The 288,358-nt window shown below is 40.9% G+C and overlaps 4 protein-coding genes and 2 non-coding genes across 6 annotated transcripts; 2 read left to right on the forward strand and 4 right to left on the reverse strand.

Annotated features, from left to right (window-relative positions):
* Positions 1–207: 207 nt before the first annotated feature.
* NIPSNAP3A (nipsnap homolog 3A) lies at positions 208–19,304 on the forward strand. The gene is made up of 6 exons (XM_039239558.1): positions 208–389; positions 3,896–4,106; positions 5,845–6,003; positions 7,522–7,671; positions 18,274–18,360; positions 18,457–19,304. Exons 1-6 carry the CDS (start codon positions 330–332, stop codon positions 18,531–18,533), a joined length of 744 nt encoding a protein of 247 aa, XP_039095489.1. The 5' UTR covers positions 208–329; the 3' UTR covers positions 18,534–19,304.
* Positions 19,305–50,096: 30,792 nt separating this feature from the next.
* Positions 50,097–62,871, forward strand: LOC120236650 (protein NipSnap homolog 3A-like). Its single transcript, XM_039239574.1, has 6 exons — positions 50,097–50,389; positions 53,218–53,428; positions 54,939–55,094; positions 56,488–56,637; positions 61,860–61,946; positions 62,039–62,871. The coding sequence occupies exons 1-6, from the start codon at positions 50,330–50,332 to the stop codon at positions 62,113–62,115; spliced, it is 741 nt and encodes a 246-aa protein (XP_039095505.1). The 5' UTR covers positions 50,097–50,329; the 3' UTR covers positions 62,116–62,871.
* Positions 62,872–65,875: 3,004 nt separating this feature from the next.
* On the reverse strand, positions 65,876–199,021 carry ABCA1 (ATP binding cassette subfamily A member 1). The gene is made up of 50 exons (XM_039240113.1): positions 198,832–199,021; positions 177,135–177,299; positions 167,559–167,652; positions 162,845–162,986; positions 161,430–161,548; positions 144,868–144,989; positions 142,620–142,796; positions 128,955–129,047; positions 123,653–123,893; positions 121,762–121,901; positions 121,318–121,434; positions 116,599–116,796; positions 115,622–115,827; positions 114,637–114,813; positions 112,435–112,657; positions 110,480–110,701; positions 109,854–110,058; positions 108,662–108,775; positions 106,355–106,526; positions 104,660–104,791; positions 103,653–103,795; positions 103,304–103,441; positions 102,065–102,285; positions 100,756–100,828; positions 99,601–99,803; positions 98,477–98,525; positions 98,183–98,296; positions 96,965–97,113; positions 95,504–95,628; positions 94,192–94,290; positions 91,394–91,583; positions 90,288–90,382; positions 88,887–88,919; positions 87,759–87,864; positions 86,392–86,466; positions 85,742–85,911; positions 83,899–84,076; positions 81,810–81,925; positions 81,570–81,714; positions 79,903–80,026; positions 78,748–78,877; positions 78,361–78,481; positions 77,090–77,152; positions 76,129–76,235; positions 73,545–73,686; positions 73,003–73,137; positions 71,918–72,021; positions 71,244–71,336; positions 70,376–70,619; positions 65,876–69,290 (listed from the first exon to the last, which is right to left on the reverse strand). The coding sequence occupies exons 2-50, from the start codon at positions 177,198–177,200 to the stop codon at positions 69,150–69,152; spliced, it is 6,786 nt and encodes a 2,261-aa protein (XP_039096044.1). The 5' UTR covers positions 177,201–177,299; positions 198,832–199,021; the 3' UTR covers positions 65,876–69,149.
* LOC120237767 lies at positions 179,378–179,481 on the reverse strand. The gene has a single exon (XR_005530041.1). It is a non-coding gene; the product is annotated as a U6 spliceosomal RNA (small nuclear RNA).
* Positions 199,022–249,436: 50,415 nt separating the features above from the next.
* On the reverse strand, positions 249,437–249,516 carry LOC120237739. The gene has a single exon (XR_005530033.1). It is a non-coding gene; the product is annotated as a small nucleolar RNA SNORD55/SNORD39 (small nucleolar RNA).
* A 19,938-nt stretch (positions 249,517–269,454) lies between these two features.
* On the reverse strand, positions 269,455–270,001 carry LOC120237216 (signal transducer CD24-like). The gene has a single exon (XM_039240403.1). The coding sequence runs from the start codon at positions 269,932–269,934 to the stop codon at positions 269,698–269,700; it is 237 nt and encodes a 78-aa protein (XP_039096334.1). The 5' UTR covers positions 269,935–270,001; the 3' UTR covers positions 269,455–269,697.
* Positions 270,002–288,358: the final 18,357 nt, after the last annotated feature.

The raw sequence follows: 288,358 nt of genomic DNA on the forward strand, positions 1-288,358 counted from the left end.
GCTCAGAAAGGTGGAACAGCAACGCTCCCCGCGTTCAGTCAATTCTAACGCCCCTCTGACGTTTGGGTGAGAATGTTTGAGGAAACGGAGGGGCGGAGAGGGCCAGGCCCGAACGCGACGGGCGCAGGGCCAGCGGACGCCACCAGCCAACCGGGCGGCGCCGCCGCACCTCCAGGCACCAGAGGCGGAGCTGCCGCCGCCGAGTCCCGCCCCAGCCTGCGTCCGCCAGTAGTCCAGTCGCTGCCCTTTTCCACGCAGGTTAGCCGTAACGGGAGGAACCGAGGAAGGAATACCGGCTAGCTGTTCTTCCCAGCGCTCGCAGCCGCGCCATGCTCGTCCTCCGAAGCGGCCTGACTAGAGCTCTGGCTGCGCGGACGCTCGCGCCTCAGGTACCGGTCGCGCGGACGTGCCTAAGCCGTGCCCTGGGGGAGGGGAGGGGCGTCAACAAAAAGCTCGCAGATCCGCGCATGCGTTCACCGGTTCCCGTGCCCGACTTGCGAGTGCCGCGCATGCGTCTAGGCGGTTCTCGTATCCAGATTGAGAGTGCGGAGTCTCCGTGGAAGTTCTGGTCTCAATCAGTTCCAGACCCCGGAGGCAGGGTATCTCAGACCGCGTGAGAGGAAGGGGGAGCGGCTCGGAGAAAGTCGGCTGGCCACTGTAGTCTCCTGGCCAACTCGCGAGCAACCGGGAACGGGATTTTTCTGGTGAAGAACCAAAAATTAAGTCCTCCATTAAGAGCTACCTCGGGCTGCACGTAGCCCCAATCCCAGTCCCAATCTCAGACTGTTAAAGGCTAAAGCCATCCTTGTATGGCCCTCAGTTCAGCTAATCAAAAAACATTCCTATGGTCTGAGTCAAGGCGGGGAACTGCAGATACAAACTAGCCAGTTTCTCACTGCCTGCCTGAACCCCACGTGGGCCCTTTAAACTCACCTCATAATTGGTCATTTTCAAAGGATTCTCAAAAGTCATGATTGGGTCCCACCAAAAGTAATGAACACCTCACAGATACTAAATGGTCAAAGCTGTAATTGTAATTGGTACTTATGTGATGATGCTACATGTACTGTAACACCCCCATCCCTTACTCCTTAAAAACCCTATTCGCTATTGTTCAAGGCTTCATCTTGCTGCCACAACACCAGTAGGCAGATGAGCCCCTGCTCGAGCTTGTAATAAAGACCCTTTTGTATTTGCATCGGTGTCGGCTCCTTGGAGGTCTCTGGGAACTCGTGAATCTGGCACAACACTGGCCTAAGTGCCAGATGGCCCTGAGGACACTCCTGAAGCTCTGGCTGCTGTGTTTTTGCCTACCAGGCCCCTGCGTTCGCCACGTTGGGGATTTTGCCCGGTGCTTGCTGATCGAGCCTTTCCTATTTGTCATTTGACAAGCCACCGCCCCTTCCAGACTGAAGGTAGAGGAGAAAATAGGATAACCGGCCACTGGTGTTAAGAACTAGCCTCTTCGAAATACACACAATTTAACGAGCGTTTTGCGGAGAACTTGAAAAGGAGGCCCAGGGTGTGTGTGGTGGAGCATCCAGCCCAGCTGCCCATAATGTCTTGTGGGTGGTGTCAAAAGCAGGCAGGGCCAGGAGCCTCACAACAAAGTCTTAACAACCTCATTTAACCTTGGATGAGAAACGTGTACAATAGATTTTTGTGATTTAGCCTTAACTGTCTGGAACCGGCCTATTCTGTCAATCCACAGATATTTAAACTTGTACTCCTTTCTCAAAGGGTAGGATGGGAAGGGGATTAACCTACTCTAAAAACTGACTTCCTGGGCGCCTGGGTGGCTTAGTTGGTTAAGCGTCCAACTTTCGCTTAGGTCATGATCTTGCGGTTCGTGGGTTCGAGCCCCGCGTCGGGCTCTGTGCTGACTGCCAGCTCAGAGCCTGGAGCCTATTTCGGAGTCTGTATCTCCCTCTCTCTCTGACCCTCCCCTGCTCACGCTGTCTCTCTCTCCTAGAAATAAATAAAAAAATATATATATATATAAAAATAAATAAAAACTGACTTCCTGGTGAAGACTGAAGAAGAATCAGTAATGGCCCATGAACATTGAAGAAGAATCAATAATGGCCCAATCATTATTGGCAACCTTAATTCTCACTCTTTTGGGGCAGGGCCAATAGTTATTCCTTACAACTTTATTCTGGACTGTTATTTTTTTTAGATATTGACCAATTGTTCAAAGTGAATTGGAAGTCAGTGCTGCTTAAAATGAGCCCTCATTTGGAGAGAAGAGAGCCTAGAGCACTCATGTTTCCTACCTCAGCATAGTGGCCTTGTGTTGGTGGTTATACTAGTGTCCCTCAACAAAAATCACCTCACCCCTTCCCAAACACACCCCTCTCATTGCTTCCTTGCTGTTAACTCTCCCTGAGCTTCCCTATTGTACACTCTTTTGCAAAAGACAATAAAAATCTGTGCCTGTGATCACTTATTTTGTTCTCCGAATACAAATTCCCTGAAAAACAACTTAAAAGCAATTGTCACAAGTACCCCATTGGCTCATTTTGATATATTTACATTTTTAAGCGATAAGTATTGTGCAGTTTTCATTTGCATAGCATTTTATTATTAGAGTGGTAAAATGGCACCAAAAAAAAAAAAATGTCAGCTAAAGGTAGAGGTAGCTGTAATTGTTTTGATGGCAAACTAGTCAGTCAGGCAGTAAGAATATAACTCATCATAGACATGAATGGCATGAATGAGATGAGCTCAATTAAGTCTTATACAGAAAATACAAGCAAAATACATACACTATTGTGCTTTGTAAATATTTTGACATATCAGAGCAAGAATCCTGCTTTTGATTGTTGTATCAGCTGGTCAGCATAAGCCCAAAATTCATCTATACCTTTGTAGGTATCAAAACTGTTGAGATAGATTATTATGGTGTAATCAGCTTCAGGAAATATGCACATGCTAACCAAACTTAGGTAAGATCGATTTGTAAACTGGAATTTCATATGAGTGTGTCTGTGTTGATATACATAAATTTGTGTGTGTGTGTATATATATATATACACACACATATCTATACACAGGGATAATTTCTGGCAAAGTATTTCCCACTGAAAGTCTGGTTCACTCAGAGAACCAAATCAGAAATTTACATAGTGGGTGTATGACTATTACAAAAGGAACTAATGGTTCTTAAAAAGTATTTCCATCAACATAATTGAGTGGGTTAAATAACCTTCTTCACATTGCATCTGTAATTAAAAACATAATGAGTCAGATAATTGTGAATTTATTTCCTTTTTCTAGCATTTACAAATTCTATCACTATATTACAATGCAATTGAATAGGTCATAGTTTCCTAATACATTGAATTACTGTCCTCTATTATTTTGACCAGTGGTCTACATCATTGGATTTAGGAAATACTTTGACTTGACCAGCAATTTCCATTGTTTTAAGAACCTAAGAAAATGAATTTTCTGCTAGTAAACATATTTCCATTCTGCCAGCCAAAGTACCTGTATATTCTATAAAATTGTTTTAAATGCTTAGCTCTAACACATATATATTCTATTGACTAAAAATGGAATGTTTGCTAAATGAAGGATAATAAACTATTTGCAAAACTTACCAGGATCCTAATTGTAGTTTTGGGGTAAAGAAATTGCCCTAGTGGCTTCTTAGAAGAAACTTCTTATAAAAAAGCACCTAAAGGTAGAGGAAACAGTAGCTGTATAATTGGAATACTTAAAAGTTTTGTTTATTGATATCTCTCTAAACAAATGTCTGTGGAGAGAGGACAACAGAAATACAGATTGTGTCTACTGAGTGTCCCTTGTTTCCAGACCTAGATATTATTGTAACACAATATTATAAACCCTACCTTCCCAACATATTTAAATTTGCCTTATTTTTCTTCAGGTTTTCTCATCTCTTGCTACAGGCCCCAGACAATATGATGGAACATTCTATGAATTTCGTACTTATTATCTTAAGCCCTCAAAGATCAATGAGTTCCTGGAAAATACTATGAAAAACATTCATCTTCGGACAGCGTACTCTGAATTGGTCGGATACTGGAGTGTAGAATTTGGAGGCACAATGAATAAAGTGTTTCATATTTGGAAGTATGGTATGAGTCATTAGCTTAAGTATTCAGTACAGATTTTCATTCTGTTAGATGTTACCTGAGATTTAGTTCTTAGATCTGTATTACCATAAATACATACAAGTGAAGTAAAACTTATAAATAACAATACCAAAATATAAAGTCAGTGATTGCACCTCCCACTGGTATACCTCTAATAGCCTATTGCTGGAAACTTTTATTAGAATATGGGAATGTAATGTTGAGAAAATGGTATCTCAAATTTCAATTCATTAAATTGTGAGCCACACTTTAATTCTTAGGAAAAGTTAAGAATAGCTTATTGTATAGATGGTTTATGAAAAATTTAAAACAATGATTGCAAGAACCCAAGCAGTTAAGATCATAAAAGGAAAGCAGAATTGTATTTATTATTATTATTATTGAAACTATCGCTGGATATCAGTATTTTAATAGAAATCATTCAAATGTCTAGGGGCTTTAGGGAAATAGAATAGGAAACTTTGAAGCCCTCACCCTTCTGTAAGATATAATAAATCTGCTATGTTTCAGACCACTTTTGTTTTACTTCTGCACCCCAGAGTTTCAAGACATTTACTGTCATACTCATCTGTGGAGGTAAAGGAAAAGGAATTAGAGTTCTTCCCATATTGAAGCTGATGTACCCCTGGTCTAGTAGAGGAAGGAGTATGGTTACTGGAATCTCCAGAATGTTTGTTACTCCATTGTCTAATCTTTCTGAAGTCCTAATACATCATGATATCCAAAAATTTTAGTAATTTCAGTTAGTATTTGGTTATTAGTGTCCAAAGTTAATAGTCATAAAATACTTTAATATGAAAAGTGTTCATTCTATATGTAACATGGCCATAGTTTAGGAGTTTTCCCAAATTTAGAACAAACCCCATTAAAAACAACTTATGCTTCAAGGCACCGCCAGCTGAATTGTGTCCTATTAAAACAAAAAACAAACAAACAAACAAACAAAACTAGTAAGGTCCTTATAATACTTACTTTAAAAGTTCTAAGATAGATGTTATTCCTTATCTACAGAATAAACCATAGAGAACTATTTTACCATTGGTCTTCTGAGGCTTTTTTGGTTAAATGTAGTACTAGGCCCATATAATGGCACTGAGTAAAAAGAATGGATGACAGAAAATCAGCACTATTTCTTGGGAAGCTGTTGGTTCAAAGCAGCAGCTGTCAAAGTACAGCTTAATTTCATTTATGTTAAATTTAAGTTGTATCTTGACCTGATCACCCATCACCACCACCACCACGACCAGAAAGACACTCTTTCTCGAATCTGCAACTGTAATTTAAATGCCTCAATTAAATTAATAAGAACAGTTAATGTATATTGAGTTCTGACTAGGTGCCAAACACTGTCCTAAGGTCCTTTCTTGTACTAATTCATTTAATCTTAACCCTAGAGGGTGATACTGTATCATTATCTCCATTTTACTCTGTAAACAGGAACAGAAAGATTTAATAACCTAAGTCACACAACTACCTACTAAGCGGTAGAGTTAGTTAAGCCCACTGTATGACATTATCGTTAGTTGTTTCCATTTCTACTCCCCTTCCAGACCATGAGCACCTTGGGGACAGATGTCACATCTGTATGCATCTCAAGTGATATAATACAGTATCCTTATGTAGCTTCAATGGACACTTGATGAACTAAATGAAACCCAGAAAAAGTACAGGTGATTTAAATCACTAATTTTTGTTTTTCTTTCTCCTTTTTCTTTCATAGATAATTTTGGCCATCGAGCTGAAGTTCGGAAAGCATTGGCCCAAGATAAGGAATGGCAAGAACAATACCTTATTCCAAATTTGGCTCTTATTGATAAACAGGAGAGTGAGATTACTTACCTGGTGCCATGGTGCAAATTAGAAAAGCCTCCAAAAGAAGGTAAGTCCTCCCCTTTTAGTCATTTTGAATTCTGATGGAGAAAATATTAAAGATTTTAAACTGTAAAAACTCACGTTCTTCTGGAAAAGAAATGAAGTTAATCCTTTGTTTAATATAGGAACATATGTTGATTGTTCAGATAAAAATAAATTGGTGCTCTTAGCTTATCCTTTTAAAAATGAGCATTAAATAATGAAGTATTTTTCCATGTTAGTATCTTATTGATTCTTAAAACTTAGCTGTAGTATAGAAAAAGTTGATATGGTCAGTAAAGGTTGAGAAGTTGGACCTAGGGAGCAGGAAACACATCTGTGGGTAGGTGAGGGATAATATATGATTCTTTTTCATAATTATAAAATAACATAACTTTTTAAATATAAAAGTATTTTTCCATAGATTACAATGAATCTTAAGTACATATTTGCTTATAAAATGGACTAGGGGAATGAATTAACTGAAATTGCCAAGCTCCATTACTGTAGTCTAACTTTTATGTCTTCCTCTTTCTTATTTCTCAGTTTGAAAATAATTCCTAAAGATTTGTCTTCTTGCTGATTTCACTTCTTGCTGACTTAAAGAAATTATTGCCTCAATCCAGTTTTAAAAAAAGGTCAGATTAGCAAAAGCATAAACTAATTTAAATGTTATTTCCCCCACTATTCCTAACTTTCAGTGAATTTTAGATTACAAAAGATTTGAAAAATCTTATATAGAAACTTATCCTCTTAGCTCCCCTTCAGCTTTCAGCACTAACTGAATGAACTGGTTGGCTTCTCAGAAAGTATCAGATCTTGGTTCTTTTCCTCTATGTTGTTATTCATGATTCTTTGATAACCTTTGCATGTTTTTCTTTTACTTCTCAAATCTACTTGTCCCCTGGTTTCCTTCTCTTCACCCAGCCTATATTTCCATCCAGAAGGTAAAATGCTTTTCAAGTATTTACCTGGATATTTGGGAATAATAAAAACATCTCCTTTAGAATTATTTTTTTCCTCAGAATTCTAAGACAATCACTCAGGCTCATTATTTGCTTGCTGCTCCTGTTAGAAATGGAATCTTACATGGGGAAATTATATAAAGAGAAAAGTAGTGAAAATGGGAATGAAGAATGGAAAATAAGAGACTGGAAATACTTCCTTACTTACTTCTTTTGTAAAAGTATAGCCTTAGGCAACTAAAAATATCCTATTCCATTATAAATCCTCACTAACTTTTATTGACAAATTTTACGGATTAAAAATAGTTTAGGTAATACCTTATCTACAGAGTCCATCCGTTTTTCATTGTTCTCTATGATAAGTTAAACGACTGACTGTTAAAGTCATACCAAGACTGTCTAAACCTAAAAGCAAAGAAAAACAATACAAAGTATTAATAAATTTGTCTGTATAAACATGTATATGAGTATGATCCTCAAAATCTATATATGTAGTTAGCCTTGCACTCGAACCAAACTGAACATGATTAGAAATTGCTTGAATATGTTCTGTAAAATAATTATTTTTCTCCCTACTCTAGGAGTCTATGAATTAGCTACTTTTCAGATGAAACCTGGTGGGCCAGCTCTGTGGGGTGACCCATTTAAAAGGGCAGTTCATACTCATGTCAATCGAGGCTACACGAAACTAGTTGGTGTGTTCCATGCAGAATACGGAGTACTCAACAGAGGTACAGTGTCCATTTCTTCCATGAAATTGCAAAATATATTGGTGATCCACATTAAGTTTCTCTGGTCAATTTGTCTCTGTTCTCATTATGGAGTATATTTTATTTTTTATTGCCCATATCTTAGCTTTTTGTAAATTTAAGGGGTGAGCAAACCTCTTCTACATTTGGAATGTTATTCACCTTACAAAGGTTTTTTCAAATACAGACCTGCTCTTTTTCCTATACATCAAAATGATAAAATTTTTAAAATTGGAAGGAACCTAAAAATGTCACCTATTCCTTTCATCATGTTATTTTCCTCTGAATGTACTTTTAATGATTTTTTCCTTTTTTCCCAGTTTTATTGAGATATAATTGATATATAACATGGTATAAGTTTAAGGTATACAACATAATGATCTGAAATCTGTATATATTGTGAAACAGTCACCACAATAAGTTGAGTTAACATCCATAACCTCACAGTTACAAATTGTTTTTCCTTCTGATGACAATTTTAAGATATAATCTCTTATCAGCTTTCAAATATTCAATACAGAATTGTTAATTGTAGTCATCATGTTGTGTATTACATCCCCAAAATTTATTTATCTGATAACTGTAAGTTTGTGCTTTTTGTGATTTTTAAAAAAATAACATTACTAGGGGTAGAGAGATTATTTCTGGGTGAAAAAGTAGTATATAGTTATTATAAATATTAAAGCCATGGACAAGCCCAAAGAAAAAAATATCCATTTCCACTACTTACATATATATAGTATATATATGATACAAGTGTATGGTTTAATTTATTTAATAAAATGTCTATTTGGGGTATTTAATGTTTAAAGTCAAAAGACATTCCCATCAGAATTTCAGAGAGTTTTCTTGTGGCAAACTGAAAAATGTTTGTTTATCAGAATGGATATGAGAATGGATAATGTTTATCAGAAAGGATAAATGACTAAGAATAGCTAACAGATATTTGAAAGACTTATAATAACAAGGTGCCTCCTCATCTTCTCTACTTCACGTCCAATGGACATCTCAAACCTAACAAATCCAAAGCTGAGCTGATTATTGCTCAGAAAAGCAACTTCTACTAATATAAACGTATATATTATAGATATACATTCAAGTTGGAAAATATATGAAAAGGAGAAAAAATACTAGATGCCTATCTCACTATATGCTAAAATAAAATCAAAGTAGATTATGGATTTCAATTTAAAAAGTGAATTCATACAATTAATAAAAAAATATAGATAAATATATTTAATAATATGTATGGAAACAGTATTTCTAAGCCAAAAAGCAAATGAAGAAACTATGAAAGAAAAAAGAATAAACTGATGATTTTTATTTATTTATTTATTTATTTATTTATTATTTTTTTTTTACAAATAGTTTATTGTCAAATTAGTTTCCACATAACACTCAGTGCTCATCCCCACAAGTGTCCTCCTCCATGCCCATCCCTCCTCCACCCCACATCCATCAGTCCTCAGTTTTTGTCAGCATTCAAGAGTCTCTCATGGTTTGCCTCTCTCCCTTTCCCCCACCATTTCCGCCCTTCTTCTCCCCCTTGTTCCTCCGTCAAGTTCCTCCTGATCCTCCTATAGGTGCAAACATATGATATTTGTCCTTCTCTGCCTGACTTATTTCGCTCAGCATAACACCCTCAAGGTCCATCCATGTTGCTACACATGGCCAGATTTCATTGTTTCTCATTGCCATGTAGTATTCCATGGTATAGATAAACCACATCTTCTTGATCCATTCATCTGTTGATGGACACTTAGGCTCTTTCCATGTTTTAGCTATTGTGGAGAGTGCTGCTATGAACATTGGGGTACATGTGCTCCTATGCCTCAGCATTTCTGTATCCCTTGGGTAAATTCCTAGCAGTGCTATTGCTGGGTCATAGGGGAGTTCTATTGTTAGTTTCCTGAGGAACCTCCGCACTGTTGTCCAGAGGGGCTGTACCAGTTTACATTCCCACCAACAGTGTAGGAGGGTGCCCGTTTCTCCACATCCTCGCCAGCATCTAGAGTTCTCCGATTGGCTCATTTTAGCCACTCTGACTGGTGTGAGGTGGTATCTCAGTGTGGTTTTGATTTGTATTTCCCTGATGAGGAGGGATGCTGAGCATCGTTTCATGTGTCTGTTGGCCATCTGGATGTCCTCTTTGGAGAAGTGTCTGTTCATGTCTTCTGCCCATTTCTTCACTGGGTTGTTTGTTTTTCGGCCGTGTAGTTTGGTGAGTTCCTTATAGATTCTGGATATTAACCCTTTATCTGATATGTCATTTGCAACTATCTTTTCCCATTCCGTTGGTTGCCTATTAATTTTCTGGGTTGTTTCCTTGGCTGTGCAGAAGCTTTTAATCTTGATGAGGTCCCAACAGTTTATTTTTGCTCTTGGTTCCCTTGCTTTTGGGGATGTGTCAAGTAAGAAGTTGCTGCGGTGGAGGTCAAGGAGGTTGTTTCCTGCTTTCTCCTCTAGGGTGTTGATAGTTTCCTGTCTCACGTTCAGGTCCTTTATCCATTTTGAGTTGATTTTTGTGCATGGTGTGAGAAAATGATCTAGTTTCATTCTTCTGCATGTTGCTGTCCAGTTCTCCCAACACCATCTGTGAAAAAGGCTGTCTTTTTTCCATTGGATATTCTTTCCTGCTTTGTCAAAGATCAGTTGGCTGTATACTTTTGGGTCCACTTCTGAGTTCTCAATTCTGTTCCATTGGTCTATGTGTCTGTTTTTGTGCCAATACCATACTGTCTTGATGATGACAGCTTTGTAGTAGAGGCTAAAGTCTGGGATGGTGATACCTCCCGTTTTGGTTTAAACTGATGATTTTATTATACAAAGCTCAAACTTTGTGCTTCCCAAAACACCTTAAATGAAATCTAAAGGCGAAAAATAAACAAATATTCTGCAAAGGTAGACGCAGATGACTCCTAAAAATATATTAAAGAAGATGCAGATTGAAACAATAAGATGTCAGTTTAAAAAAAAAATTGTTTATTTTTGAGAGAGAGAGAGACAGAGAGAGAGAGCAACAGCATGAGCAGGGGAGGAGCAGAGAGAAAGGGAGACACAGAATCTGAAGCAGGCTCCAGGCTCTGAGCTGTCAGCACAGAGCCCAATGCAGGGCTTGTCCCCACAAACTGTGAAATCATAACCTGAGCTGAAATCAGAAACTTAACCTACTGAGCCACTCAGGTACCCCATAAGGTGCCAGTTTTTACCTAATAAAGATACATTATATAGATAGAGTATTACCTAGGTCAGAGAAAAATGAGCTCTACTTGTAGGATTTGTATCTGCTTCATCTTTCCTCAGGAAAAAAAAAATGGCAATATAAATAAAAAAGCTTGTTTTTTGACTTTTTTTTTATTTCAGTATAAGTAACATACAGTGTTATATTAGTTTCAGGTGTACAATACAGTGATTCAACAATTCTGTACATTACTCAGAACTCATCATGATAAGTGTAATCTTAATCCACTTCACATATTTCACCCATCCCTCTACCCATCTTCCCTCTGGCAACCACCAGTTTATTTTCTATATTTAAGAGTTTGCTTTTCATCATGTTGTTTCTTTGTTCATTTGTTTTATTTCTTATATTCTACTATGAGTGAAATCATGTGGTATTTGTTTTTCTCTGATTAACTTATTTCACATAGCATTAAACCTCTAGATCCATCTATGTTTGCAAATGGCAAGATCTCATTCTTTTTTAAGGCTGAGTAATATTCCATTGTATATACATACCACATCTTCTTTATCCATTCCTGTATCAATGGACACTTGGTCTGCTTCCATATCTTGACTACTTAATTAATGTTGCAACAAACACAGGGGTGCATAAACCTTTTCAAATTCATGTTTTCATATTCTTTGGGTCAATACCCAGTAGTGGAATTACTGTATCCTATGGTAATTCTATTTTTAATTTTTTGAGGAACCTTCATACTGTTTCCACAGTGACTGCATCAGTTTGCATTCCTACCAATGGTACATGAGGGTTCTTTTCTTTCCATATCCTTGCGAACACTTGTTTCTTGTGTTTTTGATTTTAGCCATTCTAACAGATGTGAGGTGATATCTCATTGTAGTTTTGATTTGATTTTCCCTGATGAATGATGTTGAGCATCTTTTCATGTGTCTGTTGGCTATCTGGATGTCTTATTTGAAGAAATGTCTATTTGTATCTTCTACCCATTTTTAAATTGGAATATTTCTTCTTTGGGTGTTGAGTTGTATAGGTTCTTAATAGATTTGGGATATTAACCCTTTATCAGATATGTCATTTGCCAATATTTCCTCCCATTCAGTAGGTTGTATTTACTATTGACAATGGTTCTCTTTGCTGTTTAGAAGTTTCTATTTTGCTGTAGTCCCAATAGTTTATTTTTGCTATTTTCCTTGCTTTAGAAGACATATCAAGAAAGATGTTGCTATGGCTAATGTCAAAGAAATTACTGCCTGTGTTTTCCTCTAGGACTTTTAGGGTTTCAAGTCTCATATTCAGGTCTTTAATCCATTTTGAGCTTATTTTTGTGTATAGTGAAAGAAAGCGATCCAGCTTCATTCTTTTGCATGTAGCTATCCAGTTTTCCCAATACCATTTGTTAAGACTTTCTTTTGCCTCTTTTGTCAAAGATTAATTGATCATATAATCATGGGTTTATTTCTGGCCTCTATTCTGTTCCACTGACCTATGGATCTATGCATCTATTTTTGTGCCAGGACCATACTGTTTTGATTACTACAGATTTGTAGTAAATTTGGGATTATGATGCCTCCAGTTTTGTTCTTATTTTTCAAGATTACTTTGGCTATTTGGGGTCTTTTGTGGTTCCATACAAATTTTAGGATTATTGGTTCTAGTTCTGTGAAAAATGCTGTTGGTATTTTTATAGGGTTGTATTAAATCTGCAGATTTCTTTGGGTAGTATGGATGTTTTAACAATACTCGTTCTCCCAATCCATGAGCAAGGAGTATCCTTCCTTTTGTTTGTGTAATCTTCAACTTCTTTCATCAGTGTTTTATAGTTTTCACAGTACAGGTCTTTCACCTCCTTGGTGAAGTTTATTCCTAGGTATTTTATTATTTTTGATGCAATTATAAATGAGATATTTTTCTTAATTTCTCTTTTTGCTACTTCATTATTTATATGTAGAAATGAAATAGATTTCTGTATATTGATTTTGTATCCTGCAGCTTTACTTAATTCATTTATCAGTTCCAGTAGTTTTTGGTAGAATCCTTAGGGTTTTCTATATATAGTATCATGTCATCTGCAAATAGTGACAGTTTTGCTTCTTCTTTATCAGTTTAGGTGCTTTGTATTTCTGTTCCTTGTCTGATTGCTATGGCTAGGACTTCCAGTACTATGTTGAATAAAATTGGTGAGAGTAGACATTCTTGTCTTGTTCCTGACTGTAGTGGAAAAGCTCTCAGTTTTTCATCGAGTAGGATGTTAGCTGTGGGTTTTTCATGTATGGTCTCTATTCTTTTGAGGTATGTTCCCTCTAAACCTACTTTGTTGAGGAGGGTTTTTATCATGAATGGATGTTGTCCTTGTCAAATGAATTTTCTACTCTGTTGACATGATCATATGGTTTTTATCCTTTGTATTATTGATGTGATGTATCATGTTGATTGCTTTGCAAATATTGAACTACACTTGCATCTCAGAAATAAATCCTACTTGATGATGGTAAAGGATTTCTTTATGTATTGTTGGATTCAATTTGCTCATATTTTGTTACAGATCTTTGCATCTATGTTCATCAGAGATATTGACATGTAGTTATCTTTTTTTGTAGTCTTTTTATCTGATTTTGGTGTCAAGGTAATGCTGGCATCATAGAAAGAATTTGGAAGCTTTCTTTCCTCTTCTATTTTTTAGAATATTTTGAGAATAAGCATTAACTCTTCTTTAAATGTTAAGTAGAATTCACCTGTGAAGCCATCTGGTCCTAGACTTATGTTTGTTGGGAGTTTTTTGAGTATTGATTCAATTTCATTGCTTACACAGTCTTTACATTTTCTGTTTCTTCCTGAGTCATTTTTTGAGAAGTCTTATGTTTCTAGGAATTTATCCATTTCTTCTAGGTTGTCCAATTTGTTAGTATATAATTTTTCATAATACTCTCTGACTAATCCTTCGTATTTCTGTGGTTTTGATGGTTATTTCTCCTCTTTCGTTTCTGATTTTATTTGATCCTTTCTCTCTCAATTTTTGAACAGTCTGGGTAAATTTTATCAAATTTGTTGTTCTTTTCAAAGAACCAGCTCTGGGTTTCAGTGATTGGTTCTATTGTTTTTGTTGTTGTTGTTTCCATTTCATTTATTTCTGCTCTAATTTTTATTATTTACTTATACTGTTTTGGGGTTTTGTTCTTTTTCTTCTAACTGTTGAAGGTATAAGGTTCAGGAGTTTATTTGACATTTTCCTTGTTTCTTGAGGTAGACCTGTTTACCATAAACTTCCTTCCTAGAACAGCTTTTGCTGCATCCCAAAGATTTTGGACTGCTGTGTTTTCATTTTCATTTGTCTCCATGGATTTTTTGATTTCCACTTTGATTTCTTGGTTGACTCATTCATTGTATAGTACCATGTTATTTAACCTCCATGTGTTTGTGGTCTTTACATATTTTTTCTTGTGATTTCTAGTTTTTTAGTGTTGTGTTGGGAAAGATGCATAGTATGACTTCAGTATTTTGTTTTTGTTGTTGAGACTTGTTTTGTGGCCTAACATGTGATCTCTTCTGGAGAATGTTTCATGTACAATTGAAAGAATGTGTATCTGACTGTTTCAGGATGGGATGTTCTGAATATATCTGTTAGATTCATCTGTTCCAATGTGTCATTCAAAGCTATTGTTTCCATGTTGATTTTCTTTCTGGATGATGTATCCATTGATGTAAATGGGTGTTAAAATCCTTTACTATTATTGAATTACTATTGATTATTTCCTTTATGTTTGTCAATAGCTGTTTTATGTATTTTGTATGTATTATGTATGCTTTATGTATGTATGTAACATGGGTAATCCCATACTAGTTGCATAAATATTTACAACTGTTATATATTCTTGTTGGATTGTTCCCTTTATGATTAGGTAGTGTCCTTCTTTATGTCTTGTTACAGTGTTGCCTGATATAAATATTGCTATCCCAGTTTTTCTCATCTGCATGATGTTTTCCCATCCCTTCCCTTTCAATCTGCTTGTGTCTTTTGTTCTGAAATGAGTCTCTGCAGATAGCATATAGAAGTCTCCTTTTTTATCCATTCAGTTACCCTGATTGGAGCATTTAGTCCATTTACATTCAAAGTAATTATTGATAGGTAGGTACTTATTGACATTTTGTTACTTGTTCTGTGGTGTTACTATTCTCTGTCTCTTTCTTCTCTTGCTCTCTTCTTTTGTGGCTTGATGGCTTTCTTTTAGTGATACACTTGGATTCCTTTCCGTATATTTTTTGCATATCTATTACCAGTTTTTTTATTTGCAGTCACCATTAGGTTTATATATATATATATATGTATATATCTTACTCATGTGACAGCCTATATATTAGGGTGATGGTCTCTTAAGTTTGAACCCATTCTAAAAGCACTAAATTTTTACTCCCCTCTATGTTTTAGGTATATAATGTCATACTTTACATCCCTTTGTGAATCTCTTGAGTGATTTTTATAGATATGCTTGATTTTACTGCTTTGTGTTTTAACCTCCATACTGTTTTATAAGTGATTACTCTACTACTTTTATTATGTACCTGTGAAAAATTTTCCTTTCCTCCTTTTCTTACTCCTGCTTATGGTTTTTCTTTTCCAGTCAATCTCTTTTAATATTTCTAAATCTAATATCCCAAATCTCCTTTAATATTTTTTCTAACGCTGGTTTAGTGGTGATGAACTCCTTTCACTTTTGTTTATCTGAGGAATTCTTTATCTCTCATTTATTCTGAATGATAGCCTTGCTGCATAGAGTATGCTTGGTTTCAGTTTTTTGTCCTTGCAGCACTTTGAATATGTCGTGCCACTCCTTTCTAGCCTGCAAAGTTTCTGCTGAAATATCAGCTGGTAGCCTTACAGAGTTTCCCTCATATGTAACTATTTTCTTTTCTTTTGCTACTTTTACATTTTTCTCTTTATCAGTACTTTTCTGCCTTTTTAATTACTGCGTGTCTTGGCGTGGACCTCCTTGGGTTGATATTGTTGGGGGCTCTCTGTGCCTCATGAGTCTAGATTTGTTTCCCTCTCCAGATTCAGGAAGTTTCAGGCTATTATTTCTTCAAATAAATGTTACCCCTTTTCTCTCTCTTCTTATCTTATTCTCTCTGGATCCCTGTAATGTGAATGTTACTACACTGGATGGTGTTGCTGAGTTCCCTTAACCTATTCTCACATTTTTGTTAATCTTTTTTTCTTTCTCCTGTTTGGCTTGATTGGTTTCCATTACTGTCTTCCAGATCACTGATCCATACTTCTGCTTCCTCTAATCTACTATTTATTCCCTCTAGTGTATTTTTAATTTCACTTACTGAGTTCTTCATCTGTCACTGGTTCTTTTTTATATTTTCTCTCTTTTTTTTGAGGGTTTCACTGAGATCCTCCACTCTTTTCTCAAGTCCAGTGAGTATATTTATGATCATTACTTTAATGGTATATTGCTTACGTGTGTTTCATTTTTCTTTCTTGCTGGGATTTTATTCTGTTCTTTCATTCAGGACATATTCTGTGCCTTCATTTTGTCTAGCTCTCTGTGTCTGTTTCTGTGTTTAGGAAAGTAAGCTACATCTCCTGCTCTTGCAAGTAGTGGCCTTATGAAGAAAAGGTCTTGTAGTGCCTTGCAGTGCAATGTCCCTTTCAAGGGTATCTTCTATATGTGTTGCATGCACCTTATTATTGTGGCTGAGACACATTTGCTTCATTCCAGTTTTCTGAAATGGCTCTCTTTGCCTATTGAAGGCAGGGTTTGGTTCCTGTGTTAAGAGGCCCATTGTTGCTGCGTTGGGAAAAAAGCCTTAATTTTTAAAATTATTTTTGCCAGTGTTAAGGAAATATGCACGGATATGTAGGTATGTTTAGTTATACAAGAAGGGAGTTGAAAGGACATAAAATATATAGTCATAGTTAAATGATAAGATTAAAGTCATTTAACTCTCTACTGTAATGGACATGTATCACTTTTATAAGAAAAAATTAATGAAAATATGTGTGCACACACACTGTTTAATCTAAATTTATTCTTAGTGTGCTAGGAGAATGGTAATATGCTGAGTATAAATCAGTACTTCATTTCTGGAGGACAGTGTATAACATATACACTGTATCTTTGTGAGTGTGTATGTATAAGATATACTCTTTGGTTCTCTCAATTTAAATTTTAGGAGTTTATGTTAAGAAAATAATCAGATCCAGACTGCCTGGGTTTGAATCCCAGCTTCATCACTTATAACTTTGTGACCCTGGGTAAGTTACTTAACCTCACTGTGCCCTAGTTTCCTCTTCCATAAATTGATGATAACAGTAATCTACCACATAAAATTATTATGAAGACTAAAAGAGTTAATACATGCAAAATGCTTAAAACTAGGTCTAACACATAGACAACGAATAAATATTAGTAGGAGCTGTCATCAGCATTGTTATCATTACACATACACATGTAGATACTACTCTAATGATGTTTATGTCAGTATTATTTACAACAAAAAAACATTCTTTATGTAACACACATATAATCCAGAAAAAAGTACATATATGTCATTTCATCATGTATTTATATAACCATGAATTTGTATGTGTATATGTGTATATATATTCATAAAAATACATACATATGTACATAAAAATGGAAAGAGATGCAGCAAAAAGTATTTTTTTCTAGGTTGTATAGGTATAGGTGGTATATTTGCATTTTCCTGTAGAGCTAACGTGTCTTATTATTATTATTATTAAAAATTTGTAAAACATTATGCACAAAAACATTCCATAATTCAAAAAATTAAAATGTTAGAAATAACCTAATTGGTCAATAATAAGAAGTTTGGATAAAAAGTTGTCATATCTATAAGGAGGAATTCATATAGCCATTAAAAATTAAGATTACTGCCATGGAAAATGCACAGTTTTTATTTTGCTCATTTGTTTAAAGGAAATACACTAAATAGCAATAGAGGTTCTCTCTAGGGGTTCAAATTATACTATTTTTAATTTCCTTCTTTGTATCATCCAAATTTCCAGAAGTAAACATAATTCTTGAATAATTGTACTCTTTTTAATAAACTAAAATATATTAGGAAGTCACACAGCTTGGTTCTAGACCTAATTGTGTCTTTAGTGGTTTTACTTACTTTTTCTCTCCAACCATCTGTTTCTTCATCTATAAAACCAGTTTGCTTAAGTAATTTATAAATTTCCCTCCCAAATCTCTGATCCCTCTGAAATCTTATCATTAACATATTTAGTTTTACCTTTTTGATATTTACTATTTTGATTTAAAGAGTAAGACTTAATGTATCTGATTAATTTTTCTGTATTTCTTACTTGTAGTAACGCCATAGTCTTTAGAATCTATTTTTGGTTATTTCTGCAGTTCATGTTCTTTGGTGGAATGAGAGTGCAGACAGTCGTGCAGCTGGGAGACACCAATCTCATGAGGATCCCAGAGTTGTAGCAGCTGGTAAGCTATTTCACCAGCTCTGAATTATTTGTACAACAAATTTGATTCACTTTTTAACTTTATAACTTTCTAACATTATAAAATGTTTTTTTCCAGTTCGGGAAAGTGTTAACTTCCTTGAGTCTCAGCAAAATATGCTTCTGATTCCTATGTCATTTTCACCTTTGAAATAGTTTTTCACTGAAAGACGAAGCATTGCATTAACTGCTATAAGTTTTGTCTGCTAATGGTGCTTAAATTCTCCCAAGAGATTCTCATTTTTATTTGAAGGAGGTGGTAAGTTAATTTGCTATGCCCTCTGCATTTTTAAAAGCTACTTCTGTCCATTGTCATCACCTTTTGAGGAAATAGTTCTGTTCATTTTCCCTTTGGCATTTCAGTATCTGTCATACATTAAAAATAGCTGTCATTCCTATAAGATCTTGAGTTTTCATTTATTTCAGAATCTCTCTTGTTCTATATGTTTACAATAGCATTTCCTTTTATAGCATTTCCCTATATTGAAATGATTATGTTACATTTCCATGCCTATGATCATATTTTTAAATTATTTATATATATTAATAACTTTTTCATGTCTATTTTGCTGAAATTTTAAAAAGTTTTGTCCAGTAAAATTTATTTTGTAATACCAAATGGGATTCATAAAAATATTAAACCTGTTTATTATGGAAAAGTATAATATCTATATCATCTCTATTCATTTTGGGCTTTACATTAATAATTAATTATATATGTAGAAAATAATGTTATTAGGTCCTCATTAAAATTTTTTGAAGACTCATTGGTTTATATGCTGAAAATATCTTCATTTACAATTTATTTTACTAACTCTTACTTCATTTTGAATCACAATGTAACAAAGATACTTGGGGCATCTATTTGTGATAATGAGATATTTATGTTTATGGAAATGTTTGCCCTAATAAAAGCCTACAGATACATTCTGATTGTTTTTTTATCATGATTTATATTTTTATCCTCTTATCTGGAGTTACTGTGCTGCTATAAGGTAATAAGACAGCAATAAATATACTTAAATATTATGTTACCTCAAGTAAATAGCATGCTAATAGCTCTACAAGGACAATTTCCTTAGTACTGTCACAGATATACTAGGGTTTTCTTACAATGTTAATTTTTATTTTACTTGAGTCCTTCAGCCTTCTCAAACTAGACTTGGTATTTCCAAACTCTTCTGGTAGTCTATATTTACGGCTATATGAATTTATGTATCTAACATATATTGCAAATAGAACACAGCAAATTATTAGCTGTTGGAGGGAAAACTAAAAAGCAGGAAGCATACCCACCTCTCATTTACCTGGTCCTCAAGGATTCAAAGGACAGATAAGTTTCCTGGTAAGTCAACACCCTAACTCTGAAGGTTAAAACCTATCAGAAAAGTTAGAGGCATTGGTTTTCAGTTTTAACCAAGAGTCTTCTACCCCAATGTTTCTTTGAAAAGTCTAGGAAATTAGGTGATAATAATGTTAGTTGTAGTCAGTGTAGACAGATTTTTCTCTGTGGCATGAGATCAGCTCTGTGTCATGAAAATATATAACTGCGTCTGCCTTTCCCTTTTTCGTTCATTTAGATTAGCCAGAACACTTTTAGAAAAGACAAGGGCTCTTTCATCCAATCCATAGCCCTGATGGAGATTTAGAAAGCAGCAGCAGACAGATGTTCTTACCATATCCCATGCAGAATTGGAGAACCAATACATGACAGGTTACACTCTGCTAATGAACTATAGGAGCATCACTTTGCTGACCCCCTCCTGGATCAGGAACACAACAAAGCTGGCTGAGACGAAGAACATTTCAAAGATAACATAGATGGACACAAGGATGTCCGCTGACATGCTCTTCCTGGAAAGAGAAAGTCACTGAGAATCTGAGGAGTCAAGGATGCAGTTGAAGACATAATTAAGGAGGACACACACACACACACACACACAAACATACACACACATACAAACATCTGGTGAATAGCCCAGGGAAAATATCTGTTCAATAAATAAAACACATTTCTTTTATTCAGAGTCTAAGCATGATTATTTTCAAGTCAAAAATCTGAAAAACAAACGCAAAACATGTCACTGAGTTCAAAAGAGTCTAGTACCCAGGCACCTGGGTGGCTCAGTTGGTTAAGTGTCCAACTTTGGCTCAGGTCATGATCTCACGGTTAGTGGGTTCAAGTCCCATGTCGGGCTCCGTGCTGACAGCTTAGAGCCTGGAGCCTGCTTCAGATTCTGTGTCTCCCTCTCTCTCTGCCCCTCCCCGACTCATACTCGGTTTCTCTCTCTCTCTCTCTCAAAAATAAATAAAACATTAAAATATTTTTTTAATAAAAAAAAAGAGTCTAGTGGGGCGCCTGGGTGGCTTAGTCGGTTAAGCGTCCGACTTTCGCTTAGGTCATGATCTCGCGGTTTGTGGGTTCGAGCCCCGCGTCGGGCTCTGTGCTGACTGCCAGCTCAGAGCCTGGAGCTTGTTTCACAGTCTGTGTCTCCCTCTCTCTCTGACCCTCCCCTGTTCACGCTGTCTCTCTCTCTCTCCTAGAAATAAATAAAAATATTAAAAAAAAAAAAGAGTCTAGTATCATAATGAAACTATTGAAAGAGGTCTGAGAATGGCCTAATGGCATTTGCTTTGGTCCACTGTTGTTGACCTTATAAGAGCAAAGATATGTGCCTTGAAAACTTAGTAAGTATAGAAAATATTAGTGTGAAACTACTCAAATAAGTTAAATTAATCCAGCTTTAAGTGTAAAAGCAACAGTATACAGCATATCAATCTAATAGATACAGAAATTCTAAAAACAAAAAGAAAGAAATTCTAAGATTCTAATCATAAGAATGGTCCTATAAGCCCATTATACAGGGTCTCGTATAAAATTCCTAATGACTTATATTAATACCCTGTAGGAGTTAAGAGAAAGAATAACTGCCATGCTCCATATATAGGATCTACACTCTCAAGTATTAAATATACACTGAGTAGCTCATTCTTGACTGGGACAAGATAATTAAATACCACTGATGGTTTTAAAGGCAAAAGTCTTTTTTTTTTTTTACAAATAGTTTATTGACAAATTAGTTTCCACATAACACCCAGTGCTCACCCCCACAAGTGTCCTTCTCCATGCCCATTCCCCCTCCCCCCTACATCCATAAGTCCTCAGTTTTTGTCAGCATTCAAGAGTCTCTCATGGTTTGTAAAGGCAAAAGTCTTAAACAATAAGCTGCTAGGTGACCTGATTGACCTATCAATGACTCCCATGTACCTGCAACTCTGGGCCAACTTTTCTGAAAAAAAATCTTGGGATGAATAAAATACCTTGGCCAGCTTCAATTGTTTCTTCACTAGCTTAATGGAATCCTTTGACTCAGAGGAGGTGATTGAAAATTATTGGCGCCCAGGGAAAACTCACCATACCTAAACAACAGCCTGACAGAAAAACATAGACAGTATGAAACACAATAATACTCAGCTACAGATACCACATGAGTATGTACATGTGGTATGAGATCTTTATTTAGATATTTAGATATTTCCTCTTCAAAAGAATTCAGATTTAGACTTTGTGAAAATTACATCTCAGCCAGTTATAATGGATTCTGGCACTCTTTTGACTCTATGGTCCCTGCCCAGGGTGGCTGATAGAGCTACAGTATGAAAGGGAAGGGACATTGACATGATTATAGGCTGACATGTGAGATATTGAGCAAAGAATGGCTATTTATCTCACAGATGCTCCTCTAAACATGGTGACTCAGGCCTGAACCTGGTTCTCAAGGCAAGCAGATGGGGAGTCAAAAGGAACAGTGTCACAGACTTTGAGTCAGGAGTTCTCTCTTGTCCAGCAAGAGAGTAGACACAGAATTGAATATGAGAGAGGCTAATGTACAGGAGGAGACAAGAGCCCTGAACACGGGTTTTGTCTCTGTATTTATTGAGCTCTCAAGGTTTTATATATGTAGTGAATGTGCAGAAGTAAACAATAAACTAGTGCCCATTAACTTGTGTGTGTAAGATGCAAAGGGTTTGGAGAGTGAGTGGTGTGAGAAGTTGAGATTAAAGCATGATGACATATTGGTGCCATACGCCAGATGGACAGTGTTTCTCTGTGGGTGATACAGCCAAGAAGCTGTTATCGCCAAAGTTTAAGATTGCTGGAGCATGTTGCCTCAAGGCTAACAAGGCTCCCTTTTCACTAACTAACCTTGGGCGCTTTCACTCTGTAGTGGCTTTCCACCTCCAACTGTTCTCAGACACTTTCATCCTGTGGAGGCAACTTTCTGCCATAAGCCTTGATTTACTTAAGGACTAATCGTGGGCACTTTCACCCTCTGGCAGCTTTCTGCCCTAAGCCTTGTTACCCATTGGTGTAAACCTACAGAATTCTTAACTTATTTCCCAGAGAACAGTGAGGGACACTGACTAGAGCAGGCTAGGGAGGGCTGATAGACCAGCCATGGCTCCTTCCTAGCATGGAAGCTACTCTGGGGTCCCATTTGCACTGTTCAGAGTTCTGTGGGTACTGGATCTCGGGGAAAAGGCAAAAGAGTAAAAGAAGCAGTGACATAGCTAGGTTTTGAGGCAGCTAAATAAGGTAAATCATTTTCCAGGAAATGAATGGGAATGGACTTCAAGGATTCTTCTTTTTCTTCTCAACTCCCACATGATCCTTCAAAACTCAGAGGGACAAATCGCTTGAAAAACAAGGAAATAGGTGGTTTTAATACCATTTCTTCAATCCACATCAGTCTTGGGTCCATGTAAAAAGTGAAAACTAAAAACTATTCTATGGTACATACCATGCTCTGAGAATCTGATTTGGGATAAAAGTGTCACGAGAGTATGAGAATCATACTTTGAATTAAATCAATTTAAAGTCTGCCTTATTTAACAACACGGGTGAACTAGAAATTGAAAGTAAACAAAGTACATGTGTCTTAATGGACCACAATTGGGACAAAAGATAAAAATGGATAACAATGATACCTGTCCCTCAAATAGATCAGTATGGCCAGACCCTCCCCATAGGGCCCAGATACTGCCATCATCCAAACAACAAGACCTGGTCCATTCTGCCCTCAGCATTGGCCATGCCCTTCTACCAAGCCAAGATGTTCCCAGGAAATTATTCTCAACTGCTAAACAATAGACAGTAGAATATGATTCTTTATAGTCACAAAAGTGTTCAGGGAGCAGTATCACTGACTATGCCCAGCAAATTCTTTTGTTCACTGGAGTTATACTGATGAACAAATTAGCTGTGGTTTTAGGAAGAAGCAACCAGGACATCTTTAAGTTCTCACACCCATTTAAATGTGCTTGTCCTCACCCTGCAACTTGGATGCTGACACAGCAACAGAGGGAGATCACAAGCAAGCCTCTTTCTGAAACTGTTCTCAGAAAAAAGGCTCAGGACTGCTGCCTACATTCAGTCTCAGAGAAGGTCAGTTTTAAGACACACAGAAGCTTCATGGGCCAGCCTCCCTAATTCAGAGGTGGATTCTCCTCAGTGGGAGAAGCCAGAGTTTGTCTTCCACAGCCCACTGATCCCTAGTGTTGGGTTCTGGTTTTAACTCAAACAAGTGAGCACACTAGGCTGCCTTTTCTCAAACTAGAGAAACAAGCTAAGCTAAGATAGAAGCTTATGGACCAGCGCCTTCCCCTCAAAACTCACATGCTTTTCCCCATACAATTAAGATCCAGCCTGAAAGACAACGCCCTGACATGATATGCCATCCATTCCTTCTTCCTAACAGAAGTGCCCCAGCCCACCCTGCACTGCCATCTGCTCATCACACGGAGACTGACTCACTTGTGGAGGAGGCAGCCCCCCTGCCCCCAGGGGACACACAGGCAGCATCTTCTTGATTTTGTCGCTGCTACACTGGCAGGAGGGTGACGGGTTCTCCATCGTCCAGTTCCCATTTTGGAAGAGTTTCGTGATAGTCTGGGGAACCGGGGCGGTGGTCCACTCCTCCTCCCCCACAGAGCAGGGCATGTCTCTGCAGAGGGAAGACATCAACAGTAGCGTCACCTGAGAGGGCCTGGCCTTTCCTGGTGCCTCAGGAGCACAGATCAATCAATAACAACCGCAAACATGCATCTATCCCCTTACCATTTGTTTGATCTCTGCACAGACCTGTGAGACGCAAACTTACTTTGCAGTTCAGGATGATGGAACACAAAGAGGCCCTAAATGCTCACCTACCAAACTCCAGTGAATCCAATCCACCAGATGGTGGTCTCCTGCCCCTGTGTTCACTCAACAAGTACTCGCTGAAAAATATTATTTAAAACTTCCATTAAAAAAAATATAATTAACAGTGTATAAAGGTAAAAGGCGCATAGACTTTAAAAATACAGTTACCTTCTTAAATAGAAAAAAAAAAAGTAAGAAAAATAACTATCCAACTAACTAACTCACTAAATTGCCAAAGCTTTCAAAACATATTTATCCCTTAAATTTTTGAGATAATTGAGGATCAAGTTCTAGAAAAACAAATGTTTTCTATCATTCATGTGCACTGGCAATGAATGTCAACTGCAGTGAAAGTCCACTGTGGATACACCATTTTGCTTTGGTGTTTGGTTCTAATATTGAGAATAATACAAATAATATATACCAAGGCTGCATTTCCTAAGCTGTTAGGGTTCAAGCACTTCAGTCTTCAATAAACACTATTACATGTTTATTTCCAGTCAGAATCATTATTGCCAAGTACCCTGTATTGCATGGTAGAAGAGAATATTTGGGGAAAAGAAAAAATATACTTTATTTCAAATGCATCAATGCACTGAAAAGATACTAGTTAATTTAACATTTCTACGTGATACTCCATATAATTGAAAACTGGTGGGAAAAAAAGATCTAAATTAATAGCATTTTCAAGGCATAATCCTCAAATTTGTAAGAAGATAACCTTATTAATCAAATTACATAAAATTCTTCTCGGTCAGTTTAGAACCAAATTGTCCTTGAACTAGAAAAAAAAAAACACTAAAAGGAACCTCTTTGCCTTTTAATTATTATAGATCAAGATTGCAAATTAGAATTTAGCCCTTTAATTCCTCTTGGGTGACTAAGGATATTCACTATTCTCTGAAACTGCCATTCTAGTTGCATAGATTATATATTCCCTTCTACCTCACCCAAGTATTAGATCAAGCATCATATAAGGTTGGTAATTTTCATTTGAAAATCACACGCAGGAACATGGGATGTAATGATAAGATTCTCAATTCCATGTTTCAAAATTACATAATGTAGTAGAATGATTCTACAATGATTTTTTAATAGTTTGCAATTAGATACATATATGATGCCCCAAAATTCTGTGTGAATAAAGATTTAGTATCCTCTTTTTCTTTTTATGGTTACCTAACTACTAAAAACCACAGCCATTTTGTTTCAGGCTATTCATATGAAGGAGAAAAGGAAATGTACATCTTTCATTTTCAGTCTGCAAAGTAAGATTTACATTGACCAAGGAAAGATACTGCTATTTATATGTTGATATGCTTTCTGCCTTTTTGCATAATCCTCAATTTTGGAAAACAAAATTGATTCTCAAATCCAAAATTATCTCCACATCATGCTTTAGAATGCCATGGGTGGCTGGAATTCCATGATATATTCAATCTGGAACTTTCAAGAAATTAACCACCTATCCATGTTAGCAAAATCTGCTTCCTCTTCCTTGAGATACAGTTCAAATTTTCCTCTTAGCTCTTTCTTGGCCTGTTTTGACATCAATTTGCAGATGTTTCATAGAAAAAAGGGCAAGATATTGTTTGCCTAAATTTAAGATAAAAAGTATCTTTTTTGCAGGTTGGTGTAAAAAATGCCATGGTCTTTCATTATTTTTCCCACACTTATTAAATAGGACATGAAAACTGAAAGTCCTAAAGGAGTCAAAGTCCTTTGTAGTAATTCAAACATTTTCCTGTGTTTGAATGTATTACACATTTACTCCAGTGTCTAAGTAGGAGAAGTTTAAATCACCAACTGCAGTTTGATAATTGCTAAATCATCCTTTATTTGTCCTTCCAAAAAAGCAACCATCTCTTCTAAGTGTCATTCGTGTAGCAAAAAAATAATGTGAATTAGGTTAAAAGATGTATATCTTGAACTTTACAGCTTGACGAAATAGAACAAGCTGGTAGCGCTTTCCCCAGTAGAAACTCCATGCCTTTACTTCTTTCTTTGCCATGACTGCTAGAAGGCTCAATTTAAGTGTGTGCTCCTGTCAATTTAAATGTGCTCCAATGTGCAGTATTTTGGAACACCCAAAGAACAACCTATTAGCATTACTCCCATGTCATTTTATTCTTCCTTTCCTTCTTTTCCCTGCCCAAGTATATCCTCATGTGATACTACTCTTTACCTTTAGTATTATTGTTATTATGACTTGTACTATACATATTTTGCTAAGCCTTTTCAAATTCACTTTGAATATAGGCAGAGTTTGAAAAAAAAAAAAACACTATTAAGTTGCTGGAATCTGGGATGTAGTGAAACTCAGCCTGTCCCTCAGCTATTACTAGGTCATAAAGATATGTGGCAATAGTGAGCCCCGCAGAAGGATGACAGGTGGACCACAGCCAAGAAGTTTCTTCATATTCTCAAATTAGTAAGACCTGCTACTATAGAAAGACACTATCAAAGGAATTTCTAAAGCAGAATAGTCCTCAAAACAGCTTCCATCTGCTTCATGATTTCAGTGAAGGTAGCCCCAGGCCAGGTTCACTTGAACCTCAAGTGAATCTTCCCTTGTTACATTGGGCAGGTTATTCCTAGTGTGAGAAAATAATTCAAGATACACCTGCCTTCAGGTTTCCAAAATATCATCCTATCCTCATTCTTTGCTCTCTAGGATAGAAAGAAGTCAATACCAAACAGACTAAATGCTCCACAACTTCATCAGGTTAGGCAGAGCTTACATGTTTGTGGGGAAGGGATTGCCCATGTAATGGGATGAGTTATGTACTTCTAAACTCAGACCCTCTCCCCTGATTCCTGCCACTATGCTGACAATTCTGTCATCAGAGATACAAACTTTTGTGTCAATGCACTGAGATTTCTGAGGGACCTCCTTAGGGGATGCATTTTAACAGAGCAAAATCTTACGTTAGTTCCTTATAAAGTGTTAGTTTACCAAATAGTATTATTATAAAATTTTATAAAGGTTGGGTATTGGGATAATTCTTGGGATATTACATGATTTGGTACTGAACCAAACATTAAGTAGTGAGCCAAACATTAATCATAAGTTATTAAAAGCAAAGCTAGTAGAAATCACTTATGACTGCCTTCAAAGTCCTATTTTTATTAATGTAGCAGGTAGTGTCATACCTGTGCTGTTGGAAGAAGGGATGAAAATACGTGGAACAAGAAATGATTCCTGGGTTTTGTGGGAGTTGGCAAAAAGGAGAAAGAAGAATGTCTTGGAAGAGGAAAGCATTTGGCTTAGACATAAGAGTGGCTTTTGACAGAAACTGAAAGTCCTTCTGTATATCAAGATACAGGAAATGTGGGATAGCTTGGTCATTAGAGGCACAAAATCCTCAGTTGGGAGTTATAACTTGCTCCAACGCAGGGGTGACAAGAGACACTGATGAACTTTTCTTCGATTTACATTTTATGGAGATGTCTCTAAATGCTGTGTGGAGAATGAAAGATAAAATTGGAATCAGTAAGAAAAGTTAAGTGGCCATTGTAGGAATAGCCAACAGTAGGGATAATTTTTCCCCTATGCTTATTATTTTGCTAAGAATTAGACTAGGTCCAATTTTATAAAGAGGACAAAATCAACCTAAAGACTTAACTCCAGGCAAATGTTAGATAAAGATTTAATCCTTGATGAACCACAACATTCATCTAGTTTCCTATGCTCTGTATATACTAGCGTGTGGTATAATGTTATGGTTTGGTTTCCTGACTGTGATCTGAAACCCCTCTGGGACCACAATGACTTCACAAGAGCACTCTGAAATCTTTTAAATTTTTGAAGGAAAAAACACTTGCCAAATACCACATGAACTACTATACAGTAATAGTTCAGAGTTTCAGCATTAGATAGCACCAAAGTCCTTCCCATGATTCCATTCCTTTGTAAATCTGGAGTTAAGGTGTTTGCTGTGATCAAAAACAAGTATGATGTGGATACCAATGTACAACTCTAATGCCACTTTTCCTGGAATCTTCTTTATTTTGACATTTTAAAAATATATATAAATAAAATCTTTGGTTTCTTCATTAAAAAAAAAAACACAAATATTTGCTGAGTATCTGCTACATGCCAGACACTGTTCTGCATATTCGAGAGTCTGGGGTGAACAAGACAAAGTCTCTGCCTGCATGGAGCTTGCACTCCTGTGCAGGAATGTGGCAATAAATAAATGTCACATAGCAAAAAATAAACCCAAATAAGAGGACACTGAATGGGAGGCAGGGGGAAGAGGACTACTTCTGCTTAAGAGGGTGATACTTCTTCCAAGGCCTACACTATTAGAAAGAGAAGCCAGGAAAAGATTTGGAAAGAACACTATAAGCAAAGGCAATACAAAGTGAGAAAATAAGATTTCAATGTTTAAGGAAAAACAGGAAGACAGGGTGGCTGGGGCGAGATGAGCTAGGAGGGAGAATGTGGGAGATCAGGGGTGAAGGGAGGCAGGTACCAGATTATCAGGCCTGGGAAGGAGTCTGCATGTTATGCTCAGTGTGCTGAAAATCTGGTGCAGGGTGGCAATATTCACTTTGTTTTAAAATGGGTTGAGAATTAGGGTTGGTGGAGGGATGGGGAGAGGGTGCTAAGTACATGAAGAATTAGGTTGTTTGCAAGCACCCTGGGTGACAAAAGACAAGGCCTTTGTGCCTGACTGGAGCTCAGAATCGCTGTGGATCATCCACAAGACACTTGCCCTCTCAGGTCTTAGCTTCTCCACTAGTAAAATAAAAGTACAAAATGACATGTTGAAACAAGTCATTTCTAGTATCCCTTCTAGTTTCAAATTCTACAATTTAATGCGTAGCCACATTCTTTATGTTATGCTTGAATGTACTAAAAATATCAAAGGAACAGATTTGTGGATTGCTCTCTAGTTCTCTCTAAAGCACTGTGACTTGATGCAAAAGTCAGAGTATAAGACATGGTACCTCCTGAAGCTCACACTCTAAAGCCTCCAAATATGACTGGCTGAGACAAAGCTCAATGCCACTGTTAACTGTCCCATTCAAATTTTCCTCAGTTCTATCACTTTTTGAAAAACTTAAATTTTGAATTTCAGTTAAAGTTATCAATACAGAGATCTTGCCTTCAGACTGTCTCCAATACAAGTCAATGGTGTTCTTTATCAAAGCTGTAGAATTTGAATCAGGGTCATACCTCTTTTGTCTTTCTAGCCTGGAAAATTGAACCCATTTCTACCAGCAATGGGCTCTCATAAGCTCCTCACCTCTCTTCACTGTCTTTACTCAGTGATCCCTGGATGTACCTTTGCCCTCCCCACCCAGACATTTAGAGGCTTATGGTCATTCACTGAATTTATTTATATAGTGCCTTAAAAAAGGGTTTTGAAAGTGTCATGAAAAACATAGTTTAAAAGAAGAAAAACAGCATTATTATAAAAAGTGAATACGTCATGCTATCAGGTTGTTAAAGTGAAAAGGCTGAGAAGCAAAACCACAAATCATATATAATGGAGCAACCCATTGCAAAACCGAGGTACAGGAGTTGGTGGAAAGGGGAGAAAGGGAAAGCATTTGACCAGTAAGTATAAAATGCTATTAAATTAAATATTAATGTGCTACAGCAATAACAAAAACAGCTATCGGCTCTAATGATTCACTTTGTAAGATGCCAGAACACTCTACAAATGTTTGTTCCTAGATGTTCTGACTACTATATTAGCTTTTTGAGGATAAAAAATGATTCAAAGGGAAAATGATGGTAGTCACAGTGTGGCATACAGCTGATAAATGCAATATTAGAGAGTAAACCAGGTGACAATCACAAGAAGTCAGCCAAGGAATGTATAAAATGGCATTCAGAGGATTGGTTTCCTTCTGATCACTGGATCCTGAAGCCAGCATCTTTGGTGAGGGCATTTGAGAGTCCTGGGTGTCCACATTGTCAGGAGTGTCATCACTGTGGCAACATGACAAGCAGCCAGGTTAGTAGTTCATTAAAACTAGGTTGGAAGGTAAAAAAGTTACTCAAAGTAAACACTTTATTAAATACTTCCTGCGTGCTAGATTCTTAACACAAAAATGAATAATAAAACATTATATTCTTGGCTAGACACTAACCACATATTTGATATCAGGATGATAAATAAACATTCCAGAGTGGAGATTGTATAAATATGGATTAAGTTGGCTGTATGTGTGTACAAATATATGTCTAAACACACACATATATAGTACATATTTGCATACGTATTTTTTAGGTTTATTTAATTAATTAATTAATTAATTTATTTATTTAGAGCACAAGCAGGGGAGGGGCAGAGAGAGAGAGGGAGAGAATCCCAAGCTGGGTCCACACTGACAGCCTCCTCACTGACTATGCCGAACCTGATGCAGGGCTGAAACTCAACAACCACGAGATTATGACTTGTGCTGAAACCATGAACTGGTTGCCTAACTATATGAGTCATCTAAGAGCCCCTGCATTTACACACATATTTTATTTATTTTTATTTTTTAAGTATATTTATTTATTTTGAGAGACAGAGTGCAAGTGGGGGAGGGGCAGAGAGAGAGGGAGAGAGAACTATAAGCAGGTTCCATGCTGTCAGTGAGAAGCCTGACAGCGGCCTTAAACTCATGAACCTGATCATGACCTGAGCTGATATCAAGAGTCAGACACTTAACCCACTGAGCCATTCAGATGACCCTACATATGTATTTTAATGTGAAGTAAAGAAGTTATTAAGAAACAGTGTTTCAAAAGGACTCTCACAAACTTAGTAAGGATCAGTATTTCAAAAGTACTTTCACAATTATTCATTAAGCTTTGATGCCCATGATTTTCTTTCTTTCTTTTTTTTTTTTTTTACAAATAGTTTATTGTCAAGTTGGTTTCCATATAACACCCAGTGCTCATCCTCACAAGTGCCCCTCTCCGTGCCCATCCCTCCCTCCCCCGCCCCCACATCCATCAGTCCTCAGTTTTTGTCAGCATTCAAGAGTCTCTCATGGTTTGCCTCTCTCCCTTTCCCCCACCATTTCCCCCCTTCTCCTCCCCCATGGTCCTCAGCTAAGTTCCTCCTAATCCTCCTATACGTGCAAACATATGATATTTGTCCTTCTCTGCCTGACTTATTTCGCTCAGCATAACACCCTCAAGGTCCATCCATGTTGCTACACAATGATGCCCATGATTTTCTACAAAGGTCAGGGAAATTTTATTGGCTGAATATTGGCATGGACAAGTAAAAAGTATAAACAATAATGAGCACAGATTATAAACACAAAATAAGCCCATGCTCTACAGCCATGAGCAATACAAGGTGAGCCTAGAAAAGAAAAAATAAAGTAAACCTGAGCTATCACACACACACACAGACACACGCGCGCGCACACACATACTATACCATGTATACTATATATACACACACACACAATGCTATATATACTATGGTGTGTATATATATATATATATATAAAATACTACCACAATGTATATGTACTATACTATATATGTATATACTGTATATATATATACTATGTGTATATAAGCATATATATACTACACCATATGTGTGTATATATAGAACTTTTTTTTTGAGGAGGGGTAAGGGCAATGGGAGAGAGAGAGAATCTTAAGCAGGCTCCATTCCCTGCACAGACTCAGACATGGGGCTCAATCTCACCACTGTAAGATCATGACCTAAACTGAAATCAAGAGTCAGAAGCTTAACCAACTGAACCATCCAGGAGTCCCTAGTATAACTTTTTTTTTAAAGCTTCTCTTGTTTTTTATGCCACTGACATATTCTCACCCATCTAAAGATCTATAAATCCTACAGGAATAAAGAAATTTCTACCTAACTAGATTAAGAAATTCCTTTATCCTTTTGTTTGAAGTACTGGATTATTCATTATAAGTAAGGGGTATTTTTGTTTAAGGAACAAATGCTAGTTAGTATCTATTTAACAGTTTAAAAATGCAAGAATTCTGGGTCGTCTGGGTGGCCTAGGCGGTTGAGCGGCTAACTTTGGCTCAGCTCATGATTTCGCGGTTTGTGAGTTCAAGCCCCACAATGGGCTCTGTGCTGACAGCCCAGAGCCTGTAGCTTGCTTTGGATTCTGTCTCCCCCTCCCTGCCCCTCCCCTCCTCATGCTCTGTCTCTGTCTTTCAAAAATGAATAAATGTTAAAAAAAATTTTTTAATAAATAAATAAAAATGCAAGAATTCTATTATGGACAAAACAAAGCGTTAACTTGTTAGCGGTAAAAAGCTTTGACAGTGTATATAAACACTTTGACTCAACTACAAATTTAACCTAGCTATAAATTTCCAAACACATTTATAACTTAATCATAGATTTTAGAAGAATAGATTCTTTTCTTACAAGACATATAACTGTTGCTAGCAGTAGCAGTATAAAGAGGAGAAAAGTTCAAATATGACAAGTGAGGGCTATCATTTCAGGTTGAATTCACTGTTCTTTGTATCCAATATTAGTTTGCGTAGGGGCTTTGGGACAGCTGATAAAATCCACTCCACTGTGCAATTCTTGAGTCCACCACCCCTTGGCCCTCAGCACAGTAAACACCTGGGTCTGTCTGGGCTCTCTTCTGTCCCCGGGTGCAGGCGCAAGCACATACCTGACAAATGTGTACTGTTCGTTGTACATCCAGGGCTGAAGCTCCAGGCTGGGGTACTTGCCAAAAGGTGGCACGATCAAGCTGAACACCAGGGCAATGCAGACAAACACAGCTGGCAGGACAATCTACAACCAGGGGCAGAGGGGAAAGGAAATTGCAAAACAGGGTATGTGTTAGAAAGAAGGGCATGGGGCAAGCCCCTAAGAGTCCAGCTAGCCTCCCAGACCAGCCAGCATGCAAATGAGCAGTCCAGGGCCCACAGCAGAGCTCCACCAAGGCACTCATGGCAGGCCGGAAGCAGCAGATCCTGACACCTAAACCTCTTCTCTCCGGGGCATTTCTGGAAGCTGGCAGCACTAGGTCAGAGGCCACGGCCACCTGGCAGAGGCACCAAGCTAAAAACTTCAGAGTCAACAGCGGCCATACGTCAGGGTGACTCAGAACACTCGGGCCTGTCCTCTTCCCTCTGAAGACCCGAGAAAGACCCCACTGAGCCAGGAGCCCAGCTCAGCTCAGAGAAAGGCTGAGAGAAAAGTCCTGGACCAGGAGTCAGAAGACCTGAAGGCTGGCTCTGTCTTTACTACTAGCGTATCCATGTGAAGCCACTTCCCGCTGTGGCCTCGTGTGCTCACTTGTAATCTGCGGACCAAGACTAAAGGACCCACAGTCAGATCCCACACTCTGAAAGGGAAACAGCAGCCACTGTCACCATGTAATGGCCTCAAAAAGCAGAATTACCTAAATCCTTTTTTATGGGAAAACACTATATGACAATGATCTCATTTTGTTATTGTTACAACCCTGAGTAGTAGGATCATCATCAAATAACTAACAAGGTAGTTGAACTGAGAGAAACTAAGGAACTTGCCCAAGGTGACACAGCCATAAGTAGCAGAACCAGAATTCAATCCAGGTCTGTACGTTCCAAACTCATACTCTCTTACATTATCCACATAGTCTATAGGGAAGAATCTGATTTTATACTTGACTTTATACTTCTTGATTTTATAGAGTGGGATAATTTCATCCCTTCTGAGCAAGCGACTTAGCATGCCAACAACTTAGCATGACATGCAGGCAATAGTTTAGTGAGTCTTCTCAATCTGTTTGCCCATTTTATTCTTTCCTCTGTGGCTACTTTTTTGTCAATATGCAGTTAAACATCAATTTAGAAAAAAAATCATGTTTCCAATAAGTTTATATATCAAGTGCATCTGGTTATGAAAACTGAATTTGCCCAGCCAATATTTCTGAACTCTGCCCCTCTTTAGCTATCTTTTACAGTAAAACTCATACACACACACACACACACACACACACACAGCACTACTCAATGTCAGGCCCCATTCTAAGCAGTTACTCTTTTTTTTTTTTGTTTTTTAATTTAAATCCAATTTAGTTAATGTATAGTGTAATGATTTCAGGAACACAATTTAGTGATTCATCACTTAGATTTAACACCCAGTGCTCATCCCAACCAGTGTCTTCCTTAATGCCCCTTGCTCATTTAGCTCATTCCCCCACCTAACATCCCGCCAGCAACCCTCAATTTTTTCTCTGTATTTAGGAGTCTCTTACGGTTTGTCTCCCTCTCCATTTTTATATTATTTTTGCTTCCCTTCCCTTATGTTCATCTGTTTTGTATCTTAAATTCCACATGAGTGAAGTCATATATTTGTCTTTCTCTGACTGACTTATTTTGCTTAGCATAATACACTCTAGTTCCATCCACATTGTTGCAAATGGCAAGATATCATTCTTTTTGATCACCAATATATTATTGTGTATACATATATATATACCATATCTTACTTATCCATTCACCAGTTGATGGACATTTGGGCTCTTTCCATACTTTGGCTCTTGTCGCAGTGCTCCTATAAATATCAGGGTGCATACGTCCCTTTGAAACAGCACTCCTGTATCCTTTGGATAAATGCCTAGCAGTGTGATTGCTGAGTTGTAGGGTAATTCTATTTTTAACTTTTTGAGGAACCTCCATACTGTTTTCCAGAAGGGCTGCACCAGTTTGCATTTCCATCAGCAGTGCAAAAGGGTTCCTCTTTCTCTTCATCCTTGCCAACATCTGTTGTTGCCTCAGTTGTTAATTTAGCCATTCTTTTTTTTTTTTTTTTTTATGTCTAGGAGAGAGAGAGACAGCGTGAGCAGGGGAGGGTCAGAGAGAGAGGGAATCACAGACTCTGAAACAGGCTCCAGGCTCTGAGCTGGCAGTCAGCACAGAGCCCGACGCGGGGCTCGAACCCATGAACCGCGAGATCATGACCCAAGCGAAAGTCCGACGCTTAACCGACTAAGCCCCCAGGCGCCCCTAATTTAGCCATTCTTACTAGTATGAGGTGGTATGTCATTGTGGTTTTGATTTGTATTTCCCTGAGAATGAGTGATGCTGAACATTTTTTTCACGTGTCTTTTAGCCATCTGGATGTCTTTGGAGAAGTGTCTATTCATGCCTCTTACCCATTTCTTCACTGGATATTTGCTTTTTGGGTGTTGAGCTTGATAAGTTCTTTATAGATTTTGGATATTAACCTTTTATTTGATATGTCATTTGCAAATATCTTCTTATTCCATGAAGTTGCCTTTTAGTTTTGCTGATCGTTTCCTTTTTCTGTACAGAAGCTTTTTATCTTGATGAGGTCCAAATAGTTCATTTCTGCTTTTGTTTCCCTTGCCTCTGGAGACATGTCAAGTAAGAGCTTTCTGTGGCTGAGGTCAAAGAGGTTGTTGCCTGTTTTCTCTTCTAGGATTTTGATGGTTTTCCTGTCTTACATTTAGGTCTTTCATCCATTTTGAGTTTTGTTTTGTTTTGTTTTGCCTTTGTTTTTGTATGGTGGAAGGAAGTGGTTCATTCTTCTGCTATCCAGTTTTCCCAACACCATTTGCTGAAGAGATTGTCTTTATTCCATTGGATATTACTTCCAGCTTTGTCCAAAGAGTAGTTGGCCATACATTTGTGGGTCCATTTCTGGGTTCTCTATTCTGTTCCATTGATCTGTGTGTCAGTTTTTGTGCAAGTACCATATTGTCCTGATGATTATAGCTTTGTAATACAGCCTGAAGTCCAGAATTGTGATGCCTCCAGCTTTGGTTTTCTTTTTCAGGATTGTTCTGGCTCTTCAGGGTCTTTTCTGGTTCCATACAAATTTTAGGATTGTTTGCTCTAGCTCTGTGAAGAATGCCGGTGTTATTTTGATAGGGATTGCAATGAATATGTAGATTGCTTTGGGTAGTATAGACATTTTAACAATATTTCTTCTTCTAACCCATAAGCATGGAATGTTTTTCCATTTTTTTGTGTGTCTTCTTCAATTTCTTTCAGAAGCTTTCTATAGTTTTCAGTGTATAGATTTTTCACCTCTTTGGTTAGATTTATTCCTAGGTATTTTATGAGTTTTGGTTTCTCTTTGTGTTGCTTCATTATTGGTGTGTAGGAATGCAACCGATTTCTGTACATTGATTTTATATCCTGTGACTTTAGTGAATTTATGGATCAGTTCTAGCAGTTTTTTAGTGGAGTCTTTGGGTTTTCCACATAGAGTATCATGTCATCCAAGCAATTACTCATTTTAATCCTCCTAACAACCCTGTGTTGTAGGTTCTTTATCTTCATTCTAAAGATGACAAGATGGAGACAAAGTGAAGTGTCTTGCCTGCAGATGCATGAGTGGCAAGAAGAACTGGGACTGAAATACAGACAGTCTGGTCCCAGCATCCATCTCCTTACCATGACCCTCTCCTGCCTCCACTGGTCAGGGAGCCTGCAGCCCATCCATGAAGCCAGAGTCCCAGGCCTGGAACAGCTCTTGTCACCTGAGCAAAGAATCCCTTCTGACTCTGACTCTGTCTGGCAATCAGCAGCCTTTTCCTCAGAAGGGCCACAAACTGCTTCTTTGTGAATCTCCAGCCTTGCAACTCATAGGAGCCTTTGCTGTCCACCCCGCTGAGTAGGTCTGTCCCTCTGGATTCTGCAAAAAGCCAACACCAAAGGTCCTCTGTTATCTTTGGCAGTTTTGACATTGACTTGCTCTTCTTTTCAGGCTTTTTCGGCAAGAGTTCATATCAGTAAGATAAAGATGGCCAATACAACAGGAAATTGGATGACAGTAATAAAGTGTGACCTCGAAAAATGAAAATGATATGGCCTACAAAATTATGAAAAGATACTGAATTCAGAAGAAATCAGAGAAATACACATTAAATTATTCCTCACATATAAATGAAACAAATTATAAAGATGCTGCAGGAAAAATGATAGTCAAATAAAACTAAAACAAATTATAAAGTAAATTAATTACTTAGCTAGCAGGCATTTCTGACAACTTGTACAGGTAAAAGAAATACACTAGAGAGCACTGGATAATGGGTCTTTGATGGAAGAGGAACCTCACCAAAAAAATATGTCACAAACCTAGTGCACAAGTGTTTTAAGCTAGAAAGGGTCACAATTTATGCAAAGCAAAAAGCCAGCATATTTAAGTAGCAAAAGTTCCAGAATACTTCTCCCATAACACTCTCCACACTTCAGTTGGGAGGCACAAGGATTACTCAAAGCAATAGCCTTACAAAGCCTATTTTAATAAATAATTACATTTATTAATGAGAACTTTTAAAATGTTATTGGCACTGGAATTCATTTTTAAATGCAAAACTTAAAGAAAGCCAATTAATATAGGATATCTAAAAAGGGATATAATAATATATATTAAACTCATACACTCATGTGTTTTAGTAATAAAAACAATTTAAACAGAAACAAATTTGAAGAAATTCACACTGTATTTAATACTGAGTTGCTCACAAATCTTTCCAGCTATTAAGCTAGTAGCAAAAAGGCTGACATAGAAATATCAAGACATGCTGACAAGCTGAAGAAGCATCCAATCTATTTTCCTTCTCCATAACATTTAATTCAATGCTCAGCACACAACAGGTGGTTACCAAATATTCACTGATACGAATAGAAGCTTTTTAAGAAACAGTGAATAAAAATTAAAGTTATTTTTTGTTTCTAATTACTTCTATAAATAACAATAAAGAAAAGAAACACATAAATATTGATAGTAATTTGCCTTGTTGGAAAAAACACAACAGATCCAAAATAGAGTTATCTGCACCCATAACACCAAAGACTTAATTGCAGTTTCAACCTTTCCCAGAAATGTGATCTTAAACAGTCAACCTGAAATTTCCTGATCAGCTCTAGTAAGGTAGTCAGCATAAAACACCTGCCATTCCTTTTCCCAAAAAAGATGACCTGTCCTGAAACAATCCTTTCTTTTCTTTTGCTAATAACTTCCTTGCCCCACCCATCTTCTGCCTATAAAATAACCATTTTACACACCTTTTCCTAGCACCTGTCTACTTTTCTCTTAAATCGTTTATTGTCAAGTTGGTTTCCATATAACACCCAGTGCTCATCCCCACAAGTGCCCTCCTCCATGCCCATCACCCCCCTTCCCCTCTCCCCAACCCATATCAGCCCTTGGTTTGTTCTCGGCATTCAGGAGTCTCTCATGGTTTGCCTCCCTCCCTCTCCCCTGCTATTTTTCCCCTTCTGCTCCCCCATGGTCTTCCGTTAAGTTCCTCCTAACCACCTATGAGTGCAAACATATGGTATCTGTCCTTCTCTGCCTGACTTATTTCACTCAGCATAACACCCTCAAGTTCCATCCATGTTGCTACACATGGCCAGATTTCATTCTTTCTCATTGCCACATAGTATTCCATCGTATAAATAAACCACATCTTCTTGATCCATTCATCAGTTGATGGACACTTAGGATCTTTCCATGTTTTGGCTATTGTTGAGAGTCCAAGCACCTGTCTATTTAATTGAAGAGATGGTGCCCAATTCATGAACTGTTGAATAAAGCCAACTACATCTTCAATCTTCAAATTACAAACTCAAATTTTTGTTCCTTAATATCCTTTACTGAATTTTTTTCCTCCAATACATAATCCTATATCATGCACACAACAAAAAGGACTGTAAGGTACCTCCACACTAAATAATTATAGCTCAAATTACAGGAACTCAAAGATTACAACAAAAATAGCACACACTGTTTCAAGCTTTAATGAAGGAAAAGTAGTCAATACCACCATCTAGTGACTGGAATATAGCACTCAGGTACTTAGCCACAGATGTCACCAAAATATAGGCCTCTAAAGTTTACATGTAGAGCTACTGGCCTCCTACTCAGTTTGGACAACACTGGATCCAGCTCTCCTGCTTCCTTCTGTAGATCCAGACCTTTGGACAAAACCACACAGAACACCATCAAGTAGACTGTTACCTTTGTCCACCTCATTGAATTTCTCCGCCCTTTATTTGAAACCTATTTTTTATGTAAGGTGTAAAATGCATCTTCATACTCATCACACCAAATGGACAATATAAAAAATTGGTCAGAAAAAACCCATATGCTACAATTAAGGGTATAAATTTATAAGACAATTTGGCACTCTTTAGTAAAGGTGAATATGTAACTATCTTATAACCCAGCAATTCCATTTCTTCGTATATACTCTAAGGCAGTGGTTCCTAACCTCTGGTATATAGATCCCCAAGGTGTCTATGGAAGAATTCAGAGGGTCTGGTAAATTGGGTGGGAAAAAATTACATTTGTACTGTGTTAAAAAAAATAAAAGACCTCAAAATGGCATCACTTAGGTTAAGGCCCCATGTCACCTAAACCAGAGGTTAATACCTAATCTAACTGCAGTATCAACCTTAACCAGAAATGTAATCTTAATGTGTCAGTCAGGAATTTTTTTCTTCTTTTGTTTTTTAAGTTTACTTATTTATTTTGAGAGAGACAGACAATATGGGTGGGATAGAGGCAGAGGGAGAGGGAGAGATTAAATCCTAAATAGGCTCCATGCTCCCAGCTCAGACTGGAACTTAGGAACCATGAGATTAAGACCTGATCTGAAAACCAAGAGCCACCCAGGCACCCCAGCCAGGAATTTTCTGATAAGTGCCGCTGAGTCTGTCACATGGACCTATCCATCCCCTAAAGGAAGATGAGGTAATCTGCATGATAAAAATCCCTGCTCTTCCCCCACCCCAACCAGGGAAAAATAGTCATGCCTTAAATAATCTTTTCTTTTCCTTTGGTTACAACTTTCTTGCCCCACCTTCCTTCCTATGAACACCTTCCATATTGTACAACTCCTCAGAACATCTACTTGCTGGAGTGAAATGTTGCCCAATTCATGAACTGTTCAATAAAGACAACTGGATCTTCAAAATTTACTCTGTTGAATTTTGGGTTTTTTAAAAATGTTTATGCATTTATTTTTCAAGAGAGAGAGAACACAGTCAGAGAGAGAGAGAGAGAGAGAGAGAGAGAGAGAGAGAGAGAATCTCAAGTAGGCTCTACACTGTCAGAGCAGAGCCCAACAGCGGGGCTTGAACTCATGAACAATGAGATCATGACCTGAGCCAAAATCAAGTCAGATGCTTAACTGACTAAGCAACCTAGGTGCCCCTGAATTTTGTTTTTTAACAACTGTCACCAACTGCTAACTGAAAATAAGCATTTCCTTTATGTATGAATATAGGCAACAAACCACAATATTAGTAAAGAGACCTGTGACTCTGTCACCAATAAATATCATAGATATTGTCAAATTCCATTTAGAGGAGTTGCAAAAATATAAAAAAAATTTTTTTTTGTGCTTATCACTACTTAAATTATGATAGTCTTTAAATCCAACAACAGATCCTGTTACCTTAATAAAGAAGAATGTCAGGGCACCTGGGTAGCTCAGTCAGTTAAGTGTCTAACTCTTGATTCCAGCTCAGGTCATGATCTCACAGTTCATGAGATCAAGCTCCGCATCAGGCTCTGCACTGAGTGTGAAGCCTGCTTAAGATTCTCTCCCTCTCTCTCTCTCTCTCAAAATATATTTTTTTTAAAGAAACAGGTCTACTTCTTTATGAAGAATTTACTTTCAGGGGCACCTGGCTGGCTCAGTTGGAAGAGCATGCAACTCTTGATCTCAGGGTCATGAGTTTGAGTCCCATGCTGAGTGTAGAGATTACTTAAATAAATAAACTTAAAAAAAAAAGAATTTACTTTCATATTTTGATCATTCTAGCTCAATCTGTTTTCTTTGTAAACCTATATATTTGCTAAGCATGTAAAACATTATAATTGTATCAGGGAGCAAGAATTCCTATCCCCTTCAAGGGTTCTAGCTGGACTAAGAATCAAATAAACATGAGATAGAACAACAGGAGAAAATCAAATTTAAGCATATTATGAGTGATGAGGGAGCATGGGGCAAGCTGAGGGCAAAGTGCAGGCTAACAGCACTCCCCACCTTCCCTCAAGGTGGGACATGTATGATATTCCTTGTACACTGCAGGCTACCAAAAACAGGAAAGGACAAAAAACACCAAATGATTAAACTGATAAGAGTCTCCACCAGTTTACCAGAAAATGGCAATCTCATCAATGGTCAGTAGGAACTCCTTTTGCTAGAGGGAAAAACAACCTTAGCTTGACATAGCTAGGCCTCCAGTTAAGTCTTTAGCATCTGATAGTCTCTTTGGAATATCCTCTTGACTTTATCTCCCCTGACTCCATAAAACAGTCACCCTCCACACTTGCAATGTAGCTCTTCCTGCCCATGGGTCCTGTCCCCATGCTTTTAAAAAAATCACCTTTTTGCACCAAAGATGCATCAAGAATTCTTTCTTGGCTGTTGGCTCTGGACCCCAAAAACCACCCCATCACCCCAAAATTTCATCATGAGGAATCCAAATAGACATAAATTGCAAAGACAGGCAAAATGAGGTATGTATGTCATCCTAAATTAAGGAGAAGTGCAGAGGAAAGAATGTAATTCACAGGGCAATTAGAAGAACAACAGATATTTGGTAATTAGATACTTGTTCTGTCATATAAACGGGTCACACTCAGATAAAATTTATCTCAGTAATGATCCTTATTCTGGCAAAGATCCCCAGTTTAGATTTTTCTATGTACTTAAGAGAGGCCAAAGTTTCTCTTGAGCCTGTAAGTCTTGATTGCCTTCAGGTCAAAATAATCTTCAGGACAATGTGACCCATCTTAGAGTGACCTGCCCTCAGACCCTACAGTTCCATAGGCCTACAAGATTTCCAAAAGGCTCCATAGCATAAAAAGGGTTAAGAATCCCTCCCTGCCCTAGAGAAAATTTTCATATGGAAACAGGAACTATCTAGTTAGATCTATGTGTATTAAAAATTTCAAAACATCTTTGTTCATAATATCAAATGGACAAATACATATCCATACAATGGAAGAGCATATAGCAGAGAAATGTTTAATTACTGTGACTGTATCAAAATACATGATTTTCAAAAATCTTATGTCAAACTAAGAATCAATTGACAGAATGACAAAAACAGCCTGATTCTATTTATAAAGTTCTAAAATAGACAAACTAATGCAATATATTGTTTAGAGTTATACACAAATGGAGCTGAATTTCACAGAAAGTGAATACAATATTTAGCACAAAATTCTGGGTTTGTGGCTGCTTGAGGCAAGGAAGTTGGGGAAGGTATTATAGGGAGGAGAATGTAACCTGAAAGGAACATGTATTGGGCTTCTAAATTACTGACCATATTTGACTTCTTGAGCTTGGTGGCAGATAACAGACATTCAATTTATTACTCTTTAAAGTGCACTGACACTTTATATCTACTTTTGTATGTATGATACATGTTTCCTGTTACCTCCTTAGACAGGCAACCTTACTCCATCCAAACTAAAATAACTATCAGCTGCTCTGTATCACATTAGCCTATCTTAAAATTCCAGATTTATCTAGCTTTGGACTACTTGTCAGAAGTTTAGGATATACAATAATTTTCAACATACTTTATTTTTCTTCTAAGCAGTTCAGAGATTTGTTTCAAAACAAAATGTCACAGAAAAACATTTTATCTTAAATGCTGTTTGGATGCTATTTTCTACCACACATTTTAAAAATGGTAAAATGAACTGGTTTTACAATCTGGCTTTAAATCTTGGATGTGCCACTTAACAGCAGTGAACCTGAGAAAATTATTTCTCTCTTAGAACTTCACCTTCTTCACCTGGAGATGTAGTTTAATTCACAGGGTTTTGAGGATGATTAAGACCTGTGAGTGAATATGAAATTGTCTTAGGAACCTCACGGCACTTACCAATGTTTTAAAGTTATAGCGAGGAATTTTACTCTTTACTATTTGTTAAGTATTTTCATTTTGGAAATTCACTCTACTTTTCTGCTGGCTAGATGCAGTTGATGATGGGGTTTCTATGGATGCCAAAACCAGTGTGTAGAAATCTGGGTCCTTAATTCATCATATACAGTTGGCTGCCTGCCAACTAGAAAAACCCACTTTAGATTCTTAAGGAACAAGAAATAAAATCTTATTGTGTCTGAGGCATTATACATTTTGGTATCTATTTGTTATAGCAGTTTGGCCTGTCCTATTTCATATATTCTTGAAATGGTGAACAACATTCCAAAGTACCAGATACAGCTGACAAGGTAAGAACCAATCATAAATCAAGTGAATGACTGCCTATCAAATACTAAGATATCTAGCCTTCTTTCCTTCTCAGTCCCAGAAAATTGGTAGTGAGGCTTATACCTCAGAGATGTGAATCTGCAAGTTTCCTCATAGGGGTAACTGACTAGATTTAAAAGAAATGACTTACAGATTATAACAAATGGGGGTTTTTCCCCTCAACGAAACAACAGAAAACCCTACAGTGAGGCCCACTATTTGACAGATTCCACCCATACTCAAAGAGCTTTCAAAAAAATGTTTTTGGGGCGCTTGGGTGGCTCAGTTGGCTAAGTGTTCGACTCTTGATTTCAGCTCAGGTCATGATCTCATGGTTGTTGAGATCCAGCGCCATGCTGGGCTCTGTGCTTACAGTATGGAGCCCTCTTGGGATTCTGTCTCCTTCTCTCTCTGCCCCTCTCCTGCTTGCACTTTCTCCCTAAATAAATAAACATTAAAAGATTTTTCTTGTCTCACTGCAAAATATGAGCTGATAGCCAAGAATTACAAATACAAAAATACTTGAGGAAAAACACTAGTGCCATGGCTGAAAACAAATTAAATGAGAGAAAACAAGAAAACTTGAAACAAATAATTCAGGAAGACCCATTATAATAACTAAAAAATAGTTGCAATAATGTCCTCAGAGATAGAAATTAAGAAACAAAAAGAGGATATTATTTCTGTTTGTCTATTTTCTAAGAGAACATGAGCAATCAGAGTAGGGGCCAAGAGAGAGAGGGAGAAAAGTTTAAGCAGACTTCATGCTCAGCACCAGGCCCCATGCAGGGCTTGATACCATGACCCTGGGATCATGACCTGAGCCAAAGTCAAGACACTCAACTGACTGAGCTACCCAGGATCCCCAAGATGTTACTTCTGATTAAAAAAAGATAGAGAAATAAATATTCTGAAGAAGGGTAAAAAGGGAGCTTTTAGAAACAAATACTGAGAAAGTATAAGTTTAAAATACATGGTTAGAAGATAAAATTGTGATACTTTATCCACAAAACCAAAGACCAAAAAGTAGAGATGTAAAATAGTGGGAAAAATAAATTGGAAGATCAAGTGGAGGTACAATGTTTGATTAACAGAAGTCCCAGAAATCTAGAAGAAAATTTAAAAATCCAAGAAACAAAAAATGGTCAGGATTGAAGAGTGTCCATATTACGAGGTTACACTGAGTGAGGAACACTGTATGAAAAGAATACCTACCCCATGGCACAATATTGTGAAATTTCAGAACACTGAGAAAACAATAAAAGTTTCCAAAGAGAAAGAAGGAAAGCAAGTCACATACAAAGAATTAGGAAATCAAAATGGCATGAATTTCTTACTAGAAGGTATATTACAATGGAGCATTGCCTTTAAACATTTAAGGAAAAGTTGGGGCGCCTGAGTGGCTCAGTCGGTTAAGCGTCCGACTTTGGCTCAGGTCATGATCTCACGGTTCGTGGGTTCGAGCCCTGCGTCAGGCTCTGTACTGAATGCTTGCTCAGGGCCTGGAGCCTGTTTCAGATTCTGTGTCTCTTTCTCTCTCTGCCCCTTCCCCACTCACACTCTGTCTTACTCTGTCTCTCAAAAATAAATAAAATGTAAAAAAAAAAAATTTTTTTTTAATATGAGGAAAAGTTAATTCCAATGTAGAATTTTATACCCACCCAAAATAGGAATTAAGAGGGCTTTCAGAATTAAGTATTTTTTATAGATACAAATCTTAAAAGTTTAATTCCCATGTCCTAAAAGTAGAAGTTAAAAGAAAAAGAAACAAAATCCGGGAAATAGGAAGTCCAACACAAAGCAAAGGAGATCTCAGAATTATCACCACACCATCTTAGAAAACTAGTCCACACTGGAGGAAGAGAACAAAGGACTGAAAAGAGAACTCTAGAAGATGAAAGTTAAATGCTGATTAATAGGTTTAATCATATATGTTGCTGAAAAATGCATCACAGCCGCTAACTCAGTAAACAAATGGGTAAGCACTGGCACATTGCCATGGCCCATTATTCTATCCCAGAGAATTCCTGTACAAATCAAAAGCATAGTTCCTGGCTGGGTTTGCCAACACTGTTGCCTAACAAAGTAAGATAGACTTGTCGCAAGAAAACCCAATAACTCAAGAGATGAAGGTCTTTAAAAAATAAAAAAAATAAAAAAAAATAAAAAAAAAAAAAAGAGATGAAGGTCTGGAAAAGAGAAGAGGGAAATTTATTTCAGGTGCTGGCAGCCAGGGCTTGTGGCTGACTCAAGCCTAAATAAATGATCTCTCTGCCTGCAAAACACTTATAATTTTATAAGCATAGGTTAGTGACGGGGGATACATGCAAGAGAGAAGGCAAATAGCTCATAATCATGGGTGAGGGTTGGTATGTGTTCAGCCCAAGATCATGGGCAGAGGGGGGCATCCTATTGCATCTTCTAGGCATCCTATTGGTATCACAGCTTATCTGGGCTTTGGGCAGGTCGTTACAAAAGAAATTCATCAATGCCTCATCAAAGTGTGATATGCAATCAGCACAATGGGTTTTAGTTGAGAGCAGGAGTTAAGCAGTCTTGTCTATTTCTGTTTTTAACTGTTGGGGTCTATAGTTGAGCAAGAGAGCTGGCTAGTGTATTGAAAGGTATTTTATTCTTCTGGCAAAGAGTTGAATGATTAATAAATGAATTTAACAAATGTGGGCTGAATGAGTAAATGAATTGTTAATCCATGGGGAACAAAGTCTAATAAAATAAATTTAAACATAATGATCCAGGCACAGATGATGCTTTGTTTTCTCTTACTTGGTTAAAAACTAATGCCCATCGGGGCACCTGGGTGGCTTAGTAGGTTAAGTGTCCGACTTTCGCTTAGGTCATGATCTCGTGGTTTGTGGGTTCGAGCCCTGCGTCGGGCTCTGTGCTGACTGCCAGCTCAGAGCCTGGAGCCTGTTTCAGAGTCTGTGACTCCCTCTCTCTCTGACCCTCCCCTGCTCACGCTCTCTCTCTCTCCTAGAAATAAATAAAACATTAAAAAAATCTTAAAAAAATAAAAAAAATAAATAAAATAAAAACTAATGCCCATCCCTAACCAAAGATATAGGAGATCTGTATGATGAAAACTATGGAAAACGTATGAAGGAAATTGAAGAAGACACAAAGAAATGGAAAAACATTCCATGCTCATGGGTCAGAAGAATATTGTTAAAATGTCATTACTACCCAAAGCAATCTACACATTCAATGCAATCCCAATCAAAACTGCACCAGCATTCTTCTCAAAACTAGAACAAACTATCCTAAAATTTGTATGGAACCACAAAAGACCCTTAATAGCCAAAGTAATATTGAAGAAGAAAAACAAAACAGGAGGCATCACCATCCCAGATTTTAGCCTCTACTACAAAGCTGTAATCATCAAGACAGTATGGTATTGGCACAGAAACAGACACAAAGACCAATGGAATAGAATACAGAACTCAGAATTGGACCCACAAATGTATGGCCAACTAATCTTTGACAAAGTGGGAAAGAGTATCCAATGGAAATAAGACAGTCTCTTTAACAGATGATGCTGAGAGAACTGGACAGCAACATGCAGAAGAAGGAAACTAGATCATTTTTCTCACACCATACACAAAAATAAACTCAAAATGGATAAGCGACCTGAATGTGAGACAGGATACCATCGACAGGAAACCATCAAAACCCTAGAGAAAAAAGCAGGAAACAACCTCCTTGGCCTCCACCACAGCAATTTCTTACTTGACACATCCCCAAAGGCAAGGGATTCAAGAGCAAAAATGAACTACTGGGACCTCATCAAGATAAAAAGCTTCTTCCCGGCTAAGGAAACAATCCATAAAACTAACAGGCAAACGAAGGAATGGGAAAAGATAGTTGCAAATGACATATCAGATAAAGGGCTCGTATCCAATATCTATAAGGTACTCAACAGACTCCACACCCAAAAAACAAATACTCCAGTGAAGAAATGGGCAGAAGACATGAACAGACACTTCTCCAAAGAGGACATCCAGATGGCCAACAGACACATGAAACAATGCTCAGCGACCCTCATCATCAGGGAAATGCAGATCAAAACCACACTGAGATACTAGCTCACACCAGTCAGAGTGTCTAAAATGAACAAATCAGTAGACTCTAGATGCTAGCGAGGATATGGAGAAATGGGCACCCTCCTACACTGTTGATGGGAATGTAAACGGGTACAGCCCCCTGGAAAACAGTGTGGAGGTTCCTAAAAAAATTAACAATAGAACTCCCCTAGGACCCAGCAATAGCACTGCTAGGAATTTACCCAAGGGATACAGGGGTGCTGATGCATAGGAGCACATGGACCCCAATGTTCATAGCAGCATTCTCCACCTTAGCCAAAACATAGAAAGAGCCTAAGTGTCCATCAATGGACGAATGGATCAAGAAGATATGGTTTATGTATACAATTGAATACTACATGGCAATGAGAAAGAATGGAATCTGGCCATGTGTAGCAACATGGATGGAATTTGAGGGTGTTTTGCTGAGCGAAATAAGTCAGGCAGAGAAGGACAAATATCATATGTTTGCACGTATAGGAGGATTAGGAGGAACTTAACAGAGGACCATGGGAGAGCAGAAGGGGAAAAATAATTTGGGAAAGGGAGGGAGGCAAACCATGAGAGACTCTTGAATGCTGAGAGCAAACAGGGCTGATGGGCATGGAGGAGGGCACTTGTTGAGATGAGCGCTGGGTGTTATATGGAAACCAACTTGACAATAAACTATTTAAGAAAAAAACACTAATGCCCATCATATAGAAAAACTTACTCACCCCCCCTGGAATTGTAATTTTAAAAAAGTCTCCTCTGAACAGATAATTCAAGTCCTTGAAGAAGTCGCAACCAATACAACCACGGGTGATATCCCTGTAATAACTCTCTATTCTTGATAGTATAAGCAGTATTATTTCAACGTCTGCAACAAGTAACTATTGGGTAATTGTGAGTTTAATTATACACTATGTGTGTAATTATGTGTAATGTAATGCAATTAGTAATAAAAATGTAAACATTAATCTGTAAGTTAATCATGTGACAATTAACTACTTTTAATGTAACCATTGTCCGATGGGGAAGGGAAGGTTTTTTTGAGGGAGTGGTATATAAGAGACCTAAATCCTCATTTTCCAAGCAACAGATACTACTGAAAATATCAGGACACACTAGAAAAAGCCTGTAATTTAGAAAAACAGAAGAAAGCACTAAAAGAAACAACTGGAAAATGCGTAGAATAGTTATTCTGGGGACCAATAATCAGGGATAGGGAGGAAAAGACCCAGGGTTTGGTTTGCTTTTTAAGACTTACAAAACTATTTGACTTCAAACTATGTACGTTTAACTTTGACTTTTTAAAAAAAAAATTTAATGTTTATTTTTTTAGATTGAGAAAGAGCGTGAATGGGGGAGGGGCACAGAATCCCAAGCAGGCTCCAGGCTCTGAGCTAGCAACACAGAGCCCAATAGTGGGAATCGAAGTCACCAAACTCAAGATCATGATCTGACCCAAAGTCCAACGTTTAACCAACTGAGCCACCCAGGCACGCCCACTGACTTTTTAAAAAATATATCTTATTTATTTTTGAGAGAGAGAGAGAGAGAGAGAGCGTGAGCAGGGGAGGGTCAGAGAAAGAGGGAGGCAGAGAGGGAGAGAGAGAGACAGACAGACAGACAGCGTGAGCAGGGGAGGGTCAGAGAAAGAGGGAGACAGAATCCAAAGCACGCTCTAGGCTCTGAGCTGTCAGCACAGAGCCCGACGCGGGTCTCGAACCAAGGAACCGTGAGATCATGACCTGAGCTGAAGCCGGTCGCTTAACCGACTGATCCACCCTGGCGCCCCAGCCCCACTTACTTTTTAATACCTAACTCGGTACCCCCATTCCAATGAGCTCCTGGGGAATACAGTTTCAAATCATTACTAGGAGCGTCATATGGTCATGCTGGGTTGGCGATTTGAGAAAACAATGCATTTGAGGAGGAAAAATGAAGCCTCCCTGTCCTGACGCGGAAGTCACCCAGACTAAAAATGAACCGGGACAAATCCTCCACGATTTTCAACGCACGGCATTATACATGCACGCATCATGCTTCCTTCTCAAAGGGCAAACACGCTCGCATTCTGCGCACGGACTTTTAAGAACTGTGCGCAACTGCGCGTGGACACGAGCTGACTGGCTCAGAAAGGTGGAACAGCAACGCTCCCCGCGTTCAGTCAATTCTAACGCCCCTCTGACGTTTGGGTGAGAATGTTTGAGGAAACGGAGGGGCGGAGAGGGCCAGGCCCGAACGCGACGGGCGCAGGGCCAGCGGACGCCACCAGCCAACCGGGCGGCGCCGCCGCACCTCCAGGCACCAGAGGCGGAGCTGCCGCCGCCGAGTCCCGCCCCAGCCTGCGTCCGCCAGTAGTCCAGTCGCTGCCCTTTTCCACGCAGGTTAGCCGTAACGGGAGGAACCGAGGAAGGAATACCGGCTAGCTGTTCTTCCCAGCGCTCGCAGCCGCGCCATGCTCGTCCTCCGAAGCGGCCTGACTAGAGCTCTGGCTGCGCGGACGCTCGCGCCTCAGGTACCCGCCGCGGGGGATGGTCCCAAGTCGTGCCCTGGTGGAGGGGAGGGGCGTCAACGAGGAGTTTGAGGGCCCGCGCATGCGCTCCTCGGCTGGCGCGCCCAGACTTGAGTTTCGCGCATGCGTCCAGGACGTTCCCGCGCCCAAATTGTAGTTCCAGTGCTTGTCCCAGAGCACGGAGGTGGGGTATCCCTGGACTCGTGGGAGCAAGGCTGTGCAGGGCTCAGGGAAGGGCCATTGGTCAGTGTCGCCTCCAGGCCTACTAGGGAGTAACCGCGAATGGGTTTTTTGTTTTGTTTTGTTTTTTTGGTTTTTTTTTTTTGGCTTAAGTGCCAGGAGGCCCTGAGGACACCTTGAAGCTCTGGTTGCTGCGGTTTTGCCGCCCAGCCCCCTGAGTTCTCCACGTTGGGGATTGTGCCTGGTGCTTGCTCATGGGGCCTTTTCTGTTTATTTGTCATTTGACCAGCCACCGCCCTCTCCAGACCAAAAGTAGTGGAGAAATAGGTCAACCAGCAGCTGGCGACAGAAGTGACCTCTCTTGTTTAAATGAAACGCACGCAACTTAATCAGAGTTTTGCAGAGAACCTTGAAGAGGCCCAGGGTATGGGTGGTGGAGCATCCAGCCCAGCCTCTCACTGTTTCCTATAGGCCGTGTCCAAGACAGGCAGGGTTAGGAACATCAGAGCAGACATGATAACAATCTCATTTAACGTTGGATGAGAAACGTGAACAGATTTTTGTGATTTAGCCTAACTGCTGAGAACCGGCTTATTCTGTGAAGCTACAGTTTTGTTTTTGTTTTTGTTTTTTCCTTTTGATATTTAGGCATGTACTTCTTTCTCGAAAGGTACATAGGAAGGGAATTAACCTACTCTAGAGACTGACTTTCTGGTGAAGACTGAAGAAGAGCCAGTAATGGCCCATTCACCCAAGATTAGCAATAGTCTTTATCCTTCCGATCCTAACTCTTGGGCAGGGCCAACCGTTACTCCTTACAACAATTCTGGACTATGATTTTATTAGATGTCACCCAAGTGTTCTCTTTTAATTGCATTGTAAGTTAGTGCTGCTGAAAATGAGCTCTAACCTGAAGATAAGGGAGCCTGGAACACTTCTGAATCCTACCCGAGAAATAATTGTAGTTTCTGCCCTTAACAAAAATAACCTCCCCAGAAGCACACAGCTTACCTCACTGCTGTTACCTTTCCCTGGGCTTTCCCTCTTTCTGTTTCTTATTTGAAAAATAATAAAAATATGTGCCTTTGACCACACATTTGTTTCCAAATACAAATTCCCTTAAAAACAACATAAAAGCAATTGTTATAAATACCCAACTGTTATGTTTTCTAATATATTTTATTTATACTACTTTTTAAACTATATTCTAGGCAGTTGTTTATTTGCATAACATAAATGACACAAGAAGCATGTCTACCAAAAGTAGAAGTATCTGCCATTGTTTTTGTGGGGATACTTGGTTTCCAAGTAAGCTTGGACACTTGGGCAATAGGAACAGAAATCACAGGGGACGTGACGGGAATGAACTCAAGTATATAACTAATTATGCCTTTATACACAAAGTACATAAATAATTGTGTGTTTTAATGTAAATTATGTCAGATAAAGAAGCCTACTGGTTTCATTTGACATACCAGGGAGTCAAAAAAAGCCAAAACTAATCCATAGATCTGTACCAAAACTTTATTAGGTTTAAAGTAGGCTTCATACCCAAAATGCGTCTTGAACTCATGACCCTAAGATTGAAAGTCAGACATATGCTCTATCGACTGAACCAGCCAGGCACTCCTGTACCACAACTTTTAATAGATAATTCTGATTAATAAGTCTTATGAAACTGGCATGTGATAGCCAAACCTATGGTAAGAAGGATTTGTAAATGCAAATGCCATAGGAGAGTGTGTGCATGTGTATGCATATATGCATATACATACACAAAGGATAATCTCTGGCAGGGCATTTCCTAGCTAATGTTAAGATCATTCAGACTTGGAGGACTAAATTAGAAGAAAAATGTATATAGATAGCATATGACTAATGCAAAAAGAACTAGTGATTCTTAAAGGATATTTTCATCAGTTTGGTATAATTGGATGGATTAAATGCCCTTCTTCACACTGCATCTGTAATTAAACCTAAAAATGATTCAGACTATTCTAACTCCTTGATTTTTCCTTTGTAGCATTGATTTAGTCCACCATCATATTATAATATGGTTGGATAGATGATAACTTTCTTTAGCATCACAGTTCATTCCTGTCTTTTACCAGTGGTCTACTTCATTAGATATGATAAATACTTTGACCTGTATAGCATTTTTTTTATTTTTAAGAAAAACCTAAAAAAAGAGGTCTTTCTGCTAAGTAAAGACATTTCCATTTTGCCTGCCAAAACACTTGCATATTTTATAAAGGTCATTTAACTGCATAACTGTAACACATATAGTATTGACTGAAAATAGAATATTGGCTAAATAACGTAAGACATTTGCAAGTTTATTAGAATCCTAATTGTAGTTCTTGAGTAAAGGACTTTTAAGACCTTAGTGCCTTCTTATGATAAAATTTCATGAAAAAGTGGCTAACAGTAGATCCCTGCTAAGAAGCAGTAGCTATACATTCAGCATATTTAGAGTAGTTGTCTTTATTGACATCTCTCTAAACGAATGTCTAAGGAGAGATGACAACAGTGATACAAACATGGATTTTGATTCTAATGAGTGTCCCTTGTTTCTAGATTCAGATTTGGATGTAACAATATTATAAACCCTGCCTTCCCAAAATATTTAAATTTGCCTTATCTTTCTTTAGGTGTGCTCATCTTTTGCTACGGGCCCCAGACAATATGATGGAACATTCTATGAATTTCGTACTTATTGCCTTAAGCCCTCAAAGATGAATGAGTTCCTGGAAAATATTAAGAAAAACATACATCTTCGGACAGCTCACTCTGAACTGGTTGGATTCTGGACTGTAGAATTTGGAGGCAGAATGAATAAAGTGTTTCATATTTGGAAGTACGGTATGGTTTTTCCAGCTTAAGGGTTCAGTATAGATTTTCTTTCTGTTTAGTGTTAACATGATGCTTAGTTCTTAGATGTAGATTAGTATAAACACCCACAGGTTAAATTAAACTTTTGAAATGGGGAACAACAGCAAAAAAGTGAATTGAGTAATTCCTCCTCCCTGGGGTACACCTTTAACAACCCTTTGCCTAAATCCTTATGTTACCATAATAGGAAAGTACGGCATCTCGTATTTCAAGTCATAAAATTGTGAACTAGACTTTAATTCTCAGAAAAATTATAAATGGCTTATCGTAAAGAATAGTTATAAAAAAAATATAGCAGGGATTGTAAGAGCCCAAGTAGGTTAAGATCATAAAGGATGGGAGAGTTTTTTTTTCTTACTGTTGAAGTTTAATTGTCAAAGAAGAATAGGTTACAGGCATTCCCAGGCTGTATGTTACTCCAGTGTCTAATCTTTGTGAAGTCCACATCAGGACTTGATGAAATCCAAAGAATTTCAATACCTTAACTTAGTGTTTAAGCATCAGTGTCCAAAGTTAATAGTCATGAAGTACTTTAATATGAAAGTGTTCATTCTTTATCTAACATGGCCATAGTTTAGGGGTTCTCCATATTGTAATAGAACTAACCCCACTAAAGCACAATTTATGCTTTAATATGCCACCAGTGGATTAATGTCCCATTAAAAAATCACTAGTAAGGTCCTGATGTAACTCACTTAAGCTCTAAGATGCCCTGCATAAACCATAAAACTCATTAGTCTTAATGAGGCGCTAAAAGTAAATATAATAGTAGGCCTAAATGTTAGTAAATATTTGAGTAACAAACGTAAGAGAAATAAATACTGGGTAAAAAGAATGGCAATCATAAGAAAGAGAATCAGCATGATTTCTTTGGAAGATATTCGAAGAAGAGGGTAAAAAGGCACATCTTCCTTTTATTTATGTTAAACTTAATTCAGAGTGTACCTTGACCTGAGCATACACCACCACCACCACCATCACCACTACCACCAAAGAAAAATAGTCTTTCTCTACACTGGCACTATAGTTTAAATGTGTCAAACAATAGGAATAATTAATATATAGTGAGTGCTATCTACCAAACACTGCTCAAAGCACCTTTCATATAGTAATTCATTCAATCTTCACAGTAGTCCTGGAGGTAGATATTGTATCATTATCCCCATTTCACAGAGTACGAAACAGGCACAGAAAGATTCAGTAACTTAACCTAAGTCACACAACTGCCTACTAAGGAACAGAGATTATAAACCCCACTATATGACATTATCATTAGTTGTTAAATTCCTTTTCCCCTTTTAGACCATGAGAAACTTCAGAACGGATGTCATATCTGTTTATGTTGGTATCTCTAGTGATCTAACAGCGTCCTCATGTAGCCTCAATAAACATTTGCTGCATTGAATGAAATCCCCCCCAAAAAAAAGGCATAGGTGTTTTTAAATAAATTTTTACTTTTTTACTCCTTTGCTTCCCACAGATAATTTTGCTCATCAAACTGAAGTTTGGAAAGCCGTGGCCAAAAATAAGGATTGGCAACAATTTCTCATTCCAAATCTGGCTTTCATAGATGAACAAGAGTTTGAGATTACTTACCTGGTGCCGTGGTGCAAATTAGAAAAGCCTTCAAAAGAAGGTAAGTCCTTCCCTCTTAATTACTTTGAATTTTGATAGAGAAAATTTCAAGCTGTAAAAACCTCACTTCCATAACGACAATTAATCCTCTGTGCCTCATACAGGAATATATTTTAGAAATAAAAATGAATTTTAACTCTTTGCTTATTAAAACAATGAACATTGAATAATGATATTTTTCTCCCAATTTGGAAAAGCCCTTAAAGTTGAGGTATGAGTATAAAAAGTTGACATAGGAAGCAAAGTTTAAAAAGCTTAGGATGGGAGCAGAGAACACATGTATTGGTAAGTGAAACTAATATATGAAATTATGTCATAATTTCATATTTTTTACATACAAATTATAGTTAATCTTAAAATATTAAGGATATTTTTGCTTGTAAGACTGTTTTAGGGGACTTAAACTGGTAAGCTGAATTACTGTAGTTTAACAGTTTGGTTTTCCTTTTATTTCTCATTTTGAAAATAAATACCAAAGATTTGTCTTCTTGCTGATTTCACTTTCTTGCTCATTTAAGGAAATATTTACCTTAACGTAGTTTTATACAAAGGCCAGATTTTTAAAAAGCTTTAACTAATTGAAAATTTATTTTATTTCCCCGATTATTCCCAACTCAGCACTATCTAAATGAACTAAGTGGCTTCTTGGACCGTGTCAAATCTTGGTTCTCTTCCTCTGCTTTTCATAGCTCTTTAGTAGCTTTGTACTTTTTTCCCTTTTTCTTCTCAAAGCTACTTGTCCCTAGTTCCTTGTTCTCTACCTGTCCCATGCCTCTGACCAGAAGGTAAAATGCTTTTCAGATGTTTATCTGGCTATTTAGGAACAATGAAATCATCCCTTCAGTTGTTTCGGATTTTTTCCTTCCACTCAAAAATTCAGACATCACTGGCTCCATCATTTGTTCCTATTAGAAATGGAATCCTATAGGGAGAAATTATATAAACAGAATAGTATTTTCCCTTAAAGTTGGAAAGAAAAGAATTCTCTGATCTGCTGTATTTCCTCTTAAAATTAGAAAGAATAGGAAATACAGGAGATCAGAGAATTCTTTTCTAATTCATTTCTTACCTAAAAGTGCAGATTCAGGCAGCTCAAAAATCTAGTCCTAATGTAAATTCTCAATATTTTATTGACAAAATTTATAGATTAAAAATATTTCAGATAATAGCTTAATATATCTTCCATTTTTGTCTTTCTGTATAAACTTAACAACTGATCCTTAAACTTGGACAAGGACTTGCTAAACATAAAAGCAAGGAAAAATAATGCCACAATTCATAAATGTGTACAGTTGTATGATCCTCCAAATCAGCCTTCCAGTGGAACCAGACTAACCTGATTAGAAATTTCCTGATTATCTTTTGTAAAACAATTGTTTTTTTCCCTATTCTAGGAGTCTATGAGCTGGTTATTTTTCAAATGAAACCAGGTGGGCCAGCTCTGTGGGGTGACGCATTTAGAAGGGCACTTAAAGCCCATGTGGATCTAGGCTACTCAAAACTAGTTGGAGTTTTCCACACAGAATATGGAGCACTCAACAGAGGTACAGTTGTCTATTTCTTCTATGAAATTGCAAAGTATACTGGTGATCTACTAGGTTTCTTGGGCCAGTTTGTCTCTTTTCTTCATTACAGCATTTATTTAACTTTTCAGAGTTTTAGGATTTCTGTAATTTTAAAGGTTGAAAAAACCTGTTTTATGTCTTCTTTGTTTAGAATGTTAACACCTCATGGAGGCTTTGTCAAATGTTGAACTATTCTTTTCCATGACACATCAGAATGGTGAAAAACTGCAAAAAGCCTAAGGAATATATCTGTTCTTTCATCTTTTTTTCCTCTAAGTTCACTTTTGTTGGCTTTTTAAAAAATGTTTTTTATTTATTTCTGAAAGAGAGACAGACAGTGTGAGCAGGGGAGGGGCAGAGAGAGAGGGAGACACAGAATCCGAAGTAGGTAGGCTCCAGGCTCTGAGCTAGCTGTCAGCACAGAGCCTGATGCGGGGCTCGAACCCATGAACCGTGAGATCATGACCTGAGCCGAAGTCAGATGTGTAACTGACTGAGCCACCCAGGTGTCCCCACTTTTGTTGGCTTTTTAAAATAACATTACTTGGGGTAGAGAGACTACCCTTGAATGAAAAAGTAGTACATATTTTTACACGTGCTAAATACATGGACATGCCCTAGAGGGGGAAAAGCATTTTCACCACTTAGAGATAATGCTGTTAGCATTTTGGTCTATATGTCATTTGTATATATGTTGTTTATATATATTTGTGTGTGTGTGTACAAATATATATCCACACATATTCATATATAGATCATATATATATGTGAGTGACAGGAGTAAGTAGACCAAAATGTTATTTTATATATATAAAATATATTATTTGTAGCATATATACATGCTACAAATAATGCATATGCACTGGAGTGCCTGGATGGCTCAGCTGGTTAAGTGTACAACTCTTGATATTGGCTTAGGTCATGATCTCACAGTCGTGGGGTCAAGCCCTGTGTCAGGCTCTACACTAAGTGGAGCCTGCTTGGGATTCTCTCTCTCTCCCTCTTTCTCTCACCCTCCCTGACTCGCTCATGGACATGCATGCTCTCTCTCTCTAAATAAATAAATTTAAAATAAAAATGATCTCTTAAACACTTCAGTGCAGGTATACACAGCATACAGATAAATATACATACCTGTATTAATTATTTATTCATTCATTAATTCATTCATTGATTTATAAAGTATACTTAAGTAATCTCTTCACCCAGTTTGGGGCTCAGACTCACAACATCAAGATCAATAATTGAATGCTCTTCCAACTGAGCCAGAGAGGCATTCTCTAAATTGATTTTCGAAACATCTGTTTGGGGCATTTAACTTTTAAAGTTGAAAGTTATTACAGTCAGAATTTCAGAGAGTGTTTTGTGGCAAACTCTTAAAAACGTATGTAAAGTTTATCTCTGAGGATAAATAAGAATAGCAAGTAAAACATTTGAAAGACTCATTATATCTATTTGCCTCAACTTCCTCATTTGAATGTCCAATGGACATCTCAAACCTAACACATTCAAAGCTGAGTTTCTGATCTTTACCCAGAAATTTAACTTCTAGTAATATATCCTAAGAAAACAATCAGAATACACAGAAAAAGATATTTAAGTTGGAAAATATATGAAGAGGAGAAAAATTATGAAAATCACTAGATGTCCAGCTCACACCATATACTGAACTAGACTTGAAATGGATTATAGATTTCATTGTAGACCAAAAGAAGTCATAGAATTACTAAAGTAAAATATAAATGTATTTAATGATATGGATAAGAACTATATTTCTAAGCTAAAAAAACAAGTAAAGAAACAGTAAAGGAAAAAATTAATGTTATTTTATTATTTTATGTTTTTAATAAAAAATATTTTTTTTTTCAGGAATAGAATTTAGTGATTCATCACTTACATATAACACCCAGTGTTCATCCCAGCCAGTGTCCTCCTTAATGCTCCTTACCCCTTTAGCCCTTCTCCCCACTCAATACCCCACCACCAACTCTGTTCTCTGTATTTAGGAGTCTCTTATGGTTTGTTTTCCTCTGTTTTTATATTATTGTTTCTTCCCTTTCCATATGTTTATCTGTTTCTTATTCCACATATGAGTGAAATCATCTGATATTTGTCTTTCTCTGACTGACTTATTTTGCTTAGTATTATATACTCTAGCTCCATCCATGTTGTTTCAAATGGCAAGATTTTATTCTTTTTGATCACCACAAGTAATATTCCACTGAATATATATATATATACCATAGCTCCTTATCTACTTTATAATAGAGTAGTTTTATTTTTAATTTTTGGAAGGAGCTCCAAATTGTTTTCCAGAGTGGCTGCACCAGTTTGCATTCCCACCAACAGTGCAAAAGGGTTCCCCTTTCTCGGTATCCTTGCCAACATCTGTTGTTGCCTCAGTTGTTAATTTTAGCCATTCTGATAGGTGTGAGGTATCTCACTGTGGTTTTGATTTGTATTTCCCTGATGATGAGTAATGTTGAGCATTTTTTTATGTGTCTTTTAGCCATCTGCATGTCTTCTTTGGAAAAGTGTCTATTCATGTCTTTTGCCCATTTCTTCACTGGATTATTTTTTGGGTGGATGATTTTATTTTATTTTATTTTCTAATAGTTTATTGTCAAATTAGTTTCCACATAACACTCAGTGCTCATCCCCACAAGTGCCCGTTTGCACGTATAGGAGGATTAGGAGGAACTTGACGGAGTAACAAGGGGGAGAAGAAGGGAGGAAATGGTGGGGGAAAGGGAGAGAAGCAAACCATGAGAGACTCTTGAAAGGATGATTTTATTTTTAAAAGGCTCAGGGGCACCTGGGTAGCTCAATAGGTTGAGCATCTGACTCTTGATCTCAACTCAGATCTTGATCTGGGGATCATGAGTTTAAGCCCCACATTGGGCTCCACACTGGCAGTGAAGCCTACTTAAATAACATAAAAAAGAGGTACCTGTGGCTCAGTTGGTTGAGCTTCTGACTCTTGATTTTGGTTCAAGTCATGATCCCAGGGTCGTGGGATCAAGCTCTGCGTTGGGCTCTGTGCTGAGCATGAAACTTGCTTAAAATTTTCTCTCTCTCTCTGTCCCTCTCCCTTGCTCGTGCTCCCTCTCTCTAAAAAAATTAAAAATAAAAACAAAAAGTTTCAATCTTTCTGCATGCCCCAAAAAACCTTAAGTGAAATTCAAAAGCAAAAAGAAAAATGAAGATTTATGCAAAGTTACACCTATAAATGACTACTAAAGAAGATACAGAGTAAGACAATAATGAGATGCCATTTTTACCCAATAAAGACATATAAAGTATTTGATAAATTGGGGAAAATAAGTACTTATATACTGTGTAGGGTTTATACTGTCTTACTCGTTTCCCAAAATTTGGCAATAAAAATAAAAGGTTTAATTTTTAAATTATTTTTTCCTATATTCTAGGAAACATGCATAGTTGTGTAGTATGTTAGGTTATATAGGAAGCTTGAAAGGATGTAAATGATGATATTAATGATGATGCTAATGTTTATTAAGTCTATTTTTTTTTTACAATGGGCATATATAACTTTTATAAGAAAAAGCTACCGAAGACATGTGTGCAGTTTTTAATCTTAAATTCATTTTCAGAATAGAAGAGTAATATGCAGAGTACTCAGGAGATAATATGTACACAGTACATATAGAAGTATATATAAAATAATCTTTGGTTCTCTCAGTTTGAATTTTAAGAGTTTATATAGAGGAAATACTCAGATCCAGACTGCCTGAGTTTGAATCCCAGCTTCACCACTTACTGTCTTTGTGACTTAGCATGAGTTACTTAACCTTACAGTGCCTTACATTATTCATGGATAACATAATGATAATCATAACCTAAGAGTACTGTGAAAATTAAATGAGTTAATACATGCAATACTCTTAGAATGAGGCCTGGTATATAGTAAGCACCCAATAAATGTTACTAGTAGTTGTCTTTTACATGGTTATTATTGTAGATCTACATGTAGCTGCTGCTTTCAGAAAGTTTATGTCAACATTTTTTACATAAGGAAACCCTGGAAACAGGGTGGTATGACCCTATCTATGTAATATACTTGTAGTACATAAATAGACATTTACATCATAGGTCATGTACCTTATGTAGCATGTACACTGTGTGTATATAAATATGTAAACATATAAAAACATACACATATACACATAAATATGGAAAGACACCAAAATAGAAAAATGGTTATTTTAGGGTGGTAGGATTAGAAATAATTCCTACTTTCTTTTTATCTCCATTTTCCAAAATCTATACAGCTAATGTGAATTACATTTAGTTATAAAAAAATTTCAGTATTCTGTAGAATCCTGAAATATTTTGAATAATGTAAATAATCAACAATAAGGGACTGGGATAAAAAAATTGTCACAAGCAGGAATTCACAGAGCCATTAAAAATTAAGGTTACTACCATGGAAAATATACATTGTTGATTTTTAAAAATACTCCTAAGCATAGTATACAGTAAGACCCTAATTTGATTTTACTAATTTTTTAAAGAAATACACTAAATATTAATAGAGGTTTTCTCTGAGTAGTTAAAAATTATGCTAGTTTTATTTATTTTTTAAATTTTATTTTAGGGAGAGAGAGAAAGAGACCACAAGGGAGTGGGGGAGAGGGGCAGAGGGAGAGAGAAAATCTTAAGCAATCTTAAGCAGGCTCCACACTCAGCACAGAGCCCAACATGGGCTCTATCTCATGACTGTAAGATCATGACCTGAGCTGAAGTCAAGAGTCAGATGTTCAGGTGACTGACCTACCCAGGTACCCCCAAATTATGCTTTTAATTTTTTTTGTATCATCCAAATTTTTGTAGTACACATTTTTTTATAATCTTGCTTTTTTTTTTTTGTAAATAAAATAGAACACAGTAGGACATCATAAAACTTGGGTCCAGCCTTGATTGTGTCTTTAATGCTATTACTTACTTTTTCTCTCCAGACATCTGTTTCCTCAGCTATAAAACCAGTTTGATTGATTTATAAATTTCTCTCCCAAATCCCTGACCCTTCTGAAATCTTACTAACATATTTAATTTTACCTTTTTGATATTCACTATTTTGATTTAAAGAATAAGACTTAATGTTTCTGATTAATTTTTCTGTATTTCTTACTTGTAGTAATGCCATAGCCTTTAGAATCTATTTTTGGTTATTTCTGCAGTTCATGTTCTTTGGTGGAATGAGAGTGCAGACAGTCGTGCAGCTGGGAGACACCAATCTCATGAGGATCCCAGAGTTGTGGCAGCTGGTGAGCTATTTCACTAGGCATGAATTATTAGTACAGCAAATCTCATTTAGTCAATAACTTTATATGCCTTCTTATGAAATGCTTTTTTCCAGTTCGGGAGAGTGTCAATTACCTCGTGTCTCAGCAGAATATGTTTCTGCTTCCTACGTCATTTTCACCTTTGAAATAGTTATCCACTGAAAGACGAAGCATTGCATTAACTGCTGTAAGATGTGTCTGCTAATGGTGCTTAAATTCTCCTAAGAGATTCTCACTTTTCTTTGGAAGGTGGTAAGTGAATTTGCTAGGTCTCTGCACTTTTAAAGCCACCTCTTCCCCCCTTCCTCTGTTCCCTCCCACCTCAGGAAATAGTTCATTTTCCCCTTGGCATTTCTGTGTCTGTTACACGTTAGAAATGCTTGCCGTAACTACTTGAGGATATTGATTTTTCATTTGTTTCTGAATATCCCTTATACTCTATCTTGACAAACCTCTGCTTTTATAGCACTTTCTTAAATTCAGTTGATGATTTTACATTTCTGTATCTGATATTTTTAAATTATTTGTATATAATATCTTTTCATCCTATTTTTTAGCTTTAAAATCTTTTTTGCCCAGTAAAGTTTATTTTGTAATCAAATGGGATTCCTAAGAATCTAAGGTCAAATAGATTTCTTTGCCTTGACAAAGTACAGTGTCACTGTGTCATCTGTATTAATTATGGTTTTCACATTATGAGTCGCTCTAACTCGGAATATAATGTAATTAGTTCTCAGTGTTTAAAAACTTCAGAAGACTTTTTTTTATGTGCTGAAATGTGTTCATTTATAGTTAATTTTTGTTCATTTTGGATCACTAACAAAGATACTTGGGACAACTCTTTGTTTTAAAGAGATCTTTTTGGTTATGGGAATGGTTGCCTGAATAAAAGCCTACATATCCATTCTGCAGGGTTTTATTTGTGTTTTGTATTTACATTCTCTTCTCTAGAGCTTTTACGATGTTGCTATACAGTAGTGACACAGTAATAATTTTAATTTTATTGTAAATATTAATTTATATCAATAAAATAGCCTGGTAATAATCCCAGAAGGAAAGTTTTCAGTACCACCACAGATAGGCTAGAGTTTTCCTTAAAGCACCTTTAATTCCATTTTAGTTGAGTGCATCTGCACTCTAAAACTAGGTACTTCCAAAATCTCTTGATAGTCCACATTTAGAGCTATGTTGTTTCTAAAACATATTGTGAATATAAAATAGTAAATCATGAATTAGCTGTCTTAAGGGAAATTTACAAAGCAAGTACATTTTAAGACTCTTAATAGAATAAATGTCTAAAGGATTAAAACCAAAAAATTGAAAGGAGAGGGGAGATGGTGTTCAGGTGCAGCCTATACTATTAACAGACAGAAATCCAAATAAAAGCTTTGTGATCTGTTGTCATGTTTTCTGCTTCCTGTTAAAGCAGAGCTCTCCATAGAGTGAGATGTATATTCACCCTCTTCACTCTTGTTCTTCCCTCAACCTGATCCTTGTCAATCTACTGAAATGACCTACAGAGGGTCACTGAAGACCTCTGTGTTACCAAATTCAATCCTTTCCTGTGCCTTTACCTTGCTCATCTTCTCTGCAGTGTTGGACACAACTGAAGACCTTTGCCTTCCTGAAACACTGGATTCTGTCTGAGCTTCAGTATATGGCATCATACTCAGGTTTTCCTCCTCACTGGCCGCTTCCTGTTCCCTTGCTGGCTTCTCTCTAAATGTGGGTAGGATCTCAGGGCTCAGGAATAGTCTGTCTCAATTTTCTCTATAGGTCAGATCATTCAGTCCCAAGGCTTAAATACATGTACTGTGCTGATGTCTCACACATTTTTATCTTCTCTCCCATTTGTTCCTGAGCACCAGACTGAAATAGCAACCATATTTTAACACAACCACCTACCTAGTTTGGGTCACAAACTACAAATCACCTTGATAGCTCTCTCTCCCTCAACCCCCACATAAAGCTTGTCAACAGTGCCTTTGGCTCTGTCTATAAAAGAGATTCTGAACATTCCTATCCCTCCCAATGTCTCTTTGCCTCCCTACTATCATTTCTCCCCATACACACCAGCATTTTTCTGAAACACTGATTAGTTAAAACTACTACCTTGTTTAAAACTCTCCAGTGGCTCCTCGTTGCACTAACAATAAAATCCAGATACCTTAACATGGCCTGCAAGGCGCTACAGGTCCTGCTTTCTGCCCCATCTACCACTCTGGACACACTGGAATTCTCTCCCTCCTTTCCCAGCTTGCCAAGTTTCTTCCCAGGGCCTTTGCCACCAGGTGTTCCTTCATCCAGGAATGTTCTCTGTACCCACCTTCAAATGTTGGCTCCTGCTTATTTTATCAGATCTGAGCTTAAATATCACTCTTCAGACGGCTGCCTCTCCATCATTATCTCATTGCCATGGCTCATTTTGTTCTAAGCACTTAACTATAGTCTGAATTTATTATATTTGTCTACACACTATCGTGAATGCGAATAGAATTTCCCCACTGAAATTTTAGTTCATTAGAGCAGGAATTCTGTCTTCAACACTACATCCTCAGAATCTAGAAAAGTATATGGTACATAGAGTTCAATATTTGTTAAATTACTGTAGGATTCCAGACTGTTATGACAGCAGTTTTAACTGATACCCCATCTCACCAGAAAGAACCCTCTGCCATTTTAATAGTGGTCTAAACAAGTTCTTTATCTACTGAGCCACAATTTCCTCACATATCAAATGGTATTGACTACACCATAAAGGGCAGACAGGTAATTAAGGACTACACGAAGTACCTCACAATACAGTAAAACACTGGAAAAACGTAGCTAATTTTCTTATACTTTTTCATGCTTAATATATGCACTAACATTTTAAAGGTTCCAAGGTTTTTTTTGAACCTTCAAATGTTTATTTAGGCTTTTCTCTAAATAGATGGTTTTCCTCAAGACTCACGCGTTATTTACATTATCTAAATTACTTGCCTTTTCATTTTTCAGTAGTTTTCTTCTCTCCTTTAGTGGTCATTTTCCACAAAGAAACAGTTTTCTAGCATTTCACTGAAGTGGTAATGTGAACATTTAAGAGGGAAAGACAGAGCTGGGATGCAGAGACTGAGTGGCCTAGAAGGCTCCATCATAAACCAAGACCCTTGGCACACAGTCAGACATGAACATCAGCAAAGAACTGCTCACTACCCATTATCCCGGCCATTCAGAGGCAGTCCCACACAGAGCCATGAGTCCACTGTGCAGCCTACCGGGGGTGTTTGACGGAGGTTCTTCACATAGCGAGATAAGCAAACAACTTTTCTGAGACTTTGCTAGTGAGCTATGAAAACTACATCCATGTGTCTCATCAGAGCCTTGCCTTGCCTTGTGATTGCACAGCATTTCTTACAGAAGACAGGCACCTCCGGTATTCCTCTACTATTTCCACATTTCTGCATGCCCCCCCCCAGGCCACATACCCAACACCTTTCCAGGACGCTTGCCACGCTCTATCCTTGTATTTTCAGTTGAATCAGCAAAGAGCAACTGAAGGCAGCTTTTGTAGCTACTATGCCAAATAAAGCAGTGAGATTTTTATTAAATAGGCTTAGCTGCACAGTATTTTCAGAGATCTCTATAGCTTCAAAATCATTAAGCTGAGTTTTATCTAAAAACCTCTTAATATTTACTGATCTTAACTGAATTATGAAAGAGCAAACACCCTTTCTTTTATTTCCAAGTAGTCCCCCCAGCCCTCTTTTGTAACAGGACATTTAGCCTTTTCTACTACAGGCTATTATTACATAGCTTTTCTACTAGATAGCTTCCCCACTAGAGGCGGTTATTTCTTACTCTCCTAATGGCTTTATAAGCGTCAACAGTAGGTGGTGCTATGGTTGCATGGAAATAAATTTGCATAGACCAGCAGAACTGCCACAGCTTTATTTCGTGACTCATTACAACATAGAAATATGTTTTCTTAATACTTCATATAAAGTTATTGACATACAAAATTTTTTTCTTTTTTTCCTTTTAATGAAAATGATTTAACTTAGAAATCTGTTGTGAAACTTTTGTCTAGTTTTGCAATTCTCAGGTATTCCAGTGCAAAAATAGATCCCATTACAGACAGCATAAAGTGCTCAGAATGAAGGGGCCAATGATAAAGAAAAAGCACACACACACAAAAATAGCTTCATCCTAGGTTATAAGAAAGAGAAAACTTAATCCTTATGGGAATAAAAACATTCTATAAAAGGGATGCAACAATTTTGAAGAGAATTAGAGCTATCTTACTGTAGTACTATATCATGACTAGTAAATTGTTATAAGGGTACAAATATCTTCATATCAAAGTGGTTCAATATTATATAGGACACATGGCTCTTTGGAAGAAAATTTACCTGATATATACAACCACAAGAAGAAAACAGACAAATCCCTTTCATCAATGATTACAGTGAATGAAAGACGTGCAACATATAATAGTCACAATGCACACGCTTTCAGTACAGATATTGAAATACAGTAGTTTGAGGTTTGGCTGTTTTTAACAATGAACTGTGCTGGATGTTTATGTAGAGAGGGCTTTGTTACTGTTTTCTTTCGTATTTTTCATATTCACAGTTGTTAATAAAGTTTCCAAGGTGTCCAAAAGAAGCAAAAGCAGCAATCTTTGAACACTTTTTTTGAGAATTTTTGAACGGCACATACTTACATTTCCACAGGGAATATATATAGAATTTTACTTGAGTAGAGAATTGGTAAAAATTTCTATGATTAGGTTTACACAGGAAAATGTAAAAGATTACTATATGCATAGTCTAAAAAGCAACCACAAAGTCAGTGTGTAACTATAGATTGTTCCTAGCTTCAGAAGAGATCTTTTTAAAATCTATATTGAAATGGTTTTTTTTTTTTTTCAGAACAGTTCACAGTGTCTTTTGATTTTTTTTAAATATGGCCTTGAAGTCAGAGTAATTAAAGCCAAGAGCTACTCAATGATTTAATAGGGAATTAGAATATGATGCTAGTGAACTGGGAAAACTAACAGAAGTTTGATTTTGAAAAAGAGTAAACAAGGAGAAAGTAAATTACTCTATGAATTTTAGGTCATTAGAGATAGCACAAAATATAATGACCTCATCATGCCAATAGTTACTGGAATATCCTCTATTACCTGTTTATCATTTTAGAAAATATTGACACTAATTTCTAAGTCATTTTCTTTTTCCAAACAAGTTATGTGGTAACTTTCTGTAAATTTTAAAAAATATAGATTTGAAATAGATCTGAAATCTTACACCTTTAGAGTTAATATTTATATTTTAGAAAAAGAAGAAATCAGAAATGACAATGAAAGACAGCCTATTCACCCAACAGTACTTCCTCATATTTTTGTTGTCTTAAGGCAGATCACATTAAGCATTGGTCAAATAATTTTTTTTTAATGTTTACTGACCAAAAAAAAAAAAAAAAAAGACTGGGTCAGAAAAGTCTGAAATATTCCATGTGGGAGCATTTGCGTTATTTTTTTCATGATTATCTCAGGACTGAAGAGATGAAAATTTTGAGATTGTCAGAATGCGGTGTCTAAGATCTTCAAAGCCAATTATTTGAAGGTACTATATACCTTAAGCACAAGATGTTTTACGCAACAAGTTTTGAAGCTAGTGATCTTCTTTGTGAAAGTACTCATTAGTTTTGTGACCCTAATGACAGTTAAACTCTTTTGGCTTTTGCACTGTTGCTATTTAAAAAAAAAAGGGGGGGGGGCTGCCCAGTATTCCTTCACTGGGCCCCCAATGCAACAAAACAACCTGTATTTGTAAACCTGTTAGCTGAAGACCGTGGCACAGGATTATCTACTGAGACTTAATTTTTCCCCACCCAATCCATACATACACGCTCAATTCAGCTATAATACACACTCAAAAAATACTTAAACTGAGATTAAGAGTATTTTAAATGACGACCTTAAACTCAAATATAATATTGTCATGAGATTTTGACCATCACATTGTTTTCTAGTCACTAGGTACTAGTCAGAGGATCCATCTGCAGGCTTCCATGAGAAATGGCTAGTGAGGCAGTGAGGCCATATTCCTCTATGCCATGGGTTCTACAAAGAGGCCAGTCCAAGGATTCACAAGTCACTGACAGAACTTAAAATTCCAAATAACATTAAAAGCACAAAGACTTTTGTCAAAATACAATTCCATCTTTTAATATTCTAGATTAACTTAAAAAGCCAGAAATACTACACTTAGGTCAAACAGGAAGAACTTGAGATGCAATGTACCGTGTTAGCAGACAACCAGGACAAATGGACACAGGCCTCTCTAGGTGTGAACACGCCATCTCTACTCCCATGACCTGGCCTGAGCAGCTTGCAGCCTCAACAACTTGGCTGCTCTTCACCTCTTTCCAGGATCTAAGTTTATTTTAAAAGTCCCAGAAAAATGACTCCATGGCTCCAAGCAAGGGACAACACAAGAATGGAACCAAGCCTCACCTGTCTTGAGCCACCCACAACTTGCATGTTACCACCACCAGAGCAGCTCATCATGGAATCAGTGCAGGCCTCTCCCACACATGGCACCATTTTGTCACCTGATTATGATGCTGATAGACTCTGAAGCAGAGCAGCTTTCACAAAAGGGTGCATGACACACCATGGTCCTTCAGGCTTTCTGAGCAACTTGGCACTAGTAATTCTGGCACACTCATTGCCAGCAATGGATGTGTCACTGGGAAACCAGTCTCCTGGCATGGCACAGCTTAATGAATGAAGGTGTACATGCCTTTTGATTTTGATAATCTCTGGCCATAATTACTTGATGAATTATTGTTGCAACCCCAGTGAGAATACAAAGGAACAAAAAAAAAGTGTGACTTCAAACCCATATGTCCGCTGGGTTCCATACTAGAGTTTCACATAGTTATAAAGTAATAAACTAAATTCAAGTCTTTTTCACTTGAGAGCCATACAAGACATAGGCTACAAAGGCACTGCCCCTGTAATGGAATTTTGTTTTCATTGCATTGAATTGCATTGCATTGAAGATAGTATCAGTACAGTATCCAGTTTACTTCTTCCTGCAAACACATCAGCTCTTTCTTTTGGAACACTTCACATGGTGCAAAGGGAGGGCCAGTTCCTCCTTTCTTTCAGTCATCCTGCATGAACACTATTCTTCATACATAACTTTCTTTCACTTTATCATCCTGGAGAAAAGATGTGAGAACTGCAACATCCACTACTGTCTGGTTTTTGTGTAATGACAAGTCCTTTAAGTGGTCATCATCACTTTGGTCCTTGGCGAAGTTTACAAATACCTGTCAAAAGAAAGATGGACCTTTATAAATAACTCTCTACTTGCTTTTTCTTTATCCCAGTTGTATTTTCACCATGTGGAAAGTAGGGTAAGGGAATACAAGATTGCATAAATAGATTAACAAGAAAACTGTGAGAGGGAGAGGGGATAATTGAAAAAAAGCATTAAAACATTTAAAAATTGAACTTTCTATTGCCCCTCAAATCACCATCTGCTCATTCATCTATTTTGACTCATATAGGCCAGATTAAAAAGGACAGAGGGACAGGAGCACCTGCGTGGCTCAGTCGGTTAGGTGTCTGACTTCAGCTCAGGTCATGATCTCATGGTTCGTGGGTTTGAGCCCTGCATTGGGCTCTGTGCTAACAGCTCAGAGCCTGGAGCTTGCTTCTGATTCTGTGTCTCCCTCTCTCTGCCCTTCCCCCACTCATGTTCTGTCTCTCTCCATCTCTCAAAAAGGGATAAACATTAAAAAAATTTTAAAAACAAAACATTTTAATAAAGGGAAGAAAGACAAAATCTAACATTTACTAAATAGCTACTAAGTGCAAGAATCTGGTACCTGAGGTTATCTAACCTAAATATTTATGTATTCATTCAATCTTTATTCATTTGTTTATTCATTTATGAGAGGGGAAGGGATGGGAGAGAAGGAAGGGGGAGGGGGGAGGGAAGAAGGGAGGAAAGAGAATCTTAAGCAGGCTCCATGTCCAGTGCAGAGCCTGCCATGGGGCTCAATCTCACAACTGTGAGATCATGATCTGATCCGAGATGAACCACCCAGGTGCCCCCGATGTTACCTAATTTAAATGGGACAAGTCACCTGGCAAAAGGCCTGGCCTATGGCAGGGACTCAAAAAATGATAGTTATTGCGATTATTATTACTATGCTCACAATAACCTTCTAATGTAGATAGAATCGTCTCCCTTTTCACATTCAGAGCAGTTAGTAATAAGCATAGCTGGTAGATCAGAAATTCAAGCTCAGATGGTCAAAACTGCTCCAGGATCCAAAATGAGAGTGGGGGACAGGGATCAGGAATCCTTACCCTAAAAAGCCAGCTACTTTTGACATTTATAGCTTACTTGGTCAAGTGTTGTCTGAGAAACAGAGTAGTCTTCTATGTGGAGTCGCTTTTTGCTCTGGGAAAGGATGCTGAATATCCTAGCCAGGGAAGATAATGAGGATGGAAGCTGGTACTGGAGCATGTTCCGGTGCTTCTCTTTGAGGACACTTCCAGGAAAGGCAAGTCCAAAGAATTCCTGGACAGGCTTCAGATCAGGGTTGGACCCTGCTATTCGTACAACTATTGTATAACCATCTCCAAACCTGAAAGCAGGAGGGGAAAAAAACAAACAAACCTCAAATGGAAGATCCTCAGGAAACCTCTCAAAAGAATATTTAACCCTACCCTATTGTGCCATGAGACAGGAAGATCCACAACAGACCCAGAAATAAGTATCTGAGAGAAGGAACTAGTTACCGATTACTGACTACCTATTCTGGTGCCATGCCGAGTGCCTTAGACACATGATTTCACTGAATCTTCACCTGGACATAAGTCTGACAGATGCTACAGAGAAACTGAAGTTAGTCATTTGCCTCTGGTACAGGATGTGGACTCATTTGTGTTGGAGTCCAAAGCTTATGTTCTAACCATACGGCACGTGTAAAATTTCTGATTTTATGTGCTTCACGAGGCCAGAAGGTAGATATTCCTGGGAGACAGGCTCTCAGCAAGGTGAAGGAATTTATGCAAGGGCACACACCAGTGAAAGGTAAAGACAGAGTTTGAATGCAGCGCTGTTGGACTTCAAAGCCCTCATTCTTTCCACTACACCCTTTTGTTCTGTTTATTTCCCTTTATTTTAGAGCCACCATGTATATGCTCACAAAAAGAATAAATGCCAGCTTTCTCAGTAGGTGTCATCCCAAGGAAATGGTCTTTGTTACCTATTTTTCAGATGTTGGACACTGCCAAGACACCGGAACCTCCCATTCACCATAATTGCCATCCTAGTGCACAGAGCTTCACATTCTTCCATACTGTGGGAACACAGATTTTTGTTTTAGAAAGGTGCTCCCCTAACCATCAGGACATGATAGGACCTCAGGAATTTCAAAGAAATAGATTCCCAGCTACCTAGGGCATAATTGCATCCTATTACAAATATATGAAGATGTAGAGATAAAAAAAAATGCACACAGTCAAAATGTCTACAAAAAGAGGAACAGTTAAATAAATTAGGGCATAGCCTATCGGAATACTTCAACTTATAGCTATGAGAAAGGATGACACATCTATATGTACTGACTTGAAATAATGTTTACAAAATATTAAGTGAAAAAGAACAGTATCTATACAAAGCTTGCATTTCTGCTCGTAAAGATACACACACACACACACACACACACACACACACGTAGAGATTTGCAAAGGAAAACTGCAAAGATATATATAGCTTAATGATAGCAGTTATCTTCTAGTGAGGCAATTTCTGGTAATTGTCACTGTTTTTCTCTTTGCCTTTCTATATTTTCTAATTTTTATTCCATGATCACATCCACTATTTGGAAAATTTTTAAATTACACAACACGGATGCCAAGCCAAGTCTTTGCTACTGACCTATGGGATGTAAGCACTACTGATCTCCCTTCCTTGACAATACTTAAGGCACAATTCCACAGAAATCTCCGGGCTTTGGGATCCATGCCTGTGGTAGGTTCATCCTGTGATCAGAATAAAATAAATCCTGTTATTTGTGGAAAACACATCAAATATAGATTTGTTTTGAAGTGCAGAAGCATCTTTGAAATAACGAGAATGCCAAGTTAAAGTTTAGGCTCTTTCTTGTTGGACCAAAGAACCAGACCTTACATACCAGAATAAACTGCATGCTTGTTTGTAACCAGTTCACTCTTATAAATATGTCATCAAAGTAGGAAACCCAATTTTTTTTATAAAATTAAATTTCTCCAAATAAATACAAAGGGAAAGGAAAAACCTATTTAGTTTCAATCGTCTTTTTATGACTGACAAGTATACACTAAAAATTCCTTTTTCTCTAAAATCTCTATTGAAGTCTGGATAAGGCTTTGGCAAAATTACTTTTCTTCTTTTTTTATTCCAACTCACTCCAGCTTAGTCTGTTATGTAGTATTTGCTAGTCTTAGAGAAACAGACTACAGATCCAAATGACCTGGATAACATGAAAGCCTTCACCCAAGGCTTCTTTCTGTAATAACTTCAATGCAGAAAAAAAGGGTCATGGGCCACTGTCCAGTCTAATGTTCTGTTTTCCATCTATCTGTGTGTAAGCACTATTACCCAGGTGCCACCTTGGGGATCTTGAAACCATAATCTCCATCTACAGGGGATGAACACATAGATGGTCAGAAAGAATGTTCCACAGAAAGGTCAAATCACATATCCAAGACTTAACCACACCTGTCAGGGTTCTCCACACCAGAGAAACAAGGTCCCTGGGGCATCTCTCTTTTGGAGCATGTGAGGGCATAGCAAAACCACCCCAGTGTGTATCAAAAAAACTTCCCTCTGATTTTCTAAGGCCACTTTGCTGTTTCTGGTTGGAAGAAGGATATTGCAATTAGCCAAGCTAATCAGGCAATATCCCTGGATATACAGGACTTTAGAAAAAGTGATGTTCTCCATTCAGGCCAAAATAGTTTTCCATTCACAGTTCTACTCACCAGAAACACTACAGGAGGCCCACCGATCAAAGCCATGGCTGTTGACAGCTTGCGTTTGTTGCCTCCACTATAGTTACCAGCGTATTTTTCTCCATACTTCACCAGGCCCAGTTTTCTAATTGCCCATTCACCAACCTAGAGTAATGAAAAGCACCTTGACTCATGTCTGCTTTGTTAATTTTATCATGCTTCCTTATATGTCACGTTTCTTTACTGAGTAAGACTAGAAAAATTCTTTTCACTGAGTAGATTCTCTAATCATGACCTAGCAAGTGCCAGGGAGCCAAAAAGCAGGGGGAAGGGATTCGTGTGGGTGGGAACAGCACTTCCTCTCTGCCCTCCGTCATGTGCCTGCCAGTCACCCTTACCCCACCATCACCATGGATTCCCACCCTGTAAGTAGGGGCCAAGAGCCAGCATTTCATTGTTGCATCCATGAGTAAGAAGACCCTGAAACCAATGGTCATTTGTGAAAGTCAAAGACATAAGGTCTACTGTTTGCCAGCAAAGAGGACAGGCTGGCTTTCTGGTGCTCACAGTACCTTCCCAACTTCTTTCTCTGGGACTCCTCTCAAGAGGGCAAAGAACTCCACATGCTCTCTTCCAGTCAGTAGCTCCGTGATGGCATCAAACTGAGGGCAATAGCCCATGTTCTGATGTACTTCATGGATGTTTGATAAAATACTGCAAAGAAAAAACTGGTCAGGTTTTAAGCATCTAGAGATACTCTGATCAGATAATCTTGCCCAATGTTCCTATAAAGTATGCTCATATGTGACAACAATAACCAGTGAGCACAACTGCTATAGCTTGAAGGATGCCAGCCCCTCCTGGCAGTCAGGATTCCTACCTCTGTTCTGCCCACTCGCACCTGGCTCTCCCAACACCTCAATCCGCAGGCTCAGTCCCATTTCAAGATCCCCAAGTCTATCCCAACTGCAGTGATATCTTTACCAACAACCTCACTCATAGGTCCCCAGGACTTCAGCACTAAGTATCCATCCCAGACTTGACTTCTGTGTTCCAGTCGTATGTACAAAGTACTCTGTTACTTGAAAGTGTCCTTCATGGCCATTCAGACCCAGAGGAGGCCGAGCAACTCTGGGTGTAACCTCCCTTCCTCTACTATCTGCTGTTCTACATTGACTCAGCCACAACATGGTCCAGACTCCCTGGTCCCACTATATACCCAATGTGGGCACCCTTCTGGTTTTTAAGGGTTTTGTTTTGGGGGTCTTTTGTTGTTGTTGTTTTATCACAGACTCTCTGAAAATCTGATGACTATATATACACACACACACATATATATATATACCTATGGATCCAACTTTACATATATTGGCAGAAACTGCTTTTGGGCCCCATGAAGCCAAGCTCAGGTAAAGAATCCTTGATGTGGGAGAAGCTCAGGCCTCATCCAGTCTGATGGCTGCACATCAGCCATGTCTGGAGAGTGTCTGCTTTTGACCTTTCAGCAATATTTGTTCCTCTTTGCAGATCAGTTTAATATTCCCAGGGCCAGCCTTTTCCAGAATTATGACTGAGGTGTCCACACACATGATGTTGGGCCCTCACAGCAACACTGCCCCAGCCAGCTCTTATAACCAGTTACTGTGACAAATCTTAGTTTGGGCCTGTTATTGCTGACATTGTTTTATGTCCAAGGAGGCTGGTACTAGGACTAAAAGCCTGGGGAAGCAGGTGTGTAGCCTTAGGCCTACTATTCCAGAATTTCAGTTCTCTTAAACCTCCTTTATTCTGCTACTAAAATAACTGGATGAGACAGAAGAAGGGACCTATGAGTACATTAGTCCCTTGCTCTTTTCAATTTTATGGGCTTGTAGCCCCCTATCCATTATTCCCAAATTGTGAGTCATCATCCATTAGTGGGTCACAAAATACTTAGTGGGCCACGGCCAGTTTTCTTTTAAAGATATACCTATTTATGTATTTTTAGGTATTTATTAGGTTGAGAGGTAACTGTATTCGCTACTTTGGATCATGGTCAGAAAAGTTCAAAAGTGACGGTCTTTTACCATCTCTCCGTATAAAAAGCCCAGAGAAGCCACCCATATTTAGAGTATTCAAGGGTAACATTGCCTAATTGGTCTCTAAAGTGGAGGTGTACCCACTAAAGACCACTTAGTCACCTGTGCATTCTCAGAAAATGGCTTAATGTGGCCTCAATAATTGATAAACCCTTTGGGGAGGGCAATTTGGCAAGTATACACCCTTTCACCTTGTAGCAATTTTCCCTGAGGAAATACAAGATGACTACAAGGACACATTTACATAATGAACAACAGAAGCCAATAAATGTCCAGCAATAAGGAATTGATTAAATAAACTATAGATAAATGTACAGAAGGGCATTTATGTAGCAATGTAGTCTACATCTTAGGATATGTAACCCATTGGGAACTATCCATAGTGCACTCATTAACAGGAAACTAATTTTAAAAATCTAGATACAGGATGATCTCAATTTTATAATATATTTATATGTATATATAACATAGATTTGGGCTGATGGGAATGTTCTAAAACTGGATTGTGGTTATGAGTGCACAATCTTGCAAACTGACTAGAAATCATTCAGTTGTACTCTTAGGCCAGGTAAACTACATGGGATATAAATTACACCTGAAGAAAGGTGTTAAAAAAAAAAAAACATATGGGATGTTTGCACATATAGGTGGATTAGGAGGAACTTAACAGAGAACCACGCAGGAGAAGAAGGGGAAAATAGTTGGGGAGAGGGAGGGAGGCAAACGGTGAGAGACTCTTGAATGCTGAGAACAAACTGAGGGCTGATAGGGATGGGGGGAGGGGAAGAGGGGTGATGGGCAGGGAGGAGGGCACTTGTGATGAGCACAGGGTGTTATATGGAAACCAACTTGACACAATAAACTATTAAATAAAAACATGGGGATTGAAAAAATGTAAATAGTAGTTATCACTAGGTAGTGGGATTATTGATGATTTTTATCTTCTTTAAACTTTTATATTTCAACATTTTTATAAACTATGTAGTACTGTTACAATCCAAAAAATTAAAATATATTTATTTAAATAAGGTAAAAAAAAAAGTTTTTGTGGCAAAATACAGTCTACATCTTTTCTCACCTATTTTTGTTAAGGAAAGCATCTCCTCTGGTAACTGTAGTATCTCCAGTTAACATCTTGAAAGTTGATGACTTCCCAGCCCCATTAACTCCCAGAAGTCCAAAGCACTGAAAAAGATTGGGTAAGCCGTATAAGCAAACTACTAAAAATATGAATATAAATCAGCCTTATAAAGCAGTCACCTCGGCTGGGTTTTCAGATAACATGATTCTAAAACATCATTCTTAAATATCGATGAAGAGTCAATTTTTTTCTGATTTTAAGAACTTATATAGATATTTAAATATAATAATGAGATATATTGAGCATATTTGTAAATATTATTTGAGTCATGAGGTTGAAACCAAAGCTCATGTGTAAAAAACAGTAATGAAAGCCTACCAATCACATTTCACCATCTAATCTGGCTAAAGGGCAGAAAAGAACACAAACATGAATAAAGAAAAAACCAACTTTAAAAAAATCTATTTGAATTTCACCATCTTGAATGGATCACAAAGTCCCACTTGAGACATGTGTTCTTTTTTTTTAATAAAAAAATTTATTTTAAATATTTATTCTTGAGAGAGAGACAGAGGGAGCGTGCACACGCAAGAGCATGAGCAGGGGAATATCAGAGAGAGACGGAGACACAGAATCCGAAGCAGGCTCCAGGCTCTGAACTGTCAGCACAGAGCCCCATGCAGGGCTCGAACTCACTAACCATGAAATCATGACCTGAGCCAATGGTTGACGCTTCACTGACTGAGCCACTCAGGCACCCCATGTGCGTTCTTTTCTAAAATTGCCTTTTATCCCAAATAATTGCCTTTTGACATATGGAATCCCCATCTTCTCAATGACTGACTGCTCCATATAGACATGAATAGAGAAGCCTTTTACCTTTCCAGACATCGTTGTTTGATTGGGTAGACAGTTGGAATTAATAGGGACAAGAAAAGTGTAGATCAAGTGCCTTTACCTCGCCAGGAGGAATGCCAACACAGATCCTGTCAACAGCAGGCTTCCTCTTTCTTCTGTAGATCTGCAACCGACAAAGTGCACACATTCATGAGCCATGGTGAGTCACAGCTATCCCAAGCAACTGTGGAAGAGGGAATTATAACCCAAATACACATGAAATAAGACTCATCGATAAAACTAAGTCACATATTTGATATGCTAAGAGCCTTGGTCTGTCTCTGCAGCAACAGGCTTCTGAAGGACTTTGAAGCTCAAAAAAAAAAAAGTGAATTTCTTTTTATTTTTAATTTAATAGCAACCTTTTTTTTTTTTTTTTACTGTTTTTAAAAGTTTATTTTTGAGGGGGATGGGCAGAGGGAGAGGGGGAGAGAGAGAGAGAATCCCAAGCAGGCTCTGCACTGTCAGCAGAGAGCACAATGTAGGGTTCAAACTCATGAACTGTGAGATCATGACCTAAGCTGGAGTCCAAAACTTAACTGACTGAGCCACCCAGGTGCTCCTTAAGTTTATCTTGAGAAAGAACATGCAGGCCTGCACATGCACATAAGTGAGGGAGGAGCAGAGAGAGGGGAAGAGAAAGAATCCCAAGCAAGCTCCATGCTTGCTGTCAGTGTAGAGCCCAACATGGGGCTTGATCTCACATGACCTGAGCTGAAATCAAGAGTTGTCCTCTTAAGCACTGAGCCACCCATGTGCCCCTAATATCAACCTTCTCAAAAGACATATTAGTCATTAAAATATAATTTTTCATTTACCTGATATCCTACATATTTTAAAAATTAAACTGTACATGGTAAAAATGTATCATTGACACACTGCAAATATTGTTTGTATATATTACAAAAAAATGAACTGTTAGGATTCTGGCACCTACCATGGACTGAAACAAACCTTTCCCCTGAGCAATGGAGATAGATCAGCGTTTTAGACTATGACTCTCAAAATCAGCCATTTATTCTTCCTACCTCAGCTTTGACTGGATATACAATTTTTGTACATTTTAATAACAAACACAAAAGTGTAAGCATGAAAAACAAATGTACTTGAGAACAACACTTCATATTACAAAATATTCTCAGCAGGATTTCTTTAAGAAGTCCCCTCAGTGTATTTTAAATACAATTAAATACTAGATAGTCACTTGATATAGATGCACACATTTGGGGAAGCATGCTCTTTTTATTAAACAAATCAGCAAAACTGACCATTTTCAAAAAAAGCTGAAAACAATTGAAGACAAGTTGTTACAGCCTGAACTCACTGTCTCACCTTTGTCAGTTCCTTGATTTCCAAAATGTCATTCTGTCCTCCACCATCAAGAATTCTCTGTCTTTCCCGCTTCACATCTTCATCCTCATCATTCAAAGGAGGAAGCTTTGCATTTACAGGTCTTGGGGGAAAATTTTTAAGGAAAAAAAAAATCAACCTTTCAAGGTATCTTTCAAGACAAAGACCCAATTTCTAACAAAGTCCTATAAAATATACTCTCTGTAGTTTTTAGGATCAGCAGTGCTGTGGGCTAGAGGATGCCCACATTAAGAAAATCAGTTGGAATGTCTTGAGTTCAATCCAAAACAACCACCACTGACCAGTGCTTCCCCATGTTCCTCTGTGAGCCTCAACCAGGTGCTCCATGAGTTCTGAGAAAATTCTCACCTGGGCCTGATGAAGAATCTGTACTGGATCAGAACAGTGATGAGGAAGAATACCACCCCTTCCACGGCCATGGCGAAGAGGTTTCGTCCCACTAAGTCCCAAGACAGTGGTGAAACAAAACGATTCTCCCCTGGCAGACACAATGCAGAGATCCAATCAGAATGGAGGCACCAAAGATCGTGGCCCTTCCTCAAATTCATCTATATTCCTAGAAACACCAATGGTTCTTGTCTATGACAAGGAGGAAAAAGTAAGGGAGTGACTACTTTCCAAGTCTGATTTAGGGCAGCATGTTGGGAAAATATACTATGACCCAATGATCAGTCAGATTTCAGAAGTAACTTGTATTAGTTCTCTAATTTTGTATCTTTCCTTTTTAATGAGACATGCCAAAAATCCTTTTTAAAAAGGCAAACAGTCCAGGGTAATTTTAAGGGTATTTTAGCAAACTGTTTCACTAAAGATTAGAGAGCACTTTAAAAAGATGTCCCTTCCAATAGCATATAATATAACCTAGTGAACTAATTAAATAAGCTGGCTTTATGGGAATATTCCTTACATTCCTTAAATATCTCCTGTGCACTTGCTAATTAAAAAGGAAGAAAAAATAGTCCTTCATCTATGTCCATTAAATAACATGGCCCATCTAGCTATATGAGCTAGTGGATAAAGAACAGTAATGTGGCCACAGGAGAAATATTTTTAAAAACTCTAAAGATTCAAAGAGCTGCAATAAATTACCTTTTTATAGACTGTGTAAGAGTCTGCAGGCCCATGACTTCCCTAGTAGTCAGAGCCAAAGTTTGTACCCTTCCTTCTGGTTCTCTCACCTATATCCAATTCTCAAACTGTGTTGTGCCTTTCCAATGACTAACAAACCCAACCAGGGGTATTATGCATTGGGTCCAAAATGAAGCCAGTGTTTTCCTTACCTCCAAAATTGCCCTCTCACTTCTCTCAATGCTATCTGAGGCACAGACAAATGTTGCCTCAAAAGACCCATGCCACATCCAGTTTCGTTGTCATGAACGCACTTAGTGGGGCGAAGTCCTATGCCCAGTCACCAGCCTCTCTCTAAATCAAAGCCCAGAGTCCCAAGGCCCATGAAAACTGTGACCTCCATGAAAGCACCCTCCAGACACTGCTGTCACTCACCAAACCTTTCCAAAGCATCAGCCATTGCCTGATTTTTCACCATGTCGATGAGCCCCCGTCCCAGGCAAAAGTGTGGGAAGATCAAGAATACAGACTTGAGGATATCATTGATGTTATTCAGTTTCTAAAAAAAAAATAATAATAATAATAATAAAAAAAAAAGAAGAAGAAGGAAATGTCATTTCTTCAAATGAATGCTATTTGTAGTTTAGGCTAAAAATGTATCACGATCGAGATTAGAATACGAGAGATTAGAAAAATCTGGATTCCCTGGGGTCAAAATGGACCTTTGAATTCAGTCACCAATAAATAGCAACAGCCATAGTTGATGATATAAAATGTAATAAAATTTCCTCCTTAGAAAATCTGAAGTAAAAAAAAAAGAAAAAGAAAATTTGGGGTAATGCTATAAATATGTAGAAATATGAGCGAAATTTGGAAACATAGTTATGTTTAATCAGAAGCAAAACCATAATAAAATACTGGCTTAGCGTTTCAAAGCAAATTGCTTATGTCTGGGTCACTATTTCAGTTTCAGGATTTTGTTAGAATTTTAAAAATTCTTCTTGTACACATCAAGTCAGTGGCCCAAATTATCCAACAATTAAGTTGCCATGTGCTGGATGCCCTGTGCTAGGGCACAGGGGAGGCCAAGGTTAATAAACAATCTCTACTCTGAGGAAATTACTACATAACTGAATAGCTGTTGTACTGGAGGCATGAACTGAGCATTTGAGGAGCACAGGGGAGAGAACACCTCACACTGGGCAGGTAAAGGAAAGCTTCACATTTGAGCGCAATATTGAAGGCTTAGTGAGATTACTACCAGACCATGATAAAAGAAATCAGGCCTACAGCAGCATGGAGAGTTAAAGCAACAACAAACTCAGCTGAAGCTACAGAGCCTTGGGAAAAGGTGTGGTGAGATCTGGCCAGGAAGAGCTATGCACCACTAAAGTCCTCGCATGCTAAGTCAAGGTATTTGGACAAAGACAATGACAACAGGAATGGACAGAGGCCCTTAAAGATATCTAGAACAAGAAGACCAGACAAGATAAACAGTTCAATGTGGGACATAATAAAAACAAAGCATTTGCGATGACTCTAATACTGCCAGTTGGGGTGACTGGATCGATAGGAATGCCATCCAGTGTGACAGGAATGACAAGAGAAGTACTAGGTTCTGAAAGAAAAGATAATTAGGACAGGTCAAGTATGGGGCATCTAGAAATAATCGAACTGGGGCCATCTGCTAGGCAAGTGAAAACCTGAGACTAGAGTTTCAGGGAACAATGAGGGTTAAAGGCATAGATGTGGGAGATAACTATGTAAGACACAGAGAGGGGGTTGGTCAAAGCCTCGGGAATGAATGGCATCACACAGAGATAGCATCTCAAGTGGAAAGCAAAGATCGCACAGGACCAAATACAGGGAACAGCAAAGAACCTGTCAAAAGAAATTCAAGGGTTTGATCAATCTAAGAAATATAAGGAAAAAGATGAGAAAGACATGCTATTCAAACCCAGTGGGGAAACACTCTGGAAAAGGATGGAGTGGTCAGCGGGGTCAACACCCACAGACAAGTGGTGTTAGATCATTATTCCACGTTGTCCTCTGGCTCGCAGAGATGCTCATCCCCACAGGAGCTGCTCTTTCTGCAGACTCACATTGTTGGTGAACAGCTCCAGCACAAAAGTGGCCACGCTGCCATTGATCCCGATGAAGAGGTTCACGCTGGTGAGGACCACGTAAGCTGTACTCGGGATCTTGAACACGAAGGAGGCCGGGTACATGAGAGGTGTGATCGACCACCTGGTGAGGCACAAAGACAAATGTCCACTGGGTGTCCCCTGCCTTCCTTGGACACTGGGCACTATATGCCTTACTCCCATCCACAGATGCCTTACCCATACAGCAAAAGTAGAAGGGCTAGCACGGGTAGGTTGGTGGAGGACACATAGGACTTCTGCTGGAAGCAGATGAAGATGATAATGACCAGCGTGGCAGGGACCACATAGTTGCACTAAAAGTGAAAAACAAGGAAATAAGGTTCACCCCTGAGTCAGAGTCATAGCACATCTCAAGTCTTCACCATCATAGGACAAGAAAGGGCAGATAAACATATTGGGAGAATAACTTTGAATTAATGAAGCCACATAAAGCATTAATCAAAATACTGGACAATACATTTTGACAAGCATTTTACCCTTGGCTGATTTTATAAACTGCATGCCCTTTCTGTCTTTCCAACAGCTAAGCCAAGGTGTCACGCTCAGTAAACTTATACTGAACAATGGATTCCCAGTCAGAGTAATTACAATTTCACAGGCAGCAAATAAGCTTCCATTAGTCTTCCCAAAGATGATTGTGTGTTTCACCATTAATGCTATATTAGAGTCTGCCCAACTTCAATCTCACATGTAATCTATTTATAAGTGCTTACCTCATAACATGAATGTCAGAATGGTTTCATCACACTGAGAGTAATTTTAAAGTCTGTCCTGACAGTGTGTCAAGCATTAAAATGCAGATATAAAGACTTGACTATAGGACAATTATGAGAATTCATAGCTGGCAGACCAAAGCACAGGCAGGGAGGTGATAGTGGACTTGTTGGCTGTTAAAAGAATTTGAGCTTCAGACTGCAGGACTCTGCCTCAATCCCATCCTTCCCAGTAGTTTATCAACAACTTAGGTGAAGGCATGCTTTTAGTGAATTTCAGAGTCTCTAAAGCAGGGGTGGGGTGGGGGTGGGGGACACATAACACATATGAAGATAAGTGATAGCTCTGCGGTCAGACTTGATCTTCCATCTCTGAGCCTCCTGTGCCTGCCACAGTCAGATACATAGTGAGCACTCAGTATGTGTTTACCGAATGAAGTAATCACTGGATCAAGATAAAAACAAAACCAGATGGATGCTAAACAAGATGCTGTATCATAGGGACAGATATAAAGCTTAGGTTCAAAAAGTCAACTGCATTAGTATAGAGTGAAAGAGACTCCATTCACCAATCATTCTATGAAATGGAAATTGCAGTTCACTACCAAGTCACCATCAAGACAGTGCTACTTCCCCATGCAATACCTGTGGGCTGAATAATGAAAGTATGGGATAAAGATCAACTCTCTCTAGATTTGTAACCTTTCAGACCTCAGCCTGAACACAAGGTTAGTTTTCGGCTTGCCTTTTCAAAAGGAACATTAACAACGTGGAACATGGCCATAGAAAGGCAACATATCAGAACAGTGATAAGTCTGAGAGGGTTGGTATAATCAGAACAGACACCATCATCATCACTCATGTTTGTACAGCGCTTTAGAGATTACAAAGTGTGTCCTCATATAGATCATCTTATCTGGGGAAGAGATGGGTTAAATGAAAGTTGTCTTCGAATACCTGAAGGGCTGTGCAGTGGGAGAAGAATTAAATTTGTTCTGTGTGGCTTACGATTAATGGAAGTCAAGGGAGATATACTTCAACTCCACTTTACAAAAATTAGGACTTCAGAATTCTTTTAAGTCCTCCATATTGATCTGAACAAAAGCACTGTATTAGACCTGGCACAAAAATATATTTGAAATGGATGGATAAGCTTTTGGGTAAAATGTATAGTTTTCAACTGAAAGATGGATTCCCTACTAAGGTAAAGAACACCTTGATTCTGGAGGTGAAAATCTACCAGACAAGGCAGAGGCAATGGAGTTTGGATTAAGAGTCTTCCAGCTTGACGTTACTTTGAAAAGGGGTCACTTAGGAAGTGGCAGTGGTATTAATTGCAGTGTAGGCAGATTTTTCTTTCTGGTGGGAGATCAGCTCTGTATCTGATGCCATATTTAGTTATTTAGTGTCATGAGAGTATATAACTGCCTCTGCCTTTTCCTTTTTCATTCATCTTTGACTAGCTTGTACACTTTTAGAAAAGCCAGAGGGGCTCTTTCATCCAATCCACAGTCCTAATGATTTATAAAACAGCAGAAGACTGGAGTTCTTACCATGTCCCACACAAAATTGGAGAGCCAGTAGATGACAGGCTTCACTCCACTGATGAACTGCAGGTGCTTTGCTTTGCTGACCCGCTCTTGGATCAGGAACACCACAAAGCTGGCAGGGACGAAAGACATTGCAAAGATGACACAGATGGACACAAGGACATCCACTGATGTAGTCATCCTGCAAACAAAAGACAGTGAGGCTATGAGGGGCCGCTGATGCAGTTGAGGACCCAATCAAGCAAGATACATGTGCATGTACATACCGCACACATACGCACACACAAGTGTCTGAGATCTGGGGCATAGCCTGGGGGGAAAATATCTGTTCACAAAATGAATTTCAGTCAGGGTTAAAGATGATTATTTTCAACTAAAAAAAAAAAATACTGATAATTAAAATGCAAAACTGATTTCAGTGAGGCAAAAAAGAACCCATTGCCATAGTGTAATTATTTTAAAAAGTCTAATGGCCAAATGGCATTCATTTTGGTCTTCCTTTCTTGACTCTTAAGAGCATTAAGTTGTAAATTTCTACACATATAGGACTACTGTATCTTGAAAACTAAATAAAGCAGAAATATTAGTGTGAACCTATTCAAATAAGTTAATTTCTGGCTATAAATAAATTTGAAAACAATAGTGTGCGGTCTATGTAACGCATAACAAAAATTCTATCAGATTCTTATTCTAAGAACTATATGTTTATTAAGAAGGATATAATATAATCTATTTATATATATATTAATTTTATATAAGTTTGGTATAAAGATCCTAGTGACATATATTGATAATCTATATGAGTTCAGCAGAAATAGCTGTGCCACGCTCCATATACAGGAAAGAATCCAACGTGATATCAACAATGCTGACTGCTAGACTTGGGCAATTTACATGAATTGCCTCATTTAACATCATACATCTAGAAATTTAAAAGCCAGATTCAAACACAGATCTCTGATTCCAAAGGCTATGTACTTTAAGCTACATTATACCAGTTTTAAACTTCACACACACACAATTCAAGAATTAAGGGGGGACAAAAGTTACAAACAGAGAGGAAGGGAGGCAAACCATAACAGATACTTAAATACAAAGAACAAAGTGAGGGTTGACGGTGGGGGGGGGGGGGGGGGGGGGGGTTAAATAGGTGACAGGCATTAAGGAGTCCACTATTTGGGATGAACATTGGGTGTCACATGTAACAGAAATCACTGGGTTCTACTCCTGAGNAGGGCACTTGTTGGGATGAGCACTGGGTGTTGTATGGAAGCTAATGTGACAATAAATTATATTAAAAAATAAAAAATTTTTAAAAAGCTGATAAGAGTATGCCTCACCAAGTTTACAAACAGTGGTTTCAAAACTAATAAAACCATTTTTTAATTTATTTTTTTAATGTTTATTCATTTTTTGAGAGCATGAGAGGAAGAGGGGCTGACAGAACTGGAAGCAGTCTCTCTGTGCTGACAGCTCAGAGCCTGACTTGGGGATTCAACTCACAAACTGCGAGATCATGACCTGAGCCGAAGTAGGTCACTTAACTGACTGAGCCACCCAGGCACACCGGTTAGTGAGATAAAATATTTTGGGATTTTAGTGACAATTTACTAAATGTAATGGTTTTTAGACATCAGAGTCCTTTATCTTCTGCAGTTTAATCCCTGTCAGCCAATTCATAAATTGATCATTGTCTGCCCAGAACCTGAATTAACCCAGATATACCATAATATAACTGTGACCTCAGCTGGTACTCGAGAACCAATTTTGTACTTCCTCTACTCCAGGAGTCCACCAACACCCTCTTGTCCTCTTACCCCACCCATTCAGACACAGTCACACTTACAGAGCCACTTCTGAGAGCTGTTGCTTGGTGAGATTCAGAGGGTGATTGAAAGCAGTAATCCCATACTGGCTCGGGTTCTCTCCCTTCTGCAGGTTGGCCCGGAGGATGGCATTGTTCATGACATTCAAGAAAGAGCTAATGGCATGCCAGCCCTTATTGTTGAACCACACCTAAAATAAAATACACCAGGTATGAAGTAATGCTTCCAAATCCTGCTCCCAGAGGTAGATGGACATACAGAAAACATGGGCATGAATTTTAGGAATTACAGTCATACACCAAGATAAAACATTATAGTCCAAGAACATGGCAAAGTAATCACAGCAGCCAGGGTATACAGAGCATGAACCCGTAAGGCCAGGCACCATGCCAACTACCCTATAACTTTAACTCACTCAATCCTCACCACAGCTTTAAGGTAGCCATGATTACGGTCTCCCTTTCTTAGATTAGTGAACTGAGGCTTAGATAGTTAGGTAACGTAGTCAAGATCACAACAGTTCACTTGCCATGTCTGTGGCAAAGCAAATTCTCTTCACTGCTATACTATATGGCCTCCGTGGTAAAACTAGTAGCTCTTTCCTGTCATGAATACACCTGTCAACATTATAAGTTGTTCATCAAGAAGCTACTTGAACAAAGGGCTTTACCTTGACATTATTTTTTGTGTCTAGTCCTGTCATGAATCTTCCCAAGCTGCTGAGGAATCGATCTGCAGAACTGTCCTGTGAACAACAGAAACCTGCCTCAGTTGGGATGGTTCACAGGGAAGGGCTATGGGACAACCATGTGAGGAGCAACATCTTACTGCCTTGCTCACTGAAGTGAGATAGATTTGAAGTCACTGAATAACTGGTGCCCAAGAAACAAGTGACCAGAAATCTAAAGCATTCATTCTACCAAAAAACCACAAGTCTTGAAGGAGTCACAGGGACGTCCAGTGACTCAAAGTCCCAAGATGCAGATGTTTCACTTTAACTGGGTGGTGAGGATTCTCCCAAGTGTTCTCTTGGCATCCTAGGACCCAGAACTACACTCAGTGTGCCGATGTGTTGGACACGTGGGGTCCGTGCCTCAACAATGGAGATAAGACTCTAGGACTATCATGGCTGCCCATGATCCTGGAGTGCATGTCATCTGACCCCTCAATTCTCATTTAAAAATGGGAAACCAGAGGGGTGGCTGGGTGGCTCAGTCAGTTAGGCATCCAAGTTTGGTTCATGATCTCGTGGTTTATGGATTCGAGCCCCACATTGGACTCAGTGGTGACAGCCTGGAGCCCACTTTGGATTCTGTGTGTGTTTGTGTCTCTCTCTGCCCCTCCCCTGTCTGCTCACATGCTTTCTCTCTCTCTCTCTCTCAAAAATAAACATAAAAAAATTTGGGAGGAGGGGCACCTGGGTGGCTCAGTCATTTAAGCGGCTGACTTCAGTTCAGGTCATGATCTCATAGTCTTGAGTTCAAGCCCTGAGTCGGGCTCTGGGCTGACAGCTCAGAGCCTGCAGCCTGCCTTGGATTCTGTGTATACCTCTCTCTTGGCCCCTCCCCCATTTGCCTGCTGTCTATCTCTCTCTCAAAAGTAAACAACCATTTAAAAACAGCCTTTTAATAAAAAAATAAAAACAGGAAATCAGAAGTACTGAGAAATCAAGTGGGTGCTTTATAGAGGTCTTGCTGCCAGCTTTAAGGAAATAATTCATTTCCTGTTTAACCAGTGATTATTTTAGAAAATTATGTTTGAAGCCCAGTTTATTTGCCTATGGCTAAATTCATGAACTGAAGTTATTCTCAGTGTTTTAAATCTCTGAATTTTTTTGACCTATGTTTTCAGATATTAAACATACACTGTATAGCCTCATCTTGGCTGGCACAAGATCAGTAAATGCCAACAATGGCTTTGTATCACAAGTTTTAAAAACAGTAAGTAGTTGGGTGATTAAATTTATCTGCCAACTATTCCCACATAGCAGCAACTCTAGGCCCATTTTTCTGACATGTCCTAGAATGGATACCATACCTTGGCCAGCTTCAAGTGTTTCTTCACTTGCTTGATGGCATTATTAACTTCTTGACTTGAAGGGAATGAATAAGAATTACTGGCACCCAGGGAAAACCCTCCGTACCTAAAAGAAGAGCCTGGCATTAGAATACAGCATGGTACACAGTTATCACTGAGCAGCAGACATCCCATGAATGTGTGCATGCTTCATGTAGGTGAATTGCTTAATCAAAAACAGGACTGAAGCTAGACTTGGAGAAAACTGTATCTTGGCCTCCTCTAATGAATTCTGGCAATCTCTTAACTCATGGTTCCTGCACAAGTGGGAAGGACCTATATGTGATTACACACAGAGTGAGATGTCTGAGGCATTAAGAAGGGTCGTTCATCTCACAGCCTGATGGCCCAGGCCTACACGTGCGTATCTGGGCAGGGGTCTGGGTTTCAAGACAAGCAGATGGGGAGTTAGAGGAGGGACACTGAGCAGAGTAGCCTAAGGAGGAGGGCTTACAGACAGGACTTGGCTCTTTCCTAGCATGAAGACTACTTTAGGGGTCCCCAGTCTGCATCTGCTCTGTGCAGAGATCTGTGGGTGCTGGCCCTTGGGAAAAAGGCAAAGAGGAAAAGTGGGAAGCAGTGACGGAGCTAAGTTTTGAGGCAGCCATATAAGGTATCTCATTCTTTAGTAAATACAAATTGGCTTCAAGGATTCATTGAAGTTCCTTCCTTTCTTCCCTAGGGCCACCTGTTCTTTCAAAACCTACAAGGATAAAGGAGTTCAAATACTGTGAAAATAAGTAACTTTGATGCCTGTTATTTCATCCAAGACCTTGGTCTCATTCTAAAGGTCTGAAAAATTGTCCTAGAGTCCCTAGGACCCCTTGGGAATGTGCCAAGAGCATAAGCTATTTCCCTCACAACAGTGTGCTTCCCTGTAAAATCCGTAGAGACCTCTGAGACGCCGCTGAATCTCCTCATGGGGATCAGAATGCCACATCTTTCAAAGGCATCTGAAGAGGCAGCTGAGCACCGAGCAATCCCCACACCCCAGCCTCCTGGCATCTGGGGTACCTGGATCAAAGTCATCCTTCTGAACTACAGGAGTCCAGAAAAAATAAAAGCAGGCACAGGAAGAGATCAACTTACCTAAACTCATTCACCCAGATCTTGTTCTTTAAACTGTAGAAGCCAAAGAAAAGAAACCAAAAATCAGTTTGAAGAATCATTGATCCTATTCCTGATGACACAAAAGTTACTATCTACCCGAGGAAACAAGCAGAGATGGAAAGAATCCTGTGAAGAGGCTGGTATTGAGGGAGTGGTACCTACGGCAGGATGCCCCAGTCACTGTGTCTTTTCCTCCTCATCTTAAAACCATCATGTTGTTTATATGAAAATCATGCTTTGGATTGAACCAATTCAAAACCTAATGTGACTGAACTAATAGATTTTTTTTTTAACTCCTTTTAAGTAGGCTCCACACCCAAAGAGAGGCTCAAACTCATGACCTTGAGATCAAGAGTCAAATGCTCTACCAACTGAGCCAGAGAGGCACCCTGAAACTTACTGAATTTAAGGTAATATGTCAGCTATGGAGGACATGGAAAGGTTATTTCTCATTCTTGGAAACTCACAGTAATTATCATTATCAAACTCACATTGAATTTTCATTCAAGCACACTCTTGTCATTTAAAATTACTGAGAATACCTAACAGAGAGGCTCAACAAACCAAAAGGAAACCAGAATGATCATTTCCTGGGCATCAAGTTAAGTACTCGGTGTTGTGTAGTGATGCCCCAGGAACCTTCATGGCTCTTCCAAGTCTCCACAGACAAGTCAGGCCATTGAGTTGGCCCAGAGCTCACTTCATAGTGCTACATATCATCAATACTATCAATCATTCCATTTATGAGAGTCCCTTGACATATATCATGTCATTTAATCTGCACCATGGAGTAGTAAGAGAAACAGTATTCTCACATAATCTACAAACTAAGGCTTTTTAAAGGAAAACTGGTTGCTCTTGGTAAAACAGATAATAAGTATAATTCAAATTTGAATCCAGATTTATTTTTTTATTGACAAACAACCAGGTGCAAGTTTAAGGTATATAACAGTTTGATTTAACATATTTATATATTACACTTTGATTACCACAGTGCTGTCAGCTAACATCTCCATCATGTCCTGTAATTACTGTCTCTTTTTTTGTGGCAAGCACATTTAAGATCTAGTTTCTTTATAACTTAGAAGTATAGAATACAGTATTTTTAACTGTAATCACAATAGTGTACATGTGAACTCCAGAACTTTTCTAGTGCACAGCACTGTGATTATACTGGGCAGCCTTAATGTTGATGCTGACAACTAAAAGTTCATAATCCTTACCTTTAGCTTGGGAGAAAATCCTAAACAACCAAAAGCCAACATTAGGTCAAAATTTGATGTCTCCGCCACCCCCACCCTCCCACACACATAACCAACCTGCTATTTTTAGACCTATAATTCCCCTACTCAGGAAGAGCCAGGTTTAGTAAATAATGACCTTTTGGCTATGATCTGCACATAGGTCTTCACCAGATAATCCGAAATGTTTCTTCCTGTCAGGTTCTGAAGGATGTCTGCGGTGTTCTGTTTTCTCTGTCATCACAGAAAAAACAAGCATAAGTGTCTTTATGGACCACAATTGGAACAGAAACAAATAAACAAAAAAAAAAAATCAAAGACTAGAGGACACATATCACCCAAACATGGACCACAGAAAGACCAGACTCCAGGCACTACCATCATCCAAACACCAAGGACTGGTCCATTCTGCCCTCAGCATTGGCCATGCCCTTCTGCCAAGCCAAGATGTTCCCAGGAAATTATTCTCAACTGCTAAACAATAGACAGTAGAATATGATTCTTTATAGTCACAAAAGTGTTCAGGGAGCAGTATCACTGACTATGCCCAGCAAATTCTTTTGTTCACTGGAGTTTTACTGATTAACAGATTAGCTGTGGTTTTAGGAAGAAGCAACCAGGACATCTTTAAGTTCTCACACCCATTTAAATGTGCTTGTCCTCACCCTGCAACTTGGATGCTGACACAGCAGCAGAGGGAGATCACAAGCAAGCCTCTTTCTGAAACTGTTCTCAGAAAAAAGGCTCACGACTGCTGCCTACATTCAGTCTCAGAGAATGTCAGAGTTTTAAGACACACAGAAGCTTCACTGGCCAGCCTCCCTAACTCAGAGGTGAGGAAACAGGTCCAGGCACTGAGGGGCCTGTCCGAGGTCACCAGCTCATCTGTGGCAGGACCGGATTGAAGCCAGGTCTGTCACTATGTTCTGTCACACTACCTCAGTGGGAGAAGCCAGAGTGTGTCTTCCACAGCCCACTGATCCCGAGTGTTGGGTTCTGGTTTTAACTCAAACAAGTGAGCACACTAGGCTGCCTTTTCTCAAACTAGAGAAACAAGCTAAGCTAAGATAGAAGCTTATGGACCAGCGCCTTCCCCTCAAAACTTACATGCTTTTCCCCATACAATTAAGATCCAGCCTGAAAGACAACGCCCTGACATGATATGCCATCCATTCCTTCTTCCTAACAGAAGTGCCCCAACCCACCCTGCACCGCCATCTGCTCATCACACGGAGATTGACTCACTTGTGGAGGAGGCAGCCCCCCTGCCCCCAGGGGACACACAGGCAGCATCTTCTTGATTTTGTCGCTGCTACACTGGCAGGAGGGTGACGGGTTCTCCATCGTCCAGTTCCCATTTTGGAAGAGTTTCGTGATGGTCTGGGGAACCGGGGCGGTGGTCCACTCCTCCTCCCCCACAGAGCAGGGCATATCTCTGCAGAGGGAAGACATCAACAGTAGCGTCACCTGAGAGGGCCTGGCCTTTCCTGGTGCCTCAGGAGCACAGATCAATCAATAACAACCGCAAACATGCATCTATCCCCTTACCATTTGTTTGATCTCTGCACAGACCTGTGAGACGCAAACTTACTTTGCAGTTCAGGATGATGGAACACAAAGAGGCCCTAAATGCTCACCTACCAAACTCCAGTGAATCCAATCCACCAGATGGTGGTCTCCTGCCCTGTGTTCACTCAACAAATACTCGCTGAGCATCTACTACATGCCAGAGACTATTCTACACATTTGAGAATCTGGGATGAACAAGACAAAGTCTCTGCCTGCATGGAGCTGGCATTCCTGTGCTAGAATCTGGCAATAAATAAATGTTACCTAGCCAAAAATAAAGCCAAATAAGAGGACACTGAATTGGGGGGGGGGGGGGGGGGAGGGGCGGGGAAAGGACTACTTCTCCCTAAGAGGGTAATACTTCTTCCAAGGCATACATACATGATTAGAAAGAGAAGCCAGAAAAAGACTAGGGATAAAGAAAAAGCAAAGGAAATAGAAAGTATAGGTACAAAGTCCCTCAAAAGAAATGAGCTCTCCATGTTTGAGGAACAGGAGGAAGGCAGTGTGGCTGGGGCGAGATGAGCTAGGAAGGACACAGTGGGAGAGGAGGGGTGGAGGGAGGCAGTTGCCAGATGATCAGGTCTGGGAAGGAGTCTGCATGTTATGCTCAATGTGCTGAAAATCTGGTGCAAGATGGCAAGATTCACTTTATGTTTTAAAATAAGTAGAGAATTGAGGTTGGGGAGAGGGTGCTCAGTACATGAAGAGTTAAATTGTTTGCAAGCATGCTAGGTGACAAAAGACAAGGCCTTTGTGCCTGACTGGAGCTCGGAATCACTGTGGACCATCAAGACACTTGTCCTCTCGAGTCTTAGCTTCTCCACTAAAAGTACAAAATGACATCTTGAAACAAAGTCATTTCTAGTAACTCATCTAGTTTGAAATTCTACAATTTAATGCGTAGCCACATTCTTTATGTCATGCTTGAATGTACTAAAAATATCAAAGGAACAGATTTGTGGATTGCTCTCTAGTTCTCTCTAAAGCACTGTGACTTGATGCAAAAGTCAGAGTAAGACACAGTACCTCCTGAAGCTCACACTCTAAAGCCTTTACAAACTGACTGGCTGAGACAAAGCTCAATGCCACAGTCAATGTCCCAGTCAAAGTTCCCTCAGTTCTCCCCCTTTAGGTAAATCCTAGAATGTGTATTTGGTAGAAGTTGCCAGAGCGAGGCCCCATCCATCACATGACCCCTAACACACATTCAGCAGTGCTTTGCCCCCAAGGCTGTGGGCCCTCTGATGGCAAGAGGGGCCTGACCTCTTTTGTCTCTGGAGGTTCCCTGAGCCCAGACCCAGCTTCGTCTATGGCTGCCACCTATGTGTGAGTCCACACTGCTCAGCAAATGTGTAATGAATCCATCTAACTCTATTAGCTTCTCATCTCATTCTCCTACCTCGCCTATACAACTTGCAGGTTTGTCCAAAGTCAAAAGTCTTGTGACTTCAAATAGGATGTCTCCAGGTCTTTTTTTTTTTTTTTTTTTCCCCCACATCTTTTTCCATCAGAATCATCTTGTTCTTTAGGATCTGATATTGGCTGCTAGGGCTTATCACCCATTAAGCATTATGCAACAGCACATGTTTAGTAAATATCCAATAATAAGAGCTAGCAAGTACATGGTAACTATCCATCTAGAAGTCTGCTCTGAAACCTTGTATGCATGAGCACTATACTCACTGGTCACTTGCAAGGTCAGTACCTTGCCTTTAAAACCTGGAACTCAAGTTAGCCCTTCTCCAAACTTACTATTGCCTTCCCTCACTCTCCATAATTCTTCAGAGTCTGTGATGTAACTACTTGAACCTCATTTGACCTCAGCCTGGAACTTCAAACCTGCCCGGGCCATGGTTCAGCCCTCATGGAAATTCAACTCTCTTCATGGTCATTATGCACAAAGACCTCCACACACATCTCCCCCCATACCCACTTAGACACCCATGGGTATTTCACTGCATTTATTCATACATTGCCTATTTCCTTAAAACGGATTTTGAAGGAAAGCACAAAGATATGCAATTCTAAAAGAAGAACATGTCCATTTCAATACACGATAATGTAACATCTTTTCAGGTTGGCAAAGTGAAGAAGCTGATAAGCAAAACTGCAAATTACATATAATGGCAGCCTATCTCTGCTAGGTACAGAAGCTGGTAGGAAGGAAAAAGGGAAAAGCATTTGATCAGTACGAAGTGCTATTTAAATTAAATATTAATCCCTAAAGCAGTAAATAAATGTCTGTAGTGATTTACTTTGAAGGATGTTAGAAAACTCTCCTAGTCTGCTATGTTTGTGTCTAGATGGTCTGGTTGGATTACTATATCAGCCTTTTAAAAACAAAAAATAGTTTAAAGGACAAATGATACTAGTCACAATGTGGCATCTATCATGGCTGATAAGGGCAATATATTAGACATCAAACCAGGTGACATGCCTAAGAAGACCCAGCTGTGGAGAGTGGCACTCACGGGATTGGGTTTCCTTCCATACATCGGGTTCCGAAGCCAGGATCTCTGGTGAGGGCATTCAAGAGTTCCTGGGTGCCCAGGTCCTCAGGAGCATCATTACTGTGGGTACACGACAGGCAGCCATTAGTAATACATTAAAACCAGGAATTGGAAGGTGGAATTGGTTTTCTAAATTAAACACTTCACTAGCCACTTGCTGTGTGCCAAGCTCTTAAAACAGATGTGAATCAACACAAAACCTACCCCAAAGGAGCTCAGACATGGACTGCTTATTTGGGATCAAGATAACATACAGCCCTCTGAAGCAGTTTGTGTTAGTTCTACATATGGAGTTGTCTGTGGGTGGGTGTGCACACAGTATGCATACATGCACATTTACATATGGATTTTTTAACGTGAAGAAATTCAGGATCAGTTTTTCAAAAACACTTTAACAGTTCTCCATAAAACCTGGACTCAACAGGCAAGAAACATGGGGCTAGAGGAGGAGGAATGGATTCACACATTTATGGATTTTTTTTGTTTCCTTTGTTTGGTCTACAAATAGTACAAGCCTGAAGAAAACTTCTGCTTAAGGAAATAAGAGAAATTCTTTTGTTCTATGAAGCACGGGATTGTTCCAGAGTAGCTGGCATTTGTGTCTAAAGAATACACACTAGGATCACCTCAGCTGATTAAGCGTCTGACTTTGGCTCAGGTCATGATCTTATGGTTCATGAGTTAGAGCCCCACATTGGGCTCTGTGTTGACAAGCTCAGAGCCTGACAGCTGCTTCAGATTCTACGTCTCCCACTCTCTCTGCCCCTCTGCCACTCATACTCTGTCTCTGTGTCTCTCAAACATAAATAAACATTAAAGACACATGCTAGTTACTATCTATAATTTAATCAACACATGAACTGTATCCTGCACAAACAAGACCGTGGGGGTGTGTAATGCTGTGACAGTGTACGGAAGCCCTGTGATCCAAAATTCAAACATAGTTTTGAAACGCCAAATGCATGACAGCTTCATCACAGATGTATTCCAAGGGCAGATTATTTATGTAAAGCGTGTAAGACTGTTCTTGATATCAGCAGTATAAAAGGAAAGGAGCTCCAAAGTGGCAACAGAGAACTGGTCTATTATTTGAGGTTCAATTGGCTGCTGTTCTTTGCATCCAATGTTAGTTTGTGCAGGGGCTTTGGGACAGCTGATAAAATCCACTCCACTATGTAAGTCTTGAGTCCACCACCCCTTGGCCCTCAGCACAGTAAACACCTGGGTCTGTCTGGGCTCTCTTCTGTCCCCGGGTGCAGGCGCAAGCACATACCTGACAAATGTGTACTGTTCGTTGTACATCCAGGGCTGAAGCTCCAGGCTGGGGTACTTGCCAAAAGGTGGCACGATCAAGCTGAACACCAGGGCAATGCAGACAAACACAGCTGGCAGGACAATCTACAACCAGGGGCAGAGGGGAAAGGAAATTGCAAAACAGGGTATGTGTTAGAAAGAAGGGCATGGGGCAAGCCCCTAAGAGTCCAGCTAGCCTCCCAGACCAGCCAGCATGCAAATGAGCAGTCCAGGGCCCACAGCAGAGCTCCACCAAGGCACTCATGGCAGGCCGGAAGCAGCAGATCCTGACACCTAAACCTCTTCTCTCCGGGGCATTTCTGGAAGCTGGCAGCACTAGGTCAGAGGCCACGGCCACCTGGCAGAGGCACCAAGCTAAAAACTTCAGAGTCAACAGCGGCCATACGTCAGGGTGACTCAGAACACTCGGGCCTGTCCTCTTCCCTCTGAAGACCCGAGAAAGACCCCACTGGGCCAGGAGCCCAGCTCAGCTCAGAGAAAGGCTGAGAGAAAAGTCCTGGACCAGGAGTCAGAAGACCTGAAGGCTGGCTCTGTCTTTACCACTAGCGTATCCATGTGAAGCCACTTCCTGCTGTGGCCTCGTGTGCTCACTTGTAATCTGCGGACCAAGACTAAAGGACCCACAGTCAGATCCCACACTCTGAAAGGGAAACAGCAGCCACTGTCACCATGTAATGGCCTCAAAAAGCAGAATTACCTAAATCCTTTTTTATGGGAAAACACTATATGACAATGATCTCATTTTGTTATTGTTACAACCCTGAGTAGTAGGATCATCATCAAATAACTAACAAGGTAGTTGAACTGAGAGAAACTAAGGAACTTGCCCAAGGTGACACAGCCATAAGTAGCAGAACCAGAATTCAATCCAGGTCTGTACGTTCCAAACTCACTCTCTTACATTATCCACATAGTCTATAGGGAAGAATCTCTTGACTTTATACTTCTTGACTTTACAGAGTAGGATAATTTCATCCCTTCTGAGCAAGAGAGTTAGCAAGCCAACAACTTAGCATGACATGCAGGCATCTGTATGTATCATTTCTCAGGTTATGAAAACTGAATTTGCCCAGCCAGTTCTTCTGAACTCTGCCCCTCTTCTATCATCCTTTACAGTAATACTCACATACACACAGCACTACTCCATGTCAGGCCCCGTTCTAAGCATTTACTCATTTTAATCCTCCTAACAGCCCCGTGTTGTAGGTATGTTATCTTCATTCTAAAGTGGAGTAGATGGAGGCAGAGAAGAAACTTGCCTGCAGACGCATGAGTGGCCAGAAGCAGAACTGGGACTGAAATACAGAGTCTGGACCTACCATCCATCTCCTAACCATGACCCTCTCCTGCCTCCACTGGTCAGGGAGCCTGCAGCCCACCCATGAAGCCAGAGTCCCAGGCGTGGAGCAGCTCTTGTCACCTGAGCAAAGAATCCTTTCCGACTCCTTCTGGCAATCAGCAACCTCTTCCACAGAAGGGCCACAAACTGCTGCTGTGTGAGTTTCCAGCCCTTCACTTGGTAGGAGCCTTTGCCGTCCATCCCGCTGAGCAGGTCTGTCTCTCTGGATTCTGCAAGAAGCCAACACCGAAGGTCACCTGTTATCTCAGACAGTTTTGACATCACCATGTTCCTCCCTCCAGCATTCTCAGCAACCATTTGAGAGGCTTGTGTTTAATAGCAAAAGTCTCTCAAAAGTAAAGAGCTTTCAGGAAAAATCTGTCTGAGGGAAAGTTAGGACTCCAAATGTCCAACAGTAGCAGTTTGTGCCTTCCAGTTCTTGTCTGAGGAGTACAGGAAATGAAGGTGCCTTGAGACAATCCAAGAGATGTGTTCACATGTAACTGTTTTATTTAGAGTCATTCAGATGAACCAACTCATCCTCACTTTCTTAGAGAATATTAAACACAACATGCTATGTGTTTAGGCTAACATAATTGAGAGCACAAGATGCTGATTTGTCTCCCATCCGTTATATTTTTGGTAAAAGATAGACACGTTCAAATGATCTAAGTACTGACAATGTATAAAGTCGAGAAGAACATGAGGGCCACACACTCATGTGAGCAGGACTAGGAAACAGAAAAGTTTCTGCTCCTAACAACTGTATAAAACTCTGGATCTTAAATTAATGATTCCTAACTGAGGTACTTTAACATCTCAAGAGTATTTGCTTGACTTATTGTCTCCTTTTCTCCATCCCCCTCAAACACACAGGGATATACTCGTCCAAAATATCTAAGTCTAAGGAAGAAATAATTCTAAACGCTGACATATTAGAAACCATTCATCCATTTAAACAATATTCATTTAACAATTAAACACCTAATGTATGCAATAAGCTTGGTCTCCACAGAAAAGATAATAAATGAATTCAGAGGATTGAGAGAACATCCTTTTATATGTACCTTGAGAGAAAGAGCTCAACTAAATGAAGAAAGTGATGAGGATAGGCTCTTTCAGGACTGATAGGTTGCCCGATGCTGGAAAAGGGAACATGGCTTTTCTCATCTTCCCCCTTCCCTTTGGACCCTGTATGCATCTATCATCCTGGGCTTAAGGCCATAGAAAGGAAACGTTGGAATACACAAGACAGAAATTCACTTTCAAACAATGAACACAGATCTTGCCCAAACAGACCTGGGTCTACATCAGAATCATTAGGATCAATGGCATCATCTTCAGTGAATGGGCGAAGACAGCTCTGCTTGTCCCCAAAGGCCCGCCTGTTTCGTCTTGCTGGCAAGGTGCCATCTGTAGGCAAAAGGAAGGGATTCCACATTTTATTTGTAACAAAACTAACCCTTCTCATCTGTCACAAATATATACACTAAAAATAAGAACACAATAAATCAAGTCAAATGGAAAGGCACAGTTCTGGTGAGCCTGCAGGGGGTGTGGCCCAGAGCATATCTGGCTCCCCTAGAGGGTTACCTGAAGTCTCAGCGTCCACCCCACTCTCTTCAGCCACTTTGAGAAATATCTGAAAAATAGAGGTGAGAATATTCTGAACACCATATTATGAGAACAATCATCACCGCCACAATTACTGCATTACTGAGTAGCTTATTAACCCCTAAACACAAAAACTAAAAGCTTCCTTTATTAATAATACTTTCTCAGTCACTTGGTAGTGAAGGCATTTTTAACTGGAGAACACTTCCTCAGTAGTCAGAACTATCAATCCAAACAATCCTTTTCAAATTAAAGGCGTGACATTAGAACACACAGTGGAAGAAATTTGTTCTGATTCTACAGGGAGCCTGTCAGGTGGTCTCTTCCAGGGCGATGGCCCCAAATCTCTGAGTAAGCTAGCACTGTGGTAAGTCATCCAAGACAGAATGATCAAATCCCCATTACTAGAAATATTATGTCAGGGATTCAAATATCAGAAGGGAATGTGAACTAGCCAATGATTTCTAAATGCTGAACTACAGACCACAGCCTGGGAAGCATGTCATAAAAGCACAGACATTAAGGCCTTACTTCCAGAAATTCTGACTCAGAGACCCTGGCACTGAAGCTTGGCATTTTACTGTCAGTAATATCTCCAGATGATTTTTGCTGCATGGCCAAGGCTGGAGACAACTGGGCCACACAACTTTTGTATCCCTCCAGGTCTATGATGTTCTGTCTCGAAAGGGAAGTGCCGCTACACAGTAAAAAGTATGGGCTTTGCAGCCCATACTGAATCATCCCTGATGCTCAGCTCAGCATTCTCGAGTGCCCACTTTTTCATATTATGAGGATTAAGTTACAATTATTTTTTTAAAAATGCACCCAGTTTAACACCAGGCACACACAGATTCTCCATAAATGTTGGCTATTTCCTATGCATGGCCATGACACAGCCACACCAGGGAGCAATCCTAATACAGCTCTCCCGTTATCTCACACCACAAATTTAAAGGTTAACTTGGCCAACAATAGCCCAATATCAATGGCCTAAGTGCTCAATAACCTGCCCTGGGAAATCCTATTCCCCTGGGAAAAAGCAGACTGCCTGTCTGGCCTTGGGACCACAGGCTCAACTCTACTCTGACAGTCACTTAACTTACTTCTTCCAGCGTAGTCTCTGAGATGCCATAACTAGAGATGCCCAGGTCTGAGAGCCGGTCATCAATCTCATGGAAGAGTTCCACAAAGGCCCCCTCTTTGGCAGCTTCATAGGGCAGCACGTAAGTCAGCTCATGCCCAATGTCTTCCACTAGCCGGGCCTCAGCTACATGCTTCCTGATGAGGCTGGAGATAGCGGAGACATCTGTAGGGACCAAATCACAGTGATGGCTCAGCCAGCTCAGGGGCTGCACATGAAAGGCCAGCCATGCTCCACCCTCTCCCCTTGCCTACTCCTCAGAAGCCAGCTGGCCACACAGGACACGTTCCAGATACTTAGGTCAGTCCACATGTTCATCTCTGGCCTGAGAGTTTCTGGGGGGTGAGGACTGGGTCTTATTCACCCTTTTATCATCAACACCAGGCACACTGTAGTTTCTCAGTACAGAAGTATAGAAAGGATGGAAGGGCAGATGGGTAGATGTGCAAAAAGACTTCTGAGGTTGAAAGCTTTGTGCCTACTGCCTCAACTCTATGATTCTTCAATGGAAAACTTGAGTTAAAGGATTCTTCACCCTTCCCTAACCTTCTTAGGAGGCTCCTTCTATTTACCTTAATAAAAGGGCTAATCAAACAGTTCATGGAAAGAGACATCTCCCTGGAAAAAGTCAGTTGGTAAAACTGGGCAGAGACCTACTCAGTAGAGCCTCCTGCTCCCTAAGTGTTAATTGTGATGCCGGCCTCCTATATATACCTCCTGAAGAAGACCTAGCAGGCTATTCTCCATCTCCTGGGTTCTCGCTCTCCTTCATTACTGAGTTCCAATCCCTCCCTGTGGCTTGACCCTCAGCAACTCATCCTTGGTCTCCAGTGTCCAGCCAGATCCATTCCCCCAGGAGGTACCACCCACCCCCAATCATGTCAGCCTCTAGGGGACACTGCCCTTCCAGCTCCCAGGCCAAGCCCCAGGCTCCCCAGCAAGCATTAAGCCAACCTGCCACCAAGCTGCACCCTTCGCCCACAGCCACCCAGTCCCAGCCCAGCAGCAAACCTTGAGTCAGCGCCACCAGCCTCTGCACCTCTCCTCCTCTGCCTCCACTCTGCCCAGCTGGGGGAAGCTCAGGCACCACCTGAATAAGAAACCCCAGAGTCCTTACCGATGGTCAGCGTGTCACTTTCATGGTCGCTGCCCAGGCCAGCATCAGAACTGCTCTGAGAAACACTGTCCTCCTGATGGCAAAGAAGGAGGTGAGAATGGGTCAGGGACTGAGCAAGGTACAGCCACCAGCACCTTCGCTGGGGAGGGCTTCCATAAGGCTCTATTGTGTGAGAACTGGAAAGGCTTCTCCTGGGAAGCAGTGGACTGGGCAGCCATGGCTTCCGAAGCCACTGTCTGACATGCATGTGCTGTATGGATGGGAGGTCAGGAAGCAGAGCTGTCTGTGGGACGGTGCCGGCCAATGAATGCTGTCGTCAGGTATTCACTAACCTTCCAAGACATGGGATTTACCTGGCTAACTGGTCCAGTGCTTCTCAGGCTTTAATTTGTGTTTAGTCACTCAGGGATCTTGTTAAAATGCAGATTCTGATTTAATGAGTCAGGGCTAGACCCACATTTCTGCCTTTCTAACAAGCTCCCAAGTAATCCCAATGTTTCTGGTCCTCAGACCACACTTTGAGTAACTGGGCACTAGTTAGAAGGTTAATAAATGGACAGAAGTTGAAGGTTGGAATGTAAATGTTTTAGGTGCCACTGGTTCCAACAAACAAACCATTCTCAGGCATAGACTGAGGAACAGAGGAAAACATACCTGGTTATTGGGTTCTGGTCCCATCTCTTATTTACCTGCTGGATGACCTTGAATAAACTACATAATTCCTACAAACGTCACTTCCCTAACCTAGGTTGATAATCACAATACCTCTCTTCCCAAAGTTGCTCTGCACTTTGAGATGATAGAAGTTTAAAAAAAAAAAAGTTTGTAAATGATAACAAGGCTACAAAGAATTGACTATTACCATTACATTCTTTTATGCCCAGAATCTGTTAGGGTGAGTGTCGGGCATGAAATCAGTGCTCAATAAATATTTGCTGTTTTGTAGGTTAAAAGCTAGGGTCAGTGAAACCTAGGGGTAATGAGCAACAATGGCAGGGCATTCTGGAACTAGCTTTCCTCACTCTTGGCACGTCTTTTTCATTTGATATAAAGCCCTCTAAGGACCCACTCAATCACTCACCATGCCTCCATAGGAAACAGGAAGTGGGATTCAACCAAGCTCGTACTGCAGGAACACAAGCCTCCTGAGCTTTCTACAAAGTATGATGTGGCTTCAAAGGGACCCATAGCATAGGGACATGGTGACCCCCATGCAGCAGAGCAGGGTGGAGGTGGACAAGCCACTCACAGCCAACTAGCTCTGACTCCCTGGACCCAGCACCAGCCCAGCACTGAAAACACAACTCACCTTCTTCAGGTAAGACACAGTGCTACTGCTATTTCTGCAGGAACTGAGGGAGGATTCCACATCCTTCTTGACCAGGGTCAGGTAGTAGCCTGTTCCCAGCTGGTTCTTCAGAAACAGGGAGGAGCCCACACAGCACAGCTTCCCATGGGAAATGATGGCAATCCTGTCTCCCAGGATGTCTGCTTCATCCATGTGGTGCGTGGAGAGAATAATGGTGCGGCCTGCCAAACACAAACACAAGGATGTGGGACCAGTGAGGCCCGTTGGTTCTTACTGACTGAAGCAGCTGGAACTACAGAAATCTTAGCAGGGCACAAGGCAGAATCCAAGGCAGAAAGACCTGGAAGCCTGTGTGGCCATGACCCTGAAGATGGCAAAGCCATCCTCACAGATTCTGCATCCTCACAGAAAAAAGAACAGGAACATTCACTTGGGAACCTGCCACATGTCAGGCAGCGTGTAAGGGGTCTGCATGCGTTCTCGAGTAACTTAATCCTCTATGAAGCAGGTACTGCTGTTACGATAGGTAAAGAAACTAAAACAACTTAAATGACATATCCAAGGTCTCAGGGCTAGAGCTGGCCCCAGAGTCCATGATCCTCATTTGCTCATCTACTCTTGTTCCAACACATATATGGCACCAGGTTGGGAAAAGAGATGAACAAAGACACAGCCTCTGTTCTCGGCAATCTCAGCCTATAGGGGAACCTAGTTACAATAGACATTTCTGAGTTCTATGCTAGAGGTAGTTCTCGTGACCTTTATCTCCATTTTCTTTCTTTCTGGTCCCTGTATCAGGAAGCCTAAATTTTAAGTGTCCTATAAACCAGGACTTCCCCATCCAAGCCATGAGTGAGCACAGAACTTTAAGAAGTCTGAGGGGCACCTGGGTGGCACAGTCAGTAAAGCGTCTGACTTCAGCTCAGGTCATGCATGATCTCACAGTTCACAATTTCAAGCCCCACATCGGGCTCTGGGCTGACAGCTCAGAACCTGGAGCCTGCTTTGGATTTGGTGTCTCCCTGTCTCTCTGCCCCTCCCCTGCTTGCACTCTGTCTGTATCTCAAAAATACACGTTGAAAAAAAATTTTTAAGAGAAAAGCAGTCTGACAATTTCCTTGAGAAGCAATTCTGTTGTTCTAGCAACAACAGCCATATGACAGCTCCAGCCATACTTCTCAAGAGTCTCTCCATCTCTCCCTCCCAGTCCATAAGTCAAAATAAATACACATCGGCTACCTTGTCGATATTTCAACAATAGTTCCCATATTCCCCTGCGGGAGTAAGGGTCCACGCCAGCTGTGGGCTCATCCAGAATGACAACCTTGGATCCTCCAACAAAGGCCAAAGCCACAGACAGTTTTCTTTGCATTCCACCTAGGAGAGAAAGAGAGATGTTCCAGGACTGGCCCCAGACAGCAAAGGCAGAGGTGTTGAGAGACGAATGGAGGCACCTACGTGGGGACAAGCCAGGGACCCATTTATGACCTACTCACCCACCCCCACCTCCCCCCACTGGAACACTGGGGCAGCTATTGGTTCTGCAGTGTGTATATGTGGGGGAGATTGCTGAAGGAGGGCAACTCACCTGAGAGCTGACTTGTTTTGCTTTTCAGTTTGCTGGGAGGCAACCCAACATCCAGGGCCATTTGCTCCATCTCTGCTTTCACATGCTTCTCTGAGAGTCCTTTTAGACGAGCATAGAACCAGATGTGTTCTTCTACAGTCAGCCTGGGGACACAGGGCAGGTCAGATCTGCACCCCACAGGCTACATCACAATACAGTGCTTCCTGACCCAGAACAGAATAGGCATATTTCCATAGCCCTTTGCCCCAAACCTTTTCCTAATTTATCTACTTCTAAAAATTAATATGAAGAATCAAGATAGAATAATAAGCAACCACCTGAGCTGCTAAAGAAGCCAAAGCTGTAATGTGACAGGTCCTTTCAAGCCATTTCCCAGCAGTCCTGGCCACCACACAGCAGGCAATTGCAACTTTCAATCTCAGGACCTCAAAGGGCCCACCCTACAGCCCCATCAACCAAGAAACTGGCTCAGCAATTACCTGGAACAGCCCTTCTAAACATCAAAGGACCTCAGACTACACAAGAAGGGAGGTCCCTGTGGAGGACACAAGCCTGAGCCACTCACTTTAGGTAAGAGGAAATTGGGGCCCAGAAGGGGAGAAGTCCTTGCCCAAAGTCACAGAGCTCAGGTCTTTCTCTGCTACAGCAGAGCAGGAAATGTTGGGCCATCGTGACAAAGGCCTTGAGGCACTGCCAGGTTCTGGGCAGTAGAGCCGCTGCTGGCATCAGGGAAGCATGAGGAGGGAGAGGAGATGGGCTAATTGGCCCTCTAAAATGTCAGCAATGGAGCGAACTACTTCCCAAGCCCTCAACCACCAGCCAGACTGATGGGACCTCTCCGGCCCAACAATCACCTCCTGATTTTCCTAAAACAACGGACAATCGGGTCTCACCTCCCTGCATGGTTACCCCCACAGAAGGTAAAATGCTTAAGTCCCAGTCTGCCCATGACTCAGGGCACACACATCCAGAGAGGGCCTGCTTCTCACAGTGCTGCTGGTACTCACATGTCAAATAGCACGTTGTGCTGGGGGCAGACCCCCAGGTTCTGCCGGATGGTGCTCATCTCAAAGCGAATGTCTTTCCCCAGGATGTAGGCAGTGCCCGAGGTGGGAGGAAACAACCCAGTCAGGATTGACCTGAGGACACAAATTCCCAAGTACAAGAGTCAGTGTTAATCCCTCTCCTCTGAAATGCTCCACGCCAGGCTGCAGTCAGGACAGCTATGGCAGGGGTAACAACCGTCCCACACCCCCATTCCTTCCTAACAGACCCTAACGGACTCCCACAAAACAAAGAAGTCTTTGCCTTAGTGAATAACTAGGAGTGCGCCTATGTGTTGGAAAGAGCAGTATCAAGAGAAGTGTTTTTCAACAAAGATTCCAATTTGCAATGAAAAGTACAGTTGGAGGGGTGCCTGGGTGACGATGTCCTTTAAGCGTCCGACTCCTGATCTCAGCTCAGGTCATGATCTCACAATTCATGAATTCAAGACCCACATTGGGCTCTGTGCTGCCGATGCAGAGCCTGCTCAGGATTCTGTCTCTCCTTCCCTCTGCCCCTCCCTCACTTGTAAGCACATGCGCCTTCTCTCAGTATAATAAACTTTTAAAAATTTAAAAACAAGGAAGTACTGTTTGAATCACGCACTTTGTAAGTCTAAAATCATATCCATGAAAAACGGAAAAACCAGAACAAGTTATTCAAAGATAAAAATCATTTTTGTGTTAGGCAGTAGGGCTTTTGTGTGCTTTTTAAAAGGGTGGCTCAGTCAGTTGGTTAAGCGTCACACTTCAGCTCAGGTCATGATCTCACAGCTCATGAGTTAGAGCCCTGCACTGGGCTCTGTGCTGACAGCCTGGAGCCTGGAGCCTGCTTCGGATTGTGGGTCTCCCTCTCTCTCTCAAACATTAAAAAAAGACTAAAAAACCAAAAACCTCTCTCTCTGTCCCTCTCCTGCTTGTGCTCTATCTCTCTCTCTCTCAAAATTAAAAAAAAAAAACAAAACCTAAAAACCAAAAATAAATATTATCTGCAATGTTCATATATTGATTTTGCATTAACAAAAGAAGAAGAAGAAGAAGAAGAAGAAGAAGAAGAAGAAGAAGAAGAAGGAAAGGAAAAAGAAAAAAAAGAACAAGAAAAGGTCATTATCCCCAAAGGCATACCCTTTGCAACAGATGAGGGACCACACTGAAAGTCACTGAGGCTAACTCTGGTGTTTATGGCTCGTGCTCCCTTCTGAGACTGCCCACTGTAAGGTCTTTATAGGTCCCTATACGTCCCAGAGAGGGCAGTCATATGGCCAGCTGTCTGGCCGTATTTCATACCTCCTGAGCGACAGAGCTCCTGGAAATCACTACTTCTCTCCAACATATCAAATCTTTCTTCCCACATTCTTGCTTCAGAGTTCTAACCAAACTGGCTATCACAGCCTCATGTTCCAGGAACAGTACAGAACTCTGAGAACTCCATGAGAAAGGTCATCAAGAGGCTCCTAGGCAGTTTTAGACTTAAGAAATAACATCTAGCAAAAACCAGCGCCAAAAAATCACTCTTGTGATTAGATAATATCCTACATTCATCAGCGCCTCATGTGCTCTGCCTCTGCCTCAGTGACCAGTGCAATGTCCTTACATATGGGTTTCTGACTGCACTATGGAACCTTCTTGTGGCTTCTTAGAGCCACACCCGCTTCTTACATGGTGGTGGTCTTCCCAGCTCCATTGTGGCCCAGAAAGGAGGTAATCTGGCCCTCATAGAAATTCAAGGCCAGGCCATCAACAGCCACCTTCATGCCGTCTCGGTAAACCTTCATCAGGTTCTGAATGGACACGCCCAGCTTCAGGTGTGTGGGCTCCTCCTCCATGCAAACTGTCAGAAGGCAGAAGACGGGAATGAACTCACAGCAAGTACTGACAAGTGGAGCACAAAGACACAGGGGCTCTGACCGTACTTTCAGAACCGTCCTCTCTCCATGGATACTTCTGGTTTCTCAGGCAAGCAGACGACTAACATTTATTTAGGGTCTATTTGGGCAGTAGTGGTGATGCAAATTCATTGATAAAGGAGCACTCACGGTCTTTGGGAGAAAAAGATTTGACAAGCACTTAAAATATATGAGGCTAGGGGTGCCTAGGTAGCTCAGCTGGTTAACTATCTAACTCTGCATTTCCACTCAGGTGATGAACTCATGATTCACGGGACTGAGTCCTACATTGAGCTCCTGCATCAGTGTGGGGCCTGCTTGAGATTCTTTCTCTCCCTTTCCCTCTCCCTCTGCCCTTCCCCCCGCTCATGCACACATACACCTCTCACAAAATAAACAAACACATACACAAAAAATACACTAAGAAAATAGAAGCCTAAAATTTGTTTAAAAAAACATATATCAAAAAATGCCATGGAACTGAGGAATAGCCAGCCCATGCAACACTACTCAGGAATAAAAAGGAACTATTGATACACATCACAACTTGGATGGATCTCAGGGGAATTCTGCTGAGTGACAAAAAGTCAATCTTGAAATGTTACATACTATGTGGTTCCATTTAGATCACATTCTAGAAATAATAAAACATACAAGTGGAGAACAGATCAGTGGCTGGCAGGTGTCAGGGACCGAGGGAAAAAGGAGGTGCCTACGGCTTTCAAAGGGCAGAATAAGGGGGTCTGTGTTGATCGGGCAGTTCTGCATCTCGACTGAGCTAGTAATTACGTGGATCTGCATGTGACAAAGTGCGCAGAACTAAATACACACACACACACGAATGTGTCCATGTAAAACTGGTCCAGTCTGAAGAAGATCTATGAGTTGTATCAATGTCAATTTCCTGCATTTGATACTGTCCTAAAGTTATGTAAGGGGTTACCACTGGGGGAAACTGAATGAAAGGCACAAGGGAACCATCCCCCCCCCCCATACTATTTTTTGCAACTTCCATGAGTCAGTAATTATTTTAAATTAAAAGGCTTTCCGTTTGTCAGAGCTATGCAATCTCAGAAGAGGAAGTGACTGACCACCTAGAAATCTAGAAGAACTGCTCAGGGGAAGGGGTACAGAACTGTGTCTTGAGGAAGGAGTAGTAATTTAGAGGGCAGGCAAGTTAGAGAAAGGGATCTTCCATGAGAGGACACAGCATGTACAAAGGCACAGAGATGTGGGAGAGCATGACATGTCCTGGCAACGGTGAGCAGTTCTAGGTGATTCAGAATTAGGTGTAAACAGGAGTCTGGGCCAGCAGAGTAGAAACAGCAGGAGAAAAGGCTGGGATAGTGGGCAAGGCCAGTTGTAAGTTGTCTGCTATGCCTGCTAAGGAACGTCAGACTTTTCCACTGGTAACTAGGCGAAGGCACCGAAGACATCGGCAGAAAAGGGACTTATTAAGTACTTAGGAAGCCACATTGAACACAAAGATAGTTTCTCTCCAAGAACCCAAGCCAACAGCTCAGAAGGCAAAGCCTTTGCTAAATTGTGGGCACCTTCGTCAACAGTTACAAGCCAGGAGAGGATTAGAGCTCTGGGTAATGAAGGGTAAGAATATCAAGAAGCACAGGCTGAGCTCTGGCAGCCACTTGGTGTCAGCCTACACAGGTTCATATATCTATCACGATGACAAGGCAGACAGTGAACTTATGGTTCCACAATCACAGTTGTCCTTACCTCTTCCTCCTAGCTATTAATGTATTGTAAAGAATATGTGTTGGAAGAAGGTATATGTGTGTAAGTATAGAGATCAAGGGCTTCCTTCTTAGAAGCCAAGAAAACAAAGACAATGTCCCTCAAGGACCCAGATAGCAACTCCCCGATAAGTCAACAAAAGCACTGGACACAACTTGCATGGGAGAATTTGGAGAGATGCACTGCATGTGATTTCTCTCCCCCTAGAGTGGTTTTATGTTCTCTAAGGGGAAAAGCCATCCTTTGCCCCTGACCATCACTGCCGGAGGGGAGGGGGGTGGGCGGGGGATTGTCACGCAAGACGCACAGGCAGGTCAGCAGCACTTACTTTCTGATATTCCCTTCTGGCTGGAACCAGGGTGGCTCTTCTCATCACTTTCCTCACCAAACCAGTAGGATTTGGTGCAAGGAAAATACCAGGGCCTGGGTATTCCATACTGGCCTGAAAGCAAAGATAAAAACCAAGATGTAAGACAAGATTGGCAACATGCTAGCATTCCCGAGGTATCCCAGCCAGAACTACTCCCTCCTTGACACAGCCTCTGGAGATGGGACAGACTGGGATAGAGATGGCGGTAGGGGGATCTAACACTTGCTGAGACCTATTAAATATACATTCTATACCTCTCTGAATCCTCAAACAACCCCATGAGGCAGGTTATCAGCCCCATTTTACAGATGAGGACACTGAATAGCCTACCCAAGGTCACTCAGCCAGTAAGTGAAGAAATCAGAATCTGAATCCAGATCTGTATGACACAAAATTGCATCTCCTGTGCAGGAAGCTCAGATAGAGGTCACATACATATGTTTCACGCACATATGTTTCACGCACATATGTTTCACATACACTCCCTTTTAGGAACATCAGGTGACCCAGAATCTGTTAAACCTTACTCTCTCAGACTGTGATCTACATAAAAATGAATCCAAGGTCTTGGTCAAGGAGATTTATTAAGGGAAGTACCAAATTGAATTTTATGAATGCTAATTTGATTGAATCACAGGGCTTAGAGCCAACATCTCTTACTATTTATTCACAAGCAGTACTCAGGCAACTGAACATCTCCTGGTGGGAATTCTGGGGATACAGAATCAGAGAACTGGGCCAGCACTGGAAGCAGGAATCTCCTGGACCAGCTGACCCAGTGTTACCCAACTGGGTTCGCCTCTAAGCACCAACATTTACCAGCTGTGTGTCCACAGGCAAGTTACTTCTTTGACTCATAGTTCTCTCATTTGCAAAAAAATGTGTATGAGTAAATTCCGAAGTATATATAACACCTTACACAGCACCTGGTGCACAGTGCTTGAGAAATGAGAGCTACGTCAGTAGTAAGAGTTATACTTTTAGCATCAGCTGCTTTTCCTTGGATTGTTTGCCTTGGGTCTAAAGCCCTAGCTACATTTCAGGGAGCCCCGGGCTCTGCAGAAATTCCAACACAAACACGGGAGAGCTCTGCAGCTAGAAATGACATTTCCCTAGCAGATGGCTCACACAGTGTGGAAGCTCCGTGTACCTGGAAAGACAGCCTCAATGTACCACGTCATCACTCCATAGATAAAGGTGTCGAACAGCATCATGGAGACTGACGTGGTGAGGTTGAAGCCATCTTCCTCCGTGGGGCTCTCAAACAGGTTGTCCCACTGCACCCCAATGCCCTGCTCCTCAAAAAGGGCAAAGTACTCACAGCCAAACCCAAAAGCCACAGGAGACAGCAGGCTCTGTGGGAAGGAGGCAAAAGTCACGTATCCATCTCCTTGTCTTTCATTTTCTATCATTTCTAATGTAAACTCCACTCAAAGAAATTTGAATTTGCAGAATGGATCAATTACAAGATATGGAAGTATTCACCTTCAGATCCCTTGAGGGTAGTAGGCTCACTAACAGCATATAAAAGGATTCTATTTATAAGTGCTCATTATGCACACACATTTCAGAAATGCACGCATGATGGAGCGTAACACTTTTAAATTTTATGCTTCCAAAGATGCTCCAAAGGCTCAGCAATCTTGCACGCGTGCGCGTGCACACACACACAAACACCCCACCCCCAGATACGCACACACTCCTCTCCTTTTCTCAGCCTCAACTACAAACACCAGGGGCTGTGCCCACAGCCACTGCCCACGGGCGGCTGCTCACCACGAAGATCTTGAGCGTGAAGCCCACATAGTCTTGCCACGCCACGCACAGGACGTAGGGCAGGTAAAGAATGAAGTAGATGATGCCCCCGCAGGCTGCCGCCAGGTTGGCTCTGGAGAAGAGTGTGCTGATCAGGAAGCACTGCAGGATGGTGACCACGGCAAACACAGACAGAAAGACAAACACCACGCTGGGGTCGCTGTAGGGCAGCAGGTTTCCTAACTGGGAAAGAAGAGACCTGTTAAATGTGTCGCCCCAGAAAGCAAGCACATCCTTGCACCATCTATGGGAAGAAGCCAGGGCTTACTCACACTCATCTCAGAGAGAATATAGGGAAACAGTTCTTCCCATTGTTTTGATGAAGAAATTGAGGCCGAATAGAAGGACAGTGACTGGCCCAAGACCACACAGCAAAGTAATAGCAGAGGCAGGAACAGAAGAGTCCAGGGCTGAGATTCAGTTAGCTCCATCCCAATGGACAATTGTGTTCTTTTTTCTCAAAGAAATACCACTACCTGGTTTCTCCCTTCCTAAGAACTATGACACTCTCTCAGCATGAAGAAAGAGTTGTGGGAGACAGCACTCTAGGACTTCCCCTTCCAAAAGCAATGGAAAATGGCCAGGAAATCTGCTTATCCCCTCCTTGGTAACCTACTATGGGTTCTGCGTTCCCACAACCATCCAAACCTTTGTGGGCCTTTCAAGCCTCTCCTGGCCCAGTTCATCTGGGTATGTCTGCGTAGGGCTGGCCAGCGCGTGGCCCCAGAACAGTTCTTGCCCACCAGCCACAGGACCACTGCCTCCCACCATGGAGCTCCACCCCTGCAGTCAGATGTCAGAGCATGAGAAGGGGTTGATTTTAGCAAGGTCACTATTGGGTGACCTCAGTGAGGCCCTTCATTTTCCTTGACCTCATTTGCTGAGATGTTAACTGGGTTAGTGAAGCTACAAGAAGAAAGCACAGGTGATGTGCTCTAGACAGTGCTTGGCAATCAGTAAGTGCTCTTTGTAACTAACAGTAGCTAGTATTCAACTAAATGTTAGCTCCTATCCCTTTGCACTCCCCTCACTTTGAAAATATTTATTTTTAACATGATGCAACCTTAAAACAAATGGTTGTAAGGAAAGAAAATTGGTATATAAACCTATTAATATATGCGGTGGGCACAGAATAGCACTGCCCAGAGTCCCCTTGGAGGACTGTTGCCTGGCGGTCACAGAAGACAGCTGTCAACTAGGTATCAACTCCTCTGGGTCTGTCACAGCCACAAAACTGCCTGGCCCTGGGGGATATCATTCCAATGACTGACTGAGGGGACTGGGGTATGGGGTATCAGGGAGGGAGGCCTTGGGACTGGGTATTTCAGCTCAATGAAGGACAATTCCAGCAAGCTGTGTAAGCTCCAGAGCGACCGTGGGGCTGGCCCTGCACTGCATTTCATACCTCCTCCGTCTGCTCAATCCTGCATACTCCCCATCTGTCCCATAGATGCTGATCCCTAATAAATACCAATAAACGCACCAAACTCTGTCTCAGGCTCTGCTTCCAGAAAAACCTAACCTGCAATAATACGGATCTCTCAGATTATGGCTTTTATAAATTCTGGCAGAATCACTACCCAATACATCTAAGGAAATGAACAGCAATCAGATGCTGTCATGGACCACTGACATCTGCCAACCAGATGTCACGGCATAGTTAAGTGTGTGCCTACCTGGGAAGCAAAAGCCCTGGGTTCTAGTCCTGCTCAGCCACCAGCCAGCTGGGCTGACCCCTGGGCAAGTCACTGCCCCTCTCTGGGCCTCACTCTTCCCAAATGTAAAATGAGAAAATTTCAAAAGATGACATGTATGACTCCTTCCCTCCCAAATACTCTTTGCTTTACTTCTCACACAGCAGGTGTTGGGCTGTGTAGAAGCTCCCTGACAGCAGGGAGCTGGCGTGGCAGCCTTACTTTCAGGATGACCACCAGCAGGCTGGCGCTCACGAGCAGAGGAATGAGGCTGCTGATGAACCAGCTGAACCAGAGGATGCCGTTGTCCAGGCCCATGATGCGCATGGTTTCCTTCAGCCTCGCCTCTTTCTCATATACAATGCCCTTGATGATCACAGCCACAGAGTAGATCCAGGCCAGCGTCATGAACAGAGGCATCGACCGGCTCATCACCCGCAGGAAGCTGCAGGCCCCAGGAAAGGGAGGAGAAATAGAGGGAGTGAGAATTGGGCTCAGAGGCCAGTGCCCTCAAGCTTGTGTGCAAGAGGAACCCCCAAGATGGAGCCCATGAGGGGCAGGACCTCCAGACTGTGAAATGTATAGGTTATCAAATGCTTCATAAGGAGCGCAACATACTGACAGTCAGACCAATGGAGTGCTGCCAAGTGGAATTTCTGTAGGGCCTGCTTTAGCCACGAGGTAACTACGAGGTGCACATTACTTTAAAGTACAAAAAAACCCAACTCCTTCTCTCACGGAAGTTCAACATCTCCAAGGTCATCTCACTTTTGACTTGCACAACTTTTACCACAGATAACGTAGAAACAGATTCTAGGCAGCTCTTGTCAGTAATATTTCAAATTCCAAACTAGAATAAGAAATGCGGTACTGTGATGTTAAAGGGACACAGACTTTGGACGCTGGAACTCCAGGCTCAAGGCCCTGCTTGACTATTTATGCACATACCTATGTGACAACAGGCAAAGGCCCTTAATGCTGCAAAGCTCCCAACCTGTCCTCATCTTAAGAGGTCCTTCCTAGAGTCAATCTCAGCTGAGGGGTTGGCTGGGGGCAGGGGTGGGGTTAGAGGGTGGGGTGGGGGTCTTTGGGAAACTCTGGCTAATCTTTCTGAAGGTAAAATACAAGATAATTCAGGGTGACTTGGAAAAGCTAGAGTGAGTCATGCAGGGAAATCACTGCTCAATGCAAAGCAGAGAGCAAAGTACGAAGAGGCTCCCTGCTTCTTCAGCACTCTTGATCGCTACACACATACAACAGAGAATAAGAGAATTTCCAGAATTTGGAAGAAACGTTACATATCTTAGATGCCTGCAATAACTACACCTCTGCCTGTTCTTTCTTACAAGAAATCATTAGATCCAAAGGCACAGTTCCCATGAGATCTTGGCAGCTTAGTGACTAAGTACTGAAAGATTATCTAAAGTCTAAGATAAAAAAGGCCTTGTTCAGTCTTATTTGGATTGTTTAAAAATGTGATTTACCACTTATAAAGAGAAAGTGGATAAACTGACATGGAGTCAGTTTTTATGGGTCCAGATTGCTGTTCCTGTGTTTGGGGAATGTGTATCTGTGTGGATGTGCTTGCATGTGTTTGTTGCAACACTTTAAATTTGCAGTTTGAGCAAACTTTGACCAAAAAGGGAAGGGCGTAAAAAATGTAAGTACTGGGGCACGTGGATGGCTCAGATGGTTAAGCATCTGACTTCAGCTCAGGTCGTGATCTCACACATGATTCATGGGTTTGAGCCCTGCATCAGGCTCTGTGCTGACAGCTTGGAGCCTGAAGTCTGGAACCTGTTTCAGATTCTGTGTCTCCCTCTCTCTCTGCCCCTCCCTCACTTGCACTCTGTCTCTCTCTCTCAAAAATAAACTTTAAAAAAATTTTTTTAAATATTAAAACAATATATATATAAGTGCTGGTAACTATGGATAAAAAAAAGAAGGAGGAACACCTGGGTGCCTCAGTCAGTGAGGCGTCTGACTCTGGATTTCAGCTCAGGTCATGGTCTCACGGGTTCATGAGATCAGGCCACATGTCAAGCTCTGTGCTACACCATGGAGCCTACTTGGGATTCTCTCTCTCCCTCTTTACCCCTCCTCTCTCTCAAAATAAACATTTAAAAAAGGGGCGGGGGGGAGATGACCACTATGTGCACATGCATGTCAGTAACATGGATAGAATGGTCAACTACCTACATCTAGCATCTTATCTCCTAAAATCTTCACTGAATTTCAAAAAAGATGTTCTTGACCAATATTAACACACATCTAAAATAAATAAAACCAAAGCATTCTATCTCCTTTGGTATGTATGCACATGCTTGTGTATGCATGTATGTATGTATGTACACGTGTGTATGTACTCCCTCTGGGGACAGAGTTAACCAGTTACGAGAAGATGGTGGCTTAGCGGTAACTTACATATCATCGACATAACAGGGGTAGGGCATCTGTTGCACATAAACACCAGTTTTCTTCTCAGTGCCGGTTAGCACCCTGATGATCGCCTGTTCCACCACATCTTGCAAGTAGGCAAAGCCTCCCCAAACGTACCGCATATCCTCAAAGGGGTCAGCCCGAGGACCCGGGTCCCAGTACCTAAAACCAAACCACAGGTGATCAAATATTCATTAGAATCATACACCAAAAAAAGCCAGGAGTAGCTTAGTCAGTTAAGTGTACAACTTGATGTCGGCTCGGGTCATGATTTCACGGTTTGTGAGTTCGATCTCTGTGTTTAGCTCTGCACTGACAGCATGGAGCCTGCTTGGGATTGTTCTCTCTCTCCCTCTCTGCCCCTACCCCACTCATGCTCTCAAAACAATATATAACCATTGTTTAAATAAATTGAAAAAACTTTTTAAAGCCTATCACTCACAATCCTGCCACCATTACAAAGCCACTATTTTCATTTCTGCATCTTATTTTCTGGTCTCAGCAAACATGTGCACACATTTTTAAACAGATATAATCAGTGTGGTCATCCCAACCTGCTGGTTTGGTTTTCTCCCCCTTCCTCTGCTACCTTACATTGCATCAAGTGGACATACCAAATTTTGCTTAATCATTCCCATTTATACTGGTTATTTGCCCTTTTTTGTAAAAATGGATAATGCTAGCCCAGCGAACCTAGAGCCTTTTCTTTTCTTTGTTTTCCTGTTGATTTAATGCTGTGGGATTAATTATCTTGAGCATAGGTGCTGAATCAAAAGATGATTATTTTATGACCTCTGAAATAACAGTCTCTAAGTGTTGAATGTGCCACTTTTACCAAAATCATGCCACCAATCTGAGTTATTTTTTGGTGGAATTTCTACCACATTATTAGTTAAAATGAAGTGCCTCCAGTCAAAATAGCTGCTCTTGATGTCCCCAAAACTGGCTGGTGTGGCAGGATTGAACTCACCCATCTTTGATTTTATTTGTCCTCTCCACATTATCAATGTCCATTCGGATCTTGTACTTGACATGATGGGGCAGCTCAACACTGCCAGGAGTGATTCCGGTGAACACGATCCCAGCCCAGAACTTCCTCTCATCCAGTAGCTCCATGGACTTGTTGATGAGCCGGACTTCCGTTGCTATGGGTTCGAGCTTGTTCAGGTTGACACACTGGTGGGAGCAGAACGGCCTTCGTGAGAACACTGGTGGCCAGGGAAGACACTGTTCTAAGAGGGACATGCTAACTGCGTGCCATTTTTATCCCCACTCTCATCCTCTCCAAAGTCATTTTCCAATATTCAGTTGAGAACAGAGCCTTTTGTTTTTTAACTGTAATTTAAGAGAATGCTGGAAGCACTTAGAGTAAGTTACTTCCGTTGATTTTGTCGAACGAAAGAGGTTGAAACCATGATCATACCTCATTTTCCTGTTTTCCTGGCAATTCTGAATCATAACTAACCACGTAAGAAGACCGAAAATAAACAAACAAGAACACAAGAAACCACACACTCACAAAAAACACCTTATTTGTCCCTATTAAGTCACATAATTTTTTTAAACTAGATTTTTTAAAATGAAATTTATCCTATTAGATTTTAGATAAATTGAATAAATAATGCCTTTTTAAGGGCATGCTTTATTGTCATTGGGTTTTGAGCTATATATAAAAACTTGGGAAAACATAGAAGACCATGAACAAAAACCCTCTTGAGGAAAACAGAATAAAGCTAGAGTTAGGTCTGTTTATTCACACATTCAGTCATTCAACTAACATTTATTGAGTACCTTTTATACACCAAGTCCTGTATTAGGTTTGAGGGATACTACTGGAACTAAGACTAGACATTATTTCTCAACTTTCCTCCAATCCAAACCTTACAGCACCATCTCAGAGAAAGAAGCTGAAGACTTTTCTAAATGATCCATGGATCAGATCCTCACCTCCATGAAACGAGAGATGGTCCGAACTGCCTGGTTGGTCTCATTGAAGGCTTCTCTCCAGGTATACACAGAGCCATTAGCAGACTGGACATCCTCTGGGTGCTTGGCCAAAAATGCCAGGATGTCTTTAGCGGTCCAACCTAAGCCATCCAATTTCTGTTCCCAAAACTGGTCATTGCTTCTGCTGTCCAACAGTGTCTGCCGTTTCAATGAGAAAGTACAAGAAATAAACACCAACTAAATCTAGATACTGGGTCTTACAGGATTTACAAAACCTAACCTTTTCACATATGTTGTCTTTTTTTTTTTTATCTTCACAGAAAACTGTAAGGTAGTAATAGTGTTCCCCTGTTACAGGTGAGAATACAGAGGTTGGAGAGGGAATAAAAAGTTATGATTTTAACCACAGCTGAGTCACAATGCTAACTGGCATGGAGCTGAATGAAACTCAAAAGTCAGACTAGTCTGAACCTAGTGCCCCTATGTTTCCAGCCTAGCTTAACAGGATCGACTACAGTAACAACAATGATCATACTTACTCTGTACAGTTTTTGTTAGATTTGTATGCTTTACCTCATACAACTCCATGAGGAAGATCAGTCTTAAAAGTTCCCATTTTTACAGATGAGAAAACAGGTCCAGAGTTCAAGTCCCTAATCTAAGTTCACACAACTCATTTGGTGGCAAAGTCAGGGTATGAAACATGGACTCTGATTTTACTGCATCTTCCCCCTGCATTATATCATCTTCCTCTTTTGAGACTCAAGCTATTGACTCTTCATAATGACCTTATCTCTAGACTGAATAAAACAAACCCACTTGTGCTATTTAGTCTGGGGAGACGCTGCCACTGTAAAACCAAGTAAAACTGCAGGATGCATGGATGGCAATGCAAAAGAGACCCGTCTTCCATTTCTCATTCCCTAGCTGATTGGTTTCCCATGTAGATCAACACGGAAGAGAAGGACAAACCAATCTGGTGTTCAACCAGTAGATCCAGAGGCCTGGGGCAGAAGCCTGCACAGTGTGGCCAGAAAGATGAGTCAGCTCCAAATCCAGCTCATGGAAAAGAAGTGGTACAACTACCATCACAGCTTTGTGAGGGAAAGGGAAACTCTAGATCCTCTGAAGTGGAATCTCTACAGAGCCAAACACTGCTACTTTTTAAATCACTCTTATTTCCACTAACAATTTAAGTTTTCCCCCATGTGCTTCATATTTATTATTTTAATGGGAACATAATGGTTTTATGGAGTATATATACTATAATTTCATTAACTATTCCCACCCTGCTAAGAATTTAGCCTATTTCTAATTTCTCACAATAACAATTATTACTACAATAACATTTCCTCTCATACAGTGACTTCTTTCTTTAAATTATTTCCGTAGGATCCATCCCTGAGGGTGTATGGATTGGAGATATACAAGATAGCACTTTTTTATGGTTCTTTGCAATTTTCATTCCAAATTACTTTCCTATAGGGAATAACAACTTAATACTGTCATCAGTAAGATATGTAAATATTTTCGTTAACATAATGGATACAGGTTTTTACCTCACAGAAGTTCACAGAGGTATGTTACCAATTCTGAGATGACTATTTGGAGACTTGAACAGGTAAGAACAGAATAAAGACACACGGCATTTGGGGTGAGGCCGCCCTGCTCTGTGTGGCTTCTGAGAAACATGGTTCAGGTGGCAAGACAAGTAAGATGTACCCAGTGAGAGCACTCATCACATGGCCGTTCTAGGGAACCTGAGGTGCTCCAGAGCTATAAGATCATCTTGGGAGCAGTAGTGAGGGAGGGAGCAGTGCCTTGAGACAAAGGAGGCAAAGAGCAGCTCAGAAAGGAGAACAGTTTAGTGTCAGTGGGTTCTACGACTCAACACAGAAGTGCCTCCAGATCTGGGGGGGGGGAGGGGGAGGGGGGTTGGGGGCAGGATGTGATACAGTGCATGTAGACAGAGCTGGAAACAGTAGCAAGGTAAGAGCTACCACAAAGTAGAATGGTGGTTTCCAGGGGCTAGAAGTGAAGGAAATGGGTAAGTTAAAGGGTACAAAGTTTCAGTTATGCAATCTGAGTAAGTTCTAGATATCTGGGGCACAGCAGGATGACTACGGTTAACAATACTGTTTTGTATATGAAATTTGCTATGTGGTTACTTTGTGAGATGATGGATATGTTAATTAGCTTGATTGTGAGGATCATTTCACAACATATACTACATCAAAACATGCTGTACAGTCTAAATATATATAATTTTTATTTATCAATTATACTTCAATAAAGCTGAAAAAAAGACAAGAGCTATTCCAAAAGAAGTAGAAGCCTCAGGCACCACCTCACATACCAGACACGAGGTGGGTACAGAAGACCGAGTAGCCCAAGTTTGTGGAGTTAGACAAACACTCCTTAAGAGAGAGAAGAAAGGCGATGAGGAGGTTCCTTCGACTTCCACCCACAGGCTGAGGAGTCCCTAAATCAGTGTCTCAAGCTTAACCACCTCTGCACTCCAAGCCTCAGCACCAATGGGCGTACTGGACATCCCCACCATCCATCAGCTAGAAATATTTCCCCCTCCACAATCAAGCAGTTGTCAGGCTTCACCTCCTGCTGATGCCTTGGCTACCTACTTAAATGGTCTCCACTCTGGTCTCTGCCTTCCATCTTTCCACACTTCAATTAACCTACCATATCAGGTTAACGTATCTACATCTCTCCTTGTTTAAAACCCATTCATGATCCCTCAGAGCTTCACGTAAAAGTTCTTGGCTTTACACACAAGGCTTCCAAGCCACATGTCATGCCTCTCTCCCTATCCACAGTTCCTACATACATTTCCTATTACACATCCTGTGTTCTCCCAGCAGAATCCCTAACAAATGCCATGCCATGTTTACAAGTGTTTTGTTTTCTCAGAACTGGGAGTCTGTGAGTTGCTATAACATCCAAGCCAAAGTCTCCATCTTATTATACTTATATTAAAATTTTTTATTTAAAAAAAAAAATTTTTTAATGTTTTTTATTTATTTCTAGGAGAGAGAGAGAGAGAGAGTGTGTGTGAGCAGGGGAGGGTCAGAGAGAGAGGGAGTCACAGACTCCGAAACAGGCTCCAGGCTCTGAGCTGGCAGTCAGCACAGAGCCCGACGCGGGGCTCGAACCTACGAACCGCAAGATCATGACCTAAGCGAAAGTCGGACGCTTAACCGACTAACCCACCCAGGCGACCCATATTAAAAATTTTTAAATCAGGGGTGCCAGGCTGGCTCAGTAGGTAGAACACAGGATTCTTCATCATGGGGGTGTGAGTTCAAGCTCCATGCTTCACGTAGAGATTACTTTAAATAAAATCTTTAAAAAATTTTAAATCAGGGGCGCCTGGGTGCCTCAATTGGTTGAGCGACCGACTTCAGCTCAGGTCATCTCACTGCTCGTGGGTTCAAGCCCTGCATCCGGCTCTGTGCTGACAGCTCAGAGCCTGGAGCCTGTTTCAGATTCTGTGTCTCCCTCTCTCTCTACCCCTCACCTGCTGGTACTTTGTCTCTCTCTCTCAAAATAAATAAACATTAAAAAAAAAATTAAGTCAATCAATCAAGTAGGGGAAGCATCCATCTGCCTACAGACTAAAGCTCATGGAGTCCCTACAACAAAGAACAGGACCAGGAAGAGGCAAGGACAGGACTATGGGGCTGTGAGTGGCTGGATCATGTAATCCCTTTCAGAGGAGAGACTACTGGAGCCCAACAGAGACCCATCCTTGAAGGGCATGAGTTGTTATTATGAGTCAGCCATAATTCCATATATCCATACAAATTATTTTTTTTCTTACCAAAGTCCCTTAGTTTTTAAAGGCCCCAATTTAAGAATTCTGCATATATAAAAGCACTAGGACAACAAAGATGACTGTAGCTTTCCCATCACTGGAAGGCTCCCTGAGTATTTTCCCCCAAATCCAGGGTATCAAGGGAGAGTACCTTTCAGGTAGGTACCGCCTCTAAAACTGAGCTGCCCTTCTGATCAATGAGGTGTCAAGATAGAAAACCTGGTAAAATCCATTCCTGCTTCTTAATGGCAGCAGAAACAAAAGAAAGAGGCCTCCCTCTCCGTGGAGATAGGAAATAGTCTAATGATTCTCTGACTCAGCCCGAGACAGGGATGATGTGATTAAATGGCACTCAGGCTCGAACAAAGGAAACATTCTGTTCTTGCTCAAGCTCTTCCACTTTTGAATCCAATTGTCTCTGGAGCACTTATCGCTTTCAAGTGGCTCAGAGCACTAAGGGCAATTCCCCTCAACACCTTAACACTGCTCTGCACTCCAAGAGCACCTTGGGAGCAAGCATCTCAGCCCAGTCTAGAGGTCAGACCAGGCCCTTGCCCCCACACCTCTGTCGAGACCTACACCAAGATATAGGAAGGCTAAATAAGATGCCATGGTTGGCTTTAGATGAAATGAAAAAGTCAGGGTCCTATAATCATCAATCCCAACCCTCGCTAAGCTTTATAGAAAACTAATTTTTGACCACCAGATACATTGATGCTGATATGCATGAAACATCGTTATCTGTGCACCATCATCTGCAGCTTGAGCTATGCTTAATACCTCTCATTGGCTAAATGTAGGAATTCTCATCTCAGTCACCTCTGGGAAAGTGACCAGAAACTCACCTCTCTAGCATCAAGCAGGCACACAGTAACCAGAGGGACACTCACCCGAACAAGGTCCATTTCTGGGTTACTCTCCATGAAGGTCCAGATCTTGGGGCTCAGCTCTTCCCACATGCCTTCCAGATCATGAAACACAGCCAGTTCCTGAAAGGTCTTATTCACCTGGAGCCAGGTAGGGAGCAGGGCAGCAGAAAAAAAGGAGAAGAACCATGATATGCAGCCACCCCCTGACAAGATGCTCCATCACTGTCTCCAGTCTTTCCCAACCCCAAGAAGAACCTGCCTGCAGCTATGATTCAAATACCCAAGGCTGGAGAGCCAGCCCTCCAGTCGGCTCTGGCCTGGGCCACACTTGAGGTTCTTATTCTTTGGAAACCGCAAAAGAGCCATAAGTTTCCTCAATATAATCCATTTGAAGCCACCTTCACCCTTTTGCTTATAAATTCTCGGAGGATTCTGGAGAGGGACTTCTGGGCCTGGGCAACTTACCTCGGCCATCACCTGCCTTATGGCTGGAGTGTCAGGTGTATATAGGATCTTCCCAACAAGCAGAGGCTTGAGAGCTTTCCATATGATGCGGGAAAGAGGACTGGACTCCAAATTCTTCATCAAATCATTGCAATAAGGGGCTATGATGAAGACAAAGGCAGATATGCATATGCATGGTCATATACTTGTAGGAACAAGGGCTTTGGAGCTAGCCAGACAGTCCTGAGTTCAAATCCCTGCTCTACCTCTTAACAGCTTTGTAACAAATAGCTTCAGTTGTCTGAGCTTCAGTTTGCTCCTCTGTAAAAATAAAGTTACTATGTACTTGGCAGAGATATGGGGAGCATTAACAATGTTATATGTAAATTTCCTACAACAATGCTTGACATATAATCAGTCATTTATAACACTGATGGTGGATAACTCACAACTGAGATGATCTAGAAACACGCTTTCACCATGCATACACCTGCATAACTCTAGATGCAGACTCATTTGTCAGCCCTTGCCAATTTGTTTTCATTGAAAACAGAGAGCTGGATTTAGATTTTTACTTTTCAAGCAAAAATAAGACATTTCCCTTTAATAGGTCCCATCACAAGTATATGTAGTAAATGTAATAAAACCCCTAACTGGAAAATCCAAAGTTATAATAGACAGCAGGGCTTGATTATCCAGAAGGATTCTTGAATTGTTTTTGTTGTTGTTAATTTCATTCTGAGTTTTTTTAGGCACCAAGCATCCTCTACATGCTGCGAAGAGAATATAATTTTAAAAAGAAAAAGAAAAAGGATTTGCTCACAGTTGTATCTGCTTTGCAAATGAAAGTTCCCTTGGGTTGACTTGCAAGTGAGGGAGTGGAGGGGATGGCATTTCAGAAAATTGCCTATAATGCCATCCCCTTCAGGCTTGCAAACAACCTGCAATGCCTGGAGTGCTTTGCTCCAAAGAATAAAAGGTTCTTGTGTTACAGTAATGCACAAAAAGCTGCCTCTGCTCAGTGTCTGAAAGAAACACCTGTGGCTGGAAGTGGAGAAAGGCTCACTTGCATCATGTTTTCAAGGAAAAGGATGTCATTGTCTAAAACTGTAACACTGGCTCCTTGCTGCCACCAGGCACAGAACACATATCCCCACAAAACTGCCCAAGTACAAGAAAGGGATATGGAGTTACAAGGTTCTTTAACACCTCCGGGCAGCTAAGAAGCAAAAACAAACAGCAGATCAAATGCCTGAGGCTGATGGTACACACACCACCATTAACAGCTTTTTCAGAAGCCATGTGATCTACCAGAAAAAAACACGGGGCCAGGTAGATCTGGACTTAACATGGGCTCTTGGGGGGTTACCTCTGGTGTGGTTCTGATCAAGTCACTTAACCTCTCTAAGCCTATAAACTGTGGGGTTATACAACGTTCCCTGCAGTGTTACTGTAAGGGTTAAATGAGATAACTTCAGCAGAATGCTCAGTACACAGGAAATGTTCCCTAAATGTTAGCTTTTATGGCTGTCGTTGTTCTGTAATTCTAAAGTTTTTATTGATTATAAAGCATGCCTGGGAAGGGAAGGAGGAAGAAAAAGAAGATCCTTGATTTCTCTGGGAACTCCCCTCCTCCATCCACCAGGAAACTGGGGAGGTTGGCTTTCAATCACTCATGCATTTTGATAAACACATGATGTAACTGAGATGTGCCAGGCCCCATTCAAAGAAGTGGGAACAGTCAGCTGATAAGGAAAAGACTCCTCTAGGAGCTCAGTCTGATGGTCAAAGACTCCTAAACACCCAGCATTGGGTCAGCGGATAAGGGTAAGCACGAGAGAGGAGGGACACAGGACTGAGTCTGGAACTAAGTGGGGTCCTGAGGCCAGGACTGCCATCTGCAGACACTCACTTGTAGAATTGTCATAAAAGGTGCCAGCATCTTCCTCAGTGCCGTTGCCTCCAAAAAGGGCCTTGTAGTTGTTGTCCTCGTACCAGTTGAGGGACTTGATCTTCAGGCCGCCACCCTCGGGATGGCCACACACAATGCGGGACACAGCCTGATAGATCTGGGTGGAGGAGCTGGAGCTGTTCACATTGGTCAGGAACATCACCTCCTGCCGCATGTCACTCCAGCTGTTCATGCTGAATAGCTGGTGCCAGGGACGGGGAGGGAAGTGGGAGGGAAGATGGGATGGGGAGGGAAGTGGGAGGGGAGAGGGTGGGATGGAGAAGGAAGTGGGAGGGAAGGTGGGATGGGGAGGGAAGTGGGAGGGGAGAGGGTAGGTCGGGGAGGGAAGTAGGAGGGAAGGTGGGATGGGGAGGGAAGTGGGAGGGAAGGTGGGACGGGGAGGGAAGTGGGAGGGGAGAGGGTGAAAGGAGAAAACCGCGTAGCAAGGGTTGGGGGAACAGAGAGAAAGACACATGTTATTTTTTTTTTAAATTTTTTAATGTTTTATTTATTTCTAGGAGAGAGAGAGACAGCGTGAGCAGGGGAGGGTCAGAGAGAGAGGGAGTCACAGACTGAAACAGGCTCCAGGCTCTGAGCTGGCAGTCAGCACAGAGCCCGACGCGGGGCTCGAACCCATGAACCGTGAGATCATGACCTAAGCGAAAGCCGACGCTTAACCGACTAAGCCACCTAGGCGCCCCGACACATGTTATTTTCTTGACCTCTCCAAAGCCATATCCCAGAACATTTCACATCCTGCCCTCTTAGCCTTGTGATAGGGTTGCCGGAAACTTGTGACTCCGCTGGTGGTCCAGGGTCCAGCAGCAGAGCTATCTGAGAGGCTGTCTGATCTGAGAGGCACATCTAGATCTATCCAACTACAATTCAAATCTGCAGTTTCACAAGATGACCAGGTGACTTCTATGCAAATTAAAGATAGAGAAGCACAAGCTAGAAGTCAGTGAAGCCCCTAGTGATGGGCTTTACTTCCTCTGGATTATCTTCTGGTTTATGGAAAAGAGAGAATGTTTTCTCTCAACAGCCATGTGTTCAAACACATCCATCAGGAACTGCTCATACCCTCCAGCACAGACTCATTTCTAAAACACCTTAAACTTCCCTGTGGAAATGGAGGAGGCCTCTGTCCCTTGGCAGAAAAGGTACTGTGTGTCAAGTCACCATCCCGGACTCAGTTAAGCATCGGGGAACACAAGAAGTCTAAGGTGGGAGACCCGAGGCTGAATCCCAGCTCCATGTCTCATTAGCTCACAGCTTAGAAAAGTCCCTTCTCTGAGGGCCCAGCCTCTCACCAAGACGATGAAGCTAAACAGAGAGTGGAGAGGGGTTAATGAAGCAGAAGAGAAGGCCCTGCACAGAACTGCCCCTGCACAGGAGGAGTGAGACGCCCCAGCAGCCAGGGCCCATGTCTGTGACTTACACCCGACAAGTGCTTTGTCTCTTATACAAATGTTCTCCAGCACCTTGCAGAGGTCTTGCCCGATTGTTCTTATAATTAAATATTTATCAAGCACTTTGCATTTCTACACATTTCACAATAAATCAGTAATGAATCTTCCTTGAAATGTCACCACAAGTTCTCAGTACCCAGAAGACCAAGACATAGGAGGGCAGAGGGGAGAGGCTAAGGGGCTCTGCCTGTGGACGCCTAGCTTCCGACACCATGGGTCCAGTTTTCTGTCACATGGTTCCTCTGTGGAACATGGTCCTTGATGCTGTACATCCTGACTATGCCTTCTGCCTCCGGAAGGAAACCAGGTACTCCAGGGGCAGGTCAGAGGTCACAAACATTTCTCCCTCCAAAGAGGGAGCATCCGACATATACCATAAGAACACAGTTAGTTGGCCAGCTTTTCCTTACTTTATCTTTTCATAACCCGGATGAGGTACATCAACCAGGAAGGCAGAGGCAGCCAAACCACCTTTTCTTTTGTTGGTGGGTGAACAACACTAGAGACTTTTTAATGAAAGTAAAAGCCACTCACGTCTCTTTCCCCAGGCTGCCCCACTACCGCCAGGCCGCCATCCTCCAACAGAAAGAACAAATTTCTTCCCGTATAAAACCAGCACATCTTTGGACAGAGGCACCAGAATGACTGTTATTACAAACTGGTGGCTCTTCCCAGCACCTGTCTTGGGGCAAATTCCTACTCATTCTTCTACACCTCAGCTCATGCTCCACTTCCTCTGTGAAGCACTCCTGTTCACTGAGAAGGGTGGCCATTCATCCCGCAGCCCACGAAAGATGGTTTTGGGTAATCAGCTCTGGAGGGAATGAATGGCTGTCTGATCGCTTTCCCAAGACACTGCAATGGCCCCTTCTTCTCAGACCCCTGCCTAGTCTCTTCTCAGTGTAATAGCCAGAATGTCAACAGTCTCATACTCTAGGTCATGTCATGTACTCTGTGCTCCAAACTCTCCACTGCCTTCTCATCTCGCTCGACATAAATCCAGCCTTACCAGTCCTGCGCGGTGCTCACCCCTCCTTTTCTGACCTCAGCTCTGAGCACTCTCTCACCTGCTCACTGTGCTTTTTTTTTTTTTAAATTTTTTACATGTTTTATTTGTTTCTGAGAGAGAGACAGACAGACAGTGTGAGAGGGGAGGGTCAGAGACAGAGGAAAACACAGAATCTGAAGCAGGTTCCAGGCTCTGAGTTCTCAGCACAGAGCCTGATGAGGATGGGCTCGAACCCAAGAACTGTGAGATCATGACCTGAGCCAAAGTCAGACGCTTAACATGACTGAGCCACCCAGGGGGCCCTGCTCACTGTGTTCTGACCACACTATCCTCCTTCCTGGGTCTTTAAATACATTCCTTAATCAGAGCCTGCATCAGTACCTTTTTATCCGCGGCCCCTCTTCCTTGGAGTGGACAACATATGGTCATCTCTGCAGGTTCAACTGTCACCTCATCAGAGAGGACTTCTCTAATCACCACCTTCCCCCCCACACACACACACACCTTTAAAACAACACTTTCTGACTCTGCTTTATTTTTCTTCCTTGTGGTATGCCTGCTATTGCATCATATGCTGCCTGTTTATTTCTATCTTCCACCACACAAGCTCCATGAGAACAAGAAAGCCAGCGGGCTCGCTGCTGAGACCCTGACATTGAGCAATGTCAGGCACCTGGTAGGGGCTGACAGGTAACTAGGTTGCCAATCTCTGTCCTGCCTTCCCAGTCTCATCAGGCACATCTTCCCTGTCACCCAGATGTGGAGCTCATGCCTGTTCTCACTCACCTAGATCCTCAAGTCCCCATCTCTACCCAATTGCCAGGCCCTATTATTCCAGATTTCCTTCTTTGAAGGGTATCCAGTTTCCAGTTTGAAGTCTAGTCCAGTTTCCATCAGAGCTCATCACACAAAAAGCAGGCAAGAACATGCAGTTTGTAGTCTAACGGTCCTGGGTTCAAATCCCAGGTTTTGCCAATCAACTAACCAGGTGACTGGGCAAGTTGTCCAACTTTTCTGAGCCTTGGTTCCATCTGTAAAATGGGCACAGTAAGACCCATGTGTCACACAAATGATACAGGGAAATTGGGTGAAACTGCATGAATCAGGGGAGGTCCTCAGAAATCATTAGCTCCCCTTTCCTTTCAAGGGTTGCGCTTTGGTCAAAGCATCCAACTTCCTTTCCAAACACTGAACAGATACGCACATGCATTTATGTATTAACCTTCTCCCATCTGTCCCAGGGAAATAGCAAGTTAGACAGTAAGTAACTCATGGTCACAGGGACTTGAACGTGTTGCCACTGAGAGGAGTGGGTGGTCCTTGCTTGCTCTGGACCAGGGAGCAAGCCAGGCGCAAGGAGGCAGCTGCCAAGAAAAATAATATATTGCTCAGTTGGAGAGCTTCTGCCTCATCAGCAATGGGGACATCACATGATTTCCATTTTTTTCTTACCCCAGACAAGAGGCAGACCAGTGATATAAGAGAAAACACTACCCAAGCGCTAAATTTAGAGACACTCTGCCACGTCAGTCTCTTCTCTGCTTGCTTGAAAGCTGGGAGGGAAGTAGTACAGTGTGTCAGTGTCTGCTAACAGGATCGAAGAGAAACAGCTATGAATTTGCAGGTCAGTTCCTGTTTTTCCTTCTGCCTCCTGGAAGAACCCCAGGCGACCCAGATTCTCCACCTACAGAAAGGTCACCAGTATTCACAACCAAAAGAACAAATGGCGGGCTGGAAAGGACTTCTCCAAAAAGGGACCCAAAACCCAAGCCTCTTCAGTCAGACGCCCATGAGCAAAATTCAAAGAAAAAAAGAAAACTGAACTAAACGCAATACGTCAAATTATCGACATGTGTTTGATCTGTTTTCCCAAACATCCTTCATTTTCCACAATGAACGTACAATACTTTTATTCTCGGAAAACTAATTTTTGATATTTGAAAAAAAAATTAACAAATACCAAAAAACGATTTAGAGAAGCAACTCAACATAAGGCTGAACCAAGTTCGTGAAGGTTATTTCTATCCAATATCCTGGATATTCAAGCCTGTTTCTGACCGCAACCCCCCTCCCCCACCCCTGGCTCAGCCTCTTACACACTGGGTTCCAGACAGCTCCCCTTCTCCAAGTGTAATCTGAAACAAGGCTGGGCGCCACCAAGGTGAAGCTCACACCGGCCACCAGGCAGAGGAAAAGATAACTGCTTTTGCAAGCGCCTACAGGCTGCCTGATCTTATGAATAGAAGATCGGTCTAACACAATGGTCAATATGCGGACCAGAAAGGCAAACTCAGCTTAATGTTCATTAAGAAAAGACATTCCCAAAGGTGAATCTTAGAGGCCAGGTGTTTACAGGGAAAGGTCTGAATTAGGGGTACACGGTATTCCATTTAGTTCATAAAAAGACTGGCCTTGCTACTGAAAAAAAAATACGGAGAAATGTTTGGCAAGACAAACACAGTGCATGGATGATGATGGGAAAGAGCCTCTTTACCAAGGAGTCGTTAACTAGGGGCAGAGAATAACAATGGGACAAAGTTCTAGACCAAGTATCAGGCCTTTAGCCAGAAACTAATTAGCTCTTGAAACATCTCTGCATCTTGGTTTCTTCATCTCTAAAGTAAGGAGCTCAAACCAGGTAATTTTAAAGATCATCAATGCTTCTAAAATTGTTTCATGTTTCACATAATATTCAAATCAAAAGGACTCTCCTCCACACCAAACTCGGGTGGAAAAGAGCCATCGTGAATGGTCTGCCTTCTGGTGTTAGAACGACACAACTTACCTCTTGGGCCAGAGTCCCGAGACTATCCAGCAAAGTTTTTGTGGCCTTCGTCAGTTCCTTGCTCAGGATGGGAGATGTATAGTTTAGTTCTGTCTGGAATGAGAAAAAATACTTTGTTTCTAGGTTCAGATGTAAACCTGAACTCTCTATTGGAAATAAACAAATTAATTAAAACCATTCACCATCTTGAGTTTAAAACACAGGAAACCCACTCCTAACCAAAGGCACTAAAATTATCCTAACTGCATGTTTGCAAGTTATTTCAGATAACAATTACTAATCCTTTGATAAGCGCTTTTAAGTAGTATAGAAACGCATATTTAAAACTGTTTGAAGGGTGCCTGGGTGTCTCAGTTGGTTGAGCATCCGACTTCAACTCAGGTCATGATCTCACATATCATGGATTCGAGCCCCGCGTCAGGCTCTGTGCTGACAGCCAGCTTAGAACCTGGAGCCTGTTTCGGATTCTGTGTCTCCCTCTCTCTCTGACCCTCGCCTGCTCACACACTCTCTCTCTCTCTCTCAGAAATAAATAAAACATTTAAAAAAAATAAAAATAAATAAAACTAGTTGATATGCAATTGATAAAACTATCTCATGCTGGGAATGTGTGTGTGTGTGTGTGTGTGTGTGTGTGTGTGTGTGTGTCTGTCCAATGCAACTTTGACCACAAATTCCCAAATCCACAGGATGTACAACAGAAGGACTTCAAGACACAATTTTGTAATGGCTCACAAGAAAGGAAGAAACTGAAGTTTAAAGCTGCCAAAGAGAAATTTGCTCATTCTGCTCAAGTCAGCATTACTTATAACACTGAGATTTCAAATGGAATGCTTATTTTTATGTCTACTTTTAGACAGTTCTCTGTATTTACTCCTGTGTATATTTACTTGCTGTTATAGACCACCTAGCTTCACAACAAATGTAAGAAAATAATTAATTGGGCCCAAGGAAAAGATAAGTGAGGGCAGCAAACCTAAGCTAACGAAGAAATAACACTGATGCATGGGCTCTGAGGCCAGAATTCCAAGAGCTGAAGAGACTAAAAATTGGGTTCTGGGTTTTCAGTTTTCCAAAAAGAAAAAGATATAGAGCCAGTTTCATCATTTTTATTTGTTAAATAGGGGAAAAAAAAAAGAGTCTTCAGGGAAAATCCGTCTTTCCTTGGTGCTTCTATAGGCATCAATTTCTTTAATATCAGAAACCTCTTTAATTTAGAGGAGGCTGGGCTCTTTTGTTATTTGTCTTCTATTGGGGATTGTTGTGAAATCATAACATAGTCTGAGAGGTTTTCCTTTAAAAAGAACTCCAAATACACAAGATTAAGTTCATATCATCACAACCATTATCATATCCAAGCATAATCCTTAATGTATGCTTCTGATAAAATCTGTCTAAAGGTTCTAGGAAAGAATTTGTCCAGCCTGACTCATGAGCTTCCTCTAGAGCAGCTTGGTCATGAGGGTGTGCTTTCCCACACTCCCAGTCCTTAGATGGGCCCATGGTTTCCCTTCACCACTATACTCAGGTAGGTCTCCATGATGCAACTCATGGGTTACCTTAACAACTGGTTCTTCCATTAAGTAATTATGAGCAAAAACAAGTGGGACATTTTTTTTTCTTTTTTACTTTCTTACTTCAGGTTCACACCATAACTAAAGGTTATCACTTTAAAGGCGACTCTACGCAACCTCTACGCAACCAGTAAGGAAAACTTACAAACCGAGAGATCTTAACTGGAAGGCGTAGGAGGTGAAATGTTTCTGTGTTTACCATGAGGCCCACAAGATGATGCATGCTCAGGATTATGTAGCAGAAAAATGCCAAGTTAACTCAATGTACATTTAAAAACTTAAAATTTGGGAATTAATCCATCTTTTATACAGCCTGAAAGGAAATAAGAGTCTGAAGACTCTTGCCAATCTGCTCCTTCTCTGATTATGGGGAGCTGGGTGGCTACCAAACCCTGGGCAAATGACTCCAATTCCCCATGCTCCTTTCCACAGCTGTGCTGTGGAGTTCACGATAATGCACGTATCACAGCACTGTAAAGGACAGTCAATCAGAGGTCATGTGCAGAGTACCTTACGCAGTGCCTGGCACACAGCACATCCTCCCAGTTCTCAGAAATGTCACCATTGCCTTTCTCTTCCCTTCCTTAAAAGTTTACTGCCAAAACTGAAGGGTTTTCCAGTTCTTGAAAAGGCATACATCCTCCCTTCTGCTTCCTGGCTAGCTCTCCAAGAACTGTTTCTACTGTTGAGGGGTCCACCCTCTGCTAAGCAGAGAGCTACCATTGTCCTCTCAAAGCACATCAGCCACACCCCATGTGAGATTTCTAACATTATACTCTTCAGTGCAAGACTGAGACCTAATTCCTGAAGGCTTGAGATGAAATGCTTCTTTCTTCCTTACAATCCCATTTTTTCTGTGTTTGCAAAACTGAAACAAAAGAGGTTAAGTAGATAAAATATATACTATATTAAGTAATGTCAGTGGATGAAATATAAATATCTATTTATATCTCACTCACACACTCACACACACACACACACAAACTTGCCCCAAAGCTGACATTTAAATTGAAACACTTGAAGGAAAAGTCATAACCTATGTTTAGGTATATGTGTATATCTATACCTACACAGAGATACGCAAGTATAGGCACACATATATTTATCTTAATGCACATGTATGTGTACCTTCTATTTATAGTGATATTGATTTTACCTTTACAATAGACATATAGATTTTTTTCTAACTAAATCAATTTAAGTAAAAGGAAATATTGCATTCACATGGTACCAATGGCACTGGACTACAACCAAAATCATGACAGAACGGTGAATGACCAGGTTTCACTGACACAGTGTGGTCTCAGGGAGCTTGTTAAGCATGCAGCCTCCCAACCCTCTGAGACCTACTGATTCAGATGCTAGGCATGTGAGTCAGGAAGCCTCAGGACTTTTTTTACACATAGAAGTTTGAGAAGCACTAAGCCATAGCCCTTGGACAATATTCACTCTTTTTTTTTTCACAGCATGCTTTGCACAAAGGTGGTTGTGCATTCCACATCTGGTCAACATGATGCTAACTGCTTTGGATGTGAAGCGCTAAAGAGAGGCGAGTCAGTTCACCTGGCCTTGAGTGGGATAGGAGATGGTGCCAAACGCAGAGGAGGCCAGAACACCACACCAAGTAATTGGCTGGGCAGCCACTAAGTACAAAAGACCAAGTCTCTAAAACCTTAGCTGGAACACTGGCTTGTTGTCACCAGTAGCAGTCATCTTTCCCCCGCAGGGTACAGATCAATTGGTAGTTCATGTTGTTTTTAGATTAGGTCTTCCTCACCTGAATGAATATAAACTTGCATAGGTAATGATTCTTTCCATCAGGTTTTTCAACTTAAAGGTCTTAACTTTGGGGCAGGCTTATTCTTCTTGTTTTAAAAGCTACACAATTCAGGAAAATCCATGTGTGCACTGCATGACTGTTTTACCCACGAGCAACACAGTTGATCACAGACCTAAATTTAAGGACTTCATCACATTTACCGTGGATATTAGACCTTTACATATTCAGGCACAAATGCAATCCCGCATCTTATTATGTGGTTGCTGTTAGTGGTCTGAGCTCTGGTTGGTTTAAACTGATTTAGATTTTGGTCTCTAAGAGAAACATTGGCTAAATCCATCCATAAGTGATAGGACAATCAATCTCATTATTAGGATCTCTTTCTACACTAATTGTTGTTTGAGATTAAATGCTCAGTGTTCATGAATGTAAGTATTGGCAACCTATTGTCCATACAAACAAATTCCCACTTTCAAAGATGTGTTGGTGGACTTGCACACAGATGTGGGCTGACATTACAGAGTTTAAAAAGAAGAACACACACAGACAATTCAAACTGAGCACCGTTTAAAGTTCATTTCATCCAGGAACTTTGATCAGGACTTCATTTTACTTTTCTGTGCTTGGACATTCTAAAATACATGGAACAGACTAATGAGAATCTGCAAACTTAATAATAGTGTTGCTGAAACTAGTCCTTCATGTAAGAAAACTTAATATTTTCCATTTCACACCTCTATGTAAACTTAAGTTCTTGGTAGATTACAGAGCTAAAAGTAAAAAATGAAACTTACAGATACATAGCAGAAAATGTACTTATGAACTTAGGGTGGGGAAGGCCTTAAAATATAAAAAGCCCAAACCACGTTGGCAAAATGACTCTAACATTTAAAAGCAGAAACTAGGCACCAAAAGATACCATAAACAATGTGAAAAAATAAGCCATAGATGAATGAATTTTTAAAAATTTAGGTATAGAGGTACCTGGGTGGCTCAGTCAGTTAAGCGTCCAACTTCAGCTCAGGTCATGATTTCCTGGTCCATGGGTTTGAACCCCACTTAAGGCTCTATGTTGACAGCTCAGAGCCTGGAGCCTGCTTCGGATTCTGTCTCTCTCTGCCCCTCCCCCACTCACACTCTGTCTCTCTCTCTCAAAAATAAACATTAAAAAATATTTTTTAAATAAAATAAAATTTAGGTATTAAAAGGGAATACCATGCAGCAGTTAAAATGAATCAGATGCCACATGTATCAATACTGATAAATCCCAAGAACAATGCTGAGTGAAAAATACAAGCTGCAGATCAATATGTACATTTATACAACACGAACACTACAAACCACTACCGTATAATGTTATTAACAGAATGCAAATACATATACATGGTATCAGGCATAAAAACATGGAACTCCAGGATCGTGATTACCTCTGAGGAAAGAGATGGGGATACACACGTGGCACGGACGATACCTGTCATGTTTTCTTTCTTGAAAAGGAATCTGAAGCAAGCAAGGCAAATGATGGATGATGATACAGGGGTGTTCTTTATAACTATTCTGTGCCTTTTTGTAAGTTTTTACCTATTTCATACTTTTCTTTTTAATTAAATGAAAGATAAAAGAGGGAGAAGGAGGAAAGGACGGAGAGTGGGCAGGAGTGAAAGAAGAGTGAAGAGTGTAAGTTGGCTTGACTACCTATCAAGCCATGGAAGATGTCTAAATTCCCTAAATAAAATTAACCCCAGCAAACATGCCCTAAAACCAAGCCACAAAATGAAGTCTGAGAACCATGTGCCTACACATACTATTAACTGTGGTCTCCTGCTAATACTTGACAAAGGCAGCCAGAGCTTGCCAACAAGTATTTCCAAACAGTTCCAGAAAACAATTTACAGTTTGGAATTCCTACTATTCTACTATTAGTTTCCTAAACAAAAATATTCCCTTGGCTATGAACTCCTGTAGGTCCCCCACCGACCACAGGAAGCAAGTGATTTTCATGTATGAAAAAAGAGAGGGTAAGAGCAAAGATAAAACCTTCAGCAAGGGACTATATGACCTGTGTGAAGCTAACCAGAATTCATGTATTATGCGTTATTTTTAGATCGTAACTCAATACTGTAATATTACAGGAAGAACAGACAAATGCGTATTGTATTACTCAAAGGCTCCCACCCATTTCTGCAAAATGTGTTAATCACAACAAGGCAACATTGCCTAAAATCATGACATTATGGAGCGCTGGCCCAAGAATGACAAAGGCCATTGTGCTCCCTGTCTTTTCTGGGCCTGACAGATGATTTCATTATAGTCTTTCATCCAACTAGCTTAACTAAATTGTAAAGGACTGGAAATTAAAAAGGCAGTAACCTGGCAAAGACAATTTGACTTTAGTTTCTGAGCTGGTGTTTTATTTCAGCTCAGCATTCAACATAGTTCCTACCACAGAGTAAGTTGGCACCCAGGAAATGTCTATGGAAGAAAAACCGAAAGCAAGAGAGAAGCCCAAGAGATGGTCTGGTAGGAGTCCTGCCTCAAAGGGCATTTAAATTCACCTCATCAAATAACCCGCCCCCTGGAATCTTTGGGTGGGTTCCCTTGTTCTAAGGATGAGATCCAATGGCCTCAAAGTTTACCTCAGTTCATCTGTGGTCGCCTCCACAGTATCATCTTACGGTTCCTTTTCCCATCAAGTCCCCCATAGCTCCATCTGCTCCCCTATAAACTACAATCATGTGCAATTCCCCTATATACCACCTTTATACACAAACCATGTCAAATGTCTGGAACTTCTTCTCCCTGTTCTTTACCTCGGTAACTTTTATTCTTTAGGTCCCAACTTAACATATGTTTTTTTCCTAATCCTCAAAGACTGGGTTAGGAGGGCCCCATCAGGGCCTGTGTAACACCCAGCAGAGGATGCATGTTCTCGATTCCTGGCCTGTCCCATCCACTGCCTAGCAGCAGGGAAACAAAGCCTTGCTTACCACTGCCTCGCTGGCCCAGTGCATGGCACAGACCAGAACTTAATATTTGCTGAATGAATTAATTTAAGTGTTTACTTACAGATCATCACTATACAAAATAAAGACTGGGAGAGAATATTATTAATGCATCAGAAGCCACAGCCAAATAGAAACAGAAGACAGAACATCTGTGAAATTAAGTATAATTGAAAACCTCAGTTTACGAAAATCTTATCCTCATCCAAATTTTTCAGGGTCTCTACCACCAAATAATGTGGGTGTATATGTATTTGAATAAGATTTTCAATATAACGCACAATTTTATTTTCCTCCTGCAAATGCATGTTATGATGGGTTCATTAGGCCTCCCTTAGATTCTCTTAAAGTAGGCTAAAAATCTCTACTTCACTTTGCCATATTCAGAAAATATGACTCAGGGCTAGGACTATATGTTTTAGTTCAAATTGAAAATAAATAAGTAGGCTAAAAATCTCTACTTCACTTTGCCATATTCAGAAAATACGACTCAGGGCTATATGTTTTAGTTCAAATTGAAAATAAATAAGCCAGCTACCAGGCACAAAGACTACATTGCCCAAAAGACATCCTATCTCTTTTCAATGATTTACATGACAATGAAGTTTTCCTTTGAGGAACATTTTAATATCTCTTGTCAAAGTAGGGGACTATAAAACTCCTGTCTGAGGGAGGAACTAATATTTTAAAAACAATCCAACAATATAAATATTAACTTTTAAATGTGATGTGTTTAATGCATTAACATAACATTTTTTGCAGTTTCTAAATGGTTAAATACATCTACTATCACAGAATTCAGGACCAAAAAAATAAAACCTAAACCTTTATTTAAGAAATAGAGTGCATTATGCTAAGTGAAGTAGTCCATCAGAGAAAGACAAATATCAGATGATTTTACTCATATGTGGAATTTAAGAAACAGAACAGATAAACATAGGGGAAGGGAAGGAAAAATAAGATGAATACAGAAAGGAAGACAAACAATAAGAGACTTTTAAATACAGAGAACAAACCATGAGTTGTTGGTAGGGTGTTGGGTGGGAGATGGGCTAATGGGTGTTGGGCATTAAGGAGGGTACTTATTGGGATGAGCACTGGGTGTTATAGGAAGTGATGAATAACTAAATTCTACTTCTGAAATCATTATTACACGACGTTAACTAACTTGGATGTAAATTTTTAAAAAATTAATTAAAAAAAAAAAAAGGAACCTAATGTCCCAGGCGGGAAGCGGGGGGGGAGAAGAAGAGTGGCACTTTTCAAGGAAGAAATAGTATAACTGAGGCCAAAACGTCTATACAGGTAGAGTTGAATAGTCCTATTAACACTCTGCTGCTAAATTCACCTATTTAGCTCTGGTTATGTGCTCCCCTTTGTCTATAGAAATTAAGTAAACACACAGTCTTGAGAGTCAATCCTTGAGGTATGCCATTTACCATTTACCAAATGATAAGGATTGCAGCTGACTGCCAGATGAAAGCATGTACTGAAAACAGGGGGGGCAGTACCATCAAACAAAGCCAAACAAAATCTGATACCTCCTACAAACGTCTGAGTTTTATGCAGAAGACAGCAGCTGTTTTCTCCTACCAAAAAAAAAAAAAAAAGAAAAAGAAAAAAGCACACACACACAAAACCTCACACAAATGCTTTAAGGGCTGGATGTGATAAGTTCAAGTATGTAGCCCCAAAAAAGAATGAGCCAAGACCCATCTATATTCTAAGTCTTTGTCTAAGGATCAAGAAGACACTAAACAAAGAGCTTTCAGGAGAAGAATGACTTTGTTCACCCCTTCTCCATCTGTCCCTTCAATCTATACACAGCCCAGCTGTGAGATCACTGGTCTTTTAGGGACCTCAGGGCACCACTCACTTTACCTCCTTTGTCCCATGAACTTAGTTCTGTCTTTGCAAGAATATGCTGCATGCATCAGAAGACATGTGAACAGAACTCTTTTGTTCTATAGAAACAGAACTTTCCCTTTCAGGGTAAAGGTATCATCAGAGGTCAAGACGATCTAACCACATGGTTGTGCGGTACCCAACTTGCTACTAAGATGGAGAGAAGTCCCTATGCCTGTCCTTCCTAACTCAAGAATCAGATACCTTTTTCATATCACCAAGACAATGATGAGCCAAGACCAGAAGGGAAGCGTACCTAACCCCACAGTCTTTCCACCAAGGCGCACAGTGTCCCAGGCTGGCAAAGTTTGTTGTCAGGGCACTGCTGGGGGTTCATCAGTGAAACAGATGGGAGGACAGCCCTCACTCTACAAATCTAGGACCTGTGAAGGATTCCTCAATTTTCCAATGTCAGCCTGAAAGTTGGTTCTCAGTGCCCACTAGAATGAAAGCTCCGCGTGCACTTGTTTGCCCTGTTTGTGGCCGAAGCTCTGGTGCCTTACAACCGTCTTGTAAGTCGCGTCTTGTTCAGGGACGTTCTACTTCCCAAAGTCACTGCTGTCTTTGGTTTGTGCATTAAAAACTGTGATGGGTAGTTTTTATTATGCTTTGGAGTCACTCTCAGAATATAGGCAAGAAAATGTACAGAGCTGAAGAGGGGTTAATAAAAAGCCAAGAGCACTGAGGAAACACTTCAAAGATATGAAATACACCTTTCAGTTAAAAGACATCTGTGGCAGGATGAGTGCCCTCCCCAAAGCAGTCCACATCCTAGTCCCTGGCACCTGAATATGTTAGATCACATGGGAAATTGTGCTTTTTCAGATATAATTAAGGTTAAAGACCTTAAAAATAGGGAGATTATCCTAGATTATCTAGATGAGTCCAATCTAATCACACGAACCCATAAAGGGGCAGAACTTTCTCTGGCTAGAAGCAGAGATGTGGCAGAGAAAAAGAAATTTAGAGCATGACGGGGTCTCAACCCACTGTGGTCGGAAAGGGGGCCACATGAAAATCATGAGAAGGAATGCTGGCAGCCTCTAGGACCAAAGACCTACCTCTAGCTGTCATCCAGCCTGGAAACAGCAACCTCAGTCCAACAACTGCAAGGAACCGACTTCAGCTAACAACCTGAATGAACTCAGAAGCAGAGGCATCCTCAGAGCCTCGAAAAAGGAATACAGCTCTGTTAACCCCTTGATTTTAGTCTTGTCCAACAATAAGGAATAGGCCCAGGTGAACCACACTGTATCCAGACTTCTGGCTGACAGGATTATAAACTAATAAATTCATGTTGTTTTTAAGCTGCTAGGTATGTGGTTATTTGTTACAGCAATTAAAAACAAAACTAAACAAAACACACACAATCAGCAAGGACCCTGACAAGAGAAGCAAATAAATCCCTCTGGCCAAAATTTGCTGGTCCACTAATATGGCTCCTTCTTGCAGTCCAAAACAGATTGGAGGTTACTGGAAGGCAGCAGAAAGAAGCCCCCACACAGATTTCTCCTGTCTGGGAAAGGTTGGTCCTACTTCAGGAACAACCCACAAGGAAGGCAAGGGGAAGTACACCTGCCCAGCCAACTGGAACAGCCAAATCCACCTTGCTGAGCAATGAGACAAAAGAAGTCACTGCTGGGGCACCTGGGTGTCTCAGTTGGTTAAGTGTCAGACTTCAGCTCAGGCCATGACCTCGCAGTTCAGGAGTTTGAGCCCCACGTTGGGCTCTGTGTGGACAGTGGAGAGCCTGGAGCTTGCTTCAAGTTCTGTGTCTCCCTCTCTGCCCCCTCCCCTACTCACACTCTCTCTCTCAAAAATAAATAAACACTTAACAAAAAAAATGAAGTCACTGCTTGATGGCTACAATCCCCTCCTAGAGGCTATCATCTCAACAGTACAAGTACTACAAATACAAGTCCCCTTCATAAATGCATGTATCCTGGAGATATATTTCATGTATCGACCTATCCTTGTACTCATCACAAGCCATCTTTGTGAGGATCTCAGTGGAGTCCAGCTCCCAGAACACACCTGACACATAATAAACTCAACATAGTTCAATAAATGAATAGGTTTTTAAATTAAAAGAATGCCTAATGGAAACCACTATTAATCCCAGAGAACTTTAAGGATGCAATAGAATTCTGACATCCAGAGTTCATTTTCATGCAAGGTATAAATAATTGAGGTATACTCATGAATAAGAATCTACAGAGTAAGAAGTCTTGACAATATCAAAGAAAAGAATAACAGTTTTCACTGAAATATTCTTCAAGGCTACTTTTGGTAGGACGGATACCTAACAAAGAAAAAAACTATCATGCCAGCAATTGCCTTCATCATGAAAAGTTCTATCGATGATTAACTTCTATTTATTGAACACCTAATGCATGCCAGACCCCTTGTCATGCTCTTCATATGCATGACCAATAATCACAACAAAGTGTAACCAGACATCTGTATATAAAAGAAGAGGAAACTGAGGCTTACTGACAATTTATCCAGGATCACACAACTGGTAAACCTGCTGAGGCCGCATCTGAACCCAGATGAAGCTGACCTCAAGCCCATGTCCCCGGCTGCTCTGCCACACTTCCCCACTCTGTTGTCAAAACCCTGCTGTCCAGAGGTCATCAGGAAACAGAGGAGGCCCAAGAGAAAGAATACTCTTGGCTGAAAAACAGGGAAACATCCACACCGCCACCACCAGCAACAAAAAACAAGCAAGAACAACGACAACAACAACAACAGAAAAAAGAGGAGGAATGTTTCAAAAAAAGGTCTTCCCTGAAAATTTGCTTTGGGTACAGAAACACAAGTTGACACCGCAGTTTCTTTCCCCACAACGATGGGCCTGGCACCTGCTTGCTGCTCCTGTTTTGTGTCTTGGCGTGATTAACTGCCCATGTGCAATGATGTTGCAGGTCACATTCATCCACCATCAAAATGGCTGATATGTCAACAAGTAGTAGGAGTAAAAGGTTGCTTAAAATAAATCAAAATATCAATTTCAGTGCTTCAATTAAGGCCCTGTTTAACTTGAGAAATGAGAGTCACCTTTCAAACTGTTTGGAAGTCGGGCGCCTTGGGTGGCTCAGTCGGTTAGGCATCTGACCTCATGGTCTGTGGATTCGAGCCCCGCGTCGGGCTCTGTGCTGACTGCCAGCTCAGAGCCTGGAGCCTGTTTCAGATTCTGTAGCTCCCTCTCTGATCCTCCCCTGCTCATGCTAGCTCGCTCTCTCTCTCTCTCTCTCTCTCAGAAATAAATAAAACATTTAAAAAACTATTTGGAAGTCATTTTATCCCAAAGGTAGCCTCCAAAACCACCTTTCCACACTATATATTCCGATTCAAGAACCTCAGCTTCTGACTTTACGGAGAGAGATATCCCAGCAACAGTAGACAGGCAGGAGCAGAACTGGAATGCTCCCTGGGCGTAAGAAATGTGCAAAAAGCATATGGCAGCCACCTTAATCAATACCCAATCACAAACCAAATGATGTAGAAGGCACAACCACAACACGAAGGACTGCAATGTAGCTGACAGTTTGATGGTGTGTGTCCATGTACCCAATCGTGCCAACCCTCCCAACCAGGGAGGGATTTTCGGTTGAAACATAAGCTAGTGATTGTCAGATCAAGAAGGCTGTGCTGTCATTCTACTTGGAGTCTGATTCAGACATTGTGTGAGTGGAGGAATTTTCTGGGTTGTGCACAAAGTAAGTGTTTAATGATTAAACAGGAATGTAACAATGAATGGGCACCAATATAAATTACTAGGAATTCTAAAAGTACCTATATTTCCAAAATTTGCATCATTCTAGCTGAAAGGGTGAACATTTCTGTCTTATGATGAAATAAAGCAAAACAGCCAAAACTGTACAAGGAATGGTCTACCATTTATAATCATCTTTCGCCCTGTATTTCTCACAATGCAACAAGTGCCAACAGGCTACATGTCTGTATAAATGAGCTTATGTAGCCACAGAAACCAGTTATCTGGGACTGCAAACATTTCCATTCAGAAATATAGATCTTATTTGAAATTATACTATAGAAATATTAACCAATAGAATACTAGACTATTGAACAAAGCAACTCAGGTTTGTGTGATTTTTTAACTGAAACAGAAAATACTACTACTAGAATAAAACAAAAACAGATCTTGAGCATTAGGCCCACCCCCTCATACCAACTGGTTTGCCATCAACCTGGCCACAAAAAAAAAAAACTTACCAATTTTTCCTACTACTTACTCAGGCAGAAGCTGCAGCATCACAGAGTCAAGGAGGATAAAAAAAAACTCATTTTTTTTTTTAAGTTATAAAAAAAAATTTGTTTATTTATTTTGAGAGAAAGAGAACAAGCAGGTGAGGGGCAAAGATATAGAAAATCCCAAGTAGGCTTGGCACCATCAGCACAGAGCCCCCACATGGGGCCTGAACTCACAAAATGTGAGATGGTGACCTGAGCTGAAATCAAGATTCAGGCGCTTAACTGACTAAGCCACCCAGGCACCTCAAAGAGGATTCTAGTACTCTCGGGAGAACGGATCTCCCTATAAAGATACCAAGCTTGCGCAAAGTCCCAGAGGATTCTGATTTCTTCTTATTATAATGAGGAACATCTCTTTTCAGGCACATCTTTCCAAGGCTCACTCTCTCATATTAAGAGATTCTACTGACAACTCAGAGTGCTATCTGGTGAGTAAGAAACTGGAACACTGGATGCTAAATGATGTTGTTAAGAGGCAGGTCATAAGAGCTCTCAAAAACCCAAAGAAATCCACTGGTTCTACCACTAAACACAACTCTCTGCTCAGGTTCATCTGTATTCTTTGATGAAGAATAAACATGTATACTCTCAGACTGCTTCTCTGAACTATTGATTCCTAGGCTGATCAGACTTCGTTGCAATTTCTTTTTTCTGTACATGTAATTTTGTCATTGGTTAATCTAATGATTATGGGTGCTTCCATCCAATTCCAAGGTTCTCCCACTGTGACAGCACACAGGGTCTCCTTGTTGAAATGCTTTTTAAGAATGGATGTCCATCTTCCCATCAAGATTTCTGAGACTTTTTTTTTAATCAAATGAACTCTAATAATCTCAAATTACATTATTAAAAAAAAACAACATAAAAAATAGGTTTTCTCTGATTGAAACAGGCACAAGGGACCTTGGGTCTTGACTCAGCCATACCCAATTCATTACTCCCCCTTTTATCCTTTAGGAAAAAGCCCAGAAGTTTGAAAGAACAGAATACGACTGAGCTAAATTATCTCTCAAACTCCCAGCCAGCCTTATATTTCCACAAAAATAAAGTTATATTGTCCAGGGAAAATGTTCACATTCCAAAAGCATTAGTGCTTGAAGCTTCTCCACACAGCAAGCATACTCACAAGGATTGGCCTCAGGATGTCCATGTTGGAACGGAGTACCTGCTCCGCTGCATCCAGTTTCTCCCTTGGCAAGCTGCAAAGTGTGGAAACTTCTTGGTCACCAAGTTGAATCACCTTTTCTAATTCTGATCCACTGCACAGATTGGTCAAATGTAACTGGTAGCCTTGCAACAATACCTGGAAGCATTTCATGCAAAAAGAGTCAAGGGAAACTGGATTAAGAAGACGGGGTGGTGGGCAAGTACAGCTTTGAAGAATAGACACCATTGCAACAGTCCACTGCATCAGATCTCTTTACCCAACTTTGGAATGTATCATGGCACAATCCGACAGAAAACTTAAAGCCTGAATGTTGTGTTTGACTCATCATCTCCCATACTCTTGTCCTTGTGAAGGGAAATCTTGAGTCCAACTCTTTTTTTCAAAAGTGGGACGCATGATTCAGTAAATAGGAATTAAGGGTCCAAACTCCTGAAACCACTTTAATAAAAGTGGTTTTTTTTTTTTAAATAAAATTTTTTAAAATAAATAAAATAAATTTAAAAAACCCACTCTCATTATTTTGGAACTTAAGAGATCTCAAACTGGGGTTGGACCAAATTATGAAGAAAAAAAAAAAGCATCCATATTATTTATTTATTTGTAGGTATGGCTATTTCACTGATCCAAAAAACTATGTTGAAGCAATTTCTGAATTTGGAACTCTTCATTTGATTTGCCCCAGGGCAGAGTACCAGAAAGCTGAGCCTTTCTGTCATCTCATTGAAGCCCAATTCCAAGTCACTCTTAGGTATTCATTACAGCAGAGCCCTGGAGAGCCTTTCCTCGCCATATTTTGTTTACTTAATTAGCTTTTCTGAGCCTCAATGAACTGCCCTTCTTCATACATGGTCCTTACTGTCCAATTAGACAGTAAATTCACTAAGAGGAGGGGCTTGGTTTTCTTGCTCACTTTGTGCCCTTGGTGCTGAAACATTATTGACAGTAAATATTTGTGGAATAGATGGATGATGCAGACTCTGTATTACTCCATTATTACCTCTCCTGTTAGTTTAAATTAGTGCAGCGTGACCTGCTTGAAGTGCAATCTAGAATGAGTGATGAGCCAAGAGCCTCTCCAGGCCTATGCAGTCTTCTAATGCTACAGGGCAGTTGGACTGACATGGTGTCCATAAGTTTTCACCTAATACCAGACACGCAAGTTTTCCTCCTTTCTCGAAGTAGCCATTGCTGTCAGCCTACCTTCAGTATCTGTGTTTGAGAGCACCGACCACACAGAGATGCTAATACCATGCAAGGACCACCTCCATGCGTAGGATGCTCCTTATTTTAAACTGACCTGATGTGACAGAGATGAAATTGGCAGGGGAAAATGGAAATTGTGCTAAATGCAACTGTTTTCACAAGACTGCTGCCTTTGGCCTATCTCTCAACCATGCAACTGGTAAACACAAGGCATATTTTCCTAGTTTCCTAAGGGCAAGCAGTAAGCACATTTTTCTAATTTAAAAAATTCTAAATCATGTAAAGTGAAGATCTTTTTTTTTTCCTCAGGCATAAACATTTCCAATGCTTCTGCTTATTGTAAAGATAAGCTAGTGTGTAGACATGAGACAGGCTAAAGAATCAGTGCCCCTTTCTGCCAGGGAATACACTGGAGAACCTTCTCTGAAAATCGAGAACCATGCACACAGGGTCTGTTATGGCACAGGAGCTATATGAGCTATATGATACCCAATTATGCCAAAGGAAGGGGTCTGAGAATCTAAGGTTAAAATTCTATATAAACTAACATTACTTTCTGGTTTTACAAATTAAGGGGAAAAATCACTTTCTCCTTATAGACTTTTTTGGTCCATCATTAAAGGAAGCATTAACTTTTTAAAATCTCCTGTCTTAAATTTTATAGACAGCTGCTCTGATCAATACTCCTCAACTCTGGACTGTGAAAAAAAAATATTTTTCATGTTTAATTCATCTTAACTTAAATTCATCCCCCACCCCTTTAGGGGGAAGTAATCAACAAATGCCAGTTGACAGGCAGGAAACCAGTTTTATCGCAACCAGCTGGCCCACACCACCAGGCTGCACATTCCAGTCTCTGGATGGTGGGACAATGCCAGCCTGGGCAGAGAAGTAAAAGCTGGTGAAGGTGAACTTGAGCTAACAACCTCCATTAAAAAGACAGGGATTCTCAAACAGTGTCAGTGCTGTCAGCTCCACAAGGAGGCCGCATCTTATAGCTTACCTTGTGAAGATTAACATCAGCCCCCAGCATTTTGTCCACAGTAGACCTTGGCAGAGAGAGGTTGTAAGTCAGGAATCCAGAGAAGGTTTCATTGTCCACTAGGAAATCCTGAAGCTTCAAGCCTGCCGAGAAATAGTATTTTATTTTCATTTAATAAGTTTAAAAAACAAAAAACAAAAAACAAGTAGCACAATGGAGCAGATAGAGAAAAATATCTTAATATTGATGGCCTCATTTTATTTTTTTAATTATTTCTTTCTTTCTTTTTTTTTTAGTGTTTGAGAAAGGGAGCATGCACATGCATGTGAGTGGATGGAGAGAGCGAGAATCCCAAGGAGGCTCCACACAGCACAGAACCTGATGAGGGGCTCAAACTCACAAACAGTGGGAGACCATGACCTGGGCTGAAATCAAGAGTTGGAAGCCTAACTGACTGAGCTTCCCAGGCACCCTCACCCCCATGGCCTTGTTTTAAACAAATTGATAACCACAGGCTTTTGGCTTAAGCATACAGTGAAATGGCACTGAAGGAGCTATGCTTTACAGAAGAGAGGAAAAGAATGTCTTCTGAAGATGTGTAGAACCACACTCAGCGTGTGGTCCTAGCCTCAAACGGCCCCACAAAGCTCCACAGGCTCACACAGCCTTTCCTTGCTTTTCAAGGAAAAAACCAAACCCTTTAAGTGATCTGGCCCAACCTGTCTTAGATTTGTGAAACTAACACCACTGCTAGTGTCTCCCCAGTGCCATCTCAGCTAAAAATCGGAGATATTTAAAGCCTTAGTCCCCCAAGCCCTGGGGGCTGATTTCCTCTTGTTGCAGGACAGTTGTTCCCAAGCTTGAGTGGGCATCAGAATCACCTGAGGTCTTGTTAAAACAGATTACCAGTCCCCGCACCCACCCCAGAGTTTCCAGCCCAGGATGAGGTGAGAGAATTCACATTTCCCTTGAGCTTCCAGGTGATGTGGTTCTGCTGGTCTGGGCCCCATACTTTGAGAGCCGCTGATGTGAAGTATTATGCATATCAAAGCACTTTCACAGATGTGGTCTCATTTTAATTCCAACTGTGGAACGTGTGATACAGAGCTCCAAAACCCAGTCTGCCAAGCTTTAAGAAAACACAGCATATATTTAAAAATCTATCCTACTACATGACTGGATTGGTGCAGGGTTTCATGAAGAATCCCTTTAAATAATAAACCCTCCAGGTACATTCAGGTAATTAAAGCAGAAAAAGCACTGGCCAGAAAAATCCTAAAGTTTTGTCCCTAGAGTTGGGAAGCTGTGCCTGGTGGTATCATTTGGCTATTTTGTATCATCTTTCTGACCCTCGGGCTTCTTCATCTCCAGAATGAGAGGGTTTGTGACCAGATGTTTGGTGGGGCCCTCCTGACTCCGAAATGCTACAGTTTCCCCTGCCCTGTTTCATTTGCCCACTTATTCTGCCCCACCCTCTTAATAACCCAACTTCTTTCAATAAAGAGAAAACCAGCTCATCACGACCATGTGACTAGCCAATGCTCATTCACAGACTGCAGCCCACAGGCCCAGGCACTAACAGACCTCTAGGGGGCAAACCTTGCAAACCCTATCTATCATTCAACTGAAGAGAAATAGAGGTGTGACCTGAAAATGGGGCTACAGTGTGAGGCTTAAAGAAGACAGGAGTTAATACTGGGAACTGAGGGGGGTCATGAGCTGAGATAAAGCAGGAGGAAGGCACAAAAGCCCAACAAGACTCTTATCATTGCTGCCTGATCCAGGTATGTTCTTAAGCAAACTTTAATAATTTAGAGTTCTAGAAAGGATAAACTAAGCATGATTCACATCTTCCCATCTCTAGAGAAATGATTGTCGGGTTACACCTGACAGGCTAACACCTACTTATTCCTCGGGACACATTCAAGAGGCTGTTTCTTGCCCAGCTAGTGTCCCTCCTCAGAACAGGTGCTCCTGCAGATGGCCACCAGCCTGGTGCTTTCATGGATGCACCTGCCCTGGTCCTCCCCATCACATATGACACTAATACTGTTACCGGAGGGCTCACTCTTACAGTTGTCAAACCTCAGAACACCTAAGGTTCACTTAGGGAGCACACTAAAATGCAATTTCTGAGGCCCAATTCCTAGAGATTCTGAAATAATGGGTCTACAGTGGGACCTAAGAATCTCCATTTTAATAAGCATTCCTTGTACTTCTAATGCAGGGAGTCTGGGGACCATACTTTACGGAATATTGCTTTATTTGCATATTATCTCCACTAGACTATGCCCCTGGTGTACAGAATATGTGTTGTTGCTTTTAAAGCAAGCTCTACACCCAATGTGGGGCTTGAACTCACAAGAGTCTTGTGCTCTACTGACTGAGCCAGCCATGTGCCCCTAGAATGTGTTTTATCTCTGTATCCCTGTGCCCAGATCAGAGCCTGGCAAAGAATTACTGGTCATTACAAAGAATGATGGCTAGACAAGAAATAATAGGAGGTGGATTAGGGCAGGGAAGATTCCAGAAGTATCTGAGTAGCATCACAGACTTCCTTTCAGTTGAGCAGGTCCAAGAAGGGCCCAGCAATATCAGGACAATTCCCAGGCTACATCCTAGGAGTAACCAGGACCCATATCTTAATATTCCCAGAGACACAAAGTTAACACCCAGATGTTTACCCCTATTTCAGGAGAAATACAGGAAAGCTAGTGGCTTTAATTGGAGCCTAGCATGAAAAGCCAGACACTGACCATTATGGAACAATTGAGAAAACACCACAATGGGGGTCAGAAAACCTGGGCTCTGTATCCATTTATTTGCCAGGATATCTCACCTAAGCTGTTTCTCCATTACCTTACTTATAAAACAAGGGTAAAAAAAAAAAAAAAAAAAAAAAAAAAAAAAAAAAAAAAAAGACATCTCTGAGCCCTGGATAAAGCAGAATATACATGAGTTGACCCTCACTGACCACATGGACCACAATTTCCTCCCTAGTGTGAAAAGCCAGAGTAGGACGTGGATACTGTGATAGGGAACTTCACAACAGCCTTCTCCCTCCAGAGCAGAGTTGCTACAGTGTGGGAGGCTGGCCCAGGCTGCACTTGCAATGGGTCTAGATCATGAGCAACACTCTTGAGACCAGCAAGTATGCTCAGTGTGTTTATAAGACTCTTCTGTTATGTCAACAGGGACTGAGAATGAGAACAGCTGGATGTGATCTATCAGTGAATCCCCTGGATGAGACGGAAGAACCAAGAGGCCAATTAAATAGTCAACAACCCTTGGCAGTGCATGTGCACAGGGTGGTGAGGTCGCTGGGTCGGGGAGCAGCAGGGAAGGCCAAAGATCCCTGGCTACAAAGAACTTGCATTCCAGTCACATGCATACCACACATGCGGACTCAGATTCACACACCACCACCAACAGCTACAGCCAGTGTGAACAAAGAAAGGCAATGTGGTATGGTGCACTGGTTCTCAACTTTGGCTCTGATTAGAAATGACTAGGTAGTGGGACGCCTGGGTGGCTTAGTCGGTTGGGCGTCTGACTTTCGCTTGGGTCGTGATCTTGCGGTTCATGGGTTCGAGCCCCGCGTTGGGCTCTGTGCTGACTGCCAGCTCAGAGCCTGGAGCCTATTTCAGAGTCTGTGTCTCCCTCTCTCTCTGACCCTCCCCTGTTAACGCTGTCTCTCTCTCTCTCCTAGAAATAATTTAAAAAAAAAAAAGAAAGAAAGAAATGAATAGGTAGTGTTACAAAAATCCCAATGCCTAGGCTACAGCCTCCCAACATCTAACCAGGACTTTTGGAGCTGACACCCAAGTATCAGAATTTTATACAACTCTCTGGGCAATGCTAGCTGAGTCTGAGAAACGTGGTAAGAGAGATCAAGGATGTGGGAAACCCTAATTTTGATGCTGTACTCGGCTTTTTATGGACTGTGCCTTTGAGAAATGCACTTTGTCTTTCTGAGACCAAATTTTCTTACCTAAGAGTTAAGGATAACAGTATTATCACCTTTCCAAGACATGAGGATTGGAGGTGTTCACAGGTAAAGCATGAAGTGTGAACAATAAATGGTAATAATTTTGTGATTATTGAAAAAGGTGTTATTTTTTTCACTTGAGTTTACCAGCGTACTGTAGTGAAGTTCAGTGAGAAGGTAAGGACATGGTCCTTGTCCTCAAAGAATTTTCAAGGCTGATAAGGGAGATGAAGAGACATGTCAATGAAGCAGAAGGAGGAATGATAAAGCTCAAGGAAGACAGTTTATACAAGTGTTTGACCAAGATGAGACTTGTCTGCAAGTGCTTGAGGCAGCAGGGAAGAGTCAGGTTGAAGCCAAATTCTGGAAAAGAACAAACAGAGGGCCAAAAATCTCTTCCGAGGTTGTGGCTATTGAAATCTCTCATCATGGCAGAGGCCAGGACACCCTGTAGCCATAGTGCTATGTAGTTAGTAGGTTCTCAATGAATGTTTTTCAATGAATAAATAAATCAACAAGCATATAAATATAGAGGAGATGCCTCAAAACCTAAGATTTGGGGAGTAGAATGGGAGAAAGGGGAGGAAGGCATGTATTGCGAGGCAGGAGTGAGGCGGCTTTGTACGTCTGGTCTCAGTTTTCTCCATTCTGTAGTTGGCAAGAAAATGAGTGGAGAAGCCAAGAATATGGAGAAAGTCAGATGTATGAAACAGTCCTTCTTCCCGTTGGCCTAACTAAATCCTACCTGCTTTTTTTATGATTTGGTCCATGAGTCATCTCCTCCAGGAAGCCTGCCCTGACTTTCCCAACCCTCAAGCTGGATTAGGTAGCTGTCCTCTGTCCTCTATCGGCCTCCTGTGTTTCCTTCAAGCAGCACACAGACCAATCTACAGATGTCTGGGCACGCATCTTTCTTGCCAGAAGAACAGAGCCAAATAGAGCCTCAAGAGCCAGGACTTTGCAGTTTCAAAGCATGGCAGTGCCCAGCACAGGGGAGGCACCTGAAGATCTGAATTCAAGTCCCAGCTTTGCTCTCTCCTAAGTGTGTGGCCATGAACTTCATTTTCCCCCTTTTCTTAATCTCTCTGGGCCTCAGTTTCCTTAGATAAAAAATGGAGCCAATAACATTCACAGGTTGTTATGAAAACCAAGACCAAGAATGTAAAAGTAGTCTTTCAGAGGGAAAGAGTTACACAGATAACTTAGAGGGTGTACATGCTGTCAAGAACACAGTCATCACAGAGCTGGACTGGTCACTAAATTCAGCGTGAGTCCCTGCTGCCCACAGAGAAGACTAAGAGTCACTACCCAGCCAAGAGCCAAGAGAGTTTCCTACTGCAATCCCTCCAATATGAACTGAAATACTCCATCCACAGAACTCAGCTTCCTTGGTTGTGCCTGGAGGAGCAAACAGTGGCCTATCCATTTCCCAAGAGCTTTGCTTTAAATGTAAGAAGGTAGGGCAAAAGGAAGAAGAAAGAAAAACAAAAAACAAAAACAGAAAACCCAATTCAGGAGTTTGGAGTCTAAAGAACAAAACGAGTGAAATGTGTGTTTGTGGGCTGAGGGAGAACGAACAGAATCCTCAGATTCCTGCCAATCCTCTGGGTCAGGCCTCGCTGACCAAGCTAAGGAAACACTTCCACGGCAGCCAGGGGAATGCACCCAGCAAGATGCTTTCGTGGCCACTAAGTGTTCGTTCTTGCTTCTTTCTCTCCAGGCTGACTGAGAGCAGCTGAGGACCGGGGAAGGGCGGGGGAGGCGGGGCGGGCAGGAAGGCGGAGGAGGGAAGCCTTCAGCCGAGCCGGCTGGGGTTACTCTCGGTCAGTACTCTCCAGTCCCCAGCTCAAGTTTCAAGATCCCTGTAGTCTCTTTTGTTTAACATGAAAAGGAACCACAGCAATCAGCTGCTTGAGAAGTGGGTGGAGGAGACAAATAAAAAAAAGAAGTATCGTGGCTCAGATACTCTTCTCAAAAGGAGCCCAAGAGGGACTCCCAGCCTTCACTCTGTCAAATGGGTAATGGCCTGGAGGGGATCAGGTCAGATTCTAACTCATGGCTTTACTCTTTGAGTAAAGCCTAAGCTTGTCTGACCATATAAACAAAACCTTGAGAAAATTTCTTTGCTACAAAAGGGCTGGTTAACAAGCACAATCAGGTGCTTTTTGTTTTTGGGTTTTGTTTTGTTTTTTCCCTGAGGTTAGGTCTCTACTTTCTTCTCCAAGGATAGCTACTACCTGCTTCCTTGAGATGGCTGGACTCTCCTTCTCTGGGAATTTCAGGGCTCTGGACATCAGATCAAGGCACAGTGACTGGTCATTCCCTAGGTGACCCCTTAGGGCAGGTGAGAGGAGGCCAGAGCATGGGGTGTACATGTATATAAATATAAATATAAATATAAATATAAATATAAATATAAATATAAATATAAATATAAATATACACACACAGCTTCAGAACCTCTCTGCTATGCATCTGGGCCTCATATTACCAACCCAGGAAGTCTTTACAGTGAGGGCTTGCTGAGGCAATACCAAGATATACCCAAAGAGTTTCAGGTTCTGGAGTCCAGCCAACCTGGTTCAAACCTCAGTTCCGGAATTTTCCAGTCATGTGGCCTTGGAGAAGTCACTTAACCTCTCTGATCCTCCATTGTTCTACAAATGGAAGTTTACCTTTACTAGGAGTCTGGGTTATTTTAAACAAGTTCAAAATAAATGCTGATAAAGTCATGGACAACAATTATGTGAAGGGGTCCCAAGAAAAACCAGAATATTTAGGGTTATGTTCCCTGAACCCTTTGAGGCAAGTACCGGAGAAGCCAGAGTCTTCTGAGACCGGTGGGAGTGATCTAAGTTTAGGAATCACATACTCCTTAAAGTATTTAATACCTAGGGTTAACTTGCATTAACTCAACAAACTACTAAATAGCTACTGAACCCAAAACATGAGTGCCATGGTTCAAAGGAGCAATATTTCTCAGTGCTCTTTGAAGGCAAGAGCCTGTAACAAAAGAGATGCTATATAAAGACATGATCCCTGTCCTTGCCTTCCAAGAGGGGATGGAGAAAGGATCAAGATGAGCAGACTTGTGAGCCTTCAGCCCTCTCTGCAACTCCAGTCAGTCATCACTGAACTGAGGAGGTAACATTGGCCCGCATGACTTCTTCACCTGAAGAGAAAGCAAGGAAGAGACCAGCAGCCAGCATTAGACAAAGCAAGAAATTAGCTGAAAGCAAAGCAAGAAATTAGCTGAAAGCACTCTGTGTGGAGAATACTTTAATGAAGGCCAAGGAGGTGGGAAGGTGGGAGAAGATGCCCAGAAAAGGCAAAGAACAAAGAGAAGGAAAGAAGCCCAGAGTCCAGAAACAGGAAAGACTGAACCAAATAGAAAGGGTGGAGAGAAAAAGAACCAGGAAGAAAGAAAAGAGTTTGAGGCATTCACTCCTACTGGTCTCCAACTGAAAATGTGACCAGACCCTCCTAACACCACATGGCATGGGATTGGATTCAGCCACAGGACCCAGAGAGGCTTAGGAGACATAGAAAAGTAAAGGAAGATGTGTTTATGAGGAGATAGGGGCTGAGAAGGGATTCCTTCCAGGGCTGAACTAAGGAATAATTATTAATATAATGCATAAACTAAGGAATAATTGTTATATAATAGTATAAATAACTTAGTTTTCCCTTATTTTTAAAATGAATAAAATATATCCAGGGACACAGTAGTGATTTCTAGGTAGAGGAAGGCAATTAGCATTTATCAAGCATCAGACACAATATATGTGTTATTTTCTAGAATCCCTAAACAAGCTTACAAGAAATGTAGTAATCCCATTTATCAAATGTGGAAATAGCCCCTTTGTGACCCTTGAGATTCTGTTCAGGGTCACAAAGCAAGCAAGTGGTAAATCTGAATTCAGTCAGCTCTGGTTTAAAAGCTTTGGCTCTTTCTACTTTATGGGGAATTCAGTAAATCACTTTACTCTTTAAAATCACTTCATCACATTTTTGGCATCAAAATATGATGATGCCACCCATGCTTCCTGGTATTGGGATAAGGCAACATGGCAGCATGGTACTGTGGAAAGGTGCTAAGCCTTCGGGTCAAAAAGACCCAGATTCAATTTACAGCTTTCTTCTGTGACCTTAGGCAATAGACCTATCCCTTTTGAGCCTCGGTTTCCTCATCAATAAAACTGAGATGATAATACCAACCTGCTAATGCCACTGTAAGCCTTGAATGTAACAACTTATTAAAATGTAAAACAGCATCAGGACTTGGTGCAACTTCATCTGATTGTCAAAGTGTCAGTCCAAGATTGCCTTCTGTGCCTCAACACAACAGTGATGAGAGGGCAAGAAATGGGAAGCTTTTAACTAGAAGCACACTGGACTCCCCAATTGCTCTCTGCCACCCACGGGGTAAATAAATCGTATGGCTAGAAATTCAAGACACATGAAACACTGTTCTTGATGCTAACAATCCAACTTTTTAAAGGCAGGCTGACATTGTGGGATACGCGATGTTCTATAATCGAGCGCAATTATGTTTTCTATTCTTGTGTGGGTAAAGCTGACCTTTGATTTGATTTAGTTCAAGTAATATTTCAACATAGCAGTACGGCACTGCATCCACCTGATTACAGCCCCGCTGGGGCCAGGCTGCTACCCTGGATGGAAACCAGCGCCCTGGGCTCTGGGACATAGCCTGGCCATGACAGGTCTGGGAAAACATACTCATGTTAGATTGGAAAGACTTCAAAATATCAAAGCCTAGGCCCCAAATCAGGACTTTTGACAAGTGCATGCAGAACGTGAATTGCAATCGTGTAAAGATTTCAAGGAACTTCCAGTCTGATGACATATGTGTCAACATGTGTCAACATATGTCATCAACTCTCCCAACAACATGACTCACAGGAGGCCCACAGAGACAGAAAGCAAAGTTTGGGGCCACGGCCTCAACTTTGGTGGCTGTCCAAATGGTTCAGGCAGGGAAGGAGAAATGACGGTGAGTCACGGGATGTTCTTTGTAGATGGGCCTTGGGGAACGTTTCATCCGTGCCTGTTCCCCATGAAGCCGGGAAGTGGAGGAAGTCTGACCCTTCTCTCAGAAGGCCTCTGTCTCCTTGCTGATCCTGGCCCATCCATGCCCAGTATCCTGTGACCTTGGGAAAGTTCCTGGCTCCCCTGGGTTGTTCTCTTTAGGATGTAGTAACAGCAGAGTACAAATGACTGAAGTTCCAGCCCCTTTCCTCCCCTTGCCAGCTATGCTTCTTTACACAAGTTACTTCAGCTCCTTCTTGCACGTAACGAGGAACAAAATTCCCAATTTCACACGATGGTTGTGCAAATGCAATGAACTAAAGTATAAGCCTGGTACCTCATAGGTGCCAAGCACTGCACGGGACGCTTTACCTGTATTAGCTCATTCGTATCTCCATGGTGAGGAAAGTGACCCAGAGCTGTTATGGGATTAATCAAGGTTACATAGCTGATAATCAGAAGAACCAGGATTTGGAGACCAAGGCAGTCTGGCCACCCAGGGCTCTCTTAGTGCTAAATTGTACTGCCCAGCGGGTGTTTACAAAATAATGATTTTATATCTTCCTCAACTCCCTGCAACAGCCAACTACCTGGACATGTCACCAAAGCATGTCCCTGCCTTCTGGGGATCATGTCTTCTTGACTTTCAAAGATCAAAACAAAATCAAAGGTCCACACAGCGAGTTCTCAGCATTACCAGTAAACCCAACAGTCAGAAAGTTATGGCCCTTTCCCTTAAGTAAAATCCAGCATAGCCATCAGGATTTATTTCACAAAATCTTACAGAGCCACATGAGAAAGTCCAACAAACCAGATTTGTACCATGAATATATGGAAAATAGCAGCCATACCACTGACCTACAAAAATCTAGCTGAAGGGATGGAGAAGCTAAGTCAGGATGTCGGGATGCGTGCACTGCTGCCCTGACTCCCCTCCACTCCTTCCCCTTTCCAACCCTGATCTCAACAATACAGCATGTCCTCCAAAGGGACATCTCCAGCTTAGAGACAAAATGCCCAAAGTTCTTCCTTGCTCTTTCCTGGAAAGGTTCTTATAAGCTTCAGAGGGCTCTATGCCCTGGACAGAAGCATTTCAGAAGTCCTTGAATCAGGGGCCACAGGAAGCCCACACAGGGAGATGCTGAGATGGGTATTCCAGGCCATAACAAAGAGCCATGTAGGCTCCGCTCTACCCAACCTCAGGGAGCATAACTCTCAGAGGCGTACCATTCACACAGACTCTGGTGGACAAGGCATCCACAGAAATCTGTAACTTGCCAGCCCTGTATACAGCTTGAAAGCCACTTCTCAAGTGTCCCACCTACCAGTTGCCTAATTCATGAAACAGGTACAGAAAATGATGTGAAGTCCCACAGAGCACCAACTCAGCTTCTGTTAAAGAGCATCAGGGTGGCTGTAACTTGGGACAGGGCCTGGTACCTGGAGAGAGAGCTAAGATCTTGGCTATGGATGGAAGTTGCTGAATCCCTTACACAGGGGAGACTGGGGCATCCAGCCACACCACAGAATCTACCCACAGTCTTATCCATCCAGCCAGGCCATGACAGATAAAGAGAGAGAACTTCTACAGCACCTCCACGGCCACAGGAATTGTCCTGGAGCAGCATTAGCAATGGTGAGGCTGAGGGAGCAGCCATGGGATAGGGCAGCGGACAAGAGCCTGGCTAACTGTGAAAACAGGGGAGTTGGGAACTTCTTATAGGGGATGTGAGGATGATCCACCCAGGAGGGCAAAAAATGTCAGCCCCAGGATGTGCATTTCCCAACTTCCAGCCAAGGAGGAAGCCCTGACCCTATATATGGTACAAAGTCAAGAGGAGCCTGGCCTCACGGTGCCATCTAGAGATGAAGGAGTCTATAGTGGACATTCCAGCATTGGGGCAAAGAGGATGCCTGAGCAGAAATGCTCAGCAGGAAGCCAGCCAGTGAGCCTAGTGGGTAGCACTGAGCAATGCATTTATATAGCTGAAAAGGAAATAAGCAGTAAAGACAAAGCAGAGATCAAACATCTCCAGCCCAATCCTGATCTGAGCAGCACCAGCCTGGCTGGAGAGGCCCTGGCCCTGGCCAGTGTGCTAGTCACCCCATCTGAACATGCCAGATTCACCAAAGAGGGAAGGGTGGGCTGGAGTGGTGACAGAGCCTGAGGGCAGGCACCGAGGAGAAGGCTGAGGAAGATGGCAATTCTTCCTGTCTCCCCACAGCCTCTGGCAAGAACAGATGCAGGGTTGTGAGGCCTGAAGCTGACACAACTGGGGGGGTGGAGGGGGGAGGGGGACTCTCTTTATAAAAAGAATATTTTTTAAAAACTCTAATTTAACAATTTTTGATAGCTAAGACTCCAACCAGGGCCTTGACAGGGGGCTAGAAAATAAAACTTCTTTAGCTTCTCAGCAAATCTACTTCCAGCCTCCCAGGTTCATGGCAGCACTTCCTGTAAAGCTCTGGAAGGTAAACCTTGTGGAAAAAAGAGAGCCAAAACTGTTTTTAAGAACTTTTGTCAACGGGCATGGTGGAGAAGGGCACTTGTGGGGATGAGCACTGGGTGTTATATGGAAACCACTTGACAGTAAACTATTTGTAAAATAACAAAAAAAAAACTTTTGTCATTATTTACAACCCAGTTGACTTAGGTTAACACAAGGGAATCAACTTGAAAATTACATGTGCTGGAATTTTATACTTTTCAAAGTGCTTTCACTTGACCATTAAAATACTCTGTGAAGGAGAAAGGGCAGGTATCTTCTATCACTTTTATTCCCCAAAGGTCCACTGATTGCTTGCCATGTGCCTGCTACTGTGCTAATGCTTAGGGTAGAGCTATGAACAAGGACAGTCCACATCACTGGGTACTCCCAGGTGATCCCCCCATCCAAGTACTGACCAAGTTTCTAAAATGAAACTTTTAAGGCTGTTTTGCCAAAGACCCCATTTCGAGGCAAGGACAGTTGAGGCCCAGGGAGGTTGAACGAATTGGTGAAGCCAAACAGTAAGCCAGGAGCAGAAGGGGAAATGAATCAAATGAGATTTATTGTGTGTCAACTATGTGCTGTGCCCCCACCTTTAACCATCCACAGATGTCATCTGATTTGATGCCCAATCACCCTTGGAACAGCGAATCTCTATTTTCTAGGTAAATGGAGGGTCCGAGATAATCTAAACATGCCCAAGGTTCACAGATAATGAAGGGTAGAATCTGAATTTGTTCCCCAAACAAATCTTAACCCAAAGCCCCAAACTCTTCCTCTTACGCCAGCATTTTCCAGTTTCCCATCATTTACAAACTGCTCTCACAAGTTTTACCATATGCACATAAAACTATGTATTCTTTAAATTGATTTTTTTCTATTTAACATCCTCCTATTTAACATGCTCATCATGGGCAATACTACCCATTAAGTTGCAATTTGATATGGATCAAAATTAAAAGCTGTGATCTGTCTACTATTGAGATAATCTCGGATACTAACACAAAACTCACCCAGAGAAACACTGAACCTTGCTGGTCTGCATCTCACAGAGACAGAATCTAAACCTGTCATTTCTTCTAGAGTTCCTGAGAATTTGTCCAATTTTTGTATTTCCGTTGGGTTGCAGTCATGATAGGGACTTAGGAAGGATGAATATTCCTCACATGGACTCCCAAACATTAATTTAACCACTGCTTACCTTGTGTGGTTCTAGGTTTAAGAAGAAAATAATAAAATGTCCAAAAAGTTCCAGTGATGAGGAAATAGAGTAGAGACCCTCTATAATGCTTCCTGTATAGGTTTGTCATTAGGATGGTTTCAAGAATAATTAGACTTGTCTATGATTTAATTCTCAAAACTAGAGGGCTTCTTGGTTGAAAAATTATTGGAACAGTACAAGCTAGCCCGTAGAAAGAGAATTTCATGGAGCAGCAGACATTTAGCGGTGTTCCATTCCTAACCTTCTGGTGACTATGCAAACTTGGGAAAGCCCCTCTCCCTTCCAAGTCAGATTATTTTCTACAATAGAAGTTCCATACGAACAGGGGTCATATTTGTTTTACACACCTCTGTGTCCTGTCACCTAGAACTGTGGTTGGCACAGATTAGGTTCAATAAATATTGGCTGAATGATTGGATTAGTCAACCCATTTATCTATAAATGAACTAAAAGACCTCTAAGATCTAATCCAATAAGCAGAAGTAAATCATGCTCTCTAGCCCCAGAAACCATAGGTGTAGAAGGTAGTATCTGAGTAGATACCCTCATAACCACAAATTATCTGGGGATAGTTCAATGAATCTAGCAGATACACACTGAAGCAAATAACAAGCCTCCAACTAGATCACAGGAGCAGGGGCCCAGCATGGATGACACCATAGGCTGGTGAATCTATAAGAGCCTGAATGATAGTGTCCAAAGGGGCTATTAGCTTCCAGTGGACTGATCCAAACCTCAAGCCTTGATTTATAGTTATTAATGTCTTGGATGAGAACAAAGAGAACTATTTATCAAATTCCTACATCACAGGAAACAGTAAGAGGTAGCAAATGTACACGTGGCAAAATCAGAATCTTTTGGTAGGACAAAATGACATAGGGAATTTTTAAATGTAAAATAGAAAAGAGACAGATATTTTCCCTCTTAGTTCAAAAGACCAACGGCATGATTAAGAAATGGAGAACAAGTGATTTGCAATACTGTGTATTTAAAAGACTGTAATTTTGGTTGATTGCGCATGGACTAGAACTCAACACTGACGTGGATGCCAAAAAGTCTAATGCAATCTCATATTGCATTAACAGAAATACAGTTGCTCAGAACAGGAGAGGCAAAAATCCCCTTCTACTCTATGCTGGAATACTGTTGTAGTTTCTGATAAACTTCAAGGAGGACATATACACACTGAAACACAACCAGAGGAGAGGTAGAAATCAGGGAGGAAAAAACAATCTGAATGAAGGACATTAAGCCTAGAAAAAAATCAAAGACTTCAGGAAGAAAGGGAAAAACACCCACAAGAGCTGCCTTTAAATATTTCAAGGGAAACTGAATTAGCTTCATTGTCTGGAAGGTATAGCAGGATAGTGAATATTTTCCACTAATTAGAGCTATCAATACCCAAAATGAGCTGCCATGTGAGAAGTGGGTTCCATGTCAGGAAGTGGGTGTAGAGTAGAGAAGGCTGATGAGGGCAAGACTCAAGACCAAGAGTCCATCCAACCCAGCCAATGGCAGGATAAGAACGCTAAGCCCATCATACTGTGAGTAGGGCTGTGGGTGCAGATAAACACAGGGCTCTCGGTCAGGATCTACATGGACATACCCCAGCCTCGGATCTTCTCTGATTTTTAGAGTGCTATTCAAATTTGGCAAAAAGTTACTGATTTCACTTAGGACAAAGCACCATCCCTGTGCATCTCCCTCCACTCTAAGGCCCGGGTCAGGGATGCAAGAGAGGCAAAGAAAGATGGGAACAATTTAAGTAGTTGCGGCACAGAAAAGGGAATGGACCGGGTGAATGGAGAGATGGGTAATAAGCACTGGCATATTACAACCAAAATCTCAGGAGAGCCTCTCTCTTCAGAGCTTTGCACAGAAAGTTTTTTGGACAAAGGTTTGTCTTCTCTTCTCCACACTAACTTACATCTCCAGTTGCTCAGAGAAGAAAAAATGGTTCTGTACCTAACGAAACCCCCATTAAGATCTGAAACTCTGCTTAACAACTCAGCCCCATCAGTTAGTCTGTTTCTCCAGCCATGAAGTTGTGAGGCAGAAGAGGAACGCCAGGGACTCAGAAATGCCTCACTGACACCTATGATTAATATGGGGTCCCATTTATTACACATCTACTATTGTGCCAGACACTGTATTAGGTTGGACATTTTACATTGCAAACTACCTATTATTTTGTAGGTGAAGAAATTAAGGGTCAAAGAGATTTTAACTTGTTTGGCCAAGATGTCACCACTTCAAAATAATCCTAGTTCATATTCACAAAGTGCTTTCCATGTGCCAGGTGCTATTTTGAAGCAATTACATGTGTTACCTCATTTATTCCTCATAACAATCCTACGAGATAAGTTCTCCTATTGTACCCACTTTACAGAGGCGGAGAGTGGCCTAAAAGGGCATAAATGACTTATTTACAAAGTCACGAAGCTGCAAAGTAATATATCCTCACACTCTTTCCCACGGGCCACATGGTCTCTCTGTAGTAGGAGAAATAACCCTAGCTCTCCTCTGGTCCACCAGGCAAGGGACCAAGGAACCCTCCACTAGATCAGAAAGGACTGAGACTTTGACTGGTGGCTGTGACCTCTGGGTCTTATGCTGGGACAGACACATGTGGGCAGGGTTAGGGATCTACAGGGCAAGGGAATGGCCAGGCCACGCAGCCGGGAGTAGTCTGGCCAGGAGGCCCTCACAGTCGACCCAGGGCACTCAGCACAGCCATGCCTCTCTCTGAGGTGAAGCGACACCTGCTCCATGCCACCCACACATGAGTCCGTGCATCATCAATTCCCACACTGCTCACTGCCTCTTCTCTTGCCCAGGGAAAGCACGGTCCTGTCTTCCCAAGAAAACACTCCAAGTGTGCTTGAAATTCTAGCACTGTATAACCATTTCTTCTTTTGCCAAGTGGGTCACAAACCAGGAGGCTTTTCAGCAGAGACTGACCCTCCCCAGTCCTCTCAAAACACCGAACTCAGTACAAAGTACTTTCCCGGATGGAGCAGCGGCAGCTGGTGGCCGATGATGGGGAGTAATAACGTATGACTAACATTGTTTAGAACCACAGGGACAGGGTGATGATAGAAAGCAGACCAACTCTCGGTCGGCTTCATTATTACTTTGCAACTGTCTACAGACAGTGCACTCAGGAGACCACTCCCCCTTCCCATCCCCCCACTCCCCCTTGGCAGGCCACTGACTGGGCAGGCTGCTCTGTGACTCTGACTCCTGCAACCGATGCCTCAGGCAGCAAACTGCCTGCTCCTCAGACATTTCCTCAAGGGCAGGCGAGAAACTACCCAGCCACTTACCAGATCCGAGAGATAAAGACTTCACTCTTTAAAGATCAGACTTCAAAAGGCTATCAGACTAAATCGAATGACTAGGGGGAAGATGAGCTGCATTTCCCTTTTAGAAATAAATGCTTAACTTTCACCGATCCATACCAAGCTGCAACTCTAACCGCTCTTACATGCATATAACTATCCCCGTCTATAAATGAGCCCATTCACAGCAACCATATGCGCAACCTCCAAAAAATGAAGTTGGCAGCAACCTGCACCCCCCAATTGTCCTACTGCTGGGCCTGTGCCATTCCTCTCTAGGGATTTTTCCTCTGTCCCCCGGAGGAGGCCAGCAAAGTCACAGCCTGCCTAGTTTCTTCTCAAACACCTCCTGCAGAGAGGTCTTATGGCCTAGTCACGGAGGAGGAAAGCTCCCCAGGAAAGAGCTCAAAGTGCCAGGCCACTCGGGCTGCCATCTGACCCCGTGCAGGTCAATTTCCAATTATGAACCAACATGCAGAAGGCTTTCTGCTTACTTGAGTTGGAATTCTCAATCTGCCGTAATGTCCTCAGAACATGGTGCATGTCCTTCATGCTGGTGTCTTTCTGACTGTATAAAAGAAGCCGCTGAGCATCAGAGAACAGGCGAGACACACTGTAGGGGGTGCAAGAAAAGAAGAAAAGCCCCGGTTAGACCAGGTGCCGCTCTGGCTTGAGGAGAGCACCTGCCAGGAAAACATGCCCCTGCCTGACTGCCAGGTCTCCTGTGGGCCGGCCCCGGCCACTCCTGCTGCTTCCCACCCCATCCACGAATACCCCGTGCTCCCACTGCCCAGCACAATCCCTGCCCCACACGCTCTTCCGTGTGTCCACACAACCAAATCTTACACCCTGCAAGGCCCAGCCCATGTGCCTCCTCACCAGGAAGCCCTCCCTTACTTACACACACACACACACACACACACACACACACACACACACACACACATCCAGGGCCAACTTATCCATGAGACATAGTAGGCACAGTGCCTATGGCCCAGAATGTTCTTAGGGGTCCACAAAATTTTTACATTTCTTTTAAAGTCAGAGTAAAAATAATGAAATTTAGAAATTCAAATGAATATATAGGATAATGAATCCAACCTAGATTATATTCATTTTTATATCAACACAGTTATAAAAGGGGGTCCATGAAACCTACAAAGCCTGAGGTCCATGAACAGTCATGTGGCCCTGCCTGCCCCAACTGCTGCTTCCTCAGAACTGTCCTAATACATCTCATACAGTCCTTTGTCCTCTCTAACTCAGGCCGTGGTTCTGTGCATTCCAAGAATCTTCAATCTTCCTCATTAGGCAAATACTTATTAAGTCCATGCTATGTCTAGTATTGAAGCCAGGAGCCAGGGATACAGGAGCCAAGGAAGCAACATCCTGGCTGTCAGGGAGCTCATACCCGGGGAAGAGAAAGACCTGCAGACATAAGGATGCTGCAGGGCAGGGCAGTGACAGAGTAAGAGTGGATCTGGAAGCAGAGGACCCAATTCTCTGAGCCTTGGCCATGTGCTTCTTGAGGGCAGGCTCCCGCCTGTGCTCATCTCTGTACCACCTTCCCCAACTCTAAGACCAGCCATTTTAGATGCACAGGAAACACTGCTAAATGAGTAGGCAAATTAAAGGACAGAGAGCAACATGCTCTGTCTCCCCCTTCTCTACTTATTGACCTGTTTTTAGAAGAATGGCCCCCAACCACATGACTCTTACTCCTAAAATGTACTGAAGTAAGGTCCCCACAGTCTTAAGTCCTGGCAGCAATCCTCCCAGCCCTCGTTCCTCAAACCTTTACAAAAGCAACTTCAGTCGAATTCAACCATTCAAAATTCTCTGGAGGTTGAGAAAGGAAGGGAAAGTATTAACTGACAAGTTTGGAAAGAAAACCCGATATAGTACTTACATGGATTTGTTAAAGTTTCCAACAACCCCAGGAGCCTCACCAGGAGTCGGATAACGGAAACAGGGGTTATTGGCATTACAGATAATCCCCTGAACCCAAGGAAGCGTTCCTGCAGATGGCATGGCTTTGTTTGGAAAGTGGCCTATGAAATCAAGAAGAAGAAAACCACAAAGAGAAACATTAATTCTTTGAAGTGATTCTGGGACTTGATAGGAACCTTAATCTCTTTTGGTTCCACCCATACACTGCTTCATCCCAAATCTGTCTTTCCCATTACCCACATCCCAGAAACTGGCCACCTCTGGACCAATCCTACTCTGGGTCAGAAACTTGGTATCAGATAGTGGTTCTTAATCTACTTAACATCACCTGGGGAATGGGATTTGAGACCCCAGCCCTTGAGAAATGATGACAAGGGTAGAGTAGACCATATACAGAATGTGTCTGGTGTGTAGCAAGCACTTGGCCATCATTATTTCACCTTCTACCTCCTGTTTTACCTTTCAGAGATGCAGAGGGGCCCTGGGAATGACCTTATCCAATTCTTTCATGCACTAAGGAAGCCACAGCAAGATGAAGTGTCAGGTGAAGAATGCTCAGGAGACAGTGGGCGGGACTGGCAGTGGAACCCACATGTCTGTGATCCCGATCCATGTTCTTCCCCTTATTCCTGAGGTACTGTCCTCTGTTGGCCAAACATGTTAATTTCTCCTCCTTTGCCAGCTCACAAGCTCCCCAAAGGCACCTAGTAACCATGCTGACTTGGAGTCAGACGTCATCTGTGAAGCTACATTTGTTGTCATTGCTGTTCTGTTGCTTATCAGAACAATGAGCCCCATCCCATAGGTCACCCCCTCACCCTCCTTTCCCTTCCTTATGGAGGCACTTCTTACAACAGCATGACTGGGGAGACTTGGGCTGGTCCCAGGTGTAAAAGGTTTGAGGTAGTCAGCCACAAGTGCCACTTACGAGCACAAGATAAATGCACCCTGGAACCAGGGGCTTTTAACCTGAGGACCAAGCATGTGTGGTCTGGACAGAAAGGCCGTGGCTCCAGCTTTCATCATATTCTCAGGGTTATCTGTGATCCTAAAAGAGTTACTAGCCATTAAAAAGAATGGCTCAAGGCACCTGAATAGCTCAGTCAGCTAACTGTCCAACTCTTGACTTCGGCTCAGGTTATGGTTTCAGGGTCATGGGATCAAGCCCTGTATCAGGCTGTGCTGACAGCATGGAGTGTGCTTGGGATTCTCTCTCCCCCTCTTTGCCCGTCCCCTACATGCACACACATCTCTCTCTCCCCCAAAGTAAATAAATAAACATAAAAAACAAAAACAAAAAACAATGGCTCTCAGTGATGACAAGCTGTGTAGCTTTACAGGTTCTGAGGTTAGACCAACTGGGTTTCACATCTGGTCCCTGAAACCTGCTAAGTAGTAACTTTGGCCAAGTTACCGAACTCCTACCTCAGTTTCCTGATGTGTAAAATGGTGATAAAGATACAATCTACTTCACAGAGCTGCGGGGAGTATTGCATGCATTCTTACAGGCAAAGCAGGCATCAGGGTGTCTGGCACAGGGTAAAGGCTCAATGAGTGAGCCTGTCAGGTTACTGAGGCACTGTGGTTATGAACCTATGAAAGTACTCACTCAGCTACTGTCTGGCCAGGAACAGTCCCTCCACCTCACAGTTACCACCATCCTCCAAAGCAGGAATCCTGTTTTACTCATCTTACTCTTTTCATGCAAATGTACTAACGAAGGCTCCCCCGAAGGTAAACTATACCAGGAGTTTGCTACCCTTTGCAATTTCAATATTGGGATTCTTCTTCCTTTTTCTTCGATCTGTAGTCCAACCAGAGAGGCAACATCCAAAGCAAGGATGTGACAAGATCTGATCACTGTGGCCACCCTCTGCAGGGACTCTGGCCTGTTGAACATTTACTCAGTTAACCTCCTTATCTCCCTGTTAATAGTTCAAGGAAAACCAAACAAGGGCCCTTGCCTAAGTCAGCTGCTCCTCATGCAGGTGAAATTTATGTAACCCAACCAAACACTCGAAGAATCAAGGGATTCTCCTCTAACCTCCTGGAGATACTGGCACCAAAGACAGGGTGGTGTTGGTCCAGGAAACACAGGGCAATGGAAGGTGAAGTTATTTCAGGCTGATCCTTAGGGAGTAAAGCAAAAACCCTTTCCTATAGGTTGTATCCCACGATTTGAAAAAAAAAAAAAAAGCAAGATGGGGACTTGGCATTGGGTATACAGGTGGACAATCAAATAGCATAATGGACTTCCAGGGCCCAGGGAAGTGATGAGGACCATGACCAAACCAGGGAAGATTTATGAGGAAGAGTTAAACACCAATCCTTTGTTCCTAGAGACAGGACACTTCTGCAAGCTTCATCTTAGCTCTCTGCTCTTCTGGCTAGGTTCCCAGAAGGTGATGAGAACAGTAGGTAAAGTTATAAGAAGTGCACAGTGGGGGACAAAAGGCTCACCTGCTTTCTGTAAGTATAGGAACCTCATGTTTCTGAGAATCTATAGTCTAGATCCAGGGGGCTCTGGGTTAAGATTTAACAACTTGTCCAAGATCACAATCTCAGCAAGTAGTGTAGCAAGGATCCAAACAAACCCCAATTTGTCTGATGCCAAGGTCTGCGCTGTTTCTACCATACCATCTTGCCTGTTTGTGATCATTCCTGAGAGAGTATATAGACTAGCAGATGGAAAAGCAGAGTTTTCCCCAAAACGTGTACTTCAGTGAAGCTTAGGGTAATGCTTAAATAAAATCAAATATGCATATTGTTCAGGGCACCGAAAGAAAAACCAGAATATCCATGTGTAGCAACATAGATGGAATTTGAGGGTGTTATGCTGAGCGAAATAAGTCAGGCAGAGAAGGGCAGATTCCATATGTTTGCACCAATAGGAGGATTAGGAGGAACTTAGCTGAGGACCATGGGGGAGAAGAAGGGGAAAAATAGTGGGGGAGAGGGAGGGAGGCAAACCATGAGAGACTCTTGAATACTGAGAACAAACTAAGGGCCGATGGGGGTGGGGGGAAGGGGAAGGGGGGTGATGGGCAAAGAGGAAGACACTTGTAGGGATGAGCACTGGGTGTTATATGGAAACCAAGTTGACAATAAACTATTAAAAAAAGAAAAAAAGAAAAAGAAAAACCAGAATTACCTTCCCGGCCCACAAATTGAGTGTATATTTCATTTTATGCTCTTTTCCTTTTTTGAAGATCAGAAAAATGACATCTCGTAGACTGTCCTTGAGGTTTTGTGGGTTTCATGTTTTGTTTTGCTTTATTTTTAACTTGAATAGGTATAATATGCACTAGCAAACTGGCAGGTAAATAACTGTCATTATGTGCTATGAGAGAGATGGGACCAGACCAAGAACACAATTAAAAGGTGACCCTATCCCCATCTCTTCCCTGAGGAACAGTACCCTGCAAGCCTGCAGAGCTGGCAGGGTATGAGTGAAGCTGGTTAATGGTAGGAAAAGTCATGGAAGCAATGGAACAGAGATGCCAGTTAAACCTCCCACATAAACGTTGACCCTTTAGACAGGGACATTTCTGCAGAGTCAGTCCACCCAGCGTGCCTAGCCAGGAGACAAAGACAGTGATTGCAGAATAACACAACCACCACAGGGGGGTAGGTGCTGTTCTATCTCCTTTGATAGAGATAAGAACACTTAGGTACAGAGAGGCTAAGTCATTTGCCCAAGGTGATATGCCTAGTAAGTGTTGAAACCAGAATTCAAACCCAGGTAACCTGACATCTATCTAGAGCTTGTGTTCTTAGCCCTTACTGTATTTTCTATGCTCATTTTTTTAATGTTTTTATTTTTTGTTTTTTGTTTTTTTATTTCTAGGAGAGAGAAAGAGACAGCGTGAGCAGGGGAGGGTCAGAGAGAGAAGGAGTGACAGACTCTGAAACAGGCTCCAGGCTCTGAGCTGGCAGTCAGCACAGAGCCCGACGCGGGGCTCAAACCCACGAACCGCGAAATCATGACCTAAGCGAAAGTCGGACGCTTAGCCGACTAAGCCACCCAGGCGCCCCCTATGCTCATTTTTTTAACGGCCACCATCCAAACACATGATTGGGAGTCTGATGATTTGAACGTAATTCCATCTGTTACTTATGAGATATGTGACCTTGGGCAAGTCCCTGCACTTCTTGGAGCCTCAGTTTACTTCTCAAGAAATTAAAGCAACAGATAACACTGAGAGTCTATCATACAAGGTTGTTATGACAATCAAATGAAAGACTATTAGTCAATCTGAACAGTTCTATATAAATACTGCTTAAAATTATATGTTCCATGATTTGCGAATTGTGCAATAAAGACATAATGCATGTGAAAAAAACTGGCAGGTTCTAGATGACAGTTGAGACATTGCCCCAGGAGGCTTTTTTAATCCCCACTTTCTGACTTATGGATAAGGTTATTCTACTTTCATGATCTAAAATGGATGAAACAGATGTTGGCTATTATTATAATTACTATTATCCCCATTTGCTAAGACTGAATATGGTTTCCTGAGTTCACGCCTTATCAAAAAATTGGAAGCTTTTCTGTTCCAAACTACGTGTGGTGTTTCCTAAAGATAGCGTCTTGGGACAGGCCAGATGTAGCCAGTGTTCACTACCTGGATTTCGCGTGCCTGGAGTCCCGGGCAGGATGCTCAGATACTTACACTCATGTTGTTCATAGGGTGGGTAGCTCAGTCGAACGGAGATCAGGATCAGGAAGATAAACAGAGGCCAGGCCACTTCCAGCAACAGCTGACACTGAGGGGGGAAATAAGACAGAGTGCTGTGACTTTAAAAAATAACATGCATGCCTAACCCTCTTGGGCTTTGGGAAATCCACAGCAAAATTAAACAACTGATCAAATCTCCAGCTTCTCCTACCACTCTCCAGGATTTAACAACACTGAATTGTCTACAGTTCTCATGTTGTGACCTATTATTCCATACCTCTGTTTTCTCCTTAAGAAAAGGAAAATGCTTCCTATCCTGCTTCATCTGGTTCAGTACTTACTATTCCTTCTTCAAGACAGACTTACTCAGGGATCATTTCCTTTACTAAAATCTCATACTGAGCTTAGAAGCCCTTCTCCTATAATAGAAGCCAGTGGATATTCCTCCCAGAGCCTTTTCCTCCAGCCCCTGAGATCATCTATCACTGGCTTCCTCACTACAATATGAGCACCCCCTCAAGGCAAACACTGAGTCAGCTTTGCATTCCCAGCCCTGAGACAGTGTCAGGTAGTGAAGGACCATTTGTTGAAAGGAGAAAGCTGGGCAGCCTGCTGTGCTAAACATACCACCTCTGCTCTTTTGTATGCACACAAAGTTGCCCGCCATGGGGCTGAGAAAAGGTCTCCAAAGCACAATGGAAAGGTCTCCAAAGCACAATGGAAAATCACACAGGATTCCATATTGACCTTGTGTGCCTCCAGGACTGGAAAGCTGGGGAAAATGCAAAGTTCTTCTTCCCCATCCATGAAGGTCTGGGCACCATCTTCTGCAGTGGGTTAGATCAGCAGCTTACAAGTAAGCATGATACACTGGTGAAAACAATATGGTGTCTCTAAAGGCAAACTCTGCCTCAGGGCATTACCAGGGGAGAGATAAGTCTAGGGACAGGACGGAAATCATTAGACACACTTCAACTGAACCAAGGGTACTCAGACAACTAGTTACACTGCCTAAAGACTCTCACCTCTTTCATTCCCTTCATTTCTAGACTCTGATGTTCTAATTAGGATGAACACCAAAGGTCCCAGAAGAGTCACGGGGCCTTGTGGTTAAGATTAATTACAAATGTAGCTGCAAACCCATAAAGCCAAGAGAACATTGGCCTGAAATCCTCCCTTCTTTTTTTAAACAGATTTTTTTCCTTGATATTTAAGTCCATATATTTTCATTGAGAAAAATTTAAAATTAAAAAAATCCATGGGGTGCCTGGGTGGCTCAGTCAGTTGAGCATCCGACTCTTGATTTTGGCTCAGGTCATGATCCCTGGGTCATGAGATGAACCCTAGCATCAGGTTCCAGCTGGGCATGGAGCCTGCTTGGGATGCTCTCTCTCTCTCCCTCACCCTTCACCCCTACTCCACTCACGTTCTATCTTTCTCTCTCTCAAAAAAAAAGAAAAAAAAAACCCAGAGACGTAGAAAAAAGTAAATACAAATCACCCTTAATCCTACTTCCCAAAAATAATCCCTAGTAAACTGAGCTAACAATGGCTTTCTGTTAAGATTTTTTGCCTCTTCTATGCCTACGTGAATATCTTACTCTACAAAACTGACATTATACAGCATATACAATTTTGTATTTGGCTTTTTTATTTATCATAATGGGAGTTTTCCATGACACAAAATATTCTCTTAAAATATGGATTTTAATGGCCACTTTGATATTCCATACCGTGAAAAGATCATAATTAACAAAAACTCTCTGCTCCTGCTGGTGCTTCAGACTGTTTGGGGGTTTGTTTGTCATGTGTTGTTGGATTTTGGTATTTTAAATAATCCATTTTTGGGGCGCCTGGGTGGCTTAGTCGGTTAAACATCTGACTTTCGCTTAGGTCATGATCTCGCGGTTCGTGGGTTCGAGCCCCGCATTGGGCTCTGTGCTGACCGCCAGCTCAGAGCCTGAAGCCTATTTCAGTCTGTGTCTCCCTCTCTCTCTGACCCTCCCCTGCTCACACTGTCTCTCTCTCTCTCTCCTAGAAATAAATAAAAATATTTTAAAAAACCACCCATTTTTAATTTCCAGAAACCTTTGATATGGTTACCAATTAAACTCTTTAATCTTCTTTTTGGAAGGAAATACAAAGATGATAACAGTAGCTATCTTGGGGTAGTAAGAACATGGGTGACTTTTCACAATACTCTCCTGTCCTGGAGCATCTGGGTGGCTCAGCTGGTTGAGTGTCCAACTCTTGATGTCAGCTAGGGTCATGAGCTCATGGTTTGGGTCATGATCTCAAGGTTTGTGGGGTCAAGTCCTATATCGGGCTCTGCCCTGACAGGGATTCTTCCTCTCCCTCTTTCTGCCCCTCCCTTGCTTGTGCACACTAGCATACTCCCCGCCCCCAAAATAAAAAACTTTAAAAACATAAAATTTTTTTAAATTTTAAAATGAAAACCTTTCCTGTGTTTCCTAAATTTTCCATAATGTATATGTATTACTTCTCAAATGGAACAAAAATCCACTGTTACCATATATCTGTAAAGAATACTTTACACTATTTGACAGCACACTAAGGGGGGAAAAAGACAAATGAGTCCCTCTTTGGAAGAAAGCACGTGTCAGTGGGGTTTCCAAGGCTGAAGATATGGTTAGTCTTCCTACTATTTCTCTAAATAATCCCAAAGAGGCAAAACACAGTGAAATCTCCAAGATTTCAAAAATGGCATTCAGTCTCTTCTAGCATCAGAGATGAAAGCCCCTCCTCGGAGTTCCCCAGGCACTCAGTGCCTCCATCAGCACATGGCACGGCAGGGGCCCTATTTAAAAAGGAGTAGCACTGCTAGGAATGTACCCAAGGGATACAGGGGTGCTGATGCACAGGGGCACATGGACCCCAATGTTCATAGCAGCACTCTCCACAATAGCCAAAACATGGAAAGAGCCTAAGTGTCCATCAACAGATGAATGGATCAAGAAGATGTGGTTTATCTATACCATGGAATGCTACATGGCAATGAGAAAGAATGAAATCTGGCCATGTGTAGCAACATGGATGGACCTTGAGGGTGTTATGCTGAGCGAAATAAGTCAGGCAGAGAAGGACATACCATATGTTTTCACATATAGGTGGATTAGGAGGAACTTAATGGAGGACCATGGGGGAGGAGAAAGGGGAAAATAATTTGGGAGAGGGAGGGAGGCAAACCATGAGAGACTCTTGAGTGCTGAGAACAAACTGAAGGCTGATGGGGGTGGGGGACAGGGGAGGGTGGGTGATGGGCATGGAGGAGGGCACCTGCGGGGATGAGCACTGGGTGTTATATGGAAACCAACTTGACAATAAACTTTAAAAAAAAATTAAAAAATAAAAAGGAGTTTCTCTCCCACTGTCATTTTCTTCTCAGTAAGCTTGCCACATGGAAGACCTACAAAATGTTCACTGAGTGAGAGAATGAAGTTTATAAAATAATACAGATGGAAACACAAATCAGTATGCAGCGTCTGGAAAAGCAATATGAGTATCCCCTCTGACCAAGTAATATTCCTACGAATTCACCCTACAGAACTAAATTTAAAATACCAAAAAGCTCTATACATGAAGTTATTCATCCACTGAAACACTGCAATTGCAAAATACTGGAAATAACTTAGCTGCACAGCAATGAGAAATGATACATTTAATAGACAATATATGTGCAGTCATCACAACTATGAAACACAGACACTATTAACCATAATATTAAGTGAAAGAAGCAGAGCACAAAATTTTATGCTACAAGCTTACAGCTAAATAAAATCATTTACAAATATCAACAGGAATAAAATTTTTTAAAAATGGCATAACTGTGAATGAACTCAGGAAAGAATAATGAACTCAGAAAAAAACAAAAACAGAATTAAGAGTATGAGTAAGATAAATAGTAGTCATCAACCTTGGTACTCTGAAGCTACCATCTGTATATTTAGGATAAATAGTAACTACCATTTATTTATTTAGAGTCCAATATGTAGTAGGTCCATTACATATGGATTATCCCATTTATTTCTCCAAACAACCTTGTGATGTAGGAACCACTAATGTCCCCATTTTATATGGGACAAGGGGTAAGTGGGGGAGAAGGAGGTGTCAGTCACAGAGATAGAGGCAGAGTTAAGATTAACTGCTAGTTCTGCCCAACTCCAGAAGCCACATGACATTAACACAGCAGGTGGCCCCGGTGGGAAATGACCCCATTCAGTGGCAGTCACAAAATATCTACAGTGGGCTATAGATTTACAACAGTCATAGCCAATAGTGAGCCCTTCTATATACCAGGGATTTTTATACATTTCATCTCTAATATTTAATTCTCATAATGACTCTGTGAGACAGGTTGAATCATGGAACTAAGGTTTGAAGAAGTTATCACCCATCGCGTGGCAAGAGAGTACACCCGCACTTGACCCCAGTTCTACTGACCCCCATGTGCTTTTGTACCCACTTTACAGTTGAGGACACTAAGGTTCAGAGTTAATAAATAAACATCCAAATGTTGGCAATAGGATACAAACTTATCAAATAAAAGCTGCATTGGTTAATTACTGTAAAATTACCAGCAACGTCAACGGAATCCTGCCATGGTAGATTTGGGGCCAAAAGATCTTCCTCTTCCTAACTTGCTACACAGATTTTAATGCATTCCTCTCAGAATTGCTTTGAAATTTAAGAAGACAATGGATATAAAAGTATTTCAAAACTACAAACTGCAGTCTACACATCAAGAATTATTACTACAAATATGAAAGTTATTTGGAAATAGGAAAATATAGACACCAAATTATGTCACATGAAAGAAGAAAACAGAACGACAGAACATAAAATGATTCTATCATATACAGGTAATGATTACAATGGTCTCCTTGGGCTACTGCCTCTCAAGTCCCCTCAGGGCCAAGGACCACACAATCTGATTCTCATAATCATGACCCATCTGCTTCAGGGACTTCCGCACATAAAATAAAGTTCAACTGCCCTTCCCCAGCTTCAAGACCAGGCACGACCTGTCCCTGCCAATCCCCAGCTCATCCTCAACCGGTCTTAATTTGTACCACCAGTGCTACTGGCTTTTCTGTTCCTTGACTTGGGAACATGCATGAGGCCCCATAGCATTCACACCCCGTGTCTCTCTACCTGGAATATGATGCTGCCCCTAATCTCTGAGCTCCTGATCTTCCCCAACTTGAACTTCAGGGCTCTGGGCTTAAATGTCATAACTTTCCATTCTGCATGAAGTCCCTATCCATAGCCTGGTAGTATCTCACATAGTGCCACACTTTGTCTGATTTATTCTCTTCCTAACACCTATCACAATTTGTTCCTATATTTTTACTTCTGTGATGGTTTTCACTGAACTGTAAGCTCCATGAAGGCCAAGATCATGTCTGTCTGCTCCACCACCATACACCTGGCCCACCATCCCATACGTAGTGTATGCTCAGTCAATATTTATCTCAGTGAAACAATAAATGGCTACGTGTTCTAACTTTCTTCTTCCCGTACAAGATGAAACGAAACTCAAGAGAAAGGACTTAGCCATTGAGGCATATGGTGTCCAAGCTGGAATTAGAACAGAATTAGAATTAAATAAAAATTAGAATTCTTATCTGGATTTGAACTGTCACTGACAGACAAGAAACAAGGACTAGGAAGAAATGTATCAGCTGAAACGAAGTGGAGAGGGAATATGGAAAGTTTCCATCTAACCTGGAAAATTCTCTAATGGGTCTTAAATGAGGAGTTTTAATTTCAATTTATTTAATAGTTTATTCCTTATCATTAACCAATGTCCAAATACCTATACTCTATGCAAAAATTAGAATTACCTATTTTCCCAGCCACATGACTAATGATTGGATCTAATGGAGAAAACCGCAAAAGCAAAAAAGAAAGGCTGGATGGCCACACTGTCCCATCTGTTCCATGGGACCTTGGCCTCTGGGTCAGCCTAAAACCAGATGAGAATCCTGAGAGCTCTGAAGCCCCTCACCCTTCCGGGCCCAGGCCCTGTTTGTACTGAGTGACTGCCACCCACACAAGTTAACCGTTACTTTGGACCCAAACTGAGCTTTGCACCTGACTTTCGTAACTCAGTGTATTCTTTGCCCAACAGAAACAACGAAAAGCTAACCCTGGTTGATGGTCGTCATGAGGGGACAAAATGGGGCACAAGAGAGGTCCCCAGGATTCATCAGCGAACAAGGGCAGAGAGGGAAAGGGCAAATGCTGCCCTTCCACAGGGTTATTCTGGGGTGTGCTGTTCAGCTCCCAGTTTTTACATATTCTTCCCAGCAGCAGAACACAAGGCCCCTACTGCAGGGAAGCCTCCCAGAGACCTGCAAACTAATGGCCCATTTAACACATTTACCACTCGTTCAGTGACCACTTATTAAGCATATCCCAGGTACCGGGCTCGAGCTGAGTGTGCATTCTCTAGGATCTGAGAAAATGCAAAATAAGCAATGATATCCCACACATTGTGGGCAAGAAAGATCATGGAGTTTCTTTCTCTGCCTACTGGGTAGGGCAGGTTCTGACTGTGAGCTAATGAAGAGGCACCAAAACTCCAGACAGGTCCCCGTGTCTCAACAATATCATCCAGAAATCCAAGCCAGGTGGATTGGGAAGTAGCTACCAGTCACCACTTAAGATCCCTTAGTGCAGATAAAGCAAAACCTGCTGGGGGGGGTGGGGGGTGCCTGTAGGGCCCTCAGGAAACTGGTTCTGCTGCTACTTCTGTGACTGACCCACTCGATCCCTGCCCCCAGGCCTAGAATCCCAGATTCAACACCTGTACTAGGGGCAGCCCAGATCTCTCCAGCTTTGACAACGTAAGCATCTGTAACCTAAAATAAACTACCTTTTTTTTTTTTTCTGGTTCAGCAAAATACATTACCTTTAGCTCTCAGGAAAGGAAGTAAGGACAAGCTAGCAGGCTTGTGGTGTACCATCTAGAAGAGTCTTTTTGTGTCACATGCTGTATCTTTACTTCCGCCAACAAAAACTCTGCCAGAAGGCTACAAATTGCCTTTGACTAAGCCTGCCTATCTCCCTAATCTTAACTCTTTTTCAATCCACAAGCAGTGATAAGCCAGAAGTGACAAGCTCAAGACCAGTGGAGGCTGGACCAGTCTGGATGGCCCAACTCAGGTCCTGTTCCAGGACCCCCAGCTCCTGATTCCTTGGTTGAGCTTGGGGAAATCCCTCCTCTGCTTTGCACCTCAGAGTTCTCATCTGTGAAATGAGTTTCGTCTGGACTAAACTACTTTGGAGCCCTGCTTTCATTGCTAAGATGATACAATTCTTGCCACCACGCAGAGGCTAATGAATGGACGCGCTATGGCAGAGACAGTTTCCCATCATGTGGGCTGCTGCCATCAGGATGAGAAGAGGAGGAGGTCTGAAGCACACAACAGGTAAGAAGTGAGGACAGGTGATGAACACATAGGATTTGGAAACACCAGCACCTGGGGAAAGACATGAGAAACAGGAGCAAAGGCGAGGAAAAGGTCAGAAACTTCAAGTTTTTAAGTCTGAAAACAAAAAAAATGATGCTACTGAAAAGCAATCTAATGGTTATTTAGAGTGCTAGCTCTGGAGTCAGATTATCTAGACTTGAAACCAAATGCGCTCCTGACTAGCAGTGTGGATGGACCCCAGACAGATTACTTAACACTCGCTCTCTACCTCAAGTACCCCAGCTACAACACAAGGAAATAACAGTACTTCACGGGGTCCTAAAGGAATAAACTAATCAATAACCCACTTAAGTGGCTAGGATATGGAAGCTGATCCTAAGTGTTTGCTTTTATTATATAATAACACATAATATTTTACTATTACTATTACCAAGACAGACAGGACACATAGATTCTAGTTTCTACTCTCTGACTAGTGACCTAAGGATTCAGGTCTCTACTTATAACATGATGGGAAAAAAAATAAATAAAATAAAAAATAATAAAATAAAAAGCAGTGTTCTCTGACTAGAATATATATATTCATGAGGGACTAAATGAGTTCTCTTTGAGGATTTTAAACATGTTGTGTTTTCACTTCAATGGTCATCTACACAAATTCAAATAAACATATCTGAATCTTCTGAATGCCATCTTTATAACTACTTCTGGCACAAGATTTCAAAGCCTAAGTTTATATTTGTGTTTGTGATTGTGTTGGCACAGATATAATTGTAGCAGACTAATGAAAAAGGAACAGATGCGGACGCAATTTATAAATGAGGAGATTGGACCAAACGAATGCCAAGTGACATCAAATGAAGGTCACTGGAAAAGCGGTTGAAGAATTGAATCATTCGCACAGCAATGTAGACTGTCCAAACTCCAAAGAATCAGCACTAAGCATTCGCAACCATATTCACCTTACTACTTATAATTTGGTTTCAGCTGAACAACGGCAGCTGTCTTATTACGTTAACAATGTTAATTTGAATTGTATTGGTTTTGCAATTTTGTTTGCATTTAATTTTTAAGTATGTATGGGTCATATGGTTGTATAGCCTCTAAGTACAGAGGTTTATATCTAGTTTCACATATGTACACACTTAAGTAACATCACAATAAAGAAGAAATTTCGCAAACACAAGGGGAACCTTGATATTTTTGGGTTTTTTTTTAAATAATGCCCAAGCATTACTCTGGTTTGAGAATCACTAATTCTACTCTCTCAAAGGTCTCTTACAGCTCTTTGAGTCTAAGAAAGATGATCATTTTGCTTATAGGCATGTTAAGCTTAGTTAAGATAGCCCAGTGGGGATTCAGGATCCGAACTCAGAAGAAAAGGCAGGGCAGGAAACAGATTTAGAAGCCAACTACAGAGAGGTGTAGCTAAGCCCAGAAGACCAAATGAGGTGTCCAGGAGTGTTCATCAGAGATAGACAAGCCAAGAGCTGATGTCTGAGCTTCAGGGAGTTCACCATGCCTCATAGCTTTCACCATCCTCTGTGTACAAATCCCATTCACCTGAGCATTAAAGATGATCTCAAGATTATGCAAAGAATTCATGTCCCAACCAGGAAGTGAACAGCTTAGAACTCTACAGAAATCAAACAAATCTCGGTTTTTTATTCCTCCAGGTTTTCAGTCAGAGCTGAGAGAGTCTACACTGACACTAAGAGATTCAGCGTCTAAGAGCTGGGCTGTTAACTCACTTTATTCCCACCTCCCAGAAATACAGGGGCTCTTCAGGTGCTCAGAGCCAGGTGGCCCCCAGGGCTGCAGCAAAGGGAAAGAGTGGGATGGTCAAGGGCAATTCTGTGCCAGATTCCAGGGGTCAGAACTCACGCCTGGGCACTAACGCAAACTAAAGCTGACATTTCTGCCTGGCCGCAACTCTTCCCTTTCTGATAAGCAGTAGAGCTCTATCGGGACCACTTGGACTTGTGCCCACTAGGGCCAGATTCATTCTATACCTTTGAGAAACCAAGAGGATTCCCTCTCCTCCCTTCTCCAATCTCCAACTCACAACCATGAAGAAAAGCAGAGGAGAACCCCTCAGAGGAACCCAATCTTACCGTTTGTCTTCTTCTGAAAGTGAGGTTCTTCCACAGCAGCAATCTCAACTGTGGCCAGTAAGCCATGTTTCCTCAGCTGGCAGCCACAGCAAACTGTGCGTGGCTCAGGAGCTCCTGGAGGCAGCCGCAGCAGCTCACAGCAGGGATGCTGTGGCTGGTCATTAACTGAAAGAAAAAGCAGGAGAGAACGCTATCAGTTATTGCTGCAAAGCCATACACCAGTGAGGGCTGTTGCACCAACTCCCTCACCTGGGACCTCAAAATCCAGATCGGTGTCCTAATTACACTCAGGAAGTCCTGAGTCCCCAACATGTGGCTTCAGGGTTTCTCCTGTAAACAGAGATTCTCAGGTTTTCTGGCAACAGTCTGGAAGCTGGTCATTATAATCCTAATCATTTTAGCTCCATTAGTGTGACCATTTGGAAATGAAAAATGAACTTACAAAGAGACTTAAGTGAGCAATCATGGCTGGTCAAAACCCTGAGGTTGGACATGGCACACTGGAATCCCAGACACCTGCCTCACTTCTCTAAGAAAAATGCTTCCCTTCACATAAAATGGTAGTAGCATTTATAAATTTTGCCTCGAACCTGCAGTAATTTATGCTATTTCTTGAAATTCACTACAGACTACATTTTCATCTGGCCACAAAGCTGCGCCCTTCAAATGATAAACAGCACCATCAATAAAGCAGTTTTCCAATCTGGAAAGCCATGGCATATTTTAGATGACTGTGAGTAAGCACCAAGGAAATGCCACTGACACCTGGTTCCCAGGTGACAAGGACAATCCGAGTGCTGTGTGTCTGTAAAAAGAAAGCAATATCCCACGGAGAAACAAGTCGGCTAAGGCAGGTGGAGAGCATCACCTGTGAAACCAACAATCTCCCACTGTCTAGACACATGTACACTCTGGCTCTACTCCACCTGCACCTGCACACAGGGCCTGGCCCCTCCTTGTCAGGTGTCACAGGTACCTCCTTGGAGGACTATTTTACCCTGCTGGGGGAAAGGATGGGTCTCAAAAGCAGCGGATACAACATTCTGTGTGTCCCAGCTGCCCACGCAACAACTGTATTTACTGAATGCTGGAATAATCCCAAATAGTCAAACTAAAATTAAAGTGGGGGAAGAGATAGAATATGAAAAGTGGAAGAATGGAGGGACACACAGATCAAAGCTAGACTCTGCTGGCACTCTGTAGTCACAAACTTTTGACACAACTCAGAAACCAGCTTTATTTCTAAAGAGCTCAGTTTATCATTGTGGTCCCTAATGCGGTAGAGGTGGGAGTGGGCCACTAGGCAAGAGGAACAAATAGCAAAAAGAACGAATGCAGTGACCACTCATGGATACAAAACCAAGTATTGGACTTTAAAAAAAAAAAAAAAATCGATGCATCCAAATGAGATCTCAATGCAAAGGCCAACCTCTAGCAGGATTTTTCCTTTTCTTGTCCACTTCATGAGGATTTGCATTTAAAACCTCCAGAGAGGAAAAGAGAGTGGAGGGAGTTTTCAGTGTCTGAAAAGAAGGAATGAGCCCACTACTATGCATTTTAATTCATTCACTGACAACCCCACAATCAGGAATTAGGACCTATTTCTTTTCTTTCTTTTTAAATTTTTTTAAATGTTTATTCATTTTTGAGATAGTGACAGAGCATTAGCAGGGGAGGGGCAGAGAAAGAGTGGGAGACACAGAATCTGAAACCGCTCCAGGCTCTGAGCTGTCAGCACAGAGCCCAACGCAGGGCTCAAACTCACAAACTGTGAGATCATGACCTGAGCCAAAGTCAGATGCTTATCCAACTGAGTCACCCAGCTGCCCCTATTTTTTTCTTTATCATTAGTTCAGCAAACCTCAGGGATACAGACCCCCAAAATTTCTCATTCCAAAAAGAAGTTACACCAGCACTGCATCAGTTTGCAATTTGTTGTTTAAAGATATCAACAGACCTCCCAGGCACTGAGAGCCAGAAGGCCACTGTGAGACATGTCTGTCATCCCAAATTGTTTTGTAAGTGGCCTAGGATAGGGCTTGCATTCCAGAAATACTGAAATAAATAATTAGCTAGAATTTTCTCATGCAAAAGCTGCTCTCTAGGAATCACTCAGTTGATTTAGAAGCTGCATGAATCTTTTCAGATCCCCAAGGTAACAATGAGAAGGTTGGAACACAAGTTATTTATTTATTTACTTACTTATTTGTTTGTTTATTTATTTATTTTTATATTATTCATTTTTTAATATGGAATGCTTCATGTATTTTCATGTTATCCTTGTGCAGAGCCCATGCGAATCTCTGTTTCATTTCAATTTTAGTATATATGCTGCCGAAGCAAGCACACAAGTTTGTCATTTAAAAAGACAACTAACATAGCAGAAGAGAGCCCTGATAGAAATTAGCCCCAGTACCCCAACTATGTGCCCTTGGCCAAGCCTTTATACTCCCTGAGCATCAATTTCCTCATCAAAAAATGCAAATAACAATACCTACTTTGCATGATATTTGAAGGATTAAATGAGATAATATAAATGAATTCCTTACACAGTACACGGCATGTTCTAAGTGCCAAAGAAAGGAGTTCCCTTCTCCCCACTTATCTTTCTCTGTTCTATCAGTACCTCCTAACAGAGAAATGGTTTTATCCTGTCCAAACATTCATTTCTATTCCAGTATTTCTAGCACATCCATTGTGGGTTTCTGGAAAGGTACTAGGGGGCAAATAGAAAGGACGAAATCTATATAGCCTCATGTCGGAGACCCCCATGGACAAACCACAGCACAGAGTCCCCTAAACTTCAGTGGAAAATCTCAGAGGAAGAGAAGACACACCTCAATGAAATGAGAGAGGCCAGGACAAGATTTTCTGGAGAATATTTTCCTGAAAGGAGAGTTTCTGGGTCTCCAAACATGGGTTCTAAGCCCAGTCACCCTCCAAGACACATGTAGAGAAGGTTGTTAGCAAGAAGTAGCCCAGAGCAGCAATGAAGGTTCTGCTCTGGCTTTGCTGGGTACAAGCAGGCAGGCTTCTTTCCCCAAATCCCCCACCCACCTAGGCATGGCCCTGGCCTCCTGAATAATTCCCTCCTCCCACTTCAGAACACAGTGATCATTGCTGGGGCAATTAAGTCCACAAAGAAGGGTTTGGCAATGCCCAAACCCCTCTGCTCAGGTAACTGAAGCCAAAGGGACATTTCTACATCAGTTTTTCAAGGAAGTGAACAAACAAACCAAAACCAAAAAGAATGCTGTACTATGTACTAGATTTCTCAATGTTTCAAAGCCAGTCGCACACTCGCTTCTGCCCTTATGCACATTTCCAGTTACTGGCTGGAAAGGGTCCTACTTCACAATCACCGTCAGTCAATAGGCCACTCTGTCAATTCCACTCCTGAGTGACCACAGCAGCCACTTCACTGGCTCCTTGCCTCCAGTCTTGTCCCCTTCCCATCCATTGACCAGGGAGCGGCCGCAGTTATTTGATTAATCCATATATCCAAATATGCCATTCCCCCTCTTAGAACCCTCTGCCAGCTCCCCACTGCCCTGAGAAGGAAGTCCAGTCTCTGTGGTGGTTTAACTGGTCTCCCTGATGACTCCCACCTTTCTCACACTGCTCCCCACCTCCTAAACCGTGCCGGAAGAAACTACTGATGGGCTCTGAATTTCGCCGGGACTCCTTGGCATGTTCCCTGTCCAGAAAATCCATTCTCTCAGCGCTGTCTGCCTGGCTAACTCTTCCCCAACCTCAGGTCTCCATGTAGCTGCCACTTGCCCAGGATGCTGTCCTGATTACCTCCCCTGAACTGACACCTGGGTTAGGAGACCCTGCTGGGAATTCCCAAGGTTGCTTCTTTTTTCCCTTGAAGTATTTCTCCTTCATTCTGAGTCCGCAAGAACCATTTCTGTTTTCTTCATCGATGTTTTCCCTAGTACTTGGCATGCAATAAGCAGTCAGGGAATGTTTGCTTAATCAACTGACTAAAAGATGGACAGAAATACGGTTTCAGAAGGTAAGGGTGGTGGCATTCCTGGGCCTGTGGTAACTGATTATTCAAGCTTGATTAACTGATTCTGGCAAACTGTCCCCAGAGAGGAAGCTCTATGTTCAGCAGGCTTCTAACACACGCTCCACGGCCACAAAGGACGGTTGAGCTTTCCCAGGCGACTCCTGGGGCATCCGGGAAAATGTAATTAAATCTAGGTCTACTTCCCACAAACACCAGGTTTAGTTAAGGCCTGAGCAAGCTGTCCCCAGGCTAGTGGAGCCATAGAATCTGCTTTCTGCCGATCTCCATGTTCAAGTTGTATGTGCTCTCTCCCTTTGGGTATCATCATCAGTCAGTCAGGAGGACCACCACCCTTTGCCTAAATTTAACATAGTTTCCACACCCTAACCCCCTTTTGTACAGTATAGACCTAGTAAAAGTGGTTTTTCAAATTTTTAACTACTTTCTTAAAGAAATTTTCATTGCAGCAAATCAGAGAACTCTAGATGCTGGCGAGGATGTGGAGAAACGGGCACCCTCCTACACTGTTGGTGGGAATGTAAACTGGTGCAGCCCCTCTGGAAAACAGTGTGGAGGTTCCTCAGGAAACTAACAATAGAACTCCCTTATGACCCAGCAATAGCACTGCTAGGAATTTACCCAAGGGATACAGAAATGCTGAGGCATAGGAGCACATGTACCCCAATGTTCATAGCAGCACTCTCCACAATAGCTAAAACATGGAAAGAGCCTAAGTGTCCATCAACAGATGAATGGATCAAGAAGATGTGGTTTATCTATACCATGGAATACTACATGGCAATGAGAAACAATGAAATCTGGCCATGTGTAGCAACATGGATGGACCTTGAGGGGGTTATGCTGAGCGAAATAAGTCAGGCAGAGAAGGACAAATATCATATGTGTGCACGTATAGGAGGACTAGGAGGAACTTAACAGAGGACCAACCGGGAGAAGAAGGGGGGAAATGGTGGGGGAAAGGGAGAGAGGCAAACCATGAGAGACTCTTGAATGCTGACAAAAACTGAGGACTGATGGATGTGGGGGGGAGGGGGGGATGGGCATAGAGGAGGACACTTATGGGGATGAGCACTGAGTGTTATGTGGAAACTAATTTGACAATAAACTATTTGTAAAAAAAAAAAAAAAAGAAATTTTCATTTCTAGGGCGCCTGGGTGGCACAGCTGGTTAAACAACCGACTCGGTTTAGGCTCAGATCATGATCTCATGGTTCATTAGATCAAGCCCCATGTCAGCTTCACACTGATAGTATGAAGCCTGCTTGGGATTCTCTCTCCCTGTCTCTCTGCCTCTCCCCTTCAAAATAAATAAACTTAAGATATTTTTACCTCGGACGCCACTAATATTATAAAATTATTAGTATCCAGAAAATATAACAGACTGCTAAAACATAACCTTCTCAAATAAGTAAAGACTCTCAACATCATTAGTTGTAGACAAATGCAAATTAAGACCACAATGAAATACACATCTGCTGGAAGTATTACAATTTTTAAAAATTAAAGCACTAGCAAGTCTGTGGAACAACTAGAACTCTAATACACTGTTGGCTGGAATGTAAAATGGAACAGACACTTTGTAAAAACAGTTTGGCAATTTCTTGTAAAGTTACACAGAGACTTTTGCTACAGCCCAGCCATCTCATGCTAGGTACTGCTCAAGATATGAGGGCATAAGTTCACACAAAGACTCGTGGGTGAATACTTACAGAAGTCTTATAGGAAATAGACAAATGTCCATCAACTAATGGATAAATTAAAATGGAATACTATTGAGCAATAAACAAAGAACAAATGAAATATACAACAGCATGGATGAATCTCAAAAGCCTTATGCTGAGGGAAATAAGCAAGACATAGGACACTGCCTACTCTCTCTGACTCCATTTATATGACCTGCTGAAAAGGTGAAGCGATGAGGGCAGAAATCAGATCAGTGGTTGCCCGTGGTTATGGGTGGAGGTTGAAAACAGATTACAGAAGGAGCACTGAGTGATGGGAGATATTCTGTATTATGATTGTGGTAGTGGTTATACAGCTATTTACATTTATCAAAACTCAAACTGTACACTTTAAATGGGTAAATTAAAGCCAATTTGACAATAAATTATATTAAAAGATACAAAAATAAAAAATTTTAAAGGGTAAGTTAATTGTAGGTAAATCATATATCAATAACCTGACCCACCCCCCACAGATCACTTTCCTTCTATTATAATAGTTGATATACTCCACAAGTTCATTTGTGCCTTGAAGGACCTTAGAAGTATACAGTGTAAAGTCCAATTACTGTGTGATTCACTAGCAAGGTGATAGTGGATAAAATATTCACTGCATATTCATTCAACAAACAAGGAAGCCTTAACTCTGCAAGGGTCCCATTGGCCCAAAAAGTATTTACTGAGTGCCTATTACATGCTGTTCTAGAAACTAGGGATTCTGCAGTGAACAAAGGAGGCAAAGTTCCCACTCTTGTGGAACTTCTAGGAAGGAGGTGGAAAACAGACAAATAGCAGTGTGTTGTGAAGGCAGTGGGTGGTAGGAATAATGAAGAAAAAGTCAGCAGAGAGTAAGGAGACGGAAGTATTGGGGGAAGGGGTAACTCTCTTCTGAGGAAGCACCTTTAGGACAGTGAAATGACACTGGGCTGTGTCACCTGCAAAAGGGTCACCATGTGACACCTGGAATGTCAGATTCAGTGATGCTGGCATAAGAATAAAACTACAGGTTTATGGGAAGCTTGGTGCAGAGAGGAAAATACACGCCCCTGTCAGCACCCACCACGCTACTCCGCACCCCCCCTTCCTCACCAAAACACTTGGCCCTTGTGCACTTCACATGTAAGTTTCAAAGAGAGATGAGAAATATAAAGAAGAAAGGAGGAGAAAAGAGGAAGTCTGCTAAGAAGACAAGGTAGGAACGTTTATTTCCCATTTGGCAAAGACATAGAAAAACAGGAACTACTTCCCGTGACTGCCTTCTACCCTTCTAAAGCATTAAATCCGTCTACGGATGTGTAATAAGGGGGAAAAAAATGCACATGTTTGCACTGCTGCCAGGAAATCTCAGTCTTTGCAGTAACCAAAGGGTCGGTTGGTGTTTTTCCTTCTGGCGAGAACACTGGGGGCACGTGAGGCCAGGCCTAGAGAGCTGAACTTCCATCTACAGTGGGGGGTGGGGGGCCAGGCCATGTGCCAGACAAGGGCTGACCTCAAGCAGAAACCACACCACCACCATTTCCCACTGCAGCAAAGTAGCTGGCCCCTCATAAGGCCATTCTCCAGTCAACTGTCTAACTAGCAGACAGAAAGTTCAACTGGTTTTGGAGACCTGTTCCCTCCACATCCCTGTCCTGACCTTATAGAGAAGCTGAGGCCCCCAAAAACCAAGTGGCTTAACCAGACTCACCTCCTAGAGTTAGAGCTGGCCTCCACATGTCTCAAGAAGTCACTTTTCCAACAACTGTTATACATTTTCCCCACTATCATATTCCCAATACAATTCTGTTTGTTCTTTTGAACACCTTTCTCTTATGAGTTCTATCCAAATATACTCAGAATAATGCAGTCAGCTACTAGTGTTCATTTCTCCAAAATACAGTCTTAAGGACAGCTAGTTCTCCAAACTTTATATAAATAAATAAATAGATAGATAAATAAAGAATACATTCTACTTTGTTGACAAATGTCTACATGGTTACCAGAAGTGAGACAGAAGTTGAAATTTTTGACAACAGCTTATTACTATCTCTCCTGATAAAACATATCTAGATGTCTTACATCAATAAACAGCTAGCCAATAACCTACAAAGCAGCAGGTAAATCTAAGGCAGGATTGAACTCTATCACATATGAATTGAAAATGAGTTGGGACTAGAGCTCAACTGATTGCATATTCATGAGATGTTGATACATGAGCAAGACCCACATACGCATCTAATCTCCAGAGAGATGTAGAGGGTCCTGTAAAATTAGGGTATGAAACCCATGAGCCCAACAGAGCACACTTGCTTTGGAAAAGGTCTGTTCTTTAATTGCCTCTCTGAGCATATGTCTCTGGATCAGTAGCCCCATTCAGGGAAAAGGCTAATGAGATTACTGACAGTCAGAAAACCAGACTGCAACAGGCTCACTGCACCCAGGACTGAAAACAGAACATAGCTGCTGAGGTGGGAGGAAGAGATTTGTACTGTGACTTCTCCCCTCCTGACCCTGGGGAGCTTTATTAACCCTGAAGTTCATTTTTTTTTCTTAGTTTATGGTCAAGTTGGTTTACATATAACACCGCGTGCTCATCCCAACAAGTGCCCTTCCCCATGCCCATCAGTTCATTTGACTGAGTTTCACTTCTCTAGCCTCCAGGTGCCCCCAAGCTCTCTATCCTTAAGGCCATGCTTGCTAACCCTAAATTCTACCCCAACTCCCCCCACCCACACACACACATCTCCCAAGCATCCTACAGAGGCACAAATTTAGTGAAACTGCCCTTAGCTGCCATTAGGCCCTAAGAAGCCTGCAGAAAGACCATGGTCTAGTGCTCAGCAACTCTTGAGACTGTGTTCCTACTCAAACAGTAATATTTTAATATTAAAATGTGAAGACAAAAAAGATGTAAGAAATCCTCCAAGGTAAAAAGTCAAGGATAAAAGGGGACCATTCCATCATTCTAGAAGGTTTCTATCATCCTAGAAGAGGCTCTGTTAGCACAAAATCCATTTCTAAAATATAGATCCAATGAATTTCATCAATTCCAACAGTCTGTGACTCTAGGACACTTTTTTTAAAGTACCAAATGTATCATACTTACTTGATTATTACTAACAATTGGTTTATAGAGTAATAGATTCAATTTCCTGGACAAAAGTATTTGCGAATAGCTAATGTTCAAAATGAAGGCTATAAAATGAATACATAAAAACTAAAAAAGAGCCACGAATACTGTCAAATCTGTAACTAGCCCTGGAGAAGAATTATCCCTCCTGCTGCCAACAATTCTATTTTAAAGGGGACTCACAAGGTTTAAATCTATTTCTATCATATCACTGATATTTGAACAGCCAAAGATGTGTTTTATCACTCTCAACACTGCAGTTGCTACCAGCTAACATAGTCTCAGGACTTCTAAAACTGTCAAGAGCCATGGTTTCCAAAGGCAAATTCATCCTGTACCCAAGTTCTTGTTTCGTTGTTGAGGAATTATGGAGAAGTTCTAACAAAAAGTTAGAGACAGCCCGTCTCCCCCTGCTGATTTCCATTAAACAAACACAGGGCAACCTTCAAAGGAGGACTTCAGCAAACAGTAAAACTATTTGCTTTTTCTCTGGTAGGGGTACCTGGCCTGTTGAAAGGAAATCAACCTGTCAAAATTATGTATCATAGAAAAACATTTTTTTCAACCACCATTATAATACCAAAATAAGAAGGGAAGAAACTATTGAAGTCAGAAACACCTTGAGCTATAGAAACACAAGGAAGCAAGTCTCCATGAGCAATCAATCACTTATTTGCAAAAAAACCCTTGACTATCGTGTTCCCTGTTGCAGGAGGGCTTCCCAAGAGAATGTTATGATAAAAGGCCAGTGACTGTATCAGCAAAAACCATTTTGTTTGGCTCACATCCTTGAAGGGTCAACATCTTCAGATGTCCAACCTTCTCCGAGCCTAAAGGGTTTATTTTTATAAAAGTGCTCAAAAGACTTGGGGACAAACCCAAATCCTTTCACTGCCTTCCCCTTCCTTTGGGCTAATGCTACTATACAGCAAACTCTCCCTAAACATCCGGGACTCTTTTATTTTCTTGAATTAACTGGCCTAGTAGAAAGCAGGGAGGTTTTAGAGAGAAAACTGGGTTGGAAGCCTGATTCTGCTCCTCACCCGCACTGGGACCCTAGGGACTCTGAGCCCCTGTATCCTCTCCAGAAAATAGAATAATGTATACAAAACATTAAATCAGTTCCTGGAACAAAGTAAGTGTCCAGTAAATGGTAGCTATTATAATGATTAGTGCTGCTGACTTCACAGGGTGAAGCATTCATCAAGGGTGGGGCACAAAGTGGGCAATTTATAAAGGAAATCTCTCTTCTTTGTCCATAAGAGGTACTATTTCCCCCCAAAGGCCTTTCCAGAACAAACTGGAACTCTCCCCCGTGCCCAGCTCCGTGGAAGATGTTAAAGCGGTGACCCTGATACCCTGGTGCCATTTCTGGCATTGTTTTACCACAAAATCCTCTTTTGGGAGCCCCCTCCCCCACCCTGCTCCCAGTCACTTATACTATTCTCTGCATCCTCTGGGCAGGCAGCTCCTATCCCTCATGCAAGCACACTGCCACCTTCCTCCAAGTCTTCAGCACCTGGCTCAGTTTCCCTCTCTACCACACTTCCCCCAGCCTCTATATCAACTACATGTTTACTAGCTGGGCCTTATACTTCCTCCATCTTTTCAGCTCTCCCTACAATCTTCTCCAGGCTACTGATTTATCAGGTGGTCTCTGCTAAACTGTAAGCTACATGCAGCAAGCTACTGTGTCTCAGCATCTTATTCTCTGCCATACTGAGCCCAGTGCCCAGAAAGACTCTATGCTCTATATACATTTGTGGAATAAAGGCTTCTGAAGTCAGACCTCAGGAATGAGAGAAAATAGAGCAGGTAACAAATCAGAAGTTTCATTGAAAGTAAGGTTCAGATAGCCCAAAAACATGACAAAATTTCCAGCTGTGCTCAAAGAAACTCAAGTTCAAGCTGGAGTGCATTTAAATTGGTTGTCCTCAAAGCCACTCCAATTCGTTGGGAAGGACATTCATGTTCATTGACTTCATGAAAAAGGAGCATAGGAGAACGGTAATTTGCCAGACATAGGCTCTAGAACCCCTGTAAGTATGCCAGCTATAAGAATACCTCCCCTAGGGACTCAACCCTAAATACAAGACTTTCAGCACTGGTCAAGACTCTTGAACTCTAAACACATAGGCTCATGTCAAGACATATTTAACAAAGCAGAGCAATACCTGAATAAAATTCTTCCATCTCAATACTCTCTTCTCTCTATGGTTGCCAAAGCGAGTTATATAATCCCAAACTCTTGTCCATTTCTAGCTGACTGAGTATGTGACCAAACCACAGTAATCTTTATCCAGGACACCTTCTTTCACCAGCCAGCTCTTGAGGCAGTGCAGGCTTGTGTCAAAAGTCTGAGATGCTTCTGTTTCTACAGCCCAGCAAAGACCAGGTAACTAGGTAAGTGAGAATTTAGTCAGGTTTCCAGGACAGACACAATCCAGGGTCTAAGCTCCACCTCCAACTTTACAATAGAACTCCTCTATAATAACCAAAACAAACCATGTTTCTGGCTGCTTTTGCTAAATTAAAAGAAGAAAGAGGAATAAGATAAGTTTAAATCCACACACTCGTGATTGTGAAAAACAAAAACTAAAGGATGTTAGCCTTTTTTTTTTTTAAACACTGGCAACATGAACTCCATTTTTTGAGGTCTGGGAGGATCTTCTCAGAGGAAACAGATCTGTATTATTCTGATATTATTATGATTCTAAGTATTCCTTCTAGAAAGCACGGTCACTTAAGATTTTCACAAATCCAACATTTTATATGCCAGATTAAAAAGTGCTCAAGGAAAAGAAATGAAATGGAAACTACCGGGTGCAACTCTTGCTAGCCTTTTTTCAACAGTGATTTTATAGTGGCGTTTAAAGATCTGCACAATTCAATCTACATCAAGTGAGCACCTGAGTCCCCACCTGGAGCTCCGCCTAAGGACAGAGTCTGGCTGGTCTCTACAGCCACACGGGGCACATGCATTCACCTTAAAGGAGGCCGTTGGAAGCAACTATCAGACAACCCTCCATTTGCTCTGCGGAAGAGAAAGGCACGCTGTGATCATGTGAAATGTGACCGGGGTTGGAAACTGGAAAATGGCACTGATGCCGCTAAATTTGCAAATCCTGCAACAGAACTGACAACTGAATAAACATAACTTGACCAAAGGCTTTCTTTTTTCTTGAACCCAAGGTCCTTACTACAGTAAACACAATCATTAAAGTTAAAAAACAAAACAAAACAAAACACCACTCTGCCTTGAATCACAATTAATCTTAACTGGCCAAAATTAGCAAAGGGTTTCATACTTTTGCATAAAGGAAACAGACCCCAGAAAAAACTCAACCTTCAGGACTGCTGTGGGGATTTCCTTCCTATTCAAATCTACAACCAAGGAGCAATTCTAATTTCAGAGACAGATAGAAAAAATACAGTTGAAAAACTCCTTAAGATTCAAACTGGACCAAGAGTTTGAGGCCAGTCCAATTTTCAAAGATTTGATTCCCATTTTAAGCTGAAAAGGAGACTTTTATAGGCACAATTTTTTTTGTCTCTCCTAAAAGGACACTGTATAAATATTAACCAAAATTCTGGTAGAGAAGCAAAAAGTCTGGATTAAAACATAAGGAGCCAAGATTTTAATTTCCAGGTAATGACCCCTGGTGGGGTAAATCCAGGCGAGTCACTCTACCACTTTGAGCCAGAGAACAGAAAACAAGTCTTAATAAAGAGGCTGGAGTAGAAGATCTGAATCTAGGAAAACTGCTTGGAGCCTGGATATCAAAATTGAGTTTGAATCCCTAGTGTTGGCTGCCATGTTGCCATTAGCAAAACGCGTGAACTGTGAATGACTTATTTACTCTCTGCATCAAGTATAGCATCTGAAAAATGAGACAACATCAATATTCCCCCAAATGTGGGAACAGTTACACAAGATGAATTTAAGCGCTACTTAAATTCCACTTAGACGATTCTAGATGGACAAGCGCAGTATTAAAAACTGAATCACACAATGAGAAAAATTCATTCAACACTTTTTTGGCCTTTAAAAAAATTTTATTACTTTAAAGAGAAAGTTTGGTTGGCTCTTCAGCACTTCTTTAATATAGGCTAATGCTCCTTTTTCAACAAAGTGAGAATAAGTCTCAGAGTCCACCAGCATTTTGAAAGGAAGTTTATTTTATAGACAGACTATTTAGAAAGATGATTTGTTTTCATTCCATTTTGTAAACTACCTTTTCTTTGAGGCAACTATTTTCCGTTTTCATCTTAGAGGGCTAATATAAGGTTAATTTAAAAAAATACACTGATGGCTTATCAAATGCCTATCAAAAATGCGGTGACAGTGATGATTGCAAGAGGTGACCTGGAGGAAGGCCTAACCCTCATCATGCTTTCATCTACCCACGGTCAGTGGATAAAATTTCAGTCAGTGAGAATATGAGTAGAGGATGCACTGCAAACAAAAGCCAATCACAGAGGATGAATGTGAGATCCCAGAACAATGAGGAGCAAGAAGGGATTCCTAAAATTGAAGGAAATTCAGTTAACGAATAGTCATTAAGCCATACTATGTGCTAATAATCACTGGCAAAAACCACAAATCTAGTTCCCTCAAGTATGCCTCTTATAATCTAGGATAAAAGCTGTCAAAATAGGTCAGAGTCTTATTTCAAAGAGCCCTGAATGCCAAGCTAATGATTATTATGGCAGATTATGACATGTGTTTAGCAGCTAGTACTTTACATGGTATTTGAAAAAAATTTGCCAAAGAAATGTATTTCAGTTTAATGGTATTTTTTGTACATTAACACATTTTTAATTTTTTTTGAAATTAACACATTTTGCATATTAACACATTTTTCTAATAGTTTTTATCTTCCTCTTCCCTTCCTCTCCTGGTAACAGAGATCACACCTTACCCCAGCTAAGATCAACGGACACCTCCACCTCATAGGTCTGCCTCTGGAATAGGAGAAAGGCCCTTGGGTCAATCTAAATCATTACGCTGGGTCTTCACTGCCTTTCCAAGAAAGGCTGTGGCTTCCACCAGTGGTGCCTTTATGTCAAACTTGGATCATCTAAACACCAGATGCAATTGATTTCAAACTGCCACCCCCTTGGGGACTTGCTTCTTCAAGAAAACAAGCTTTGGATGACCCTTGACAAAAGCAATTATTCCCAACCTGGCATCTTACAGGAATTTTGCAAAGAAAGTCTAAATAGGGATATGAAACCCAAACAGCTCCACAGCTGTCTTTCCTCCTCTCATGCATCCCCGTCCCCCCAATCCTGAAACCCCTTGCTCCTTTTTTCCTCCCTTCTTCATCCTTCTGGCCCCAATCTGTTGTGATCTTTGAAACAATAAGTTCAGGACAGTGCTTCAGAAAGCCCTGTGTCTTGCCCACCTACCCCCAGTGGGAGGGAGTCTTCTGAGATGAATATCCTTATAAGGTTAGTCTAGTTCTCATCCTGGGATGGACACTGGTGCTCCTTTCCACATAATGGCTTAACACGACTGCACCATAAGTGTAAGAAACAAAACCTATACCCACAATGGAGACAGGTCGAGGACAGAGAGTCCAAATGAATATTTTATTTCAGAGAGATTCTCCAAATGGTGAGTTGGAGGTGGAAATGTCTCACTAAATCATGTGTGATCTACTGAAATTTATTAAGATGAACCAACTCCCCCTTCCTGTGCATTTCAGATGAGAATGCCTTTTTGGTTCTGATTCACGTCTTCCTCCATTAAGGCAGACAGACAATTTCCACAGCTTTCGTGCCTCTGCCTTCCTCTCCTATCACCTCCGTGCCACCTCTCAGGGAGAATACTCTTAGGCACCTCCTGGGTGTCTCCTCTCTAGTCTCGAAACCCACATGATCTGTTACACTAATGCTGAGGACTTCCCACAGGACACTTCTCTAAGCAGCCCCAATCAAAGCATCATCCTTTTCCTAAATACAGACCCACAGCTGGAGGATGTAAACACGTGAGGGGCTCTTTAAAAGTCATGTGCTTCCTCCTCTTTCATTTTGTAAAGCAGGAACCTAAATCTTTGAAAAGTAAAATGACTTGCCCAAAGTCATTTTATTTTTTACAAATAATTTCAGATATCCACTAAAGAGCCAGGATTTCTGAAATTATATGTAAGGAATATAATTCTATGCAAAAATCATATGTCACACATAACTTGGGACATTGTGTACATATCTATTTGTTCTGAAGAGAGAATCCATTGATTTCATCATATACTCAAGATCATTAAAAATCCTCTCCCAATAGGGGCACGTGGGTGGCTCAGTTGGTTAAGCCTCCAACTTGGGCTCAGGTCATGATCTTGCCGTTCATGAGTTCAAGCCCTGTGTCAGGCTCTGTGCTGACACTCAGAGGCTGCAGCCTGCTTCAGATTCTGGGTCTCCCTCTTTCACTGCCCCTCCCCCACATGTGCTCTGTCTGTGTCTCGCAAAAATGAATAAAAACATTTTTTAAAATGTAAAATAAACATTTAAAAAAATCCTCTCCCAATAAATGATGACTTCTGATATTGGTTATGCATATAAAATTCTTTCTGGGAACTCTCCCGTACTAAATACCAGTTATCATAAAACATCTGGACTTCAAGACTAGCCAGATAAAATGCTTTGGCTTCCAAATACTTCTTGGAAGTTGGATTTGGCATAGAAAATGCAGCAGCGTTTTAAACAAATACATGTGCAAGCACATATGCGCGTGTGCGCGCGCACACACACACACAATGAATAAAAGAACAGCCTATGCATACAAGGTTATTTTGGTTTTTTTAAAAATATTTAAATTCTAAATTACTTAGTGAATTATCTCATTCTTATTTTAATAAATTAATATGCAAATCAAAATACTTTAAAGTGAAAGGTCACAGATGATAGCATTTTCTCAAATCACAGCTGCCTCAGAAAGAAATGAAACTGATTGGGGCCCTGATTGGCTCAGTCAGTTAAGCATTCCACTTCTCATCAGCTCAGGTCATGATCTCATGGTTTGTGGGATTACTTGGGATCCTGTCTCTCCTCCTCTCTACCCCTCCCCTGCTCACTTGCTCTCGCTCTCTCTCAAAATAAACTTTAAAAAATGCAACTGAATGAAATCATAATCGTTTGTTCTACAAAAAGTGAGCTGACCTAAATTGACTACATACTAAAATTTCTCAATCTTTATCACAAACCTAACCTTAACTACAAAAACTTCACATGTATGTCTACTTCTAAGGCTTTTCTGTGATTATCCCATTGTAATTTGTTTTTTAGAATATAGCAAACAAAAATTAGTTTCCTATTCTCTTTGACTCATTCAAGTCAGCTTTTATTGAATCCCTTTCATATCAAGGGGGTTGAATTAAGGACTGAGATAATGAATTGAAGATGTCCTTGAGGAGAACCATACACTCAAGAGAAATACAAATACATGTTAACTATGACCAAAAAACAAATGCATGATGTAAATAGTGTGGTAATCCAATCTTATGGGAATAAAAAAGAAGGGGATAATTGTCACTCGGTGTTAGCAAGGAGGAGTGAATCCAGGAGTTCATGAGAGGGATGGCGTTCCAATCAGGTCTGAAAGTCAGTTTTCAAAATGGAAAAAGACAGGATTTCAAGCTTTATTTTGTTCCAGGAACCACGTGTGATGCACCTGCCATTTGCTGTTCGCATAAACTCTCTTTGCTTTTTTTTTTTAATATTTCAATTCTTTTTTTTTTAATGTTTAATTTATTTCTAGGAGAAAGAGAGAGAGACAGCGTGAGCAGGGGAGGGTCAGAGAGGGGGAGTCACAGACTCTGAAACAGGCTCCAGGCTCTGAGCTGGCAGTCAGCACAGAGCCCGACGCGGGGCTCGAACCCACGAACCGCGAGATCATGACCTAAGCAAAAGTCGGACGCTTAACCGACTAAGCCACCCAGGCGCCCCAAACTCTCTTTGCTTTAATATAGTTTATTGTCTCAACAGAATGCAGAGTTACAGAAAGCTCTATCTGAAAACAATTTTACACAGGAGATTTTCATTCTGTGGCTTCAAATATTTCTAAATGTACCTCTCCTAACAACATCTATACTGGTTACCTATCCAGGGAACTATTTTTAGGTAAAAATATCCAAAGGAAAAGGAATTACTCTTTGCCTTTTGCTGTATTTCTTTTGTCAAAACTTGGGTATTTTGACAAAGTCCTTCCTGACCCTGATACTGGTAAATTCATGGAAACTAAACTGCCCGGGATACAACCTCAGCTTCACTACTTAAAACTCTGTGATCAGGTTTCTTAACCTGTTTATATCTCAGTTTCCCCATCTGTAAAGTGAAGATAATAAGAGTATCCATGTGCTTCTCATGAGAACTGAAACATCATGTAAAATGCTTAAAACAACACCCAGCATACAGTAAATCAATAAATGAAACTGTTTCTAACAAAGCAGAAATGTTTTCTAAGAATTCATTTCGAATTTGCTGAAACAATTTAATAGGAAAACCAGTTTCCCATCCTACTTCACTTTCATAAAGCCGACTTTGAAACCGTTTTACTTTCTGAGAAGGATGCCTTATGAAAAGACTAAATTTGATTCCTAGACAGTCATGGCAGTAACTGAGAAATAGCGTATTTCAAAAGGTCCACAACATAATTAAGACAGAACAAGCAGAAATTATACTGTTTTCTAACCAACAGGGAAAAAAAAACCCCACCAAAGTTAAGATTAACAGCTAAACTAATAGTTCTTTTGCCTTTGTCTTTTGTTCCTTATACTTTTATAGCCAAATAGACTCTGTCATTCCATTTTAGATGTATTAAACAGGAAGGGCGCCTGGGTGGCTTAGTCGGTTAAGCGTCCGACTTTCGCTTAGGTCATGATCTCGCGGTTCGTGGGTTCAAGCCCCGCGTCGGGCTCTGTGCTGACTGCCAGCTCAGAACCTGGAGCCTATTTCGGAGTCTGTATCTCCCTCTCTCTCTGACCCTCCCCTGCTCACGCTGTCTCTCTCTCTCTCCTAGAAATAAATAAAAATATAAAAAAAAAAAACAAACAGGAAAACATTTTGACATCGTAGACCTACTCACAAATACCTAACTGAAGCAACAGTAAAATTTTCATTTAAACACCAAGAAAAGAATTACAGTTAATTTTACTGTCTGTTCTTTCCACGGTGTTGCAATCCCTATGCAATCAAGGTCCTAAACTGAGGAGAATCTGGTTGGCTACCTCACCGCAACAAGGGAAATATGATCCAGGCTGTATTCTGATAAGGACTATAGCAGATGAATGTACCATGAACACAGCGTGCATCCTCAGAGAGTCATCTGCTCACAGCAGCTGAAATTGTACCACCTCAATGCTTAGTGTGGGATCTAAAGTACTCTGGGGTTCACCGGCTGGGTTCAAATCTTGGTCTTGCCAGTTGGAAGATGTGTGCAGGGACAAGTTAGTTAAACTTTCAGTTTCATTTTTTTTTAAACATTTATTTTTGAGAGACAGAGAATGAGAGGGGGAGTAGCAGAAAGAGAGGGAGACAGAATGTGAAGCAGGCTCCAGGCTCTGAACTGGCAGCACAGAGCCTGATGCAGATCATGACCTGAGCTGAAGTCAGAGGCTTAAATGACTGAGCCGTCCAGGCCCCCCAACTTTTCAGTTATTAATTTGCCAAATTGGGATGATAAATGGGGTTTGTTGCAGAGATTCAATTAGTATTTGAAAAGCATTTGGAATAGTGCTTGGCACATGGTGCTATTTAATAGTGCCTATGAAAAAAAAATTGCAGTAACTGGCATTTACGATGATTCCCACATGCAGATATGAAGACCCTCTCCAGAATAGTTAAATAAAACAAATTTTCAGAAAGATCATTTAAAATTTGATGCTGGAATAATGGCCATAAAGAGCATTTTACTGGGGCACCTGGGCGGCTCGGTCGGTTAAGCGTCCAACTTTGGCTCAGGTCATGATCTCGCGATTCGATTCGTGGGTTCAAGCCCCGCTTTGGGCTCTGTGCTGACAGCTAGCTCAGAGCCTGGAGCCTGTTTCAGATTCTGTATCTTCCTCTCTCTCTGACCCTCCCCTGCTCATGCTGTCTCTCAGAAATAAATAAAACATTAGAAAAAAAAAAAAAGAGCCTTTTACTTGTATTATTTCTTTAACATCCAGACAGTAAAAATGTATTTGGATTTGAGAGTAATTTTAGAAGTGCTAAATCACATGTCTACTGGTAATTTCTAGATATCCAAAACATTCATAAGTAAAAGGCTAAGGTAATGTCTGCTTACCTACTTTGGAAGCTAAAAATTGAAGTAACAAAGATATTAACAATTTGCAATCACTATGAACGTAGCCCAAGTAACTTGGTTCGTGGGAGGATAGATCCCTAAAAAAAATTTTTTGATGGAAAAATATTCCAACTTCTCCCCCATATAAGGTAAATACCTGCAGAAGATAATAAAAACAAAACTGTGTTGCTGAGTTTCATTCATTTTTAATAATGTAAGCACTGAGACTTTCTAGAGCAGAGGTTGAAAACAGCCAAGCCCTAACTACCCTTTTTCAATCCTAGATTGACCACTGTCTCATATGAAGTGTAAATATGCCCTAAGTCAAAGATGTGCCCATCACAGGACTCTATTTCGATGTAAACTGAAATATTTATGAGCCAAGATCTCAAATGCTCAGGATGAGAGCAGACACATGTATCATAGGTGTCCACTCCAAAATCAAGATCTGTCATTCTAGAACATAAGGCTTGTCCTTGCAAGGGAATTACTCGTACTAGAATATCAATTCTTGTCCTTTAAATGGACTGTGGTCATCATTAAGCATGGTCACTCTGATTCTACTGCTTTTTTCAAGTAGATATCAATTTGCTTGTGCAACCAAAGGTTTTTTAAAACTATCATGAATTATTTGCTTTATAGGAGCAGTTCAGGAATACGCTGACAATAGAAACTTTGTACTTATAAATTATCATACTATCTGAAGAGTTTCTACTCCAGAACATTCTCCATGATTTCACATTTTCTTTGATTTGGGAGAAGTGTCTCAAGAGAATGATTCAAACAGAAAGCCTCCATTATTTCTGTGGTAAATATGAGAAAAATGGGCTGAAATAAAAGGGGCCATGAGAAATGAGGGACTGAAGCTCTGTCTGAAAAAATCAAAACTTAGGTTTGGGTCCCAAACCATTGTAAAAACAACCAGTAAAAACCGCTTTTGAACTTGGAAAATTTTGTAAGGTGCTCTTTGGGGTAGTGGGGACGGAGATTGGGCCTTAGAAAGTGAGTTGGTGATTTTCATCACCAAGGAACTATACCAAATGTGTCCTTTTATATGAATGTATATACCACTCACTCACTTTGTGAGGTGTCACTTAATAATAGTAGGGATTTAAAAGCTGATGGTATTAACGTTGCAAAAGACCAGGGCCAATTACTTCCACTGCCAGACGCCTCTCTCTCTCTCTCTCTCTCTCTCTCTCTCTCTCTCTCCCCCTCCCTCCCCCGCCCAACACACACACCTCGTTTACTTCATTCTATATGATAAATGCTGACAAAGACACCTACCTACACACAACCATGAAACTGACCCACGCCAAGACCATTCTCATGCAACAAAGGTCTGGGAATCGGGAAACATTCTGATAAAAAAACAAAAACAACAACAACAACCAGACGGCCTTTTTCGCCTGCTCTCCTGGGCTTCCTCCCAGCCTGCAATCACCCGTCTTCACCGACCTCAGTCGGAACCGACCAACGGCAAGGCTTTGTGGAGCCCGAGCCCCCTCCCACCAAAGAGTCGATTCCGAGGCCACTCGGCCAGGAGGCGCTGCGGGCCATTCCCCCGGGGCCACGAGTGGCGGGTGCCGAGCCCACCCTCCCCCACCGCGGAGCCCAGCCCCGCGGCGGAGCTTGGAGTTGTGCGCCGCCCGCCGGGGTTACTCCCGGTCATTCCGCGGCACCATCTCGCCCCAGCTTCCCCATCCGTGCCGTGCCGAAGGCTGCCCCGGGAGACTAAGCAGCAAAGGGCAGGAAGGATGGGGGCGGGGGAAATGGGCACATCAGCCCCAGGTTTCCTCCGGCTCTTCTAAGTCTTTCGAGTTTAAAAACACAAACAAACAACAACAAAAAAAAAATCACGCTTTCCCCAGCTGCGCCAGGCACACCAGCTGGGGTGCGCACACGGAGACCAGAGGCAGGACCCCCGAGTCAAACAAAGCCCCCGAGGCCTCAAGTCATCAGTAGCACTACAGACCCCGTCTGGGACACCACCCAGCCAAGTTCTTGGGGAACAAAAACGCGCCGCTCCAGTCAGGGGGCGCACGGCGCGGATCCCCAGATCAGAGCCCAACTCAGGCCAGCGCCTTGAAGAGCGGAGCGGAGACTCCGTGCAGGCATTTGTTCGAGTGGGCGCCGGCCGACCCACAGCCGGAGGCGTATCCAGCCGGCTCGGGCTCTTCGGAACAAAGGGAAGCGCTCGGTGCTGGGACTGCCACTCTCCGCCTCCCGCTTCCCCCGCCCCGGCAGCTGCGCCCCCGGCCCGACCAGAACCCCCCATCCCACTGCGCCCGCGGTACTGCGCCTGGGTCTCCACGCCCGGAGATGCTTCCCTGGCTCCACTGCCCGGCGAACCCCGTGCGCAGTAGCGCCGCGTCTTCGGGTCGCCAGAGCTCGTCCTAGGACGTCCTCTCCATTTATGCCGCCCCCGCCCCATTTGGGCTGCAAGAGGTGGGAGTTCAGCCTGGTCCCCGAAACCCAGCGCCTCCCAGGGCCTCCGCGGCCCCGAAAGAAAACAATAACGCCCAAGTCACTGGAGAACCTCTTACCTGTTTTCCACTTCTGTGTGTGTGCGTCTTTCCCCCCACCCCTTGGAAAACCCGTCCAGAGAAGGGGAAAGGGGGGGAAGCAGGAGCAAAGCGCCCCGAGAAATTGTTTCTGGCAGCGCCGGTCCAGCGGCACCCCCTGCCCTCCCCACCTGCACCCGAGGAGAGAGGTGTCCGCTGGGCTCGGCGGATCCCGGCCCCACTCACTCTCCCTCGGAATTACCGGGGTTTTGCCGCGACTAGTTCCTTTTATAGATTCGGCTGCGCCGAGCGCCAGGGTTACTATCGGTCAAAGCTTGTTCTCTCCCTCCTTCCCCGCCCCCTTCCCCGGCCTCTGTTTATGTAGTTCAGTCACTCAGCAGAAAGCACGTGGAGCCTCGCCCCGCCCCTTAAACGGGCGACGTCCCGCGGCTCCGGGCAAGCCTCCGGGCCGGGGGCGGAGGTGGGGGGTGCTGCGGGCCTGCGGGGTCCTGAGTGCGCGCCTCCTGCGGCGTCCGGGCGTGCCAGCCTAGGACGGGCGGGGAACCGTGGGGCAGAACAATGCGAACCAGTCCCCTTTTTATTTTCATTGTATTGGTCAGAGTCCCAGTGATGAATACACACGACTTGTATTTTGGCCTCTGTAGATTTGCAAAGTGCAGCTAGAGAATCACAGTTGTGTGAAATTATGTACCCATTCCAGTTCACCTTCCTCCTCTGGCGTCTGCTTTGACAGTCAGAAGTAGGACCACCCGTAACATTTGGGGGACAGGCAAGAGTACAAATGGAGGCCCACATACTTTGTCTGCATATTTAAGTCACAAACACACCCAACAAACTCTAAAATAAAAGTCTCCTACCTGGAAGCAACCTGGAAGGGTAGGTTCACATTCAGACTCCTCACAGTTTAACCTGAGTTTGGGCAAGAATGTGGTAGAGTGGGACAGGGGACCCCGAAACCGCTTCTCTTCCCCACCCTCCGCTCTGTCATAATCCAGAAAAAACTTCAGTGTGTGCATGTGGACTTCAGCAGCACAAGCCCCCTCCACACACTACGGTCAAGGCTACAACTTGGTACACACACTGGTGGTTCTGTTGACATTCAGAACAGATCCAGTGAGGAGGCCCACGTAGGCCCTGGAAGAGCATTTAGGGGCCCTATGGTGAGGAATTCGTGGGTCCCAGGTACTCATAACTCTGGTGGCATGGATACCTTGGCCCTGTGGACTGGTCACCCTTTAGGAAGGGCTGGAGTTTGCGAAGACCCAGAGCCCCGACTTCTGAAGCCCAGCACACAGGAGCATCTTGCCTTGGTTCAAGGGATAACCCTGGCTAAGAGACTGGGTTCTTGGGTCAAATTTGGCTTGACCACATGATGTGCAACTCCATTTCTTCATCTGAAAAATGAAGACAATATACATGCTCTCCCTGCCTCGCAGGAGTTTTCTGAAAGTGAATTTTGTTCATTTGACCCCCTTAAAAGAATGGCACTGTAAACAAAGAGGGTGTTATTAGCTGACTATTAATGCCATTTTCAGAGACCAGCCATGGCCTATAAAGGTTTTCTCATGCCAAACTTGTAAAATTCCAGGTCTCATAAAGAGTTAAAAATAATCTCTCTGACCCTCTAGATATAAAGGAAAGCTCCTGGAGGAGGCGATACCATTCCAACTATGATCAGGGGAGTGATTAGGTTTCTTTGACTGTCCATTTCCTGCCTAACCCCCACCCTCCACCCACTTACCACTGTGCTTAAAATCCCACCACCAAAATCATTGTTTGTAATTTTGAAGGCTATGGTTCCCAAGAGAACCCCTACTAAAATAATCTCTTAGATTGTTCTATTGGGGAATGAATGACAATAAATCCCGCACAAGACAAAGAGGCTGAGAAAAAGAGATGAGCCCAAGAGGAAGAAAAGCCCCAGAGAGAAGACAGCCATTGATTCTAAGTTAAATACATCAGTCTATGGCTCCAACACCACATGTGATCATTTTGAACTAAGAACAATCTGTGGCATCAAGAATCTGCTCACCCCTACAATGAATACATGAACAGACCGTAATGGTTGAAGCATGTTTATTAATTTGTTTATTTCTACCAATGAAAGAGCCCAAGGCCCCCAAAGAGGCTAAGTGATTTAGCCAGATGACACAAGAACATCGGTCTGCTGACACCAAGCCCATACTTTGCAAGTGTCATAGGTTCAGATGACGAAAATATTGAATTCCAAAAGTGAGAGTATAAGAGAATGTGTCCCTTGAGAAAGTCTGCAAATATGAATCCTCTTCCTTGAATATCACGGGTTGATTTGTTCCTCAGTATGCTTCACTGAGCTTTTCTCCAACTCTTTTGATTCTTGCCAACACCAACACCAAAACTCCAAGTCCCCACTCGAGGTGACCCTTTCCAAATATTAAGTAGGAAGTCCCTTCTTTGTTGCTGTTGCTCCAGAGAAGCTGATTCTGTAAATGCAGCCCAGGTGGCCTGAAGTTCTATTCTGAGATCACCCTGGCATCTTCTAATTACAGACTTGCCCTTCAGGCAGCTGTGGCATTGGAGACCCTGCTAGATAGAGGTCAGGGAGCCATGGAGAAGCTCAATTTTACCATTCTATTGAGACTTTTAAAATAGGGATTACCTAAAAGGCTTTGCTTCGATGTTGCCTTGATGCCTATTATCTATTAACAGGTCTACATAAATGTACCTGTACATAATATTTAAAATAGAAATGATTTCCCACTGCACATGTGTTTTGGGTTGGTACGCACACTCTTTGTTTCCTTGGGAAGCTCTGAAAAAACAGAGGATCAGAGGAAACCAATGAAGAATAAAAAAGAAAGTATTCTAAAAATAACTTCCAGCTGAATGTACTACAATTAAGACCTAATAGCTGGATTTTTTTTTTTTTTTTAGAATTCCTGGAGAATGAGAGGTACCTAAAAGGGAAAAATAGGTAATTGCTTTTTCATATAGGGAGGAATAAAAAGGACCTACAGTTCATAACCGAGTCATTTTCATTCCAAAGCATGGTTAGACACAAACAAATCATCAAGCAATCAATATTCAAATTTTAAAAATACAAGGAATACCACCATTACCTACGGAATAAACCATGAATCACATAGGCTCTAGATATCTACAAATTCAATTTAATTGGACCAATGCAATGTCCTCTGTATTAATGTGACTCCTATTGACACTTACGCAAAATTTAAAACCATTTCTGCTTCTGGACTTGAGTAAGATGTTTGTTCCGCCTGTCACTGGGATCAGCAAATTAGTCTGGATTATAGACAGATATATCCCTCTGAATTACTAGTTGATCAATGACATATAATTCTTTTTAAAAGCTGTACTTTCAATATGCCATCCTTGGAGCTCTCCTTCCCTTAATAGCCAAACTGCTGGTAAGATTTCATTTCTACTCCCTCCCTTTTATTCAAACTCTCCAGCCCATTTCTGGCAACCTCTCACTTCCACCACTGAGTGTGTTCTGTCTAAATTCATTAATTGTCTCCTTAAAAAGAAAGAAAGAAGGCTGTTTTCTTTTTTATCATTACAATATATTTCTAACACAGAAAAATGTCTCAAACACAGAAAGACTGTTTAACTGGTAATGCTGATGACCTCCTTTAAGTTCTTAGGCTATCTGATCTCTGGTACTTGACACTATTAACCACACCTTCCTCCTTGAAACTAGTTCTTCTCTTGTATTTCATGAATCTGGTTCTCTTTTGACTCTCCTGCCTCTTTAACTGCTCTTTTTCTGACTCCTCTTTCCTTAAGTAGATGTCTTCTAATACTGATTTTTTCTTTTTATTTCTACATGCTGTACTCCCTTGGCTTCACTTAAACCCCAGCTCTCATCTCCTTGCTGAGCCTCCTGGACTATGCTCCCTAATGCACTGGTAGAGCATCCAGCAGGACCAACAGTGTGCTAGAGTCAGCGCAGTCCAGCTCAGAAGAGCTGACTGTGTATATTCTTCCCAGTTCTGCAATAAGTGACTTCCATGGGACTGGCTGAAAATTGGCCAATGATGGGAATATTTATGCCATGGGAAATCTGATATAATCAGGGCTTTCTTTTTCCTCTCCTCTCCCCTCCCCTCCTCTTTCCCTTTCTGCTTTTGGAAAGCAAGTTGTTAACACAGCACAGCACAACACTGTACAGGACATTCTGCAAGTAAATCCCAAACCAATCTTCTTATCTTGCTTTTAAATCGCTCTTCTCCATCTGCATTTTATTTTTTATGTCATTAAATGACATCATCATCCACTCATGGACTATGGAAAATCAGTCACACTTGCTAAACTTTCTGTCTGTCTTTCTCTTGTCATTCTAAAAAGCAGCGAAGTCAGGTCAATTGAACTCTTAAATCTGTCCCTTCCTCTCCATCCCCCTGCGTAAGTCCAAGCCAAAGGACTGAACTTCGGTTTTGCAGTAACCTCTAAACTGCTTTTCCTGCCTTTAGTTTCTTTCCCTTTCTATTTATCTTTCCTACCACAATGGAGTCATTTTTGCCTGGGGGGGAAAAAAAGCTAATCAAACCAACATAAAAGCTGTCTAATCATATCTTCCCCTCCCCTCAAAGTTTCCTATGGCTCTCCATTGCTTACAAAGCTAAGTACCCTCAAAATTCCTTAAGAAAACCTACAAAAATCTTTGCAAACATGACATCTGAAAGCCTTTGAAGCCTTACTGTAGACCTGACTCCTCCTCCATCCCCCATCCCTAGCTCACCTCTACCCATCCCCCATCCCCAAACTTTCCGTCTCTGCTTCTGTCGCTTCCCATTGTGTGGAAACCCTTCTCATCTGCACCCTTGTCCTCCAGTGTAAGAGCCATATTGGAGGAGACCGATGGGGTTAAATTATTAACTCTGTTGTGCTGATTCAGAAGCAGGAGGCCAAAGGGACAGAGAAGAGAAAGGGTATTAGAAACCACTTCCTTCGTGAGATGGAAAGGTGTGGGAAACAGGGTAGATGAAAGAGAGGGAGAGAAAATTATTAAAAATAGATATTTTTAAGTACTCAAATTAACAGGCAAATAATACAGCCAGCTCGGACCCATTAGTAAGTGTAACAATAGATTCAGAAAGCAGACAGTGCTCTTAAGTTTGAAAAGAAAATAATTGGAATCTGGAGATTAAAAGAAATCAAGCATTTATTATAACTGAAGTGATGTATCTGCATTCTTCTTTCCTTATTCAGTGTGCTTTTCTGACACCTGTTAAGAATTCATATTTCTGGCTGTGATTTCTGGGATGAAGAACTGTTTTATTTCCTAGCCAGGAGCTTTCCTTCTCTCTGATATATTAGTAAGAGAGTAAGTCATTAAAACAAAGAAATCCTAGAAAATGGCACAGATTTGCCTTTTCTCTTAATTCTCTAGAGAGGCAAGCCTCTCTTTTCCCCCTTCAGCATTTAGGGGATAACTCCTTAAGGAGCACATGGTCTTCCCTCTGTTGACCCCTCGGTGGCCTTGTATTGGTTTGACCTGTCCTTGTCCCAGTAGCCTTCACAGCCTCTGAAATTATCCAGACAGAACAAATGTTTTTGTCTCCTCAAAGACTAGCTGTCCAGATGTTGTGCTGTGACCACACCATGGGAGCACTTCTGGTGACTGATGTTGTCCACCGAACCCCAAGCAATTTCTTAGCTAGTTACTTGTCCTAGAAACCTACACGTGCAGAATCACCCACAAGGTGTAAATTAGTGGGAAATGAGCTCCTTTCCCAGAGGCCTGGGGCTTCCCACAGAGCTGACCCTAAAGCTGGTTTCCTCTTGATTGACTCCATTAGCCAGCAGGGCTCAGCAGGAAGTCCCACATCTGCCTACTTACCGCTGGGCATGGGAAGCCCTGGACACAGACTAGAATGAGGGGGGAAAAAAAAAGCTAAATTGAGGGTCTAGTCCTAAGACATACAAAGAATTAAAATTGGAGGTTAAGAGGAAAATGGTGTAAAACTGAAGATCCTAAAAACTGACGGTGTTCATAGCATGTGAAGTGGCCCAACATTCTGACAGGCAACTTAGCAACATGTATTTAGAGGCTTTGAACCACTAATTTTACTGGGAGGAATTTATTCTAAGGAAATATCAACAAATATGGTCAAAGACTTATGTTCAAAGCATTTGGCCCTATGTTATCTGCAAGAGTGAACATTTAAAAGATATTTAATCATCTAACAGCATGAAAATTCTGAAAATAAAATCTGGTAAACTCATATGATACGATTCTATGTAGTCATTTAAAAAATATGGGAAACTGCTCATGATAAACATTAACTAAAGAAAGCAAAGCTATAGTTATGTGTATATATGATTTGTACTTGGAAAAAATAATTAGCAGTATTTTATAGTCTTTATAGTTAACTATATGTACATACAAGAGAATGGAAAGAATCCCACATAAAGTGAACCATTCTTTTTTGCAGATGATGGTTTTAGGAGTGATTTTTTCATATATGCCTATATTTTGCAAAATTTCTAGGATAAACATATGTTATTTTTTAGCTAAGAAAAATGGCATTGAGAGCAGAGTTTGTAGATAAGTAGTGGGAGAAGACAGTATACAACCGCAGAAAGACAAACCATAAATTACCATGTGGAAACAGTAAACCCTAACATATTTTAGAATAATGGATACACAGTAATGAAGAAAGGAATATGGAGAGATGAAAATGGTTAGGACAGGTAGAACTTTTTGGTAAGTAGGTTTATAAACTTAAAAAAAAAAAAAAGTGAGAGCATTTTAAACCAATCCTAGGGATCCAATGCTAAGTGAACATTCCTTATTTGTTAACATATCTATGTGTCCTTGGGCATGTTGGTTCACCTCTCTGTGCCTCAGTTTCCTCATCTAGCAAATGGAGGCAATAGTTGAACTTACCTTATAAGGTTGCTGTGAGTATTAGATAAGTTATACATGTGAATATACTTGCACTGTGCCTGGCATATAGTAAGTGCTCAATAAATGATAGATATTATTATTACCATTTATTATTATTACTATTATTAATTGTCATTCCAAACAGCCATGTAATTGTCCCTTAGTACCTAATAAAAACTTCAGAAATGTGACTCCTTTCCAAAAATCTAATTTGTGGATTTTTTAAATTGATGTTTTCAGTTAGATTAACCAATATAAAATGAGGGGCACCTGGGTGGCTCAGTCAGTTAAGTGCCTGACTTAGGCTCAGGCCAGGATTTTGTAGTTCGTGAGTTCGAGCCCCACATTGGGCTCTGTGCTAACAGCTCAGAGCTCAGAGCCTGGAGCCTGCTTTGAATTCTGTGTCTCCCTCTCCCTCTCTCTGCCCTGCCCCACTTTCTCTCTATCTATCTCAAAAATAAATGAAAATTAAAAAAAAAAATTAACCAACATAAACCACTTCACCAGCCTGGGGTTCAAATATGGTCATATATCCTTTTAATCTTTAATTACTCAAATCCCCACTTGCCTACCAGCAGGACGTCCAATATCTCCTTCTTGAGATTTCCTTCCCTAAAATTGTCTAAGAGCCCTGGGGGCTTCAAAGAGATCAGGCTGTAATTTTTAGCAACCAATTGCTCTGTCTCAAGCACACAGCAGTGTCACTGAAGATTGGTAACTCAAAGTCCCATGCGTCCTGTTCACTGCTGGAATTATGTCCGTGGTGGTCCTGACCTCAAAACAGCCTTCATCAGCACCCTGCTGTTGGACTCCCAAAGTTCATCACACATTCATTTTTATCAGAACGTACACACTAGTGGCCCACGGCCACAGCCAGCACTATGACACATGGTGTGGACTAAAGTTGTGTTGGTGTTTTATTTGAAGTAGTTGACAAGACTGAAAATGTCACACAAAAATCTTTATTTCTTGCTTCTATGGAAATGGTGGAAGATCTGACCACACGCAGCGTATTCCCACAGCAACAACTGGCTGATGCTGAAAAGAGATGCTCTCTAGATGAAACATGCTGTTTCCATTTTGCTCAAGTCCCCACTAACCCTTGTCTTCTTTTTTTTTTTATGTTTATTTATTTATTTTGAAAGACAGCCTGCACACAATCCGGGGAGGGGCAGAGAGAGAGGAAGACAGAGAATCCAAGCAGGCTCCATGCTGTCAGCACAAGCCTAAGGCGACGCTGGAACTCACCAACCTCACAAACTATTAGATTATGACCTGAGCTAAAATTGAGAGTTGGAGGCTCAACTAACTAAGCAACCCAGGTGCCCCTAATCTGTTTTTTTTTTTTAATGTTAATTTATTTTTGAGAGAGAAAGCATGATGGGGAAGGGCAGAAACAGAAGGAGACACGGAATCCAAAGCAGGCTCTAGGCTCTGAGCTGTCAGCACAGAGCCTGATGCGGGGCTTGAACTCACAAACTGTGAGATCATGACCCAAACTAAAGTTGGATGCTTATCCAACTGAGCCACCCAGGCGCCCCTAATCCGTCTTCTTAAACAGTCAGACTTATTCCTCTGCACCACTTGCCCAGCCCCTATAGATTTCTGAGTTTGTGGCCTGTTGGTCTAAAATTTCTTGGGCAAGTGTGGTGGATGCGAGGGAAGGAACACCAGTACCTTGTACACACTGAGAGGGTGTTGGGCGAAGTGGCTGAACACGTGAATAGGGTAGGTAGTGAGTTACCTAAATCTTGGTGAAATTAAACCTAGCTGAAAGTTCCTATACCATATATCCTTCTTTTCTGCATCAATAATAAAAATTGCATCTTTCCTTGAGGATGGTAACCTTGACTTTCTACTTTTGCCAGTTTTAATCTGGTTTTTTAAGGTACACTTTTACAACTGTAACCGAACGCAATTTCAGTCACAAAGCAGTAAAAGGCATTACCACCTCTTACAAAAGCAACACTTCCTCAAAAAAAGAAAAAAAAATCTCACCCTTTACTAGTATCGAGGTCCTAGTAAAATCAGCAAGGAAGTGTCAGAGAGGTCAAGAACAACATTCTTCTTTTAGTAACTAAAAATGAGACCAAAGAATACATCCACACCCATAAGAGCCCAAAGTTTGGTCCAAACCACTTTGTTTATTGAATTAAACCCTGGAGATAAACAAAGACGCAAGATGAAAAACAGCACTCGGCTAGGGGTGGTCAGGAAGGCAAAGTTGGAGAAGAGATGAATCAGAAAACATGTGGGCAGCTGGGGAGACAAAAGCATTCCCAAATGAATCTTCAGTGTGTGGGAGAGAGTTTTGAATGACCTAAGATTCAATGAGATAATGACAATTATTTCTTCTGCAATTTGTCACCTTATATTTCTATGAAATGGCCTGTGTGTCATATAAAATATTAAACAAAGAAAATCTGCAGTTTCAAAATCTGCATTTTTTGAAAACCATGCAAAGGCAAACAGAAATGTGAGACCACAAGGCTTTAAGGAAACTGTAGAGTCATAGTAATCTGATTCTAAAAACAGATGCTTGACAAGAAGTTATATTTAAATCAACCATCAATCTATCAGGACCTAATTTCTAAATTTAGTAATAGATAACCTTTCCATTTTATCCTCCTAATCACCATATGCATAGAATCATACCTACACAAAACAATGTGAGTTATTTGACTTTTAACCATACAAACACCTTGAGGTTATGTTCCTTCAGCCCTTGAATTACACTTTAAACAAAGAGAACTCCTAAAAAATGAGGAAGGGTGAAAATTAAACAGTGGAAATAACATTGCTGATCTCAGCAGTCCTAGAAAGATGTAGCTAGATGCTCTTTTATATAGTATATGTGGCATACGGTACATACAGTATGGACTTTTGTGTAGTACATGAGATTTGAATACATCTGTTTAACTCGGGAAAACTGTATCATGGTCTAAAACTCAAACCTTCAAACTTTGCATTAAATTTTGTAGAAATCAAAATAAATTTTTAAAATAAACTAAGATATGCTCATAGTCAAATGCTCATACTATAACAAAGCTATAAACATTAAAAGACTATGAAGAAGGTAAAAAAAGGAAAGTGAGAATCACTATAAGCCCACTATACAGAGGTGACTTCTGTCAATGTGTCTCCTGCACTTTCTTCCAGAATTTTTTTCTATGAATAAATACATATTTGGACATATACTTCTCATTTTTAAAAACAAGTTCGTGCCATGTATGCTCTTTGTAGACTATAATTTTATCTATATAGTAAGTTATGGACATTTTCCCATGTAAACAAGTGGAGATTTACATCATTTTAGATGGATGTATATGATATCTCACTGTACCTATGCATCATATCTTAAAACCAAATCCCTACAGACATATAGTTTATATCTCTTTTTTAAAAAAGTATTTTAAATGTTTACTTTATTTTTGAGAGAGAGACAGAGTGCAAGCGGGGAAGGGGCAGAGAGAGAGGGAGACAGAACCAGAAGCAGGCTCCAGGCCTGAGCTGTCAGCACAGAGCCCGATGCAGGGCTCTAACTCACAAACAGTGAGATCATGACCTGAGCCGAGGTGAGTGATTAACCAATTGAGCCACCAGGCTCCCCAAGTATCTCTTTTTTATAATCATAAAAAATGGAACCATGAACAGCCTTGTACTAACTTGGCACACTTGCCAAAGGCCCTTAGAATATTTTTGCAACAGTAGGATTGCTAATAGACATACTTTTCATTTTTTTAAGTTTATCTATTTTGACAGAGAAAGAGAGAGAGAGAGAGAGAGAATGAGTGGGGCAGGGGCAGTGAGAAAGGGAGAGACTGACTCCCAAGCAGGCTCTGTGCTCTGAGCTGAGACAGATGCAGGGCTCAAGCTCATGGACAGAGAGATTACTACCTGAGCTGAAATCAAGAGTGGGACACTTAACCAACTGAGCCACCCAGGTGCCCCAGAATGGACATACTTTGCATTTTCATACATATGGCTAAATTATCCTCCATAAACTTGGCACCAACATATACTCTCATGAGTGGGGCATGAGAATGCCTAGAATTTTTTTTTTTATTATCATAGAGTAAAATGCGCTTTTTTTCTTTTGGTATAGTTTTATGAATCTTAACACATATATAGATTTGGGTTACCACCATCATAATCCAAATAGTTTCATCTCCCCCAAATCTCCCCTGTTCTATTTCTTTATAAGCATACTTCCCCAGCATCTAAACCCTTGGCAACCACTAATGTATTCTGTCCCAATAATTTTTTGTCTTTTCAAAAATATCATAAAACTGGAGTCCCATAGTATGGAAACTTTTGAGATTTGTTTCTGTCACTCAGCATAATGCTTTGAGATCCATCCAAGTTATTGCATGTATCAATAATTCTGGTGGGGTTTTTTAATTGCTAAGTAGTATTTCATTATATTACACCACAGTTTATATATCCATTCAAGGACAGTTTATCCCAGTTTTTTCAGTTATGAATAAAGCTGCTATAAAATTCACATACTGTGTGTGTGTGTGTGTGTGTGTGTGTGTGTGTGTGTGTAAGTTTTCACTTCTCTAGCATAAATATCCAGGAATCAGACTGCTAGGTCATGTGGTAAGTGTGTGTTTAAGTTCAGGGAAAACTGCCACACTATTTCCGAGAGTGTCTGTCCCATTTCACACTCTCAAGGATGGAAGGTATGAGGGTTCCAACTGCTTCACGTCCTTTTCGGCATTTCATATTGTCCATATTTACCTTAGCCTTTCCAATAGGTGTACATTGGTATGAATATGCCTAATTTTCCATCCTCTTATCAACAGTCCTATCAGACTTTAAACTATGTCCAAACTAATATATTATTGCTTTATGTTTTCCTTAATTAATAACAAAATAGAACCTCTTTTCTTATGTTCATTGAACTTTTTATTCCAAGGGTTTATCTTTTTCTTATTTGTTAAACTACTGTTAAACCAAATGTTTTAACTCCACTGTTACATGTGTCACAAACATTTTTCCCAGATTGCCAACTCTTTTTTTCTCACTGTGTTAATCTATGTATCTTTGCCTTTAGGATTTCTAGCTTTGATGTTTACAGATTCCTTTGCCATTTCAAGGTTATAGAAATATTCTATCAAATTTCCTTAAGCACTTGTATAAGTTGGTAAACATCCAATTTTATTATTACTAGCCACCTGCAGTCCAGCCCAATGAAGAGAGGCTCAGAAATGGGGTAAGGGTCAGGGCAGTCAGCTTATACTCATTGTTTGAAAATTAGGACTTTTTTCAAAAAATGTTTCTCTATCAGCAGGGATCAGTTTTATACAACCACATCAAAACATTATGTAAAGTGTTCTGCTGAGCTTTAAGGTAAAAAAGCCAACCTATTTCACGGGCAGGGAAGTTGTTCTCATTCTTTGGGGAAGGTGGAAAGAAAATCTCCCTGGCAAAACACTGCTATTAATCCCATCGCTTTCCTCACAGAAAGCAAGAAAATGACATTTCTAAAAATCAAGAGGTAATTACTAAAAGTCCTGATTTAGACGCCATACACCCCAAAGAACAATTTTAGTGAGTAAACAGAAACGGGAGTGAGTAAACAGGGCAGAAGAGGCACCAAAGGTGATAATGAAAGATAAAGTGAGAGGCAGAGGGTTCCCAGATGAGGCTCAAGCGCTGGGAAGAACCAAGGAAACAAATCACAGAAGGGAAAAAAGTCAAGATGCAAGAGAGTAAACTACACAAGGGAAAAGAACATAGCAAAGAAAAAACTAGGAGAAAGTGGTCTTGAAGAATCTGCACAAAGCAAATGATTAGGTATTCATGCATTGTAGCAGGAGAAGGTAAGCCTCATGACAAAGGAGGAGAAAAGACAAAAGTCAAGGGCCCTCAGCCACACTGAGCCTGGTATCCCTGCCAGGTCAGCAACTGTCAGCGAAAGAGCAGAGCCACATGCCAAGCAAAGGCAGAATTTGTAATCACTTGCAATTTTCACTCTTTAATAAAATCAACTAACTGTTTGTCTATATTTTATAAGTAAGTCATTCTCAAATGAATCCCCTGTTTAAACTCCATTTAAGAACCTCTGATGTTTCCTGTAAGAATGGCTAAAATTAACAACTCAAGAAACAACAGATGTTGGCAAGGATTCAGTGAAAGGGGAACATTTTTGCACTGTTGGTAGGAATGCAAACTGGTGCAGCCACTCTGGAAAACAATATGGAGGTTCCACAAAAAATTAAAAATAGAGCTACCCTATGACCCAGCAATTGCACTACTAGGCATTTATCCAAAGGATACAAAAATGCTGATTTGAAGGGGCACATGTACCCCAATGTTTATAATAACACTATTGACAATAGCCAAATTATGGAAAGAGCCCAAATGTCCATCAACTGACAAGTGGGTAAAGAAGATGTGATATATATATATATATATATATATATATATATATATATACACAGAATATTACTCGGCAATCAAAAAGAACGAAATCTTGCCATTTGCAACAACATGGATGGAACTACAGTGTATTCTGCTAAGCAAAATAAGTCAGTCCGAGAAAGACAAATATAAGATTTCACTTATCTGTGGAATTTAACAAACGAAACAGATGAACATAGGGGAAGGGAAGATAAAAGAGAGAGGGAGGCAAACCGTAAGAGACTCTTGAATACAGAGAACAAATTGAGGGTTGATGGGGGAGGTAGGTGGGGGTGTGGGCTAACTGAGTGATGGGCATTAAGGATGGTACTCATTGGGTTGAGCACGGGGTGTTATACGTAAGTGATGAATTCTACTCCTGAAACCATTATTGCACTATATGTTAATTAACTTGGATTTAAATTTAAAAAGAAAGAACCTCTGATGTTCATTAGTTATGTCAAAAATTCTAAACTCGTGTCATGTCCAGGATAGAAACAACGTATCATCCTACGGGTTCTACCAGCACACCTGTTTACCTCGTAGAATGAAAAGGGAAGGTTTCATTACTCACCTCAAAAATAAAGGTGTTACGGGGCGCCTGGGTGGCTTAGTCGGTTAAGCGTCCGACTTTCACTTAGGTCATGATCTCGCGGTTCGTGGGTTCGAGCCCCGCGTCGGGCTCTGTGCTGACTGCCAGCTCAGAGCCTGGAGCCTGTTTCAGTCTGTGACTCCCTCTCTCTCTGACCCTCCCCTGCTCACGCTATCTCTCTCTCTCTCTCCTAGAAATAAATAAAAAACATTAAAAAAAATAAATAAATAAATAAATAAAGGTGTTACTTGTGTATATGTTTTATAGTCAACATCATTAGAGTGGTTGCTTAATTCACATGTTAGTTACATCTGAGAGTCAAATTGTCAAATATTTGTGAAGAGGCAACAATTTACACAAACAAGACAAAATAAGCGAAAGGACTGAGAAAACGGTAGGATATTAGAGCCCAAAATAAAGAAATAAAGTCCTTTACATTAGCTTGAACCAGATTTTCTGAACACCCATAACTAATCTAATGATGGTAACACTTTCTTTAACCTTTTTTTTTTTTTTTCCTGCAGTAAACCTTTATGGAGCACCAGCTGCGTGCCACACAGTGTGCTAGATGCTACCACGTTTTGCAGAAGCTCACAGCTTAGTGGGGAGGGGGAGGGAGAGAGAGAGAGAAAGAGAGAGAGAGAGAGAGAGAGCGAGAGAGCAATTACAATATTACCCGAAACAAGCTACAGTGAAGGGATAAGTCAGGGGTGGCGGAAGTGAGCAACAGCACAGCTTGAAAGCCTGAGAAAGTTCCCAGGAGGAGTTGACATTTGAGCTGAATCCAAAGCACTGAGGATTTCTCCAAATTTAGATGGAAGAAGAACTTTCCAGAAAGGGCATATATAGGTAGATAAAAGGACAGGGAGTTGAGCAAATCAAGCTGGGTGTAGACAAAGTTGCCTATTGTGGCTGGAGCCCAGGAAAGTTGCTCAGTGTGAGGAGGCAGCATTCGTGGGAGGAAGGCTAGCCATGGAGACTCAGGAAGGCCTGAGAAGCCATGCCAGAGGGCTTGGACTCACTAGGCCCCTCCACCTTTTTTCCTTTCAGTTTTTTTGAGATATAATCGACATACAGTGCTGGTTAAGTTTCAGGTATCCCCTCCACTTCTAATTTGGCCTGAAATATGCTTCTAGTTAATGACATTCCTTTCTTCATTTACCATGTGGCCAGAAACATCCTTGTTCTTGAAGCAGGAGAGTGATTAAGGGTGAACAACTTGAAACCAAATGGTCTGGTTTCAAATCCCAGACTTGACCCTTTAGTAGCTGAGTGACCTTGACCAAGTTATTTACCATCAATGTGCCTCGGTTTTCTCATTTTAAAGTAAGGATAATAAAGGGCTCCTGGGTGGCTCAGTTAAGTGTCCAACTTCAGCTCAAGTCATGATCTCACAACCGATGGGTTCAAGCCCTACATCAGGCTTTGTGCTGACAGCTCAGAGCCTGGAGCCTGTTTCAGATTCCGTGTCTTCCTCTCTCTCTGCTCCTCTCCCGTTTATGCTCTGTCTCTCCAAAATAAGTAAACATTCAAAAAAAATATTTAAGTAAGCATAATAACAGTACCTGCCCTGCAGGGTTGTGTAAGGATTAGTGAGTTAATATATGTAGAAGTACTTGGAACACTGCTGATAGTCAACATTAAAAAAATATTAGAGGTTATTGTTATTAGATTGTATCGGCAAATTCAGATATTAATAATATGCATTTAAAGGTTTCTTTTTCATCATATGTTTTCTCACCGACCCTCTGAGTAGACCAGAGGGTCTGTTTTCTTTTAACAGTCCTGCCAGGCACCCTTGGGGCAATACCCTTCCTTAAAAATTACTTGTGAAGCAGAGCAGCATTTGCTATTGTCACATGGGTCTTGTGTGATCACTGGCCAGCCTGGCTGCTAATCAGAGGTGAATGGACAGTTCACAGCCAGTTCAGCTGGGCCATCCAGGAGAAGCCACTAATCTGGAGAAGCCTCGGCCTCTGGTTCCCAGATTATGACTCCGTGAAGATAGGCTTTCCACTCGTGAAATCAGGGAAACCATGATACCACACCTCTTCCAGAGGCATTCCAGTAAACTCCCTGAAACAGCAATCTGCCAGCCCTGTGGGGAGCAAAAGTAATAAAAAGGTGTTAGTTAGTTAGAAAGCACAGGAGAGAAATCGGAAGCCAGGCAGGGAATAAGCAGACAGCTGCAAGAGGCACTTTCATGTCTGTTGCAAACTAACCACAAATGCGTGCAGTTAGTTGCCAGTTTGGCAAACTATTTCAGGCTCCCATTTATGATCTACAATGAACTCAACAAGGGAATGGTGGCTCAAGGACAGTAAAACATCAATTTAGGAGCTATCTCTCAAATGTTTAAGATAAAGCCCCAAAGGGGGAAATTCATGCAAAAACTGTGACGGACAGTCCTCCTTCAATCCCACAGGGTCTGTCCATAACCTGGCATTTTCTGCAAGAGCTCTGTAGGAGAAAGGATCCCAGGCCCACAGGCCCCTTCTGAACTCCAAGGCAGGAGCCCCATGATGGGACATTCTCTAGGTCTCCGTGTGTCCAACAAATACCTTCTGAAAAAAGGATTCTGGTTATCTTAATATTAAAAAGAACCTCCAGCTTCCATCTTGCCAATGAGGTCATTATATTATGAAGGAAACTGAGGCACAGAGAAATCAGGTGACTCGGCCAAAGTTACTGTTAGTGACAGAGCTAGAGCACAGGACAAGTGACTCCCAAGCTTTTTGTTCCACAGGCTGATTAAATCACGTAGATACCGGCAAGCTATGTCACAGCAAATGTCGCAGAGCTGAAGAGGCCAGGTTTCCCCTGTGCGTGAGTACAAGGTAGGTCACATGAACAAAGTCTCCCAAACTTGGTCAGTTCTGGGCCTCGACCAGCTCATTCAGGAATTTATCTCCTCTCCCCTCAAAGTTTTCCCTACGCAGAGTCTTTTGCTTTGTCCTGCTCAGGGACAGCCTACGGCCCACCTTCTTGGGAATACAGATTCTGTTAGTACAGCTGCAGTATCCTGCCTTGGGTCTTTCCTAATACTCCACCGAGCACTGCACATTTCTGCGGATGGGTCTCTGAGGCAGAATCAGCACTCTGGGTGCTGGGGCTGGGGAGGGGCGGGAAAGGAGAGGGTGTGGGGCATGTTTCTCACTGTGTGCTGCCTTTGGCCACTTTAGTCCCAAAGCAGGACCGTGTGGACCTCAAGCCTTCCCAGCCTCTCAAGAAACACAGACTCTGTTACATGCTCTTGCACAGTTCCCACAGAGGCTCACAACCAGGCCCTCAGCCATGAGGCTGAAGTAAGGGGAAAATTTGAGGCAAATATCCAGACAATTTTTGCCTTCCTAACCTTGCATGGTCACACCTCCCCAAATGCCCCTTCACCTAAACACACACACACACACACACACACACACACACACACACGCACAAAACCATACCAGAGGAACATCTAGTCCATCTTCCTCAATCACCCCTAAAAACAAGAAGTACCCACGCATATGTGTTTGAACTTGTACAAAGAGGTCTTTGGACGTAAGTAATTGCCTAACCTTGAACACCAGCAGCATCTGAGTTCCTGCTCTGTCTCAGAAAAGATAAATCTTTATAGTTATTGGAATCATATCATGAACCGATCATATGCTTAAATAAATCACTGATGGGTGGGGCATTTCTCAACAATGCCTGCCTTAAGTTTAAGTTCCTTCAAATGTCAAAGCTGAGCAGGAAATGAGTTCTGTATTTGAAAGGCAACCCCAGGATGCACCAGTGAGAAAATAAGGGAAAGGAGACAAGAACAGGAGAAGAAATATCAGGAAAGTATGTGAATAAGCTAATAACTGTCAGCTACTAGGGCTCAGTCCTGCTGGGAACCCTCTCAGAAATGGTGAGGAACTTACCTCAGAATCAGTCAGGACTACTGTGGAGAGAATGAGGTACCCAGGGTGCAAAATTAAAGGAAGCACTCACTCTCAAGGTCAGCCAAGTCAAGTCATGCAAAACAGAGTCAGCCCTGCTCTGAATCATTCTACTGGGAAGACTCAAACGTTTGCCCACTGACTTCCATCTCTTATTGGCTGAGAATGGCCCCCTGCCCCAGGATGCTAATGTCTCTGCACTTCTGAGCTGAGGGCTCTGCAGACTCCTCAGGGTGCCAAGAAAGCCCTTGGGCAGAGAAAAAGAGAAGCAGGTGCTGGGGTGTGAAGTTGACCATGCTCTGGAAACTGTCTAGAGCAGTTGCCAGGAAGCATGGGTAGGTAAAGGGGATAGAAGCAGGGCATCAAATGCATCTATTCCATGTTCTCCACATAACAACAGTATCTTGAATACACATCAAAATTATGAAACCCCAGTGTTGGTAAATATGTGGGCCTTCTATAACTCAGCCAACATCTCAAAACTCAAAGCAAATGGAAGGCAAAAACATTCTGCACTTAGAGGTACAGAGTTCAAATGCTAAAGTTAACATCATCAGGTAGTAAAGACCTGTAAAGGCTGTACAGATAGGTGTTGTGGCCATAGCCCCAGCTAAGATGTCAGCCTACAGCCAGCATCAACCTCCAGATAGGTTAGAGAGCAAGACTTCAGGTGACTCCAGCCCTCATCCTTTGAACTTCCCTAGAAGACATGGAACAGACGTGAGTTGGTGCTCTGAACCCTGCCCAAATTAGAGATATGTAAGCCATATTAATTATTGGTTTTGTTTTCAGTGCTAGGTTTGGTTGGCTTTTTAGGCAGTAGTACATATTGGAAACAGTTGTCCATTTTCCCAGTACATTCTCAAAGAGAAGGACAGTGGCTAATGGCTTCACTAAAAATGGAGCCATCTTTTTTTTTTTTTTTTTTTTTAGTAAAGTTGACATACAATTTTGCATTAGTTTCAGGTGTACTACTTAGTTATTTGACAAGTTTATACACTGTGCTTTGTTCACCACAAGTATAGCTACCATCTGTCCCATTACATTGCTATTCGAATATCACGGACTATTCCTTATGCTCTTCGTTTTATTCCCATGACTCACTCATTCCATAACTGGAGGCCTATACCTCCCTCTCCCCTTCACCCATCTTGCCCAACCCTCACCCCTAAGATGGAACCATCTTTGAGATTTGTTTTGGGGAAAACAGGTACTATTGACATAAATTCCAAAGCTAAAAGTGAGTTTCTGCTTCTTGCACCATTTCACATTCATGGGAGAAGAAACAATATGCCTAGTCTACACTTGACTAATGGTTTGCCTCAGAGTCCTTAGCTATATAATTCAGCTGCTCAGAATCAGGAAAATTAACTCCTCCTATGAAGTCATGGTAGCAGGATGTACAAATGAGAGGCTGAGGAACAATCTGTAAAACTTTCCATCTACTCTAGATAAAAGGGGGCAACTGCAAAAAGTAAAAAAATCAAGAGTTAATGAATTGCTAATCCAAAGGAGGATCCTTAACAGCTCCCATAGCTTTTCAGGGCCTTTGTTTTCTTGGGATGACTTACAGCTATGGCCTGTCAACGCCCTTCTGAGAACACCACCCCTCCTCTTCTCAGTCTATACATAAAATCTTGGCTTCCATTCTTTACTAGAGATTCTTTCCATTAATATATCAGTAGGGGAGTGGGTGTGTGTGCGTGCGTGTGTGTGTGTGTGTGTGTGTGTGTGTACCAGTAGCAGCTTTACAGGTTAACACCTGTGTTAAAACTGGAACAAGCACCCTCTCCGTGTTTATATCTCACACCCAAAAGGCACCTTCTCTGAGGAGACCCACAATGTGCAGGTTTCAGTCTGGCCACACCCAAGCCAGACCGTCACGGATCAGTTGATTACTGAGGGCCTCCAGGGGTATCTGAAAGCCTCTAGCCCACCCTAAGCAATGACTACAGGAACCCTGAAGATTTTAGATTTGCCTATAAATCTGACCAGAAAGAATAAGAACTACTGCTAATTGGAATTCAGAAGGGCAGCTCTTTAGTGAGTCAGTGCATCACAAGGAAAGAAGTTACATAGCTTCCTCTGAGAAATACACTTGGCAGAATTCTATCATTATTTATGACTTAGATTACAGGATTCACTAAGAAGGGACAAGAGACTGAGTATTCACAGATGGAAGAAATGACACTGCTTGAGAGCCAAATGTTCAGCTCTTGTCTGATACCAATCAATATCTAATTTGATTGCTATAGTTACTGCTAATGCAGTATAATGACTATATTCAGCATATAAGTTTACTGAGAATTGAATAAGGTTCAGAATTTTATTTTGTTTTCCATAATCAGTCAGAATATGTTCTGGGTCCAATTAATACATTGTTTTCATTTCTCCTTCATACATTCACTAAATATTTGAAGTGCCCATATGTGTCAGCCACTATTACTCACCTGAGAAATACAAATGGCCAGGGCAAAGTCCTTGGCCTCAGGGAGTTTGAAGTCTTAATGAAAAAAGCTAACCTTCTGAGGGAACATCTTAGGATGATTTTAGAAGCACAAAGGGTCTTTGCTTATTTGGTATTTCAGCAAATCACTGAATGAAGAGATTTCATAGTCTTCATGAGCACATAAACAAAAACATTTCTTTCATCACATCAAGCAAACCACAATATCATTTGGCCACTGTTCAACACGACCTTCCCTCCTGGGCTTCAGACATGGTTAAACTTTCAGCAGTAACAGTACCCTTTCTTCAACTTAATTCAGATATGGATGATGAACAAATAAAATAGATAGACGTAGGGGCGCCTGGGTGGCTTAGTCGGTTAAGCGTCCGACTTTCACTTAGGTCATGATCTCACGGTTCCTGGGTTCGCTCTGTGCTGACTGCCAGCTCAGAGCCTGGAGCCTGTTTCTGTCTGTGACTCCCTCTCTCTCTGACCCTCCCTTGCTCACGATGTCTCTCTCTCTCTCTCTCCTAGAAATAAATAAAACATTAAAAAAATTATTAAAAAAAAAATAGATAGACGTAAAGCCACTCTGCTTGAAGTGCAAGTAAGGGAAGACCCCGGACATCTTGTGATTTGATCTCTCCTCTCACGCACAGCAGTCCCTAAGAAATATTTGCAAAAGCCCTAGGAGTCCACAAGGCACTGTTGGAAAACCATGCACTAGCAGATGTCCAAAATTCCCTCCAGTTCTTAAAGTCTGTACAGCTGACACTTAGACACTTCACTGATAATGGAGTGACTCTACACTCCTAACTTTACTTCTCAGGCTCTCAGCAGGCCGGCTTGCAGCCACAATGCCCATCTGTCCCCTCTAGACTATGTTCATTTTTCTGTGTGTACAAACTGGATTTATTCAACCTTGGATCTCCAATTTCTACCACAAGGCCTGGCACTAAGTGACGAGAGTGAATGTGGAATGATAGCAAACACGGCTGAGGACAAATGGGGTTCTCTTGGAGGAAGCCACTATAAAAGAATGAGAGGAGAAATGTACACCATTATGGACTAAATGTCTGTGTCCCTTCAGAATTCATGTTGAAATCCTAATCCTTAATGTGATAGCCTTAATGTGGGGCCTTTGGGAGGGAATTAGGTCATGAAGGTGGAACCCTCTTGAACAGGATTAGCACCCTTATCAAAGAGACACCAGACACCTCTCTCATTTTCCTTCTGCCATGTGAGAACACAACAAGAAAATCTGCAACTCAGAAGTGGACTGTCACCAGAATCCAAGCATGCTGGCACACTCTGATGACAAGCTTCTAGCCTCTGGAACTGTGAGATATACGTTGCTGCTGTTTCTAAGCTATACAGTGTGCAGCATTCTGTAATAGCAATCAAACTGACTAAGCCAATACACATTGATCACCTCCTACTTCCTTATTTACCAGGACATACATACAAACACATATACACATGCATGTGCACATACACACAGGCACACACCTTTTACCCTTAGATGTGACAAGAAAACAACAGCTATACAATGCTCTGTGTGACTCTTTCCTTATTCTAGATAACTTGTGTTCTGGGGCTGCTGCCTACACATTTATTTATTCTTTAAACCCCTAATAAACTGACCAATTCTTATTCCATCCTCCTTTTTGTCTCCCACCTTTTCTTGTTCTCTCTGATGCTCACAGTAAACACATTCAGTACCTGTTGGTGCTTTCCCCTGTTCTTCCTGCGATGGGATCTGCAGGCTCTCACGGACTTGGTCAGATCCTCTTGATCTGCTCCAGTTTGTTAACGTCTTTCCTAAAATCACACACATGGTTTTAGAAACACTGCTACTGATGAGCGTGACTATCAGAAAGTAGAGTGGGATGGGCATTTCCATCTGATAGGTGTACTATTCTATTATTCAGCAACCATGTTATACAGTTAGCTCATATTACATTTGAAATTGACTAAAATATCTTGTGTCTTCTTTTCATGAACTAACAAGAAATCAAATCTCCCCCACCATTTACTTGTACATTTTTTTTTTTAGACACAGGCTTAGGACTTTATATTGTCTTCATTAAAAATAATTTATTAGTTTGGTGTGTTGTTTCAGTTTGCTTTATTTTCCTTCTTAAAAAATCTTTCTTTTATTTTGTTTTTTGGAGAGAGAATGTGAGTGGGGGAGAAGGGCAGAGCGAGAGAAAGAAAGAGAATCTCAGGCATGCTCCATGCCCTGCACAGAGCCCGATATGTGGCTCAATCCCATGACCCCAGGACCATGACTTGAGCCAACATCAAGAGTCAACCAACTGAGCCACCCAGGAGCCTCCACTTCTTTAAAAAAAAAAAAAAATCTTTATTTTGATATTCATTGTATTCAGTTTCTTTCAAAACACAAGCCCACATCCCCAAGTCCATTTTGTGTAAAGGTATGTACAACTTTCACTCAATTCAGTGATAAATTGGGGAACAATGAAAAATCCTGTGACATGCCACTATATACCTCCCTCAAAGTTTCCATTGGCTCATTAACCACTTGTTTAACTAGCAACAAATCTACCACATTGCCATTCAGGTAAGTTTTCTCCATCTTGTCCTTTAATGGACACTTTAATGTTACTGAAGTCAAGATACACTGATTTTAAGGAATTTCTCTTTTCTAGCAGTGTCAACACTCTCATAAATAGGAACAAGGTTAGTTTAGCATGGCTTGCTCTTAGTAAACTCACGCTGTTTTCTTTGCTTATGTGCTTACAAACCATCTGTTTCACCATCTGATGCCAGGGATTGTACAGCAAACCCACCAGTTTAATGAATTTACTTTTTCCTATCTTAAAAGTTAGGCTCCTGCATACTGAACTGAATTTTGTTTTATTTTTATTAATAAAACATAACATTTAGATAAGAGTTGCATATAATGCATTCACAAATAAAAATATATATTAATGCCTTTACAGAGCCCAGATTTTATCACAACATGAGAGTCAGGAAAATACAAGGATCTTAAGCATATGTTGCCCCTGTGGGTCTCCACGCCACTGTCTCCATCACTGTGTTTGTACAGTGTTTCCCTCGGTGCCTTCACTGCTCCTGGTCTAATATGGTGATAAGTACAGTGGCAGAGCCCAAGCTAGCAGGCATACACAGTGAGTGGTTTGATACAAATGATTTGATAATTGGTAGGGAGAGCAAGGTGACATAAAAGCAAGAAGGTAACTCACTAAGAGAGCACCAGCCAAACAGCAACTGTCCTAGTCCAGTAAGATGCATAGCAAACACTACCAGTGAAGATGGAGAAGGCAGAAGCAGCCTATACTTTATCCAACCCTTATCCCCGGCTGAGGTGTTACTGATGCCACACTTTGTGGGACGGAACAATAACAAGTCCACATTCCCAAGTCCCTTTTTAAAAAAACCAATAATAGGGGAGCCTGGGTGGCTCAGTCGGCTAAGTGTCCAACTCTTCTTTCAGTTCAGGTCATGATCTTGTGCCTGGTTCATGGGTTTAAGACCGGAGTCAGGCTCAGTTCTGGCAGTGCAGAGCCTGCTTGGGATTCTCTCCCTCCCTTCTTCTATCTCTATCCCTCCCCCTCTCATGGGTCTCCCTCTCTCTCTCTCAAAATAAATAAACTTATAAAAAAAAGTTTAATAAATAAATAACCAATAATAGCCGAGGGAAATTCAAGGTAAAATCTTGCTCTGTACCATTTATTTTTATATGAAATGGGTTCTGGATCATGAAGAGCAAGAATAGAGAGGGTGATGGAAAATAAGGCAACAGCATTGTGCTGTGTGTAAGGGCTGCTCTGTCTGCCTCGTGAAGTTGGTGTGTACTTCCAAACAAACCCACAAGTGTTGCTTTTCCTCTGCATGCCTCACAATTTTATGTTTGGGGAATTTTATGTTCCTTTATGTAGGAAATTGATCTCCATAAATTAAGGCCCTTAGAGTTTTTCTCATTTTTATGTGCCTGGCTGTACTTCTCATACCTTCCTGTCTGTTCTCTTTCAGGGAAATCCTAATTGAACTCCATGGAATTAGTTCTCCTCTTTAGCTCATACCTGATTTATCAAATTTTTAGAAAATACAAGATTATCGCTTTTCCAGACAGAATAGTAAAATATTAACATATCACAAGGCAAGTCTCCTCTGTACAGTCAAACTCAACTATTATCATCACACAGGAAACAACTACAAAGCAACCCCTAAATTCTTAAGCAATATAGGGTGAGGACAAGAGAAAGAGAAGCAAAAGTTGCTGCACTCAGGAAAAATATTTTGAGAAGCATTAGGAATATGTGAGGAATCGGGAGCAGTAAATTTTACTCAACTAGAATATTCAGGGAATAGCTCTGTTTTTTTTTTTTTTTTTTTTTTTAATTTTTGTTTCTTTGGTTGCTTTTGTTTAAAATCCCCTGATTCAAAAGTTGCTGTGTTGGGGTGCCTGGCTGGCTCAGTCAGTTAAGCATCCAACTCTTGATTTTGGCTCAGGTCATGATCTTACAGTTGGTGAGATCCAGGCTCCACACTGACAGCATGGAGTCTGCTTGAGATTCTCTCTCTCCCTCTCTCTCTGCCCCTTCCCTGTTGATGCTCTCTCCCTCTCACCCTCTCAAAATAAATAAAATAAATATTTAAAAAATAAAAATAAATTAAAAACTTTTTAAAAAGTTGCTGTGTTACCATACACAGTAAAACCTTGGTTTGCGAGCATAATTTATTCTGGAAACATGCTTATAATCCAAATCACTTCTGTATCAAAGCGAATTTCAAGAACCCTTGGCACTCAATAGTGATCATGTGACATTTAGCATCATCACTACTTGTATTGCAAGACATCTCTTGTTTATCAAGTAAAAATTTATTAGAAATGTTTGCTTGTCATGTGAACACTCGCAGAACAAGTTACTCGCAATCCAAGGTTTTACTATAATTCTATTTGCATGTCATTTTGGAAAAGGCAAGACTAAAGGGACAGAAACTAGATCAGGGGTTCCCAGGGGTTAAAGGTGGGAGGAAGGACTGACCCCCAAAGAGCAGCACAGGGTACTTTTGGAGGTAATGGAAATGTACTGCATCTTAATTTTGGTGATGGTTGCACTACCCCATGCATTTTTTCAAAACCCATAGACCTATACACTAAAAAGAGTGAATTTGGCTGTGTATAAAAATTAGTGAAGTTAAATGTTAAATTTCTGTGCGATGTAGGAGGGAGACCACTGCACTGGGATAAGAGACTGACATTTCACTCCCTCCAGCTCCATCCCCTCTTCCTTCCTAGCACCATAGACAACAGTTATTTTGGTTTCTATTCTTATTACCAGAATTCTTTCTAAAATTCGTCTAGGAGATATGGTTGCATTAGGAAGTAGAACATGCAGGAGGAAAGGTCAGTTTTCTTTGGCATGTTTCAATGTCTTTAGTAAATGTGTGCCACAGTCTGGGACTCAGCAGGTAACCAGCTGAAGACTGACCCTTTCTTGTCCTTCTCTAGTGCTTTGCAATTCCACAAGCTGCCAAAATTTTCCTAAATTTATTTTTGAGATAGAGAGAGAGCACCAGTCGGGGAAGAGTCAAGAGAGAAAGAATCCCAAACAGGTTCCCCACTGTCAGCATGAGAGCCTGAGGTGGGGTTCAAACTCACAGACAATGAGAACAGAACCTGAGCTGAAATCAAGAATCTGAAATAAAGTCAGGCAGAGAAGGACAACTACCATATGTTTGCACGTATAGGAGGATGAGGAGGAACTTAACGGAGGACCTTGGGGGAGAAGAAGGGGGGAAATAGTGGGGAAGAGGGAGGGAGGCAAACCATGAGAGACTCTTGAATGCTGAGAACAAACTGAGGACTGATGGGAGTGGGGGATGATGGGCATGGAGGAGGGCACTTGTGGGGATGAGCACTGGGTATTATAAGGAAACCAACTTGACAATGAACTATTAAAAAAAAAAAAGAATCTGAGATCAAGATGTTCAACCAGCTGAGCCCTTCCTCATGCCCCAAGACAAGCCATCACATTTTAATAGATTTTACTACTAGATTTTACAAAATCTATTACCATTAGTAGTAATGCATTTATTCATTCATACATTTCATTATAAGCAAAATTAACAATTATATTCTTAGATGCACTTACTGAGTTCAAAAATCAGGCTCTTGAGAGAGCAACATATGGTCGTTTGTGGTTAGATACAGCAACATAGAGATGTTTATACTGATTGTCCTCCTCTATATATTCTCTATAGCTTGTGGCTCTGCCTGTGTCCCTGTGAAAGCTCTTGTGATATTGTACCCTCAAACAGAGGGTTCAGAGAATTTTCCTATTATGACAATCTGTAGTGCATATTTTTAACTCCTGCACTGAAGTGCTCTTTGTAATAAATATTTCTTGTATGCTTTTCCAGGTTTGTTTATGAGTTGCCCTCAGCATTTCTATATGATTTGTCCTGGGGCATTTTTTTTTAAGTTTATTTATTTATTTTGAGAGAGAATGAGTAAGCAAGGGAAGGCAGAGAGAGAGAGGGAGACAGAGAATCCCAAACAGGCTCCTCACTGTTAGCTCAGAGCCAGATGCAGGGTTGAAACCTATGAACCGTGAGATCATGACCTAAGCTGAAATCAAGAGTTGGACTCTCAACAGACTGGGCCACCCAGGCACCTCCAGGGCATTTTTGTACGTATCATTTCCAATATTTTCTTTCTTTCATGAGTATTCTCTGTCCTTAGAACTGGTCTCCTGGACTATCTGATGTTCTAGATCTCATTAGTTTTTCTTACATGATTTTTTTGAATCAAAAACTTTTAAAAAAATTTATGCAGCTCAATCATTTAAGCTTCCTATAACTTTTAATTCTGTAAACTGATATACAATTACTGGAGGGTAGCATATTGGTTGATTATGTTTTCAAGCAGAAACTTGCCCAGCAGAACCTTGGGAGGTATATCTAAGCATTATAAATATATATAGAATGATCACAGTACTTAACACATTTTTTTTTTGTTTCAGGTGGTACCCAAGTTCCAGGGTTCCTGGCAGAGACTGTAGACCTTCACAAAATGGAGGTGGGGGTGGGAGCAGTGCAGAGGCTTCCAGGCAAGAGTTATCCTTGGCTCCTCTTTCATCATCCCTCACCTCCTACAGATTGTCATGTCTCTCACTTCCCTGCCCTGCTCTATCCCCACTGCCCTGCCCTTGAACAAGCCTTCACCTCCTCTTTTCTTGGACCACAGCTACAGGTCTAAGGAGCCTGACACACAGAAAGTAGTCAATAAACATTGGATGGATGGATGGATGGATGGATGGATGGATGGATGGATAGATGGATGGACGGATGGATGAGTGGATGGATGGGAAGAAAGAGGGAGAGGAGTGGAAAAATGGAAAGAAGGAAAAGAAAGAAATAGTTCTTCTTGATATCACATGAGTAGAGTAGTTACAAATCATAAATGCTATGAAGCACATTTAATTTCTCAGCTCTCTAAGTAGCAGAACGAACCCCAAAACATAATTTCTTCTCTTCCTCATTCACCAAGGATTCCACTATGTGGATAGTAAGCATTTGATGATTAAAAATACTTTATGTCCCACCAAACAAAAGGAGAGAAACAAATCATATTCTCACATGGCCCCCTGGGCAGGTGATGAGGCATCCAGAGCCTTTTGCTGACAGCCTTCCTCCACCTTCCTTACACATAATTGAACAGGTCACCAGGACTCTCAGTGACAGTTGCCTGACTGCCTATTCTTTCAAACCAGAAAGCTCCACCACCTCATTTGTTCAAAAGGCTAAGTCCTTTCCTTATTTGCCTGGGAGTCTAAAACGTCTGTCTTGGAAAGCCATGCTGGCTAAGAGAGGCAGCCTGGGCTATAAAATGATAAATAACTTAAGTAACAAGCTGGAGGACAGAAACCCACTTTTAACACCATCATTCTCCTTTTTTTTGGTAGAAATTGATTCTTCACATTAAATTATCAATCACATTTCTGCTAAGCAAATTGCTATCTTAGTGGTATCATACTAGAACTTTATCATGTTTATACAGGTGAATGCCTTTTGGTTTTATTATGCATGGGGCAAAACCCCATAAAACGAATTCAAGTTTATATATGGGTGGGTGATATAGCTTTGGGTACTGCCTTGGCAACTTTGCTTGGTGGAGCTCTCTACTGTGGTTTAAATATAATCTACCTTCTCTTTCCTGGGTGCAACTCTATTGAAATAAGCTATACCTGGCTTTTTGTCCATAGGAAACCATGTTTTTAAAATCAGCTCACTGCTTCGGATTCTGTATCTCCCTCTCTCTCTGACCCTCCCCTGCTCACACTGTGTGTGTGTGTCGCTGAGTCAGAAATAAATAAAACATTAAAAAATGTTTAAAAAATAAATAAAATCAGCTCAGAAGGTAAAAAAGCCATAACAAAAGCTTAGCAGACTTTCCCTAAAGACAGAGAAACTCTTTCCTACCAACTTTAAGCAAAGCATGTAATGAATGCCCACTGTATGACTTGTGGGGGGGGTGGTAAGTGAGGGACCCTATAATCCTGGGCTCAAACAGTCCTAATAATCTGGAGGTTATAAAGGTTGACTAATGAGGCCAAAGAGCAAGGCTGAATAGCCTGTACTACTGGTACTACTTTGGTTTATAAGCTCTATGGTACAGAGACAGTATAAAACTTACTTATTAGCTTCTCAATAGAGTACTGTGCAAATGAGGGTACCTAATTAATACATTTTGTTTGCTGATAAATGGAAGAGCATTCCAAAGTCATACATCACTTGAGAATCCAGGAGGACTTGTGATTCGAGGTATTAAGGTAGAGGTGGTAAAGAGCCAGTAAGTCCTATGAAGCATTTATTCCAAGTGCTCTTGTTCTAAGGGGGAGGAGTAGGGGGAAGGGAGACTGGATGCATTTTTCAATAGCTGATTAAGTTAGTGACTATGTGCTACCAAAAGAAAACCATTGAACAACGATTGAAACTTTTCAGCCAAACGGAATTTTCATAATTAAGTATCTTTAGTAAAGCAAAGTATAATACGTAATCTGCAGGTGGATTTTTTTTTAAGGATCTACAGTCCTTCAGTCCTTTAACATAAAACCACCTTTTCTTTTCTTAAATTGAGACATAATAGGCCTATAGCATTGTGTTAGCTCAGGTGCACAACATAATGATTTGATAAATGAGTATATTACAGAACAATCACCACACTCTAGTTAACATCCATCACCGGACAAAGCTACAAAAAACTTTCTTTTCTGTGATAAGAACTTTTAAGATCTACTCAGAGCAATTTTCAAATATACGATAGTGTTGATAACTACAGTCACCAGGCTGTACATCACATCCCCAGGACTTGTTTATTTCGTAGATGGAAGTTTGTACCTTTTGACCACCTTCACCCATATCATCCACCTCCAAAAGCAACTTTTCTAAAACTAAAAACCAGTTGCAGAGGGAGAGAAGAGACCCTCATTCAAGAGTTTGGCTCAGCTATCCTACCACTAGTATCTGGGATTCCAACAGATTAATTTGCCTATTTTGACTGGAGGATTCCTACAGAGAGATGAGGCGTTTTAAGTGCTTCACACACCTGTAGCTTCTATCTGCATCTATCACAGATCCGCAGTCAAGAGCTATGCTTTTAGCCTGCACCTGTTTTGTTCCTAGAGTAAGGACTCTCAGAGAGCTTCACACTCCTCAGTGTGGCTAACTGTATTATCTTCACTAATCTAACTGTGGTGTAGGGATGTGGAGACAGAGAGCTGGACAGATGGCTTCAGCGAGACCCCTACATGCCCTGGCTCTCAGTACCAAGGGTTCCTACAGAGAGCAATGGCTCACAGGATTGAGCTACAAGGGAAACTAGGAACGGCATTTGAAAATGTAAGTGTAACTTCAGTTCACCAGAGGTCAGCCCTTTTTTTCTTTTAATGGACAATTTCAAGAAATAAAGAAAATTTCACAGACCTATCTGAAGCTCCAATTGTCCTTTATTTCCTTTCTTCCTCTTGAATTTGAGGTATTATTAATCTTATGTATCTCTTTTACATTTTCTCTACATATAAAAGTATCTATAATTAATAACTAGTATGGTTTTGTGTGTTCCAAACTTTATATAAGTGGTATTACATTGGCATTGCACACATCATTCTGGAACTTGTTCTTCTTGCACAAATTATGTTTTTGAGATTTACATATATTGATAATGCAGTTCTAACTCATTCATTTTCACTGTTTCGTAGCATTCAGTAGAATGCATTTATTTACTTTTCCATTCTTCTCTCTTTTAATTTTTATTTTTTTATTTATTATTGAGACAGAGAAACCGAGCATGAGTGGGGGAGGGGCAGAGAGAGGGGGAGGCACAGAATCCGAAGCAGGCTCCAGGCTCCCGGCTGTCAGCACAAAGCCCAATGTGGGGCTCGAACTCACAAACTGCGTGATTATGACCTGAGCTGAAGCCGGACACTTAACCGACTGGGCCACCCAGGCGCCCCTCCATTTTTCTTTTGAGACACATTTTCACTGTTTCCTATTTGGGGCTGTCATCATCTATAAAGATTTTCCAACATGTCACTTTATGCTTATGCATATGTTTATGTAAAGATTTTCTAGAATATATGCTCAAAGTGGTCTTGCTTTATAGTCTTGACTTTCATGATATGGACAACCTGAACCAACTTACACTAACATCAGCGGTAGACAAGAGGTTCTGTTGCTCAAGATCTTTGATAACACTGGATATTAGTTGTCTTGGTAATTTTTCCAATCAGAAAAATATGAGATGATGTCTTCTTGCTGCTTTAATTAGTATTTCCCTGATTTCCAGGGAGGTGGAGTGTCTTCTCACTAGTAGGCATTCAGTTTTCCTCGTCTGGGAAATGCTAAGTCATCTTTGCTCATTATTATTGTATCATTACATTGTATCATTTGTCCTTGTTTTATTGATTTGTAGTAGTTAAATGTTCTGCATACTAACCATTTATCTCTGAGTTGTAAATGTTTTTCCCAGTGTTTGCCTTGCCTTCCTGTTTGTGTTTTCTAATGTACAGAAGCTTTGTTTATTTGCTTTCTTGCTTGTTTTTTTTTTGTTTAAAAAATTTTTAATTTATTTTTGAGAAAGAGAGAGAGAGAAACAGAGTACAAATGGGGGAGGGGCAGGGAGAGAGGGAGACAGGCTCTGAACTCTCAGCACAGAGCCTGCCATGGAGCTCAAACTCCCAAACTGTGAGATCATGACCAGAGCTGAAGTTGAGACTCAACCAACTGAGCCACCCAGTTGCCCCTACTTTCTTGCTTGTTTTTAATGATCTACCTTCCTTCATGGTTTGGGCTTTATGTGGCTTGTTTAAGAAATCCTTCTGTAGACCAAGTTCATAAAAATATATAGGAGAACATCTCAAAGTTTCTTTTTAATGTTTTCTTTAGTTTTGAGAAAGAGTACAAGCAGGGCAGGGGCACAGAGAGAGGAAATAGAGGATCCAAAGCAGGCTCCTTGCTGACAACAGAGAGCCCAATGCTTGGCTTGAACCCTTGAACTGCAAGATCATGACCTGAGCCAAAGTCAGACACTTAATGAACTGAGATACCCAGACGCCCCAAACATCTAAAAGTTTTAAAGTCTTGCTTTTCACATTCAGTTTCTACTTAACCTAAAATTTCTTTATTCTTTTTTTTTCTTGGACGTTGAGACTTAGAGATCCTTTTTTTTTAATCATGTGGTTAACCAATTATTTCAAAAACCATTTATTAAACAGTCCATCTTATCCCAATCATCTATCACAGAAGTCACCATACATGCACAGTCTGTTTTGTGTTTCTATTCCACCAACACCACACTATCTTATTACCAGGTTCCCCACCTTATTCTTTTAAAAATGTTATTCATGGGGGCAGTTCAGTAGGTTAAGCGTCTGACTTCGGCTCAGGTCATGATCATCACGATCTCATGGTTTGTGGGTTCAAGCCCTGCATCAGGCTCTGTGCTGACAGCTCAGAGCCTGGAGCCTGCTTCAGATTCTGTGTGTGTGTCTCTCTCTCCCCCTCCTCTGCTTGCGCTCTGTCTCTCTCACAAAAATAAATAATAATAAAAATTTTTTTAATGTTATTCGTGAACCATGGACCTTTCAAATAAATTCAAAATTTTTAATGTTTATTTATTTTTGAGAGAGGGACAGAGTGCAAGTGGTGGAGGGGCAGACAGAGAGAGGGAGGGAGACAAAATTTGAACCTCTTGAGCCACCCAGGTGGCCCTAATCTTTCACATAAATTTTAGGATAAGCTTGTCAGGTCACACATAATCTCTAAATACACAAAATATTTATTTAGTATGTGAATATACGTTTAGTATATCTAGTATGTAAATATACATACACTAAAAACACGAATGAGAATTTTATTCAGGTAATATTAAATGTATAGATTTGAGGACAGTTGATAGCTTTATTAAATAGAATCCTTTTACGCATGAACACGATGTATCCATCCATTTATTTAAACGTTTTCTTAATGTTTTCAATAAGGTTTTGTACTTCTTTCCATTAAAATTCTCCACATCTTTTTTATTTTTAGATTTATTCTAGGTTCCTGATGTTTTTGTTGCCAATGTAAGTGGCATCTTTTGTCAAACTGATGTTAATCCTTTGTTAGTGGTGACAGGGATAAATTTGATTACTGTATATTGTACTTATTTCCAGCTCCCTTCTCTTAAAAGTGTTAATAATCTGTCTGTTGGTTCTGTCAAAATTGTCTTGTATACAATAATATTGTGTTGTATGTTATGCTTTCTTATTCTGCTGGCTAAGATTTGACAAACCATTTAGGCTTTTTGTTTTGTTTTGTTTTTGTTAAGTAGGCTTCATGCCCAGCGTGGAGCCCAATGCAAGGCTTCAACTCCTGACCCTGAGATTGAGACCCTGAGATGAAGACCTGAGCCGAGATCAAGAGTCGGACACTTAACCGACTGAGCCACCCAGGTGCCCCCAAACTGAATGTTTAATAAAAGATTTGACAGCTTTTAACTATAAAGAGAACACTTGAGAATTGGGGGAAATTTTAAATATTACCAAATATCATGAGTCTTACTTTCTCCCTGACTTAATGTTTCATGATGTATGGAGGATTTGTTTAGAGCACAATAGCTGCTGTAGTCATCCCCCAGATCACTGTACATCAACTATTATTTCCATTTTTTGGTATGCCTATTGCTGGGATTCCCTACACAAAGAACAAATAAGAAATTATGCATCTTGTTAATTTTTGGCATAGAAGGCTAATTTCATATTATCCACAAATACCACACTAAACAGACTAAATGCATACAGTCATAAACCTCAGCAGGCGGAAGCTGAGACATCTAAAAAAAAAAAGAAAAAACCAAACTCAAAACCGATCCCACTTTCAAGTTCTAAATGGATTCTCTTTGAGGCCTTTAAAATGTATTTGTATGCAAAAAACAAAAGGAGTTCTTTGTTTGCAAGTGAAGGTAGTTTATTAGCAGCTGTTAAGAAATCAGGGTTAGGACTAGAGGTAGGAAGAGAGTAGGGCAGTCTGACATTTAGTGTGTTAAGCCAATAAAATCTTAAGTCAATTCTTAACACAGTTACTACCTTTCCAGAAATGCACAATAGTCATAAGGACCCAGGACTCGAACGGCACTATTGTGATAGCTATTCCTCGGTGTCATGGAAGAACCGTCAACTTTTTGCTTGCCTCTAAGAAGCTAAGAGCAGCAATTTTAAACCACACCCCTCAATATCCTGTTCAAAGATTCAATTACAATTAGAAGTAGATTTTAAAATCTGCATCTGAAAACAGGATATCAAGGGTGCTACACTTTAAAGACGCTTTATGTCATAAGTTAAAGCTTAGAAAATTAAAGTAGAAAATGTATCAAATCAACAAGTAAGCTTTTACTTTTCCAGGATGATTTACTGCAGGATTTCTTTGAACAGACCACTCCCTAATTCACGTGTTGAGTCTTTAGAGAAAATAGGTGAGACTAAACATCAGCCATTGGCACCTGAAAACTAGGAAAGAAAATAAAGATGTTTTATTTGACATCGCAGGGAAAATATTTCATCGTACAGAAGTTTACCACATAAGCTGTTTTTTAGGTTCTCATTTGCTAACTGGACAACTCAGAATTTGTGACGCAGAAGCAGCAAACTACTGAGCTTGAGAAAAGACTCTCAACTCGTTTAACTATTGTCAATTTGTTTTGTGTTGTTTGCTAACTCAGGCGAAACAGGCAAAATCATAAAAGACACTGCTGCTTCCTCACTGACCAGCTCGGAACAGAAGGCGCGAGCTCAGCGCCCTGCCACACCCTCGACGAACACGTCTCGCCGCTTTAAGCGGAGGCGGGCTTTCGGCCCGCCCATCACTGGGCGGGGCCAGCGCGGCTTCTCCTGGGAGTTGCGGTTCCCGTTGCCAGCGTTCCTTGACCTGTTTCTTCCCAATCCCTTTGCCCTCCGGCATCCCACACGCTCTGAAGCTGCTTTGGATTGTGCACGAGGCACAATGGGAGATAAGAAGACAGGATTGAGACGCCACTGATGAGTGTCTACAAAGTGGTGGCAGAATCAGGTCCGCGCATGCGCAGGTGGCCAGGCGACCCCAGCTCCACCAGTACCTCAGGGCGCTCTGGGCGGATAGGTAGATAGGGCAAAGGCAAGTTTGAGATAATACTGCCTGAGGGTTGCGGTTGTTAGCCCTTGAGGAGATGGGGGAGCTCTCTGATAACCAGTGGGGGAGCGGAGGGGTTCTCGTTATCCCCATCCCGCCTTTCAGGACTCTCCCACCTCCTGCTCTGTTCTAACTTGCAGAATTACAGCTCTCTCCCTCCCATTCCCCCCCCCCCCCCCCCCCCCCCCCCCCCCCCCCCCCCCCCCCCCCGGCTGTGTTGTGAAATGCGTTAGAGATTCTCAGCCAAGGCCTTTTACCCTGTCTGGAATTCAAACTGCCCCCTCCCTGCCAAATTCAGGTCATGTGAAGCAGCAAAAGACCAAGGCACAGGCCCTACAAAGCAATGCCCTGTCACTTTTCTTAAATCTACAGTTACCCTGCCCTCCTCTTCCTGAGCAAAGCCGGGACCAAGTAGGCAATAGATCAGATGTATAGATAGATAGATGGTGTCCTTAAGTTTGTGAAAATCTTTCATAGCTTCCTTTGCTCTTGGACATGGCATCGGGATACAAAAGGGCAGTGAGAGAACTCACAAATGTAGTAGTACAGAGCCTCAGGATGGCAGCCTATAGGAATTCTAAATCTGCTTTTTCCAGGACTTCACAGATGTCTCAGAAAAAGCTAAAAGAGGTAACCAGCCGGGCCTGATACTAGCTGGCTTTCCTGGGCTCACCACAGCCACTTAGTGAGCAGTTGCCCCCAGTGAGTGAGCGAGACTTCCAGCAAGCACACAGGACTTTGCCTAGGGAAGTGTTCAGGGCTGAGCGATTACTTGGTGCTGGGCCCAACACCCACCACCAGATACATCACATCTCAGTTTAAAAGACGTCCTCCCCCAAGAGACAGGTTGAACTGTATTTCCTAGAGGATAGCATAAGACACACTTTGTTGTGTGATTTCTTGTTTGTCTGCTTTTCTTGAGAGTCTGCAGTACTGTTGTTCACCATTGTGTCTGCAGCGTTAACACAGGTGGCCTCTTAGTAAATGTCAAATGATGAAATGCATGAATCCAGTGTCTGCCGTTCGGGTTTATACCCAATGTCTGCTGGGAGAAGTAGGTATGAAAATGGGGATGCAGGTTTATCCAAAGGCTTGAGACAGGAAGGAAGAAGCAGGAAGGAAGACCTGCCTGGAGAGGTTCCTGAAGCCTGCATGGAGGAGGTAGTATCTGCTAAGTCTCATAACTGTCCCTCATTGAATTAGCAGATGGGAAATTCAAAACCTCCATATGAGCTTTGCCTGAGAGGAAAAGGGATTGATTAAGAGACTACCAGTAAGACTGGAACACAGATGCTATCCTTTTTCCAGGTGGTCATCTGGAGAAGCCGCACTTTCCAGGGACCCTGGCTTTCTTCAAACATCTTTGGAATGCTCTCTGTGGAAATGCCTTTTGCGCTTACGGCACATTCTTTTGGACCTCCTCAGCAATGGAACATCTCGTTCCTTCAGAGATTTGATATTTCGGAACAGCCAGAAGTCATTTTGGATGCGGGTCTAGAAGATGAGGAAGACAATCATGCCACATAGTAATTGCTGTCGAATTTGGAGGAAGGAGCGCATGGGTAGTTCAGTCGGTTGAGTCCTACTTCAGCTCAGGTCATGATCTCGTGCTCAGGTCATGATTTCACGGTTCGTGAGCTCGAGCCCTGCATTAGGCTCTGCGCTGACAATGAGGACCATGCTTCAGATCCTCTGTCTCCTCTCTCTGCACCTCCCCAGCAATCTCTCTCTCTCTCTTTCTCTCTCTCTCTCTCAAATAAAAACATTTTGATATTTGGGGGAAGGTTGGTTTTTTTGTTTGTTTGTTTATTTTTTACGTAGGGCAGGGGCTTTTATCTTGGAGTGTGGGGAAGTTTTTTTAAGTGTATGTGTCTTTTCTTAAGGGATCATGTCTTTAACTTTTATCAAATTCCTCAAGGACTCCATGACTCAAAAAAGATTAATAATCACTGCTATAGACTTATGAGATCATTTCTTCTGTGGCTTGCAAGCTGGCACTGAAGGAGAGTCACACGATAACAGGTTTCAGCTCTTCCTATAATTTGATGTGTGGTCTCAGTGGGTTCAAAAGCTCCCAGAGCCTCAGCATTCCTACCAACAACCTGGAAAGCAGAGCTGAGAGTGGGTGAGGGACTAGGGTCCTGTCTTTCCATGCGACTCCATGACATTCCAATAGAGGAATTCCAGAAATGTTCTCGAAAGTAACAGCATCCCTGGACTAGGGAGGTCCTGCACCCTTCCCAGGTGACTCCTTCAAACGACAGCCCTAATTTGGATGTGTGCCAGTGCTGGTGTGCTCATTCTAAGAAATCAGCCTCCTGATGTCAGAACCAGGTATCTGTGACACCAAACAGGCCAAATCAAAGAGGAAAGACAGAGGCTCAAAAATCAGTGAGACTTTCTGAAAACAGTACAAATGGTCAGGGAAGGGGTCATCAAGAAGAAGGAGCCTGGAAAAGGGGAAGAGGATATCATATTGGAGCATCACACTGCCAGGGGCAGGAAGCAGCCCCAAGAGGCAGCACAGGAGGCTAGAAATAAGGATTTTGCCTTAAGAATGAAGGTTCTGGCAGAAAACTCAATCTCCAGAAAGACCAGTTGCAGTAAACAGAATTCAAGCAAGACAGTTATGTGGCATGGAGCCCCATTCTAGGAACACGGTGACCTGAGACTAGGCCAGGAGCCATGGCTTGCAGATTTAGTTCCAAAGTCTGGGTCTAAGGACTCTGATGCCAGCTGTGGGGGCTGAGACCTTTGGGACCAACTGAACCAGGGAAAAGCTGAGGAGCCAGCCATTGAGAGTCCTCACCAGCCATAGGTCTATGCTTTCTCTAATAGTCTGACTCCTGGTCTTTTTTTTTTTTTTTTTTTTCCAGTTAGTGCCAAACTCAGAAGGAGAAAATGGGCATGTTCCTTTTTGGCCTCCTCGGTCCCCAGCACAGGGCAGGAGGCTGTGGTATGACCAAAGAACTTCTGGAAGGAAGAGCTGGGTCCAGTGATCTCTTCTGCATTGGAGCCTCGGGGCCTTTTTTGTCACAGGGCCCTCAAGCCATATAGCAGTGGCTATTGACTGTCTCCTAACTTGAAAAAAAACTCTTCATAACCAAGACCCACCCTTGGAGAGAAGGGAGTAGATGGAGGACATCCCTGCTATGTTAATTTGTGCAATGGTCAGAGTCAGGGCCCAGACACATAGAGTGAACTGAGATTAGAAACACAGGAAAAGCTGTTTCCACAGGCTTTCGTTATACTTTAATTATATATGTGTGAGCTTTCTTCCTTTGGCTTAAACTGTTTCTCTTTCTGGAATTTCTGCTCTCCACTATTTGCATCAATCAGAATCCAAGAAGAGGGAACATCTCCCTGAGGAATGCTGTTTTCTCCCAGTTGAATGATTTTATCTTTCTGGTCTCTTAACAAGTTCCTCCACATCATTTAAGACTTTCAGACACCAGCTCCACTGCGAATCTTTGCCCAACATTCCCTCCATGCCCTCGTAGGCTCAATTATTCACCTGGTCCTCTGAGCATCATTGTACCTTGACATTCCATTCTTTCAGCTGCACTGCTTAAAGGCCCTCCACAATCTGGCCTCTATCCCAACATGTCTCTGTTCTTGCTTCTTATTCCAGTTACGTGTACAAACTGCCTCAAATACTCCACCTCCCTCCTCTCTACAACTACATGGTTGTCCTTCACCATCTAGTATCCCTTCCATTGTATTTGTTCCCCTCACAAGCTTTCCCTGCTCCCAGAAAGAATGAACTGCCCCTTCACTATCAACCTTGAGACTTCACAATTTTTTTTAAATTTTTATCAGTTTATTTATTTTTTGAGAGAGAGAGAGAGACAGAAAGAGTTAGAGAGAATCCTAATCAGGTTCTACAGTTAGTGCACAGAACCTGATGTGGGGCTTGAACCCACAAACCACAAGATCATGGTCTGGGCTGAAATCAAGTCAGATGCTTAAATGACTGAGCCACCCTAGTGCACCGAGACTTTGCAATTTTTAACATGCCTCTCATGGCACCTAACATACTGTATTGAATTATTTTCTCTTAAACTAGTACTATACATTCTTTTACCATAGTGACCATGTTTATTTCATCCTTGAACTTGGGATTTATCAGACACTCAGTAAATGTTGAATAAATCAATGAATTGATGAATGATATAGTTTGTTTACATCCCTGTCCCTCCCACTTTATTATTAAGTGTTTGAGGTTAGGAATATTGGCCCATTTATTTCTTATTCTTAATAGTTAATTTGGTGACTGACATATAATAGGCATCCAAAAAGTATTTTTCATTGAATGGAAGCAGGGATGAATTAATAAAGTCTTTTGTAACATCTCCAACCTGGTATGTGCTTCACCTCCTTTGAAACTTCAAGCACTATCCTTGTGTCTTTCCTATAGCATTTTCTTTAGCTTGTACTTAGCTCAGTGTCTTACTCCCCCTACTCAATGGTCAGCTCCTTGAGGGCAAGAGTTGGGCCTTACTTCTTTTAGTATCCCCTGCAGTGTCTATTACCATGCCGGGCATATAGCAGGTGCTTAAAGTTAAGCTTTTCTGAGAAAGATAAAAGCACCTATCATTCTGGACCCTATTCTAGCAATAAGATGCCCAAGTACAAGAGCTACACATATTGAATCTCGTCATCCACCCCTTTGCCTCATGCATGCTTCATGTTGCCAGCTCCTGGGCAATAGGAAGGTAAAGTTGAAAAGACCATGTTGTTTCATAACTGTGCCAGCTATAATACTCTGTACTAGTAGATACCCAGTAAATGGAATTTACTGTTCATGAAAGATAGGAAGCCCATCAAGAATGAATGAGCCCAAAGACACAAAAGAGCAGTTGAAAGAAAAAAATCCCATCAGCTGATAAAGAGAAAATGGAAAGGCAGATCAGTGCATTCCCCCTCAGGGTGATGGCTTAAAGGAATTGAAAAGCATGTTTTTCTCCATAAAAGACAGAGTGAAATGTATGCATTTCAACTTCAAAATGTTAAAACCCCTCTAGGGGCGCCTGGGTGGCTTAGTCGGTTAAGCGTCCGACTTTCGCTTAGGTCATGATCTCGCGGTTCGTGGGTTCGAGCCCCACGTCGGGCTCTGTGCTGACTGCCAGCTCAGAGCCTGGAGCCTGTTTCAGTCTGTGACTCCCTCTCTCTCTCTGACCCTCCCCTGCTCATGCTGTCTCTCTCTCTCCTAGAAATAAATAAAAATATTAAAAAAAAAAAAAGTTAAAACCCCTCTAATTTGGCCATAGCTAAATAGAGAAGAGCAGTCCTCAAGATTAGAATCCATTAACAGTTTTGGGGATTTTTCAGGCATCACTTTGTGTAAGCATTCACTTCTCTTCCTTTCTCTTTCCTTTTCCTTCCTTCCTTCCTTCCTTCCTTCCTTCCTTCCTTCCTTCCTTCCTTCCTTCCTCTTTTCTTTTTTTTCAACATATCTTAATTGAGCATTAACTATGTCCTAGGTACTCATTCTTCTAAGTGTTATATACTCATAATTTCTCATAACTCCTATGATGACTCTATAATGTAGGTATTAGTATCTTCACTTAAAATGTAACAAAACCAGGGGTCAGATTCAAGAAGTTGCCTAAAGCATCACAGCCAGTAAGTGCTGGGATCATCATTTGAACTCAGGTCTCATAAACTCTGAAGCTTATATGTGATTGTTTAATTTCTATATTATAATGTTTTTCCATACATTTCAATGGTTCTGCTCTCATCTAGCTTACAGACAATTAGAAAGACAGACAGTAAATCAAGTAGAGGGTAAGAGGTTAGCAAAGGGTAACACTGGTATACAGAGATGGCCATCTATGTTGGAGTAAGAACAAAATCAGCAATGGCTTCTCAGGGAACATGTCATTTTAATTGAGTTCTGAAGGATATTCAGAAGTTCACTATCAAGCCAGGGGCATCATATGAACAGAAGGATAGCAAGTGCAAAGGCCTGGGGATTGGGCAGTAGCCCAACACATACAAGGAACTGTATTTCTTTGGTTAAACATCTTAGTCATTCTGTTTTCAAAGCTCTTTATTTTCTTTTTGATAGCTCACAGTGGCTAATTGTCTTTGCTTTTGTCTAAAAGTGCTGAAGTGTAAGGGTAAGTGGTCACTGAAATGAATTAGGGTTTTCATATTGATTTCAAATGCTCTTGAGGGGACCAGTGCATTCTGATGTCCAAATGATATACCAAAGTGGCCAACACCATATGCCCCACTGTTCCAGTGAAATCAGGTAGCTGTGAGAGTGCATGAAGATCTTTTAGGAACTGAAAAGTCCAAAATGGGAAGGCATATATTATGCTTTCTAAAAAGGAATCATCATTTATCATTTCCACAGGACATATAAATGTAAATCTCTTTACTCTTATGTCAGTCATGAAATCTGAAGTCAATTTAAAATGAAGTGATTTTACTAGTCACTCCAAACACTCAAAAGATACTAAGACCTAAGGTAGTGGGTCCCTGGTGATCCATTATATATACATTCTCTTTAGCTTTGTATACATTTGAAATTTTCCATAATAGTTCTTAAAATTTTAATAGACTTTTTGAGCAGTTTTAGATTTATAGCAAAATGGAATTGAAAGTAAAGAGTTGTTATATACTCTTTGACCCCCACCACTCCTGACAGCTGCTTTCGTATCAACATTCCATACTATAATGGGTTTTTTTAATCTAGTCTTTAAATCAGATATAGATTAATAGATGCTTTATTTATTTATCAAATATATAGTGAGTATTTCAACATATGGTTGGCATTTTGCTAGGTCTTAGGGCTATACCAGTGAGTAAAATAGACATAGCCCCTGTCCTTATATTGTTTACAGTCTAGCAGGAGAGAGAGCCATTAAAGAAATAATTAAAAAAAAATTAGTTACAAACTGTGATGAGGAAAAACAGAGGATGCTATAAGTCTGTGTACTCAGAGAACTCCCTTAGCACAGGTGGTCGGGAAGGGTTTTCCCAGAAAAAATCAACAGGGAAACTGAGATCTGAAGAAAAGTAGGAATGAACAGTGTAAAAATGACAGGGGAAAGCTTTTCAGATAAACTAAGTAATGTCTTCAAAGGTTTTAAGTCAAGAAGGAGCCTGGCATAGTTTAGGAGCTGAAAGTTGATGGGCAAGGACAGAGGAGAGGGGCAAGAACACATGGGCACTGTAGGCTGTGTTCAAGTGTTGTTTTGGTCTTTCCATTGAGTTATGAGAAGCAGTGGGTGGGTTTTACACAGGAGGATACATGAACAGATTTTGTTTTATAATGAAGACCTTGACTGCATGATGAGGAATGGATGGGAGTAGAGTAAGAATGGAATTGAGGAGACTCACTAGGAAACAACTGGAATAGATCCAGAGATGATGGTGGTGTAGTAATGGAGAGACATAGCAATGGATGGGTAGCATGGGTGTCAACAAGATTTGGTGTTTGCTTTGAAAAGGTAGGAGGGTGCTGGATCTCTAAGCTTGCAAAACTGGATAGATTATAGTGCATTTACTGAGATGGGAGAAGAGGTGAAGAGAAGACCAGGAATTTACAAGAGCTCTACAGCTATGTTTTCTATTTCAAATAATTACCCTGTGGGAGGAACCATACTAGATACTAGGTGATTCACATTCTGTATCACAGAAGTCCTTTCATCTGATGAAAGAGGGACTGGCATTGAGCAGGTTGATTCCCATACTACCACAGCTCCATGAACTTTGACTGCATTTACTGTCTTCTGTTATCATGTCAAATGCATGCCATTTATCACTTATACACATCCCACTGACATATAGATATATGAAGCTCTAAGTATTGTTTCCAAAACCCCAATTATTTTTTGATGTGACTCACTGGGCAACTCCCACGCCTTTTTTCTTCCCTCAGTACTATTGCTACTCCATAGTAACTTGTTTAACAGGTTATCTAGGTATCTTCCCCCTCCTCTCCTTGGTTAGCTTAAACTCTTCTTGATCAGAGCAAGTGGTCACCAGGGAAAACATGTCCTCAAACCGTATCTTTGGAAATTCATCTTTGATTCATTATCCCAAATCCTTCATCCCATTGAGCATTACAGTTGTATTTCTCCTCAGCCTCATTTCTCTTACCAAGGCACTGCAGTGACTTGCCTATACTGTTACAGGGAGCAATCTCCAAATTCTCACCATCTATTTTAAAGCCTTTATCAAAACAGACTGGTGTTATTTCTATTTGCTCCTTATTCTAGACTGCCTTCTCTATTTCTCCAAGGCCCTTCTGTTTTTGGTTCTCTTTGACAGCAACCAAGAGTAAACAGGATGTTTTCATAAATGTTGTACCACTTAATGCCCACAACACCACTCCCTAGTTCCTGTCACCATGCCTGGCCTGTAGAGTCATCTAAATATTTATTGAGTTAATGAATGAGCTATGTTGCTGGGAAAGCAAAGAATAACTTATTTGGAGGGAGATCAGGCCCTAACTTCTGTGTTCTAAGGTAAATTTTAATATGTTTTAATTTTTTATAAATAATAGTTTATCTATACCCTATTCCTAATTTTAAACTATTAATTCATTTATAATGGTGTAATTCATTCTGTATTATAAATATGAACCTGATACTCCCAAATGAATTACTGTTTAAATCAAAGGTAAAATTATCCCAAAACACCTCTGAAAATTAACAATTAAGCCGGGTGGCTCAGTTGGTCAAGTGTCCAGTTCTTGATTTTGGCTCAGGTCATGATCTCCTGGTTTGTGAGACTGAGCCCTGTGTCAGGCTCTAGGGTGACAGCACGGAGCCTGCTTGGGATTCTCTCTCTTCCTCTTTCTCTGCCCTTCCTCTACTCACTCATGTGAGTGCTCTCTCTCTCAAAATAAATAAATATTTTTTAAAGTAACAATTAAAAATGTAAAATTAGAATTGTCTATTTTCTCATGGTGCTACCACAACAAACCAGATTTTTAGCTTTGGATATCCAATGAACATAGATAGGTGAGTACTCTATAATTCCTCAATGCCTTTTCTAGACTTGCATCAAGTAGTAGATGCGATTTTCAGCCTAGATGATGCCATATTATTGCTTTGTGCATTTTGGTAGCATTTTATATTTGTAAAGTGCATAACAATCATATTCATTAGTGTTTTTGTGAAGCCCTCCTGTGAGGTAGCTCAGCATTACTGAAGCCAAGCATAAAAATAAGTGTGCACTTATGGGGAAGATGCTGATAGGATCCAAATGAAATGTCAATGATAACCAATGCATAGTAACCAAAATGATACAGTTTCTCTGGGTACATCTCAGCAGAACTATCAAAACCTCTTTCTATATCATTTGTATTTCCAACCCCAGAAAATCTGAACCCTAATTTTGAAGGAATTAAATGATTATTATATTTGATCTTATTTAAATGTTAGGGTTTATGCTACCACTTAAAACTTAAGTACACAAGAAGACTAAGTTTATAAAGGTGATGTTTACTGTATTTCACATGTGATAATTCATTTGCATTCTTAGCCAGAGCAATTGTCTAGCAGTCAGATTAAGATAAAAATTAGATTCTCTTGTGGCAGAGAATCTGAATTATTCAATTAAGTGGATTAGGAATGGCCTCAAATTGCCTGGAATTTACCACCTTAAAGATCAAAGTTTTCTTTATTAGCCAAAACCTTTCACCTATCATCGCCTATATTCAGACCAACACACTCCAAGAACCTGTTGTAATGGAAGAAAGAGCTCCAGTTCATAAAGGATGAAAAGAAAGGGCATGGGGCGCCTGGGTGGCTTAGTCGGTTAAGCGTCCGACTTTCGCTTAGGTCATGATCTCGCGGTTCGTGGGTTCGAGCCCCGCGTCGGGCTCTGTGCTGACTGCCAGCTCAGAGCCTGGAGCCTGTTTCAGTCTGTGACTCCCTCTTTCTCTGACCCTCCCCTGCTCATGCTGTCTCTCTCTCTCTCTCCTAGAAATAAATAAAACATTTAAAAAAAAAAAAAAAGAAAAGAAAGGGCAAACACAAATAAGTGAAGTGAAATTTTTCTTTAAGGATTGGATTTGACTGCACAGAAACCTGACTGCAAAGGCTTAATCAAATACATGTTCTTTCTCTTGTATAACTGGAAGCCTTAGAAGTGGGTACTTGGGATTGTATGGAGGTTCCCTGATGCTGTCAAATACTCAGTTTCCCCCTGTCTTTATGCTTCACAGACTCCATCTGTGGCCTCAGTCTCATGATTCAAGGTGGTGGCTCTACCTTCAGCCTCTCACTGGAGTTTCATACCAAATAAATAAATAAATAAATAAATAAATAAATAAATAAATTAAATAAAAAGTAGGAGGAGGAGTTGGAGGAGGAGGAGAAAAGGGGCAGCACAGGTATCAAGGAAACAAGACTTCAGAAGTGCCTAGCACTTGCCCCTGTAGATTTCCACGTAGCCTCACTGGCCAGAGTCCCCCACTGTGACCCCACCCTGTCCTCCATCAGTTGCATGGTAGATAGAGAGATGTGTTTGTTTTTTGTAAAACTGGGCATATCACAAATAACACTGACATTCTGGTAATAAAAAAAGTAATGAATGGATATGAGTTAGAAACTAGTAATATCCACCATACTAGCTGTTTTCAATGTGAATTATGGAGACATATGAATGGATGGTATAGAGAAAGAACATGCCGATTCATGACAAGAACAATTGGAAGAAGAGCTGGTGCTAGGTCTTAACAACCTCTCAGAGTTGTTGTAAGATTTCAGAGTGCTTTGTATAATTATGATGAAAGTGGTTAAACTTTATGTAGAGTGTATTTTGAATCCCCCAAGCTTGCACAAGGAGCTATATTTAAGAGTATTCATTCCATAATTATTTGTTATAGCCAAAATTTGGGGAAAAAAAACTAAATATCTATCAGCAAAAGAACAGAGACTAATTTGGAGTTATTCATATAGTGTGGAATAATTTACAACAGCTAAAACAAGTAAAATTTGACAAAGCTGGGTTGTAGGTATTCAGATTTTGCTGTAATAAACAGAGAGCCCAAATATCAGTGGCTTAAACAAGCAAGGCTTGCACTTCCTGCTCATGTGGAAAAAGTCTAGAGTTAGACAGGACAGGGCAGGTATGGCTCTCTACAACGTCAGGAAGTCAGGTTTGTCTTATGCCATGAATCTGTCATGCCTGGCAAGCCAAGCCAACCTCACGGCCTAAGGTGACTATTGAACTTATACTATAAGTCACCATAACTATACTGCAACCAACAGGAAAGAAAAAACAGGGGAAAGTCTTATCTCCTCCTTTTAAAAATACTTCCCCAAAGTATTACAAACAGCTTCTGCTCACATCCTGAATGTAGTCCCATGGCCATCCATAGGTGGAAGGGACTAGAGCATGTTGCCTTTATTCCAGCTGGCCAGGTACCCAGCTAAAGATGGAGAGGAGAAGCTCATCACCACCATGGAGAAAGGGATAGAATACAGGGAGGAGTCTCTTGTCATAGAGGGCCAGGGGTTACAAGCCTAAAGCCCACCTGCAAAGACTCAGAAAGCTGCTGTGAAGCCAGCAGGATCAGAACCATCCTGGCAGGTAATTTCTAGGGTGGCACGTAGGCTAGATTTCTGCTTTTCAAAGTATCATCCTTGGGCCAGCAGCATGAACTTCATCTGATAACCTGTTAGGAATACAAACTCAGGCCTTACCCAGCCCTACTGAATCTGAATCTGCATTTTAACATGATCCACAGCCCTGGGCTATAAGATATCAGAGGAGAAAAAGGCTGGAAACTGGGGAGGCTGGCAGCATAGGTCAGAGACTAGGGTGCCAGAGGTAAAGTGATGGCTGGGCTCCTATGGAAGTGCATGCACAGGCAGGCCAGATCTTTCCTCAGGGGTATGAGTGGAAGACACTGCCAACAGAGGAGAACAAAGAAGAGGAGGAGAGATGCTTGAGAAACCTGGAAAGAATGTGGCCTTGAAAACACACGTTAGGGGCTCCTAGGTGGCTCAGTCGGTTAAATGTCCAACTTCAGCTCAGGCCATGATCTCACAGCTCCTAAATTCAAGCCCCTTGTCGGGCTCTGTGCTGACAGCTCAGAGCCTGGAGCCTGCTTCAAATTCTGTGTCTCCCTCTCTCTCTGCCTCTCCCCTGTTCACTCTTTCTCTCAAAAATAAAATAAAACATTAAAAAAGTTTTAATTAAAAAAAACACACTTTAAAAGAGTATCAGTGGGATATGGACTCAATGACTCTGCATTGTAGACCAGGCAGCACTTAATTTTCACAACACCCCTGAGTGGTACTAACTCTGATTCCCATTGAAGATGATGAACCGAGGTTCAGAAATGTTGATTTGCCAGTCACACAGCTGGATGTTAGTGTAGCTTACAAGAATACTTTGTAGAGATTTGGCCAGTTTAAAAAGAGCTATTATATGCATTATCTAATTTAATCCCCACAATTATTCTGTGAAGTAAACAGAAAATGGTTGTTATTTTAATTTTGCAACTAAGGAATTCCAACTTTGTCCAACTTTTTATCTGTTTTTGTTGGATTCTTTGTCCAACTTTTTATCTGTTTTTGTTCCTGATTTCCTGACACATTATGATAATGAAGAAGGGATGAAGGTGTAGAGTTCGTTGGACCTCAATTTAATTGTAACAAGAGTCTAGCCCTGTGATAGGCTTATAGTCAACCCTCTAATGTAAATGATATTATTATAACTACAACAATGGTTTTGTCCAACTGGAAAGTAATATCCCAAAAGCAGCTTCTCAGAGCAAGGACCACAGAAGCCAGAAATGGGAGGGGAAAACTGAAGATTTTGTGTCAGCAGTAAGGGAAGGAATTCCAAAAAATGTTGCAGAGCATGGGCTTTGGAGCCAGACAAGTTGAGCCCACCTGCCAGCCCTGCTAACTTATTAAAATGGTGATATTGAACAAATTACTTAATATCCCCTTGCTTACACCTCCTCATGAAAATAACATTGAGATAAATAAGTATTTATTAATTACTGTTATTGGGAAATATTCTGAGGGTTAAATGAGAAACTATATAAGATGATAAGCCCAATGGTTAGAGGACAGTAAATGTTTGATAATTATGGCTATCATTAAACCTGGGTTATGGATGGCAAGCAAGAGTAAGGTGGAAATTGAGGCAGTGGTGGGTGCCAGCACTCACTAAAATAAAGAATAAAATAACCTATATTAATTTGAGTGTTTATCAATTTATACACTTCATTCATATCAACTTTAAATTTTAAAAAAAGATAATCTCTCTCCTCTGGCCCAAAGACTTTACACATTGATTACAATTAATCTGCCTTCTAATGATGCTGCATTCATGACTGATGCTTCTGAGTTGTGTATTTTTAAATTCCTGTATATCTCACAAATGTATTTACTAACCCTGAAATAGTGAATGTGTATAAAACAAGTCATAGGTCTTTGCCTTAAATGTTCATGAAGTGAAAGAGGTCAAGGGAAAATGCTAATGAACTCATTGTCTCATTTATGAGAAGCTTTGGCACAGCTTATTAAGGTGACAGATGTTCTGCTTCTTAGAACCTTCCTGTTCCACCCCCAAAATCTATATTTTCCTTTAGTATATTGATTTCTTGTTGTAGAGCAGGAATGGCTATTAAATATCTTTATTTGGGAGCTGTGGGGTACCAAAATGTGAGAGGGGAAATGCATCATTATTTATAAGAGAGCTGAAGGGATGAGTGGTGGACTCAAGAGGAGGTAGTCCGTATCTGGGAAATTATTCACAATTTGACTAAAGGACAGAGAGACTTGCCAGAGGAAGAAAAGGGGGGAGCAAATGAAAAAAAGCATCCAATCACAGGTAAACCCTTTGATGGATGAGGAAGATACTTTAAAAGATGAGAAATCACTTTCCCCAGTGGCCAGCTGGCTCACCTCATCTCTCTTCTGGCTTGTAGCAGGATGGAAAGATTCAGTGTAACAAATTACGGAGCATATGACAGTGACCCAGCTGATGCACTAATAACAAATAAAAGTGTTCTTCTTTTATGTCTTGACAAGGGGCCAGATTTCTCTTTTGGGGATGAGGCTGGATCTTCACTATCAAAACATAGTTGGAAATGGAGCGGACTGATTATGAACATTGTCCCAAATGCCACTTTTCTTAGCAATACAAGTAACATTTCTATAGTATATTTATAGCTTCAAAGCATGCTCACCTACGCCATCTCATTTTATCTTATAGATAACTTTGTGAAGTTTCATTATTTTCATTTTACACCTGAGAAAACTGAGGTTTAAAGGAGTAATTAACTGCAGAATCCCCGCCAGGGTCTACCTGACCATACTACCCTACTTTGGCCCATCCAATAAATGTCAGTCTATGGCCACAGTTCCCACAAAGGCCTTTTTTGGGGGCACATCTCTGCCAAGCATACTCTAGGTTTCAATAATGCTTTTCCTTCCAGGCCAATTCCATGGCCTTTGACATCTCTTAAAGGCTTGAAAGGCGTACCTGAGGTCTCATGGGGGACCTGGAATGAGGGTGGGTGTTAGGAGTGGGCAGAGCAGGTGTGGTCCCACCAGCAACTAAGCTACAGCTTCCCTGGGCTTCAGGGGACCCTGCAACCATGGTGTCTCGCTGTTTCTCTGCAGTGCACACTTGCAGCACCCTTTCATGTGTCGCCTCAGATCCCTAAGTTGCCCTCCAGTCATCCTACGTATCCCATTCCTCAAAGTCTCTCTTACTTCCATGTCCCTCAGGATATCTCAAACAGCGGCTAGGAAAGCAATCATCTACTGCAAATTGCAATCTCCTTGAGAGAAATTTCTCACATGGGAAACAACCAGGGGAGAGAGGGGCTTTCTTAATCACACCAACCTGTTCCTTCATCCATGTGCAGAAAGCCTTCAGACTTGATGCCACTTCCTCTTCTTCTGATAACTTCCTGGTCTGGTAGAAGCTTTTCTATCACCAGTGGTCAACAAGCTTATAATCGTGCCCATACACAGAAGAGAAGGAGTGGCCTTGCCTCAGCCTGGCAGTGGACTTTATATTTGCCAGCTAGTATACAGATTTGCCTGTACTTGAATCCAACCTGCACCATTTGCTAGCTGTGGTACCTTGGGCAACTTACCTTCTCTGTGACTCAGTGCATGCATATTTAAATAGGGTAAATAGTATATATGGAATGGTAATGAGAATTAAAACTGCTATATATTTAAAGTGCTTAGAACAGTTCCTCATTCACACAAAATCTATATAAGGAATAGATAAAATGAATTTTTAAAATTATCTACTTCTAAAAGTATCTGCTCTACACTAAGGTTCTAAAATTCAGATCTAAAATTCAGATTTCATTTGGAGTCAAAGTGACCCTTCCTATGCAGATAATAGTGGCTTAGATCTCCTTTTCCATGGAGTAGAGAAAAACCTAATAATCTCCCTGAGAGTTCTTTCAATTCCAAAGGGTACATAATACTTCTTGATTAGCTCACACTCTAAACACCAATTCCTCTTCAAATTATTCTGTTTGGGATTGTTTTGCTGTTCTATAATAAACTGTGCGACCGTGTCCCACAAATGTTTAAGTGAAATGATGTCCACACAAAACTTACCAAGGTACTCATGTGTGTAGCAATTTTTACTGAACCTTTGGGGAAAGACAAAGTTTACATTACAACAACACAATCATTTTTTTTTTCTTTTTCTTCACGCTCAGCTCTCCAAGGTTGGCTCCCCCACTGTGCACTCGGGAGTTTACAGCATTATCAACATGTCATCATCCACTAATCAATTTTAAATTCAATTATCAGTCATCCCCATTCTTTATAGTCTTTAACCATGTCCACATGTTCAGATAGGGCCTCCTGACAGGTTCTTCAATTCTCCCCTCTCATCCTTTTCCCTAATACCTTTCCTCCTCAAGCTTTCACTCTCAGATTGCCTCAAACTCCAAATTCCTCTTGTTCCATTTTGCAGACAAACTCACTGAGCTCTCTCCAGCCCACTACTTTTTCTTAAAACCCAGCCAAACTTCTGCTACACAAAGACCTTGCTGAAGATTTGAAGTTATTCTTTTTAAGGACTTCATTCAATTACTGGCCAAAGATTCAACTCATCCTTGCTCTGCATTTGTATAGGGATGGGAAACAGGGAGGGGTTAGTAAATGTACATTATCTCAATCAGTTCTCACAGGAATGCTGCATAGTAGGGCTGATGCTCTCCCTCTTCTATAACTGGGAAAACGAAGGTTCAGAGCAGTTAAGGAATATACCTACCTATGGTCATGCAGCTGGGAAGGCATGAGCAGAATCAAGACCATGTGGATCTAACATGTGGAATCCCTTGCTGTTTTCACTATACCACGCTACCTTGTATGTTGTGCTAGGCCGTGGGAATCTAATGGGTTCCAAGGTGATGGCAGAGATCAGAAGAGCCAAATACAGTTCCTCCCTGGGCCCTTCATCTTGGACAACCCCCAGCTGTGCTCCTGGCTGCCATCTAATGCTAAGTGTCCACATCTTCATATATGGTGCCCAGACCTGAGCCCAGACTCAGGTGGGATCTGATGAACATACAGGAGAGCAGGAGCCTCCACTTAATTCTTTACTCTGAATTTCTAGTAATGCAACCTGAGGTCCCTTTGGCTCCTTACACCTACATTTCATTGCTGAATCATCGGGGGTTTTCAGGCAACAGAAATGCCTAAAACAAAATTTCTCCTTGAGCTCTGGAGTTAGTCCTACAGTGAATCCTTGCTTTACCACTTCCTGTGAGAACTTGAACAATTCATCTTTCTTAGGCCCCAGTTTCCTCAACTGCTCTAAAAGAGACAATATTATTATTTACCTTATAAAGTTGTTAGGAGAATTAATTGAATTAATATACGCAAGATACTAACCCAGTACCTCAAACACTGTAACGTTCAATAAATATTAGCTGTAATATTAATAATTTAAAATGCCCATATTCTCTCCCACCTCTAGACAAATCTAATCTCTGCATTTCTCCATCTCCCCCCATCTCCACGCAAGGCTGCACACATATGTGTGCACACATTATTGGAAGGCACCCTCTAAAGCAGAAGGGCTGGCCTTAGAAGTCCTGAATTCAGTTTAATCACATGCTGGCTGTGTCTCCAGATGTTCAATCTCTCTCAGCTACAGTCTCTTCCACTGCAAAATGGAAACCATAATTTTGTACTCACTTAATTCACAGATTCATCATAAAGATTACATAAGACAGAAATGTAAAGAAGCTCTGCATTTATTGATACCTTATTTCCATTCCTCTCATAAAGTATGTCGGTAGATTTTTTAAACTAAGTACAGGATTTTATACTAATCTTGGTTAGAATGTATAGACTCATTTAGGATTTATCAGATTAACATCCTTCTAAGTGATTTCTCTATGTTCACATTTTTTCCTCATGTGATACATTTATTGGCTCATGAGTTTTAAAAATCTATTTATATTAAAATGAAAGCATTGGAGCCCTAGCCCCACTAGTCACAAATTTTCTTTTATCATTAAGAACAAATCTGCACCAACTGGCTACATTACATACTGTGCTGGGGGCAATGGCAGAGTCAAAGAAATGTAATTTGGGGTGGGTGTCCTCAAGTTTCCTAGTACACTGGAGAAAGACCTTCATACTCAACCTTAAATGTTAATACCTTCAGTTACAAAACCTTTCAAAGAAACCTAGGAAACTTCAAAATATCCAATCATGAAACAACCTTGTAACTTTGATGGTAATTCTCTTTAACAGTATTCCTTCCTGGCACTGTATGAAATGGAGGAGACGACACTATGGAATTGAAGATCTTACTATTCGTCATCTAACTTTAATGCTGAAAGGCCTGGGGGGCATCCAGACTAACCCCTACATCTAACAAGAGAAGGTACAGTGAACCTGAAAAGGGCAAGGACTTCATGCAAATCACTCCAGTCGGTGGCAGAACCTGAAAGAACTCAGGCAGGCCTTGACTGGCTTGGGGTTGTTACAGGACTGTAGGAATCAAAGTAGGAAGAAAGGGGGACAGGCCACAGGGAGATGATGTACATTTTGCACACGTCTGGCTCTTAATCCTCCTCCTAGACCGCGTTCACTCCCCCTCAATGGGTGGAATGTGAGGAGAGGGAGGACCCCTGGAGCAGAGATAACAAAGACCCCTGAAGAGCGTCACTGGGGTTGTGCGGTTGGGCACTCAAAACCTCGCCAGACGGCTGAGAGCGTCTGGGCGAGTGTGGTTTCTGAGCGCGCGGAAGTCCTTCCCTCCCCCAGCGCCACTGCGCACGCCCCGCCCGGTGCCCGGCAGTAACCCCGAGATGCGCGGCAGCCTCGGCGATCTTCAATGAAGCCATTTGGAAAAAGAAAAAATTAGAAAATGTGCTCCTTTCCTCTCCAAATCTGGTCGTTAAGTCGGGGCCCCTCCCGGGCAGAAGTAAGAACTTGAGATGTGCGCCCACGTGGCTTTCTGTGAGCATGGACTCCATTCGGAAGCCAGGGGCTCCTTTCCTAACCGCCTTTTGGGGAAAGAGGATGTGGGGACACTGCAGAGCAGAACGGGGCAGCTGTGGGGAGGGGTGTGTGAAGATAACCGACGGGGGACGGGAGAATGAGAAGAGGCAGGAGGTGCGGGACACGGGGATGTGTGGGCGTGACGACTGAGGGATCCATAGTCGCCTCACGGGCCTGAGATTGTGCCCAACCCCGCCAGACCCAGAAATTAGGGCACATCCGCAAAGCCCACACCCTTTATTTCGGAGGAGAACGGAAACCACTAAAAACTAAGCGCTCTGGACGCCCCGCCGGAGCCGGGAGCTGGCTGCGCGCAGGCGCACACCACTCGGCGTTTGCCCTAGAGTTACCCCGCGCGGCTGGCCGCGCGAACTAGGTGAAAGGTAACAAGCAGGCGCTGCTCCGGGCGACCGAAGAGCCGCGCGTGCGCGGCAGGGCGGGTGCGGGCCCGAACAGCTTGCTCCGACCTCCCCAAGTTTCTCCGAGTCTGCACTTCACGGAGCTGTGGGAGCGGCTGGCAGCCGGCAGCGCAGGAGGCGCTGGGGTGGGGTGTATGAGCAGACTCGGGCAGTTCTTGTCACGGAGTCCTCCGTGGGGAAGTCCCGGGCTGACGCGGGGAGAGAACCATTTACTGAGCGCCATTTGTAGGCCCGACAAGGTGCTGGCCGTGTGACTACGTTATTTTTTTATTTTATTTTTTTACAAATAGTTTATTGTCAAATTAGTTTCCACATAACACCCAGTGCTCATCCCCACAAGTGCCCTCCTCCATGCCCATCCCCCCCACCCCCCCACATCCATCAGTCCTCAGTTTTTGTCAGCATTCAAGAGTCTCTCATGGTTTGCCTCTCTCCCTTTCCCCCACCATTTCCCCCCTTCTTCTCCCCCTTGTTCCTCCGTCAAGTTCCTCCTAATCCTCCTATACGTGCAACTACGTTATTTTAATTCTGGCAACCCTTTGAAGGAGGCAACATAGCCTCACATTTATGAAAGAGGAAACAAGGGCTGTGAGGTCGTATAACTTGCCCAAGGTCTATAAAGGACAGTTTCTACAGATGGTCCTTGATTTGAGGTTTTGGGTTATGTTTATTTGGGGTGGGGGACAGTTCTTTTTTTTTCCCCCTAGTGCTAATAACTGACATGTATAGTGCATTTTACAAGGCACCCTCATAGAAATTATTTGTTCTTTATCTTCTTTATTATTTGTTCTTTATTTATCTTCTTTACCTGAAGGTAGTAGGAGATAGGTAATATTACTATTTCTTTTTTAGGTGCACAAACTGAGACTCCATAAAAGTTGTTCTGAGATCATACAGAGACTAACAGAGTAGAGATTTTATGCCTCAAGAAAGAGAGATGAAGAAAGGTCAGGTTCCCCCACCTCCTATCCTGAAAACCTATGGAGAATATGAGAGCTTCAAGCTCTACAGGATGAGTGGCCCAGGCCAGGAAGAAGACAAGATGTTCTCTCCTCATTGGAGTTTTCTTTTGACTGCACGTTTCCATTACACAATTACAAAGTGACTGCTCCTTCTAGAAGATATTTGGGTTGTTAGCTCATTGAGGGCAGGGTCAGAATGCACTGCCAATGGTTTGTTGAATTTGTTGTTTGTTGGTGAGTTTATAACTAAATGAACGCACATTCAACCCCAGACCACCCCAGGGGGAAGCTGCAGTTGTGTCTGGCAATGGGTGAAGTGATTACTTGTGACTTTTCCCAAATGAGGGCTCTTGCGTGCATTCACTAAACACACCAAGCACCCATTCTGTTGTGCACAACTAGAAAACAAGATGGGAGCTTCAAAGGGCAGGAATGTCTTGCTTCTCCTGAATACTCCATTCTAAGTCCTAGACATCTGGGAGTCTGTCCACCTCCAGGTGCATGGAAGCCATAGGGTTTTCTGTGATGCAAGAAGCGCACCACTCAGGGTGGGGCACAGGACCAAATCACACTCTTCCCACCCTCACCCCTGGTGCCCCAGCTGTGCCTCAGAATCACAAAACAAAAGCAGCTCTGCTCCTCTCCTGAGGCGGCCTTGGAAACAGGCAACTACCAAAAGGGAAATGCAAGGGAGGCAGAAAAAGCTGCAGAGCAGCCAGTAGGCCCCCCGCCCACCCTCATCTCTTTCCAAGAATCCCTTCTCCCCTTGAGTGTCCAGTCAGAGAATTGGAATGTCACTGCCTGTGCCCTCAGACTGCGCTGCTGCTCAGGCTGATAAAGACAAAGGCTGCCATTGGACTCTCTTTGCCCGAATGTAACCCTGCCTCACAGCCTCCCTGAGGTGACCAGGGGAGATCACGTGCTGCTCCATACTGTCAAGATGCTTTTGCAATCTGCCTGCCTTGTGGTGTTGGCAGGAAGAAGGCTGCTTGGAGACTTACACTGTCATGCTGGTGAGAGTCCCCTGTGCACTGTGCTACACACTTTTACCTGAATTCCCGTATGATCCTCCACAGCCCTGTGCAGTAAGGGGTGTGATCCCCATTTTGTAAAAGATAAAACTGAGGCTTGTGAAGGGGTAAGTGATTTCCCCACATTGCACACCAAGTAAAAGGCATGGCTGAAACTCACCTCTCACTGCTCTATGCATTTAGAACCCAGCACCCCAATGGAGCAGGTACTTGGAGCTGGTTGGGAAAACTGTCCCTAGGATACTCACTTTTTTCCCCAATTATCCCAGAGATATTTCAGTAAAAATGTAGAAGAAGTGAAATTCCATGCCTTATACACAGTTAAATAATAAGTGACTTAATAGAGGAACGAATGAATGGATGAGTGAAGGTGGAGAACGACATGTGATTGGAGTCCCTAAAATTGTGTGTGGCACATAGTAGACCCCAATAAACACTGACTTAATGAATCAGTAAAAGAGGAAGAAGAAATCAAAATATAAGGAATGGAGAATTTTGGTGTGAGATGCAGATATTTTAGGAAAACAATTTCCCAACCTGAAGCTCACAGATAAAGTTTATAATCCTGTTGGGATTTGAAATGCTCCTTTTTGAATTATCAGTGAAAAGTTTACTGGCCCTAAAAGGTTATCAATAGATACACAAAAGGTGGATGCAGTTAAGCCAGGGCCCATGATGCCCTTCCTGTTGAATTATCTCTTATGGTGCTTCTTGGGTGTGTTTTGTGCTGCTGGTTTTTATCAACAGGAAAGGCCTTTCATTCCGTTCTCTAAGTGCTAGTACATACTCTTTATGAAGCACTACATATGTTATAAAATGTGTAAGATATGGCCTTTGCTCCCAAGTGGGAAAAACATGAGGTCTGGAGTCAAATTACTCTCACGGGATAATTTTAAAGATAGCAAGAAAAAATTTTTAAAATTTTTTAAGTGCTTATTTATATTTGAGAGGAGGCTGGGGGCAGAGAAAGCCAGAGCAGAATCTGAAGCAGGCTCCAGGCTCTGAGCCATCAGCACAGACCCCAACGTGGGGCTTGAAATCATGAGCCATGAGATCATGACCCGAACAGAAGTCAGATGCTTAACCAACTGAGCCACCCAGGCACCCCATCAAGAAAATTTAATAATACATATTTAAGAAGGGGGAGGTTAGTAAGTGGCAAATGCTATTAATTTTATTTTATTCAGAGAGAATATGGGGAGTGTTGTGGCAGGCACCACATTTAGCTCTCTTTCGGGAAGGAGAACCGAAACCTTGAGACCTAGGAAGGATTCTGAACTGGAGGGATCCCAGGCAGCCAGGAGCATGGAGGAGCAGAGTTTTACTGGCCAGGAATAGTATAGGAAGTAGGTAAGTGCTCCTGGGCCTTGGGCCTTAACCTTAGGTCACATCTCTATTGAGATATGGATATGTCACTTGAATGTGGTGGCTGCAGGATGAAGGAGCCTCCCAGAGCAGCTGAATCCTATGAGAACTTAGCTGTCTCACTGTGTTCGCTGTGCCATTTCCCTGATCAGGTCAGCCTGAATTCATGGCAGCCAGCATTTGTTGGGTCTCCACTGGGTGCTAGACTCTTAAGAATTTAGAGTAGGCCTGATACAGATATAAAATTTGCAAACACAGAATGATCTGAAGGTTTAAGAGAGCAGAAACCTAGCTTATGGGGGAATGAGAAATTCCCAAGGAGGTAGCCTTTGGCTGAGATGTGAAGGATGTAACATATTTTGCCTAGGATAGGAAAAAAATGGGTTGACACCATTTGACAAACAAATCAACAAAAACAAGTAGAATTTCATTGTCTTTACTATATGCTTTCTTTGATTTACCCACAGATTTTAGAGGGAAATGAAGAAAGCACTAGGAAATGAATCTTGGCCATTTTGGAAGTAGAGTGAGTAGTTAAGGCTTTACACAGCCCAGCTTTCACTTGTTTACCAGCTCTGTGGCCTTGGCCAGCCACCTTCCCTCTGTGTTTGTTTTCCTTGTCTGTTAAATAAGAACTCTCATACCTAATTCACACCATTGTTGTGGGGACTGGATGAGATGGTGAAGAGAAAGTATCCACTACCATACCAAGAACTTGATAGAACTGTAGAGAAATAGCAACTTCTTTCTCCTCCTCCCCCCCCCCCCGCCCCCGACAGGAGGTCAGGGCTCAACTTAGCTGAACTTGTTTATTTGCATTTAGCCACACAGCCTGTTTTAAAACTATAGGCCCAAGAAAGACTTCCAAACCTCCTCCAAGACTCAGAAATGTCTGCTTTCTCTTTATCCATAAAAAACACTTGTACAAATGTCTACCCCTTGGGAACAGAGCAACTCTGTTAATTAAGCATAACCCTATTCTGTCTGAAGACTGTAATTACCCTTCTATATAGATGCCCTACCTTGAGAATTCTTCTGCTCTACTCCCAGGAGTAACCTGTCAGAGCCCAGCCTTCTTCGGGTGGAGATGCTGAAGGGCTGGGATTTCAGAATCTGCCCATAGAATACAAATTCTGGTCCCCCTGGGAAGTTGTTGTAAATAATTAGTGTGAGTCCTGTTTCTTTCCCTAGCCTCATGGCAGTTCCAAGGACAACAATACAGAGGAAAGCCAAGTCTCTGAGGAATTTCTTGAATAATCCAAAATGCTCAAATGTCAAAGAATTTCCCCACACAGCATCCAAGTCCAACCTGTTCTGCATTTTGCCCCACTTCACACTTGAATACACTGTAGTGAGCTCTCAGAAAAATTTTAATTCCCAAGTGTTTTTTGCCCTCCCCCCGCCCTGGGTTAAGTAACTGGGAGTAACTGTCAAGGCTATAAAAGAGAAACAAGAAATTTGAATTCCACCGAAACTCATCTCAACGGCTTAATGTTCCTTTGGGGGAACCAGCAGCCAGTCTCTCAAGAACTCAGAAGACCCAGGTGACTGGGGTCCTAACCCTGTTTTCTACCTCTAACTTAATTTGCAGCCTTAGCTAAGTCATGTCCCTTCTCTGCGCCTCAGTGTCCACACCTATAAACTTAGAGGTTTGGATTAGTCAACCTTTAGGTTCCTTTCCAATTATCAGTTGCCTCTGGTATGTATTTGGAGCTTTGCTACTTGCCCCCAAAGCAGGGAGAATTTCGAAACTAGAAGCCAATATTTCAGAAAGCCCAGAGAATGAAGACCTGTGAAAACAATGACATTTGTTGAGATCCAAGCACAAACACCAATCATAATCTAGTAACAAAGTCCAACTAAGGAAACTATGTACTTGAGAACAATGAAAGTATATTTAGTTCTTTGCCAAAAGTTAAAACTAAATTTAACTTTTTTTTACTAAATTAATTTTATTTATTTTTTTGTGTGTTGAGTATATTTTTTAAAGGAAGCAAGCATATTTTATTAAAAGATTATACTGTGCCAATTTTTATTAGGGGAAACAATAAATTTGCTTTCTTTTCTGCACAAATATGTTTACTGGATAAGGAATGAGGACTTTTAGAGTCAATAGCTAGAAAGAACAATGAGTAGATTTATGAATTAACTTTTTGTAAGCAAATAAAACCAGGAAATGATTGAGTTGGTGTAGTGAACACTGTTGGGTGACTTATTGCTACCTGTCTGTCCCAAGCTGCTGTGAATATTCACTGCTGATGGCCCTCAGGGACTGCCCAAATGGGAGCTGACTCTCCGGGGAAGCTCTGTTCCCCTCACTTTCGGCCAAAAACCAATTGATAAGGGGTTAAACTATCTGGCATCTCACCTCAGTGTGAGACCAACTCTCCGCTGGGATTTAAGCTTCAGAGCTACACTTCTCCTGAAGTGATTCCTTATCTGACTACTTGCCCTTCCCATCCTGCTTCTACACACACAATGCCCACACCACAGAATCTCTGGAGGGATACACAAGAAACTCTTTTAACACTACTGTTTCTATGAAGAGGAAATACATGTCTGGATTTCTTTTCATTCCATATTTAACATCACAAACACGTGTATGTATGATTTAATAAAGCCAGTTGATTTTTAAAAGTACCACTTAGTATAGAAATGATACATACAGAAAAATAAAAATCACTTATAATCCCAACTCTAAAATATACCATTCTTTATATTTTGGTGTATTTCCTTTCTGTCTTCTTTCTATTAGAAGATTTTCTTTTGTTTTTATTTTTTGTTTTTAAAAGTTTTAAATATTTATTTAATTTTGAGAGAGACTGAGACAGAACATGAGTGGGGGAGGGGCAGAGAGAGGGAGACAAAGAATCTGAAGCAGGCTCCAGGCTCTGAGCTGTCAGCACAGAGCCTGGCGTGGGGCTTGAACTCATGAACCACGAGCCAAATTCAAATGCTCAACCAACTGAGCCACCCAGGAGCCTCTGAAGACATTAAATAAAAAAAAGGGACCATAATGTGCATGTATAGAGTTGAAATCTGATTTTTTGAATCAATTTTATAGCCTATTTTCCCACATCAATAAATTTTATCCTTAAATATATTCTGGATTGGCCATTTAGTTTTCCACTGCATAAACATAATATTTTTAAAATCAGTCTCCTATTGATGGCCATTGAGATTGTTTCCTATATTTTGCTATTGTATAATGCTACTAAACAGCTGTGAATCTATTGTTCCTTTAAAATCAACTTTTAGATAGGACTTATTGGTTAAAGAAAATGGAAAATTTTAAACTTATAATAATGAAATATTAAATTGTCCTCTTCAAGGTTTAAATCCATTTACAGTCCCCTCAGCGGTATATATAAGTATTGATGAGCCCTCACCAGCACTGAATACAAGAATCCTTGGCATTCTTGGTTTATCATTCTCAAATTTCCACTCCTCAAAAGCTTCCCAAAAGATTCCTGACAGGTAGGTATTGGTAATCGGTTTACGACAGGACTGGGAATCTGCCAGGCCTGGCTGAGAAGGTCACTGAGCACTCAGGAAGTATAGCTAAGGGGCCAGAGTCTGCAGTCAGCGCAGGGGCTCTGCAGCAGGCCATGCTGACTTCATCCTGCAGTGTGGCCACTTCTGGTCCTTGTTCCATCAATCAGCACAGTACTGGGTAGCAAAGGTCAAGGACACCCATCATCCTCCCTGAATTTTTGCACATTTGGGTAAGGTTTTGGTTTGCTTTGTTTCAATAATGATGTTATAATATAGTTTCGAGTTTATTTCTGTGGCAGAATTTATTTTAAAACCACTATAAGTTACTCTAGTGTAATATGCATAGACTTTATTAAGGGTCTTTGAGGGTTATTTTAATTTCTCAGTTATTCTTTAATGCATTTTCTAGAGAAAGCTATATGCTACACTGAGATTGACAATTTGGTATCTCCAAGTTCTAGAGCTACTCCTTACAGATGTCAAGGGGCTTTTGTTATTCTGAATGAAATGGAATTTAAATATTTGATTGCATTCAGAGGCACTGAGGTGGTTTAGTCAGTTAAGTGTCCGACTGGCTCAGGTCATGATCTCGTGGTTCATGACTTCAAGTCCCATGTGGGGCACTGTGCTGACAGCTCAGAGCCTGGAGCCTGCTTAGGATTCTGTGTCTATCTTTCTCTCTGCCCCTCCCCCACTCATGCTCTGTGTGTCTCTGTCTCTCAAAAAAATAAATTAAAAAATTAAAAATAAAAGAACAAATAAATGAATAAATATTTGATTGCATTCAGTGTGCACAGAACCCAAAACAGTAAGTGCTTCTAATGTCCTGATCCTACGTCTGTTTCACAGCATGTGATCTGGGTGCATTTGTGACCTGTATGAACAGGCTTCTAATTAGCCTGATAAACATTCAATCCCACAGTCTGGAAGTTCCAGGGTCCAGTGCAGGTTCTGGCCCTGAGTAGCTGGGAGTCCTCAGGGAACTCACTTCTCTAGGTTTCAAGTTCCTCATCATTAAAGGATAAGTTGATTCTCAAATAGCAATTCACAAGCTAAAATATTTTTAAAATTTTATTAGAAACTGAATATTATATAGATTGAGGTTTGACAGGATAACAAAGGGGGCCCTTTTCTTTGTTGGGGCTGTGATGATGCAGGAATCCTCACAACTCAATGAGGTATGTGCTACTGTTATCATAATTTCACTGATAAGGAAACTGAGACACAGAGAGTTAAGTAATTTGCACAGCTAGTTAGTGGTGGAAGGAAAATCAACACCAGGTAATCTGATTCCAGAATCAATAACCACACTGCTTATTACTAATCCTAATTACCTCATACTAACTGGAAGCTCTGATTGACAGCAGTATGTCTTTAATGAAAAAGAGAAAATTAAGTATTATTAATTAATAATTAAATACATTCAGTATGCAAAATTTTTCTAGAACTTTAAATATTCAGAAAAAAAGCACTTTCAAATGTTTGAAAAGAATGAAAATGTTTGAATGGCATTGAATTAGATGATACCCAAGTTCCTTTCTGGTTCTAATGTCTGTGAGACTAAGGAGGAAATATGGACATTAAAGAAAAACAACGCCATAAAACATCCCTCAGACTGGAGCATTTATATTGCAAGAAGAATCAAAACACTATTTCTTTGTTAAATGGTGCAAATAAGTTTAATTTTAAAAACCGGTAATCAAATGAGAGTCAGTAGACTTGACTATTAAGAAATCTTAAAGTCAAAAGTAAAAGGGCCTTAGAAATGCAATTTCATGGTTGATTTTTAACACTTTAGTATTATGCTAGAGAATAATCACATAGGGTTCTTACATCGTGCTTATCCAAACATCTGAACTGCTTTATAAACACTCTCTTTATTCCCGATAGCAAGTCTCCAAGTTTGGTGACCAGGATAAATACAGTCAACTTAGATTACTTAATAGCAAGAAAGGGAAAAAAAAAGAGCAAAGGCAGGGTCTATCTCCTACCTGCCTATCAGCCATTTCTAGCCCTGAGCATGCACATGATAGAAGCTCAGTAAACATTTGTTCAATGGCTGAAATATTCAGTAAGAGGCTGCTAGATCCTGACAAAATCTCTATTCGGCTGCCCTCTATTTCCATAAGGAAAGTTTAATATAATGTAATGCCAACCAATGCAATTAATCTTAAATAGCCATATGTGGTGCAATGAAGTTGCTAAGGTCAACAACTTTTTAAAAACTCTGTGACCATAGAAGCTATAATCCGATCATTACATTCCAAGTTTACTTTATCTTCTCATCAGTTCTGATCCTTGCCTTGCTCAAAGTTTGTATTATATTTTACACATGTATAACAATTTGGGTTCTTATCCTGACATTCTTGGTAAAATAGGGAGGCCTGGATTTGAAATCAAGTTGTGAGTTAATGTTTTTTATTAAGAGGTAGAGGAATGACTTCTGGTAACCCCTGACTTTAACACTGGGAGCAGCCCCACCCTTCAATTCATTGTGCAATGGGGAAGTGGTTTGCTGAGCAGGCCTGTACAAAAAAAGGCAAAAACTGAATTGTACATTAAATGTGTGACTCATATCCCTTGCTCCTTGCTCAAGAATTGTATCTTAAACAAATGATGGAATGTATGGGCCAGACACTGTTGCAGTTTCAGAGGTGAATAAGATGCAGTTCCAGTAATCATATGACTGGGGTGCTGCACGAGAGGGCTGGAGAGTAAATCAAACAGGGGAAAAAAAAAAGCTCACAAATAACTATGATTCAAGGCAGAATGTGATCAGAGCACTCAATTCCTACCAGAGAGAAAAATTATTTCTAGTTAGAGGATCAAAAGATTTCATAAGAGAAATGTCATTGGAACTGGAATTCCCCACATTCTATAAGTATCTTTTGAGATCTGCTATTCCCCCAGACTCTGTGCCTGGTACTGGGGATTCAGAGACAAAACCAGCACATTTGTGCTCTTCGAAAAGCTCTCAGTCTAGCCAACGAAGAGAAACTTACAAAAAGAAAAGTCTCAACCCACCCTGGCAAAAGCTCTTTCAGGAAAAAGAAAAGCTGCTAGAACACAGAGGACTAAGCAACTAGTTCTGCCTAGCAACTGTGCCACATAAAAAGGGGTAAATAAGAGAGAACTGACACATGACCCACAGAGTGAAGCAGGTGTTTTGCCCGAGGCCTTACACGTATCCTGTCCATGCTTCTCATAATAACCTTGCTATTTTCCCCATGTTATGGATGAAAAAACTACAGCTCAGAGTTTCAATAAATTATAAGTTGCCTAAAGTGATAAAACTAGTTAGCAAAGAAGTAATGAGAATTGAACTCTGGGTCTGTTGGCCATCTCCAAAGAAAAGGGAAGATAGAAACACAAAGGAATTTGTTTTAATGGCTTAATCATAAGCCAGGAAGCAGGTCAGCCAAGCTCTTCTTGGGAAAGTAACACAGGACAGCTTTTCCAGAGTGTAGGCTGCCTGATAATTCAGAACATAGCTGTATCAGAATATATAAACCCTTTCTTGAGGTTGAATGTTTGATTGTTTCCAACATTGTGCAATTAAAAGGAGCTAATAGCACTAACAGAAAAGAGGGCAGGAAGTGATAGGAAGACAGAGGTGGCTATTTAGATGTAGTGATAAACAAGACCTCCCTTTGAGGATGTATATGGACATTTAAAGTCATTAAGTTTTATTACTAGTGCAGCAGGAAGCCAGAACATTTTGAAGATGTAAATAAGAAAATTTATTATTTTGCGTGTTGCTGTTCAGTTTTCCCAATACTATTTGTTGAAAAGACTGTCTTTTTCCCACCGGATATTCATTCCTGCTTTGTTGAAGATTAATTGACTATATAGTTATGGGTCCATTTTTGGGTTTTCAATTCTGTTCCACTGATCTATGTGTCTGTTTTTGTGCCAGTACCAGACTGTTTTGATCACTACAGCTTTGTAATATAATTTGGAGTCTGGAATTGTGAGGTCTCCAGCTCTGCTTTTCTTTTTCAAGATTGCTTTGGCTATTTGGGTCTTTTGTGGTTCCATACAAATTTGAGAATTGTTTTGTCTAGCCCTTTGAAAAATGCTGTTGTATTCTGATAAAGATTGAACTGAATGTGTAGATTGTTTTTGGTAGTAGAAACATTTTAACAGTATTTGCTCATCTGATCCTTGAGCATGGAATACCTTTCCATGTTTCTGTGTCATCTTCAATTTCTTTCATCAGTTTTTTTTTTTCTTTCATCAGTTTTATAGTTTTAAGAGTATAGGTCTTTTCATCTCTTTGGTTAGGCTTATTCCCAAGTATCTTATTGTCTTTGGTGCAATTATAAATGGGATTGATTCCTTGATTTCTCTTTCTGCTGCTTCATGATTGATCTGTATAGAAATGCAACAGATTTATGTACATCAATTTTGTATTCTGCAACTGTACTGAATTAATTTATCAGTTCTAGCAGCTTTTTGGTGGGTTCTTTTGGGTTTTCTATATAAAGTATCATGTCATCTGCAAATAGTAACAGTTTGGCTTATTCCTATCCAATGTGGATGCCTTTTATTTCTTTTTGTTGTCTGATTCCTATGGCTAGGATTTCTAGCACTATGTTGAATAAAAGTGGTGAGAGTGGGGTTACGTGGGTGGCTCAGTCAGTTAAGTATCTGACTTTGGCTCAGGTCATAATATCACAGTTCATAAATTCAAGCCCCATGTCAGGCTCTGTGCTGACAGCTCAAAGTCTGGAGCCTGCTTCAGATGCTGTGTCTCCCTCTCTCTCTCTCTCTGCTCCTCCTCTGCTCATTCTCTCTCCCTCTCTCTCTCTCAAGAATAAACATTAAAAAATAAATAAATAAAAGTGGTGAGAGTGGACATCCCTGTCTTGTTCCTGACCTTAGAGGAAAAGCTCTCAGTTTTTCCCTTTTGACAATGATATTAGCTGTGGGTTTTTAATATAAGGCCTTTGTTATATTGAGGTATGTGCCCTCTAACCCTACTTTGTTGAGGGTTTTTATTATGAAGGGATGTTGTACTTTGTCAAACACTTTTTCTGCATCTACTTAAAGGATCATATGGTTCTTAACCTTTTTTTAATTATTAATGTGGTGTATCACATTGATTAATTTGCAACATGCAAAAGAATGAAACCGGACCACGTTCTTACACCATACACAAAAATAAATTGAAAATAGATTAAAGACCTAAATGTGAGACAGGAAACCATTAAAATCCTAGAGGAGAACACAGGCAGCAACCTCTTTGTTATTGGCCATAGCAACCTCTTACTAGATATGTCTCCTGAGGTAAAGGAAACAAAAGTAAAAAAAAAAACTTGGGACTTCATCAAAATAAAAAAACAAACAAACAACTTCTCTGCACAGCAAAGAAAACTGTCAACAAAACTAAAAGGCAACCTACAGAATGGGAGAAGATACTGTATTGTATTGTGGAAAAAAGGGAACCCTCTTGCACTGCTGGTGAGAATGAAACTGGTGCAGCCACCCTGGAAAACTGTATGGTGTTTCCTCAAAAAGTTAAGAATAGAACTACTTTATGCTCCAGCAACTGCACTACTAAGTATTTACCCAAAGGATACAAACATACTAATTCAAAGGAATACATGCATCTTGATGTTTATAGCAGCATTATCTACAATAGCCAAATTATGGAAACAGCCCAATGCTCAACTGATGAATGGATAAAGAAGATGTGCTATATATATATAAAATGAAATATTACTCAGCCATAAAGAATGAAATCTTGCCCTTTACAACGACGTGGATGGAGCTAGAGAGTATTATGCTAAGCAAAGTCAGTCAACAAGAGAAAGACAAATACCGTATGATTGCACTCATATGTAGAATTTAAGACACAAAACAAATGAGCATAGGGAAAACAAGAGAGAGGCAAACCAAGAAACAGACTCTGAACACTGATGGTTGCCAAAGGGGAGGTTGGTGAGAGGAATGGGTTAAATAGGTGATGGGGATTAAAAAGTATACTTGTGATGAGCACGGTGTTGTATGGAAGTTTTGAATCACTATATTACAAATATATTACACTGAAACTAATATTACAATGTCTATTAAGTAACTGGGATTTAAATAAAAACTTGAAATAAATAAAATTTATACATGACATCCTATAACTGTGGCTGTATTCTGCTGGTCAGAAGCCAGTTACTAACCATGTAGTGGTTACAAAGTGATGTATATACATACCATGTGTATACTTTTTCACACCCATGGAATTATAATTTTTACTGATTTTTTTAAAATTTATAATAACCTCTAAAACTTAAATGGGAGAATAACCTCTGATAATATTTTGTTTTATCTCCTTCCATTTTTTCCAATGTATATAAATAAGGTAAATAAATATATTTTAATGTTTTACTCTTTCAAACTTATTATCATACTATACAGAGGTTATACCTTATTTTTATAACTTTTTATTTTAATAGAATTTCAGATGTTTCCTGCAGAAAGTTTGCATGAATAGTAAAAAGCCTCCATTTACCCAGGTTCACAAATACATTTTTTACCTCATCTTTTTGTCATTCTATCTTTATATGTGTATTTATATTTATGCATATTATTTAGTATAAATAATTCCTTTGGGAGAGGAAGTCAAAGACATCAATATATATTTCCTAAGAATAAGGACACTGATTTTTTTTTGTTTTTTTTTTTAAGTAGGCTCCATGCCCGGCATGGGGCTTGAACTCACAACCCTGAGATTACGAGTCGCATGCTCTACTGACTGAGGCACCTAGGCGGCCCCATTGATTCTTTTATATAACCATAGTACAACTATCAAAATCAGGAAATTTAAAATTGGTACAATTCAGAGTATACAATCTATATTCCCACAAACATCCTTTATAAATTGTTATTCCACAAACATACTTTATAAATTGTTTTTTCTTGGTCTAAGATCAAATCTTAGGTGCATTTAATTCTCACAACTTTTAATATCCTTTAATTTAGAATAGTTCCTCACCTCTTTTTTGTGTTTCTTGACCTTGATATTTTTGAAGACAAAATAGTTATTTTGTACAATGTCCTTTGACTTCTATTTGTCTAATCAGATTTTTTGCAGTTTAGGCAGGAATACCACCAAACTAATGCTGTATCCTTCTCAGTGCATCTCACCAGGAGAAAAATGATACTAGTTTGTTAACTCTGATCACTTTGATAAAGTGGAGCCTGCTAGTTTTCTCTACTCTAATGTTACTATTTTTTCCCTTTATAAATGATAAGTAATTTATGAGGAGGTACTCTGCATATGTAAATACTCCATTCTTCATTAAACCTTCACCCACTGGTTTCCGTATCCATTAATGATTTTCTATCTCCATCATTCCTTCTGTTTATTAGTTGGGCATCCTACTGAAAGAAGAACTCTTCCCCTTTCTTATTTTTTATTTATTTAGTTATTTATTGATTGATATAAGTACGGGTTCATAGATTTTACTTTTATAATTAATGGGTTATAATCCACTACTATCATTATTTATTTTGATGCATAAATTGTCCCATATTTGGCCAGCGGGAGCTCTTCAAGTTGGCTTCTATGCCCTTTTGATACATTCCTGCTGTTCTTTAAGAAATTCCTTACTTTTTTTTTTTTTTTTTTTTTGTTTCAGGCAAAAGTTTAGAATATAAGGTTAGAAAGGAAGAATAGTAGGAAAGCTCTCTATACAGAGAGGGGACATTCAAAAGTTAAACCCCTAGAAATTCCTTGCTTTCTTTTAAAAGATGATCTGGATTCATTCTGTGCTTCTCTGACACAGTCCTGGAATCAGCTATTTCTCCAAGGATCCTTACTTCCTTTTATTGGAAAGTGGTATTTTTAAAAATGTTTTTTAATGTTTATTTATTTTTGAGAGAGAAAGAGATAGTGTGAGTACAGGAGGGGCAGAGAGAGAGAGGGAGACACAGAATCTGAAAGAGACTCCAGGCTCCAACCTGTCAGCACAGAGCCTGACACTGGGCTTTAACTCTGGAACCATGAGATCATGACCTGAGCTGAAGTCAGATGCTTAACTGACTAAGCCACCCAGGCGCCCCATGGAAAGTGGTATTTAGAAGCCAATTTCTGGGTCATAGGTGTACTCATTGTTACTACTTAGTCATTCCTTCTAGGCCCTTTCAGCAGACAAAGCTAGGAAGTATCTATATCTATTTATAATGATTTACATACCCATATCATTAAAATTTTCTATATCCTTCTATCTATACATAATACACGTTAAATATATATATTTAAAAACCATGTCCAGTACCAATCCAACACTTCAGAGAACACTCTCACCTTTCACCTATTGACATCTCTAACTTTTCTTGAACAGTGAAAAAACTGGCTTCCATTATTATCAATATATCTACTCACTTGCTTAAGCTAAAATACTCAGAAAGTATTTTCAGAATTGCTAATTCAGACCACTACAAAAAGTAAATTTATTGACTAGAATTCAATATCTGTTTATAGTTCTTAAGGGTTTTTTTGAAATACACTCAGTGCATGACATATACAGTGAAATGTGTAAATCCCACATGTACCATGTGATGAGTCCTAACAACTCCTGTACCTATTTTCAACCCAAAATGAACAATTTTTCATGTCATTAGAGGGTTTTTCAAAAGCATGAATGTTTTTAAGCTGGTTATTATTTTATAGCATGGATGTATTATAATTGATTTTGCTATTCCTCATAATTAGAACATTAGTTCTTCAATGTTTTCTGTTAAAAGCTGTGCTGCAATGAATATCCTATTAACAGTATTAAAAGGAGAATTGTGATATCACTGTGTAAGCTATAGTTCTTCTGCCTTTCCTATACTGAAAAAGATATTCTGTTGAATGAATTAATCGAAGTTTCAAGATTAAAAGACACTCCAATTGTTATTTTACAACTAAATTTATTCTAGGCCAGTGTATCCATTTTTTTGTACCATTATATCAAATAACCACAAATGAGGTGACCTGCAACACTAGCAATTTATTTTCTCATAGTTCAGGAAGTCAGAAGTCCAAAATCAAGATGTTGGCAAAGTTGGTTCCTTCTGGAGGCTCTGAGAGAGAAACCACCCCCATGCTTTGCTCCCTAGTACCTGAGAGCTACTGGCAAACCTTGGCATCCTTACCTTACAGGTGCATCACTCTAATCTCTGAGTCCATTGCCACATAGCCTTTTTCTCTTGTGGGTGTTTACTTTTTTTTTTTTTTTCCAAATTTAATGTAAGCAAGTTTCCAATATTCCAACTTCCCAAATACTTGATTTACAATTTTGGCTCCCGCACATATTTTGCCTTTTCAATGTCAAGATTTGTCAATTTTACCTTCAAAACAGATCGTTTTTTAAGCTGTAAAAAGCATTCAACATATGCAGAAATACAAAGCGTTCTTAAATTAGTTGAAGTCAATGTACTTCTACTCTTTGGAATCAGTTTAGCTAAATGAATCTGGCACTGTTGAACAGGGATAAGTGATAGTATACAAGCAAAATTTACTCATTATGCTTCAATCCGGGGTAGATTCCAATCCATCATTGCCCTGGCACATGTCAATTACTATATAAAAAAATCAAATGCAATGTCAAATCCAAAGCCTCAGAGGAAAGAGTTCAGTTCCCAAGAAACAGTGATAGCTTAACAATGTAAAACTTTATCTAGAGTACATAGGCATTAAATTAGTACTGCTGAAACAACGCATTGAGGATTTACAGTGACACCTGGAAGTTCCTTCTAATGTACATATAAATAGAATCATGGACTTAAAGATTTAATGAGCCAAATGAAAACGGAATCTGTTCACATCCCATCCTTTATATCTAGGTAAGATAAAATCTATGCTCATTTTCAAGGTGAAATTTTAGGTGTCCATACTTCTTAAGCCACATTTAAAGAAATCACCTCTTAACTACTCTTGGATGTTGTCTCTTCATCTTGTACATGAAACTCCAGTAGATTTAACAGACATTCATCATCTAGTCAAACCCTTCACATGTTCTTCAAACCAATCGAATTTGGGATCATCAACATTTTCTGGGTCAATAAAATAAGGTGTGGAATCAGCAGATTCACTGAAGACCTGTTTTTTCCTCGTCACACCAGATGTCTAGACACCATTTGGATTAGGTTTAGAAGATGGGGAAGTATAGATGTTTCTTGGCCTGAGTCTCTTAACAGTAGAGGTGTAGAAGGGAGAGCGAGATCGCGAAGAGACTGGCTGTTGACTGGAGAGCACCGCCATTTGGTGTGGTGGTGGCATTAGCTGGATTTGGGGCGGTCGAGGTATTCTGGGAGGGGTTACTCGAAAGCGTTACAAAAGTTGTTTGATTTGAATAAATCTGCGTGGGTAGGAGCAGCGCCAGAAGCAGCAGCCCCAGTCCCAGCCTGGCCACCATCGCTCTGCCCATGTCCGCTCCGTCGGCGTCGGTGCGCGGCGCGTCTCACTGGATGCGGGGTGAGTGGAGAACCGCTGGCTCGGGGAGGGCGCAGGCAAGGTGGGGTGGGTGTTTACTTTTAAGTACACCAAGTATTTGGATTTGGGGCCAATCTAAATCCTATAGGAACTTATCTTAATTTAATTAATCACAACTGTAAATATTCTATTTCCAAATAAAGTCAAATTCCAAGGTTCCAGGTGGACATGAATTCTGATGGGACATTATTCAACCCATGCCCAATATGACTAGTCTCATTTACAGTTCCATAATCCCTTATCTGAACTATTGGGATTACATGATTTTATATTTGTTTGTTTTTTGAAAGAGAAAGACAAAATGTGAATAGGAGAGGGGCAGAGAGAGAGGGAGACATAGACTCCAAAGCAGGCTCCAGGCTCTGACCTGTCAGCACAGAGCCCGACGTGAGGCTCGAACTCACTGCCTGTGAGATCATGTCATGAGCCGAAGTCAGTCGCTTAAGCAACTGAGCCACCCAAGAACCCTGAGATTAAATGATTTTAGATTTAGAGTTTAGAAAGGTAATTTTGGGTATATACTACACATTACATAACACCCTACCCAGTGAGGCCTGAAGCAGCACCCCATCATCAAACACATTACTATTTCTGCAGTGATGTGTATGCATATTCATACCAAACAAGAGAAATAGAGACAACAGTTAGTTTCACATCATTTCATGTCTAACCTTACTGCCAAATAAAAATGATTTTGTTATTAATTTTCAGAGTTTTGGGGACTTAAGAATTGCAGATTCTGTGGTCCTAAATTTGAGCCTATTTTCAGGCGGCAATGTTAAAAGTGCAAATCAAAAAGCCATCTATTGTAATAGTATAAAGAAAATGGTCCAAGTACATCAACCTATGGGTACAAATGTAGTCACATTATCATTCATACTTAATGTTTACCAACTCCAAAGCCATTTCTACTCAAGTAGGATTTCCAATACATTAGAAAGCTCTGCACTCCCCGCATACTTCTGTAAACTCCCAGGGAGGACACAGAGTGCCTACACTACCATCCTAGACACTTGTTAGTATAGCAACTGAGTCAGGAATCTTCTGCTGAGAATAAGCATGCAGAAGCCCTCTTCTGAGATGACCTCCCACTGTCCTAATCTGCAACCGTTCTATGTTCCCCGAACAAGCGCTCCTTCCCAACATCACCATCTCCCCTGTTTCCTCACTGCCAGGCTTGGCAATAGGTTCCAACCAACAACGCTTCTGTGAAATGAGAAGGAAAATGTGACCCCTTCCTGTGATCAGCTCAGTTAGAGGTTAGTCCACACATGACTTCTAAAGTACTACAGAGTTTGCTAAAAGAACTCTTCTGGTTTGTCCTCACAATCCCTTTTCTCTACAAGTTGTACTCATGGTTCAGGATAAGTTGTTTAGTGTAGTCTTTTCCTATTGGTCCTGCAACAACAACAAACCACAAACTTAGTGGCTTAAAACAACACCAACATATTTAACCCTTCAGTTCTAGAGGTCAGAGTTTGAGGTGGGTCTTGTGACCCAAGGTGCCCACAGGGCTGTGTTCCTTTCTAGATGCTGTAGAGAAGAGTATTTCTCTGCCTTTTCTGCCTTCTAGATGTTCCCTTCATTCCTTGGCTCATGGCTCCTTCCATTTTCAACGCACATCAATCCAACCTCTGCTTCCATCGTCCCATCTCCTTTCTCTGACGTTGACCTTCATGCCTCCCTCTTGTAAAAACTCTTGTGATTCCATGTCCCCATTAATCTTCCATTAATCTTCCCATGTTTGCAGGTGCCGAGGATTGGTATGTGAACATTTCTGAAGGAACTTTCTTCTGACTACCACATGCTGTACTTAGAACCATCCTTCATGCCCCACTAACCTGCTTTGCCTCCACACAGTAGACTCTCCCCCAGCAGCCTACCATGCACCCTGAAACCATCCCTTCAGTTAGTCTACCTCTCTACCCCTGACCATCTCCAATTTATCAGAAATATGTAGCTAAACATAGGAAGGAGAACAACATAATTTCCCAGTCAAATCTTTCCAAATTTTATTAACATCTTTTTCAAGTTTCCTTTGATTCAGATAATGTTTTCAGATTTGATGGAGTGGATGAGGACCCTTGGCTCTCTGAAACAACATAAAAGAACCACTTTTATTTGTCAAACACTTCCTAATTTACAACTGACTCTCACAAAAATCTAGTTAAATATATAGGGCAAGATTTTTCTTCCCATTTAATCGTTAAGGAAACTGAGGCTCTGAAATATAAAGTCCTTTGATAAAGATTACATTGCAGGATAAATATTTATCAAGAAGGTATCCTCTCCATCAAACCATAATGAAGCCAAACCACTACCCAAAAAGGTCAAATTATAGAAATATAAAATATAATACTAACATAAGTGTGCTTATATTTTACGGTACATGTAATGATCAGGATAGCTTTAAGACAATGGAAAAATTGGAGAAGTATGACCTTTTAGGGCCCTCTTGCTTTCCCAATTTCTTCTTCCTCTGCTAGACCCTCAACCTGTTTCTAGCCCTAGTACTTCTTTTTCATCTTTCTTTAAATTTATTTATTTATTTTGAGAGAAGGACAGAGAGAGAGTGGGTGAGCATGAGCAGGGGAGGGGCATAGAGAGAAAGAAAGAGAGAGAATCCCGGACTGTCAGTGCAGAGCCCACTGTGGTGCTCAAACTCAAGAACTGTGAGATTATGACCTGAGATGAAACCAAGAGCTAGACGCTTAACTGACTGAGCCACGCAGGCACCCAGGACCTCTTCCTCATCTTGCCCTTGATTAGTAAGAAACCTCCTAGGAAAGCTCTGTCCAATACCAATATAATGCAAGCCACATACATAATTTTAATGTTTCTTGTCCCACATTTTAAAAAGTGAAAATAGGTAAAATTAATCCTAGTAATATATTTTTAACCCAAAATGTTCAAAGTATTATAAATTCAACATGTGATCAATATTAAAAATTGATAAAATATTTCCATTCTCTTTTCATCCTAAGTTCTCATTCAAAATCCAATGTATATTTTATATTTACAGCACAAAATTTGAGCTAGCTGCATTTCAAATGCTCAATAGCCACATGTGGCTAATGGCTACCGTATTAGATACTGCAATTCTAGGACCCAAAGTACTCCAATTATACCTCTTTTCTCTGTTTCAATCTGACTTTTACTCTCATCTTTCCAGTTAAAACTCTAGTTGCCTTTTATCCAGTTATGAAATGAATAAGTTGTGGGAATAAAAGGCACAACATAGGAACTATAGTCAATGTTGTTGCAATAGTGTTGTATGGTGACAGGTGGTAGCAACACTTGAGATGAACATAGCATAATATATAGAGAAGTTGAATCACTATGTTGTATACCTGAAACTAACGTTAACACTATGTCAAATATACTCAAATAAAACAAAATTTTTAAAACTCTAGTTGCCTTTTGTCTAAGACATCTATTAGTGACTCTAACAAAAGTAATGCAATAAGTGTGTATTTATAATCTTCTCTTTGGGTAAAGGAACTGTGTTCTTTTCCACTTAGTTTCTCCATCTTTCTTGGTTAAGCCAGATCCTGTGTTTCAAGATACAGAACCTATAGAATGGGTAGAGATGTATGACTAAGAAGCAGAGAAAGAACTTAACAAGATATCAAGTTGAATTATTTAAGAGCTGGGATATAATGTGAAAAGGGATATAAAAGAAAATAGACCTGGAGGACATTAGGCTAAGTGAAATAATTCAGTCGCAGAAGGCCAAATACTGCATGATTCCACTAATGTGAAGTATCTAAAATAGTCAGATTCATAGAGGAAGAGAGTAGAATGGTGATTTCCAGGGGGAAATGGGGCAATTGCTGTTCAATGTATAGAAAGCTTGAGTTATACAAGATGAAAAACTTCTAGAGATATGCTGTACAGCATTATGTTTATAGTTAACAATAATATACTGTAGGGGTGCCTGGGTAGCTCAGTCGGTTGAGTGTCTGACTTCAGCTCAGGTCATGATCTCACAGTTCATGAGTTCAAGCCCCATGTCAGCCTCTGTGCTGACAGCTCAGGGCCTGGAACCTGCTTCAGATTCTGTGTCTCCCTCTCTCTCTGCTTCTCCCCTGCTCACACTCTGTCTCTCTCTCAAAAATAAAGATTAACAAAATTTTAAAAAAGCAATAATGCACTGTATACTTAAAAATTTTTTTAAGAAAGTAGATCTCATGTATGTGAATGGTTGTTTTTTTTATCACAACTAGGAGGAGAAGACAATGGAGCCAGGGATCAAGCAGCAGTATGGGAGGTTGGCCTATGAAAAAACTCCAGAGCAGATTCCAGGTATAACAAAACTGGGGCTTGAGGAAGTTCTTGAGAACTTGTGCAGTTCACAGCTAGGAATGGGTCCTCTTCAATATTCCATAAAAGCCTTGGGTAAAAATTAGAATTCATGGGGCACCTCGTGGCTTAGTCAGTTAAGCATCCGACTCTTGATTTAGGCTAAGGTCATGATTTCATGGTTCATGATATTGAGCCCTGTGTCAGAGTCTGTGCTGACAGCATGGAGCCTGCTTGGGATTTTCTGTCTGCCTCTCTCTCTGCCCCTCTGCCACTTGTGTGCGCTTTATCTATCTCTCTGTCTCTCTGTCTCTCTCTCTCAAAATAAATAAATAAACATTTTTAAATGGAATTCATTTTTAATAGCTGTTAGAGGAACTCTTGTTTCTTCTTCAACTGTGACAGAATGAGCTGCATGGACTTCAGGGATTTATTAGGGTAACATATGTTATGTCCTTTTCTAGAATTACCATGGTATAATGGCAGGGGTGGTGGTGGTGGGGAATACAGGCTCAAAACCAAATTATATAGGTTTTAAGAGCCTCTACCTCTTACTAGCTCTGTGACCTTGAGTGAGTTTTTGGGCCTCTGTTTCTTCAAGTGAAAGCTGGAGTCAAAATATCTACCATAGAAGGCTGTTAGGAGTACTTAATATGAATGAGATTATATACATGAAAGCACCCCTCTAGCTATTCAATAATTATAATTCCCTTTAGAATAAGCTCACACTGGGGAAGCTGTGAGGGTTGCAAGGATCCAAATCTCAGAGACCACTTTAAAGATTAAGGAAAAGGGGCGCCTGGGTGGCTTAGTCGGTTAAGCGTCCGACTTTCGCTTAGGTCATGATCTCGCGGTTCGTGGGTTCGGGCCCCACGTCGGGCTCTGTGCTGACTGCCAGCTCAGAGCCTGGAGCCTGTTTCAGTCTGTGACTCCCTCTCTCTCTGACCCTCCCCTGCTCACGCTGTCTCTCTCTCTCTCTCCGAGAAAGAAATAAAAACATTTAAAAAAAAAAAAATAAGTAAAAAAATAAAGGGAGGAGGGGATGGTGATTAAAGAAAAAAAGTCCATCAATGGTATTTCCACTGGGAAACGAGGTCTTTGCAGATGTACTCAAGATNGCTCAGAGCCTGGAGCCTGTTTCAGTCTGTGACTCCCTCTCTCTCTGACCCTCCCCTGCTCACGCTGTCTCTCTCTCTCTCCTAGAAATAAAAACCTTAAAAAAAAAATTAAAAAAAAAATAAATAAAGATTAAGGAAAAGGACTATATAAACTGTTTCCCAAAAATAGGAACAAGAGACAGCTCAAGTGCTCTAAATTTTGCAATCTTACCTTCAATCCCCTAAAGCTTTTTCTTAAGTTTTCACCTTTGTGCAAATTAAAATTCCAATGATTTACTAGCTTTTTCACCCATTGGATTGGCAAAGATTGAAAGACTAATAACACATAGTAGCCAAGAGTGTGGAAAAACATATACCTTCACATGTTGCTGTAGGCAAAACAAAACAGCACAACCTTTGGGTAGGGTAATTTGCTAAGATCTATTGAAATTTTAAAGGTACATATCTTTTTACTGACAAGTTTATTTCTAGGAAGTTAGCATATAGATATACCCCCACATGTTGAAATGATATATGCAAAAAGATATTTATTGCAGCATTGTTTGTAATACCGAAAGCTTATACACAACAAGCTTGTCAGTCAAACTGAAACTGATCAAAGAATGTATGACACATCCAGACAATGGATTCTATTCCACGTTTAACAAGAATGAGGAAGTTTTGTGTATATCAAGGTAGAAAGGTCTTCAAGATATTGTTTAAAAAAATCAAAGTGCGTGCATGAATACTAAGATACCATTTATGGAGGTGGAGTGGGGAAATACCCATGTATGTGTTTCAAACCACACAGACAACCTCTGAAGGCACTCACTGGAAATCACCCACTGGTATCTCTGGAGAGAAACACTTGGCAGATGGCAAACTGAGGCAGGTATAGGGGACTTTTCATTCATTGTAGCTTTTGAATTTTTACCCTGTGTATGATTTACCTCTTCCAAAAAAAAAAAAAAAATGAGAGAGAGAGAGAGAACATTTGTTTTTAAAAAAGAAAATACCATTTGGAACAACACATAATTTGGAGTGAAAGAACTGGGTTCAAGCTGATATTTAATGCCAGGATGATCTCAAACAAGTGATTTTCCCTCTCTGAGTGTTTGTTTCTTCTGGGAAATATAGAGATAATATAACACTGTTGAGAGAACACTTGAGACATTGGACATGAGAATGTTTGTAAGTAATAAAATGTTTTCGTGTCTGTCGAAGTGTAAGGCATGGGAAAACCCAGCTGTCCCCATATCAGGGCATTACTCAGACTAGAACTGAGTCTCACACTTTGAGTTGAGGTCACAAAGGTTCTTAGAAATTTAAGAACAAAACAAAGGGTATTATAGGTTTCCAACTCTTGCTACATACTGAAATGAAATGAGCTTTGTGAGAAGATCTGTCTCCCACCCCTCAGATCAATGGGTCTGTAGTACAGCTGCTCCTTTAGGTGATATGAACATGCACCAAGGTCTCAGAACCACTTGTATTTTAATTCACCTGAATCTGATTCTGTCTAGAACCCTTAATAGCTGGGCCATCTTATTAAATATCATGGATCAACATCCACTGTGCATTCTTAGTTAATGAACAAATATTTAAAAGTCAGGCTCTGAAACTAAATTACTTAAGTATACTATGCCATTGACCCATTCGTTCATTTATTTAATACTTAATATCCAAATATTTGGTGAGCACTTACCATTTTCCAACTACCTGTGTCCATACTTGCAAGGAATTATATGCAAAAGTAATTTACTTCATCAAGAAGTAAAATAATATTGACACGTGGTATGTGAAAAGTTGCTGAACACATCACTAATCATCAAGGAAGTGTACATCAAAACCACCATGAAGAAGAAAAAAAAGAAAAAAACACTATGAAATTACTTCACACCTGTTAGAATAGCAATTATCTAAAAGACAAGAAATAAAAAAGTGCTATCAAGGATGTAGAGAGAGGCACCTGGGTGGCTGAGTCAGTTAAGTGTCCCACTCTTAATTTTGGCTCAGGTCATGATCTCACAGTTTGTGGGATGGAGACCTGCATTGGGCTCTGTGATGACAGCACAGAGCCTGCTTGGGATTCTCTCTCTCTCTCTCTCTCTCCCCCTGTCTCTCAAAATAAATAAATAAACTTTTTTTTTTTTTAAAGGATGTAGAGGGGTGGCTAGGTGTCTCAATCAGTTAAACATCTGCCTTTGGCTCAGGTCATAATCTTATAGTTCGTGGTTCAAGCTCTGCATGGGGCTCTGTGTTGACAGCTCATAGTCTGGAGCCTGCTTCAGATGCTGTGTCTCCCTCTCTCTCTGCTCCTCCCCTGCTTGCTCTCTCTCTGTCTCTCTGTCTCTCTCTCTGTCTCAAAACTAAACATTAAAAATGTTTTTTTAATTTTTTAATAAAAAAATTTTAAAGGATGTAGAGAAAAGGGAACCCTTGTGCACTCTTGGTGGAAATGTAAATTGATGCAACCACTATGGAAAACAGTATGGAGGTTCCTCAAAAAATTAAAAATAGAACTACCATATGATCCAGCAATTCCATTTCTGGCTATTATCTGAAGAAAACAAAAAGACTAACTAAAAAAGATATGTGCACCCTCATACTTACTGCAGCATTACTTAAAATAGCCAAGATATGGAAATAACAATTGATGGATGAATGGATAAAGAAAATGTGGAAGGATATATACAATTGGATACTATTCAACCATTAAAAAAAAGAATAAAATCTTGTCATTTACTATAACATGGATGGACCTTGAGGGATTACACTAAGTGCATAATCAGAGAAAGACAAATACCATATAATCCACTCCCCTACGTAAAACAAGCTCATAGATACAGAGAATAGACTGGTGGTTGCCAGAGGCCAGAGCTGGAGAGTGGGCAAATTTGGTTGAAGGGAATCAAAAAGCAGAAACTTCCAGTTATAAAATAATTAAGTCATGGTGACTCTAGTTACTAATACTGTATTGCATATTTGAAAATTGAGAGATCTTAAAAGTTCTCATCACAAGAAAAAACTGTGTTAACTACATCTGATGACAGATGTTAACTTGATTTCTTGTGGTGATCATTTTGCAATATATACAAATATTGAATCATAATGTTATATACCAGAAACTAATATAATGTTATATGTTAATTGTATATAAACTAAAAAAATTTTTTTGAAAAAAATAGAATAATGCTGAGATTTATTTAGCCATGAGTCCTCCTCAGAGGAACCATTGCTTGTGACTGTAAACAAAACAAATAAACAACAACGGCATCTATATAGGGAGGACTAAAAAGAAGCCTGCAGCTTCTATAACTGAATCCAGGGGTTTAAAGAATGTGCTTGAGCTCTCCATCTCTTCTACCTCTCAGCTCCGCTTCTCTTTGTATACATTCTCTGCTACAGCAGAAAGCTTCCAAATGGCTTCCAGCAGCTGGTGCTAATATCAGCCTCGCAGTTTGCACCTCAAGGAAGACTCTTTTGTCTCTCCCCATAGCTCCAAGAAAAAAGCTCCAGGTTGGGCCATGTGCCTGCCTCAGAACCAATTGTTCTGGCCAAGGAGACGGAATAGTCTGGCCAGAACTTGGGGCCAGGGTGAGCTTGGCTCCACTTGAACAACGTGGAAAGAGACAACAGAAAAGCTGTGGACCATCAATAGTCAGGCTGGGTGAGGAAGAGGAGGCAGATGACGAATGGTAATTTTGGTATGAAAAAAGCATCCAGGCTGCATCCACTGGGCTAGGGGTAGAGGAATTAAAAGGGTGCAGCCCATCTGTGCTGACAGCTCAGAGCCTGGAGCCTGCTTCGGATCCTGTGACTCCCTCCCGCTTTGCCTCTCTCCTACTCAAGCTCTGTCTCTGCCTCTGATTCTCTCAAAGGTAAATAAACAAACAAAAAACATTAAAACAAACAAACAAACAAAGGGTGCAGCCCAGGCCCTGAAAATCTATCTCAGAGCTGAATGAAAGATTCACTGTGGTTCCACAGCAACCTTAAGTACCACAAACTTTAAATTCAGCAGATAGTCTCCTGGGGCATCCAAAGTGTAGCTCAGAACAAAGCTGTGGACCACTACACGCAGCCACTTGGCTTTCTTGAAGTTGACAGATGCAAATCTCCTTTTTTGTGGCAGACTCAGTCCTAGCCGCTATTTGCCATCACCTAAACCACTGATTGCTTCTCAAAATCCCTGCCTGTCCAACACATCTGAAGGAAACAATCCACTTCTGTGAAGTGGTTATTATATCAGTGATTTGGGAGGGAGAAGATGGTGAGATTTTTCAGAAGGAAAGGCATGCCCCAGGCTGCTGTGGCAGTGACATAAGGATGCTGAGGACAGGAAAGAGAAAATTACATTTTAAAAGCTCCCTAGGTGATTCTGCTATAATCCTCCCTCTCCTTTATGTTGCAATTGAGAATCAGTATGTTCTAAATACAGAATATTAACCCTGTGGGTCATCTCCTGTGACACTATCCACCTACTCCTGGCAATTGCAAACAAAGCAGCCCCTCCTAACACAATCTAAATTTCAATACATCCAACATATCTAGTGGTGCCACTTGCAAACACAATGTCAAATTGCTAAACATTATGCCCACCTGACCTAGTAAGTCCACTTCTGGAAATTAGCTCTAAAAGAAATGGAAATAATCTATACAGAAAGAACGTTAGAGACAGATTTTCATTATAGATCTACCTATAATAATGAGAAAATGAAGCAGACTAAATTCCTAGGAAGGAAATGTTGATAGCTGCCACACTGATGGGACACTAACTGGGCATCAGGCTCTATGCTTCTCAACGCATCTAACCCACTGAATTCTCAACAATCTAGTAATGTTGGTATTGTTTTTATCTGATGCATTTCTTGTTTTACAGTTAGGAATTCAAGGCACATGGTAGCAAATACAGACTTCAATCTTTTTTTGTTTGTTCCTTTCCGTTTATTTATTTATTTCGAGAGAGAGCACACAAGCAGGGGAGGGGCAGAGAGAGAATCCCAAGCAGGCTCTGCACTGTCAGCACAGAGCCCAGGGTGGGGTTTGATCCCATGAACCGTGAGATCATTACCTGAGCCAGGATCAAGAGTTGGATGCTTAACCTTCTGAGTCACCCAGGCACCTCCAGATCACAGTTTTATGTAGTGATTAAATGTAAAGAGATTGTAGTAACATAAAAATTATTAGGTAATGATATTAAGTAGGAAAATTAATAGATAATATATCCATTATATACAGTGTACACTAAAAAGGATTTAAAAACATATTAAAATGTGACCAACATCTGTCCTTAGATGGTAAATTACCTACTTGTTTGTAATTCTCTGTATTCTCCAAACTATCTATAAGGAGCATGGCTGATTTTTAATATTAGTAAAAATAAAACAGATTTATTGTTTAAAAGGTAACTTCACGTACACCAAAGCATTACAGTGGATTTCCTTGGGTGAGTGAAATTGTGGATTTTGTTCTTTGAAATTTTTCACTTGTAATATTCATTGTTTTTGAGAAAAGGAAAAATAATAAAAGAAACCTACTTAGCATATAAAAAGATGGGGGGAAATGTCACTTTAGGCTCTATAAATGCAATAATTCATTCAAAGCATTTAGGGTTTCCTTCCCAACTCCTTTTGCCACCCAATTCTTTGTAATGTAAAATAATAGGCCATTATCAGTTTTTGCCTTGTGGAAAGTCATCCCTTGCAGCATTGTAATCCACAAACAGCAGGAAGCACATTCACCAAGCTGTGCATTTACAAAATGCATGAAGTCAGGAGTCAGGGTGAGCAACAGCCCTCTGCAGAATGTTTCACCCGTACATCATAAATGTGGGTGGTGTAACCGAAGACAAAGAAACTTTCAAGCCTTTTGAAAGAGAAGAGTTTTTAACTTTCAGAAGCCAACATAAAGGATTTAAAAGATTCCGTGAATGAATGAATAAATGAAAATACAAGATTCCAGGAATAAGAATCTTCCATAAGATCTCCCCATTCCCTGGCAAAATTAACAACATAGGAAACAGCAAGTGTTGATGAGGATGTGGAGAAAGGGGAACCCTCTTGCACTGTTGGTGGGAATGCAAACTGGAGCAGCCACTCTAAAAAACAGTATGAGGGTTCCTCAGAACATTAAAAATTGAACTACCCTACAATCCAGCAATTGCACTATTAGGTATTTACCCAAAGGATACAAAAATACAGAGTCAAAGGGATACATACACCTTGATGCTTATAGCAGCCTATCAACAACAGCCAAACTATGGAAAGAGCCCAAGTGCCTATCAACTGATGAATGGATAAAGAAGATGTGGTACGTGGAAACATAAATATATAGATATAATGGAATATTACTCAACCATTAAAAAGAATGATATCTTGCCATTTATAACAACATGGATGGAACTAGAATGTATTATGCTAAGCGAAACAAGTCAGTCAGAGAAAGACAAATACTATATGATTTCACTCATATGTGGGATTTAGGAAACAAAACAGATGAACATATAGGAAGTGGGGAAAAGAGAGAGAGAGGAAGGCCAACCAGAAAAAACTCTTAACGATAGAAAATAAATTGGGGGTTGATGGAGGGAGGTGGGTGGGGGATGGGCTAAATGTGTGACTGGCATTAAGAAGGGCACTTGTGATGAGCACTGGGTGTTATATGTAAGTGATGAATCACTAAATTCTACTCTTGAAACCAATATTACACTATATGTCAACTAATTAGAATTTAAATAAAAATTTGGAAGAAACCAATATTATACTATATGTCAACTAATTAGAATTTAAATAAAAACTTGGAAAAGTAAATCTCCCCATTCCCAGCCAGAGACGTGCAGATTCTGTGACATAGGAAAAAGTAGATCCTAGAATCACACGGCCCTGTCATTTATTACCACCAAGAAATAGGTAGATCTTCCTCCTTCCTTCCCTCCTCAATATGACTCTCTGCCCCAGAGTCAAAAATCATCTCTCACTTGAATCATTACTATGTCCTCTTTACTTGTCTCAACACGCCACTCTTTCCTCCCTCTAATCTTTTCATCACAGAAAAGCCAAAGCAATTATTTAAAAATATAAATAAGACTATTTCACCCCCTGCTTAAATGTTTGATGACTGTCCCATTCCATGGCAAATATAATGCAGATTCCTGTCCATGGTCTAGGAAATGATGCAGGGTCAGAGCTGCCTTCTCTCTACCCCATTCTGGGCCACCCTGACCTCACCAGCTTCCCTGCAGCCACACTGGTATTTTTCTGCTTCCACAAGTCTGCCAAGGTTTTTCCCACAATGAGAGCCTTTAAACCAGCTGTGGCCTCTGCTGGAAGAACTCTGCCTTCTCTTTTCATGGTTTCAGCTAAATGTCAGCTCCTCTGAAAGGCCTTTCTGATCACCTGATGTAAGCAGCTCTCCTCCTGCCCCTGCCCCCAATATTCTCTCCCGTGGCAGTCAGTGGTTTCCTTCATAGCCTTTGTCACAATTGGTAATGATGGATTTCTACCTTTGTTTACTTTTTATTGTCCTATCATCCAGAGTATGATACCCATACTGTATTGTATTGTATTACTTCCCAGTGTAACTCTAGAATAATGCATGGCACTTAGTAGGTTGGTCTTAATGGAAAAAAATAAACACAATTTGTTGACTACATGAATTAAATCAATTCTGCTGCTTATTCGTTATGTGTCCTTGCATTGTTTACCTCACTTCTCGAGGACTCAGTTTTCTTCATCTGTACAATGAGAATATTAGTTATCTATAGATAAATGCTTGTGAAATGTCAGGCACAGTAGCTGCACAGAGCAGGCTCTCCTTAATTATAGTTCTCATGATGAAGGTTATGACAGACTGGGCATTTAATAGAAAATTCCTATTTTTATCTTGTGAGCTGATAAACAGGGTCTATTCTGTTATTCTGGTGATTAAAAACAAAAGTGCCAGGGGGTGCCTGGGTGGCTTAGTCGGTTAAGCGTCCAACTTTCGCTTAGGTCATGATCTCGCGGTTCACGGGTTCGAGCCCCGCGTCGGGCTCTGTGCTGACTGCCAGCTCAGAGCCTGGAGCCTGTTTCAGTCTGTGACTCCCTCTCTCTCTGACCCTCCCCTGCTCACGCTGTCTCTCTCTCTCTCTCCTAGAAATAAATAAAACATTTAAAAAAAAAAAAAAACAAAAGTGCCAGGCACAGAACGGATGCTGGATAACTGTCTGATAATGAATCAATTATCAGATAAAAGCTTTAAAATTTGAATCTTTAAAAAGTTCACCATATGCACTACTTATGATTTTAAAAATTAAATGCAACTTGAATGTAAATCAATAGGTGAGTAGGTAAGTAAGTCTTGTACATAAATACAACGGAATTGTGTCTCTACATAGATTGGAGAATAAAAACCATTAGTTGTTCACATCTATAGATGAAATTACCAAGGCACAAGGAAAAGAAGAACCATGACAATAAACAAGTGAGTTTACTTAGAGAAAACAAGTATCCTTTTGTACTGATATGTTCAGGTTGGCCATGAACTACATTCAGATTTACAAAAGGAGCTTGGGGAAAATGAGCATTATCCTAAAAATCAAGGCCTGGTTTCTCTCATTCTGACTCTGGCATCAAGTAGCTACTTGACCAGGGATGGGTATCTGCCTATCTCTCAGCCTCATTTTATCAAATGAAAGGCTTGGACTAGACGATCCGTAAGGTTTTGCTAGAATCACCAAAACTACTACACTACATTCACTATTCACAGCCCTCATTGTCTGCCATAATATCCTTATTATAAATTATTCCTTACAATAAATTCCTTATTATAAATCATTATTATCTATAATAATCAAATAATGATTTGATCACTGATATTCTATCTGATGGTGGAAGAACACAACTGGGGTCCATAAATGAGGCAAATGGGGCATTACTCCACCACCTTAAATCTTTATAATCCAAAATTCGTGCTTGCAACCCAGAGCATGAGCTCCAATGACTTCATGTCACCCAAATTCAGAAATCTTAAATTTTTCAGGTTGATACTCTATAGGATAATAACTCACCAAATAACTACCAATTCTTACCAGTGACATTGCATGATAAACTTATTACTCCTAAAATGTAGTAACAGTTACCAAGTACTCAAGTCATGACTTACAACTTGTAGCAGTATAGAATAGTGTGAACAATGCAGCTTCAGTGTCAGCTAGGCTTGGGTTTAAAACCGAGGTCAACTTTTAGTTGCTATAAATTCTTAGAGAAGTCCCTTCACTCCATGAGCTACTTATGTATCCTATAGAATGAGAATAAGAATGTCTCCCTCAAAGGTCTGTTGGGATTACATTAAATGACATATATATCACACCAGCCTTTTTGCTAACTATGGTGTTTCCTTTTCCTATTAAAAACTGGGCTCTCTCCATTTGTGGGAGGGCAGATGGGAGTAATGGTGGCTCTATCTCTGGCACAAGCCAACTCCAGAACCCAATGCCCAAGAAGTCAGCATTTCCTGGTCCTAAATCTTAGCACAGAACAACAGTTGGCTCACACCCATGCTTAATGAACAGCCAATCATCTTTCTAACATATCTGAGCACTTACTCTATTCCAATCACTAACTGGCTGCTAGAGATTTAAATAGGAGGGAGATAAATTCTTTAGTGAAGTTATGAACCAATGAGGGAACACCTAAAAAAAAAAAAGAAAAGAAAGGAAAAGAAATGCAGCATGATGGATGGTTTGAAGAGTTCTCTGAGAGCACTAAGTATTTGAGAAAGGCCTCATCAAGGAAGGGACATTAAACTGCCTCTCTAAGGATACATAGGAATTCACTATATAGAGAAGGAAATTCTCAGCAGGGAAATTATATTCTCAAGGCCACAAAATCTCTAATGTCTAAAACTGGGTATGGGGTAGTATGGTGACATGTGGAATGCTGGGAAACTGGCACAATGCCTATGTTGAGGCAGACTATGTCTTTGAAATAATTACTCTAAAAGTAGGGTACTTCCAGAATAGGAGCAGAAAAAAGGAACTATGCCAGATAATTGTAATAATTTGGCCAAATAAAAGGTCTGAACTTAAGCACTGGCAGTAGGAATGAAGAGGGGAAATAGATTTCAGAATCATTACAAAAAGGATTTGCATCTGGCTCTATTGTGGTTGTCTGTATGCTTCTTTTGCTGAACTGAGCTGCTTATATTCAGGGCCATGTCTTAATCATCTTTGTCTCTCCTACTATGGCACAGTATCTCGCAGTGGTACATAACAAAGATAAGTAAATGTCTACTGAGTCCATGAAAAGGAACTATTGAAGATGGCTACAGATTTTCTAGCTTGCATATTTGGGTGGCTGATTGAACTAAGAGAGTAAAATATAAAAGGAAGAACAGCTTGGGATAGAGAAAGGAAATGAGTTGAGTCTAGTTTGGGACATCATAAGTATGAGGTAACTATGGGACAACCAAGTGCAGGAAGATGTCTAGGGTTGGGACTCTAGAGAGACTAGAGAAATGGCTTGGGAATTATGGGAGAGGGAAATGCTCAGGGAACAGGGTAGAAAAAGCAGAGCCCCCATGCACAACTGGAAATTTGAGCCTCTCTTAATAGACTTTCCAAGCTCTTCTCTTTTTTCACTACCTGCCTGTGCTCCTCTCCCTCCTCTCATCTGGGTAAGAGCCCAACCCTCCTTGAATGCCAGCACACTCAAAGTCCCCATGCAGATCTCAGAGGTAACACTCCAGTTACTTCAACAAGGCTTCTATAACTCCCTCTTTTTGCTCTCCATCGAGTCACTATAAAGTCTAGATATGATAGAGAAGTGAGTCCATATCCTCCACCGCCTCCTCTCCATCCTTAGCACTCCACAGTTTTCTAACTGATTAAGAAACTCACAAGGGATAACCTAAGAAAGAGAACTGGGAAGCTGATTATATAAGAGCAAAAATAATAAATTGTCCAGAAAAGCAATATATACACTTGAAAAATTCCTATGCAGAGGCAGGAAAACTGATGTTTAATGGCAACAACAATCAAAGGTAATAGATGGTTAATTCACTCCACTCTTTCTGATAAATCAAAAATTAGCCTCCCACCTTAAGCACGTTCAAAGATCTCAACTTTCACAGAAAAAGGAAGACGACTTAACCTTGTCAATTTTAAGTTCCTATATGATTCTCTAGCTCATAAAAATAATATGACCTTACATTTAGCAGAGGCCATTTTATTTCAGCAAAAATCAAATTGCTTTAATAAATTTATTTCACTGCACCTCAAACCATCCCTTGCTGGTAAAGAGAAGGCATATGTGGTTATTTCTAATTTTGTTAGACAGACCTAGACACAGAGTTATCAAAAAGCAGTCCAAGGTTGCAGATTAAGACAGCACAAGATTAATATCTCAAAATTCGAATCAGAGGCTGAACACCTGGTTCAGTAATTTGCCCCGTAGGCCAGGCTGCCTTTCTCTCTTCTGGCATTTTTAAGCAACTGTCATCCCATAAAAGTCATCTTAAAGAGTCTTTTGATTACAAGAGAGAAAGAAAAAAGACCCTTTAAGAATCTTAAAGAAAGAAAGGGAATCTAAACATGTGTGATTAGGAAATAAGGCTCAGACAAGTTGAGTGATTTGCCTAAAGTCAGATATTGGGAAGCAGAGCTGGTTCTATTTAGCACAGAACTCTTAATTCATTTTGCAAAAATTGTGGCTTTTATTATTTATATAAAAATCATGACAATTCTTAACATTTACCAAGTATGTATTAAACTGCTAAACATCTGTTCTAAGCATTTCCAAGCATTAATTTTTAATCCTATAATTATACTCATTTTATTGATGAAAATAGTGAGTACTAAAATACGTTAAATAATTTACTTAAAGCTACACAGCTAGTCAAGTAAAGGAGCCAGAACTTGAATCCAGGTCTGTATGACTAAATCCAAATTCCTTACCACTATGCAATGTTGCCCACAATGTCACAGACATTTGGAACCTGAAGAACCTTATTGTCAACCTTCTCAATCCCCTAGTGCATTCATGAACAATCCTCCACAACTCTGATACATAATGATTTGACCTCTGCTCGAACACCCAGTAGTAGAAAATGTACCGCTTAAGAAGACACCTAATGTTATATTAGGGCACCTAAGTCTTCTACTCACTAGTGTAAGCTCTGGACAATAATGGAGCAGTGTCCCCAGAGGACTGTAGAAAGAACAAGGAAGGAAAGAGATGGCAACTCCAAGGAGAGCAGGTTAAATTTCTGTGATCATATACAAACAGATGCAACCTTCTGGTTTCATTTCTCTCTGATCTCATGGAAATACTAATTGAGCAACAATCCAAAGAAGATATTACAATGTGGAAGAATAGCTGAAATCCTCAGGACCAGGAAGCAGATATCAGCTGGTTCCTGTACCGTGAACAATTCATAAATCCTGAAGGAACATCCAGGGACATCTCAGCAATGGGTGTCAGTAACAGCTTTCCAATCACTTTCTGATGAGAGTGCATGAATACAGCCTCTAAAAGCTCCCAAATTCACCAACTGGTAGGATAATTTTTGAAAGACATCTGAGTTAACATGAAAGGTAACTGAAAGCTGCTGATGGGAGTATGAAGGCTCTCTGGTGGCTCATTATTATAAGATCCAACTATAACCCCAATTTATTCCCCCTTTTTGCTCTGACTTTCTTTAGAGTTGTTAACATGCCCATCATGGGGCTGTGAACAACACTCAGGGTGTGTATAAATGTGTAACAGCACATAACAGACCTAATAACACTGGGATTGGGAATTAAAATTAGTCTTTTTCCAGTTTGGGTTTGAGGGTCTTTGAAGAGTTTTATCTAAAATAGAATAAACCTGGGTACCTGGTTGGTTCAGTTGGTACCTGGTTGGTTCAGTTGGTAGACTATCCAACTCTTAATCTCAGGGTCATAAGTTCAAGACTCACATTAGGTACAGAGCTTACAAA

This window comes from Hyaena hyaena, unplaced genomic scaffold (genome assembly GCF_003009895.1).
Source record: "Hyaena hyaena isolate Hyena2069 unplaced genomic scaffold, ASM300989v1 scaffold_6, whole genome shotgun sequence".
Classification (NCBI taxonomy): domain Eukaryota; kingdom Metazoa; phylum Chordata; class Mammalia; order Carnivora; family Hyaenidae; genus Hyaena; species Hyaena hyaena.

Excerpts from the sequence above, each read along its gene's own strand:
- LOC120236650 (XM_039239574.1), top strand. The coding sequence starts at position 50,330 with ATGCTCGTCCTCCGAAGCGGCCTGACTAGAGCTCTGGCTGCGCGGACG. Across the intron at positions 50,390-53,217 it reads CGCGGACGCTCGCGCCTCAG|GTGTGCTCATCTTTTGCTAC; the intron begins GTACCCGCCGCG and ends ATCTTTCTTTAG. Across the intron at positions 61,947-62,038 it reads TCCCAGAGTTGTGGCAGCTG|TTCGGGAGAGTGTCAATTAC; the intron begins GTGAGCTATTTC and ends GCTTTTTTCCAG.
- NIPSNAP3A (XM_039239558.1), top strand. The coding sequence starts at position 330 with ATGCTCGTCCTCCGAAGCGGCCTGACTAGAGCTCTGGCTGCGCGGACG. Across the intron at positions 7,672-18,273 it reads ATACGGAGTACTCAACAGAG|TTCATGTTCTTTGGTGGAAT; the intron begins GTACAGTGTCCA and ends TTATTTCTGCAG. Across the intron at positions 18,361-18,456 it reads TCCCAGAGTTGTAGCAGCTG|TTCGGGAAAGTGTTAACTTC; the intron begins GTAAGCTATTTC and ends GTTTTTTTCCAG.
- LOC120237216 (XM_039240403.1), bottom strand. The coding sequence starts at position 269,934 with ATGGGCAGAGCGATGGTGGCCAGGCTGGGACTGGGGCTGCTGCTTCTG.
- ABCA1 (XM_039240113.1), bottom strand. The coding sequence starts at position 177,200 with ATGGCTTACTGGCCACAGTTGAGATTGCTGCTGTGGAAGAACCTCACT. Across the intron at positions 85,912-86,391 it reads ACACAAAAAATAATGTCAAG|GTGTGGTTCAACAATAAGGG; the intron begins GTAAAGCCCTTT and ends ATTTTATTTTAG. Across the intron at positions 73,687-76,128 it reads GCTTTCCTTAACAAAAATAG|TATTTTATCAAACATCCATG; the intron begins GTGAGAAAAGAT and ends TTTTCTTTGCAG.